General features: G+C 39.6%; 5 protein-coding genes and 3 long non-coding RNA genes across 16 annotated transcripts; 5 read left to right on the top strand and 3 right to left on the bottom strand.

Annotated features, from left to right (window-relative positions):
- The first annotated feature begins 17,356 nt into the window (after positions 1 to 17,356).
- On the top strand, positions 17,357 to 18,172 carry LOC145554119 (uncharacterized). The gene is made up of 3 exons (XR_014090161.1): positions 17,357 to 17,646; positions 17,822 to 17,959; positions 18,069 to 18,172. It is a non-coding gene; the product is annotated as an uncharacterized LOC145554119 (long non-coding RNA).
- Positions 18,173 to 23,339: 5,167 nt separating this feature from the next.
- LOC108165635 (uncharacterized) lies at positions 23,340 to 32,495 on the top strand. The gene is made up of 4 exons (XR_014091433.1): positions 23,340 to 23,906; positions 24,212 to 24,354; positions 27,483 to 27,565; positions 32,141 to 32,495. It is a non-coding gene; the product is annotated as an uncharacterized LOC108165635 (long non-coding RNA).
- A 2,175-nt stretch (positions 32,496 to 34,670) lies between these two features.
- Positions 34,671 to 40,173, top strand: spry2 (sprouty RTK signaling antagonist 2). Of its 2 annotated transcripts, none has more exons than XM_008428089.3 (2): positions 34,671 to 35,320; positions 38,192 to 40,173. In XM_008428089.3, exon 2 carries the CDS (start codon positions 38,240 to 38,242, stop codon positions 39,287 to 39,289), a length of 1,050 nt encoding a protein of 349 aa, XP_008426311.1. In that variant the 5' UTR covers positions 34,671 to 35,320; positions 38,192 to 38,239; the 3' UTR covers positions 39,290 to 40,173. The 2 variants fall into 2 exon arrangements, with proteins under 2 accessions (XP_008426311.1, XP_008426336.1); XM_008428114.3 differs by lacking the exon at positions 34,671 to 35,320 and adding an exon at positions 36,373 to 38,078.
- A 17,568-nt stretch (positions 40,174 to 57,741) lies between these two features.
- Positions 57,742 to 66,122, bottom strand: ndfip2 (Nedd4 family interacting protein 2). The gene is made up of 8 exons (XM_008428128.3): positions 65,962 to 66,122; positions 61,186 to 61,387; positions 60,836 to 60,966; positions 60,286 to 60,373; positions 60,062 to 60,186; positions 59,910 to 59,976; positions 59,717 to 59,822; positions 57,742 to 59,601 (listed from the first exon to the last, which is right to left on the bottom strand). The coding sequence occupies exons 1-7, from the start codon at positions 65,986 to 65,988 to the stop codon at positions 59,719 to 59,721; spliced, it is 744 nt and encodes a 247-aa protein (XP_008426350.1). The 5' UTR covers positions 65,989 to 66,122; the 3' UTR covers positions 57,742 to 59,601; positions 59,717 to 59,718.
- A 9,175-nt stretch (positions 66,123 to 75,297) lies between these two features.
- LOC103476088 (gamma-aminobutyric acid receptor subunit beta-3-like) lies at positions 75,298 to 132,599 on the bottom strand. 4 transcript variants are annotated; one of them, XM_008428167.3, is made up of 11 exons: positions 132,036 to 132,599; positions 116,038 to 116,085; positions 113,791 to 113,882; positions 113,629 to 113,696; positions 99,583 to 99,803; positions 97,143 to 97,225; positions 95,818 to 95,955; positions 89,006 to 89,158; positions 83,445 to 83,692; positions 83,046 to 83,114; positions 75,298 to 79,352 (listed from the first exon to the last, which is right to left on the bottom strand). In XM_008428167.3, the coding sequence occupies exons 1-11, from the start codon at positions 132,176 to 132,178 to the stop codon at positions 78,981 to 78,983; spliced, it is 1,635 nt and encodes a 544-aa protein (XP_008426389.1). In that variant the 5' UTR covers positions 132,179 to 132,599; the 3' UTR covers positions 75,298 to 78,980. The 4 variants fall into 4 exon arrangements, with proteins under 4 accessions (XP_008426389.1, XP_008426398.1, XP_008426408.1 ...); XM_008428176.3 differs by lacking the exon at positions 83,046 to 83,114 and having other exon boundaries at positions 132,036 to 132,597; XM_008428186.3 differs by lacking the exons at positions 116,038 to 116,085; positions 132,036 to 132,599 and adding an exon at positions 114,016 to 114,644.
- Positions 115,793 to 139,224, top strand: LOC103476072 (gamma-aminobutyric acid receptor subunit alpha-5-like). 4 transcript variants are annotated; one of them, XM_017310858.2, is made up of 10 exons: positions 115,793 to 116,097; positions 118,819 to 118,879; positions 119,484 to 119,608; positions 120,449 to 120,516; positions 121,702 to 121,922; positions 125,431 to 125,513; positions 129,054 to 129,197; positions 134,018 to 134,170; positions 134,256 to 134,467; positions 134,586 to 139,224. In XM_017310858.2, exons 1-10 carry the CDS (start codon positions 116,007 to 116,009, stop codon positions 134,883 to 134,885), a joined length of 1,458 nt encoding a protein of 485 aa, XP_017166347.1. In that variant the 5' UTR covers positions 115,793 to 116,006; the 3' UTR covers positions 134,886 to 139,224. The 4 variants fall into 4 exon arrangements, with proteins under 4 accessions (XP_017166347.1, XP_008426361.1, XP_008426369.1 ...); XM_008428139.3 differs by lacking the exon at positions 115,793 to 116,097 and adding an exon at positions 118,007 to 118,348; XM_008428147.3 differs by lacking the exon at positions 115,793 to 116,097 and adding an exon at positions 118,007 to 118,248.
- A 1,308-nt stretch (positions 139,225 to 140,532) lies between these two features.
- Positions 140,533 to 226,828, top strand: LOC103476105 (gamma-aminobutyric acid receptor subunit gamma-3-like). Of its 2 annotated transcripts, XM_008428206.3 has the most exons (10): positions 140,533 to 141,029; positions 141,327 to 141,481; positions 167,726 to 167,793; positions 188,500 to 188,591; positions 188,924 to 189,055; positions 192,535 to 192,617; positions 198,792 to 198,929; positions 207,520 to 207,672; positions 218,670 to 218,866; positions 222,057 to 226,828. In XM_008428206.3, exons 1-10 carry the CDS (start codon positions 140,845 to 140,847, stop codon positions 222,336 to 222,338), a joined length of 1,485 nt encoding a protein of 494 aa, XP_008426428.1. In that variant the 5' UTR covers positions 140,533 to 140,844; the 3' UTR covers positions 222,339 to 226,828. The 2 variants fall into 2 exon arrangements, with proteins under 2 accessions (XP_008426428.1, XP_081473088.1); XM_081616962.1 differs by lacking the exons at positions 140,533 to 141,029; positions 141,327 to 141,481 and adding an exon at positions 154,342 to 154,599.
- Positions 224,370 to 242,328, bottom strand: LOC145555315 (uncharacterized). Its single transcript, XR_014091447.1, has 3 exons — positions 239,580 to 242,328; positions 239,344 to 239,418; positions 224,370 to 224,462 (listed from the first exon to the last, which is right to left on the bottom strand). It is a non-coding gene; the product is annotated as an uncharacterized LOC145555315 (long non-coding RNA).
- Positions 242,329 to 246,996: the final 4,668 nt, after the last annotated feature.

A 246,996-nucleotide genomic window follows, 5' to 3' on the forward strand; every position in this document is an offset into this window, starting at 1 on the left:
ATGATGCTTGTGGTGGCAACATGACAAAATGAAAAAGACTTCAAGGGGTTTGAGTACTTTGCAAAGTTCTATATGTCTTTGGCGGTTTAACCAAGACAAAAGTTGGAAACGGTGTGTGTGTGTTTGTGTGTGGAGAGGAGGGGAAGGTTTAGGGAGTAAGTTGAGCCATGAGACAAGTTTTTTTTAATCAAAAAACACAGGACCCTCAACATCCTTCAAAGTCCTTTTGGAGTGTGTGAATCAACTGGATGAAATTCTGAAAATGACAAGCAGTGTTCGATAATACTTTCTCCTTTTTCTTAAAGGGGAATAATTTGATAAAAATCTTATACCGCCTTTTGTATTCATAGCTGCAGAATAACAACCCTGCCTACTGCCTAATAGCGTCACAGCGTTATTAGGCGTCTCTAGTGGGGGCGGCGGGGTTAATTGGCACGTTAGAGGCCACCTACACAGAAGTCGCTAAGCGAGAAGAGGGCATTACTCAGACACTTTTCTCGCATGTGTTTTACCAAACAGTTGACCTGAGGATTTGTGATCACACACACACACGCGCACACACACACACACACACACGTCCCTGAGCTCATGCCATTTCCAGGTATCCAGGACCAGTCGTGCCTGACGCGTTCCTGTCAGACTCTTCCCGGCTCCAACAACTGGGCCGCGGCACTTTGAAACGAACGCGCCCAGAATGTATTCAATTACTAAATCACCTTGGTCTGGTTGCCAGGCAACATTAGAGCGAGAACTGCTGAATCCATTTTCTTTCAGCCTCCGGTGATTTGTTTTTGTGTTGTTTATGTACATTAGTCGGAGAGGAACAGAAAAGGGGGGGAGATGATTTACAACCGGACAGGCGGCGTACAGTACGGACACAAACACGAGTTTGCTGTACTGCAGCTTACAGTCGCACATTGAACTACACTAACTTAAATGTTTTTATTTAATAAAGGGGAAATAACTATCCAAACCAACCTGAAACCTTGTTTTATTTCTACCACATCAGTAGGTTTTCTAGCCTGAACAGGTTTTATAAGGTCAGACTATCACAGTGTAGTTTAGATTTAAGTCCAGAGTTTGGCTAAGCAAGCATCTGAAATGCCAGATGTGCTTTAGATGCGGCACTTTAGATGTTTTTCTGGCTTCTTTTGTGTCCTCCTTGAGAACTGTAGTCGAGTGGCCTCTGCTAGAAAGTTTTCAGCACCGATTTATGGATAAGAATCCTCTCTGTACTTTACTGAAGTCCTAAATCTTTAGAAAGAGGTTTGTTACCATTCTTTCCAACCTGTGTTTCTGTTATATCTTTAGATGGTTGCTTTTCGAGACCTTTTAGCCTACTTCATTTAATCACACAGGCAGTGTGCTCATTTTAAGGGTGTCTTAGTAATTAGGAGTAGATGTGGTTAGTGAAATTAAACTCAGTGAATCTAAAAAAATGTGCTTAATCACATTTAACTCCTGGGGCCATTTTGAGTCGTTTTTTTTTTTTTTGTTTAAGCAATTAAGTCATGGTTTGAAAACTACTTAGATCAAAAGTAAAGTTGAGAGAGATTTGTAAGGAAGCCAATACTTTTTATCACTGTAGAAATGTTTTTACTTTACGCGGTTTATCATTTCTAAGACTTTTCTTGTTAAAAACATAAATTTATGTTGACGGATTTCCTGTCTACAATGAGCAAAACTGAACACAAAACGCTGCCGTCAAATACATGTGGGAGTAAATGTATGAGGGGAAAATAGCCTTTTCAAAGTCGTCTAACTTGTGTATCTGTAACCGTGCGTGTGCCAGTAAGGAGGAAACGTGTGCATGTCGGCTTCAGTCTTCATTCGTGGAGACAGCCTCACTCTATCATCTCCAGCTATGTCGTTCACAACAGCACCGCCGACAAAACACACTTGTACAGATCCCCGTCCAAAGGTTAACGAGCACGGCAACGCGCTGTGTGTTTTGCTCCAAGTGGCAGCGTCGGGTGATGAATGTGTTGCTCCCGGAGCCAGACTCCAGACACGTTTTTTTTTTTTTCTTTTTCCTCTTCATGGTTGACTCGGTTGTTATCCGAGACACGTGGGAATTTGTCTTTCCTCCCAGGTTTGGAATAACTTTATTTGCCCAGAACAAATAAATGGAACGCGGTTTGTCTGTGGGACATTGATGTAGCAAACACTTCGGCAGATTTGATTTCGCTGACAGTTTGTGCCGACGCGCACAGCAGCAGGCCGTCTTACAACGTGGTCCGAAGATTCGTTTTCATGACAGCTTGGATGTCTTTGCTGTTTGGTTTAGGTCTCGAGTGTGTCCACACCCACGCTAGAAGTTTCTTCAATTTTTATAAAACACATGGTGTACTATTTTTCGTGAAAAAATAAAAAAATAAATCTTGCCCATTTTATGCATTCATTAAAATCTCCTATTTTTGTTGGAATAAAATATTAATTGTGTTTATTTCCTGCAGTTACATAATTCCAACAAAGCAAAAGAAATTGAAGCATTTCTTGTGCTTCATAATTATGAGTTTCTAATTCCCCGGAGAATCAAACCAGTTGTTAATTAATAATCTTGAGTTCTGGTTTTTATGGTGTTTAAATGTGAGGTAAAACAGGGACATATTCCGACGCCACTGAAGCAGCAGTGGGCGAGATGAAAATCAGTTGCGAATGTTGCATATATGACACCCTGGGTGAGCCCCTTCCTCTGCCACTCCTTAAGCCAAATGAAATGAATAAATCTGAGTCTGGGGACAATAAAGTGCAGAGCTTTTCTACTCTCAACAGTAAGCAGGGGTTTGTCAATTTTCCATTTACAAAAAGGCATAAAGTAGTGGACAGCTTGATTAGAGGGCACTTGAAATTTTTTTTTAATTTTTTGTCAGATTCTTGTGTGCCACCCCCACGTCATCCAACGCCCTGGGCTAGTGCCCATGTGGCCGATACCTAAATATTTGACGTTTTGAGATTTGAGCAAAGAATTTTCACAATTTTTCTAGAACATTTCTGATACTAATCTCAAAAGTTTTGCAATTTTTGACAGAAATGCACTTCTGTTTTTTCCTATGTACACTGGCCCAAATATACCATCATATTAATTTGTTTTAAATACTTTTGGTTTACCTCTAAATATGGTGTCTGTTCAACTCAGTAGTCCAGGGCAACCTTCAGCTCTGTAAATGATATTAGTATTTCAATTCCCCTTCATTTTTTTCTTTGATATAAATATTAGAAAATTGAGCATTTTCATTAAGAGATGTGTTTTTATATTAGGGATATGAGGTAAAATCTCCAAAGCTCTGCTGCAAATTTTTCATTGCAATTAAATATTTACTAATTTTACGGCTTTTCACACTTCGTTACCAGGGGTGTCAATAAAAGTGGAGGGTGCTGTAAGTTAACAGGCTTCCCAAAACTTAACCCAGTCCTGTGGAAGAAACTTTTTTTTTAACCACTGCCTCTTTGCTGCAGAACAAGAATGCATTATGGATTTAAAAAGCAGACAGAGCATGCAATATTAACTTCATGAAGCTGTAAATCTCTCCCTATCACTTTACAACAACTTGCATTATATCAGGAATATATATTCAGCTCAAAGACATAAAAGTTTAGCACCCAGAGGGAATGTAAACGATCCCACTTGCAGGAGCTTCTAGGATTGTACTTCTATCAGGCGTCTAACAGCCAATCAAAATGGTGAGTGGAGTAACAAGACAGACGATTGAAGCGCATTAAACATAATGATACAAATATAATTTCAAAAAAGTGTGTTTATCAGCTAATTTTACTTTCAAATAATTAAAGTTAGGGCACATTTAAATGCCGCTCTTCATTTTGAATGTTAATGCTGATGCTAATGCTAATGATAGCAGGTGCAACATACACAGAGAAGCTTAGGAATGAAAAAGAATCTGGTGTCGACACGTTTATATGGAGTTATATGGAGTTAGATTTGTTTCACAATTGTTCAATAAAAAATAAATCATGTCAAACAACAAAAGCAATATTCAATCAAAACAAATTTCAAACAAAAAAAATAGACGGCGCAGCAGGTGATGAGTGACGATTACTGATGGTCAAGAAATGATCAAATAAATGTAGCAACAGGAAAGAAACTAAAGTGGACATAGCAATAAACAAGAGAGGATAAAACTAATCAAAGGAAACTAAATGGAAATGAATGAAGAACAAAATGCAAGAATAAACTAAGAAACTAAAGTAAATACAGAGGAATAAACTGGTATGGCAAGACCTTTAGAGCAATAATTAATACAGAGGACTGTATGGCAAGAATAAACAGACACTATTTCCAGATAAAAGGTAAAATAATATTGTTGAAGTGCCATGGGTTTGTTGAGACCATATCTAGTACTGAGAATAAATATATCTTACAGACCATAACAGTAAATAACTTATCACTTATTTATGTTTTTAATTAGATTTTATATATTTATTTCTTCAATATTATTTTTCATGTCAGTGTTAATGTCATGAGGCTGATGACTCCATGACTCTTTCAATTTGACTCATTAGGATTTGATTAAGAACCAGATTTGTTCTTTGTAATTTCTGTCCAGTAAAACTATTAATCTATCAATAAATAGACAGGTCTATATAAAGATACAGTAAAAATAATTTTTATGATTAAAAAGTGAAGATTTTTTTCGTTTGAATTTTTTTTTGATTGAATACTACTTTTTTTGTTTGACGTGATTTTTTTTTTTTTTTTTGATTGAATACTCCATACGTTTAGCTCTTGCCTTGTGGTCTTAAATTTAAGATCAAGAATGAACAGTCAAGTGTTTGGATTTTCCACAATAATTTGCTTCTTCTTCTTTTGTTTCGTCTCTTGCTTAACTAATCCAGCAGGGAGGAATGAGCTTATTACACCTCTGAATTACTTTGTAAAATTACTTTTAGACTTCTAAAGAGGCTGATCAACTCTTAGATTTCAATCAGTTAATTGTTGTTTTGAACATCATTATAAAACTTTCCTTTAATCACTAGCTCCCAAGCAAATCTCTTATATTTGCTTGGGAGCAGTGACAGTAAATCTCTTATAATGGGAATTAATTAGAAATTAGGAATAATTTAAGCAAACTGAAAATTATAAATACTTATTTTATCATTATCAAATTAAAACAGTGGTCAAGGAATCTCTGTTAATCCATATTCAAATTTTTTGTGCTTTCCCTTTAATGTAACTTCGGACTTTCGCAACCCCATGTTGGACACAAGAATAAAGTTTAAAATGATCCGTTCCTCATCACTTATATCTGGCCACATCTGCCTCGGTTAACAGTGCAAGTCCCACTGGCAGGAAATCATGCGGTTCAACTTGAAGAAGGTGAAAACCAAGCCAAAGATTCTCTAACAGCGTAATCACAAGCGCAAAGGAACAAATGTCAAAGCCCTCATTTGCCCTTTGGTGCCACTGTGTCATGAGTTAAAATTCAAATAGTTTCCATCGTAAGTGGAAGGCCCCTGATCGCATCCCCACCACAGCAGCTCTTAACCTATCCGCATATTTGCTTCTTAACCTTTGATATTGAACTCGAACCCAAGTCGGACCTCTCCTACAGAACCCAAATGTGTCCAAATCCTCTTTTTTTTTTTTTAAACCAAGCACACTCTAAGACTACTTCAAACTAAAAGCAGATATCATTTGTGACTGATCCAGAATGAGAACTGCAGGGCAGATAAACAAAGATCAAAAGAGAAAAATAAAAAAAAGAGATTCTGATCCAGGTACATTGAGGCTTTACTCAAAAAGCCCCAAGTTCAGGACTGCTCTTCTTCTATTATTAATCCTAAGCTCTCTCAAAAAAAAGTATGACCTCTTTGAACATATACCTCATATACAGCACATCACAGCAGCAGTTATTGCTGAGAATAGCACAAGTACTGCTGTTTAAAACGCGAGCATCATATTCCATCAACGTGGGCTCAGCTTGTCACAAGTTTAAATCACAGATGAGGAAATTGGGACAGTTTAGAAAAGTGAAGCTGATAAAGGGTTAAGATGTCTGTCAGTGCCGCTTCACAGTTTGCGTCACCTGTTACCAGTACCCGGGTCAGTACAGTGAGATGTGGCAGAGCCTCTCGTGAGACTTTTATACCCTTCATTCCATCTTCGGTATTCCTGTTTCATGTCTTTCACTTTACTCTAACACCTTAGTGTCTCCTGCCTACAGGGTTGCGTGTACTTTTTCCTGTAAATTGTGCCACATTGTCCGAGTCCCACACCTCCTGCTGTGTTTTTGGTCTGAACATGCTCTTGTGTTTCTGGGTTTGCACTCTAGGTGTGTGGCTCCTCATTTAGTTTCCAATGTTTAGTCTAAAATTCTGCTTCTTCCCCTCTGAATAAGACTGATTCTCATTTCTACGGCCTCGAAGGAGTCATGTTTTTGCTTCCAGCTCCACCTGTATAATGCCCTTCACCTTTCAAAGAGATTTCAGACTGATCTTTGAGATTGTTCATTCAGAGGCGCCGATTTCCTAGCGACTTGTTCTTTGACCTGTGTTTACTACCAAGAATGCTTTTTCTATTGTCTCGGATTTTCCGCTCATCTGTCTTGGTTGACTTTTCGTTGCTGTTGTTGCTGTTAGACAATTCACTCAAGGAGTTGCTGAGGTTCGTCATGGTCAAGTAGAAGCAGAACTGAAAATCTGTCAATGCACTGATCTATGGCTCCAATTTATTTATATTTTCTGTTTTTCCTTTTTTGTCAATTCTTGAGCATTTCAAATTAAACAAACATTATAAGCATATGAAGCATAGTTCTCAATAAGAAAAACTAAATTAACATTTTTTTAGTCCAAAAGCAATCGCCCCGCTTCATTTAAGTTTAATTAATTGTGATTAACCAAATTTTTTTAATTCAATTTCACAAACCAAAGCCAAACACAATAACTGCCTGTTGGCAGAATGAAAAAAATCTTTAAATGTGTAATACCTTAGAAAACAAAACATCCTGGCTTGATCTAAACCAAGTCACTGGCATCCATCAGTTCAGGTTACAAAGCCATTTCTCAAGGTTTCAAACTCCACAGACTCGCACTGAGAGCCATTACCAGAAAATGGAGAAAACATGAAACAATTGTGAACCCTCTGAGGAGCAGGTAACCTTCCAGCACGATGAACACTCATACAAGAAGTCACAAAAGAACCCAACACAACATTTAAAATCCTACAGGCCTCATGTGCCATTGGTCATAATTCGCCAACATAAAGGAAACTGGACAAAAATGCCATCGATGGTTGATTTCTAATGCAGAGAACTACTTCTGGCCTGTCTCAGAATTTCCTAAAACTTCCCTTACACCTTTTAGAAATATTCACTTGACTGAAAAGACCTAAGAGGAACTTTCTGCAAGGTGTGCACTGTAACATCTAGCATTATTACGCTTTTGTACAGGTAGCCCTCCTAGAAAAACACTCCAGAGTCTTCAAAAACAAAGCCATTTCCTGTTTAGTTCCTTCAGAAACTTGATTAATTTTGACACATTTTGTTCTTGAGCATAGATGAATGCTTCCATTTTTAGTGGGTTAAAAAGAACCCCATCTCATTGACTTTCTGAAATAATTCACATGCAGTACATAACAGTTAAACGCTCCTTAGAGAAACTAGACGAGAAGGTTAATCTCGGTCTTTACTGTCTTGAGACTGGACAAAGATTTTGTGGGAAAAAGAATTATAAACATATCTCAGTTCTACCCTTTACCTGTAGTCATAAGATGTGGATCAAGGCTGAAATATTTGGGAGCAAATGCAATGAGATTCCTCTGTAGGCAGGACGACGTTTACCTTCGAGATGATAAGGTATTGAAAGAGGAAAGCTGGGGTGCTTTGGGGGTCCGATTCCCTTTGGTGGGTTTCCCACTGGGTTGAGACCCAAAGGTCACATCTGGGACCGTACATCCCTTATGAGCAAAGAATATCTCATTCAGAGCTAGAAAGAAGGAAAGTCAGGTTCTAAGATTAAACACCAAAGTGATAGACTCCCGCTCCCTTGCCACATTGGACCCCCAGTTGGATTCACAACTTGAAGAAACCACAATGTCTCTTAGACCAACACCTGCCTACTGCCATTATGTCTACATTTTTACATTTGTTCTAACTCAGAGAATCAGCCTACAGTGCTAAATGTTTAAAGGTAACGCATTATTCTCCAAGAGCCACTTTAGTGTGGCTGCCTGTAACTCGTTCAAAGAAAACTCTTTCTTTCCCAACTACAGCACACACATTTTTGCGACGTAACCTTGCTCACCATTCAAAGCCGTGTTTGCTTCCCTCTACGTGTTTGGCGGCGGAACATCAACAGTCTAAGACAGACTAAAGGCCACATTCTGCTTTTGCCGTCGTCGTGTTTGCGTCCTTCAGAGTGGCGTCCTTAAGTGCAGCACCGAACAAAAGCCTTTCACATATTTTCAGAAGCTATAAGCTAAAAAAAAAATAAAAAAGTAAAACAACAAAAATCCATGCCACCAGTAAGAAGGAGCAATTGAACTTTCAGAGGATATTGCTACCCTTTCAGTTCAATTATTAATGAACCTTTTAGGTTGTTATTAAAAAGCTCTGCTGAAATTTCTAAAGACTGCCATTTGTTTTCTTTATTTCGCTTGTGACAGATGAGTCATAGCTTACTTATGTCACGTTTAATTTCTTAAGTGCTTTTTCAATCAGGGTTCATCATTGTATTCCAAAAAGACAACATTTTAGGAAATGTCCCTGCTGTTAGGAATACTTGATACATTGTCTGACTTTGCTTTTTCCTTAGCCAACATAGCAAAAATAATGACATGTTCTTTTTTTTTTTTCACTCTACATCCTCTCTGAAAATACTGTTTGCGAACACTTAAGTAAGTCCAAACCCAGGCTGATTTTAAAAGTAGCCGCCCACAACCACACACCGATCGGTGCCAGACCTGTAGAATCAAGAACAAGTTTAACACAGCAAGACAAGACAAAGTGGGCCAAAACACCCCCAAAAAGCAACTCACTGCGCCAAATTTTACTATTTAGTTTTATTAGATTTATTAGTCAAATTTGCCTAATTTGATGAACATCAAGGTTTTTTTGTTGTTTTTTTCCCCTTAAATGTTGCTCACACAATGCCAGGAAGGAAAGACGTTGGCAGTGGCAACAAGATAGCACATTTCGCTGCTGATCATGCTGGGAAGACATTTTCAATCCATTTCTAATCCATTATTCTACAACAAGATAAATCTTTCCCACTTGTGGAAAACCAACCACTGGTCACTCTGCCATCTTTGACTTGATTACTAATCCCTCTGTGTGCTCTGGTCCAGCATGCGGCCATTTGTCTGACAACTGTCCAGGACAATAACCCCAACCAAGCAGCAGGACTTCAACTTGATATCTGCATGGAAAACTAATTAATTCATCCCGTTTATGTCACTTTTTACACAACTGTTGCACTATGGTTGCTTGAATTATTATTATTATTACTGACAGATTTTTAAAAAGTCTAAAGTAAGAAACTGATACAGTTTGGGAAAATCAGAAAAGACTGGGCTTGCATTTTCAGTCAAGATGCGAAGAAAGGAGGAAAGGAAGCACTGTGCTCTTCTTTATGCGAGACCAGACTTCTGATTTTACTCTGTTTTGCTTGGAGGATCAAATATTCTATTAGAGAAAGATTTTTTTCATTAATATTTCTTCTTAGATGATTGAACTGCTTGTGAAAAAAAAAAAAAAAAGATTTTGAAAACTGAAAGCAGGGAGGGTGAGAAAAGAGAAACGTTTCCAAAAAGATGAGAATTAATTCCTGGGATTTATTGGGCTCATATCACTCCATCCTATCTGGGCTTATAGTTTGGCTTCAAAAAGAAAGTGGAAAGAGGGAGAAGGAGGCAGACAAAGGACAATGATAAAGCCGGGATCATATGAATTGAGGGGAGCTTATCGACGTGTCGCACACCTGGGCCTCCGTTCTCCGATGCTTTCTGTGCCTCTGAAATGAAAGCTCTTATAGGCCAATAGCTGCGCAGAGGTCAGCCGTTTCACCGGCACACAAACAAAACTCATCTCAGACTCACTGTCACGTATACAGCTTTTTTTTTTCTTTCCTCTCTCTTCCTCTTGTATCCACCAGAGCAGATAATCAGCTGTCTGTGAAGCAGATGGAACAATTATAGCACTGTCTGGTTTGGAAAACGAGGAGATTGAAGAAATATGGCAAACACAACAATTGGTTTTTATTCTGAGGCTGATTCTTGCATTTTAAAAAAATCTGTTTTTTGAGGGGTGGAACGAGAGAAATAAAATACTTAACATTTGCCTTAAAACATTATTTCAGTCATATTTCCTAAGATTTACTGCTGATTTCTATGCAACTGAACACAACACCCAACTCACCCAAGAGGAAGTAAATTGAAGCAACACGCATAAACAACACACATTGCTGTGGTGGAGAATACAGGCTTTTGTCTCATTTTTCCAACTGTTCCTATCTAAAGTCTTGAGATGCGATTGGGAACGGCACGGTCTTGCTTTCCAAGCAACCCTTCCTCCCGAATCACACGGGAGGCAGTGTCACCCTTGAACCCATGGAACCGCGGCTTACTAAGCAAGCGCATCAGGAGAGTGAAGGCTGTTTTCAGGAGCCAGCACAAACAAAATACGATGGCAGCAGCATAAATCATTCAAGAGATCTCGCATGAACCCTGAAGCAGAGGATGTCAACCGAATGTTCTTGAGCCTCGTCTCGCCTGCCGACTGTTCTTCTGTGGTCTTTTCATTCTCAAGGGTCTGTCCCCCAGTTTTGAGTTAGCTAATTTCAGATAGCCTCCATGTATTATTATCCCCATCCATTCTGTTTTTGTCATCTTTGACTATAATTGCAGTGGCCTGACCAACAATTCCCACCAGACCCACTGTAGGCATACTACTTACCTAAGCTGCAAAATGGTACAAAATATTTGAAGCTTGCAATTGATGACTAAACTGCCTTTTCCTTTTGGTTTTAAAGATATACATATATCTAGCAGCACAAGTTGGCAGATTGCAAAAACATTTTACGGTAGCGGACAGATGTTATGGTTCACCTAGAAAGTAAGGCAACATTGGGTGTTGAGTGCAATCAGATCCTCTTCTACCGATTGGATGAAAATGTGATTGGGAACCTGAGCCAATAATGCCATTAAAGCAGAACCGCCCCCAGAAGTCATTTTAGGATTTGAATCTATATTTTTAGACATGCAGATAGATAAGCACCTATTTTACACGCAGTTGGACCAGTCCTGAACTTCTCACTTAACTTTTTGTATTTTGTTGGCTAATACATTTTCTGCATTACTTTTGCACTTACTTGCATTCCTTTAGGTCAGCTTTTTTTGCAACGAAACCTGATCTCGCTGGACTTGCCGCCTGTGATTTGTGCAGTGCGCCAGCATCCTATCAGATGAGAGGAATGAAAGCAAAATCCCCCAACTTCCACATGTCTACTTGCCACAGCCGAGAGTTCTTTTTTCCTTCCTTCCTTCCTTCCTTCTTTTTTTTTTTTTTTTGACTATCGTAGCAGGGGAGGTGAATCAAAACAAAACGTGCCTTATCGCGAGAGCACTACATCACCCCGGGGAACCCAGGAATACATTGTGTGCCTGTTCATTTTCTGCAAACGAAACACTAATTGTTCTCCTAGGAGAGTTATGGCGGTGGGTTCTATTGTATCCCAGAAAAGCTGTCTGCCTCACTGCAGTGCAGACGGCTTTTTATGTCCGTGGAGAATGCTTTAGAAGTGTCAGACAGTTTGGTCTCACCCAAAGACCAACCAAGGTATAACCAATAATTTATCCCTTTAAAGGAATTTAAAGTGTTTACACCTCATAGGCTTATATCAGCATAAATTTCTAGCAACGTGTAATAAGACAGAAAGGAACTTAGTGGGAAAAAGCTGGACATCCTGAGCATTAATATTTCATACCTTCAGCCTTCATTTGTCTTTCTTATCCCATTTTCCTCAAATCTAATAAAGGTCATGGATGTGTGAACAAGTCTAAAGAAAGGGGCAGATTGCATACGTGTGCCTTCTATGGCGCACCACCATTATTACATTTAGTCTCGGTGATGGTGTTCTTACCATGCTGAACTGTTGAAAAAATATTCGGAATAGGAAGCCCTTTATTTCTTCCAAGGTTCCTCGCGATACACATGAGAGATAATGTCATCCCCCGTCCCCGGAGTGGCACAACTTATTAAGCAAAGGGGAGGCACATTAAACGAGCGAAGGCTGGTTTTCAAGAACCCAACACAACCAAAATGCAACTGCAGCAGTATAAATCATTCAAGAAGCCTCCTGTGAACCCTGAAGGGGTGAAAATAAGTTAAAATAAATCCTGGAAAGCCTTGCTTGACTTAGAAAAGCAGGTTGTGAGAGGGACAGATATAAAAAGGGCCTTGGACATGGAGTTTGATTTTTCTGGCTCCTACTTTGATTAATTGAATAAAATGCTTAGAAACAAAAACAAATGATGAGGAACAAGTTTGAAGGGTCATCAATTCTAAATTGTGTAGGAGTGGGTGTAAGAAGCCTTGTTGCAAATATATTCAGTAACTTTGATTTGGGGGGGAGAAGCGGGGATTCACATATGGTTGACATTTTAATTATACCCCAAACTGTAAACTGAATATTTAATAGGAGGAATCTTTACAGGCAAAAGCTGCGAGCTTCTCGCTAATGATTGCAAAGCCAAAACATGCACATTTCAATTAAATTTATTTTTATTTTTTTTATAAATGACATATCAGATAATATCAGAATATTACACACGGTGTATAGTTAAGTACACCCTTGTTTTCTTAACACGATTTAGTTGGTTTTGTGCATTTTGCATTGGCCAAATACTCTCTGCATCAACCGTAGAAAAACCCACATCGTTAATCTCCAAAAACCAAAATCCTGAATTCACAAACTAAGTTAGATCCAAGTTCGAAATGCTCACTGGTCTCGGATTGAACTCGAGCGGCACTTTGGAATAATTCAAAACCTTCTGGCCCTTATAGCCATGGGATCATAGACAGACTTCACATAGATCATTAAAATGATTCCAGCTCTGCTTCAGGAGTCCTGGGCCCCGTTTGTAAAATGTGTCAATTAATCAGCAATGGCATGAAGTAAACAACGTCACATTGAAACAAAGTGTGAGGGAGAAGAAGCCTGAGCAAAAAGACGTCTCAGACAATTTTCATCAAGGCCGTACAGCAAGCATCATTTGGCTTTAACTGACGTCTGCTGTAATGTAAGCGGCGACCATTAATACCGACTCCTTCCTCTGGGTGTTGAATACTTAATGGCATTTGTCAGTCATCTGGTGAGATCTGATCTTGAATGAGTTTTCTAGTTTAAGAGAAGAATTCGGACCTGGGGTTTACACAGAAATCTAACTTAAAAAGTCTTCGGCAGACAATGGCAATTTTAAGAGTTTAGGTATAAAACCAAAAGAAGCAAGAGTCCACAATGTTAAGGGGCAAGAAATATACTTTTTAACTGAAAAAAAATCCTCAATTAATAAAGCTTTAAACACGACACACACGGATTTGCATTCTAAATAACTTCCAACCTTGTTTGACTGCACGCATTAACCTACTTATATAGTAAAAGCCAATTACATCTCCTGAAAGCCAGGTATTTGCTTACAGTTGTCAATGTCCATGAGATTTTAATTGACTAAACCATTCCAAAGGCCTGGTAATGTTCTCTAAATAGGATGAATTTGCTTACTGCACTTAAGTTATTCATGCTGCTTTTTCAACATTGTCGACAAAAACGGAAAGAGATTTGGTACAGCACAAGCTTTGGGGCATAACGTCAGGCTAATTTCAGGTGGTAATGGTATAAAATGTCACCTCACTGGTGTGAAAGGTTGATCAGCACCAAATCAATTTACTCTCGTTGACTCCGTGTAAATCTTTGGATATCGTTGCCAAATTGCGCCGTTGTTCTTGTGACTGTAAAGAGACCTGTTGGAGATCATTTGTGTTTTGCAACATAGAGCATTATCCTGCTAGATGTAGAGATTTGAAGATGGTTAAATTGGTCAGAAAGACATTATCAAGGCAAGAAAGTTGAAGGAAACACAAAGTTGAGACTTGGTCTTTTTTGTATTTGAGTCTAGTGTTAAGGAAACCCGAGAAAAAAAGAACAAAAAGGCTAAAATCAATTCACTCCCTTCTGAAACCATGGAATAAGGCATGTTAAGCTGAAATAACCCTCCTGTATGTGTTTGCAATAATTAAAGCTTATTTTAAGATGCTTTTGAGACCTGCGGAAAAGAGTGATGGTTGTTTTTCTTTAAAAAAAAAAACAACCAAAAAAACAAATGAAGCAAATAAATTAGATCTTTTTAAGCCAAAATCGGCTCCAATTTGTTTTGATTTTTACTTTTTTTTTTCTTTTACAGCAATTACAAAAAGCCAGAAAAATTAACTCCATTTCCTGTACCAAAATGCTGTTTCATTCATCTTGCAAGAGGAGATTTACTGAGTAATAATTTCCATTAGCATAAACAGGCAGATGATCATTTGTGAAATAAACGCAGCTGATTAGACGGTAGTGGGGGGAAAAAATGAGAAAGAGGGAGGATGGATGGAAACGGAAAAGGGGTGAATTAGAAACACCAGTCCTAACTAAAGCAAATGCAAAAGGGGGAGGGGGGGGAATAAATATGGTAAAAAATAAAAAAAGAAGAGAATTAATGCGGCATAAAAAGCCAATTTCCTCAATCCTTGAAAGCCCCTCCTGAGTGGAAACAATTACTGGAGACATAAAGACAGTTATGATTAAACAAGCGAACGCCCTGACAGACTAGATAAGCTTCAGAAAGGAGGGGTTTGACAGAGTCTTGTTTGCCTCAGACTATGATAGTTAATTTGCTGCTGTTGATCAGCGCCGCAGTGAGAGGCTTCTCCATGGCAAATGACAGTTCAGAGTCAAATACGCTGAAATCTCGCCAGCACGCACGCACACAGAGCACGCCATCACACAGCTGCAGGACAAGTTTCACAAGAATTCGAGATGAACTTTACACGACTTTGCTTCTCATCGCGGATGCCGGCGATTAGCCACTTTCTCTAAGAAATAAAAACCGGTAATTATATCAGAGTGCTGTCCGTGGTATCGCAAAGAGGACCAAGAAGAAATTGCACTGAATCTCTGAGTGCAGAGCGTTTGCCGCTTCCTCGTCAGACTAGAAAAACCGGAGACGGATTGGCCATTTCTAAAATTATCAGTTGATAACATAAGACGGCAAGAGTAATGGTAGAGGAAGTGACTGAGAGTGGAGAGGAGTCAGACGTTCAGTAAGTGTATGTTTGCAGGATGATCAACTTGTGGGAACCAGTCATCTAAATTTGGGTGTGCTTCCATTGTAGGGACAGAATAACCAAATTATTACCAGGAAAGACCACGGACGTTTCCGGCGGCAACCTGAAAGACATTTAGATAAATGGACCTTGTACGGGTTAGCAAATTTAAACTGGATTGAGATCTGGGAACTGTTCAACCCACTAGAGTCTAAATGATGTCCGTTTGGCATTAAGAGAGATAAAATCTGAAAAGAAAATATGTCCAACACTCTCACACCACCATGAGTACCCAGAACAGTTACCATTATGCAGGATGGAGCTGTGCTTTTAAACTCTTTACACAAAGTTTCCTCTGCAGGTTATTGACGATAGGGAACGTATGATTTCCTCAAGGTTGTGAAGATTAACTCTATATTGAGGGAGTCTGAAGTATTCCCACATTTTAGCCATTTGCAGGCATTAAACCTCACAACACCTGCAATTCTGATACAGGATGCAGCACCTATTGGCAGAGGAAGGAAGTACTGGTGGAAAAAATACCCAGAGTTTTTAGCTGTTTACAGACATTCTTAGCGGAAATGCTTCCTCCTCAGCTAAATCCAATATCAGCCTCTGGCGTTAAGTCTACAGCATGAACAAAAGCTTCATTGAATTATTGTATTTCATTAAACCTTCTTTCTAATATAGAGTATTTAACTTGAACTCACCATTTACACCGACAGCACTCACTATTTACATGAGAAAAAGCAATCATGAACACACCGCATGTAGCCTGCGGCCAGAAGGTGACAGGTTGCTACGATACGCACACATCCTGCAAGACCCACTTCAAGAGAGGAAAACTCCTGTGTTTTCCCTCACACAGGCTGACCTGCTTCAGATATTCACTCTGTTTCTTCTGCAGTCTGTTAACCTTTCTTTTAAATAGACGGAAAAAGACAAGTGAGAGGGGTAGTTGGAACTAGAAAGGGATGGATGTGTCACATGCCTCCATTTGCCCCCGAGCCACACAAAATCCAACACCTTCTTCCTCCTCTTTACCTTTTATCCTCTTCTTCTTTACATTTTAAGATAAAACCAGGATAATGGGTCTGTCGGTGTTCAACAAGTGGAACTTTATGTTGTGCAGATTAATGTAGCACTGTAGCTATTTCAAGGGAGTAATTTTGTGTAAGTAAAACTCATTAGCTTACAGTGCAGCCCTGGATGCGCAAACCCAGGTGAAACAAAGTATACTTTAATATATTTCAAACATACTTAAATTTGTGAAAGTACACTTTAAGTATACTAATTATTAAGTGTACTTCCTATAAGTATATCTGAAGTATACTAAAAATACACTTGTACCAATTTCGAAATTAGTACTTTAAACACACTTAAACATAATTGTACCAATATACACTTTTAATATATTAAATAAAAGTATACTTTAAGTGAACAAAATATGAATGAATATGTATGAATTTTTAAGTGCCTTAATAATCTTTTACTATTTATTAAAATTGCATACAATAAAAAAATTATAATCATGATGTAATTTTTAAGAAAGTACCCAATAAATTTTCAGATGTGTGATGTAAAACCTTATAATCAACGGCCTTAGCTCCAGTTCATACTCCAGACCAGATGGTGGCGGTATTGCACATTTTTGTTTATTTAAAAAACGCCACAAAGAGAAGAAAAAACTTGAACGTAGGGAAGATGACAGATGCTGTACAAATTCGGCATTTTTACTCGAATAATAGAGTAGAGAGGGCCTTGACAATAGTTACTCATTTTGGTAAATTTAAGCTGGTGACGTCCTAGTCCGAGTTAGACGACAACACAACGGGACAACAACCGATGGAAATGAAATGTGTCACAAAAGGAGCCCGGAGGGACGACGGCTGCTAAGTGATGCTAGCTGGTAAGTTTGCTTATTAATTATCTTCATTTAATTATAAACAGTGCAGTAAAGATATATAACTTGGTTTCTTAAATAATTATTTTATCAATTTTATTGTGACTTGTATGATTATTACTATAGCAATCATCATGTTATAACTGCATGGAGGCTGTTTGTTGCGACTTATACTTTAATTCATAAACTAACCTGGTTTTAATTAAGCTCCATAAGACAAAGAGACTTTGATATTGTGAGGTGGTTGCTGTTCTAACTCGTTCATCAATGATTTTATATTTAACATATGTTTGCAGTCTAACTAAGCAAATGAAGATGAAGGAGGAAGCCAGAGAAATCAGGTGTTAGGAAACCTAAAGACTTTCTGTCTCTGACTCCACCAGATCACCAACCAGCTCTGAGGATGAACCTCCACATCGTCTTCATGATGTAAGTTTGTTTTTTCAATGAGGAGCTAGCTACATTTTCAACAACAAAAACTGCTGTTACCAACACTAAGTGCTTAATAAACATAATTTGATTTAAAGGTAACTGGAAAGTTTTTTTCTCTTCTTGTTAATCTAACATTTATATTTCATTTTTTTTATTTGTTGTTGACTTTCAGGGCTCTGTGATGGACTGGTGACCTGTCCAGGGTGAACCCTGCCTCTCATCTGATGGCTGCTAGAGATGGGCACCACCAGCCCCCCTCACCACCCTGCAAGGATCAGTGTGTTCAGATCATGGATGGAAAGATTTTAAGGTAGTTTGTCTCCTTAAGTCCACACTTAAAACAGCTTCATAGTTAATTCCAACATCAACTGATTCTATGACATTGCTGACTATTTTTTTTCTACTTCTAACATAAACAGGCAAAGACACCCAGAAATGTTTTTCCACCCCAGGCATCCGGTCCCAATCATCAGTTCTGATGATGTCACATGCATGGCGAGTCCACAATGTCTTAAAATTGTATTTTTTTATTTGCCATTTTTTTCTGCCTTCTTTAAAATACAAATATTTTCTCTGTTTAATTACTCTATTGTTATTTTTTGTAGGTTTCCGTAAGGTGCAGTGAACGGGAATGTTCTGTCGTTGATCCTCACTTTCATGTTTTATTGTCACACTTAAATTTTCATGTTCATTGTGTTCATTTTTGATGTGTAAACTGATAATTTATGTAAAGTTCATAAAGTTGTGAGTAAAATTGGACAATTTTAAAATGTTGGTAATAAAACAATATTTGAATTACCCTGAACATCTTGTGTAATTAATCTTTCCATGTAATTTTAGCCTAAAACAATGTAAGTACTGTAGTGTAGTTATGCATGTCATGTACAAAATAGGTACGTAGGAATAAAGACTTTCACGAGTAATTAAAATTGTAGTTTATTATCAATAGCAGGAAATCAAAAATAAAAATTAAGTGTAATTTAAAAACATTACTAATATATAATAATAGTATATTTAAAATATATTTGAAGTATATTAAATATATTTTTAATATAATTCTGAGACAGAATTATTATACTCAAAATATAATTATATCAAAATATAATAAAGCTCTAAAATATATTTAAAAAGTATACTTTAAGTACACTTGAAGTTGTTCCAAAAAAGTACGTATAGTATACTAAAATATACTATAAGTTGTAATTTCATACTATTTAAATACTACTAAAGTATACTAAGAACAAAATTAGTTGTTCCAAAATAGTACAGTTTAAGTACATCGATAAAAGTATACTAAAGTATGTTAAAATTTAGTATACTAAAGTATACTTTTTTTCCACCTGGGAAGGTATCATTCCTCAACAAAGAGAACCTTAAATCAAGCCTGTTTTGCAATCATCCTACCGATATTTCATGTCGTTGCAGTTTGCCGTCCTTAAATTAATCTAGAATTGATTGAGTATGTCTATGAGCAACCATTCTATGTTTATTCAGAGCTGAAATCAAGTTAAGAGCTACGACTAACTGTGTTTGCATTATAAATCCCATTGAGAGACATTTCATTGTCCTCCTGCCACTTCCTGTCATCTTCTTTGTCGTTTCTGTCAGTAGTAACATCCGGCTGTTGATCATGTGATGTGAAACAGGAATTTTCATTGCAGTTTTACGAAATACACTAATTGTGTTACAGTGACAGCAGTTCATTTCTTCATTAGACTGGACAATAGTTGCTTTAATCTCAGGGTTTGAGGTACTGCTTCTCCACAGACCAGACATGTAAAGTTCAGGACGACCTAAACTCTACCTGGGCCACCATCTTAACAGGAAGTATATTAAAATGTCTCAGACACTAACCCGTCATGGCCCAATTTAGAGAAATTCAAGAACAGATGTGGAGGGGGAAAAAAAGTCATTGACATTTACTGCTGAGGCTTTGAGACTCTGGTCAATAAAAAAAGAACTCCAGACTTAAATCAAACTGAAATGTTGTAAAGAAGAGTAAGGCCAAATTGAATAATTGTCTGTAAAGATTTATTTGGTTTAAAGTTGGGTTGCTCTTTAAATGTCTACTTTTACCATAAAAGATCCTTAAGTCTTATTGTTGTGGTATTGTTGATCAGCTAAACTAATCAACTACTGCTTTTTTCTAGACAGAGAAGTGCTTTAAAAAGTTTCCTGTTTTGTATTTTTAGTTTTTTCCAAAGGAACCTTTAATCTGCGGTAGTTGTCACAATTTCCCGAGTTAGCAACACACAATCATTTTGACAGAGACGCTACTTGAGTGAATCAAGTCTGTTATTTGTTGTTCTTGATTAAAAAAAAACAAAAAAAACATTGACAGAGCATGTTAAGTTCTAAATTAAACCCTTTGTGGACTTTAGACACAGATCAAAGAGAAAGATAAAGAGGCAGAAGGATTCTACAATGAATTGTCTTTGCCATAAGTCTTGATTTTGTGAGTTGAGTATTGTTTTTCTTTATGCTCCCTTTACCAATGTGAGAAATTCATAGAATTGTAGTTCTCTGGTTTTCCACAGATCTGTAAACCTTTTCATCATGACAGTAACAAGGCCTTTATCTTCCCCAAATTAGGACGTTGAAAAACTGAACCAAGTAAGCTGGCATACGAGCTCCTGCTGTGCCTCGTGCTCCGGATCAGTCCATCAACTTCCTGTTTCTGTCTGGAAGCAGGTTTGTAGCTTCAAGTCTTCCACTAATTGCATTTATTAGCACTTCGTTAACTCTCACATTCCCCCTTTAGAACATTTTTGCAAGCCCACAAAGGCAGGGGGCTCTCTTCTTTGTTGTGTTCACAAGCTACTCTTAGCTGCTGAATGCAGTCAAGCAATTATCTGAAAATAAAAATCTCCATTGATGAACATTCTCCATTTTCTTCTGCTACAATGGAAAATAAAAGCGGGAATTGCAAGAGAAAGCCACAGCAGGTCATGTTGTCCTGATAAATGCAAAAGACGCCCACGCGGGGTTAACGAAGGTCCTTCGGCAGTCGACTGCCAAACAAAGCGCTACTTTTTAATGTGCAACAGGAAAAAAGCTTTTGTGGGAGTCGTTACAGAAAACCGCTCATGTTCCAGGTGAACAAAGGCTTTGCTGACCGCTTCAGAGCTGGTGGTGGCTCAGACTGCTGTCCAAGACGGAAGACGCTAGCTGTAAGAAACACCAAACACTTTACGTTTTTTAGTTTGGTCGAGCGCGTTCCCGGTCTATTCTCCCATGATGCTTTGTTGTAACCCTCTTGTTTTGGATGGCCAAAGTGCTTCTTCCTTTTTTCCCTCCACTGGTGCAGAGGTCGCATTAAAATCAAAAACCAAAGCAAATTTTATTTGATCCTGACTAGCCTGAATGGCACACTGCTGGGATTTAAAAAAAATCAAGACACTAAGGGGAAAACCCGACTTTCCCATTGTTCTCCCACAATAACAACTAATTGTGTTTCAGAACGTTGAGCTATGCGGCCGTCCTCCAGGACGGACTATTGCAATATTAATCCATAACCGCGGGGAATTGTCTCACAGTCCCGTCTGAGTCTGGACTCTGCAGCCAAGCCAGGCCATTAAACAAACCGCTGCTCTCCAGTCTGCTCACGTCGGGCCCCACAGCAGATTGCCCTGCCTGCTCTGACACAGCCCCGCTATTGGCTCGGTGCACATCGGGTAAGGCTTAGACATCATCGGCTTCCTGAAAACATTAAGGCTTTTTTTATTTATATGCTGCTCAGACAGCCCAGCTATAGACTCTTTTGTGCCGAAAAGAGAAGACTGACAAACGGATGGTGGAAAAACTTTAAATTCTTCTTATTCCGACCGAGGCAGGGAATTTCATTTTGGGATGCTGGGATTCGTATGCGCCGAGCGTCTTATCCTGTATTCATACGAAGGAGCAGAAAATCAAATTTTTAGCCTCAAATGACCCAGAACTAATAGTTTTTTTGGGGGGGGGTTTTGGAGTCAATCAATCAATCAATCAATCAATCAATCAAATTTTATTTGTATAGCACATTTCAGCAACAAGGCATTTCAAAGTGCTTTACATAATTAAAATAAAAACAGCATGTGACATTGAATAAACAGTGAGAAAGAGAAAGAGATTTTGAAAAAGATTAAAAAAGATAAAAACATTAAAACCCGCACCCCTTTTAGGACTTCAGTTAAACGTCGTTAAACTGGGACGTTTTCCGGGGGCGTTACATCATTAAAACGTAAACAGTGAGAAAGAGAAATAAAAAAGAAATTAATAAATAGATCAAAAGTAAAGATAAAAACACTAAAACATGGAAGACATCAAAACCCGCACTCTAATCCCAATTTAGCCATTAGCAACTCTAAACAGGTGGGTTTTAAGTTGAGATTTAAAGGCACCCAGTGTTTCAGCTGTTTTACAGTTTCCTGGAAGTTTGTTCCAGATTAGTGGTGCATAGAAGCTGAATGCTGCTTCTCCTCGTTTGGTTCTGGTTTTGGGGATGCAGAGCAGACCAGAACCAGAAGATCTGAGGGGTCTAGACGGTTGGTACAGCAATAACAGATCTTTAATGTATTGTGGTGCTAAACTGTTCAGTGATTTATAAACTAACAGCAGTATTTTAAAGTCTATTCTCTGAGCTACAGGGAGCCAGTGTAGGGACTTTAAAACTGGTGTTATGTGCTCTATCTTCCTGGTTTTAGTGAGAACGCGAGCAGCAGCGTTCTGGATCAGCTGCAGCTGTTTTATTGATTTATTAGTCAGACCTGTGAAGACACTGTTGGAGTATAGATGTTATCTGGCATCCATTTGAAGGGGAAAAAAAATCAACTTGCATTTTTTTTTTCTATGTATTTTTTGCTTTGGAATAACGTGTTCCAGTTGTGACCTGAAAATCCTATTCTGTTGCTCCACAGCTTTGTCAACAGCTTAATCATTTTTTGTTTTTTTTCCAAAGTCAGATGCATTTGGGAGCTTATTCAATAATGACACAAAATCCTACAAGTGCTGCTTTTTGATTTAAAGTGTCGAGTCGTGACCAGTTTCAAAAAACAACTCGTACCCAAGGACTCCTGACTCAATCCAATTTTTTTTATATATATATATATATATATAGAGAGAAAGATCTTTTTTCATCTAGCTGTTTGGCAGAGATCAAACAACATCCATCGCTTGCACCTTAATATTAAGATGTTTTATGAACAAAACATTTTAACAAAAGCGTTGGTTTTTTAGAAACTAAAAGTCAATTAACTGTATCCCAGTGTAGGATAATAATTTTATAAATCATGATTCTTATTATCTCTGGTACCAAGGACATTTGTCCCTATAAAAGGACATTTAAAATAAAAAAAATCTTTGTCCAAAAGTCATTTCTGGTATCTATCCAATCACACATGAAAAGGCTTTTTCAGACTAACTGCATAATGAGTTGCTGAAGACAATTCTGAAAATGGGCTCAAACATAATCATCATTAAAATGATACTGAATGCTCACACCCCAACGGTTAAATGTGACAGACTGTCACTGCTGCAACAAAAGTTCCTCTTTTTGCCATCCAATTCATCAATATTTAGAGGTCTTTATAGTTATTTTACACATAACTTAGTGCTAATGTCCTAAACTAACATTCACAAACTAGCTAGCTAGCTCACCAAATATATCCATTTTAGCTAGCTCATCAACTAGCTAGCTAAAGTGGATATATTTGGCAAGCAAACAATTAAAATTCAAAAATCTTGAGTAAAAATGATCTCGTTTCTGGATATTATTATAAAACAAAAATTAAAAACAAAACGGAAACGGTAAACAGCAACATTATCTAATTGCTTTTTATGTTTTTTTCACACAAAAAAAACACATAGTAATATAGTAATAAAACATCATATATTGAATATATTCTGGAACAATTCTGTTTTTATAGCTACATTTGAGCAGTAACAAAATAAATTTAAAGTTTGGGTGCTTATTGCTCAGAATATTGTTTCTTTGTGCCATTTTATTCTTACAGTGCAACAGACCTAGCGAGCTGATGTTTGCACTGTTGCCATCTTATTGACATTGTCTGTAAAGGGGAAGTGTTTTTTAAAGAAAAAAAAAAACAACTGCCAACAAATGTAGCAACATTTTCTGATGAAATTGAAGAATTTTGTAAGCAGCTGAACACAATCTTTATACAGACCTCACGCAGTCACATCTGCTCCCTCTGCATTCAGATGGCTAACAAATGACATGTTGCTGCCAGTGGTTGTTCCTGACTTCTCTTTTGGAAATACAGGTACTTCATGCACTTTTAGGTTGTTGATGTCAATGAATTTTAATGACTAGTTTCAACAATATGGTAATTAGGCATGATTTAGCCCTATTTTGAACCATAATCAGCTAAGATAAGACTTGCAAATGTGTCTTTGTTGCCTATGTTTATTCAGGAAAAAGCATGCAGGCCAAAAAGCTTATCAAACAGAAAGTACATTCTGAAAAACTGCCACATTTTAACATTTTAGTTGTCCTCCACACCCACCACCTTGCTGTCAAAAGAGGAGCCGCTTTGCTTTTAAAAAGTGGCATCTGTGTTTTCTGCAGCTGAAGAAGCAAAACGTCTCCATGGATAAGAGTGAGACGGAGGCATTTGTGGCTGTGCGCAAGCTAACCCTGCTGGAGACGCTGTTCTGCTTCAAGAAATCAACCGGAAAAGACAGACGGATTAGACTGAATGTCTCCATACAGTAAGAAGAAGCAAATTAAGCTACAAATAGTCCCATGTTGTCTTTTCGGCTCACATTTCCTATATTAAAAATGACTGGTGTTAACAAAAAGGTTTTTGTCAAAGCCACAAGAAATTGCTAGGTGCCTTCAGAATGGTGTTCATATTTAGTTTTGCGTGACTCACTGTCGTGTTAACAGCACAAAGTTAAAGCTCCACATTGATCCATCTGAGTCACATCAGTCAGGTTAATATCAGCGAAGATTTTCTGTAAATGACCGCAGGCTGGCATTGTGGCAGAATTTGCGGCAGCACACATTAACCTGATCCCACCATAAAAAACAGGCATGAGTAAAAGCTCTTACCCCCAGCAGTTCCGGTGCTGCAGGATGTTAAGTAAATGTCCTTAAAGTCGGTGACTCAACTTCACTTGCTTTAACAGGTCACCCCCCCTCCAAAAATAAAACTGCTCTAATCTTCCTGGAGACTATTACTGATGACACATGCTTGCCTTGGAAAGGCATCATCGCTGATGAAACCGTTAATGCCTTTTTTTTTCCTTCGTAGGAAATTACTTCAAAAATGACCCTAATCGCTGAGCTGTCACCTAAAAAGTTAAAAATCCTATTTTTAGGACCAGTGAGTTGAATAAACATGAAATCAGAGGAAGCGTGGAGATGACGGATGCTATTAAAAGCAAACTATTTTCTGCAACGTCTCTTTGGTTCATTGGGGTTGCTGCGAGAGAGTGAGAGAAAGCAGCACTTAAAGCAGAAAACAGTCTTTTAAAACAGCCTGTCTGTTGCATGTCATGAAAATGTCCATAACTAGCTAAGATAGTCAGTAGCATTCCATCTAGTGTTTAAGCAACGATGCTTAAGCTAAAATGAGCTAAAATGCTATGATTAGCTAAAATGCTGACAGTAGCATGTTGACTAACATCGACTTAAACCAAGCATGAGGCACCAAAAACGTAAAAGCTAGCTTGCCCAGTTTAGTTGGTACTTTACAACAAACTGCAGAACATCCACAGATATAAGATTAGAACTTTCATGTTTTCTTGTTAGAAGACAGGATTCATGTGGAGTGGATGCTAAATAAGTTGCAAAAGACAGCGTGAACTCGTCAACGGATTACAGACACATATGTCACGACATTGCCGCAGCACTGAACATGAATAATTAATGTCCATTCAAGGCAAAAGGGAAAAGAATCGAGACAGAAGGATAAGATTTCCAAGAGCCAAGGAGTGAAAATCTGTCCCAAACATCCGACTGGTGCATCTCTCGTATAAAGCAAGTAGCCATCTCCCAGTCATTACATGTAGATTTTGGCACATCTTCTTAAAACTGTACTGAGTGAGATATTTGATAGTGTTTTTATATGTGTAATTATGGAGAAAGAAATTAAAGAGAACTCTGCCTTCTGTTCACACACTCCCCAAAAGGCCTGGCTGATCCACTCTCTGGGGTCAAGTAAACAAAAGCTTTATTGAAAGGAACAATTTCTGAGCCCACGCACTATACACACACACACGCACACACACACGCATTATAAGAAAAGGCGAGAAAGAATAAAGTTCTTCAACAGGCAAATGCTAGAAGTGTTGCCCGCATCCTCCATCAAGAACATTCCTCCAGCGCCTGATGTCTATCCAAATGGCTCAGTGACGCCGCTAAGGTGTCCGTGTCTTTTGCCCGAGGGAAAATATCCATTATCCTCCGCGCCTCCTTGTTTTTCTTGCCTCGCGGGGAAATAAACGCTCAACGATCCGGGGCTTTCACCTCTACTCTGATAAAGGTTATCTTGGCAATTTAGTGCCGGCGATATCGCATTATGGAGAGAGTTATGAGGCGGAAATCAAATTTTGCTCCCAGTGACTCTGAGGAGAACAGGGTGGGGGATGAAAGGTGTAGGGGAGTGCACAGTAATGATATAGTGGGAAATGGGGTGTGTGTGTTGTACACAAATGTTGGCCTGCACGTCTTCTATTTTACTCTGTCTAGACTGGAGAATAGTGAACCATACAGCTCATATATTTATGAGTTTGTAGCCAAGATGTTTGAAGGATTTGTTGAATCTTGCTAATAAGTCCCAGGGGTGCAAGTAGGCATTTACGGGTTGTGATCTGCCAACTGTTCTGGTGAGCAGCAAGCTGCAGAAGGTAGAGTCATTTCTTTATTTGAGATCCAAAGCAAGAGGTGTACAACCCTAACATCACCCTAGTTGTAAATTCAAATCTGTGCCACAACTTGATTCAATACGTTGAAGTCAATCAAAAAGCAGTTTTAGATTTAGTGTTTTAAAACATTTTTTCTTCTAAACTCTCGGGGAGAAAAAAGAAAAAGCACATTCCTCCACCTTACAACTTTACTACGTCGGCTGTTACTGTATGGACAAGCAGACACCCGAGTGAAGCTGATAACTTGTTATAACGCGGTGTGAGGAGTGACACCTCCTTCCCTTGCACAGGAAATTAGAGAAACATTACTTTCGGGGGCAATCAAGAGAGAGAGCCTGCAAAGCTCACCGCCACATCACACCTTCCGTGTTTGTCGAGATACATTATCACATTATTATATTCACAGTTTACCCTGCTCCCTGGAGAGCAAAGAATTGCTCCATAGCCAGGCTCTTTGTGCCAAAAAAAAGGTTGCCATGACGATGAGATTTCACTCCTTCCCCTCCACCCCCCGCCTATCCTTCAGTTTCAGCACATTCGACTCTTTCTACTCCTTCATGTGCAATTATGACGAAACGACCATTGTGTTACGTTTGCCCAAGGATATCATTAGATCTGCAGCTATAAATTACAAGAAACTGTTCTTCAGACTATAAAATAGGATTATACAAAAGCAAATGCGTGACTCCGCCACCCCGAGGTAAACACTCAGAGCTCGGATTTCCATGGGAAATTGTTTATGTGACGGCGTTTCCCCCCCCTCCCGTTTTCTTGGAATAAATATGTATTTTTAGGAAAGCGAGGGAACATTTTTCATAATGCATTGTACACCCAGACTGCAGTGCCATGAAGAATCATGTAATAGACAGAGAGCGAAAGAGAGAGAAAGAGGGGACAAAACTGCCTCTGTTTGAATGAAGCAAACAAACTGAGCTGATGAAATTCCTTTTTGTTTCACGTCAGAACAGATTTCATCAAAACCGTGATGTCTGCTTCTACCAGCATCTCAGTTCTGCCCTATAGAGGAAGCACACTGAAGCCTAAATAGCAGGTAATTGTACAGACAAAACACGCTCAAACACAGCAGCAAACAAACCCTCTTCTCCACTCCTCAGGGACCTGATGATATCTTCTTTTCTCTATACTCCCGATCTGCTGCATCTATAAACACTATTATTTCTCTTCCTTGCTTCAGCGGGTATTTGTAGCCAACTGGCTCCGTCTGTCTGATGGAAAGCTATGCAGAGTCTGAATCTGTTGACTGTTTCTTCCTCTCAGAGGAGAGGGGGGAACTCTCCAGTGTAAAAATGCTACATAAATCCTCAGGACAAGGTACTGGAGATTTAAGCAAAGTTTCGTATCAATCCATTTCCTATAACTGTGTACTTTCTTAGTTTTACGGTGCCAGAGAAAGTACTTTGCCATTTTTCTTTGGATGGGGTCTGACGGATATATTGCTGTGGCTAATTTTCTACACTGTGCTCTTTGCTTGTCTTTTCCGTAGATAGTTTGGCTGTCTCTCTTTCTTGGGCTGGGTCACTGGCAAAGTCACAAGTGCCACTAACTTCGTGTACCATACTTTGTTTTCCTTTCCTATAGGAAGCACTTCTGACCCACTAGTTTTGTACTTTCCTGTGTCTGTTTCCTTGACAGAACCATTTCCTGAGCTATCGCTGCTAATAACCTTCCATATTGTTCTCTGTGTTTTTTGCTTTCCTACAGAAAGTACCTCTGGCTCAGAGGTTTCCGTGTTCAGTTGTGTTTCCCGGACAAAACCTTTGATGGCCCTGTCGCTTCCGTCTCTTGTCTCTTGTCTTTGTGCAGTCTGCTTCTTGTCCTCTCAACTTGCCTTTGGTTTTGTATCCATAGGTTGGTGCTACTGGAACTGACACACTGCCAGAATAGAAAACTTTATCTACAGGGATGGATGAAATCAGCTCTTGTTTAGATAGATTTGTTTTTAATCAATGTGCATTACAAGAGCAACTTAATTTGACATTGTAACTTCGATTGAATTGGATGTCATACATCATCTATTTGCCTTGACAAGATTTTTGCAGTGTATTGGAGCAACATGATTAAATAGAATCAAAATACAAGTGCTGCGGCAAGAAATGGTCTGAGTGTATGTAATTCATATTTTTTAGTCTGAGTTTATTTTGTCCTTATGGAAAGCCTTTGCTGCATATCACAGACTAGACAGGCAAATTTGACCTTAGACATGACGCGTATGCGAAGTGCTTTAGGAAAGTTGGGACTTGTGCGTCTTTCTAAGAGAGTCTATTTTAAAGTTCTGGCAGACGATCAGACATGAATTTATGTACTACATCACAACAGTGACCCCAGCTGGACAACCTAAATTCTTGGATATAAAAGAATAGATGCACCTTTCTGTTTTGTTATTGGTATTCTGCTTCACAACACAACACCTCCCGCCGTGATCATACCGCCGACTTTTTCCATCACTTCACCGAGAGACAAAAACCCACAGGCTTTCGCCGTAGACACTTTTCTCTCTGGCTCGGCACTCTGGTAGAGTTGGACGGATTAGATGTAGTATTTCAGTGTCAGAAGGAGCATCTGCACTGTCTGTGGCCGGCTTTATTCCTTGCCTGGCTCTTACTTTGTTCTTTTCTCCACTCCAGCCGGTCCCGTTGAGCTCGCTCTCACTCGAGAGCTTTCATGGGAATCGAGTACAGAGAGCCGAAGTGTGCAGGGTGAATGCAATATGTTTCTCCCTCCGTATGCTCTCACAAAGAATGGAGTGGCTTTCTTTTGTGGTGTCGAAGCACAAGCAAACTTCCACATGAACAGCGACACTGTGCTTTTCATGAGTTGTGAATGCAGCTACGTGAGCCTCCTGAGGCTTTTGCAACATCTCAGTTAATGCAGATCTGGGACACTTTTCAGAGCATGGATGTTTTTTTTCCCTTCTGCTAAGGCTGAATATATTTCTACAGATACAGGCTTAGCTTCCTCTTGGGTAGTATTGTTCAAAACCTGAATTTATTTTCTTTTAAGAAAGTGGGATTTAGCTGACTTTGCATACCCTACAGCTAATGAGCTTAATAAATATGGTTAACTGTAGTCCAGGAAGCAAATGTTAAGGAGCCCACGGGTCTACGTAGACAATCGTTGTGTGTGTGTGTGTGTGTGTGTGTGTGTGTGTGTGTGTGTGTGTGTGTGTGTGTGTGTGTGCGTGTGTGTGTGTGTGTGTGTGTGTGTGTGCGTGCGTGTGTGTGTGTGTGTTTGGGGGCAAGATGTGTAATTTTTCATTTTGCTGAAGGGACTATCTTTGGAGGAGGAGCAGTCTTTGCTTCGCATCGGATTTCAAGTGCCAAAAGGATATTGAGTCAATGTGTAATAAATATCCAGAAATCCCTGCAGGAAAAAAAAAAGTAGAAACCAGTAAATTCAGTTTATAACAGGATCAAACATGCCGGTGGCAAACGGAATAATAAATAGGGGAAAATGAATTAAGATCACTGGAATAAGGGGAAAAAAGAAAATACATTACATGTGCCTACTTCAAATTAGATTAATTCCCAATATGAAGGCTGATTCATTAATTTAGAATGTCATAAATAGTAATGCCCAACTTAATCGTGTAAATGCATAAAATATTTATTGATGGCAGTTCTATTCAAAATGTCTTTGAGACACCCTGAGAACAAAAGCTAAACACAAGAACTCACTAAAGTTACAAAAATGCAGGTATCTGGAATAGTTGAGTTCAGTTTAGCACTGTGGCTATAAACAAGGATTAACTTATCAAAGTTGTAGCCAAAATTGCACCATTATTACTTTTTTGTTTGTTTTTGCTCTCATTCTCTTTGAACCATCTATGTTAGCCATTAGTTAGCCACTTATGCTAGCATTTAGTTAAATAGGTAAGCTAACCATTAGCTAGCAAGTTGTTCCAGCATTTATTTAACCTGTTAATTTACCCATTAGTTAACCAGCTGTGCTGGTATTTAACTCTCTAAATTAACAGTTTGTTAGCCAGCTATGCTAGCCGGGCATGTTAGCTACTTCTGCTAAGCAGCTAAGTTCACCATTAGTTAGCCAGTTGTCCTAGCATTTATTTAATTAATGCATCCATTAGTTTGTCAGAAATGCTAGTATTTAGTTAATTACTTAAGCAGCTATGCTAGTCAGGAATATTAGCTACATCACCTTACCAGTTATGTTAGACAAGTCTGCCAGTAATAATATCTATTTGAGACCACAAGCCTTCTCATTAAAATGTTGCTGGAGTCTTCACCTCAGCAGAACTTTCTTTAGAAGTGAGTCTAATGTTAAATTAGTCTTAATTAAGCAGTTGGGCAATTAAAAAAATTAATTAAATAAATGAGGGGTTCTCAGTTCAGTCCAATATTTGTGTGGACTCTTTCACACCTAAGGCCACTGAAGGATCACAAAGCAGCAGTGCAGCGGTTCGACTTCCATCAGACTGCCATGCGAGAGCCAGAGAGGTGATGGACCTGTAGACCCTTTCCTTTTACAAAGCTATTTCTAACAGTTCGCACAGTCGCTGTCTGACAATCCAGACACAGTTCATCTCCCGCAGCAGCGGGGGTTTAAGTTTCATTTCAATTTTCTCTCCTTTTTATATGCCCAGGTTTCTACCAGGCTCAGCAGGGGTGAGAATCACTGTTCAGGGATTCTGCGGAGAGGAGAAGGAAGGCCATTGCTCGTGGCGTGGTGGCACGGGCTTTTTGGAAGTGCTGTAACTCAGCCCTCATTAACGACTCCACTCCCAGACCTGGCTGGCTCCACAGCAAACAGACATTTATCTTGCTTAGGTCCGAGAGAGCATTTGATGAATTTTAAGGCCTCTAAAAGAGCAATTCAGATTAAATTTAATTAAGCCGCATGTGAGTGAGGATTGTTTTTCTTTTTGATCGCACCAATTGTTTGCTAGCATGTCGTTAATGTTGTAATTCTGGTCATTTTGGTTCCGATCTTTTGCTTGAAAAGTCTCCAGATAAGTCAAACTTCAGTTTGAACTTCAGTGTCCAGCAATGAATACTTATACCACTTAAACTTTTTCACATGATAGCAAGGAACTTCAGTGTTTTATTCTGATATTGCATGATACCAACACAAAGTGCAGCATATTTAAGTCGAAGTAAAATGGTACAAGATTTTTAAATTTGACCAATAACAAGCTGAAAGATTGGAGATTAATTGGTATTCAGTCCTCTTTACTCCGATACTCCTAAATAAAGTCAAGCCTGTTGATGCAGTATAGCAACTTATTGGTAAGTGAACTATTTAGGGGGCTAAACATGAATCGTTCAAATGTAAAGTGATTAGTTTTTTATGTTTTTTTAAGTGAAAAAATTTGAATACTTGTGCAAGGCCGTGCGAGAGATACTTTTAAGGTTCAACATTTGCCTCCGATTTGACGTAACTCCTTCTGAAAGTGCTGAACCGACTAAATTTGCTTCTTTTATTCAAAGTAAGGAAGTAATTGAAGGTGGTCTGTTCTTCTGGGTAGGATCCTACCCAGATGTTCCCCTAATCAGCATGGTTTTACAGTGAGTGTGAATGGAAGAACACTTATTTATCACACCAAATCTTTTTTTCTTTTTTTGCTCATACGCAACGCTCCGCTGTGCAGCTCATCAACATGGCTGCATCTGCAAAGAGGCTTTCCAAATCTCTCGCCGCACCACAGATGTGAAAACCCGCCGCATTTGCTCACAGGTAAGAAGAGGTACGTCTTGTAATGAAATTTGCAGATTTTATTTTTAAAGTCAGCCCATTCTGCAATTATCTCCTACACCTTTTCTTTTTTTTCACTGCTTTATCAGGGTCATTAGAGGCCAAGAGATAATCCCAGCAGCCACAGGGCAAGAGGAACACAATGCCATCCAGTACCTCTGAGAGTTGTGTGGCAATATTTAATTAGCTGATAAGAAAAGTTTTAGTGATAACACTCGGAAGCAACTTTATGAAGGCTAAAAAAAGAAATGGAAAAACTGGATTTTCAGGATTTTCAAGTTCTGTTTCTTCCCCACAAATCCACAAAGAACCTTGTAATATTAATGCACAAGTTTATTAAAAGATGTAAAATTGCTAAATATATATATATATTGCTAAAAATGTAGCATTCACACACATTCACATTCATATTTAGCATTCACACACATTTTGTAGCTAAAGCAGCTTTTGCAACAACCACATCCTCATATGAAGCTGAACAAACCACAGCAAGTGGTTCTATGAAGTATTGACCAAGACATATCTTCTGATTCTGAATCCGAAATGTGAAAACCGTGGATCTTTTTTCTTAACCCTTCCAAATCAAAATCTGTGGAGGATGCTGTATGTGCTCTGGGGGGTGATGGAGGCCTTTCATGCCTCAGAGGCGTTTGGCAGGCCTTTGCTGTTAAAAAAACAAAAAAAACAGCAGCGCTTTAAAACTGAATGAACTGCGGGTAGGAGAAAAGTCTAGAAAGCTTTCTGACCCAGATCCAAGTTAATTTGCCAAGTAATACTTAGAGCTGATTAAAGTGACCTCTGCCTGCAGTGTGGCACCCAGAACTTCATAATTATTCCGTCTGGGATTGATCAGACACTCTATTACTAAAACAGAGAAGAGGAGGGAGAGGACGTCAAAGCTCATTTTTCATTAATGATTTGCTCTTTTGGCTCGCATATATTGAATACAAGATGATTGGTCTTTGAAATAGTTTCAGATCACACTTCCTTGTATCTAACAACGATGTTTGAATTTCCTTTTAAGATGAGAAAATGTCTTCCCCGATCGACATTCCTTTCTCGCATGAGTTTTTAATGTGGAGCCACATGGCCATTTTATTGTTTCTGTTCAGTTATTTAAACAAATCTATAAAGCTAAACTGCAGATTGAAATAATTTGGCATTTTATAGATAATAGAATGGCTCGTCTCACACTAATCTAAATGTACTCTCAAGAGTTAAATTCATTTTTTTTCCATAACGCTGCAGTGCTCTGGATTGTCCACGCGGTGGTGCTGTTCTACAACCATTTACATCAGTTGCAACCAAGTTTGGTTCATTAATTAGTTGCATCGACACTTATTGAATTCCTTTGCCAGTGATTTGCTGCAGCCTGGCAAAGAACCGTGAAAAGGTTGGAAATCTTTCACAGAATTAACCAAGATTAACTCTGAGTCCTACCGAGGGACTTCTTAAGAGTTAAAGGGACAAAACAAGAGAATTCACAAAAATATACACAAAAATATTCATTAAAGTAGGACTTTAAAGTAGTTTAAAAAAAAAAGTTATGACATTTATTAAATGCTTCAGATCAAACTAATTTTATTTTCAGACAAAAAGATAACTTATGTACATATAAATAGCTCTCGGGTTATTTAATATTCTAATGAAAAGCACTATTTAAGCCAAGCTGAGTAACTGATGAATTCTGCTCTCTACCACAAAATCCCAAAGGAGGAATGTTGACTTAGCATTTTACCTACCGGATCAGAGCTGTTGAAAACCACTGCCTGTAAAAATCAGACAGCGGCGTCGTTATTCATTCGCCACCAAACGTACAACCAGGTGTTTCACAAGCTTTTTGTGTGCATTGTTTCCATCATCTCGAGGAATTTAACATGGAGGCGATACACTTTTTGAATCCTGTTACATGTTTGGCGTCGTTTATAAAAGGTGTAGTGGCTCTACATAAATACCAGGTGGCGTTTTTATTGGCGCTTTTGATTTATGTCCATAATAATGGTGCAATCGTTTTTTACAATCCAGCTGCAACTTAATACACATCTGCAGGCATTTATAAAGTATGTAGTGCTAAATAAACAGCAGGTAGTACATTTAACATTGTTTATATAATACCAGATAGTGGTGGATAGAATGTGATTAATGACCAAGATGGTTGTCCATATTTAGCCAACACCTGGTGGCGCTAAGCGTTTTGAACGCTGAGTGGCGCTAACTACACGTCAGGTTGCGCTTATTAGGCATGGATTTGGCGCTAAATAACCGCAAAGTGGCGCTGGTAAAGGCATGATTAATGTCCAAAATGACTTGCCATAAATTTTGCTCGTAGGTTTATTGCTCAGAGTATAAACTAATATAAACAGAGGTCCTGTTACTATCTAAAAACTTTTTTTTCCCCACAGCAGCATAACTGAGATGTAACGTGGCAAGTTGAAAAGTGGGTCAGGAGCGATAAGAAGTCTCGAGACTTTCTTGAGGATCACGCAGGACTCGTGTTTCCTCAACAGTCGGCCGGCAGCGGGTATAATTGATCAGACTGGGTGTGAATGGCTGCTCCTCAAGCGGCCAATGGCTGAGCACCGGATGCGAGATATCCGCTGCAACAACAAGCACTCTGTTCCCCCCTCCTCTCTCTTCAGCTTTGACGCCATGTACGGCCCAAATCCCGACCTCCTCTCCGGAAAGCGAGAGAGAGAGAGAGAGAGCGAAAAAAAAAAAACATGAGAAAAAATAGTTTGTGACCCCTCATAGTGTGTCGGATAAAACACGCCGAGAAAACCACTTGTAAACTGGAGTTTTGGTTGTTTTTTCTTCTGCTCTTACTTTTTTTTTTTTTTTACCCCTCCTTTCTTAAAGGAGTCTGTTAAGATTTACTCCGGCTGATGTTTTTAATGCCTCGTGCTCTTTCGCAGAACATGGGATTTACGTCCTAACGCAGCGCGTTGGGGAAAAATAAGCGACGCTTGGAAACTTTCTCAATGGATTTTGCAGACCGCTTTCCCGGCTGAGCTGCAGGAGTAAGGAAGAAACTGGGACTTATTTTACCTGAGCTGAAGCTAAAAGTGACGAAAACACGGTGAGTGTGAGCCTCTTATGGCACGCGCACGGACGTTTAGCTTTCAGTCAGAAGTGCTTTGAAAACTTAATTTGCCGTTTTAATTTAAAAGGTAAGATTTCTTTATTAAAAAGTTGCAGATTTTTCACTTAAATTTGTGGTATTTTATGTGACTGACCAACATAAAGTATTGCAGAAAACCCTAAAAAGGAAAATATCTCGGGTTTTAAGTGTGAGCTGCATATATCCAGTCCACCTAAGTTCTCTTTAAATATTTGGAGAATGTTTCTCCAATTCTTCTTTTCAGATTTGCTCAAACTCTCTTAGACTGAACAAAGAGCATTTGTAAACAGCCATTTGCAAGTGTTAGGTTTGCATCTGGGTCATTATAACTATAATATACTTTGATAATAATCATTCCCGAGCTGGAAGGTGAACCTTTGCCCTAATCTTGAGTCATTTGCAGCCTCCTTCAGGATTTCACATAGGATTGTCCTGCATCCACCTTCCCATCAACTATGACCACTTTCAGCGTTTCTGCTGGGCAAAAGCCTCCCTGCAGCACCATTCTGCCACCACTGTGGCGTGTGCAATGTGATGTACAGTATGGCTTTCCTTCCACACAGGGTGTTTTGCATGAAGGCTATTCTGAAGTTCACATTATTCTGCAATTTTGCTGTGTTCCCCTCGTGGGATATAGCATTTCTAACTTTAACCGAGCTTTAAACTGCTTAACAGCTTTCCTCCTGATTTGTCTGATTGTTCACTAATGCTCGCTAACACATCAGTGAGGCCTTCACAGAGTCGCTGGATTTATACCAAAATGAAATTATGCACAGTTGGACTCCATTTACTAGTGATTTCTGAACGCAAATGCCTGCATTGGCGCTCTATATATCCAAATCGCACGTTATTCGTAGATCATTTTAAAAGAAAAATCTACCTTTCTCTCCATTGAGCAATTATGCACGTTTGTATGCCCCTACTTTACACCACCACCACCCCCTGCTTTCCGTCCCACCCACTGTAGTCAACATGGCCTGTGCTCCAGCCCCCAGAAGTAGATGAGGGGGCCAACACTCTGACAGCCGTCAGTCTGAACATGCCTGCAAACCCCCAGTTGCTGGTTGCTTTGCACCTTTGCAACTTTGTGCTCTGGAGGCCCCAGACTCACAAAGTCTGGGACCTTCACAAAAAAAAAGATCTTTGTACACATTTATCTGTTGATCATGGGAAGAGCTGCACGATATAACACAAATATCTGGATATTATCACACAAACGAAGTTTGACAGTATTTATGAGAGAAGATGTAAATCAAAAAACACTAGATGAGCAAATAGTTTTTTTTAAGCTATAAAGCTACAAACATTCCTATTGTTGCCAAATTACTAACATAATTTTTATAATATCATTACTATTTTAGGTAGTAATTAATACTTGTCGGTAGTGCTGACCTACTCGTTTTAAACTAAGATTAACAAGCTCACAACTAGTTACTAGTGAATTAGTTGATGCGTAGCTACACTGCAGTCACTGTGTTAGCTTAACAGCAGTGACAGGTGGTGATTTTGTTGGTTTCCACATCATAAAATTGTAAATAATTGTCTATGCCTTAACTGAATGAAACAAAATACGATCTTTCATGTTGAAACACTTCTCTGACCAAAAACAGATTAAATTTCAAATGGAAATGATATAAAATGTAAAACCTTTGCACTCTAAATTAGCTATTCTTAGAGGTTTTATCACTGTAACTCATTATAATACCCAACTTCCAGATGAAATAAGCTTATATGCAGCAATACGTGCGTGGGCACAAAAAGGAAGTTGACCAGGATTGAACGTGTTGCCTGGCTGCAACAAAAAGGATCAAACAACAGAAAACAACAAATTAATCGGAACTCTGGTGAATGTTTCCTCCCACTGGTCGAGGCCTACCAAGACCTAAAACAGTTTTGCCGTAGACCCTTTTTGTTGCAGTTATTTTTTATCTTGTCACTCATCTGTTTGACAGCATGGCAATGCAAAAATGGGGTCAAGAAAAGGGATGGTTGTCATGCATCTAACCAAAGTACATCATATTTTATTATTTTATTCAAAATGAGTTGTTCAGTGTGCCGATATGACTCTATCCCGGTTTTTTTGCTGACATGCAATATTTAGTGTGCCCTTCATGTGTCAGAATTCGCTTCAGTTTTCTGTTGAGTCTTCTCTTTGACTTGTGTCTGTCTTTAGTATGGCTTCCTCCAACGCTCAATAAAACCGTGTGAAAAACCTGAACTTTGATCACCACAAATTGCAGTCTTTGAGAGAGAGGAAAAATTGACCCAGTTCAGCTTTAGATTAGAAATCAAATGGCTTTTCACTGGTGAAGCAAGATTAAAGGTGAGTGTTTTTAAGGCTTTATCAAAGAGAAGTACGAGAGTAGAGGAAGGGAATTTTTTTTCTCTCTCTTTGGTAATGGTTATTCAAAGCTGTCATGGTTGAAGGAAAACAGGAAGTTTTTAACAAACAGCCTTCAGGGAAGCATCTGCATTCAGATGAGATATTGCTTCTAAAACATAAAGCCTGGCTGTGGAACTTGCTATGGCCCCGAGCAAACAAACTTCCCTGTTTCTGAGCGCACACAAAGAGCCTCTGTAGCTTGTGGCTCTGGAGACTCCACTCTCGTGTCAGACTCTGAATCTGGTGGTCCAAACAGATGGTGCCTCGTGGCTTTTAGGTTGTTTGAACAACTATGTAATCAAATGGATCCATCTCTCTGACGAACACTGACCTGTGTGTGGGGCTCATTTTCATAGCAGTGCTTGTGCAGATATCTGTTATTATTTGCATGCCGTTATTTGCAAGCCTTGTCTAGCACGGATAAAAACGTTCCATCTCTCCAACAGGAATTCAGATGTGTCCCCAGCCAGCTAGAGAGGCCCTTCAGTCCAAAGATGGATTCCAGAAGTCAGAACGACAGCGACGGAGGAGGAGGACGCCATGGAGGGTTGCCGTCATTGACTGGATTGGCGAACATGGCGCATGACGAAGGTAGAGCACAATCCTGGTCTCTGCAAACCCTAGATGCTCCGTCAGATCCTGGGCTGAACTGCAGGTTACGGCCACACACTCCACCAGTGTTATCTCTGGATCAGATAAGAATAAGCGGTGGTAGTAATGAATATACAGACGGGCCGTCGGCTGCTCAAAGGTCTCCGGCCACCCAGCAACGGAAGACTGAGGTGGTTACATCAACAGGTTCAAGGACCAATGGACAGCAAGAGACCGAGGAAGAGGTGTCCAACAACCTCCGCAACCTGCATTCAGTGACTCACCAAGGGAATGCAAATGCTCCCATCTCTTCAAGAGAGGGTGTGTCTCAGTCTTCCAGTGTGGAGGACTCCCAGAGCAGCATCCGCACCAGCGCAGGGAGCGGTTCTTCGGGTCAGCGACTTCTCGGTGGCCCGGTGAACAGCAACGAAATAATCAGAAACCAGCCAAAACGAGCTGATTCTGAGGAGCTGAAACCCCTGAACGCAGAGTACAGAGACATAGAAGCAATCCCAGGCAGCAGGAAGCCTTTAAAAAAGGACAAACACTCCAACAGATGCGAGTCCTGCGGTCGGTGCAAGTGCTCAGAATGCGTCCAGCCGAGAGCGCTTCCGTCTTGCTGGATGTGCGGCCAGCGCTGCCTGTGCTCTCCAGACAAGGCCGTGGAGTACGGGACGTGCGTCTGCTGCCTGAAGGGCATTTTCTACCACTGCTCCAACGATGACGAGGACACCTCCGCGGACAAGCCCTTCTCGTGCTCTCAGTCGCGCTGCTGCGTACGCTGGACGACCATCGCGGTCTGCTCCTTCCTCTGCCCTTGTCTCTTGTGCTACCTCCCAGGTAAGGGGTGCCTGGCCATGTGCCAGTGCTGCTACGACCGAGCCGCACGACCCGGCTGCCGATGCAAGAACCCAACCCTAACCCGCTGTCACGACGACAGCACAGCGACGTAGGCCAGGATGAAATGCGACATTGATTGACCAACTCCACACTGAGTGAACTGCAAAGTGTCAAGTTGCACAATTTGAGCCATGTAATAGCGCCATTGTGGCTGTTGTCTTTATGTCCACCGGACATGTCAGGAAAGGCTCCCATGTATCTACTTTGAATGCAAATTTATTAAAAGAAATGTTACTGGTAAAGGCACTGGAGGTGCATTTACTCACCCTAGCATTAGGAGTTTCACTTGAATGGTCAACCAAAATAAGCACTCCACATTTAAAGGTATGGCATCTATTTAACTACTGTTATATCTTTTCACTCAAGTGCCGTGATGTTTCCTAATACAGTCCAAGCAGATAGCTTTGGGGTTTTAACATTTGATACAAACTATATTCTAAAAGCTTCTGCTACTAACTGTATGTAACGTAATAATGGAAAAGGGGATGTACAATAGAAAATGACAGACGTTTTATTTTTGTATATATATATGATACTTCAACTGTGAAAGGTTTTCTGCCATTAGAGGCACCTTGATGAATCCGCATCAGCTGCCATTTCTACAAAGTTTCTGCATTCACTGGAATGTCTATCAATCATATTTTTAAATAATTTACAATGTTGGAGATCTTAACCCTGATCCTACCTGTAAATTGTACAGTGACCTTATTATTTGAAAAAAAGAAAAAAAATGTTCTAATTCCAAAATTGCCTAGTGTAAAGTTAAAAAGATATATTTATTAAAGGTTTTAATATTTTATTATTATGACAAATATTTATTTTGAGAAAGCATTGTTAAAGACCTCCTCTGTTGCTCGGCAGATTTGACACGAATAGCTCACTATGGATTAGAAGATGAATATATTAATGTATAAAATTAAAAAGCCTTGAAGTCTAACTGAGGAGTGTGATTCTTATTGATGGTACTGAAAAGTTGCTATGACCACAATGAAACAATGAAATGTCACTGCTGTGTAAATCGTATTCCTGTTTTCACTGCTTTTTTGTGTCAGCACAACATGTTTTTTATTTATTTTTGCTATTAACCTAAAAAATAGAACAAAAAAAAAGTTGACGCCTGGTTTTGATCGTGTTGACGAAAATGACATCACAGCTTCTTTTCATCTGGAAAAAATAATAATAATAATAATTTGAATGTATTCAACTCACTTTTTCTCAACAAAGCTCCAGGTTAATTTCAAACACTTTTTATTTTCTATTCCTTTTTTTAATTCCCCCCCCTCTCTCTCCCTTTAATCGAAGTTTTGTTTGGGAATTCCTCTTGCGGATGTCCCTGCAGGCGGAACATAAAGCTCCTCACACTTGTTGACAGCGTGCGGACGTGTTTGCAGGCATTCAGAGCTGTGATTGACACGTCGAGGCCAACTTGCTCTTGCTTGTTTGATGCGTCTTTGACTGACGAATGTTGAAAGAGGGTTTCAACATTCGTGGGGGGGGCTTTTTACATAATTATCAACTTTCACCCATTTTACAGAAGGTGTTGGAGGAGACGGGGGGGCAAAAATAAATAAATAACGGGCTGAATCCCATTAGAGGCAGAAAAGGCAGAGTTGATCTGGTGTTTAGTCTTCGCGGCCCTCCTCTCCCTCTGCATTGTCTCAGCTGTGAATGAAGAAGGGAAGCGCGAGTGAGATGGAGGGGGCTAAGGTCGTTTGGAAGAGGGTCCGCTAAGGGTTAAAAGCGTCGCTTTGAATGACAAAGACCAAACAGTTTACCCCCGTATTCAGCCCGGCATGCATTCATCCTGTTCTCAATAGTTAGGGGGTTATTTTGGCTCCTCTCTGGTACCTGCTCCCACTTGGTATTCCCATAGGGAGACGGTGGGGTTGTTGTGGAAAGAGGGGTGGAGGAGGGGGGAGGAACACTGGATGCACAGTGTTGGTTGTTTTTTCTGCTTAAAAAAATTATTTTTCTAAGAGTCCTTTTTTATTTTTAGCTCTACGTAGATTATCCAAGAGAATTATTCAACTGATGAACCAAAAAAAAAAAAAACCTACAAACTGGTTTGATGAAAATATTTGTTTATCCATCGAGCAGTTGCAGCATTTTGGCAGGAGGAGGAGGAGGAGGAGGATGGGATATGAACTGGAAAGAGAGAAACCGGGGAGGGGGGGAGGCAGAGCAGCTCTCTTTGTTGGTTTTAGCCACCGTGGCCCCTGCGGTTCATGGTGTTGTGGGGCAAGAGCGGCCCATTCACCCTGCTCACCAAGGCAGAACGCAGCACAGGAAGACAGGAAGGAAGCAGGGCTATTCTTTATGGAAGCATTGTCTGTCCGTCTGATGGGGCCAGGCTGAAGCAATCAAACGGCCCTGTGAGAGACGGGAGACTGAGGCGGGGGGGTGAGGGCCCACCGTTTGCCTGGTGATGACGGAGATGTGCTCCTCTGTGAAAATATACAACAACAAAAAAATAAATACAAGAAAGCCAAATGCGTCTCTTTCTACTTCCTTTTGCTGGTCAAATTTGAGAGAAAATCGGAAAGCCACGAAGAGAAAAGGTCAACCCGCAATTTGAGTTGACTTTAACTTCGAGGCTTAAAATTGTAACAGGAAAACCAAGTTGCAGGAAAAACTATTTCTGTTTTTAAAGAAAAATAAAATAATTTTCTTTGTTTTTTATGCTCAAAGGAAGGGGTGTAAAACTCATTTAACGTGTAGATAAAAGCAATTCACAAATGAATAAATAGCTGCAGGCGATGAGTATTAAAGTATTAATTATTAATTTCACATATTTTAGCTTTGCAGGATAGAAAAAAATGCTAATATTTAAGCACACAGCTGTTATTTGAAAAGGCTTTATTTTTAAAGTTTAGAGGGCAAAAAACAATGACAAAAAATAAAACTTCTGGATTTGGCCCACAGCCCTCGAGTTTGACACGCGCTCCATTTAAGTTGCACAGCAGGTTTAAATTTCTCATTTTCTCCACCCAGGTGTTCTTCTAAGTAAATAAAAAAACTTACAAGAAGGTGCAAAATTAATTTAAACTACTCTAAAATTTGAGGCATTGTGTGTTTTAATGTCAATAGAAACTATTTTTGTAGCAAAAACAGAGAGTTGAACTGTACTCAAGAGAGCTCACCTCAAACAGCTATTTGAATTTCTGTAAAAAAAAAAGAAAAAAAAAGAAGAGGTAATTAATTTTTCACACACTTTCTAAAAGCAGCTTGAAGAAATGATGGACGAAATGAGACTGGAGAACGACTGTCACTTAAAAACAAATCAGCTCTTGACTGCTTTAGCTATATCAGTCCAAACTTTGTGCTATGAAGTCGGGTCAATAAATCCATCAGAGGTGCTTAAAACCAAAGAGGAAGGGAGGAAAAAAAAAGATAAAAACCTCACACCTATCTCGTCTCTACCGGTGAAAATGTTTTCTCAGAAGCTGAACTTTTCTTTTTCTTTTTTCTTTTTTTTGTTTTCCGATGTGGGCGGCTGAGATGCATGCGTGTTGAGCTCAAAGCCAGAGCGCAACCCCCTCCACCACCTGAGTGTGGTTTAACTTTCCACTGAGCTTTGTCCTCTGCTACTGTCGCACTTTTACGCTTTCAGGCCAAGTCGAGAGTCTTGGGACTGAAACTGGATGAAGTTTGCCCACTCGCAATTAATCTCAACGCTCCCTTTTGGTGGAGCAAAGACAATCGTTTCTGCAACGTTAGTTTCTGAGATGAATGATGTGCTGCTTTTTAATTCGAAACCTAAACCTGTAGCTGCTCAATCAGCCTCCGTGACAGCTGAACTACTGTTATGCCTTAAGAAAGAAGATTACAGCAGCCATGAAAGCAAACAGACACCGACTAGAGAGCGCATCTGCCATAAAGGTTTAGTGGGTGTGTAGAAGACAGAGGGCGTGCAAAAGAGGACGCCATGCTAGAAGCAGGAGAGTCTTTTGCTCATTGTGGAAAATGGGTAAAAAAAAAAAAAAAAAACTGAAATGTGGCGTGCGTTCGTCCTGATAAACTCCACCGCTGGCGTATTCTTGCACACGTGTGCAAGTCTCCCCCTCGCACAATGAAATCTCCCACTAGAGGCCCGAGTCTAATGGCAGCACTTAACTTCAATCCACCACAGGAAGTCGGTTCATCTGCATGCCTTTACACACACACACACAAACACACAGCATCAGTCCGCTGCTGACAGCCAGTGGATATTTGTTGGCGACGCGGAGGCTGCAAGGCTCTTTTACAGCTTAGCGGCCAATTGTTGTTCACCCAGACACACACACACACTAAGAGCTTAGAGCTTCAGTTGTTATCCTGAAAGGCAATCCTGATCCCCCTGCAACACAGTAGGACAGACGCACATTAAAAAGAGGAATTAGTGTGGTCTGACAGCTCACTATAACACATGGCACTTAGCTTGTGGATGTGAGCCTTTGTGGCAATTATGTGTGTTTTGGGAAGGTCCGTTCGCATGTGGATGCATGCGTGTGTGTAATCGGGAACAGACTGCGAATTATATAGTAACGGTTTGCATACAGAGAGGAGAATAGTAGCCATTTAGCGTGTGTGGCGTTAGCCGAGCACAGTTTGCACACATGCAAATGGAAAAATGGGCAACTTGGAGACTAAATGGTGACTGTTGATCAATTTGAAACTTAATATTATAGTAAATGAAATTTTCAATTTATATTTAAGCGTATCTGTTCTTGCCTTTTTTTAGGCAATGCACATTTTTAAAAGAAAACTGTCACTTTATATAGTTTGATTCTATTAAACAATGATTGTATTCTCAATTACATAGTTTCTAAAATAGTTCCTTGAGTTTTAAAGCAAAGTTCAGGAATCATGATGTTTAAAGTATCCGCAACCAATGACGCCTGAGAAAACTCGGAAATATATGCTTTACTTCCAACAAAAAATATGCACATGAATCCCAATTCTTTTTTTAAATAAATAAAAATAATACAATTTAAAAAGACAATTTCCAAGAAAGCCTTCTGCAGAGGGTTTAATATGTAAACTAAATCTTAATATTAACTAAAGATTTTTTTTATTCAATAAACAAGTTTGTTTTAAAAGACAATGACAATTAAATATTATAAAACAAATATCATTAGACATGCATCTGTTTTATATACATTTTAATTTAAAAAAAAGCATGTTGGAAATTATTTCTACCTCTCAATAATGGAAATATCTATACTGCCAGCACAACTGCTTTCCATTGGTGTCGAGATGATTTTTTTTTCTAAATGTGGTTCTGTTGAGAGGTAGTAAATTGTCAACATATTACCAACACGTTATTACTACCAGGCATTTTCTTAGAAAAATGCATCTTAAGTCCTTCTGAAAACAACACTAAACAGTCTGGATTTTAAAAATCGAAATAAAAACAAATTAACCATTACACGATGTTGATGTTAAGACCACGTCTTTATGGCTTCAGGTGTTTGACTATTAACACCACACACTATATTGGCTCTAGCCAACAAGTTTTTACATATCCATTTTTTTCTCCTCAACCCAATTTGCAAACCAGCTTCCGTATTCTGCAGGTGTCTCATTCGTCGCCAATGGCATCATACAAGCGCCTACCTGAATAGAGCCATTGAGACCCATGTAGAATTATTCAAATTTGAGCATAAGCGGAAGAGGGTGAGAACATTTCCAAGTCAGATCTTACTAGATAACTCAGCTGAAAAAAATATTTCAGTTGTGCATTTTAATAATGCCAGAAAACAGAATCCAGAAAATGGAGGCTTAGCTTCCTTTCCCCTAAAATTACCATGTTTATCAGGATCTTAGAGAAATGTACAGCGAGTATGAATAACCCTTTAAACTGAAAGCACTAGGTACTGAGATATGCCAGCAAGTAAAAAGGACAATTACATGCCTTTTCATTCCAAAGCAATGCTAAAGTGTACAGAGTTTAGTTCACACACTTGAGCAACGGCTGTACTGAGATCATAAGGTATCACAATCCTTTACTCTTGTTATAGACAACACATTATTTACAAGAGGCAACCACAAAAATGTGTGTGTTTCAAAAGAAATGGGGCAATGGTTTTTCAGCAAGAACCTCAACCGGGATAAGACTGAAGATGTTCGTAGGTACATGAACATCCTTTTTTTTTTTTTTTTATTTAAGACACTATCTTTTTGGTTTAAATCTGAGGCAAACCATTTTTATGTTCTCTCTCTCTGCCTGTCTCTCTCTCTCTCGCCTGGAGGAAATGGAGATATTGGGTCTGTCATGCAGCTATGAGAGCACTGCAAGCCACGGGGTCTTGTTACCGTTCACAGGTGCGGCGCACTGACAAGCTCACGATGACAGCAAAGCCAAGGTGCGCTCGAGTGTGCGCGCGCTCGCACATATGGAAGTGTTTTCCCAGCCTGAGGACAGAAATTTGTCAATGGCTGCAGAGATTGTCAACATGCCTGAAATTCCTCTAGACTCCAAACAACTGGTGACAAGTTTGGAGTTCTCCAAAGAAAGAGGGAGAGGCTCTCTCGCCAAAGTTTTCCACTCCGCAAGAACAGGTGAAACTTTTCAGAAAATAAAGGGCCTACTGTTCTTCTGTACAGCCGTGACGTATGGAGAAGCTCAGCAGTACAAGTTTTAAAAGGCTTGATTGTGAGAAGTATCAAATTATCCAGAGGTACAGATGTGGTACAGAGTCTCATGATGAGAAATGGGTCATATGACAAACTAGTTAAGAGAAACTACAAAGTGAGGATTTCAAAGTGCTAACAGTTAAATTTAGTGGCAGCACCATTTTACTGCAGCGTTATGCTCCTAGTGACATTGTTGCATTGTACAAAATGAATAGAAAACTAAAAATGAGGCACTGACTTTAACTTCCTCACCTTCAGTCGACAGCTACACAGTTTAAATTTGGGCACAGTTTGACCAAATGTAAAAAGCTGAATTGTACCTAGTCAATAGGATTTTTCAGAAAGAAGATGGACCTGCCTTTGTACTACACATTGTGTCTAAAAAAAGTTTCTAATCAAAATTTTCCATTCTTATTAATTAACCAAAACGCAGGAGTAATGGGGGGGGGGGAAATGGCCAGATCAACTCGTCCTCAGGAATCAGACCACCTGAGCCAAAAGGAAATACCCAGTTGGATACTGAAGTGCCTACATGCACATATGGGATGTTGTTTCAGCTTTATAGGTTCAGTATAAATTTTCATAAAATTCTCCACAAGAAGTTCAAATACTGCTTCAATAAATGCATTTAGGTCTTAAGGCCAACATGTGTAAGGCCACTTGAAAAGTCGTTAGCAAATTTAATGTTTATGGAACTTAGTCGAAGCATTCCAGCTCCACAGACCACGATTGCCTCATTGCCGGGACTCCGAAGTAAGAGAAAACAAGACACACACTTCATATGTCATTTCTTGAGGAGCAGCTCTGCAGCTGAGCTTGGGCCAAAAGCAACAGAATGCCATCAGCTCGGTATGCCTGCCCGATTAATATAGAAACAGAGTGCTTTACTGGGCTAATTTAGTGTAGAAGTGTGGCACTTTCCTGGTCGTTATGCTGTCCGTCAAAATAACGAGAGGGTTGGACAGAGCAGGGTAGAAGGAGCACAACTAGGATTCTGCTCAATTCCTTAAACTTTCATCACCGATCCAGTTTAATGGCGTCTCTGCAGAGTTTGGCCACTTTGCTTCACTTAAGGATATCGCCTTTCTGCGCAAGTCCAACTGTATCCATACCGTCTGCTGAATGTTAAAGCCCATGATACACAGCAGACCAATGCACACCTGCAGCAATGGTGAAACAGTTCTTCAGAGGTTCAGGTGTTGTACTAAGAGTCAGTCAAGGAGTTGTTGTGTTTGCCATCATTAAATCTTGTAATGTCCAACCCAGAAACTTACAACAGATAACATGCAGGAGGCATGAGCAAAGGTAAGTGGGCATGTTATGAACCCTAGCGTGGTTCTAGCTAGCTAGTTAGCGCAGGCAGTCTTGACCACTTCCTTTGTTAGCGCAAACTTTGATTAGGAAACTACACACTGTATGGTACTTGACAAAGTTTTATCAACAGGTCATAATTTTGAAATGTACTTAAAACGTTTATCATTTGAGCTACCACAAATACAAAAATACAAATGCAAAAAAAAGAGGCCAACCACTATTTTGTCCAGTCAGGAAGCGCCATCATGGGTAGCAGGGGCTAGATTTCAGAGCGAACAGAAATCTAGCCACATCGCTACAGCTACTGCTCCACCTCCCGTTTCCCTTGTCTGAGGTGGCCAGGATCAACGAAAAATAGCAAGTTTCATCCATAGAAAGCCTAATAGCAACATCTTCTTTGGTCTAGTGTGGTTGATATAGCAATAAGCCTGACTATTGTGGGGCAAACTCAAAACAATGGAACGAAAGGCAGCTATTTTACCCATTTTTTATTTCAAAGAATTATGCACAATAATCCAAGTTCAGACTTTGCCACTTGTAATGTAAATATAAAGCAATTCATCTTAGTAATTCACTTTTAACTGATCTGTATGTACAGGCTTTCAGCCAAAGACTTGTATAAGGATGTTTTTTTAAGAAGTTGTACAAAAACTGAGAGGAAGTTACTTATTAAGTATCTCGTCTACCTGTGCCAAGATAAGCTTTGTGTCTCTGCCACTTTAACCCCACCAATATCCCGTCTGTGTGTGCTCAGGAGTGGGCACGTGTGTTTTCCATGTTTCTCGGAAGGCCACAGAGCAACATTTCCTTTATGCTTCGACTTGCACACAGTCGAGGACACAGATTTGCCCGGTCCCTCTGCCTTTTTGGAGCCTGCGCAGGGGGAGCCGCAAGCCATCGCCATAAAGTTTGCTGTTGACATCGACAAAGCAGCCTCTGTTCTTCCTTTAACGCCCCCCCCCCTCCTTCCCTCACTCCTTCCCTCCCACTGCAGCTCCCCTGTCCTCCCCGCAAGCATTTCATTGCTTCTCCCTTCGATATGCCACTCTCGCCTCACTGTTCCTCACTGCCTCTCTCCTTTCTGTCTTTATGTCAACCCCCCCGTGGCCACTCTCCCTCCGCCCTCCATCCTCTCTTTGGCTCTCTTCCCTCCTCACATTTCGGATGTGGGGCAAGAGAAAAGGAAACAGCGCCAAGCTCTGTTTGACAGGGAGAGAGCAGGGGCAGGGACTGAAGCAAAAGGAGCCTTTTCAGGGGATCCATGTGAATGTTTGAGTGCTTTCCGAGTGGTGACAACGGCAGCCACACCTCTAAATAAGGAAGACTCTGTTTACACTTCACGACTGCTAGAAGTGTTCGATTGGTTAGATTGCTACACGCTACGACATTATTGATTTTGCTACATTGGTAACATGTTCATCGCAAAACTCTGTTAAAGGGTGCAACAGTGAAGCACCTTTGTGCCTCGTTTCCACTGAGTGGTATGGCACAGGTCAGCACTGTTTTATGACAAAATAGCGTACCGCACCAAGCCGACCCGTTGTCGTAACTCTCAGTGGAATCGAGGCAATAGACGATCGTTGAAGCTTTTACAGCTGCAATTAAAAAGAGAAGAACAATGCATAACTGTGAGAAGCTTAGCATTGAAAATTATTTACTTCTGTTTCACAGAGAACCGAAGACAATAATTATGAACGTTTTCTTTTTTGCATGAGGCTCTAATGATAGGCCATCCTCAATCATCACTATCAGATTCAACAGTTTTATGAGCCAATTATTGGTCAACAATGATTTAATAGACTGCACGTACAACTGGAAGTGTAACAAGACTATTTCTAGAAGATGAGAGACAACCCAATGTAAACCTGGGCCAGAAATACCTGCCTATGGATGGATATGGATGGGGAAGGAGTCTGTTTTATGTGTTTGTAATCAATGCTGTCCTGTTGTCCTACTTGAATGTCCTTCAAGTAGGACAAAAAACCCAAATATACATCCAGACTTAATAGATGGAGACAACAATAGAATCCCTGAATCAAGAGGAAAATGTTTTTCAGGGTTCCGACATCTCTCAAATCAAGTTTCAGAGTTCTCTGTGCTTCATGGCACATCTTTTAAAAATAAATATAAAAGTTCACACTGAATTTTCATCAACGGTCTTTAAATAGGGAACCTGCAGGAGTTCCCCATTTCCCTGAAAAGGAAGTATGGGTTAAGGAACTGAACAGAATTAGGACAGAGGGAAGAAATAAATGGCTTTACTGATTGTTAGAATTTGTTTACTTTTAGTCGAGGGAGGCAGAGAAGATTTTAGCAACCATATATGATATTTTGATGCCAGTATTGTCAGAACATGCGTGTGATGACCTGTGGTAATCCTAGTGATGCGCTGGAATAAAAATTTATTTTGCAAAACAATCTGAACTAAAAATAATACAGCTCCTCGCTTAGCCCAGAGTGAAGTCATCCGGCTGCATGGATTAATTGATGGATGTGACGGGAAGCGGGGATGAGCGAGGGGAGATTGTAGGTCAGAATGTAAAGTTGGAATTAATTAGGGCCCATCGCGGGGCAAGTGAAAGGCTCATTGTTATCAGGAACAGACTGCAAGGAGGAACAATCTGGGCTTTGTGCTACAAGTTCACCTCTCTGTCCTCTTCTTTCTCCCTCACTTTCCCTCCTCGTACACCAGATAGATGGAATGGAACGCCGGTAGGATTTTTCTATTTGTGTAGAAATAGTTGGCTATTTCTATGCAAAACATCCAACTTGTGTAGAATTCGCCAGACCTGTCACGATAAATTTTGTTGGACAATAAATTGTCCCAATCGTTATCGCGATAAACGATAACATTTGTGTTTTGCATCAATAATGCAAGAGCACATTCTTGAAGATCAATAAATTGTACATTCTAATGAACATTTAACACGGGAAGACATTTCAAATATCCAAATTAAATAGACAAAACAACAAATGAATCTCTGTAAGCAGTACCAACAACCTTTAAAGGAGTTTGACTCTTTATCTCTTTGCTTCATGTAGGTCTATACATTAGAAAGGCTGAGCAACTTCTCCTCCCCATTGAAATCTTGCTAAGTGGAAAATTGAGCTGGAAATGGAACTGCCAAAGGTCTACCAAACCTCCCCACCCTGCATAATTGCAGCCTCGAAGCTTGCAGTAATTAATCTTTGAGAAAACTTGTCAAATTATTAATAGGGCCCTTAAGTGATGGCCCTGAAAGGAGGCCACTGTTCTGAAAGGAGCGAGAGAGAGAGGCGCAGGCCTTTTGGAGGGGCTGTTTACTGTGAAAATACGAAGAGGTCGCTCTCCAGGAGTTCCACGACTCCACGTGTCAAGGCTCTCCACACGCGGACGACTTGAAGGGAGTGCGAATCTCTCTGGAAACCAGGGAGAAAGTGAACTCCTCAGTAGACGCTACAAGGATGATTGATTTTTGTCAACACACCCAGTGCTGTGTGGTTTAAGGATGTGTTCTGCTTCACATATGACCACCCTAGCAACTGTAGTCTCCCACTCCTTACCCCACTGTGCCTCTTGATCCGCCCTCTGTTGCCACCGAACACAACGGACATTGTTCTCACTAGCCGATCAGATCTCGCCGTCCCATTCTCAATTTTCAATGCTATACGTCCTCAGAATGTACAGAGCCACGGTCTTCAGGGTTTTTTTTATTATGAGTTAATGTGACTGACCAACACGCCTGATTTTTCAGTTTCTGATTCGGATTAATCCATAGCTGGAGGAAGAAGGGAAGCCTTCCTGCGAACGAGTTGACACAATTTTCGTTGCGTAACTAACGTACAAAACTAATTTACACTTATCTAGTGTAGTAAGATAATTTCAATAGAAACAAGATTGAGTTTTTGTAGTGCAATCACTGCAAAACCAATCGTAAAAAAAAAAAAAAAAAAAAAAAGAGTACTAGCCTTTTGTTGGTTGGAAAAGAGATAGCGTGGATCCATTTTTAGTCACCTCTAAATTTACCGTGCCTTTGATTTGCCAAACAATGCACAAAAGGTTCAGTCAATTCCAGGAAAAAATGAAAGTAAACTCCCTTTTCCTTTTGAGAAATATCACTACAGAAGAATTCACCCTCAAAGATCAGTTCCACGGTCAGATTAAACAGTCCATCTTCAAAGACGTCTCATTGAGAAACCCTGTCTTCCAAACAGATTCCCTTTAGGTCACAACACACGTCCTGTTAACCATCTGCTGCTAAGTTTCACATCTTTTTTGCATGTAAACAACATGTATGTAGGTTGTGTGTACTTCCACGACTTGTGAAATGTCAAGACATGCATCCTAAAAAGTTGCTCCAAACCCTTTTCTTCCTGTCTGAACCAAAGACGCCTCAAGACCCGGCTGTTTTGTTGCGACTCCTGAATGGAGGCGTGTACGTGCATGTGAACGCCGAAAGCGGAACAACAGAGCTATTCTGTTCTTCCGCAACACAGTGTTTCTTGCCCACTTGAAAGCAGCGCTGCCTTGTGCCAAAGAGATTACATATTTCCTCTCTTACTGCCACGGGGTTAAGAAGCTTTGCTCTCGTGTGGGTGACTGCTGTTACGAGTCAGCGAAGGGCTCCATGCTGCAGATCTAAGAGCTACAGTTTTCAATCCTTGTTGCAAAATTCACCTTTTAGCTCTTTGGGTTATAAAAACAAACCGAAAATGACTAAATTACTAACTCTGCCTAATTAAAAAACAAACCAAAAAACTTTGCCCTGCTGTCATGGAAACATTAAAGTTGAAATATAGCAAATTGATAACTATGATAAACTGCAACTTGATCAGATCTCTAATTTTATCACTTATAAAAATGTGGTTACTTTCCAGTGGGTTATTTTGAGCGTCAACAGAAAACCATCAAACCACAAGTCTTTGATAAACATGGTCACCATTAAAGTTTTCCACCCACTGACTTTCTGTTCGAGTAGAAACAGAAAGTCAGTAGATTTATTTACGTTAAATAGGCTAACTCCTCCAGCTAGGTATGCAAGCCTCGTCTTACATAAACTATTTAAAAATAATAATAAAATAATGAACAATCAATGCAAATTTAAAAAGCAAGGAAATTGTGCATATTGCTAAGATTTAAACGCACACTTTAGTTAACATAAAAATCTCTCGAGGCAGCGATTGCAAGAACATTCAAGGTTACATTATTATTATTATTATTATTGTAACTTTATTTTATTTTAGCATGGCCCGAATACTCTGTTGTAGCTGCTAAAATTTCATGTCTAAAATAGAATCTACAGAAGAAAATTAAGTCCGTCAGAAACTGTGTGGCATTACAGTACCACCTATAGGCATGGCATAGGTACTGCAGTGTTTTGGTCTTCCTGAGTGGATCAAGATGTCCGCAGTGTCGTTTCCATTAACCATATAATTGCACAAATTGCAGTTCAGAAAATAAATTTACCAAATGGAAATACGGCAATTTACGTTTTTCTAAGTTTTTTTTTTAATATATACTAGGATGACGTGGTTCTTCAGCTGTATCGACATCAGTGTATTTTTCCAAAACCACAATGGAGACATTTTTTCCACATCACAAGAGTCGTGATCAACAACCGGCTGTTACTATTGCTGGAAAAGACGAAGAAGATGACGGGAAGTGGTAGGAATTGATGGCGCAGCATATTTTAATGACGTCATTTTTAAGATGACATTGAATCACGTTTCTTCTCCAATGGCTCAAGCAGACTCAAATTTGGCTCCCGCAGCACTTCTGCTAACAAGAATACGCTATACAATAACCAATATAGGCATATCGCATATCTATGCATAAACTCATGTAAATGATAAAAATATTTTCTACCTCAACAACACCCAGCTCAAACACTAAATGCCTTTATGAAAAAAAAAACATAATTAAACTCTAATTAGCTGCTAATTAGAGTCACACCTGGTAAACACGCAGTGACATGGTCTTACCCACACAAGCTACCAATCAGATTAAAACCCAACCTCGCCATACAATGTGCAAAACTCACTGAACTAGCAGCCAGAAAAGACAAAAAAAAACAAAACATAGCTTATTTTACAAAGCTAAAAACATAAATTTAGTCCTACCTAGAGATGGGACATCTGAAGCGAGGCTTCGAGGCGGGTACCGAGGAAAAAGGGGGCGTGCCAGATGAAGCACCGCGGTTTTCAAAATAAGAGCGCGCAGAGCCGTGCTGCTTCAGAGGAGAATATTTGTCTTCAGTGGCCAAAATAAAAGGAACATTGACCAACATATTTGATGTGTACTTCACTCTTGTATTGTTTCAAAACGTTCACCTGGAATTTTATCAACCAATACCTTTCCAAAAATGTCTATGCTTAATGCTTTTGGAATTAAATTTGGTACAGTAAGTGGTCAGAATCTTTACTGTGAATTGCTGGAGGTTCTGGATTTCAACTGCATGGCTTCAATGAAAATCCACATTACGTAATGTATTCTATTTATTTATTTTTTCACTGTGCGCCATTTGTATTGGTTCTTACTCATTGGTTCTAGAGTATTCTCTAGAATATTACCTGTTTTGATACCTGAACCAGTCAAATGCACCTTGAACTTCCTCAGATATATGGAATTCATTGTGAAGGTGTCATTTTTGAGAACTATCAAAAGAAATCCCCAAAAAAGATTTATTTTTTTTGACTATTGTTTAGTGGAATATCAAAGTCAATATCAATATTTATAATGGAAACGGAGCTACTGAGGAACTTCTCAGAAACACTGAACAGATAGATTGTATTTTAAAACTCCCGACGAACAAGCTAGTTTAAAAACTTAACTGAGGTACCATGTGGTTTCTTGTGTTGGTGCCACACCTTGCAATAAAATCAACACTTTATGCAAAAATGTACGAAAATAGAACGCAAAAACATCTGCCAATTAAACATGGCCCCCTGTCTGCCTTTGACAACTAGCAGAATTCCACAAACATTGGAAAGCTCACACATGGACAGGCTGAGCAGTGGCTACGCAGCTGAGGGCTGCAGATATGCTGCTGACAGAGACTGTCGACGCAGTTCCCTGCATTTTTTTTTTTTCCCTCTGCGCATGTCAGGGTTCGCTCTGGGCCCTCCTCAAAGGATCCCACCTGGTCAGAACGAAGACGAGATGAACTCGGATAAAGTGGGGGGAAAGCTGGGAAGCGTGAAGAGGAATGAGGTCAGTAGGAGGAGAGAACTTTGTTGGGGAATGTCTGCAAACCGGAAGAGTTATGTAAATGGGCCCGCCATTAAGGCCCTCAAAAAGAAAGAGGCTAGAATGGGGCCAGGGGGCAGGAGAGCTACGTGAATGGACTTTTCTGTCCTTTTTCTTCAAGATCCAAACATTTTCTAATGCTTAAATAACATACTTTTGTCCCTCCTAGCTTCGATGTCTGCTGTCAGGAGTCAGTGATTCTTGAGAATAGGGACAAAATGGGTTTTAATTTTCCCATATTTTTTTATTATTTCTCAACCTTATGTATGCAAATATGACAAATAATGCTATGGAAATGTGAAGATGCTAAGGTGCAGGCTCCCAGTTGCAACATTTTTTTTTTATTCCATTTTTAATCGACCTGACCCATGTCGTCAACATCTGACAAAAATAAGTATAAAATGATTTTTAAAATACCCTCTTAGTGATATTTTTACTCATTTTACAGACAAATGATTCTCAAGAAACAAAAAAAATATTATTTAAAAAAAAAAACAACAAAAAGTCCATCTGACAGAGTTGACAGTGCATGACGGAGTTGACACAGAACTGAAGGTGGTGACAAACTAGTGAGTAAAAAGAAATACTTGTTACCTGTGAAGTAATGTGATTTATGTAAAATACGTTAAAATGAATTATTTGCACATTTAAGTGAGATTTGACAACAATTTCACTGAAAGAGTCACAAAAACTCTGATGGAGTTGACATCTAACGGAGTTGACGAAATGCCAAAAAACCTCAATTTATATGATGTTATTCTGAAGGAGGCCATACTGTAGCTCATCAGGTCCATGAAATCTTTACAATATACCAAAATTAAACTTTTATTTCACAAAATTTCATCAAAGTTTTGTAAATTGTCAGTTATGGTGTTGACACATCAGGGTTGTGACGAGCAACTTAGGAATAAAAAGAAAAAACTAAAGAATAACAAAAGCTAACCAGAGCTAACTAGCCCTCTTAGCAAAGGAAGAGAAAGGAAGTGGTCATGGGGTCCTCAGAAGTTCTGGTGCCCCCCAATAATGCCTGATTTTTTTACATTCTTTTCATGTCTGACTGTGTTGACAAAAACTAGGGACAAATTTCAATGGAGTTGGAAAATATATAAAAAATATTTTTAATTCAATTTATTGATACTTTTATAATTATTTATATGACTACTTATACTTGTCATAATATATAATTTTTGTATTTCTTTGTTTTAAATTATTATAATGTATTGAGTTCTGCTCCTGGACAAGGGCTTTTACAGGCATCATCCACTGACTACAATGTTTAAAATAAAAAAATATTCAGCAAACACCAGGAAAATATACATTGTTGTGCTCACATGACCCAAGTTAGTTTAGTAAGATATTTGAAAAAATATTTTGTGTATATTTTATTCAAATTTTGTGCTTTATCCATCGGACCTGTTTCGTCCATATTCTCAAGAATCACTGGAGTATTAAAGTATTTATTTTTATTTTTTAAAAAGTAAAAAGTGCTGACAGGCATCAAATAGAGCTTTGTAGTACAAACCGGAAAAGAAGAGCAACATCGGCATTTTGCTGAAAATCAGTAGCTTTCATCCAGTCATTGCAGGAATGAAAATCTGATTTATTACCTCTGGTCTGGTTTTCCTCAAGTCCAGATGTCAACATGGGCAAGACAAACACGTCTTGGTCAAAAGTCTTATGTTCTTTGGAATGAAACACAAGTGAAAGGCTGAGGACTTCAAATCTAGTCATCCTCTACTATCGCCGTTTTGCTTCGTCATGATTTGACCCATATTCTTGATAGATTATGAAGCCTACAAAATCATGCAGGTTGTTCAGCCTTAAATGACTTAACACACTTATTCGTCCTCGATTGAAATATCACTCCTGTTAGCAAGTCATGATGGATTTAAGATTAGTACAGCAGAAGTCTGTGGTCAGAGGCCTCTTCAATTTCATTGCAGCACCAACTGCTGTCGGAGACCCTTCCACCCCACAGCGACTCGAAAGATACTTGGATACGAGTTACATAGTTTGGCTGTTGATTAATAAAGTATGTTTGAATTTATCCGATTATGGGAAATGAAAGTGTGTGAATATTGCCCTCGTGTGGTGAAAGGTAAATTCTGCTTAAAACAGCAGCGTTAATTTTGACTTTAGTTTGTCTTAACAATTTTAGTCAGAATTTAGTCATCACAATTGCTTTCGTTTTAGATTAATCATAAAATCTTAGCCAAATAAAAAATATCATTTTGTCTGACCTTGCTTTCAAGGTCAGACAAATGAATAGGATTCAGCAGCATGTTATGTTTAGCTGCTTACTGACAGATTACATTAACAATAGGCAGAAATGTCATACACCCACCAACATCTGAATCTAGTTTTGTCTCGTCATGTCTTAGTCACGAGCTTAGTCAAAGAGTAATGTTATTTTTGACGTCTCTTTGTCATGAAAGAAGTGGCGTCAACGAAATAGTTTATACTCATTAACAAAATCAACACTGTAACGAAGCCACTCGTAGAATTACAATCAATAATCACATTACTGCTCAAAATTTCACTTTGCTGACACTTAAAAGCGTTCACTAAGCTTTTTATTTTTTATTTTAGGCTTTTACAGGGCAGGCAGCAGCGATAATAGATGTCCTTAAATGCTGGTGCTTGAGCACACAATGACCTAACCACAAAAGAAACCAAGCAGTGGCCCTAAATGCAGACCTTGTGCCACTTAAAGCAGTTATATTCAGTTCAGTCCTAGCATCTTCCACCGGGATTCATAAACTGTTGGGACGCACTAAAAGTTAAACAAAAATCAAAATGAGAGCTAAAACTGCTCCCATATTGGCAATACTGTCCACCAAGTTGGTCTCAAGTGTTTTCAAAGATGTGCATAAAAGGCAGATATGTTTGTACCAGAATAAAACTTTCAGGAGGAACAAATTTACTAAGTCAGAAGTGAGTAAAAGTGATCTCTGACTCCATCTAGTGGTGAAGACAAGTCATTTTGCAACAATAACAATAGAGAGACACACCAACTTTAAAACCATTTCGTTACTGAAGGCATTCCTTATTGCTCTAAAAAAAAAAAAAAGGTTTCTACAGGCTGACAAAAGGAAACCAAACTACCATCACATATTCTGTGCTCGTCTCTTTATAGTTTTGTTTAGTTGAGGGGAAAACAAAAGTGAAACCTGATCCTGGGCACTTAAGAGTTTAACTTAGACACTATGTAGTAAATACTTGGGTAAGACACCAACTCCACTCAAGACTGGACACATTTCTTCAGGAAGAGTGGTTGGCCATTGTGGAACTATGAGTTGGACCGCAAAAACATAATATAAAAAGGTGAAATGATTTTCAGAAACAAACACATCAGTGGCAGGCTTTTGAACTTTATTGGCATGTTTTTTTATTGTTTTTTTTTTTCAAGATCTGTCATTTTATTTCCAGTTATAGTAAATGCATACTAACTGATTGAGATGATTTTCTGAGTCTCGCCTCAGAGAAATAACACCCCTTACTTACCATTTTTACAAAGAAACATGGATTTGTAGATTAATCCTAACGTTACCCAGCCAAACTAGTTCAGGTGGGTAAATCATGCAGTAGAGCTCTAATTCACTGAAAGTCCTTGGTATTGCTGAAGGAGGCTGGATTAAGATATGACCAGTCAATTTTTGAAAACAAAAAAAAAATAGGTTTGGCAATTCTCAAACTGTCACAGTTCAGGTTAAAAGCAATGAAAACAAGACACATAAATATTATTTTTGACAAATAAAAAGTGCAAAAGGCAGATTATCCTTATGGGATGATTAAGAATTCCAGTTTAAAAAAAAAAAATCTTGGATGGCTAAGAGACGATGTATTTTTTTTCTACCCCCACATCAAGTTTAGCAGATTCACAAATCTTCTTGTACATCAGAACTTCAAAGTGCAAATATTATAAAATGGCATAAGCTTGTATATACACACATATCATTTCATGAAAAGGAAAAATAAAAATCAAAACTTTATCCTCTTCTAATGAGGCTCCATTTCATCTTCTCAGGCTCCAGTCAAACATGACCGCACGTCAACCCTAGACTTCATCGCCGTCACGCTCGTGGATCACCTCAACACCTGCTGCTGTTCTTGTATTAAACAAAGCCGCGCCTCGTCTCCACTCAAAACAAGAAAACGTTAACACCCAAACCGAGATCCGTCCGCGTCGCGCATATCAAGTCAGCCCGGCGTTTCTTTGCGACGTTCTCGTTCTTCCAAACGGTCCTCGGCCTGCGGTGGTTAAACGAATCGACTAAATCTACTTCAACGCACGACCTTACAGCCACGATAACTAAAATTCATTACAGCTAAATTGCATAAGACTCTTGAACTCCAAAGAGCGTTTTCGAAACAAAACCAAGAGGGGGAAAAAGAAGAAAAAGCAAAGCACTGTGTGTGAACACGCTTCCCCATCCACAGCACCAGAAAGCTGACCTGATGAGACCTTGTGCAGCTTAAAACACTGTTTTATCCAAAAATATACATCATTGATTAGCTCTTTCTAGCTTGCATGTTCTCAAGAACAAAAGCATGGATGACAAAAAGAGTGTCTTGAAGCGCAAGAGTTGAGTTTAACTTGGCGTATGCTATGAAATTATCAAGTCCGAAAGCTTTAGAAGCTGAATCTACTTTAAAGTGAAGAAGTCTTAAAAGGTTTGAAAACTGCAGTCCTGTTTGTTCTGGTTGCATTCTGGGCTCCGCATCTCTGGATTGGTTTTACCGTAAAACAACGTTACATCACAGTTAAAGTAAGACTAGTTCGGACTGTTTGATACCCACCTTTTCTGTGGATGACAGAGACACGCTTCCAAGGACAAAAGGAAATCTTGTTAACACTGAATATGCAAAACTAAATTAGACAGATTAAATTTGTTTGAATAAATTCCTTCATTTTTGTGAGATTGCTTTTTCCCCGTTGTGCTTCGTGAAACACGACGAGTAAGCCCGACGAAAGCAAAAAAAGGCGGATTTGGGGGAGAGAATGAAAATTCATCTTTCTTTTTTGGCTCAGTTCAGAAGCACAGACTTTCTTTAGAGTGGGTCAAATTGTTCTAGAAAAGATGGGTGAAACCGGTAACACTTTCTCCATTCCTTCCCCGCTTCCTCTCGTCGCTGTCGGGCTCCTCTGTCAGGTCATGCGAGGGCGATGGAAGGAACTGCGCTGGAAAGGAATGCTGGCGGCAAGGAAACCTGGAGGAAGAGAACACCACTGACACATCAGTGCTGTAGTTTGTCTTTTAATCCAGCAGAGTGCGAACTTTAGTCAAACAAAAGTGGCAAGATTTGCGTTTCCTTCTAGGCTTACTTTCAGTATAGGAAGAAGAGGCGTGTTCTGTGCGACGTGGCCATATTTTCTGACATGTTGCGTACTTTCAGGTAGTTCACAAATCCTCTGAAGAACAGCAGGAGGCCTGAACAGATAGAATTGGTTATGTTTTTGATTTTTTTCCACCTGCTTTTTCATCGTTACCCTCGATTGAGACGATGGAAATACTGACCTAGCAACAGGAAGATCCACCAGAGCCAGTACTGGCCGTTAAAGTAGCCAGTGAAGTAATCTGAGAACTGAACAAACCGGGAAAAGTTCAAAAACACATTCACCAACTTAAAAAAAAACAACAACTAAAAACTCATTTTGAATTTAACATACCCTGACGATGAGGATCCACTTAATGAGTGAGAGGCCGAAGCCGCAGATGGCGCCGTAGCGTCCGGCGATGGTATTGGTCAGACAGAACGACAGACAGAAGCCAATCCAGTTGAAGAGAAAGGCCACTGGAGGAATAAACACACCATTGGTGCTCTGTTGTAGCAGTTTACAATTTTCTTTTTTTGGGGTTTTGGTTTGTTTGTTCGTTTCCATGGAAAACTCACTGAAAAAGGCCAACATGAAGATCCCGTCATTCCCGACTCGAAGCTGATCAGCGTCGCTGAAGTCATCTCTCGGGGGGAAGTCATCATCCTTTAGGACAAAAAAAAAAAAAAACTTGAGGCACATGGGAGAGAAAATTTGACACAGAAAGTGGCCCCACTAAAAAAAAAAAAAAAAAAAATCAATAGATGCATTGCTAAACATGTTTGCCCTTTTTCGCTGTCAGGGATATGGTGTTTGATAACTTTTAGGTCTTAAAATAATATCCTGTATGACAAAGTGTTAGGGCCATCCTAAAAAAAAGTTTTTAAGTAAAATTACAAGAATAGTGTCATAAAATGATGTGAATAAAGTCATAGTTGTATGAAAGTCATAAAATTCTGAGAATAAACAGTCATAATATTACAAGACTTGGTATAGAGTGTGGCCCTAATACTATGTCATAATCCTGAACTTGACAAAGTCTTCTTTGCAGTTCCTCTTAGTTCAAGGAATGTTTCCCTCAAAATTGAAAGCAAACAGTGACTAGAAGGTCTGGGTGTGGCTCGTTACCCGGGGCAACACCTCCACGGCGGAGGCAGCCAGGGCGGCTGCTTTAGCCTTCTCTGCTTCATCGTAGGTTGGTAGTGACGTGGCGACACTGTAGGGCGGAGGAACGGGGAAGTCGCCCTGGAAGCTGGATTCTGTAAAAACAGCAGATGACGAGAAGCCGCAGTTAATAAAAACAGAGGGAACCACGTACAGAGCCTGAAACCACAATAAAGAGGTGAGGCGGTGTAAGAAATTGGCGTGACTCAATGGTCTGAACGCCGCAAAAAAAAATTAAACCCTCTGTAAGCTGAAAACACACAACCCTGGGAAGACATTTAGAGGAGCTCTAAGGTAGAACGGAAAAGCAGTACCAGGTGCCGCGGCGGCCGCACCGAGGTCAATGGAGGCGTACGGTGGCGGCGGCGCGTCAGCCTCGCCCGCTGAGGGGGCCGGGGCCGCGCCGGCCTGAGCCTCCCTCTGGTCTGGGCCGGACGCGTCGGCTCTGGCTGATGCAGAAGTGCAGGGCTGCTGCTCTACGCTGGAAGTCTCTGACGAATCTTCCTCGTTGTGCAACTGCAAAAGAAGACGAGGTTTTAGAGTTGTAGGCGCGAGTCAATCATCTGATCATCTGCGGCTGCTTCAGGGGGCGACCCTCGCTCGTCGCCGGGACGCTTGGTGGACTAAGCAACGCAGCACCAGATAGTATTTTAGCACCAACACGGGACTGTTTTTAACTCGTCAGCAGCCGCCTGGAGGCAACAATTTGGTTTTGACATTACAGAGCTGAATCAGGTGATTGTTCTGGACTTTGGTTCTTAGAAACATCCTAACATGCTGTTATAGACTTGCGGTTGGGATTGTTGCCCTGCTGAACGACCCGTTTCTGAACAATCACTACCACAAACAAAATGTTTTTGTTTTCCTTTTAATTATTCATTTTAAAATTATATCGTGATTATTAGAGGTGTGCCGATCGATCGGCCACCGATCATAATCGGCCGATTTCCGTGAAAAAGTGTATGATCGGTGATCGCGGTCTCTTGTGCCGATCACCTGCATCTCATTTTGCAGCCCGCCTGTGCAGCTGGTCTCTTCTTCCCTTCACTCTGCGCAAATGCGCAGCAACAAATCCTGAGCGATGTGGAACTATAACGCACTGAGTGAATGGGGAAGTTTGTGTGTTGCGGCGGAAAATTGAAGCACGTGGGGTGAAGCACGTCAAAACGCATCAACACGACGAATCTAATATGGCATAAAAACAATGCCATACTTGGCGGAGTTTGGCTACATTGAGGCTCACTGCAGTAAAAGACATATGGAGGATCAGATAGCAGGTAAAGCAGCGCACAGCTACAAACACTCACCCAGATTAGCATGACGGTCAGAAAGCTAAACAAATAACCCATAAAATTATTTAAGTCTTCGAGCTGCGATGTAAGACGCTGGTTCTGTTCTCACTGTTGAACCGCTGCTCCGCTACAGGTAGTAATATTTCACAGACATAGCGCCGCTTCTGCTCCACCTGGTAGTGACTCTCACACCAAACCTCTGCTTAAAGCTGCAGCATCTAACTTAAAAAATAAATTTTACATACTATTCAAACTTTTGCTGTACTAACATGAGACAGATAATCTCTAAAAAAATTATCGATCTCCTCCCTGTTCTGCATAATTACTCTGCTCAGTCAGAAACAACCAATCAGAACTAGCAGTAATCAGCTAGCCGCCATGCTATCAGGAAGTTTTCATTCCGTAACTCAGTATTGTTTATTGTAATGGATCCTGTATTTGCCTTTGAATGTTAAGTTTTATACTTGAATTTTTTGGCAATGTTGAGAGGTTTTATTTGGACGTTTTGCATTATTTAGCCTCTTCAGAGCCTTCATATGTTTTCAGTCTGTTAAAGATAGTATTACCGATAGCAGTACAATTTGCACAATGCCCGTTTTGTTTTTTTCTTGGAAAAAGTTATTAAAAACAAGTTTTTGTCTAAATTAAGGTGAATTTATGGTTCCTTTTTCCATATAATGTAACCAGTAGTGCTTATGATTAAAAAAATAATAATTATGTGATCGGTATCGGTGATCAGCCCTCATGGGTGATCGGAATCTGAATCGGCAGGAAAAAACCTGATCGGCACATCTCTAGTGATTATTATAACTCTGTATATCCATGAGCTGCAAGTGGTCGTGTCTGCTGTGGTTTTTTTCAGTTCTACCTGCTCAGCAAACTATTTTTTTAAAAATAAAATCAGTACATCATAACTGCCAGATCCAATACATAAAAAGTGTGTCACACTGTTCAGTTATTTAAAGATATTATAAAAAAAATTTGAAGGGAATCAATTGTATTCCGTTTTGTTGGAAAACTGACTTATTCAGGGAGCGAACAAAATTATGTCAAGGGCTGCAAATGGCCCATGGGCCACACTTTGAACACCACCGGGGTAAAGATATTCTGTTTTCAGCCATTTTCTTTTCATGGATGACATTACAGTGAAATACAGTGTACTTTCTTTTAACACAATCAAGTCTAACGGTCTTTGTAACTTAAAAAACTAATTTTAAAATATGAAATAAAAGCCTTGTTTACATTTCTAACATGACTTTGCACATGGTTAGGCAACAATTTTTTCCAAAACTAAAAAAAATAAATCCATTAAAGAAAAATGCTACTTCACATTATCATTTGTCCAGAACAGAATGTTCATCCCGAGAAATGCAGGTACGACGAAAACTGAACCGCATGCAGGTAATCAGTGAATGAAGCTTGCTTGTGCGTCCAAGAGTCGTCTGCTGACTTGAGTCTATTAATTTTTTTTTTGTCAGCGGCGAGAGCCAAACACCTTCTGAAATTACAGAGAGGCGACCGGGGTGTTATGGGAATCTGGAAGGTCAACAACCAGGAGGGAGATTACCAAACTACTCCAGGGAGGAAGTGGGGGGAGGTTTCTGTGTCTAACAGTCGGCAAACTTTTGACGAATCACCTCGTTCTGCTTTCACACTGATCCACAAAAGAGGCTAAAGATTATCATTGCCGTTGGTCGGCTCGCATCTGGCTTTGAGGATGGCGCCGACGTCATTTCGAGCCGCAGATAATCGCAAAATAAACTGCTGACATAAACCAAAGATTAACTAGAAGGGCGCTCAGGGAGCAGAGTCCTGAGCCAAGGCCGGCGCCCTCTCCGCCGCCCGCCTCCTCCTCCGCCAGTGAATCACACTGACACACATGCCACCTCTCGCCGTCGCCACACCGGGAAAACGAAAGCGACCGAACCAGTCCGGCCTGTCAAGTCTTCAAATTCCTACGTCAAGGAAAACCTCAGAGTTCTGGGAACTCTTTAAGTTGTAACTGTAAGTTGCTGAAGTTTCAACCAGAATCTTGATGGTGTGACAGGAAAAACGATTAAAGAAGTGAATTCTCCATTTTGAAGTTTTTTTTCCACAAAGTAAAGAAACGGCAAGCCTGTGGTTTACCACCTCTGCATATTGGGGAAGCACCATTTTTATCGCAGCTGTGACTAATATCCGAGCAGCTTTTAAAAGAAATGCAGTCATGTTGAAAACAAAAAACCAAGAACTCATGTTTTACCTCTTTAGTGAGTAAATACGTAGAAATATTTATTTTCAGACATAGTTCCATTAATCGGTGAGTGAATGATCGGCCAACGTCTGGCTGGGAATCAAGGACAAAGCCTTATGTTGGGAGGAGGGGGTTGCGGCGGGTTACATAAGATATTAAACAGCATAGCCACAAGCCTCCTCGTGTGTCTAAATCTGACTGAAACTGAACAAATACTTAACAGGAGGGACGGGGTGTGGTGAGGAGAACAACTGAACCCCAACAAAACCCAATCCGACGAGCGTTTTTGTTCCGTTATTCCTGGAATACGAGAGGCTGTTGCAACCCCCTGGCTTTGTTTGGTCATGAAACGTTAGAGCGCGCCCTCGCTACAGGGGTCACACCAGAATCTGAGAGGATTGTCAGTCCAAACACCCACATGCACGACTGCAGGTATCCGGACACGAAAACAAAACGTCTCCGTTTGACATTTGAACGGGGCTGTGAGGGATTATTTCACTGCTTTAAGAGAGTGTGGGCATTAGATCCAGCTCCAATAAGTGCATAATTATTATCTATACACTTCCACCTCTGTAAAAGTGTACAGATATAGATTATATTAACCATAAAGACAGTTGATAAAGTGCAATTTCTTCATATTAGCTTTGTTTCCATTCTTATTTGCAAACTCCAAGAGATTCAATTAAGTTGCTACATCTTATGAATATATCAAGCAACAACCTGAATATGTTGCAATTCACTTACACTAAAAAGCTGTTTTTAAGGATGTGAGCTTAGCTTCTGTTGGGTGAGTAATCCTTTGTCAGCTTCAAACTTCACAGAAAAACAAAGTAAAAAAAACAAAAACAAAACAGCCGGTCAAAAAGCCTGATTGGTGCCTTTCTGTATGCATTTTGACATCTGCACATTGTAATTTCAAAGCTAGACACTGCGGTTTACAAGGTATACCTCATTTAAAGTGATACTAGGGCACCTAAGAAAAGGTTTTGAAATAGCCTGGTTACCCCCACCTCACTTTATTTTTTTATGAAAGTAGAAGAGAACTGAAAAATAACCTTGTACCTTATCAAATAGTTCTCCGTGGTTCACAGTACAAAGCGCGTTAACCATTTTAAGACCTTATCGCCTCTTCTCGGAAGCTTCAGAAATTACATTTTTAGCTAGCATGCTAATTATTTAGCATCCTAAACCGCAAAGCTAACTTTGAGATATGGTTTCGTGTTTTAACACTAAACAAAACATCAGGTTAAATTTTTCAGAAATGTATCAGAGCTCAAAAGATTTATCCAATTAATTTTAGCTGGCTAAGTGGGTAACGTTAGCCTAGAAAATGCGGAAGTGGTTTGTTAAAGACTAGTTAAAACTGGTTTTTTTCGACAGTTTGAAACAAATTATGTCAAAAGTAAAATACGTGAGGATACATGACGTAGAGGTGCTGTCAGAAACGTTTAGAAAAGGACAACATAACGTTATCAAGTTTATGCTGTATTTTCCGCAAGGCCTTGTTTGTTGTTAGGCCGATTTAATCAAACTGTTTTGATCTGATGTCGCTGCGAACAACTCACCACTTGGTAACGGCTTGCTGGGTCCATCCCGACGTGGTTCAGCTGGCGAGGAAACCAGCTCAGTAAACAAAGAGGGGAATCTGACCTGCCTTTCCTCAGGCGGTTTCTGTCACGGAGAGAGACTTGGGTCTGAACAAATGCGAGAAGAGCAGAAAGCAGTGCGAGAAATGGCTGCACCCTCGACGCACTCGCTTGGAAAAATACTCCTGTCAGTAGTGCGTCAAGCTGCCAGAGGCAGTCACTATTCAATTTAACAACATCCGGTTTGATGTTTCAAAATAAAACAGGGTCGCCATACAAAACATCTAAATTGCAACAGAAAGTTAACTTATTTTAGTGATTCAGTTCAAAACCTATATTTTTTTTATTTAAAAAAATGCTGTTTCGTGTGCCTACAGGGACATAAGACAGAATATAATTGCTTTCAATGCTTTATAAAATGTTATTGATTTTATAAAGCATAAACATTTTACGAGACGTTAGATTTTGATGTTTTATTACTAAAATTAACAGAATTTTAGAAATAAAATCTTTGAGTGCGTCACTATGTTTGTAATAAAATAAGATGAGATTTCCCTTTTATATTTAATATATTGAATAATGGTTAATAACCCATAGGCTTGTACTATTTTCCTGTGACATCTTTGAAAAAACTTTTTTTTTTTCAATTAATAACAATGACAAGCTGTTCAGTCCCATGGACAGCAGCACCCTTTAAGTCAGGTTCAGGTTACCTTTGATTCTATTATAATTTCATTGTAGAAAGAGTGAGTCTTAAATACAGCAAAAACCTTTTTGAAGGAAAAATCATTAATATTCTAGTCCATATTATTATTATTTTGAAGGAAATTCACCCGAGTGCTTGTTCGACTCTAGTTAACTTACCGCTTGAGGTTTTGATGACGGATTTCCGCGGAGCAATGACGTCAACGCTCGCAAAATATTTAGCAAAGCTGAAACCAGTAGGTGGAGCCAAAGTTCTGTCTCACCTCTCAGCTGCTGTAATCACTTTTCCACAGTGCCTGCTGTGATGAAATATATATAGTTTTTATTTCAACCACTGCATAGTTATTTGCATAGAAAAATGTAGATGCATTCATACCTAATTTAAAGCATTATGATGGCTCTATTTTCTTTCCATGGTGAAAACATGCAGAAAGACTGAAACTTTCACGATTAAGAAAGCTCGTGACTCTGTCAGCCGGTGGGGCACATGTTTTGTATTTAAATGAATTATTTGAAAAGCTGTTCACTGAGATCAAAAGTTGTTTGAATTTTTCACTAAATTCAACACCCACACAGAAGGAAAAGCCGGTGCAGGACTCCTTGTGGTGTAAATCACTGCATTCCTGCAGAGAAAGACCAAAGATTTCATACTGTTTGCTCAGACGCGTCTTTAAGAACAATGTGAACAGTTTAGAAAAATGCAACACGCTCATATGTTGATACCCTTAACATCCCGGGTTTGTTTCTTTACCTCATCTCAAATGTTATTCCGTCATGTGTTGCTGCTTCTGGGATAATCCTGGATCAGCATTGCAGTGGATCAGCGCATAATGGAACCTTTATAAATTGAAATGCTCAAGTTTAAAGGGTGAACACTGAAAAGCTGTCCGTCCTGAAAGTACTTTGAGAACAACAGCTAAATAGAAACTGAAGGACAGGTTGGAGGAAAACACAAGTCGGTCCCACCACTAATGCATTTCTTAGATGCCGTCTTTATTATCTTTAACCTCGGTGACTCACTCACTTTGCTGCATTGCTGATAAATTCATCCTTTTAAGATCTAAAATACAGACAGCTCTTTCCACTCCTATCTTCCCTGTCTATCGCATTAATGCTCTCACTCCTCCTCCTTCAGTCTGAGGAAAAAGCTGGCTGAAGTCGCCCTATGCACAGTGAGGTATCGATAAAAGGCTCTTCTTGAATTAAACATTAATCCCATTCACTAAGAAAGGGATTACTGTAGTACATGTTTCAGTTAAGTGGGTCACGCTGAGTCGGAAAGCGACGGAGAAAGAGAAAGAGGCGAGAAAAAAAAAATATGAGAATGAAAAAGTATCTCCCATCTTGTGGTGTTTTAGCCTTTTGGGAACAATTAGGATTCCATGATCCGGCCTGAACTGCTGGACAGCAGCAGGGAAGCACGCTAGTTAAAAGAAGTTGAAGTCATTTGGCCAGCTGCTTGTAAAAGACCTCTTTTACAGCCAATAATGGCACCTCAAGACATCCATCACTGACACCGCATGCACACCCTCTTCCCACGCGCACACAGCACACAATTGGGAGGCTGTTACTTGGCAACATGGTTTCAAGGTAAATAGGTGCTATAAAAAGGTGTTATATAAAGAAACAGTGGGTGTCTCTGTCGGATGGTGGAGCTTTTTAGCGCGGCAGACTCATTCTTCTACTATTAAAGCTCGACTCGGTTTGGCTGGAAGGCGAGGGTTTGGCTCGAAGAGACATATTCGTTTTGCAAGGTTCACTAGGTGGCAAATGTGTATTTTAGGCAAATGTACACCGTATTGTTTGGGATTATGGAATGAAATTAAGGCAGTACAGAACTTGGATTTTGATTTACGAATTAACAGAACTTTGACATCAAACCTGTGAGATTTCACCATAACCATAAAGTTTGAATATATAATCCAACATGGCAGCCACACACCTTAGCTTAATCAACACTCCAGCCAATCATAACCAACACACATAACAACACAAATGGTCCTTGTTTAATAATTAACACAGAAGTTGCTTTATCAGTCAACACACACGTCATGTATCCATTCTTTAACGACTGACACACCTGTTACATAACTGATCTTTATATATTTACAACTGCACCTTTGCATCATGTTAGAAAACATCAAGGATTTCAACTCTGCTTGGGATTTGTTTGGGTTGCCATTTTATTGTTCTGTAATTACTTGGTTTTTGCGTTTCAAACCTCATCTAAGGCAAGTTGAAGTGGAGAAACGGTGCTGATTAGCTAATCTGAACCATTCTGACAATAAAGCAAAAAAAACAAGCTGTTATCAATTTAATTTAATTTCTGGAGATGATCTTAAACTCCAAAGTTTTGTGAATGCTATGATTAACGTAGGAGACCTTTTTTGAAAAATAAAATAAAATAAACAAACTCACGTTATAGTAGTTAAATCATCTGCAGAAAGCTGAAAAGCAATAATGGCAGTGGGAAAATGTGACCTATTAAATCAGTCCAGTTTAATTGAGTGGTGCTTATTTTTCCAGCAATCAAGCAGTAATTTTCAGATGTGCAGCACAATCAAATCCAGTTGATTACAAACTGGCAATTAGTTAAAATATATCCATAAGAAAACCCATACAACAGTAGTTAATCCTTAGCTCAATAAGTCAGCTTGTGAGCTGTTTCATAGAAAGAATAGAGAATTTAGAAGATACAGCATATACCAACAACTTAGTCCTGCAAGATAAAAAATCCATTAAAGTATTTAGGCGGATTTCCTGATTGCAAAATACTTCTTCCAAGAAAGCTGTTTTCTTGAAATAAAGACTCCACTTAAATTCATCTTAGGATGGGAATGCCTATGAAACCAACTAGATGACTGTTGGGCAAATAATAATAGTTGAATTTCATGTCACAAACTGAGGGAACAGCAATGCGCAATTAATACAAACTCCGGTTAAAATCGTCCCATTTATGGGACAAAATGTGAACTTTCTCTAACTAAACATGTAATTATAGCAGCTACGGCTCCCTCTTTTAAATAAGCAACACCATGAGAAACTGGCAGCCGCTAATTAGCAGGAAATGTAAAAAACAGACAATTAGTCACGGCACACGCCTCCCTTTGTGTCTGCAGATGATTGTGTGGGTGTGTGAATGTGGATTTGGGAAGACGGTGCAGTTTCTGCAAGCTGCAAGTGCTCGAGTTGTCCAGCAGGGTGCAGAATAGACAAAGTTATTTCATTTTTCGGGTTTTTGTCAGCTGAATATGCATCACCAGCCTGTCTTGAATTCATTTCAGCCTAAATACGGATTACTTAGAGGGCCGATGTAAGGTGCAAACTCCTCAGGAAATCCAACTGAAACTGTGAAGAAGTAAGGATAGTTTCTTATTCTTGAACCGTGATGGACTTGAACCATGATGGTAAAACAGAGTCGTTAACCTTTTAGCTGACATTTAAAACAAAAATACTTTGCCATCAGTCTCTCCTGGAACTGATCGAAGTGCTCTTGTCATTTGGAAAAGAGGAGCTGGGGGTAAAGCTCACCATTGGTTGGACTGGATTATCACCGCAGTACAGAATAACGAGTTATGTGCTCTAAGATATTTTTTGAAAAGACTGCAATAAGAAATGTTCTGTTTACTATAAAATCTACTCTTTCAGCATACCTTGTGGTTTTAAGGCGTTTTTTTATCGGTGGACTGATGGACTGAGAGGCAGTGCTTCAGCAAGGTTTAAATTATTCCACTGCATCTGGCAGAGCTGGTCATTATTGGCAGAGCGAGAAGTTTGTGTAACGACTGAAACCGGAGCGTTAGAGTGCTCTAATCAAATACTGTTTGAGAGGACCTCAGTGAGACTTGAATCTTTGGAACAAATTAAGCAAAGTTATTAACGTCTAGTGTTTTCTTTCCTAATTATAGAGTTTTCAGACCGAGAGTTTTCTCCATATATGTAGAATATGAACAGCATTAAGTCCATAAGAGTCTGAATTCCCACTTATTTCCTGCTACCCATAAACAAATTTCTCCAGGTTTTGCTGAAAAGACAAAGATTTTGTGTTTTATATTCCACTGTGTCTGTATCTGCATCTTTGTAAACAGACACTCTTGTAGGTAGAACTTAGTCGTACATACATAAACTTGTGACAATACTTTTCCCAGTTCATCATATCTGTTGATCTTTCCTAATAAACAGCTGCTGCATAGCTTGCATGTGTTACTTTGCAATTCATGTTTAATTCAATTAGCTGAACAACTGCTAATGCAGCGACGCAGTCATGTTCAATTAAACCCAACATTAATCAGGCTTATATTGCCTCCGCGAATGTGGAAGCGAGACTGTTCCAAAACTTTCGCAGCACTGTGAGAAAACAAAACTGCATTATAATCACCACATTGAGACCAAGTCAGTATTCTCTTTAATCTGTCTCCAAAGAGCTTGTTTTGCTTTTTTTTCTTCTTCTTCTTAACAATTATTGCAGTGAGGAGATGCAAGTCGAGTCATGAGTGAGTTGTTTCTGGGTCATATTTAATAAGGTGTCTTATTCTCTGCAGAATTGAACATTTGGGGAATAGCCCTTTACATTTTTAATGACTTGGGCCTCTTCAAAAAAAAAAAAAAAAAAAAAAAGAAGTTATTATTTTGTCCAGATTCACTGCAGGACAGTTGATCTGCAGAAATATTGGTTTTTACAGTGTCTGCCTGGAAGTTAGTCTTAGGAACTAAAATGCAGGTTATAATACATGCAAGAAATGAAATAATAAGCAGCAGGGTGTATTAGGATGAGTGAAATAGATAATACATTTCTGTTGCTGTTGCTGCTGTATATTGAGCTCATAAAACAGAAATGTTTAATCAAAAACTGCATGGAAGAGTCAATGTATTCCCCCTAGTCTCGGAGACAGTCTTTTGATGCTGAAACAGACTTTCTTTCTTCCTTTCTTTCTCCATCAGTCCCTCCTCACTCCTACTCTCTCCCACACTCCCTCCATCCCTCACCATGCTGCCGTCGAATTAGAAGAAAGTATGTCAGTTTGAAGGCGGGAGGGAGAAGTGAAGTAAAGAAGACATCAGAAAGAATTCATTCAGCAAGCGAGTTTCTCAGCTAGAAACACGGGGCTGAGTCGGCACCGCCTCGTGAGTCTTCAGTACTCTGGAGCGGTCGTTTCGGGTCAGCCACTGTGGTTAAAAGTTACCTGGGTCTGTCCGGTTAATACACCCAGAAAAATGCTCTGATTAGGGGGCCTGCCACTCACTTCCGAACAACTTGCCCATGTCATCTAACCGTGTTTAGTTTTTAATCTAAATATGTAGTGTATGATGAGATGGCCGACTCAAAGCTGCTGTTGCTATGCGACTGGCCAGAGTGCAGCACAGCTACTTTAAATCTTAAAATGTTGTTGTGGAAAACCAGATGACTTTGACATGCATGCTAAAAATTCTAAACATCTGAATGTTGTGCTGTGGAGAAATTTCCTGAATAAACTGTGCTGTGAAAAAAGTTTTTCCAGTTATCCTGAGTTCGGCCAGACATTCTCACTGTGGAGAACAGAATTTATGGTTACATTGTTTTCAAATCTAGACACAATTTTGTTGGCTGGTAGCAAAATATAACTCTGATTTGTTGAGGGTGTTAGTTTAGGGTGAAGGTTCAGCTTGCCTGGTAGTCTGTCAGTTGAATTACAGTGTCATGTCTTGGTAGGTTTGGAAATGTGCCGTACTCTTTGCATTTCCAGACAAATAAATACATTCGGTTGTTTTAGCACACAGCGGAAATGTCACACATGTTTCAGAGTCCAAACCTTTCCTGACCAAACAGTACCACAAAGGCCAATGTATAAAACATTTCTCTATCCTTTGTTCGGTGTTATTTGCCGCATTACCAGCTGCTGCTGTGACCTCATTTTTTCCCTCTCTGGTGCTGAAAATTTGATAGAATCTGTCTAATTTCTGGCAAGCAATATAAAGTAACAAACCAATAACCGCAGAGCTTCAAAGCACCTCGTGTGCCTGTCTTCTCTCTCCCTCAGGTCATGCCGGCTCTCCTGAAAAATCAGCAAATGTTTTGAAACTTAATCCCAAAATGAAGTCCGCCGTTTCTGTAATTTTTCACCAACACATCCCTGTGCTTTTATAGCTTTTGCAGCAATTGTAGACCTATCAGAGGGTGTCTAATGATGTCTCAAGTGCTTCGCCTCATCCGTAGAGTTTTTTTTTTTTTTTTGAAGCATCAAGATCAATAAAATCAGAGTGAATGATGGGAGACAAAGAGCTTATAAAACAAACAATTTCTTTTGTCTGGCTGACCTTTGGTTGACTTAGTTTACTGCCCCTCCCGAGTGATTTTTTTTTTTTAGTGCCATGGCATCATGGTCATCAATCACAACGTCCAAGGCAGCCTCTCCACAACCACCATGCCCTGGAGGGATAGTCACTGCAAACTGCTTGGATGAACTGACTTCCTTCATTTATCTGTGGGCAGGTTTTCACAAACTCTTGAGGGGATCCATCTTTACTAACACAGCCAAAGCAACTGACAAAGAAGAAGAGTAGGAGTGTTTTTTCTTATTTATCCTCTCAGTGCACCAGATGATCTGGGGACGTCATGTAGTGTACTAGATACAATTTGATAGTACTGTAAATCTCGACTTTGGTTTATTTCCAGTAAGAACAGTTTGTGCTGGAAGAAGTTTGGAAACAGAAAAAAATATTGACTGAATTTGCTTTGATAAACCCTTCAAATCCTTCTGCAAAATGTACAGTGGCTCACAAACACATTAAAAGTCCTAAAACTGTTCTTAATTTTGTCAGCAACAGCAAAAAATGATTTTCAGTTAGTGCATAGTTGTGAAGTAGAAGGAGGATGTAAAAAAAATGTAGCCTGCATTAATATCCTGTCCGTGTTTTTAACCTCCCCAAATAAAATCCAGAGCAATCAATGGTGTTCAGAAGTCAGCTAATATGTATGAATGAATGAAATTCTCTGGCAAGACTTTCATGACACTCCCCAAAAGACTCCCAGCTTTAACTGCAGTGAAGGGCCGTTCCACAGTAAATGACCCTTTATATAAATCAGACTCCAAATTAACACAACCAGTCTGATTTCACTGTCTCTGACCTCTTGTTCTCCTTTGAGTTCCTTCAATACTCTGCTGGTTATTTGCCTGAACAGCAGCCACACTCGCACGCTCCCACACAACTGCTGAGCAAAGAATTTGCTCATCTTTACTTTCATGACAAACGGTGTTGTACATCGTCAGGCCGGAACCTTGAATATACGTTACACACTCCTGAGATTTAGAAATCTATCAAGAAATACCTGCAGGGAACTCGTGCTGTAGAGAGCCAGGGTGGGGTTGAAGTGCCAGGGTCAGCATTTTCCAATATCGCTTGGCATAAATATTGTTAAAAAAATAAAAGAAAAAAAGATACATCTTCCATATTGGCTGTGGGGCTGTGGCCACGAGTCGCTCCAGAGGAACACATTTACATAACTGAAGTTCAAATTTCTATCTACTTTACGCATGCTTAATATTTTAAATGGTTGTGTTTTGACTATTTCATGATTTTGTAAAATTTAATCCTATTTTCTTTTAAATAAAAGTCATGCTTTTTGAAGAGGGTTTTTAGCAGCCAATGTGATTAAATCGTTTAGAACAGGAGATAGTCAGACTCAAATTTTATTCCTAACTCTTTGTATGAATTCATTTGACTTCCACTCAATTTTCCCTGTGGTTTCGCAGTTCCAGCTTGACAATATGACGGACCGTTTTGACAATTTGTTAGAAAACAAAACTGTTTTGTGAAAGTTATCTGCTATTTTTCATTTCACCTGGTCTAGCCATGTAATTAGATGCATACATATATGCTGTAAGACATTTTATTTTATAGCCTGTACATGTGTGCAGTTGTCAGCAGATACAATCAAAAATAACTTGGTGTTAGTCCCCTTAGTGGCACTGACCTCCTTTGAATGGCCTAATTATAACCGTTAGCTTTAAAACTGAGTATTTTCTTTTGTAAACAGACCTTACTCTCTGTAGTGGCAGCATGGTGTTTGTGCTACTTCCTTCCTTCTTCACTTTGCACCAGCATGCTTGGTTTTCTCAGCAGGTTCCCTAAAATATACTGAGTTATATATACTTTACTGAGTTACTTCCCCTTGGATAATTTAATTATTTCTTGTTCATTGGCATATCTGGTGCAACTCTGCATTGATTTGCCTTGTATTTATCATTTGCAGCAACTAAGTGAAACAAAACGTTCATATTCTAACAGTCAATAATAATCTCCATGTTTTTTTTTACTTTTCCAGAATTTATTTCACCATGGAACTACTGTCGCCTTACACCCGCTCCCTCCGGTTTACATTCATGAACCTTTTCTTATTCACATCAAATTTCTTTCAAATGGGATTTGCCAAGTTAAACCAGTGTCTTGAACTGTCACTGAGGTGTTTTGTTACCGTTCTTCAGTTGTGTTGATTCCAGATTCCGTTAGCATTTTTTTTTTTTTGCGAGGATTCCTTTAACTTACACAGTCTGGTATTGTATTGTCATTTTATACAGTATAGGCAGATAGTTAATGGCGTCTCATGCATGCTCGTAATACCAAATGCACAGGTACAATGTATATCATTTATTTCATGGTATAACATGGTACTCTATTGAAAAAGGAGAAACATACAGATATATAGTATAAATCTAAGCCTACATACAGTTTGTGGCAGCACAGAACATTTCACATTCCATTATGGGACCAAGGCCATACAACAACTTGAAGTGTTTGATGGCTGTTCTTTTTTTGTCTTTTTTCTTTTTTTTGTTTTTTATTGTTTTTTCCTTATTATTGTAGGCTCACGTGGCATAGAGTAATCTCTAGAATGAGCAGTTGGCAGCAGTTGGCAGCTGTTGTCAGCGAGATTGCTAAAAAGATCTTCTGGAAGTCGCTCCAAGTTAAGGGATGCTGCATGCATAATAAACAAGTTTCTAGAGTGGAGCTTATAAAGTCACAATTTCACTTTGTATTTTGATAAATTTAGAACTCGTACAACTCATTTTTAAATCTCAACACACAACCCAAAAGCAGTAGTTTAAATCGAAGAAGCCTTTCTGCCTGGAAGATCTTTTTTTTTCTACATGGACAGCAAAATTGTTTAGCTTTGTTTTTCTAGAATGAAGACTGAAATGTCTTTGGACTAATTTATTCTAGGAATTTTACAACCTTGGACATAAAAAGGGATTTGTGCAATAAAACATAGTCAAGAATCTTCTTTTGTAGTATCAAATTTAAGAGGTAGTCAGATCTCACACAAAGTCAACGGACGTTTTTCCGATTCCCAAATAAATGGGAGTCTATTGGAATGCAATCTGGTGACTAGAGAAGCAGAGCTTTTGTGTGACTCCTTGAGATCTTAAAATGTTTTGTCTGGCCAAATTGATGCAAAAAATGAAAAACTCCTCATGACACACTTTTAACCAATTACTTCATTGGTATGTGTTCTTCCTATTCCCCCTCTACACAGTAGAAAATGCAACTCTTATACAGTCATTTAGGGCCCAGAAATCAAATTTCATTTGTGCTGTGACAATCCAAGTACTATACATTCACTTGTTTGTTATATTCTAGACTGTACATGTTACAATAATTTTTTCTTTGTGCCCAAACTCACTGTTCTCAAGTATTTTTGCGTTTTTTTGTTGTTTTCTTTTCATGAACACGTATTCTCGTACATGCACAAAGCGAATGTATGAACAGGAATGCCGTGAACGTGCACAACCAGATTGTAACTGATTGCTTTGCGACCCTCTGTGGAATCATACACAGTTGGTCAGAAAGAATCAAGACAGGGAAGCCATTTTTAGCCACAAAACTATTACACGTTGACATTTTGTCCAGAGCTCAGCAAGCAGCGCAGAAAACAAATGGCGTACAGAAACTTTTCAATCTTGACATTTCCATGCCTATTTTTCTCATCCAACACATGCAAAACTAGTTCCTGCCCTCATTTTTACTAATCACTTGCAAAGTCAGAAGGGGTGGGTTACATTCTAATGGAGAAACGATGACCATGGCTCATTATCCTCTCCCTGAAGAATGGATCTGATACATTCAATGCTAGTATGTGCTTAAAATTACCCGACAGACTGGTTATCACGGGCGAGCTTCACGTTCTGTGAAATCCATTGGCGTCACTTAGCAACAGAAATGCAAAGCTCACTTTTCAGTACATACAGTAACTGGAGTAGAACTTCAGCATGGTCGGCTGATACAGTGGCATGCCATGCCTTCTGGTACCCGCGGTAAAGATGTGTGCAATCTTTTTTTTGCAGTTTCCTAATCTTAAAGTAATAACTTTACAAAAATCCAACCTTTAACTGGAGTACATTTACAGAGTGTGCAAATCCGGTCGTTTCGCCTCTGCCATTTCTTACAGACCATGTGTTGATATGTACTTGCAAAGTCGATGTCTTGAACCAGCTTGGAATAAGTAGACGGTAATGAAATGGTTTGTTTACGGGTCCTAAAAAGTAACAGAATAGGACAGAATAGAGGTTTCAAAAAATGGGTATGTGAGCTATGGTCCAATTAAATCATAATTCTGCAATAAACACACAAATATGAGCCCCGTATTATGAGTAATTGCGTCTTTTGTTCCAAGTCAATCCGTCGAGATCACAGGAATTGTGTGCTTTCAGAGCGTTCAGCTGGGCTGGTGGAACTAAAGAGGCGTGGCTTAATATGGCACCGGCAGCATTCATTTAAATATGTTAAGATTTTCATGGAGGCTGTTCTAATGAGTGCAATGGCACACCTTACCACATAGTGTTTGTTCATAACACAAACACTATGAAACCTTGTGGTTCCTCTGCTCCACATGCACTAACAGACAGGAAACTGGCCAAAGGTGCTTGTACAGTGTTAAAATTAACAATATCAAGAAGTGTAGCAACTGATTTTGGTAAAAAGTGAAAAAGAACTATTAGGAACTCCACAGATGTATTCAAATGTACTCATTTTAAAGGATGCATTTTCTTTTTCCAAGTTTTACTGTGAAACAACAAAATATGCATTTATTTTAAAGTGTTTTTAAAGATGCTTATAGAGCTTTCGGTATTTGTGAAGGATGCTCTAAGTTAGGAACGTATTCATAGTGCTCAGACATGCTCTGAAATGGATAAGATGCTTGACTTGGGACATTAATCCCCATCTCTCCCCATGAAATAATCTGACTATTGGGAGTCAGTGACAATCACAAAATTATTATTTTCATTTTTGGGTTGAACACATAGTGTATGTATAGACATATATACACACCTATGTACAAAAAAATTAAGTAATTCCACCATACTGTCACAATAAAAGAACTGTTCTTCCATAAAACAACACAGGTCAGGAAATCAAATAAATACCTGAAGACAAGGAGTACAAAAATATCATAATATTTTATGGGTAAAACAGTAACTATTTTGCCCAATAGGGCCATTGGCAGTTGTTTCAAATAGAAAATAAAAAGCGCTTTGCGAAGAACTATTGAAAATCTGAGTGCAATTTTGTCATGCAGTCACATAAAGTTTTGCTGTGAAATTGGAAAAAACGGCAGTTTTATTCATAAATTGTGCTTATTTTCTTTTTTTTTGTCCCCAACAAACTCAAAAATTGAGAACCTGAGACAAAAATCATCCTGAAGGATTAAAATTATTTTGCTTACCAGATCAACATATAATAAATTGTAGACAAGAGTATTATAAACACTATAAATACACGTTACTCTGTTTCTGTAAGAGTTTTGCCGGTTCAACAATGCCTAAGTACATTAAAAATGCATAGCATACCACTTTAATGGATTTATTGTAGATATTGCCTACACCCGATCAACTTTTAGTTAAAAAATCTTGACCTAACTGCTTCTGCATTGATTTTTAAAATAATATTTTTTAAAACTTGCTGGCTTTGTATTTTGGTATTTACATGTAATCAATAAGGGTGACGAATGGGGGGAAAAAACTGTCACAAATCCAAATTACAGTACATACTCTCAAAAATAAAAAGACCTCAGCGTTCGGGATTCAAAGACTCCAAATATATATATATATATATATATAAAAAAACTATTTCAATGAGAACTTGGTCCAAAACATAGTAGTCTTTGTTAGATCAGTTTTTCTCTTTTATCTTGCTGTGTTGCAGTCTTTGACTCGACAGATTCTCCATCACGTATAAAAGCAAGAGAGAAGAAAACGAAATGAACAAATGAAATGAAAGTCAAAGTCAAACAACGACAAACACCAAAAAAACAGATCTGATCAGACATAGTAGAGCCAGTAGATGAGGTTGAACAGCGAGAAAACGGACGGGAAGATGATGCGAGACCAGCGGTCAATGGCGTTCACGTCCGTCAGGTCGGGGATTTTAATTTTGAGCTGGGAGGACCGCCTCCGTAGTCGGCTCCGCTTCATCTGGGCAGAGCGGTCCAGAGAGTGGCGGCTGGCGGAGCGTGGCCCTACCCCACCGCTCTGCTTGCGGTATTGGATGTTTGACGACGCCGTGCTGTCCAACTGTACCATGGACTGAGAGTTTCTAATGTCCGCCACGCTGGTGGTGATCTCACCTCCTGCAACTTCGTTGTGGATCTCTAAGGTTGTCAGCAGGATGTTTCCATGACCATGCGGTTCCGCCTGAATGGATGAAGAAGAGACAAAATGTCAGAATAATGGATGGAAATACCTACTTTTAGAGTGTTATTGATTTGTTAATGTAGAGGGGTGAAAAACTTGTCAATAGTAAATTAAAACAATAAGTAAGAAAATAGGCACCCCAACATAATTTTTATTTTTGTATCTTTAATTTCTCATTGTACCAAGTTCTTTAGTGTCATTTTAGTTAGTCCTATGCAATTCCGCACACAACCGCTGGAGGCGCTGCCGCGTTGGTACAATAGAGAAGATTGAGCACACAAGAAGAATAAACCTTCCTGTTTGATGCTAAAGGAAGCTCGACGTGTGTGTCTCATCTTTTCTATATCACAGCATCACACGTTGAGGGAAGATCATCTTATACATTACCCTCAGCCATCCAAGGTTGCAGGGTAACATTGACCTGGTGGAATCCAACAAACACTTGAGAAGGCTTGACGTGCTGAGAATGATGACTCAGCTCTTGCTTTGGGCATACAAGATTTGGTTTTCCCTTAAAAGTCACCCAATTATCCCATACTTCAGTAAATACCTCAGTGGACACAGTCATAGGCCTATTCCAGATCCACAAAGCACTTATAGACCAGATAAGCATACTCCCATAACCCATTCAGCAATTCCACGAGAGTGAAGACCTGGCCCACTGCTCCATAGCCACATTGTTGTTTTCAGTAAGACACATCTAATGTCTCAAGTAACACTTGGGTCAGTCGCAAAAACCAACACAAACTTGACTACGATTCATGCTCTGAAGAAGTGGGACTGAAATCGAGAATTGAGTTTCACAAAAAGTTGTTCTTGATTTCAGTGCCTTTTTTTCAATGCCACACACACCAGCTGTTCCAGTGTGGATTTCAACAGATCAGAATTAGCCACACCCAGTCAATAGCTGAGCAACATATTTGTCTAAAGCTTGCATCGTACAGTGAGTCAGAGCCGGGTTGGATCACATTCACACCATAAGCGACTACTCTTGAGTTTATGTGGAATTGAAACCATCTTGGATTGATGTGATTGCTTCTTTTACATTTACAGAAAAAAACGTAGCAAGGGGAACCAGAGTTTATCTTGAGCGGACTAAACACCTTAGTTGTGTAAACATAGGATGGTGAAGACTCCAGCAACACTACTGCTTTATAAGTAAACCAACATATTTCATCTTTTGGCCGTCATCTGGGTCATTGGGACCACAAACAGAAATGCATTGATCTACTAACAAAGTTACTTCTTAGCACTTCATGTGTTGCTTCAACTTATTAGATCTTTGATCCTCTCCATGCACCTTGGGAGTCGGTGAAGTTATGTCAGAAATCTTTTAGAGAGCACCCTGAGACACCAGCTATGTGTTTTTAGCACAAGCAGCAGTTAGTTTCGCTGTTCCTCTCAGTCATAAACGTTTTGAAGTAGTTCTTAAAGTTTAAATGAAAGAGTCAGGGTAAAGCAAGACAGACGTGGAAATAAAGATATAAAAAACTCCATTCTGGTGATTCTGGCTACATTATGCATGCATGAAGTAGGCCACATTATGGTTATAAACTGTGGCATTTCTACTTGACACAAGAAAAGGTTAAAATACCATGTTAGAGTGGACAGGATGTTACCAATCTGGAGAAAAGAGAGGCAGAAATGATTCAGTGGTGGCCTAATTTACCAGAGTCTTAATGATACTCGCTGCGGATTACAAAATCAGTTTCCCTTTGGAGCTTGTTGCGCAGGTACGCTATGCTATTTATAGAAAACTTAAGGGAATGACAAATAACTCTTACTAGGCTTGTTAGCTTACAAAACTACCCAAGTGAACATAAACTCCTGTGATGCTCCAAAACCAATTACTGTTTTATAACTGTCTCAATTTGCCCAAAGCCATTAGAAAATTGCCATGTATCCACTGAATGTTTCTATGAGAATTTCTGAATATCAAAGTAAAACCAAACAGAATTAAAATGTTCATCATATTAATGAATATCTTCAGTGTTGCTGCCATAGAGTACCCTAATTGCTTCCCATGGATGTTTATTCACGTCAAACATTACCATTTAAGTTAAAACCACATCCGTCTCTTGGATTTGACTGCTTTGGTTTTCAGTCAAACTTTTTTTTAATAATTAAACAGTACCTTCACAACTAAACATTTTCCTGGTAGTTTAAGCAGATAATAAATGCAAATGTGTCTTTGTCACATTTGCATTCCCCAGTTTTCCTGCAGCTTGAGGTGTCCCCAACACGTCTCTTTCTGCAAAAAGCAAAACTCTAAGATGAATCATCAACTAAATGCTTAGATGACAACCTAGGGCAGACATTTCAAGGAAAGCAACATTTTAATTTTGCTCTATTACACTGCAAATAGAGCAAAAAAATTAGTCCCTTTTCTGAAAAAGGTCTGCAGTACACTTTACTGCCACCTTGTGGTAGTGCTGCAAATACATTTTGGTCAAGTTAAATGTGAATTTAATAAACTTTTAATTTGTTTCCTTGTTGGGCCATCTTAGAAACTTAAAATCACTTTCCATCCCTTTTGATAATATTGATAAAAATATAAGTTTCTAGCTATGATCATTTTTATGTAACCATTAAGAAACAAACTTTGTCTGTTACCAGTGCACCACTAAAAACTGCCAGGTATCCATCCTGTGGGCTAACATCAGTCATTTCTTGATTCCTGTAATTCCAGCCCATAAATATATTCGAAACACAAAAAAATGCAACACGATACATTATAATCCATGCCTGTGATGGGCGTTCCACAAAACAGATCAACAGAATGAAAAGTGCAAATTCAGGTCTTCATGCAAATGTAGCAACTGGTGAAGCCCCACATTTCCATTAAAGTAAAAAAAAAAAAAGAAAAAAACAAGTTTTTTAGTTGGTCAAAGCCTACCCAACTCTGGACCAGTTTGCTAACGTGCTTTGCAATTTATGGAACAACTACCTAACTATTATTGTAATAGAAAAGTTATACGCTGTAGGCTCTCTTTGGCATCATTGTAGTTTATTTCATTAGACGGTGTTTTACATTTTTCATCAAAAGCTATTAGGTGTGATTTTATTATTATTATTATTATTATTATTATTTGTAGTCCAAACTTTTGCTTTAATATTAAAGACCAACCAAGTCTAAAAACGTCCTTCATGTTTATTCCTCCAAAGCAACATCTTCTAAAGTACTTTCTTGAGGAAAAACAAACTCCTGTACAAGATAATATTAAGAAAATTAATCTGGGACTGCCACCACCCCATAAGGATGCTATTGGGTCTTCCTGTGTCTCTTATTGTGCATATAGATCATTACCAAGAAGATCATCAGTAATTTAAAGAACTGCTTGATGAGGGACCTCTGCAGTGACTACCTACTGGAAGTCAGTCTGATTCACCAAATCCTTACATGCGCTGTGATAGAAATGACTTTCACTGATGAGTTCGATGAGAAGCCTATACAAACAGCATGCACTAACGGGACCGAACACACCAGCTCCCACAATGTAAGCATGAGCATCACTTCAGTGAGTGTCATGGAGATGTCTGTTGTTACTTGTTTTCTTCACATGGATATAGAGATATTTTTGCACAGAGGCAAAAGACGGATATTAACCACATCCATGTTGGCTGATGGGCGATGGCGGAGTTGACTTGAGGATATTGAAGAGCCTCGTTTAAAGAAAATCAAGAATAACTCACCGAGCGTGAGTGGCGAAGACCTTTAACCTGATTGGACCGTTTTAGGGACGCGGTCCTACTACCTGCCTCCTGAGGAGATGAAAATATTCAGCCACATCTGGGGACAAATGCCTGGAAATTGACTTTGCATGTGTCTTCGTGCTTTTTTTTTTTTGAACACCAAGGATACTCAGAGACAATGAAATACAGTTTAAATAATCAGGATGTTTGTTTTTGCTGCTGATTGCTATATTTATGCATCTCTTTTCAATGTCGGTTATGGAAATTTCGAGGAACTTAAATGTCACTACCAAAATTATCCCCAGTGAGCTGTTTCTAGTGCATAAATGCAGAACTTTTTTAATGTTCACCCCCTGTGCCCAGTAACGTAAAGTGTGTCACGGTCTGGACCAAACTTACCCTCGCTGCATCGTACTTGGCCGCTCGCTCATTGTTGGCCTTCTCTGCTTTCTCCGCCAACTTCTTCTGCATCTGAGGGCCCCTCCCGAAGAAGATGTAGTTGACAAAGGCGTATTCAAGAAGGGCCAGGAAGACCATGACAAAGCATCCCATTAGGTACATGTCGATGGCCTTGACGTATGGGATCTTGGGTAGCGTCTCCCTCAGGTGTGTGTTGATGGTGGTCATGGTCAGCACCGTGGTGATTCCTATGGTAAACAGGAAACAAATGTATTTTCCCCCCAAAACAAATCAAAATAATTGACACTGAACTAAAACAACTCTTTTAATAAGATCATACTTTTCCAAACTTAACCATGAATTTATGTAAGATATTTCTACCATTGGTAGCCAGAAAAAGAAGGGACAGAAATAAGGAAGGGAGGACAGATCCAGAGAAGGTGCTTCACAAGGAAAGGAAAATAAAAAGATTACAAAAAGAAGGAAAAAAAATAGGTAACAGGCAAAGAAAGAAGAGACAAAGGGAAGTGTTGCGGAAAATATAATTTTGTTCATTCTTATTTATCCCAGAAAATGACTGAAATCAGATTCCCTACCTTTCCAAACTATATAGGAACCCTGTGAAAAGTACAAACAGCAGGCGAGATTACCACCGCCTTTCTATTATTTCAACTAAAAATAACTTGCTAAACGCTTTCATCTTTGATCTTAGGCCACTTGCATACACACAATGGAGGTGGGTGCTTCACTTCATTGAAATTCAAAGGTCTCCCTCAAAAACATCCCACTGCCCCTCGGTCATCCAGCAGAAATAACTCATTAAAATAGTGCTGCCTGTATCTACCTCCCAGCTCCTGCTAACCTTACCCCGTCAGGCTACAAAATGGCTCTCCACGTATGAAGCATCGTCACATGTGGCGAGTTTGCATGATAGGAGAAGATGCCTAAAAGTAGACTTGGTTGACACAAATCCGCATCAGACAATGCTCCGGAAAGGTCAAAATGCAGCAACAAGAAGCGGTTACCAAACAGAAGATTTGTAGAATTTTTTTTTCCTTCCACTTCACAACAATTATAAATTGCTTTGTGTTAGTCTGTGTCATAAAATCCCGATAAAACACAATGAAGTTTGTGGTTTGAATGTCTAGTTCTGTGTCTCACACAAATATCTGCCCAATGAAAGTATCTTCCCTACTGCAAATATAAGACAACCACATCTCTACTTCATTTACTGATGCCGAACATAAACGGAGTCTATCAGCTGCGCCTCTCTGCCTGTACAACACACACAGACATCACTTTTAGTGTTTGGGTGTCATAAAGTACAGAGAGGAGACAGGGAGCAGTCAGGGGGTTGGGAGGAATGAGCAAGATAGCTAAGGTCAATATAGCTCTTAGTAAGATTTATTGGCACATTACAAGGTTAGCACCACACACGCACACATATGTGTTGGCACGAGCGTGAACGTACACATGCTTCATGTCTAAGGCACAATTGGACGGCGCCCTTTTTGTGCTCAACAACAGCCTTGTTCTTTATAGGTGTTCCCAATGTTGGGCCATTACTCTCTGTTCTTCACTCCCTCCCTCTTTTCTTCTTGTTGCTGCCTCCCTCAGTCTCCAATCGGACAATTTAATCAAGGGGCCGAGAACCGGTGGGCCGAGTTGCTTTTCCATCACGCCGCTGCCCTGTCCGTGGAAGAATTACGACTTCACAGCTTCTCTTTTCCCATCTTTGGTCTGGCTTGTCCTTTTGTTCCCCTCATCTACCATTTTTCTCTTCTTCATTCCCCTCCGGATCTCCCCATCGCTTAATGGTGGATGTCCTTACTCCCTCTACTTACATGTCCCCAAATGTCCTCTTCTTCTTTAACTGCTTGAACAAAGGCACTCAGCAATCAAATTTCCTCTAATCACAGACCAGTGTACCATTAGCAGCACATCCTGACACTATATAGAGTAGCGGTTCTCAAGGTGGGTGGTACCGCCCCCCAGTGGGCGTTCAGAGGACAGCAGGGGGCGCTGGAGGACATTTTTACAAAAGGGGGGCGCTGGGATGCCTTTGGGGGGCGTTTGGTCGAAGGTAAACTTTACACCTTAAATGCACAACAATGCCAATTTAGACTTTGAGTAACTTGGTAAAACTGTATTGTGTAACATTAAATCATGCTTGGCTGCAACTGTATCGATGGCAGCTCTTCTTCTATTCAGTGTTTGTTAGCTTCTGTTAGTTTCTTGGCGCAGCTCCGTTCTCCTGCTACTGGTAGCTAAAATCATGATACCCTCACTGTGTATCCCTCTGAAAAATGAACCCATTTAAATAAAGAAATAAAAAATTCCTCCATGGGTGATACCAGGATAGAGAGCATTCATTTTATAGCGTTAACACCGGTGCTGTAAGTGGTCCAGTATGAAACGGGGGTGATAGATCAACACAGCACTTTTAAATTTCAATAATCAGAATGCATAAATTGTTTCCATTGTTTTAAAAGGTTTATATCAGTCTGCCTTTTCCCCATCGATGCGCTTCCCGACCGCCCTGCACCTTAGGGGCTAAAAAAAAAAAAAGACTTTCACATTGCGCAAAACTCTGAAACAGGAGAAGCGAGACATAAAACGGAGCGACGAACTAGATGTGAATTATGGCATAAAAACAGAGAATCCGACGCTGAACAGTGAAAAATCAACACATGATGTGAAGCACATCATGTGTTGATTAGGTGGCGCAGCAGGTGATGAGATTACTGATGGTGAGCGTCAATATATTATCAAATAAATGTAGCAACAGGAAAGAAACTAAAGTGGACATAGCAATAAACCAAGAGAGGATAATACTAATCAAAGGAAACTAAATGGAAATGAATGAAGAACAAAATGCAAGAATAAACTAAGAAACTAAAGTAAATACAGAGGAATAAACTGGTATGGCAAGACCTTTCGAGCAATAATTAATACAGAGGACTGTATGGCAAGAATAAACAGACACTATTTCCAGATAAAAGGTAAAACAATATTGTTGAAGTGCCATGGGTTTGTTGAAACCACATCTAGTACTGAGAATAAATATATCTTACACACCATAACAGTAAAGAACTGATCACTTATTTATGTTTTTAATTAGATTTGATATATTTATTTCTTCAATATTATTTTTCATGTCAGTGTTATTGTCATGAGGCTGATGACTCCATGACACTTTCAATTTGACTCATTAGGATTTGATTAAGAATCAGATTTGTTCTTTGTAATTTCTGTCCAGTAAAACTATTAATCTATAAATCAATAGACAGGTCTATATAAAGATATAATCCATGTTTCTGTCTCATATTTGTATGGCATTAAAAGGACCTGGAACTTTTGTTTTTCCACTGAAAGCTCTGGTTTGCACAATAAATGCCATGTGGGTGAAGTTTTATGGATGATACTCTGATGTCCCATTCTCCTGAAGGCAGCACAGAGCTGCACCACCAGAAACTGACAGAAACACTGAAGAGAAGAAGAGCTATGATTAATGTAGTTACAGTTCTGTCCATGTTTTAATGTTGCAGAGCTCAGTCATTTTGCGAAGGTTAAACTGGCATGTTGTACATCTTTTATCTGGTCATTTTGTGCAAGATTTAACAACTAGAAAATGGCAAAGAATAAGAATATTTTTTCCACTCTGATTGGCTGCTGTTAGGCCTACCGATTTTAACTTGAATGTTCATTGCATTTTTCGTAGACGCCTGTGAAAATAATTTCTATTCCCATGACTTTTTTGTTCTCTCGGAAATTATTTTTGATGATAAATACAGAAACAAGCATAAAAATCAAAACATCTACAATAGTGATAGTAATATTAATGATAAAATAATGGTCAGTGCAAAGTAGCCTACAAATTCTTTGGTGGGGGGCGGTGAGGGACCTGGATAAAGGCTAGGGGGCGCTGGGCCGAAAAAGGTTGAGAAACACTGATATAGAGGAAGTTTCATGTTGCATGCAATACAGAAAGTAAATTGAAAATACTGGTTACTCGGACACTTGAATTCATCACTTGCAGACAGAGCAGCAGGAAAAAAACAATTCTGCTCTTGCTTAATGGCAGCAGGTAATGTGTAACTTAGAAATCCTTCGGACTTGCTTGGGAAAATGAGATTCCCCCTTCAAACAATTCAATTGCTTGCCTGCTGCCTGCTCGAATTGATTTCCCCTCCAATCATTACTCTACTCTTACCAGGAGGCTGGCAGACTTGAAAGAAGAGTCCATACTGGACACACACAAATACACACACGCACACGTATTCTTTTTCACAATCAAGGTACATACTGGAAGCTCACAATAGTCCATCTAAGGACTGAGTGGAACTCCGGATCTCTCTCAGTTGTCAGGCCTTTAATCGGATATTGCTAGTATCCATTCGCTCGCAAAATCAAGATACTCCAAGGCAGACAATAATGACCGGATATTGCATGCATGCTTTAACAAAGGGAAGAGGGAAACAAACACTCACTTTCAGATAACAAACAGCGCTGGAAAGGTATAAAGATAGGCAACGCATCAGGGTAATGGATAGCAGCATGCTTTTCAAAAAGCGATATGATGTGTTAAGAGCATTATTGCTCCACTATCTATCCATACTCGTGTGATTGAAGATCCAAAGCAGCAATCAGTTTACAAAGCTGGGTTGCACTACTTATGTCCAGAGGTCAAGGTTTATTACATGACCCCCTGCTGACCAAAAGCAAGACATGACAAACCAACGTCATCAATCCAAGCAGTTCATCATCTAAGGTTAAACTGTTATATAGTTTCTCACAGATGACATTAAGTGATTCTTCTTGCCTTGCATGAAGATGAGTCACTGTTTGAGGTTTGGAGGAATCTTCAGGGTAGAAATATCTTGTTGATGTATGTGAAGCTACAGTTGGTGTCTGAACTACTAAAAAAGGCGTTTTATAATCGTTCTTAGGTGTTAGCACATTTTAGCTATTTGTTGCAGGTTGCAGTCTCTAACCACATTTATTTAGTTCAAGATTTACACATATGTTTCTTGGTATTTGGGCCACCTGAGACAAAGAATTATGAAAAACAAAATATGTAAACTGGTCAAATTAGCCCTGAGTTATGCTACACTGATGGGAGTGGATAGTAATTAAAATGAGTGAGTGCTTAATGCACTATTCATGCAGGAACTGCGTCTGGATATGGTCATTACTCGTCTCTTGCATCATACTGAAGGGATCGTGATGATTAACAGCCAACAAACATCCACCTGCAGTCTGTTTGCTGCTATCAAGAGCACGTTTTAGAGGTAAAAACATCCTCTTTTGAGATGCTGGTGAGTGACTGTGGCTTTTTTAGTGACAACAGCAAACTACACGCACAAATTGTGACCTAGTTTGCTGCTGTCACTCCACAAAAAAGAAGAACCAAAATAGCATTCCTTCACAACAGAATTACAAGTTTAACCCTGTAAGCTCATCACCAGGTAGGACATTTTTTATTTACTCATTCATGAAAGGATACACTCAAAAGCAAAAGATGGAACTTTGTAGTTTGAGAAAGTAAATTGACTCCTTACCAAGAGCCACCCTGGCTGCGGATGCATCATAGTTTATCCAGAAGGATACCCAGGATAGGATGGTGATCAGGATGGATGGCATGTACGTCTGCAAAATGAAGTAGCCGATGTTCCTCTTCAGCTTGAAGCTCAAAGACAGTCGAGGATAGGCACCTGAAACAAGGGGGGAAAAGAGAGAGAGAGAAAAAAAAGTACAGCATCTGAAATATTTACAGTAAAGAAATAAAACGTATGAAATAGCCAGAAGATTCTCCGAGAATGAAGCTAATTCAGAAAGCATCACAAAAAATGACAGGCTTACCCTGAAAACATCAAACTTTGATAGTCTGAGCAGCAAGCAGGGACCCCTTATGTTTTTGTTTCAGTTTCCATGGCAACACAGACAGCATGGGCTGAATTTATCACCATGGTAACAAGTATCCCCTTCAAAGCACCAACACACATCAGCTCTTCCTCACACAAGCCACACACAAAACACAAAAACACTCAATTGCAACCCTATTTCGTGATGTGTCACTATATTCAGATTTCGTGTCAAATAAACACGTGACAACATTTTGACTTTTCAAGAAATCGCCTACAAAACCACTGAAAGAGTTTTCTACCATTGTGGTCATCCATTGAATTCAAATGTGAGCAGTGTCTACGCATGAAATGTCAACATAAAACATATGCGATTCCTCAGTAATCTCGTGGCATTGCATCTCTAGATGGGCTGTATGTATGACTCGTTACTCCCACTATTCTTAGCTGTTTTTCCATTTTGGTTTCATATCGCAGGAGAAGTGGGACCCATTATGGAGTAATTTCTGCTCTGGGTTTTCAGCCAAAGCTACTTGTGGTGAGCGTGGGTCCACCAACTGCACACTTGTGTGTATGGCTGGAAAAAGAGAGAGCCACTAGGGAAAATAGAATAGAAAAAAAAAAAAACGATCCACTCGCATCTCATTACGATTCAGCGCCTGGTGTGTGCAATAAAAATGACCTGATGTGATTTTAAAAAGAGGCCATGAATCAAATGTTAGCCACTGTAGCTTCTTGTGTCAGAGTTCAGACTTAAGACGTGACAGAGACGGATAATGTCTGGCTTTATAATTCAGCGGGAATCATAGAAATTAGAAATCATAGAAGTCTCAGATATTTGAGTGGCTAAGGCAAATCACAGATTCAAATCTCATCCTTGAGAGGGAAGTCTCAAATCTTTAAGGAGCCTAATCAAGTTGAGGCTCATATCTTTGGCCCCAAATCAAACTCAAGTCTCCGGTGTTTGATGAGCATGCCGCAGTTACTTTCCAAGTGTTTGTCCCTGTAAGTCTTTGAGGGACACATCTACATGTCAGACTCAACGCAAAACTACAGCTAGCATGAACAGATTATGACTGATTAACTGCCACAACAATTTCCCTGATCAAGCACTCTTTAACTGGAGAATATCCACTCCTCTGCCAGAACTGAGGTCATAAAACCTGGATGCTAGCAAAGAACATAGCATAGAAAACACGCAAACTGGAATCCTGCTTTACTTTTAGTTTTTCTCAGATTCACCATGCTGTTTTGTAAATTTTTTAGGAATATTTTCCACAGCTATTTGGCACAGCTATATTAAAAATATTATCGAAAATACTATAGAAGTCTGACATTTTCTATAGACAGTTTCCTGTTCCTCTCCACCTTCTTAAGCTTCCTTGTTTATTTCAGTAAAAATCCAGTAATCTGATTGACAAGAACAACACCTCATAAACTATAAATACTCAAACAATATTTATCCCCTTAGACAATCCTGTTATTTTTAGCTCCTAAATAACAGCTCTGACAGCATGAAAAGAACTAAACACATCATTTACATATATTATAGTGTGAAAATAAAAGAAAGGACAGCCACACTTCTTCTTCTTCTTTAAAAAGCTCAGTTTACCCTTCCAGTAATTCAGCTCTTCTGCACTACATCTGACTGGAAGAGAAGCCAAGGTGGCTTAAGAAAAGAGGAGGCAGAGGTACACTGGCATGTAGGTGTATTACAGTTCTGCCTGTAACGGCTACACCAAGCAACATCCGTGAGTGGGAGGAACACCATGTGTGAGGCTGAGAAAGAGAGGGATGAAGAGAAGGGAAAAAAAAAAAGTAAAGTTGAAGCTGCTGCTGATGATGATGTCTGTGGATGGATCAGTAGACGAGAGGGCTGCAGGATCAAAGGTGCTTTTTGTCACTGAATGCAGAGGTAGTCAGTGTTACAAACTATGAAAAAAACTACACTGTATTCACCAGCAGCTTTATTTACGGATTAAAATGTGGGGCTAACATTTAGACAACTTGATTTCCTGAGTTAATTCAAATCTAAATCAAAAATATTAAATTAACAGGAAGTGTGGGCATAAAGTTGAGTAATATTCTGTAGATACTTTTTATACATGATGATGGCTGTGGGCAGGATCTACTGTAGCAGTCAGTTTTACAGCATATATCAGGGGTCCCCAAACTTTTTCCTGTGAGGGCCACATAACTTTTCCCTTCTCTGGTGGGGGGCCGGAATCAGTTCGTAATAGAAAAAATGTGACGATTGCAGGAGTGCCTAAATGTATAAATGTATTGTTTTCCAGAAAGCACAATCAAATAACCCTCTCTGGGTTCTTCACAGAAAAAATCCAAGAAATAACACTATTAATGAAATAAATACCGTATTTTCTGGACTATAAGCTGCACCCCAAAAGTTTTTTAAAAAAACCAGTAAACATATATAAGCCTCAGATATCGCTGCCGCTCTAGATTTTACACAACGATGCAGCAGCAGCAGAGGGGGGCGGACACCCAAAATTTGAGTCATAACAGGTCAATTGAATATCACATTTATTACGTTGAAAAAAAAAGTTGCCAAGATTAGATTTAACTGAACTGATTACGGTCTTTTCCGAACGGTAACTGTGACAGTAAAAGTGCTGATCCTTCGTGTTGCTACTAGCATACGCTAAATGAAAATGGGCGCTTCCTTCTTCTTCTTCTTTTTCTTCTTCAGATTTCAATGGCAGCTTGCATCCATTAATGTTGCACTACTGCCATCTACTGCATCCTAATATCTATATCTCAAATTCTCATAATAATCCCAGTATTATTTAAAAAAACGAAAAATCTTCTTTTTCCCCTCAATGCTATTTAACTGATCAACAACATTCTCAAATTTCAATTCCCTATTAAAACCTAATTCTGTTTTAATGGGCGCTTTCTTCTTTTATTTCCAATTTTGACTTCCAATAATTCACTTCCTGCTAAAGAGCCCCCTGGTGGTTGAAGAAAAATTCACATATAAGCCACATGGTTCAAAGCTTAGGAAAAAAGTAGCAGCAAATAGTCCAGAAAATACGGTATATGAAAAAAAATCTAAATGCTCTCCGGTATTGTTCAGGGGGCCGGACCAAATGTGGAGGCAGGCCGGATGCGGCCTGCGGGCCGTAGTTTGGGGACCACTGGCATATATGTAGAACCCTCTGAGTTAAGACTCTCTGTATTTGTGAGACTGTCACATAACCTTCTTCAGGTAAGCTGCAACACAGACTGCTACAGAAGATCCTCTCTGCCCGCAGCCTTCACCGTTTACAAAGAGCCATTAAAGATACTTGGATAACACAAGTTAAAATGTGAGTTTTTTCACATCAGAAAATTTGAAGAGTGCAAAAGTGCGTTCATTTCAGAAAGTGAAATATATTATTTAGATTCATTAGATAGAGTGAAATATTTCAAGTTTACAGTTACACAAAACCCCTTAGCCATAATCACAAAATAAGAAAAGAAATGCTGAATTTAGTAACATCCTTTGGTTTATGTTCATGAATTTGAAGCACTACTTGGATCTTTTATGTCATGATCGGGGTGCTCCACATCTGATAAAATGAAAGAATTTGCAGGAATATTTCCTGCTCGCGGTCTCAAATTATGCAAAAATGATCAAAAATGGATATTAAATATTTAAAGCTCTTCTGGCTGCCTAAACAGAAACAGAAACAGATTACGATCATAAATCTGATCATATCTGTGACAGGCGAAGCTTAAACATGCAGTTAAATGTCACCAAGCATTGCCTGCTCACCCGTGCATTTTGCATGTGGCCACGCAGGCCACGTGCACGCACGCAGAAGTCAGTGTTTGCAGAATAATTGATGCCGCGTGCCTCATTGCACATAAATATGAGATACCCTGAATCCTGGTCTGTTATTTTTCTTGTCAGAGAGCAGGATAATTGGCATCAGAGCACACCTTTTTCAAGTTGGAGGCAAATTTGCACTGAAGAAAGCTGCAAAGAGGAGGGGGGAGAAAGAGGAAAGTAAAACTGAAAGTGACAGGCTGAGTTAGAGAGCGAGAGAAAAGGAAATGGAACTAAAGTCTGGCTTGTAATGGAGGAAACCTGATCATTAGCAAGGAAGGCAACAAGCTTTTGATGTGCTTCAAGCAGCAAGCTCAGCAGATCACTGGACACTAAACTTCAATGGTCTCCACCCGCAGGGGGACGGATCGCTTCTGCAAACAAGCGCACCCTTGCTCACCCGCTTAGACACATTCACATGATTCTCCCAAGACAGGCAAAGGGGCCCCTGCACTGTAAACAGCCGTGCTGTTACGAACACAAAGTGGAAATGATTGACAACCTTGATCAACAAATAGATGAATAAGTTAAAAATAGCCACAAAATCTCACAAAAGGCTGATTTAGTTTTGCCGTTCTTCTCAGGGCGAGCGCGACTCTTCCTTTTGAGGTTCACTTCTGCTGAAAAATATTTCTAAATGTCAGCTTTTATGTTCCCACCACAGCTCTGGAGAAATTGCTTCTCCGATCCACCCCTGCCTTTGCTGAACGTTGGAAAAAAAGAAAGAAAAAAAAAAGAAGTTTATCACAGAATAAATTTTCACATAAAAATCTTAATAATTCAGGACTTGTGGTGGCACACTAAAAAAAAAAAAGAAGAAAGTTCAGCATATATATCGACTGAACCCCCTCGGGGAAACACTGAGGCATTAATTACAACATGAAATGTGATATAGTGACTGTTTTTCACATGCAGGAACCTGACAAATTGCCTCTCATGTGTTGCCTTCCTTTCTAATTACTGGCCCCAAGAGATGAAGCGCTGGGAAGAAAATCGCTGTTGTGATCCCATAAATAAGACTGGTGGCTGTTTTTTTGCAACAACAGCTAATGACAACAACAATGTCAAAACATTTACAGGCCCCATGTATAACCTATTGCATAAGCTTTAAAAAAAACACACACAGCCTTTAAGTTTTATGTGCTTTACTCATTATATTTAACTTTTACCAGTATTTTGAGCAACGTGGACAAGCAAAGGTAATTTACCATTAGTTTTCTATCTGCTGCTGCATTTACTAATCAAAAGTGGGAGGGGCCTTTGTTCTTTGTTGACCGATCAGAACAGAGCGCAACTAAAATCACAATGCAATTAGTTTCGGTGTTGCATGTGTGTGTGAACATAAACACAAACAGAATAGGCTGCAATAAAATCACCAAAGTCTTTAATAATGTACACTTTGGAAATTGTGAATATTAATGTTAATGTTTTCTGTCAATGTTGAATTACGCAAACAGAACCACCAAATTGTACAACTAGAAGTATAAAATATTAATATATATGATCTAGTCGAGCATGGAGTAGAGTTGTCCATACTGGCTGCTACTGCATGTCTATTTGGGAGGCTGAGTTTGTGCTACACAGACTGAATAATTTAAGAAAGTCAGATCCAGAGCTCAACAGATTGAACAGGAAGTAGCTATCTTTTAACTTTTATCTCTGAAGGCTGGAGATGAATGAAATGTAAAGATCACTGCTGAGTTTAAAAATCTTGTATGTTTTGAATTGTGTAGAGAAAGATACTTCATCTCCAAGACCAATAAATCAAATTAAGTAATGCAAATATACTGCAATGTACAGAAAATCTGCGATTTTACCAATTTGTGAAAGCTTCTTAATATAATTTACTAAGTTTAGCTATTGATTAATGCGTTAAACCTTGAGGGTGAAAACATTCCGTTATCAGTAGCAGGACTTTGAAACAATCGTGCAAACAACTGAATCTAACATGAATCACATGAACTAAGCTGCTCACATCAGATCTTGATAACTCTGTCAAAGCTTCCTTCTCATTAAAAACAGCCTTAGGTTTTATAAATTAAAGCATGGATCCATTCTGCCTTTTTTAACACGTGAGGCTGGTGGCCTTAGCCACCACAACCATTACTAGCAACTAGACCGTTTTTAGCTCACCAACATTAGTGTTTTCTAGCTTTTTCAGCTCCACCCACCAGCTTTCAACTATCACAGGCAATTGCTCAAACTGGCAACAAACCCAATCTAATTAACATAACTAACCTCTTAAGCTACGTTTGTCAACAATCAGGACAATAACAACCTCATCAATCCTGTAAAAAACATGACCTCATGCAGTCAAGGACCACCGGTTTGTAGAAGATGTTTGTTAGGTGATTTGTGTCTGTTTCAGTGAAGAGCCACTCCAGCAGGCTAGTACCAACTGCAGCTACTTCAGGGAAACTTCAAAGGCAGATCTTACCTCATTTCAACCCAATTAGAGGCGCTGACAAACACAACTGTGGCTCTGAGGAGTTAAGATCAACCCATCAAGCTTTGGCATGCACATGCCTGCTGCAGAAATTGATTAAATTATCAGCTGTAAGACCAGCAGAAGCTTAATTTGTATGATTTCATTTAAAGTTGTACAAAAAGCCTTAATGTCAAGTGAATAATAGAAAAAAAAATGTTTCAGCTCTTCATGCATTCGAGTCCAGTGGGTTACCTGTGGAAAAGACTACATTTCTGGAAACGAGTTTGTAGTCAACAATGGAGAACTGCGGCAGCTCGATGCGCGTCACCCCGGTTACGGCCGACTCGCCTCCCTTCCAGTAGAACTCGATGTCATCTGTGGTGTAGCCATCTGCAAGAGAAGAAACACGAACATACCAAGGTGTAACCATCTGTCAAAACCATCGCAGGAGACCAAGATATGCAGCGTTGCTGATCGCCCAACTGGGCTGTCATTCGGGAGCTGGACGGAAAAAGAAAGGAAAAAAAAAAAACATGTTTGAAGTTGCCTTAAAGAACCAGACGTTCCTTTAAAAGTAAAAGGATTAACAGATTTCTTCAAGAGAATGTAATTACCAGTTAAGGGTCTTACACTAATAAGACTATTTTAGGTAAATTTTCCCACATATACCTCACTTTCTACACCTAAAACCATCTTAGAGAAGAATAAAAACCGTATCTCATATAGTAGCATTATCTCAAATCGAACCTGGACTTTTAGTGTATATGATAAGAGCTTCTAAATATTTTAGAAAATAATTTGATTTAAAAAATATTCTTAAGAGGGACATGCACTGATATCCAAAACAATATATTTATAATAACTGCAACTGAGCTTTTGACCCTCTTCAAATTGGGAAATAAAGGAAAACATGTTTTAAAGGTAAGGCAGATGTGTTTTGATCCTCATACATTAGAAAGCTGCTCTCCCCAAACTTGTCTATATCTACAGTCAGAGCAATGCTGGACATCAAGCAGGACTAAAAGGCCAAAAGATCCAGGAAGTCTTGATAGAGTCCATCATGAACTTTCTGTAATAACGTCAAAAATAATAAAAACCAGCTGGTCTATGCCAGGAGACTGAAAATAGGTCATGAAATAATGGGATCCAAAAAATTTGACCAACTCAACAAAGAAATGGTTGATTTCTTCTGTCATCATCTCATATTCTAGACCTAAAACACAATCTAAGGCTTTTTATGCTTCTTTGCAAGAGCTATTTGTTGCCTTTAATCAAATACTAATCTTAAAGCGAATCCCAATATTCATTGTACAGCAGGCCAATCTCTCACAGCTGCTACATCATAAAATTACCCAATCAGAACCGGCAAGCAGCAAGGGACCTGTGGGTGATTAATTCAAGTAAAAAAAGGCCAACTTCATCAAAAAATTCTGTTTGGGTGTCGGCTAATCTCTCTATTGTCGCCAAAACAACCTCCCTCATATCCAGTTCGTTACCGCTCCAGAGTCTTTATCAAAAATAAATTAATTAATCTAGTTTTAGGAGAAACCCCTCCCAAAAAACGCCCATGTACTCACAGCTCTCTATCTCCAGAGTGCAGTTCTGCTCATCCAGGGGATACCTCCTGAGGTCCATCATGCAAGCAGCTGTTGTTGTTATCCTGACACACAACAAACAGATTGAGAAAGAGATAATCTCATTTTCTTTCCACTTCAAAATGATGATAGTTATGCTTTGTGTGTGTGTGTGTGTTAATCCATTGGTAAAAAACCAAATGAACTATGTATGTGAATAAGAGTACGAAGCTACGGGACGTTCTGTGTGCTAAGCAGTCAAGAACGACCGAAGAGTTTAAGGGACAGCAGTAATCCAGTTAGCCTGCAGTATTAATCTAAAAGCACCTGCTTGTGTTAGTCATCTTTAAAGCAAACTAATTATCCTCTTGTCTTTATATCAGATTCCTGAGCTGGTTTCACATTACAGGAGACTCCTGGCATTGTCATCTCCAAAACAGATTACTGCAGCGTCCCGGAGTCAAAATGCTGACTGCGTAAGCATGTACATAATTAAACTATAAGTCACTGACAGACGCCAGTCCATACTGATATTTTACAATCTGTTTATCTCCCTGGCATAAAAAAATCTGGCCTCCCTCCAGCCTCTGATTAGGTGGAGAAAAAAAAAAAGAAAAAAAAATGCAAACACGACTGCAAATTTTGGCACAGCTCAGTGCCTGCTCATCTGAATTGGGTCGCAAGGAGTTGTTGCTTTGTTTATGTGATCGCGAGTGCTCCGACGGCTGATGATCAGACAGTTAAAGTGAGGGGCAAAGTGAAATGCAAATTCAAAATGATTTCGGCTGAGTCTGGCCTGATTAAATGCCGGCTGCTTGGCAGTTAGCCACTGGATGTCTTCATTCAGCTAAGACTCGGATGAGGCTGGGGAAAGTCATTAGCTGATGTTATTATGCTGTTAAAATTACACCAACAAAGTGGGTTTTTCTAAAGCACAGACATATTGTCATTACTGTGGCACTCTACAGATACAGATTATATTGCCTGTAGACTGTAACAAATAATCATTTTTAGAGATAAGTGATGCATGTTGTGTATCTTTGTCTAAATGATTGTAATGAAAGGCGATCAGGTGTTCATTAAAGCAGCCATTTCGTCAGAACAAAGCATATTTATAATATATTCAGATTTAAAAGACATGAGGCTTGAAGAAGCTTTTAAAAAATAGACACAACCTTTTTCTCACTGCATGACATTACTCAGTCAAAACTATTTTTAGGAGACTAAAGGAGGAACATTTAGGAGATTTTTGTATCAATCTCAGCCAAATTTGAAGTTTACATACACTTGTGTTACAATGACGGTGGTGGCCTTGCTTAAAAGCTTCTTCTTGTTGTTTAACTTACATAACATACAGTGGCATTTTCTTAACATGAAATCAATCTGTTTACAGCTCGATACTCAACTTTACCTGACTTTAATTTACATAACAGCTCTAATCAAAAACACCCCGGCGCTTCTCCTCTGTACTTTGATCTCTTGAATGCACCGTGAGGTCTATAAGTAGCCCACGGAGCTAAATGCTCTGAACTCCACTGGCATAATCAAACATTGCTGTTTGACTTTAAAGTACTGACACATGCAAATGCGGGTACACTAGTACACAGCCAAACAAAGACGCACACACACACACACACACGCACACACATGCACACACACTTCTCTCTACGCACTCTGACAATTCAAAGCATGCATCCATATTCATAGGTCATGCCGACTCCTCTGAATTAGCCTGACAAAAACATCAATGGAGAACACAGAGCAGGGGCTTCATAAAACAAGTATCACCAACAACCTGGAAGCCAAGCTTTGCATTGTACAATATGGCTAAACTGTTTGTGCATTTTCTTAATTGTTATTTAAAGACAATATGGGTCAGTTGCTTACACTACCAAACTGATCACTGGTCAGCTAGGGGAGTTAGTACACAAACTATATCCTGTTATTTATCTGTAAATGGGCAACTTAGAATTACAAAAATAAATCTGCTTAACGTAAACGCCAATTTAGATAAAATTCATGTTTTTCGATAAAATGTTTTTGGATGAGGTGGGATTTTTTTTGTGTACTTTGCAAAACTGCAACGAAAACGCATCACGAGTCATGTCATCAACAAAAGGATGTTTCTGCTGCTGGAAAAGATGAAGACGATAACAGGAAGTGGTAGGAGGATGATGGAGTGGAGTGTTTTTTAATGGCTTATGGCATAAACAAACTCATTTATATGGGATTCTAATTGTGTTTCTTATTAAATGAAAACACAGACATTGCAAATTTATGTTTTTTCGACATTAGCTGAATAGTGACAAAGTTTGGCTCACATTTGTGGGTTGAAAATTTGGGCGTGCTTCGACAAATGTGCAGAGATGACCCACTTTTCTGTGTGACCTCTCTCAAAAACAAAGGTGCCCTTTGAGAAGCTAACGAGACAACTAGGCCGTACCTGAGCCCGTATAGGACAGTCCCGTCTGGGTGAAGGCGAATCATGCGATTTTTGACTGTGACTCCATGAACAAAAGACTTCTTGTCATTGAGGAAGTAGGTGTCTGGGACCCACAGCTGGTCTGCAACCCTGTTGTCCAGAGTCAAGTTCAGTGGGATTCCTATGTAGGCTAGACGCTTGTCCCTCCAGTACTGCTGGAAATACATGGTCAGCGTGTAGTCCTACGGAAGAGAGATAGAAAAAGAACAATTATGAAAACTTTACCAGTTTAATTATATAGGACTAGGCACATATAAACCAGTAGCGTAAATGCAGCCTGGCCCCTCCCTGTGGGAACGCTCTACTCACTATTGTAAAGTACCATAGTGCATTGCACAAAAGGGCAGCATGACTCATCTACCTGCAGCTTTATTGAACACTTTTCTGTGGAAGATTTTCAAAAGTTGCTCCCTCCATTGACTGAATCTTTCTAGTACAAGAACATTGATTCACAAGGCTGAATTGTATGACACCTGAAAGTTCTTTAAATAATTTAAATTTAAATGGACGTTCGCTCGGTCACTTGGACAAATGTGAATTATTCTCAAAAGGCTGATTGTAATGCGTTTTTACAAAATGTCACACTGCTTTTTTTTCTTTGCTTCACACATGGCACCAGTTAACATTTAAAAACTTGTTCTAATGTCAGCAGGAATAAATGCTGTCCACTTCAATAACAAATGAAGGCACAATGCACTGTTAAATAACGCTCTAGCATTGACTTATGAGACATTTGACACTGCAGCAAACACAGTTTGATTCACGGATAAGCCATGCAGCCGTGGGTTTTAAGGACGGTTTGATTTCTGCACCGTCCCTGCAAAGGAGGATTCACTCACCTCAAAATGCCCAAAGCTTGAAAATGAAAGTGAAACTGACAGTTTGGCCTAGTTTTATTTGGCTAATAATTATCTAAACATCATAGAGCATCCAGAGAACACTAAAATGTATTATTACAGACAAATACTTGCTCCTTAATATTGGAGGGGGGAGAAGAAAAAAAAATAAAAAATAGGATATATTTAGAACTTTATGTTTACAAATACACCAGCATAATCGGATTTAATAAAAAATATACATTGCAATTTCAGCAGAAATACAATATGTCTCTGCATTAAAGTATTGTTGTTATACTTATCCCTTTAATTTTCTGTGTATCAAACCAGCATGATCTGGCACTTAAAAAGAGCAAAAAACAAACAGAAAAACAAGACATAAGTCAGCCCTTCCATGAGAATACACATAATCCAACAGTGCGAGGGAATACTTGTGTTTTGTATTAATTGGGTAATATTTGACCAGCACAGAAGCTGCACCAGAGGCCCTGAGCCCTCCCCCCTTCATCCCATTCTACATAATCCAGTTACTCAAGCTAACTCTTCCTCTCTCTCATATCTATTTCTCTCTGTTCGCACCTCTCTTTTTTCCCTCTCTCTCTCTCTCGCCCTCTCTTTCTCTCTCGCTCTCTTTCTCTAGGCAGTGCAATGATCTTCACCATACCCACTGTTGTGTTGAAATGAAACCTGCACCAGGCTGGCACTGCTAAAAGCACACATGTCCCCGTGGTGCCAAACGGAAACCAGAACGAGATTAAAAGCGTCCACTGCAATAAGCGTCGCTTTCCAAAAGACTCATGTGTGACCAAGCTGTTGCATAACTCGAGTAGTTATTTGTCTCTTTGCGCCGCCAGAAACACTGTTTCTAACGCACAACAGGTTTTGCATTTTCATCAGGAGGAGGTCGGAAGAAAATAGAATTCCAAGACAAACTCATGCAAATTCATCCCGAAGTCTGAATTTTTGTTGTTTTATCTATTTTTATTAACTTCATAATCAGTGAATATTTTATCCGCCATGCAGATCAACGGGGAAAGGAAGATCTTAGTCAGCACAGGACACAGATTGGACACTCAGCAGGACAAGGGAAGCTTATTGGCACCAAGCCATGGCTGTACAGTAATAGAACCGTGGCATGTTTGGTCGCCTGCAACCCCCAATCACTCTCGGATTGTAGTCTTCAGAGAGCATGTGGGAGGAAATGTCAGGAATTAATGTGGCAATTACTTTTGTGTACTGCCATTATCTTCCATTACAAATCATCCTTTTCTGCCCTTTCTTGAACAAGGCTCCCACTTTCAAGAGAAAGCTTATTAAATCCATGTAATAGAAGCAAATAGATATTACTGTAAGGCCTGAATGTCTCCAGAAATGTTGATCGGCAGCTGCTGTATCAATGCTTAGCGCACGTTCAAATAATAATAATAAAAAAAGAGTATATTTTCACCATTGAAAACATCTTTAAACCAAAGACACCCTGCTTACGTCATTTCTCAAATCAAACGTTAAAGATGCCTTTTTAAAGTAAAGAACTTTACTCAAGTACTAATGGTTCTTTTGTGCATGTGGTTCTCTCAAAATGTCTCCACCTGAGAACACGCTGGTCAGTAAAATGAAGTGCCTCGGTGCAACATATAAGTGGGAGAGATGACTCATCTACCTGCAGCTTTAGCAAAATTTTTCATGCAAAATTTTCTAAGAATTAATCCCCGAACATTTCTGGCACGGGAGCAATGATTCACAAGGCTGAACTGTGTGACACCTGAAAGCTCATTAAACCACTGACGCTTTTCATTTAAATTCAAATGGACGTTCAATGCACTTTTTATCAAAATGCCAAGCTGCTGTTATTTGTCCTAATTTAGGAACATTTTAGCTGATGGACACTTTTTTTTTTAAAAATGCATGTTCCCCTCTCTAACAAACATTTTGATCAAATACCTTTTATTCTTCTGAGAAAGAAGCAGAATCACACATTTTACTCAACTATTTTAAAAAGCAATGCACAATAACCACCATATAGATATACAGGTAACTGTTAGCTATAGCACAAAAATATCTAAATAAATATCTTTAACAGTTCAAAATGGATGAAAATGACAAACAATTAGAAAACTATGTTAGTCGATATTATTTTACAATTTCTCAGTTTGGTTCAGTTCTTTCAGACAAACAAAGTCTGAGTCTCTACTGGCATATATTAAAAAGCATAAATAACATTTCATTTGTATTTACTACGAGCACAGTAAACTGATGCTGTTAGCACCGATGGAGCTCCACACTGAATACCAGGCTACTTGATGCTGAGCTACCTGCAGCTCTGCTGAAGTCATCAATAAAAGCTTGTAGTCTAAATAAAACTTGTCATCGACATTAGCCGTCCCATGTTTCAGCCATGGGAACAAGACGAACTTGTCTTCTGCAATGACTTGCAACAGAAAGACGCTCGGCTTGTAAATGGATGGCAGCAAACTGAAAACCTCTCGGTCAGTAGCAACAAACGCTCCAGTCCTATTGACAGCGCGAGCCTGCAGAGGGAATTTGCTGTCTGAATCCATCCCATTGAGTTCTTTCCCTCTTTCTTTCCATTACCACTGTAACTTTACCCTCCATCATCCCCTCCAAATGACTGATGCCTTTCACGCTGCCTGGCTTTGACCCTCACTCCCCATCCGCTCCCTCTTCCTCCTTTACGCCCGAGGCTTCCACTCGACGTGTCGGCAGGTGGGCTGCTCGGCAAACACCTCATAGGATCATAAATGATTTAAACAAACAGTGTAGCCTGTGTAAACATGCGGCCAAGAAGTCCTCATCAATGTTGCATGGAGACAATCAAAATGAATTTGAGATGAAGCAAGCACTGCTTTTGCAATACCTGCCCAGGAGTCGGGTGTTTTTCTTTTTGCGTGTTGTTGTTTTTTTTTTTAAAGGAAGTGAGCTCTGGGTTTCAATGAACTAGAACTGAACATCGTAAATTATTGACACCTCGCCCGACTCCCTCTACGCTCTGCTTTAACGCTGCTGTTTGTGCATTAGCATATGTTTTCCGCAATAATAAAGATGGTGACCAGTGGAAGTGATTTCCAGCACGCCTTAATAATTCAATTAACCGTAGGGTATAATCATTTCCATTCAGGGTGTGCGAGAGTTCAGATAAGCAGAGTTTTGGCTGCGAACTGACCCACATTCGGTTTAATCTCTGCCTCTCCACTGCACTGCAAATGGTATGGCAACACAAGCAAAAGCGTCAAGGAAATGTCCCGTTTGTCACATTTGGGAAAGAAGTTTTCGATGAAGAAAAACAACAATGTATACCGACTTCATACTCTACATGAACCCTGATCCGGTAAAGCAGTTTTAGTCATTTCAATGTAATTTGGGAGCGCTCTCTCCCCCCTCGGGATGGCCCTACAGTGGTATATCACCGCAGTGCGGGGGAATCCCTCAATGATTTCCTGCACCCCTCCTTCCGCGGATATAACATAGCAAAAATAGCAGCTTCCCTTATAGAGAGCACACACAAGGATTTGATTGAAATGACTTTTTCCCATTAAATGACAGCGTCCGCCTTCGATACGTCTGATACCTTTGTGATGTTTTACCTCATAAATACGAAATAGAGGAGAAAGAAATAAAGTAGAAATGTTCCCTCATATGCTATTCAGAATACATATTGTTTTTTATTGCCTATTAGTAAATTATGACTGATTCAGTCTGCAATATATGACATTAGATGAATGATGTTTAGTATTACAAGTATAACCTGATTGGTAGTTGAACAGCAAAAGGCTTTTAGTTCCACAAAAAGGGCAAAATCTCAAATTTTAGTCTCGATACAATGGCTAAGCATAAAGCTTTAAACCGTTTTATACATTTCCTTGATATTTGGTAGAATTACTTTTAAAACTAAAACTTGGATAAAAGACAAGCTTCCCACTATCACTTGCTTGAATCTTACCCCAGTCTGAGTTGGGTTAATCAGAGATCAGGACCAATCTGTCGTCCTTTTGCCACTTGTTGCTAATGTACACTAGAGGTTGTAGTCCATGTGGAAAACCCTGTAACTTCCTGGCTCACGTCCTGGGATGTTGCCTGAATACTTACATTTAAAGTTATTTTCCTCATGATGCCATCTATTTGTGTTGTGCACATTAAAGTATAAAAGTATCAAAAAAAAACAATAAGTATTCTGAAACACTTTAACTTCGACCTGTATTCCCTATTTCAGTGTTAGAATGTATCTTTTCTCCCAAGCGTTCCCTGTGACCTTCCTGTTGTCCTTCCTTTTGGAGTTACTTCTTTCCGTCTCTTTGTCATTGTATTCTAGCTTTCACTCTTTCTTGTGTCTATTTTCCTCCCTCTCCCTTAGGTCCTCTCTTGCGCCCTTACTTATTTTCTTGCATTTATCCATCCATTCGGTTTCATTTCTGTCCCATCTCCATTCCATTCTTTGAGTCCTTCCATCCTTTCATTCCTTGTCAGCTTCCTTTTGCCTTCATGTCCTTATTCCTTTCTTTTTTCCCTACCTTGTCATTCCATCCTATTTCCTTCCTTATTTTCTTTCTTTCCTGCCTGTATAGCGTCCTCCTTTCTGCCCTCTTTCTCTTTACCTATTCAATATTTAAATCAGTTTTTGTTAACTTTTGTATTTTTTGTACAAAATGAAGATAAAAGACTAAGAAGTCCAGAAGGTTGAATCTGGAAAAGTCTAGAATTTCCTCACATGTATTCTAGCCTTGTGACCTGAATCAAAGATTGGGTACAAGAGAACAACATTGCTAAAGAAAGCTTGTTTGGTGATTACTAAAACCGCGGCAACGCCAAGATATCATTCACACTTGTTCCCCAACTTGCAGCTATTCAACCAAGACCTAATAGGTTGTGAAGCAGATAGCGGACACTTCATCCAGCAACCATTACATCAACCTTTTAATAAATGCTAGAACACAGTGTTCCTGTTGTTGATAGCAGTGAAGTTTTTACTGCTTTCATCCATTAGAATAGGTGGAATCTTTCTGTCTGAAGACCTTTGGAATAAGCGCTCATGAATCAAATTTATTAGACCGTTTTATTTATTACCCATCTGCTTGAGTGGCACCAATGAAGGGAATAAGGCTGGCTCCTATGGACTGTACATCTCCCAAGCCTGCAGTGTGTCAAAGGTGTACGCAACTCTGAGCATGGCTTCGATCGCAAGGGGATCGTATCTTTGGAAACCCCCATACCCCTTCACCTCAAATCATGTGTTCTGTCATTTGGCTGGCACTATAAGCCAAGAAGAGCTCTCTTTGCTCACTCTAAATCTTAGTGATCATCACTTCAACCCACAGCATGCTTTCTCCTGAGGCCAATTACATTCCATCAGCCAGGAAGCCGGATGCAGGATAAAAGACAGGGGGTATATTAAGCTGGAGAGAAAAAGTTATGCTCCTGCTGCATAGCTGGAAGAGCTATATGGGATAATTAGGATAACACAGTTATTGCTTTGGCAACATCTGAATCCAAGATGTACTTTCTGCGGACTCGGCCTTACATCAGGTATTTAAGACCGAACCGTAACGCCAGCTCAAATCGCTTCCATGTCGTTCAGAAGGAATCTGAAATCGGGGAGCAGATATTTACGTAAGAGACAGGTTTTTCGTGGTACTGGTGCAAGATCCGAAAAAAGTAAGCAAAGGAGCAGGAACATTTGGAGATGGAAAGATGGAGATCTTTTCACCTCTCCAAAATGACAGCCTTTTTTTTTTTTTTCTTCTTCTTCTTCTTTTCGACACCCACACGCAGCCGTGGGTGTACAGATGACTGGCTTGCTCAGCCTGTTACTGTGACTACATTTACTGTGCACGCTCTGACCGTTTCTCTCTGCGCTCTACCTTTTGTCGAGCTGAAACTTCGTTTCCCGAGGCCGAATTTCCTAAAAAGACCTCCATAAAGTCTAAATATTGGCTGAAGAAAAGGGATTTTGGACAAAGTTCCTTCTAAGATTATGACTGAACACTTCAAATGTTGTCAACACCCACAAATGTGAATGTGTTCATTTGGATCTAAAGTGAAAGACCAATATGGTAAAGCAGAATTATGAGACATTATAAATTAGTTAGTGGGATATTAATGCTTCTTACCGCAACAAAGATTCACACCTGGGAGTGAGTGTGTTGGTACTGAACACACACCTACACACAGTGCCCTTATTTTTAACCCTCATTTCCTTAATAAAGGTGTTGGAAACCAATTAAACGGAGACATGCACTGTTATTTCATTTTTATCTTCACTTTAAGGTTAAGCTAAGGAATAAAAGCTAAAGAGGAAAGGCTTAAGTTGAAGAATAAAACAGTAATTTACTGATTGATTTGTTTTTGTTTTAGTTACAGTTGTCAGCCCAAGTTTTAATACGGTGCTAACAACTGAAACATTTTCAAGGGACTTCCCATTTCCTACGCTCTGCCTTTGCGCAGTCTTTCCCTCGCTCTGATCTTGTCCTAGCATGCGTTTCTCATCAAGCGAGGCCTGCAGAACACCACAAGCAAACCTCAGAGGTAATTAATAAGCCTTTCTCAGACATTTTAGCATCTGCTTGTGCAGGAGCTCACTCTCTGCCAACGCGTTGGAGCTCACTACGTCGACCTGCCCTGCCAGGTGGAGTTTTTTGTTTGTTTGTTTGTGGGCGAGCCAGATGCCATCTTTCAAGCTTTCGATCAGCAGCCTCTCTTCGCTGGGCTCTTCTCTCATGTTTTACTCGCACCTTCCATCTCTCCGCAAGTTTTCTGCTTTAAATAAACTCTAACTCGTCTACCCCTTCGTCATTTTCCCCATCAGGTTTGCCAGTGTGACATATACTGTATTTGAATCTGAAAAATCAAACTGCTGCAACAAAAGACGGTTCAGTTAAATTGTGTGGACTTAGGTGAATGAGTGAAGTGCAATCCTTTGTAAGTCAGAGGATAATCAGGGACAACAAATGTAAATCAGATCTGAAGTTATTGGTAGCATCAGTAATAATCCACCCCAGAAATATTTAAAATATGTCTCAGATGCTCCTTGTTATCCTGTTTAAACAATGAAAAAGAAGAGGTCCTAACACACATCCTTGCTGCCTCTCTACATCAGTTTTAATGCTAAAATAACGCCTTACTCCAGGAAATTAGAAGCCTTTGGACTTCTTTTAAATCATATACCGACTGTGTGACACATCAATCCAACAAACTCAGACTGAATTCATGGATTTTCAGGATGTCTGAAGAGAACATAGTGATAAAATGGAGCTAAAGTGGAAGTTCAAACTGGAAGACTCCACCCCTCCGTTCGCCCATCGACGTCATGCTCATCTTCGACCTCAGCACTGGACCTCACCCAGCACGTTAAATCAGCAATCAGGCTCTGCATAAAGGATCCACATCCAAGCCGTCAGCTGCTTCCCAGCTGCGTTCAACCCACCACCGCCCCTTCTCCACCCACATCCTTCAGCTCTCTAGGACAGCACCCTTTCCTGACCACCACCACCAGTGTCGGGCCCCGGGGGAGAGCATCCCTAATCAGTTATCGGGATGTTCATCGAGTTCACATCAAATCTCAGCTCAAATTAGCTGCCGGGGTCCGAGCGCCAAAGAACTGTTATTCATTCCTGTCATTAAATATTTTAATTGTTCCTCTTTTTGTTCGTCTGAGTCTTTCCAGATTGAACTGGAGTTTTGGTAACTGGACACACTTTTTCTACCTCCTCTCATATCTTATCCTTGGAGCAAACCCAACACAAATCTCCAGCAGAGCTATTTTAATCAGGATGTAGTGAGTGGTGCAGTCTTAAAAACAATGGGAAGTTGTATGTTTTTGGATTGTTTTCCTTCAGCACTGAGGAATCTCTGCTTTCTTGTCCAACAAACACCCAAACTCCAAGCCTTATTTCAGCACAGCCAGCAGTCTGTGCAAATAAACTTTAATCTTTTTGGACCGGTTTTTCATTATGTCTGCAGATTTGCTCACTAAATTAGTGAAGATGAAATGTTTTCTGAGTTCTTGAAGACTTGTCAGAAGTGGGGGGGGGGGGGGGGGGTTGTTGTTTTTTTCTACGGGAGAAAATGCAAATCACAGCATTAATGTGCAGTTTAGCACTGATCAAAGGTTGACACAAAAGCATTGATTCTCTTGCTTCTCTTTGGAGCAAGCATCCCCAAGATAGAACAACAGACAGCTCCAACACTGGATCAGTACCATCCACCAAATGTCAAACGCTGAAAACAACAAACAGCTTGTTGTGAGCTTCAACACTGGAGAACGGCCATGGATTGTCCATTTAGCTAGCACAGATGCAGAGCTGCACATGTGCTGTCCCTGTGTGAATCGGTGGCAATGAGACACGGACCTAATTAATTAGCAGTTTAAGTGTGATCTCGACTCTGATTCCCTGGTTGATCAGTGGCTTTCATCTGCTCTGCAGAGAGTAGACTGCTTGGCCCACCAGCTCCTGTTAGCAGCGCTCCCATACTGTCAAATCCCGCTGCGCCCTTTTCTGACGCTTAGCTCCCCCTTATCAAAAAGAACAACTCTGTAAGAGCATAAACACAAAGAATAAAAGGAAAACAGACAAACTTTTGTCTGATAGAAAAAAAAGTGTTCAATTAAAATATTAATACTTTAAAGGAAGTGTAAACAAAGTAAATAAATACATATTTTGATTGATCAATTAAATCAATAAATAAACAAAGTTATATGTTTTTGATGAAGGAGTCAAGAAACATGAATAAATATTTCTATCTATGACATATGTAATTATGATCTAAATATTTTCAGGAAAGCATTTATTATGCTAATTAAAATATGCAAAAAAGACAAATGACAAAAATATAAAGTCATTCTCGAGAAAAAAAAACTCAACAGTCTGCTTTTATTTTACATTGCAGGTGAATATCGCTGTGTTTTTTTGCTTACAGTTCCTCTCAATCAAGTTAGGTTAACTTCATATATTCTTATTTCCTACGTTCTTGAGCTCCATGCAGCTCTTTGAGTGTAATTGAACACAAATGATTAAACTCTGCATGATTACACTGAGATATCACTTATTTCATCTGAGCACCACAGCCTGTTAAAAATATAGGAGGCAAAAAATAACCAAACCTTCCCTACACTAACTTTTTAAAAACTTTAACTTAGAAATGTAATGATTTTTTTTTTACATTAAAAAAAAGAAAGTTTAGTTGAACTTTTGGAGGAGCATTAAAGTCTAAAAGTTTAATACCTGCGTTCGGCCTTTGATTTTTATTTTTATTTATTTTTTATTAATTAACAGCAACATCTCAGTGTCAGACTGTCTGCTTTGTTTTCTTTGTGGTTAGAATGTGAACACTGAAGACGTCATGCAGCGGGAAGCAGAGTCTTTTTAAGTCTTCAGCAAGACCTACATCTGCCTGATGGGTGTCAAAGAGTCAACGGGAGGTGCATTTAAAATTAAACTGAGCAGACACCTCTCCTATTTTTACTCAAGTGCTTAACTAGAGACTATATGACCCCGTGATAATGTTTTTTTATTATTATTTTAGCTGTAATTGGATTAGGGGTTATAAGTGAAGAAACCATGAATTATATTTTAACGGAGAAAATCTGGCTTTCAGTTCACCTGTGAAAAGCTAAAATAAGGAATCCTTAGAGGTGGCCTAGCCAAAGTACTGACTTGAGATGCTGTGCTCCTAACAGTAGATGCCATCGTGGAGAAAATAATAGAGAAGGAATCTTAGTATTTCCTAAGAGTTGTTTACTTTTATATGGAAATGTTGTTTCATTGTATGTTATTTACCCATAGATACAATCAAAACAAACGTGTGTGTCTACTGCTAGCTGGGGAAATGGCTTGTCCTATTTTTGTTTACATCTGATGAAGAAGGAAGTTGCACATTTGTGTTTTTAAGTACACTGCTGTAGAGATGTAAATAAATATTCATGTCAAAAGGTTTTCCTGGTTTTTATAGCCCGAAACAAGAAAAATGATTTCATTCTCAAAATAAGACCAATTAAGTCAAACCTTTGTTGCCTTCTGCTCTCAGTGGTCATGATTTGGGTTCAGTACTACTCTACAAATCCTCAAGCACATCTCCCAGCCTTCGTATTTTAGCAAACAATAGCAACTTTTCATGAATAGAGGCCAATTTTTTAAAATTATGTCAAAAAGGAAAGCACTCCATCGCAAACGCATTTATGGAGTTTCTATGAGGAATATGTGCCCAGAAAGCCAACAAAAGCTGCACCAATCATTAACTAAAGCCAGGAGTCACCTGGTGAACTAATCATTGAGTCACTGGTATTGATCAGAAACCTGCCCACACACAAACACACATATCTCCTCCCTCCCAAAGGATCACTCTCTAATTCATTACAGGGAAGCGGAAGAGCAGGACTGTCGTCCTGATGCGATGTGAGCTGTTTTTGACGTCACCAGCTCCAACCTATTTTGAGGTTTCAAATTGTCACAGATTCAAAACTGCTGCAAAATGCAGTTCTTGTGATTTAAAGTCTCTTTAAAAGCAGGCAGATGTTTCCTGCTGTGCAGAAACAAATGTGGCAATCCCATCAACTTGTAGCATTTGCGCTCAAAGTTAGCACACCGACTCATTTAAATTTTACACCATTTTGTGTTACTTGCTTTGTGGTAGCTTAATGGTACTTTGAAATATCCTGAACATTGTTTCTTTACAGTCCTACAGTTAGCATATTAGCTGATTAAAGCAGGATGGTAAACAGACTTAGCTTCCCAACCGCAGCTTTAAAGTAGCTTTAAATCTGGGTTTTGTTTTCCCCTAACTGTTTGCAACATTGGTATAACTTGATAGACTCAGCCAGCGCTTTTCCTACGATCAACTGTCTTTGACAAGTCTTTGTTGTGAGAAAAGCTCAGCAGCTCGGCGGCCATCAGCTCTAATGAAAGTCATGATGGCAGCACCTGTGCAGGCAGCGGCCCGTGAAAGCTGTCAGAGCAGAGGTGTTGATGTGGAACCAGAGATTTGTAGTTAAAAATAAAAAGGCAACATCTATAACTCAGCTCGGCGCCTGAGCCTTAAAAATCTCTCTTTTATTTTATTTTTGCTCCTGCAAAGAACAGGAAGAAGCGTAGCCACTGGCAGATCATTTCCAACTGCAATTTGGGTCATCATCAGCTGATATTTTAAGATACAATAGCCTCAAGTTACTTTTCTTGCATGCGGGTGCACGTGTCGACATGGTAAGAGGAAGGGGGGGTGGGGGGGTGCAGGGTAAAGTGGGGAGCATTTAGCTCATGAATTAACTAATCCAATCTGAGCTCTATGATAGCTGTCTGCTCTGAGGTGCCTCCGGGGAGGACAGTGTTACGGTAACAGCCGAGGTTAACAAGCAGAGCTGTGAATTCTTCTGCATCAAAAAGATCTGAATGGAGAGCTCTTGGAGTGTATCGATTGTGAGAGCATGGCTGCAGCTTTAATCTTGTCTCTAAAGTGAGTCTTCTGTCTGAGGATTGTTGGAAGCAATAATGCTGCTGCTGCTGCTGCTGCTTCTCTCTCCTGCCAACGTTCCAGATAAAGAAACACCAAAAACCCACATGACCGTATTATGTGTTGGGGAGGGGGGCCCAGTGGAGGAAGCAGGACTGCATGGTCAGTATAGAGAGACAAAAGTGCCACAATTTAATTTAAAAAAAAAACAACTAAGTTAATAAATACTTATTTGTACATGACCTAAGAAATAATTCAAGTAATGACGACTGGAAATGAAATTTTTTTTTTCGCTGCTAAGAAATTCTGTTACAAAGTCCACTTCAGATCAATTAAACTGACTAGTGTTGACCCCCAGCCCACACATCAGTTAAAAGAAATAACATGGACATATCGGCCCCAACACTGTAAGGTAACCTGACCCACCTAAACTGTCACCACTAGTGGTGCTGATGATTTCTAACCTTTTTCTACCCATTTTTATGTCTTTTCAGATTCAGTAGTTCTGCACTTAACTTTTTTTCATTACAACATGATGACTAGGGGAACTTTTCATACTTTAATTAAAATAAAATGTCTTTACTTTTATTGTGAGAAAACATGGTTTTATTACTCTATAACTCTATAACAAATTTACCTCTAAAAGGAGGTAAATTTGTCAGAGGTCATAAACTGTGATATATCAGGGGAGTGAACTCGCCCGAAATTAGGGATCAGAACCAAAATAAATGAAAAAGTCTAATACATTTCAAATAAAATTAATATCCACTTATGTTTGTACAAAATGCAAGTAGAAACGATATTAAATGGGAACAAGTAGGTACAGAAATGTCAACGTTTTAATGACCATTATGTCTTCCCAACAGAACTAATACACTTGCATAAAGCAGCAGCACCTCTGTGACCCAGTTGCTGGTAACACAGAGATGATGCAGCACTGGCAGAATATCCCAGAGGAGGATGAGAAATGGAAATTGTAAAAGAGATGTCAATTTTTCAAGCAGTACCAATAAAGCCATGGCTAATACTAATTAGATCAGGGGTCACCAACTCCAGTCTTCAAGGGCTACCATCCTGCAACTTTTATATTCACCTCTGCTCCAAAATGTCTGAATTTCCTCACCAGCATTCATTCCTCTCTGCAATAGGCTGGAAATGAGCAGTTTATTTGATCCAGGTGTGTTTGAGCAGAGACACATCTAAAAGTTGCAGGACGGTAGCCCTCGAGGACTGGAGTTGGTGACCCCTGAATTAGATGCTTGTATAATGTTTGAAATGTGTTGCTCATCAAGCTAACTTTCTAATTTTAACTGATTGATGACAAGTTGAATGAATATTTTTATTATTCATTAATTTTTTTTTACTTTGGCAGTTCTAGACCCCCATACATTTTAGACAAACGCTAAATAAACTCACCATGTTTAACCCTGACACCACATTTAGCCTCATGCAAATTGTTAAAACAAATTAGTTTAATTAATTTCAGTTGAAATTTGAAATCTTTTGATTTTTTTTATTGAATTTTAGCAGTTCTAGAACCCCATACTTTAGACAAACACCATGTTTACCCCTGACACCACATTTAGCCTCATGCAAATTGTTTGAAGAAATTTCACTTGAAGTTACACATTTAACATTTTTTGACTGTTTAGTTAATGAATTATGGCAGTACTGCACCTCCATAGAATGTGCTAAAAACACATAAAAATCAACTCACCATGTTGACTTCTGACACCATGTCTATGCTGGCCACATCTATACTCATGCCGACTGCAACTGGGGGGCCTGGAAGAGGTTAAACAGTGTTGTGTACCTGACCACCTTAGTGCGAATGGCGCCAAAACAGCGCGCCAATGAGTGACCATGACGGGCCGTGTACCTCCAAAGTCCGGTCTCAGTCGGATGTCGTACCCCTTCAGTAGTTTATCCACCGTTTCCTTCACGATGGACATGTTGCCCGGTTCGTTGACGCTGAAACGACAGCGGAGGAATGAGAGGACGCACCACCCAATGGCTGCTGTGCCAATTAACCTGAGCAATAACCTTGACTTGTTGGGCGCAGAAACAAAACAAGAAGAAGAAGAAAAAAAAAAAGAGCACTCACCTTTTTGCGCAGCACACAATCGCCCCAATAACCAGCGCGGACAAGACGCGAAATTGACGAACCTTCGGCAGAGCAAACATCTTCCTTCTCCCCTCTAATTTGATTTGTTACCTGCTATAATTAGTGATATTCTTTACCCCCTGGTGTTTACAGACACACCTCCTACGCCGCAATCAACAGTCTTTTCGCACGCAAATCCATGGAAGACTCCCCCCTCGCACAAAAAAAAAAATAATAATACACCAGCAGAAAGTCGACTGAGACGCGGAAAAAGTCTGCTGCAGACGGAGTCAGATGTGGAATGTGGGTTGACATCGCCTCCCTCGGCGGGATTGTTGGGCTTCGCCTGGGTGTTATTATTATTTTTTCCTTTTTTTTTTTATTTGCCCATGTCTAAATGTGCGAGAGGCTCTTAAATTGAGAAGCTGGAGCGCATATTGATGAGGGATGCTGCTGCTGCTGCTGCTGCTGCTGCTGGTTGTGGCACTAGGCTTGTTCAAACGAGAGACGAAGCTCAACACTTAACACACTGTAAAAAATGTCCACGACCTGCAATCAAGATCAAGTCCAAGCATAAAATATTATATGTAAGCAAAATGTTCAAATCGTTTTCATTAATACATTTAAATGGTATAGCGCATCATTTCTTACGATTTGTGACAACACACAGAGGCTGCTGTTAAAACTGTTAGCAAATGGTTTTTGAAATAAAAGGTAGATATTAAATATTAATGAGACAAAATAGTTTTAGTTTGACGAGTTCAAGCATTTTAAATTGTGTCCCCCGGTCTAAACAAAAACTTTGAAACAGCCCTTTAGTTTTGCATTGGTAAACTGGAATATGGCTATTTTAGCACCATTAACAGCTAGCAACAAGCTAATAATAGTATTCCCACAGTACTTATACATAGTTTATAATTTGTCTGTTACTATCAGCAAGACCACAGCCCCTAATGTTGGCTTTCCAAACTGGACAGTCAGAAGTTCTTTACTTGTCCCAACCACAAAATCCAATATGGCTGCCATGACTGTAAAGGGTAGCAATCCATAAAGTAATTAGCTGTTTATTTGTATTTCAAAATGTTTGTATTTCATTAAATTAGACATATGCAAAATGCTAAAAGATAAATCCTTAGGAAATATGTTGCTCCAGTATCTTGTTTTGAGAAAAGTAGTTAGCCTGGTTGCTAAACACACCAGTTGGCAAATCCCACCACTTGACCAACTTGCAACTGGGATACAAGTAGGATAACAAAGATTCAACTTCAATCTGCTAAATTAAATGGAATGACGCATCATAAACAAGGCAGCAATTTTGGATTACAAGGTGGAGGCTGTTAATAGTTCTGACTTTCAAGAGGTATCGTAATTAAATTTGATAATGACATGTAAAAAAAATAGTGGAGGCCAACAGATCCCATAATGCAGTTTTTTTTTCATTTTTAAAGCTAGAATAAAAATAAATAGAGAGGTGTAGAGGAAAGTTATGGCATTTATTTTTCATTAATAAAAGTATTAATAGTTTATTTTTCTCATTTGTGTTTTTATCATCAGATTAACGTACTTAACTCTATTAAACATACTCGTGTTTTAAGATTTTTACAAATATTTGTTGAAAAGATTTTTTTCTGGATTTTGTTTTTCATTTAGCTTAGATTAACTTCTCCAAATGGACATTTTTTACAGTGTGCCCCACACCAGCGCCAATTCCCCTTCTGCCGTGTTTCCAATAAAAATGGCGCGAGCGGAACATTATCCAGTGAAGGCAGGGTGTTTTTTTTTTTGGTGTTTTTTTTTAATCAACCTTTTAATCAATATCTGATTAGTCTTCCTGTTAATCGCGACCAACGGGCTTTTATTTATGCGATCTTAAACATCAGCTCGCACAATGGGTCATCTTGCTTGAATAGAAAGGCGGTCCGAGGAAGAAGGGGACCGTGTGTAATTGGGATGGTGCGTGTGCGCCTCACTCAGGGGGTCCAAAAGCAGGGATGAGGACTGGGATCAGGGCTTCTCTCTCACCTGGTGTCATAGATGGCGAACAACTTCTTGTTTCCGTCAACAGCATTCCTGAAAGAAGAGGTGGGATGACATCATTCATCAATGAAAGAGAATTTGACCAATGAAAAATGATTCTGTGTTTGAATCAATGCCGTAGCGTATATGTAATATTACTAAAGTTGCATGCTTTTTTTATGCTTTAATTGAGTGTTAAACAGTGGGGTGAGTACAGGACACATAATGACGGACACTGGGAGTCCTCAGGGACACGCCCCTCTCTCTGCAGGAGCTGTCCGCCAGCCGTGGTGCTGGACTATGTGGGCACACTTGTTTTCTTTACCGTCCACAGACTGCAACTCGGGACGGATTAAAGCACGCGGACGGAGGCTAAACGTCACTCACTAATTACTAAACGTGGAGCTCGGCTACCCTCTTACGGCAGACGTCAGGATGATAAGTGTGTCCCTGGACAGTGGTGTGTGGGAATTAAAGCGGTGGGAAAATTTGTTTCATTGCAGATTTGTTTTTTGTTTTTGTTTCATTTTAGCACGCTTCAGTGTTTTATATTACAAATAAATTTTAATGAGAAACAAAGGTGATTCTGAGTAAAACATTTAAATGATTTGCTTTTTCAAAGAATGGTCTATAGTGACCTGGCTTGGACTGTGAAAAAGTACTTGCACCCCATTATATCTGAGGTGAAATCAACAGATGTGACATCTTTAACATAAGTTTAACCAAATTTATGTCTGGACCACTCACAACCTTCTTTTTGCTTTTCTTTTAGTTTTGTGGTGCTGTTTAGAAGTGGACTTGTTGGTGTGCTTTAGGTTATCTTTACCGGCTCTATATAAGAAGCTTAAGGTCAGGACTTGCTGGCTGAACACTCTCTTCCAGGATTTGCCAGGGCAGTATTCATAGTTCACTTAGTAAATGAGTAAACTGAAAGATTTCAATCATACAATGAGTTGGAACAATTTGTCATCATGGAAAGTAAGCTAATTAACATCTGAACTCAGACTTCTCTATTATTATACTCCTTGATAAACTCCGCACAAGAGCAGAAGCATCTCCAATCCCACCAACAAACACGCCAAAAACATGTAGTTCAATAACATCATTAATTAATGCTAATAAACTGATTAAAACATTGAACAACAGTTGAAATAGCAATGCTAATAGTTAGCAGCACAATACAGTTGCTTATTTAGTCTAATCAATAAGCTGAAGTAAATAAGGTAGCTTCATTTATATATTTTTGTATCAGGTTGCTACCAAAAAGAGATACAATTATAAAAACAATACTAGCTAACTTTTGGGTTAAAATGTGACCTGCAGGACAAGCTATTTAACATATGATAAGTGCATAACACTAACAAATAACTATGGATTAAATTAAATATATTTTGAGTTTGTTTTGGTTATTACATGTATTTTGTTTGCTTCTCTTTAAGTGTTATTGTTCTTATATTTCATATCTTGTAGCAGTTGGAACAGTTTCTTCCCATTAAAATCCACTTGTTTTTAAACTGTACTGACTTTTCCTGCTCTCACTTTTCACTCTGGAAGTGATTGTGTTTTCTCCGTTCAACCAGACGGACATTGCTGCACACTTAAACACCAGTAGGTCTCAGTCAATGGACAATGTCAGCAGACTTCCAGCCTGTTCGCATTATTGTATAAGAATGTCTTTCGTCCTTTAACCTTTCTTCCACAGTTTCATGTCACGTAGGTGGACGATCATTTCTATGTCAATGAAATTTTGCCTGGGGACAATTGGTCTGTGTTTTTGTGTAGTAAGGTGATTTAAAGGGGGGGGGGGACAATATTGTTGTTTAAAGGAAACGTTCCTCCCAAACCAACGATGAAAAGCATCTAATTAAAAAAATGATTAGCTGCGGCATTGTATTTTCCCGCACCGACAGTAGGCGGTGCAAAAAAAAAAAAAAAAAAAAGTGAATAAAGGAGGGAAAAAACGTGGAGTGAATCCAGTCTCCTCAGAGGCTGGCCAACGAGCCAGAAGAGGCAGCCCCCTTCTTCTTCTGCTGCTGCTGCTGCTGGTGGTGGTGGTGTAACACTTCTGGAGGCGATGCGGTAAAGCCTTGAAGGAGGAGAGAAGCAGAGAGACACCTCCTGATGGGGAGCCGCTGATTGACAGAGAGGAAAGCAGAAAGAGAGAGTGCGGAAACAGCGCATGGTGAGGAAGCCAAAGAGGAGGAGAAAGAGGAGGAGGTGAGACGAGTGACTAGCAACAGAGAAGAATAAGTGGTGGTACAGTCCGACTGTAGACCCTCTGCCTCCAGGCGCTCGGTAGAGATGGATCCGCATTCAGGTTGATGCTTTTCCTCTTTATTCTCAGACATAATTCCTTTTTGTGTTCAGATAGAGAGGATGCAAATATGTGGCGATAGAGGAGAAGGGAATAGACGGTACAGAGGATGGGGGAAGGCAGGGTATGGGGGGCGGAGGGTTGCCCACATGTTTTGCAATACCCTGAATTCATTGGAATAGAACATGCTGCAGAAAACTATGCTTACTTTCTTTCTCATGAGGGGATTTTATCTGTTGGTTGTGTTTTCATGTCACTCCTGGCTGTTGAAGGAGTTGCAGACTGCAGCTTCTGTGAACACACATCGTCCCACTGCTTGATTTAGTGCTGCTCTGCCTCGGCATTCAGAGGAACAAAGAGTTTTTGCCTCCTAAATGGGATTCGTCTTCAAAATAATTGTCAGATTTTCTTTCCATCTTTTGCATTCAAACGGAGCGAAAGAGATTTACACTCTTTGCTTTTGTGTGTTGCAGCTCTCAACAACATGACTTGGCTTGTGCTTTCCCTCCTGCTCCTGCTCGGATGCCAAGATAGGTAAACTGATGCCACTAAATGAAACCTCCTGAAACACTTTACTCATTCACCTGCTCTGGGACAAAAAAACAACAACAAACCTCTCAGAGATAATTGTACGTATGTATTGCGATAAAATCCAGAACGTGTTGCCTTTTTCCCACTTATTGATCACTTGTTTGAAACGCTAGAGTGTTAAAAAAGTACAAATTAAAATTTTCTGAGTTGAAACTTTCATGTTTATAACGTTTTTTTTATGTCTCCTCCTTTAAAAGAAAGGGAGAAAACAGACACAAAGCTGTAAATAAACAAACAAAAAAAGGGTCAACTTCATCTCATAACGCCTTCCCTCTTGCTTTATTTATAAGGAGAGCTCGTTTGTTTGCATTTGAATCACATATCTAAGCGCTAATTATCTCTACTGGTCCTTGTAAGCAGCACATATGTTCAATAATTAATCACAACAAGTCTGGCCTCGATACGGCTGGCTAATTAATCACAATAACCATGTCACGTTTGACGTCCTGCAGTTTTAACCAACGCCATGATCATCTCTCTCTCCCCCCCCCCACCACTCCTCCATTTTTCTTTCCTTTTCCTCACCTCCCCACTTCCTTCCTCCCAGTCTTTGCCAGCAGTCGTCGGAAGCTCAGAAAGAGGAGGACGCCAACGAGGACAGCACGGTTTTCACCAGGATCCTGGACAGCCTCCTGGACGGCTACGACAACAGGCTCCGCCCGGGACTCGGAGGTTCAGTCACATCCAATGTGTCCATTCAGGCTGAGTAATTCTTTTTGGGCAACAGATTCTGGGGTACAAGCGGCGCCAGTTGACGTAAGGGTGGCCAGTCTCCATCAATCTAGCTGTCGTCACCACAACCAGAATGCGGATCTCTGAGGTGTTTTATTAATGCTCCTCGCCCTGGCAACAGGAGATAACCTTGAGAGCCAGCAAAGTGTCATTCAAAAATGGAGATGTTCCTTTTTTTTCTTTTTCCTGAGGGACTTCTGAAATGAAAGCTTTTTATTCCTTCTGTCTCTTAACAGCTTGCTGCTTATTATGCTTTTACTCCTAAATTCCCCTGAGCTTTTTTGTGTTGCCCCTCTTCCATCCCCTGTTAGCGTTCACCTTGTCGCCACGTGCAGACAGAAGTTGTCCAATAATGGAAAGAAATCAGGACATTTTCTTTTTCCTTCTTCTTCACTTTTATTTATAAATTTTTTTTTGTAACCGCGATGTGTCACGGCAAAAGGCAGCTCTCAGAGCCTGGTAACGGTTGCTACCCTTGACAAGAGGGCCTAAAAATACATGCCAGAAAAACACAGGCCTCCATTCGGCATTCAACAAGCTGCTTGAAAAACTGTGCAACCAACCGCATTTAGAGGCCTACGATCAGATCCATATTCACAAAAACACAAAACGCTTCCTGACCTTTTCTCTCTGTTGCTCTTTGGCATTTTTGAACGGTCACCTTGTCCCTAAATAAATCACAATTAGCATAAATTTTCGACCCTATTAAAATGTTTGCTTCTTGTACTAACTTGTCTAATTACCTGCTTTTCTTCCAATTACATTCTATCCATTCCCCAGAGAATGTGACGGAAATCAAGACGAACATCTTTGTCACCAGCTTCGGTCCAGTGTCCGACACAGAGATGGTGAGTTCTTCCACTGCAAACACTGCAGATGCAAACCCTTTTTATGTTTACAAGTCTGCTAGGGTCAAAACTGTACATACATTCAGCTAAATATTTTTCAAAGATCGTCTTATTTTCAGAGGGCAATTTACTTCCACTTAATGAGCAAGAAGACCCAACCTGTCTCTTTAAGATTACATATAATTGGTAAGACCGATAGGTTGCCAACCATGGAACCAAAACCTTCAAACTTGACTGAAATCTGCCCAAATTGACCGGCTAAATCCCTAGATGTGTGGAAGAGTCGAGGCCAGGTTTTCAAACCCAAGGATGTACCAGCTGTCAAGCATGGTGATGACAGAATCCTCAAAAGCTAAATCCAGACCATTTAAATGAACTCGACCAGTTTTGTTAGCAATAAGGATCAAATATCCAGCCAGGATTATGTCAGAAGTTTGTTGGTGACCACAAAAATCATGTAACATGACAAATGTATGTAATCTCTTATCCAGACCATCACCACCTTTTACTGTCACCACCAACTCCTATAAATTGGTTGGTACCACGAGGGTGAACAACTGGTCATGTGGTCATCCCGTTAAAAAAAAACTTCGGTATCCTACTTACCATATCAGCTCAATAATACTTGCGAATCATGTGATTGTAACTTTTGGGAACTACTTCAGTTCGGCTGCTCCATTCCAATGTGTTCCAAATGATTTCCATTAATCCTTTCTCCTTCGAACCACAACATCCTACCTGGACATTAAATCTCCTTTTTCAGGATTTTTCCCCATTACCTTCCTCCCACATCCTTGCACAGTTTTGACACCAAACTCATCAAACTTGCCTTTTTTATTTTTTTTTGCCATAATGAACTCGAAAGAAGCATTGCCACTGTATAATGATTGATTTATAGACTACGGCAGGAGGCTTGAACGTCCCTTCAGTTGCTTAAAGCATTTATGTCAGCCTGCTAACAGCGTCATTATTCTGTCGGCTATCGCGGTCGTTTGTTTTCAGAGCTTGAAGCGAGCGCGCGCGCGCGCGTGCTCAAGTTTTATGACAGATTTATGAAGTGCAGTGTCCAACCTCCGTGTTTCCGAAGCGCTGAAAGTAAAATAGATGCGACAAATTCTGAAAGTCTGCCAAGATTAATTTATTTTGCTTGAAAAATGTCTTCACCACCGTGGCTTTTCGTCTCAGGAATACACCATAGACGTGTTCTTTCGTCAAAGCTGGAAGGACGAGCGTCTCTGCTTCAAAGGCCCCATGGAGATGCTCCCATTAAACAACCTGCTGGCCAGCAACATCTGGACTCCTGATACATTCTTCCTCAACGGCAAGAAGTCCATCGCTCACAACATGACCACACCCAACAAGCTGCTGAGACTGAAGGACGATGGAACCCTGCTCTACACAATGAGGTAGGCCACGACAGAAACAGGTATGTTCTTTAGGTTTGTAGCATATTTGTAGCAAAAGTCCAGGATGTGGCTACAAGAAGTAAGCCTGAGGACAAACATAAAACAAACAGGCGTTGAATCCACCAGGAATATATCTGAAAGCAAATTTTGAAACACCAAGCTGAGTGTTTCACACGGAAGGGAAACAGCAGCACCTAGTGGTACTTGTTAGACGTTGCCAAAATTCTGGAAAAATAACGAATTCTCTGCTGGGTATTCAGAAAATCTCTAAATCAGTGTTTCTCAAACCTGGTCCTCACCGCCCCCCTGCCCTGCATGTTTTAGGTGTTTCCCTTCTGCCACACACCTTAATTGTATCTCTGGGTGATTAACAGGTTTCTGCAGCACTTGATAGTGATGCAATCATTTGAATCAGCTGTTCTGGAATAGAGGTACATCTAAAACATGCAGAGCAGGGGGGCGCTGAGGACCAGGGTTGAGAAACACTGCTCTAAATAAAGATATATTTGTTTAAATAAACTGATGTGAAAGGCCTTAATGAAGGAAAAACAACAGAGGGGAATAGTTTAGAGTAAAATATCCATTCATTGATGGGAACTCGTGGAAAGGAATAAAAAAAAGTGAGTGCATTCTTTACAATAACATGTTTCTTGGAGCTTACAGCAGTCACATACAGTGCCTTGACTGAAACTGAATGGAACAATTCCCTTAAAAGAATTAGTTCAAAGTTGTGTGCATGTATGCAACAAGATTTCACTATACTTTTACTTTTATAACTTTTAATTGTAAAATTAGAAGTTTAAAACTTTGACTTGAGAACCTTCATGCCTACACCAGAGAATTGACACAAGACGTAGATGGAAAGAGTTGAAACCGACTCGTGGCTTGGAAAACAGCAACTTGGTCCCACCTCTCCTGAAAACAAATGTGAGCCCTGCTCTTCAGATTTCTACATATTAAAGTTTAAATGTGACTAGTGAGATGAATAATTTTGCAGGGCATTGTAAAATTCCAGACTTCAGGATTCCGCTTCTTGCTGCACAGCAGCATGCTGCGCTGCAACCCGACAGACTAGCACATTACAGTCAGCACGACTCGTCTCGCACACACACACTCCTAGCATCACACCACACGAGTGTCGGTGACAGCTCATGTCTTCCGTCTCCCGAATGTGCCGCTGCCTCATCTAAAAGCCATTACTCACAGGAGAAGCATTTACGGAGCAAATCTGTCTAGTTGTCCCCATCGAAAATTTATAAGTTGCCACTTCTCGCTACGCAATGCAGGCTTAATGCATACCGACTCGTTGGTGCAACTACTAGATATCCAGCAACATGAGCAAGTTGTGAGCTTTTATCGTTTGGCAGAACAGAGTCGCTATAGTCATTCACGCTTCTGTTGTTTTTTTATTTTATTTTTTTATTATCTAACATTTGAGAAGTTCTAACAGTTCTCCTTTTAGCCTGTTCTCACACATGTAGTCTGCAGATTTAAAAATGGGTCGGTTCGTGTGAAAAGACAGATGGCGTCTAACAAAGCGCAAGCTCTGGCCCTTTTTTTGTTTCGCCAACTTCTCAACTTTTGCGCGAGATCAGATTGTCTTGTTAAATTTTCCTGCGGGTGCGAGAATATCTGTCCGTCTGCTGTTCTGTTCCGAGTATTCGTCATCTCCTGCCTTTACTGACAGACTCAGAAGACGGAAAAGTGGAACAATTCAGCTTTGAAGAAACAAATTAGCACTCACTTTTGAACTCGTAATTGTCATTTCTAAATTTCTTGCAGTTTAACAAGTTGTTGTGCCTGGTTGATTGGCATTAAAACATAGCCCTGTATGAGATGTCTTTGATAAAGAAATGCAAAGGTTGATAAACAACAACATTGTCTGTTAGGACTAAACTGACTGAGTTGAAAACATTACAAAGGTAGACACCAGAACATTTGAAAATCCAAAGAATTTAAAAAAAATTGTCCACAAAATAAATGCTAAAGTTTTCAAGATTGAATTATTCCCTTATCTTTTTATTTCTTTCTCAACAAGTATGCATTTGCATTATTTTTCTTCATATCAGTCAAACCCATATTTTATTTTTCTAGACTTTGAGTGATTCTGTGCTATTTCCATTAATATTGAATTACATCATAAATGTTTCCTCTGGATCAAGGATTCTGTGATTCTCTTTTTCCCTCATTGTTTTTTCATCAGCCATTTTTTGGTATCAGAATTTTCCTTCAACATCTAAAAATTCCATAATATTTTCTTTAACATTGAGTGATATGATTGTTATTTGTCTGAAGTGGTTCAGTCAAAATCTTGTCTCATTGTTAAAGCCATTAGTCGTTAATTACTTTCTTATTTTTACACTAAAATAAAAAAACTGACTGAATGTTCTGGATTGATTTTATTTGCCCGGGTTGTATCTTAACTTAAAGTTACTAATTTAGTCATCTGCTCTCACCACAATAATGGGACATTGCTCCATGAATAATTAGAACATTGTACTACTGCCGGCAGCCATGTTCTCATTAGTTTATCCCAGAGACCCCCTTTTTCTCTCCTCCAATCAGAAACATCGAGTTGTGTCGGCACGGTAACGCAATCTGGGCCCCAAATCAAAGGTAGCTTCTTACCCCACTTTGTTCTTCTTATTGATTTAATGAGAAAACCTCCTGCAGAATATACATGCAGGAGTCATCAGAGCGTAAAAACACACCCCAAGTGGATTTTGAGTCAGAACAGGTTCAGAGAAACAAACAAACAAACAAACAAAAAAAAGCTCTGTAACTAATGTATGCCTTGATACTGGGGGCAGAAAACAAAACCTTTAATATAATGACTCTTTGTGTGGTGGCTAATTCTCTGTCAGCCACCCCATTAGCTTTAGTGAATCACTAAAATCACTATAAACGCCGTATTATTCATCATCATGTAAAGAGCAGAAATACTCTCGGGGATTTAATTCAATCTAGGACAGATCGCTTCTGGGGAATAAAAGGGCAAGAATTACAAGGTGGTGTGCGAGCGCTCGATCGAGTTAATCCTGCACCAGCACAATGATCAGATCCGGAATCACTGTGAATGTAACAGGAAATGGGTTTGTTATTTTGTTTTGTTTGTTTTTAATAGAAAAGGCTCTTTGGGAGATTAAAAAGAGTAAGATCTGGCACTGCATAAGATCTCTGATTTTGTCTGCTTAAAAATTGAGAAATATAAAGTTTCAAATGATAAAGCAAATTAATTATATATCTAAACTTGGGAGGAAAAGAATGCAGGGTCCCTTTTTGACCACTAGATGGAGGTATTACCAGTTTTACAAGGAGAAAACCGCTGCTTTTGCAAGTTCTACTCAGATGTTGGAACAAAATGTTTACATTTCTAACAAAAGCAACATATCCTGGTAAAAAAAAAAAAAAGACTTTTGATCAAATTCTTTATAGATGAGTCTGCTTCTGAGCTCAATCAAAAGATGCATCCTAATAAATAAATAAATGTTTATGTATTTGGTCTCAGGTTGACGATCTCAGCAGAATGCCCCATGCAACTGGAGGACTTTCCCATGGACGCCCACGCCTGCCCGCTCAAGTTTGGCAGCTGTGAGTACAATCCCTGCTACAGGCGTCTATATCCTTCCCTTTACAGTGATTGGTAATCCCAGATCAATCACTGTTGCGTAATTGCATACTGCAGTCTGGTGCAGCCATTTACATTTAACTTTAGTCCACGGTTGATGTTGATTAATGCCTGACTGTCACATTTGGAGTCGATTTTAAGGCCAGTCGCTGCAGTGCTGAATTATTAGAGTCATGAACTGGCACAAAAAGTGCAAACACTGTCGTAACGGCCAGACTTTTACCCTACCCCCTCTTCACAGAGAGGTTTATTGAGTAATTCAGGGGAAATCGATGGCATAGGCTGAAATATGAACCAAACTTTATCCGGGGTGTGCTGGAATGAAGTTACACTGTCAATACTCAATGCTCCTTTCTTTCCAACAGTCAATAAAATCAAGAGAATAAATTTCCTCAAGTATGTTTAGTGATGAAGGGGGCCGTTCAGTTATGTGTCCTCCCTCTGATAGAAATGCGAGAGGCCGTCGTTGGTATTTAAAGACAGCTCGGCCCACACCTCGGGAGTCTGTTAGGCTTAAAGGATGAGGCTCTTTATCCCCAGATCTCAACGATGTGAGCTCCGCCCATCCTCACTATGTCAGATTACACTTTGGAGCGCAATCCAATTACACTGCGAGAAGGTGCTGGGCTGTCCCGGGGTCAGCATCAACCTAATTACCCCCTGGTGCAGAAATGCAGGTGAAAGGTGGAGGAGCATAATAGAAATATTGAGCGGATGGCAAGGCAGAACTATATTTTTACAACGAGAAGGGAGTGTTTCCTGTGACAATTAGTCTGCAGTCACACACCTATCTTGTGGAAGTGCATGCACCTACTGCTCAGTGGCAGAGTAGTGACTTATCTGGCAATTAAAGCAGGTTAGCTCAGGTGAAGGGCTGCTAATCCCCCTACTCTGCCCCACTTGCTTAACATAACTGCTGAGAAGCCCTTGCTCTGAGAAGTGAGTCCTTGCTCACTTCTCAGATCTACGCAGACAAGTTGTAGATATAAATGAAGAATGCAATTTCTGCAGCATATGTGCAGTGACTAAAATGCAGTCCTGGGATACTAAATATACCCTGTCTTGTTCTGCAAAATTTAGTCGGGAAAGTGGAAGCTGCTAATTAAATTGCAAGTGATAAATTGATCGTCAACAAGTGTCACTACTGCAAAAAAAAACAAGTTTTGGCAAACATACGGGTGTGTGATAAATTGATGTCAATAGAGAATTGCAATTAATTTAGAGAAGCAATTAATGAAGCTTGCAATGACTTGCATGATGCATGATGGTTGCTAGTTGGTTTGGAGCTAACTGGTGTGTTTTAATGCAATGCCAAAGGAGAACAAAATCAGAAATTATCCTAGCGATGCAATTGTCACTCCCAATCAAGCTAGGATGGATTGTTTGTAACCATAATTAAGAAATATAGAAGGGGTACATTTGATCTCATATGTCCAACAGTCCAAGTTTTACTGAAACTGGATAATCAGCAGGACAATTTTCAAACAGCAGCAAACCTGAATGACTGGACAATAGAAGAATCAGTTGGGGATAGAGTCTATGGAGAGACTGGAAGAGTTGCAGGAAGGCATAGAAGTGGAAATCCTTAGGTCACATCCCATACAATGACATTCATTTGGAAGTTCCCTGCGGAACAGCATTTTCTGTGTGTTAGATGACCTGCAAGGGTACCTGACCACACCACAAGACAAAGGGTGTCATCGTCTAGCTTGGGTCAGGGAGCATTTATGCTGGACAAGAGACCAGTGGGCCTCAGTGTTGTTCACTCATGAAAGTTGAGCAGAAATTATGGCCACCAAAGATGTTGGAGACATCAAGGAGACTGCTATGCATCAGTCACTGTTGTCACCAGACGAACCTTTCATAGTAGTGTTGGTGTTACAGTGTGGGCAGATGACTATAGTCAGCATAAAACTGCCCTATACTTTGTCAAGCTCATAGTTCCTGAAAAACATTGTCACCCTCTGTGAACAACACAGCCTTAATGTCATCTTCATAGATGACAATGCTCCAGCTCAACAAAGTCACGTAATTGTTGAACGGGTACTGGAGACTGTATGACTCTCTGAGACTTGAATCTCATAGAAAATGTGTGGGATCAACTGAGTCACAATGTAGAGGTTTGCAATCCTGTATCCCAGAACATCAGTGACCTGAGGGGTCATCCTTCAAGAAGAAGCGGATGCCACACCTCAACAGATAATATGCTGACTTATGAACGGCATGTCTTTGTCAAGCTGTGATTGATGCTCAGTGCCGCATGACATATTATTTAGATGTTAACAATTTTTGTTGGGTTTTATTTCCATACATTGTTAGGGATGAGGATATTATCATCGACTTAAATACCCTACTTTCCTGAGATAACTATAACGTGAACCTTTCACTCAGTTCACAAAACTCTGACTCAATCTGGAGCTGCGCTCCTTCGTATCATTAAAGATTGGCAACAGCTAAACTCGGTGCATTCACTTACTGTAGGAGGTGATGAGTTTGGCCGAGTTGTAGCTCCCTTTGCCTCACGCAGTGAGGCAGGAACAGCATCGCATTAAGTGTTGAGAAGTTGGCAAAGGTGGACTGTTGGGCCTGCCAAAGCCTTTAGCTCTTCGTTTGCATAATGAAATTCACCAATAATCCCTTTTTGCAATCTCCCCTTTCACTTAAGGTTGCGGTCTTTAGCCTGTCAGTCATTAAATTTAACCAGGCAGTCAACAGCTGCATGTAGCTGCCAAGTGAGCACCCAGGTTGGAAGCGCAAGGTTAGCATCCTATCTGCCCTCATGAGAGGCAGTGGTGTGAAAAGCTGTTCACACTAAGATTATACGACATAATCAGTTTTAGATCCTGACACAGACATGGCTACTCTGAAACCTTCACTTTGTTGTTTTAAGAAGTTGGTTTTCTCAATTATGACAAATTGTTGAGGTTCTGAATGAACAAAACGGCCCCATACCATCACAGTACCACCGCCATGTTTGACTACCCACATGTAACAGGAGCCACTGTCTGAGCCTTTCATGCCATTAGATTTGCAGTCGACAATGTCCAAAATAGTTCCTAAAACAATCCACTCTAAAAAGAATCACACAATTTTTGGGAAACAGACAGCACCAGGTGATTTTTGTTTCTCTCTGACCTACCTGGTATTTTTATTGTCAGAATGCTCAATCTTAAACTCCACTTTTACTTAAATTAACTTCTGAGATTGTACTGGTAAAAGAAAATAAGTTGTATTAGTTTTACATCTTTAGTTATATTTGCACAACTGATATTTATGCCAGCTGTGCAACGCGTTAAATCTGACGGTGTTGTCTTTGCTAACAAGGGAAACAACCTCCTGACCCAAAATTACTGGCCACACAAACACAACACAGTCACACTAGAAATCCCCAAGTTTTCCTAAGCAGAAACTTTTGTTTTCAGTAAAAGCTGTGGGAAAACTTTTTTCTTGCATATTCAATTATCTCAGCAGGTCCATGCTTAAAGTTTGTCTCCGTCTCTCAGATGCCTATCCAGTATCAGAGGTGGTCTACACATGGACTCAAGGAGCTGCTAAGTCTGTTGTGGTGGCAGAAGACGGTTCCAGGCTCAACCAGTACCATCTAATTGGACAAACAGCTGACACAGAGGACATACGCACCAGCAGAGGTGGGCAAGGCTGTTAAAACATATAAGAACTGTGAGATATTAATGACTTAAGTTTTATCTCAGGTATTTCTTGATCTGCAGTTCATGCATTTACTTTTTGACAGTGCGGGGCTGGTTTAAAAAGTTTTACTCATGGCTGTTCAGAGTGAATGATGAGTTCAGACAAACAGTACCATGACTCCGTGAATTGATGCCAGTGGAGGAGAGTAGCATATCCGTCACACAACCAGCTGTCTACAGGGCCGGACAGGCCTGTCATACAACACTTATCCCCGCATGAGCTGATGCGTGCACACATGGCCACACGAACAGACACTGAGCTGGAGAGACCTGAGACCAAGGGTTAATCCTCCCCTAACATCCCTCCAACCAGCCATCAGCCTTTGCATAAGAAGATGACATCACAAATCAGTGAGAGATTGGTTGGGTGGCTGTCACTGAGTGGATCTGCGTGAATAAATTTATCTCTGTGAACACCAGATGTCCTCACAGCGATAGATAGAAACATACAAAAGAGGTCATGAACCTGGGTGTTTCTCTGGGTGGTTTAGGTTTACAGCTAGCGTCATGGAAAAGCGTAAGGTTAGCTTTTACCGAATCATGAGTGGAGATGTGTTTCACAGAGGGAAAAACAGTCTCTAATCATAAGTTCTCACAAAGATGGAGCGAGGAATGTCTGTGCGTTGAACTGGACAGACGTGTGGAGGTTGAGCGGGGCTGAAACGCATCTGGTTAATACTCTTATGTAAAGCGGAACTGTGCACTTCCCTTTGGTTTCTAGTGGAGTGTTTATTGAAAATCTGGATTTCCCCTGCATGAGTGTTTTTTTTATACAACATAAGTCATTTTGCTTGTTTGTTTGGTAAAGGTTACTAAAATAAATTTAGTTACTGCCCTCCATCATTTGACACTTCATTAGCATTAGCATAACTACATGTTTCTATTTCTTTGTAAGAACCAGAAAAATGTTGGGGGGTTTTATTTGTGTTTCTTAAATACATATTACTGAATGGACTGAATTAGTTGTTTCTATTCAAAACTAAATGAACTGGACTTGCTCGAACCGACACACTGCATCTTCACATACTATAAAGTAGACAACATCACTGTGACCTATCTTGAAGATATTATTGTTGAATAAAAAGATAAAGAACAAATTTAAAAGTAAGATATTTCCTGTTAACCCTTGACTCTTGGTCTCTCAAGATGTCAAGAAACATCTTAAGAGAAAGTTAATTCAATTTCTGGTTCAACTGTGACTCATGAGATAATTAATTTGCACTTGGTGCTTCCTGCTGACCTGGAGTAACTCAGTAGTGGCTCAGTTTGATTTCCTTTATCATCACAATAAAAAAAGGGACAGATTTTTAACAGGGTACCCAAAACTTTAAACGCAAACCATATTTTCCCCAGTTAGATGGCTTTAATTGCAATAAATATAGCATCATATCAAATAGATCAAATTTGACCTATTTGAAAGAATGCATCTAGAGTCAAACACTGGAAAGCTTAAATTTCTGACTAGAAGTTCATACAAAATTATATAGGGAGCAGATTATTTAGCATTGTATAAACCTTCAATGGAGTCTTTATCAGTTGTTAAGGACCTTTTACAGGTGGGTAAATCCAAAATTGACAGTAAAATGACCAAATTTGCTTTTTTTTTTTACTTATGCGAGAAGTTGTTGATAATATAATGGTTTATCAACAACCATATGTTCCATCTGTAAAAGATTATCAGAAAAACAGGGACTAAAGGCAGAAAAATCATCATTCGTGCAACCAAAGCTTCTGTCTGGAAGTCGTCCAAGTCAGTGGTGGATATTGCCGGTGGTTTTGAACTGTAGGGTCATATACAGTCCAGTAGGTTAAGTCATTATGGTCAGAGTTTATGAGTAACTTTTACAGTCAAATATGACATTTTAAACCTGCCAGACCTAATCTGCGCATTTTGACCTGTCTGAGAAAGTAGTAGGTGTTCAAAGCGAACACAAAGAACAGCAGTGAAGTTGAAATCTCCACCGAATTTCCTATCTAGAGATACCAGCAGCTTCCTAAAAGAGGAAGGTGTTGGTATCTCATTTCAAAGTAATCTTTACTTGATTTCCTTTGTTCATCATGGCAACAAGCAATGAGGAAGGCTGTCACAGCAAAAGGAAATGAACCACTAAAAGGTGCAAGGGAGTTCAGTAAATTTGCAGAAAAGGCGTGCCATCGACAGAAGTTTACTGTTGCTGCTCTGCTCTATTTAAAGGAGCCCAGCGGCCGCCTGCTGTTTCATTTAGTTCAGATAAAAACATCAAATCACTCGTTCTAGTGAAGTTCAAAGCAGTGAATGGTTAATGATTGTTTTGACTTTCTTATGTTCTAACCTCTGACAACTTCATGGTTCAAAAACCTTCCTGGGCTCTAGCTGGAAGGTTTGGTCTAGTAAACTGTTTCATTGGACCAGACTGTCACTATGTTTAAGAAGTTTTTAGAAAAATCCGATATTTAATTTGCCTTCAAATCCTCTTGTAAACTTTCACTTGAGTTTGCTAAGAAAGGATCCTCTTTCAAGTTTGTAGCTTAGTGCTTTGGATGGATGTGACGGTGTTAGACTTTAAGTAGCACATCTAATTTTGGACTATACACCTATTTGAGAGCATGAAAGAGGAGATTAGTCCGTGAGTTTCTCTTTAGGTAGTTGACATCTCTAAGGACACAGTGCGTTCTGTCTCAGATAGCAATATCGTTCTCTAAATAACACTACGGTAAAGCTGCTGTACCTATCTCTTGGGCTTCATTTTTAGACGATAAGCCCTATCTTAAAGATCTTTGTATAACAAAGGAACTTACAAGTTGACCAGCATTGCAGCGTTGTTCCCCAACATGAAAGGAAGTTCCCCTTGGACGTTGTTGAATACAAATCCTTGGGAGAGAAGGAGTAACATCCAGCAGTGGAACATGTTCCTCGTCAACCCTTCCCAGTATAGATCCATGCATCAATGGTGAAGGTGCCCAGAATCTTCACGACAGCAGCAGAGGTTGAAGGGGGAGTTGCAAGAGAGCCAGCCTGGGGTCATGAAGGCGTCGGAAGGCCCGGGTAGGGATGCTCGGGTTGTCCCGACTGAGGCATCGCAAAGACCAAGGTTGCTATGAGATGGAAGTGACGGACAAAAAGCAACAGACCTCCGTCATTTGACAGCTGCAACAAATGCTTCCTTTTTCCCTCGCATGGCAACCAATCCCGTCAAGAATCATTAATCCACAAAAAGCTGCCAAATTAAAACAGGGGGGTGGGGGGAAATCGGCAGGATGAAAAGGAAAAGACAGGGAAGACCCACAAAGCTATCCCCCCTCCATCCCAGCAATGATTAGCTGCAGCAATCGTCCTTCCTCTTCCGCAGCTTAAAGTCTGTGCTGAGGTGTGTGTCAACAGTTGGAAATCATGCTTCGTGTGTGTGTGTCACCGCTGTGATTGGCAGGGCTCGGATTGGGCGGGGCTTCATCGAGAATCCCAGGACAGGAAACCTAACCCCCCTCCCCCCTTCCTCCTCTTTCCGTCTAACTCCCTCTATTCCTCTCACTGATGGCAGGATGCAGATTGTAACCAGGGATTAGAGAGGTTCAAAAATCGGATTTTGCCCCAGAGAAAGCCTCGTCTATTACTCTGTGTATGGTGTGTGTGTGGGAGAGAAAGAGATGGACTGGATTTTTCATAGCTTCCCAGCGCCTGCAGTCATAAACAGCTGACGGCGAGAGGATTTTTCTTTCTTTAAAGCCTCAAATTCAATATCGTGTCCCTCTCTTTCTCTTCCCCTACACTTCCTCTCTTGCCCAACTTACCTCCATCTGCCCTCATCCACTGTCAAAGATCCAACATTAACCGCATAACGATCTGTTCTCATAGTAATTAATGCCACTTGTGCTCATTGATTCACTTTAATAGTGAATCCAAAGTGTGTTTAATTTCACCATTATGCTCTGTTGAATATGGAATGCCCTGTCTCATCCAGCTCCATTGATTTTTTTACACTACTCTGCACATATCAGGACCTTTTTATTATGTACATAAAGAAAATAAGTTTTCAGAATGAGAGGGTTTTGACAGTGCAACATGACATCATTTCCTAACTCAAATAAATTTTTTGTCCTCAAGATATTTCACACAAAAGGTTTCAAGCAATCTAAACTGTGTTGAACAATTCATTTCTACATAGGGTGCATCTCAAAAGAGTGATGTACAAATGCAAAAAAAAAAAAAAAAATTAAGATGAAGCATAGTGGTAGCAGTATCATGACTTGGGGTTACTTCTCTTCAGACGACATTGGTACATCTTAAACTGGGGTTTCAGAGCATTTTAATTTTGCAACAGCCTAGTCAAAATAAATTTTACAGGAAATGTGTGAGGACCCTAAAACAGAGGAAATTGGACTAGAGATTTGCTCAGTATGTGGCCGATTTGGAAAAGTTTCTTCAAAAATAATCCTTTTGTTTAGCACCCCCACATGGTGAAATAATGTCATAGCATAGGGGATTTATATAAAGGAGCAGCAATTTAAATCTTCATTTCTCCAAAGATTAACAATATTTAGCCAAAAACAGTTTATTTTACCATCAGTTTATATATAAACAATAAGGTAATTAACTATGGAAATAATGCTCACTCAAAGTTTGCATTCCATAAGGAAGATTTATAGTATTTTACTGATGATATATTGCATCTTACCTCCAAAAGTCATTGTGTGGTTTATTTTGAGGCAATTTAATTAAAATGCTCAATCTTATTCACTAACCTTATATTCTTCCTCTCTCCGTCTCTTCTCTCTCTACTCAGGACAATACACTGTGATGATGGCGCACTTCTACCTGAAGAGGAAGATCGGATATTTTGTCATCCAGACATACATGCCATGTTTCATGACTGTCATCCTGTCCCAGGTGTCGTTTTGGCTCAACAGAGAGTCGGTTCCCGCACGGACCGTGTTTGGTGAGTGAAACATTTCCCCCACGCTTTCTTCATCTTGCCTTTGAGTGATGCATTTAGACATAATGCGGCTTTTGTTTGCTTCCAGGGGTGACTACGGTGTTGACTATGACCACACTCAGCATCAGCGCCAGAAACTCGCTTCCCAAAGTAGCCTACGCAACAGCCATGGACTGGTTCATTGCTGTCTGCTACGCTTTCGTCTTTTCAGCTCTTATCGAGTTTGCCACAGTGAACTACTTCACCAAAAGGAGCTGGGCCTGGGATGGCAAGAAAGCTCTGGAAGCACAGCACCCAAAGGTAACATCTACCAGACCATTTTCATACTTTCCTAACTGACATAACTCCATTTCACACTAGCAACAGAAATGCTATGTAAAACTGTGGAAGCTAATTGTTGTAATCTGTCCCGTCATAGAAACGAGACCCAATGGTGCTCTCAAAAAAGGCCAACAACGTTTGCTCGGCAGGTGTCAACTACACCCCCAACCTCACCAAGGACGTGTCCATCTCCACCATCTCCAATACGACGTCGGTGCAGCTGCGGGGCTCAGAGAGCAAACTAGTGGACCCCAAAAAGACGTACAACAGCGTCAGCAAGATTGACAAGATGTCGCGAATAGTGTTCCCTGTCCTCTTCGGAACCTTCAACCTCGTCTACTGGGCCACGTACCTGAACAGAGAACCGATGGTGAAAGGAGTTGTCGCTTCCACATAATTGCTTTTTTTGTTTGTTTGTTTGTTTGTTTTTGTGCGGGGTTTATTCTTTCCAAAACTGAATTTGTGTAAAAGAAGAAAGGGTTTGATCCCAATCAACCTCTGCTTTAGAAAAAGAAAGTGGAAAAAGCAAACATCTGCGCTTGAAGAACAAAGAAACATCTATCTAATTCAGGCAATCTGAATGGATGCAAGGCTGCAAGAGGTTTCCTTTCCTTTTCTTGAGGCCTAAAAAAAACTCTGCTTGGTAATGAAGAAACTGCTTTAAACTTCCTTCTCGTCTATCCTGCTGCAGTTTGCATGACATCTTGTTTAACTGGAAACTGTGGACTCCTTTGTCTTAAATACCGACCATGTATATGTCATCTCTTAAAGTGCAGAGGCTCACTTAGTTTCAATTGGAAAGTTGATTTAAAGAGTAAGCAATGCTGCGAGTATATTAATTTAGCATTTTTTGCCATTCATGTGATGTTATGTTCAATTGTACTGCTTCAAAACCCTTAGGCTCAAGCCTAGAATCCCAAAAGTGAGAAAAACAAATTAGGAAACCCGAGAGTTAAATATAAGTCCTCAATATTTACATAAAAAAATTAGTAAAGCTACATATAGACCAAGAATATTTCCACATCTTTTGCCTAAAAGGTGAAAAAATAGCCATGAATGACGTGTTAGCACAGTTCTGGGACTGGGTATATGTGATTTAAATTACATTTTAAGCCCTGCTAACTCAGCCGTGAAACTAATATACACAGCTGAGAAGCCAGTTACCTGAAAAGCAGCGTGTCACATACAAATCAGCGGAGTGATGTGGAGCATTCCAAGACTGTGATTCTGTGAAGTGACCTGGATTCAAGAAGCCTTTTAAGCATCCTTGAGCAAAACACTGTGGCGCTAAAAGCTCCAGGAGGTTTTACTTTCAGTTTGACTGCAGCTAAAAATAACAGTCGACTCTTCACCGTTGTACAAGTAGATCATCAAGTAGGACAAATTTGGGATTGCCTTTTAATTAATTGCGCATTTGTAAACCTTAATCTGTCCTGACAAACTGGTAATGCCCAGTGTAAAATGTTTCAAGAGTTACAGCAGGAGAGAACAGTAAACAGACAAAAAAGCCTTTAAATATCTCAAGAGTTTTTAGGTCAAGCTTTAGAAATATGACCTCTTACTTTATTCTTACACATCTATCTCCCAATATAGAGTTGTCAGTCTCTGGGTTGGTTTTACAAACAACTTGCATCTAAAAAAACATTTTTTAAATATTTTGCAGTCACCTCTTAAGCAATGTAAAAAGAAATGGGTTCAGTTGGCCTAAAACTAAGTGGCTGTGCATCGTTTCAGAGGGAAATGAGAATAAGCTTAAGTGCATTTCAAGGACATTGAGTCATACCAGGTGCTTTGTCTTATTCTGACTTCAGTTATTGTTCATTTTTGCCTCAGCCACTGTTACAACTACTTAAATATATTGAAAGGCAATTCATCAAAATTAGCTCAGCACAATCTTTAGTGTTCCTTTGTTTTGTTTCAGTGGAGTAATGAACCCAATGTGATTACTCTTCTAACGTAAAACAGGCCTCTTTACTAGCTAACTAGATAGTAAGCTTCTCAGCTCAGCTGCTAAATTGTAGATAAAATCAGTTTTTAAAGACGTTCTCTGTGCCTGACGATGTACAAACCAAATATTTCTTTTACTTTTTATCCTTTAACATATGCGAGTAAAACATTGCACCGTAGCTACGTTCCTCCATTTTTGTTTTTTGTCACAGATCTCAGTCTGCCAAAAAAAGGCTCCTCAAAAATGATTTTCTCTGTATGCTCTTCCTTTTCTAGCAACATAATGAATGTATTTAAAATTGACCATTTTTATTCAATAGGTTATATAAAAGATAGTTAAAAAAAAAAGGCCTTCTTACTAGCTGGCGATTTAGGAAGCTCACAGCTGCTTACAATTTGATAAAGTCTGTTTTATAAAGGGGTTCTTTGTGCCTGACTTTCTAAATATCCACTATTTTCTATTTTAAAAGTCATCCTCTGACATAAAAGAGTAGAAGCTAACAGCTTGGCGTTTTATGTTTGTTGTTATTTTTCCCGTTCAACCTTATAAAGGAACATACATTACATTTCATTTTTAGAAAAGCAAACTTTTTTTGCTGCAAATTTATGCTTAAAAATCATTTATTGATGTTTTTAGGCAGATGTTTTATTGAAACATGTACATAGAAGTTTTAGTTTTTCAAGGTTGCATTCCTAGTGATTCACAAGGAAAAAAAAAAAGTCCAATGCTGGACTTTGAATTTTTTAGGCGTACGCTCTTGTCTTGTATCTTTTCCCTCAAGTTTTGTGTGCTTTTGCTTCATTCTGTTCTGGATGTTTGTGAAACAAAAACAAACATTTGAGATTTTTGTGTATTTTCTCCTCTAACTGAGTCAAACCAGTGGCTGTGTGAGCAGAGGTGTGGGGTTAAGGCCGAGGACCAGGTTCTGTGTCGGGACACTCAGGAACAAAAGGAGCAACGTTTGCAGCCAACAGGATGCCTCTCAGTCTGCGCTTCTTGAACCGCATCATATCGAAGACTGTGAGACTTTATTGGCCATTTTCTTGGTGGACTTCAGGGCAGATCATATTCTATGCGAGTCTGTAAAGGCTTTAACTGGATCTCAAATAGGTTTTAGAAAAACAGCTCCAAATGTACAACACTGATGACCCATGTGGGTCCCAATTTTACCTGCATCACGTCTTTAAGGGCAACTATCAAACTCATGAACAAACTCATCTGATGACCATTTCTCATTCCTTTTCCTAAACAAATGGGCCCCATAAAAATTGCTGCCTGGGGACATCATAACCAGTTTCCTTCCTACAAATTGCCAACTTCTACTAAATCTACATTTAATAAAGACAATTGTATGATATTGTGACAGATAAAAGCTTAGTTCCTGACAGAATGTGTACTTTCTTTTTGACAATATCTACTTTGCCAGTCAGCTCCTACAGTGTCATATTTGTATCATGAACCTAAAGTAAACAACATCAGACCTGCTTGTTTAAAGTGCTTAAAGTGACGTGACATGTGGCAGGACTGATGCATTCTGGTGAGCCGCCGCTTCTGGATACTCAAAGTGTTGCTGTCTTGTCAGCGGCGCTGAAGTCTCTATGCTTGTTAGGGTGAAAGGAAGTGGAATGAAATGCGGGTGAAGGTTGACACGTCCGTCTGACTGTCCAGCCCGGGTCGACATGGCAGCCGAGGGAAGATTAGCGGCGCGGACAAGCTCCCAGGGAACAACCTCTGTCTCTGTGCATCTCTTCACACAGTAGTGAGTCTTTAAGATTGTTTGCTGGGTTGATTTGTAGAGCTGCAATAAGCATCTTGGGTTCAGTTCATGAAATCTGATGATAACCGTTGTGTTCCCGTGGTTATTTTCCCCGACTGCCTTCTCAAAAGCAGCATTTTTTCCCACTGCAGAGGAGCACCCATCGACCTATCCATCCATTCAACCTTCCTTCTCACCATTGTTAGCCAACAAACACCCGCCTGCCCCTCACATCTTCCTCCAGTGTCTGTCACAGACTCATCTGCCATACATCTGCTAGAAAAGGGATTTAGTTCCGCTTAAGTTGCTTTCATTTGGTCAGGGGGGCCCCTTACAGCAAAGCACTTTTCTCCGATTTAAGCCCCGAGCGGCACCCAATCCTTATGACAACTGCTTGTTTTTCTCAGTCTGGAGTCTGGACAGATTTGTGCGCGTTCTGGGGCAAACGCTGGATTGATTATGTGCACTTCATCCAATGCTAGCTCATGGGTAGTGAGGCAGGCTGGAGTTCTGGAGTTCTCATTTATGACTGCAACAGTTGTCTACTACAAACAGACATCTTTCTGCATGTAAAAAGAGAAAATGAATCTGTGAGGCAATTGTACAAAATTTTATTTGACCGATATTTTTTGCAAAATTGCAGCAAAGGTATGGTAGCTGATTCTCTGCCACTCTTATTTTTGTTTGTTTTATCTTCTGTATTTGTCATACAAAAAAGGGGATCAATAAAAATACTGTATAATACACATCCATGTATTAAAGCACTGCTGTAGCTCAACTGTGGCTTCATTAAACCCTGATTAAAGCTGCTAATATGGAAAGCAAATCGGACATTAACACTTGTTAGCGGTATTGATCCGATTCTCTGCTGATGTACGCAGCTTGTTACATACTGTGGATCTTCCATCAGCGTCTCCAGAGTGGATTGATTTAGTTTGTTTTCTCCTGCCATTTGGAGTGGAATTTTTCTGAAGCTCCGATAATTAGCTGCAAGGCTGTATTTGATGAAGAATAAAAACTCTGTTGAATTTACTGGAACACGATGCGCTTTTTGTCGGCACAATTTGATTTCGTCGTGATTAGTTTATGCAGTTTCATCATGGGGATGAATCCTATATTCATTCAAAATTACTGAAATGTTATCTTGTCACGATGCCACACTAGACCACACAGATTTGAGTTTTAAGAACATCTAGAAGTTGATTTGAGATGAAATTGACGAAACTGGAGTAGTATTGCTCTCTCTCAAAGCCTCAAACATACTCAACCCTTGTCTTATTTGATCATAAAACCTCTGTTGAAGGTTTTATTAGTGCAAACGCCTGAAAATATCAGTGAATATACATGTACATTTATACATATCTAAAAATATATCCAGGTGCTTAAAATAGATAAACTTTAAGAGCATGTCTCAGAAGGTAAATCCCAAACCCTGTTAGAAAATAACCAGCAACCCTCCCGACCCCACTAAGGGACAAGGGTGCAAGAAAATGGATGGATGTTAGAAAATAATGTGCAATTATAGGATTTCTGGTCCAAAGCTCTCCACTGCACTTGGGAGTCTGGATATCTATATATCCAATTACAGTACTTTGCAGAAACAAAGTTCAGTTCATGTTATTGGGATTTACTGTGAGAAACCACAACATACATTATTAAGGAGGAAAAACTCACACTGTTCGTAAATTCAGCACCTGTATACTGATAAATAAAACCCACGGCAACAATTTGTGTCTAGAAGTCACATATATTTATATTGTTTTTTATGACTTAGAAGATATATTCAAAGGAACAAACCTTTTGAAAACTGTTATCTTAGGCCAAAAGCGATCAGATTACTTCACAATTAAATTCTTTAACTCTAGACTACATATTATATTACTGCAGCAGTTATTTAATAAAATATTTATCTGAAAAAAAGTTGTTTTTCATATGCAGTGTGCATTTTTGTTCAAACACCTCAGCGCTCTAATAATTCATCATTCCTGCAGGTTAGAAAACCTACAGCGATAGTGGAAAATAAAAATCATTGCTCGTTGTCGTTCATATTTTACCCACCAGGGGGCAACAAAGTCTCTCTACTCGCGCTGAAGTGTTGCGCTCCTTCAGACATGACTTCATAAAGTCCAACTTCAAGCAAATTGCAAACATCAGAGCAAACAAATGCCACAACTTCGGTAAAACTGCACCTGTCTTGTTTCATTTTTTATTTTGTCTTTTTTAAAAGAAAAAAAGAGGTTCGGGGTTTAAAATTATTTTGCAAATTCGCAGGGGTGTTTACGCGCGCAGGAGGGGGTTGGGGGGCACATTAATCACGCTTATGACGTCTCCTCCAGTTTTCATCTGGATAGTGACACCCAGGTAGTGTGCGCGGAGTATATGAGTCACGCATTCGCTGATAAAGGTCCTCCGGCGGCAGACAGCGTCACCCCTCCAACCGGTGTGTTGGCCCCCACAGGCGCTACAGCGGGTAGGGAGGAGGGAGTTGGCCCCTTCCTCCTCTTATTTCCACCTCATCCCGCCGGACTCATCACCCGTCCTGATTGATCGTCGGGTGTCTTCCCGGAGGAAGCCCTCCTGCGAGGAGCGAGGAGGACCGCGCGCGGGGGCACAGACTACGTGGGCGAATGAGGGAGTTCGGATGCGGGATTGATGGGCACACACCTCCTGCACGCGGCAGCAGCGGCAGCAGCAGCAGAGGCAGCAGGAGCAGCGGCGCGCGCCGGGGTCCCCGTCCAGCAGTTCCCGCAAGCAGAACTGCCTTCCGCCCGTGGGAAAATGACAGTCAGGCTCGCGGTCACCCTCTTCACACTTCTTCTGCTCACCCAGGATGCTCGGTGAGTCCTTTCTGCTTCCAACTGATCAACAGCTGGGGGGAAAAGTTAGCTAAATGAGGCCAATTGCGCATTTTGTTGCTTCTGTCTCAGGGCTTCCCCCATATAAACAAACAAGAAAAAAAAAAAAAAAAGGTCTGAAAAACCCTTTTCACCTGGTTATACTCAATTATGCGCCTCACTGTTTGTCGTGTTTTTTCGACTGCGACAAAAGTTTTTATTCCAAAAATAACAGAAAACAATCTCATTTTGTTTCATTCACATATGTTATTTATTTATTTTTCCTTCCCCCCATTTCAGTTCTGACTTACTGGAATATGGCGACGACGAGGAGGACCTCCACGACACCACCGTCAACCAGATGCTGGTGCCCAGGTCGCACCAGGAGGACGCCACGCTCATCCTCAACAACCTGCTGAGGGAGTACGACAAGACCCTGCGGCCAGACATTGGTGGTAAGAGCGGCATGGGAAAAGTTGGATGCTGATGTTGCTGGAAGGTGGAGCACACACCCACCTGCACCACCACCTACCTTTAGGCTTAGCTCCTCTTCAGTGATCCGGATGCTTAGCCTTCTTTGATGACCATAAGACAAACGTGGACATAATGGTCTTAAATTATTCACGATAAAGCTTCATTTGAATCATTTGCTTTCAAGCCACTGATAAAAATTGTATGGAAGCCCTGAAAAGCAAGTGAAAATAAAATCAATGATGCATTTTTTCACCAGCAGTTGAAAACAGTTTTGATATCCTTATTATAAACAAAGCAAAGCAAAGTATTATTATTGTGATAATTGGTCTAATCAATGGAATCTTGGTCTCAAACCAAATCTTGAATTTTTAATATTCTTTTATTTCTGAAAGTAAATAAAATCCACTAACTTCAACTTTTTTTTATTGTTGTCATATATTTGTCTGCCACAAGAGGCAGGAGTGAGTCACTTTCCCTTGACTGAAGTTGTGGGTGTATACAACATATGTATTATTCCAAAACAGAAGACAATAGATCCATCTATTGTCTTCTGTTGATCCGATTGATTGTTGGGGGCAACAAGTTTAAGAGGAAAACCTGGACATTCGTCTCCCACTCTTGAGTACTCATGGGGAATTCCTTGGCTGGAAGGGATATATAAGGGATATATACTCTCTCCAGGAAGTTTTGGATCTATCACAGGATCCCCTCTCAGTGGAACATGCCTGACAAACATCCAAAGGGAGGTGCCCGGACCACGTCGACTAACTTCTTTAGATGTGAAGGAGTAAAGGTGTTTCTTTGAGTTACTCCTGGGTGCCTGAGCTTCAAACCCTGCCTCCAAGGTTCAGTCCAGCCAACCTGCCATGGAATGTCAATTTAGCCACTTGCATCTGGGATCCTGCTCTTGTGGACATAATCCATATCTTAGAGATTCTATCCATGAACTCAAAACAAGGGATTCGTGATGAAGGACAGCCCTGGCAGAGTCCAACCACCTTTTCTCCAAGATATAGAGGAATGGCTGGGTTGGACATGCAATAATCCACAGAACGCAAGTAGAACGGACGACCAAACCTTCGTAGCTCTCTCAGGAACTTTGTCAGAGGAATGATTTTGATGATTGGACTGAGTTTTCTTTTCAACCACGCTAGCGTGAACATCTCCACAGGGACTAGGAAGAGTGACAACTGTAGGAGCACAGTCTCTGGTTCCCCTCAATAAAAATGATGACCAACGCTCTGGTCCACCACTCCACAGCCCCTGTTATCTGGAAGAGGCATGTCTGGACAACCCCACAACATCCAGAGCCTTCAGCACCTTGGGCTATACATAGTCCAACCATGGCACTAGTGAGCTTTGCATTTACTGTAGCTATGGCTACCTCATCCTGGCCCAAAATTGTGAGTGAATTAAGGACCCAGATTCAACATTCTGAATCTGGGTCTACCGTTTCTGCATCTCCCAAACCATATTTGAGATTGTATATCAAAATGTCCGACACAAACCTTGGTGGTGGTATTTAGAGGACACTGAGGTGATGTAAAGTATGCTACCAAAGTCACTCATGGGTAGTGGTTCATTTTACTGCCTCTTGTGGTAGAAAAGAGCAAATGAGAGAGTAATCTCTGTACCCTTGAGAGGTTATTTCAAAAATATTGAAAAAGATAGTTTTTTTTCACTTGCTGATTTGTTCTACAATTGCAATATAATTGAATTTTTTTTTACAATTACCAATCAAATATGGCACCATAATCCAAAATTAGAAACTTCTAAGCTTTGAAACATGGTTCAATAACTAATAATCTTCAATTTCAAATGATAGCACAAAGTCTTTTTTTGTTTCAGAATTTCACCCAAAGGAATCTCCAGTCTTCGTCTTATGTTTAGCAGAGCCTGCAGAGAGCCTGAAAGACTCAAATGCAGCAGATGAGAAAGCCAATAATTCACTTCATAATCCAGGGAAAGGAAATTAGAATGAGAGAACCATTTTAGCACAGGAGCATTAAAATAAGTTGAATGGTTGTAAAACAGGTTGTAAATAGAGCTGATTAGCTGTGGTGTCACTTCATAGTTCATTTCTGTCAAACACTGATACTAACCAGCGTGGGACAATTTATCCCAAAGGGCAATTATACATATTTTTACAAATAAAAACCTTCTTGAAAACCAGACTCCGGCGGTCTTCTCCTCCAGTCTCAGTCTGAAACTCATCAAACGTCTTTGTGCCGTTTTCGCAGGGAGAGAAGCAGAGTTGGCAACGTCCAGTTCAAATCCTCTGCTGATTGCACTCGCGTGGTTTCCACCATGTTTACAATGCAATCACTGCTCTGAGCTTCTCTGAGGCCTTTCTAATCAAAACCGGTTACTGGTTTGATACCTGGTGTGTTCTCACTGGTGGGCCGCCGCCTGGAAAAACCGCCGGTGATGACCGTCCGTACGGAATGCTGTTACTGCTCCATTTCCAGAAAGTAGAAATCATCGTTTGTCGCATGGATTCCTGAGTGTTGAGTGCAGGTTGTGGCTGCTGGTGACTCAGCTTTAGTATGATTGCGAGATATTTATGGCCTCTAATTGCAAATGTAGATATTGGCTCAATACTTTTCTCACATTCCAGTCGGGCTTGTTACTGGTACCACTTTTATTGTGCCTCATTATTTTATGTTTTAGTCAGAATCAATAGAATCCGATACGGAAACCATTTGGGAGCTGCCCTACATTAAAATTTAGGATTATGCACAGTTTTTGTTTCATCTTTGTTTGCTTGCGTTGCTTCCTGCAGCTTCTGGAGAAGACACCAAGCTTAAGTAAACAGCCTCTGTGTAAGAAAGGTTATATAACACATTTTAGGGTTTCCTATGAGTTTTAAATGGAGGGCGGACTAATGACGGTGGCAAAACATGCATTTGTGTCACGCACATTAACGTAACCCAAGTGAATTTTTATTAAAGGGTACTGTTGTGATACAGAGAGATACTACAAACAGGCAAAAATATAACCCTAAATGCTTCAAAATATGCAGAAATGACAGTCATTTTTTAGCTGATATGTTTGAAGAAAAAAACCCACTGATATTAATTTGTCTATATAAAGTATTCACTCCTTCGGATGTTTCACCCTTTTTACTGATTTTAGTAGTTTTGGTAATGAGTTACCAAAACTACCACAAAGCCAAAGCCATTATCTCGCTAGCGCTACTCAAACGACTTGATAAACTATATTTATTTATGTTTAGTATATCTTTTCTCGCAGATGCAGTGCATTTATCATTATTCTACAGTTTTTGCTTTCCCAAAGGCTACTTAAATGTAACCACAGGCTTGATTAATGAGATGTGTTCGAAAAGGAGATACTGCCAACTAACAAAAAGCACTGTTTCCAAAAAAAAAAAGTTAGGAGACTCTGTGAAACTCAGACTGGTACAGACAGCAAAGGTAAATGCTTAAAAAAGATGTTCCTTTATCTGGAAAAAAAAAATGCTGGCATTCATATTTGCTGACAGGGTTTTTTTCCTAATAAAAAAAGCTGCTATAGCAAAACTACAAATGTAGTTTTTAAAAAGAAAAATGCAAAACAACACTTTTTCCCTCCCGTTTTAGTATTTAGTATTCAATGGTTTGAATTTGGTGACTGATCTGAACTGAAGGCGGAACAGTTCAGCAACCCAAACCTTTTATCATGAAACATTCTGTGTTTTGATGCAGAAATTAGATTTTTTTTTCCATCTGTTTGTACGAGTAGCACATCATCTGGATGATGGCATGCGTTCTTCCAGAAACAGAATACGTTATTCAGCGCCAACTGTTCCTTCACGAGGTGCCAGTTTCCTGCTTGGCTTCTCAACTGTGTGCAGATAACAAGCTTGGTGGTCCCTCCTCACCTTAGTCCGGCAGATGATGACATTTCCCTTGAACATTACTAAAATAAATGGACTCTGACTAAAAGAAGGCAGCTTAGTTTTCATGAGAAAAGCCTGATAGTGGTGGGCATCATCTGCTTTTCTTTTCTTTTACTGTACTGAGCTAAATTACATGTTGACTTAACCATAAAATAATGTGTACCATTTGTATTCTTAAAGAAGAACGGGCAGCTTTTGATTTAATGTTTAATATTTAATAGCGGAAAAAGTTTCTTCAACGTCAATTATGCTGAAGAAATTAAGACAGAATGACTGTGTACTAGACAAACTGCACTTCCAAGCACACCGTTCTTTTTGACAAAGTTTGAGTGGAACAGGAGCTCGTTTTATACTTAAATACCTAAAAATGTGTCAAGAGTCTGCTTGACTCTCAGATGTCAAAAGAAAGATCATGTTTCTAAATGTTATCGATCTGAGATTTAATGAGGTGATGGTAAATTTGAGTTAGAAGTTGGCAGAGAAAAAGAAATGAACCCCTGAATCCCTCTCTCAGCTAGAACTATTTCCACTTCTACTTCTAAAAAAATGCAATAAAACTGGATGTTTTCTGTTACTGGGTTTTGGGATAATCAGAGACCTTTTACCATTGGATTTAGAACCGAGTGACACATTTGATGAAAGTCTCTGAAGGATGCTTAGCAAGTTGTAGGTGTTCACAAAGCCTTTCTTGGAAGACCTTTGCGATCCAAGCCAAAAACTGATGACAGATGAAAGCTGGGTCCAGTTTCTTGGCTGGACGAAGGTTTTGCTGTTCTAGGGTTTGGTCTGATGTTCAGAAAAGAAACCCGCAGTCCAATAGGAATAGGTTTTAGGGTTCTGTGAGACTTATTAGATCTCACAACCAATGAGCTGAATCTAAGACTATACAATTAGAAAGAGCCGGTAAACTGAAGCAATGAGAAGATGAAATGTCAATATTCCCAAAATCATAAGATAGGAACCTAGAAACATTCTAGTTTAATGCTTTCGGTGTTTCTTTCTTTCTGCTGTTAAAGAAGTACTTACATAAACTTTATTGTATTGAGCCAAAATGGTACAAAGGTGCTTTTAATTTGTTTATATTTTTGTTGTGAAGTCTTAAGCTAATAAAAAGAAACTTTGAGACACAAAAAGTAGATTAAATACAGAATTGAAGGTAATTAAAATGACATAATACCACCCTGAAATCCTGAGTTAATTTCCACATTCTTAATCTGGGCTTATTTTCATATTGTTGTGTTCCTTTGAATATTTAAGATGCCCAACTTAACCCAAATCTAACTTATTTTATTTTATTTTTTTTTTGCATTTTGGTTCCCCCAGTAGCTTCCTCGGTTTGGATTTTCTTGTAGCTCACCTCTCAGGAGGGGAATCTCCACGCAGCTCTGCTTCCATAATTAAGGGTGAAATTTTGATGAGATCCAGTTGACAAACCTCAGTGTCGCCCATGAAATGTTAATACATTGGAAAGATAACGTGAGGCAATGTGTGTGTGTGTCCATGTTGCACAAAAGAACCCAGTTGGAGATGACGCAGAGTCAACAACAGAACTGGGACAATGAAGACATTGGAAAAGGAACAAGGTTCAGCTGAGAACAAATCTGAGAGAAAAACACACGGTGACTCGCACGCTCGTGTAAACAGGCACCTACCGAAGTCTCTGCTCATTTCCCAAATAAACTTGGATTTATTCTAAATCAAAGTAGTCCTCTACCTATTCAAACACAGCAAAATACACCAAATCAAACAGGCTTTTATGTTTATCTCTTTTTTGCAAATGTGAGCAACCTTCTCGGTTTGTTTGTGAGCTGGTGGCTGTGGAAGCAAAGTGCTTCCTGTTGTTCAGTATTTCTGTGTTTACTGGCCATAACTCTATTTTATAGCCTCATATTGCAGCAAAACACACCAGTTAGATAAATCACTTTGGTAGCTCAAATCAAACAAAGGACGCTGGGTATATCTGAGCTGACGGATGAAAAACTGTTGGAAGCGACAGAAAATATTAGCTTGCTGTCATAATAACTGACCTAACTGGAGCTAGCTAAAACTTAAACGGGCTTGAAGTTAAACAAGAGAAATTCAAGATACCACAACATAACAGGGCTATTATATTGTTTCCCTCCTGTCTCCTCCAGTCTTGTGAAGTCAGCTGTGAACTTAATGTTCATATAAAGTGGGTGACTGGTCCACTTAAGGGGAAAAAAAAAGCGACCCAAATTTCCCCCCCCGAGCAGAACAAATGTCGTGCCGCACCTTGGCCGATAAGAAGCGGCGCAGACTGGATGGAGATGAGATGCTTTGGTGCCCCTATTGTGTCACTTTCCTTTTGGGTTCAGAGTGTGTGATCACTGTGGGAGATCTTAGTGATCCTGCGCTTAAATGCGCGCGGCTGTGTTCGTGCGCTACCGTTTCGTGTGCGCGTCTCCCGTGGGGAATCGAAGGCGAAGTGGGCTGGAGTGAGATGCTGACTGTGCTCTTAAGACACACATCCAGCGTTTGGGAGGCAGATTTATTCAAAGAGCTTAATTAAAGACTAAAAATGTAGCAGCCCTCTAGTGAATTAAAAGATACGTTTAAGGCAGATTTAAGTCTTTGTGCCCATGAGAACTGGAGCCATAGAGAACCATCCGAGAGAAGCTATAAAAGTGTGTGGTCAAAAAACTATTTTACAAAAAAGAAAACTCATAAAGGAAAGCTAATTTACTGACACATCTATCAAACCGCTTGCTTTAATTTCCACAGTTCACAAAGGCGGACAGACAAATTGCAAACTGTCTTGAGTACATTAGGAAGAGTTTTTTTCTTAATATGCTGTAGATGTAGCATGTTAGTTGACAGTCAATGGGCGGCAAAATAAGTAAATGAAAATCTGTCAAGTATCCAAAGACGAACTTTAGTAAAACACGCATTTTAGGGTCACTTTTTGCAAATTTTCTATTTTTCCTCAAATAAACTGAACCACACAGTCTCTGAAAGGGAAACATTCTTCCCCTTTGTCCTCTTAATCTCTCCTTTTAGATTAAAATCTCTTATAAAAATCAGAATTAAACCACTGACATAATCTTAATCTTGACATCCAAGTCAAACAGTCTCAGTCATTTTTAGGTGTCTTATCAGGTTTCATTCTTATAAAAAAGAGGCATATGTCTACTGTTAACAGTAAACAAACAATAATTAGATAGTATTATGTGATCCTTGCCTCATTTTGCAAGCTGATTATTTCAATAAATATTAATCCTAACCACATTATTGCTTTTTGAGAAGCAATAATGCTGATTGAGTTATGGACAGTAACCTCTGGTAAAGCAGCTGACATTTGCTACAGGGACATAAAGGGAAATCACTATAATAACTCATGAGTGAGATAATTAAATCACTTTACATTTATACTCCAAGGATTTCTTGTAATTCTCCACATTTACAACCAGAAACACACTCCTCTGGTGTCCACATCCATTTTTCACCCCTCTCTGAAAGTTCTGCCTCTCATTTCACACTCGGAGGATAAACACAATGCAGAATCATGCTGCATGCTACTATGCGGTTTGAACTCGACCGCGGACCCGATCCAGATCCTCTCTGTGTGGGATCAGACATGGCGACTGCAACCGAAGGCGCTAATTGTCTGCAGCTAACAAGTTATTGATTTACACCGAAACGGGCCAGGTCCCTCAATCATATCTGCCGTTATTGCTTTGTCAAATATGTCTGACGGTAACAATTACATCCACCAGTGGCCAGGCGGAGAGTTCATACATTTAAATAAGACATCAATTGCCTTTCAGAAGCTGTTTTTATTTGAGCTATTATTCATATATTCTTTTGTGATCGCATTTTGTTGTTTACTGTACACATGTCCAAAGATGTGACTACGCCTCTTGAGTGTGTGCGTGTGTGTAGGTGTGTGTGTGCGTGTGTGTCACTAAAGAGGACTTCAGAAGGATTCAGATGAAAGCCAGGTGTGAGTCAGAAATAGAAACCCGAATGCAACATATTTGTAGAAAAAATTATATGCTGCAATATAATCAATGTAAATGGTTGATGAATAAAAATGTCAAATGGGCTAATTTCTCAGAAGACAAGATACGTCTCAAGAAGGAGCAGACAGAGACTGGAAGTTTGCAGTTGCGAGTGTCTTGTATTTATAGTGAAAAAATTTAATACATATTAACATCAGTGAAATCATCCGAATGGCCATGTAAAAATGTGCAAAAGAGAAAAGAACAAAAACATAAAGAAAAAAAGCATTAATCAATCCCACAGTTCTATAAGTAACAACCCACACCCTTCAGCTCTTTCACCCCAAGCTGGGGTTGGTTTGGGTCCCAAGCAAGTTACTAATAAAGTGCTTGGTTCAGTGCAGGTCCTGGGCTGACAAAAGTCATATCCAAGTGGGGACAAAATTGTCCTTCCTTTAGGTTCTAGGTCTGGACCTTCAGCTGGCCTGAATAAAACAGAACCATTTTCTCAATAAATACATAATCAAAACATTCTAGTGTGCACACAAGTTCAATAAATGGCACTCTTTGCACTATAAATAGTTCCAACAATCATTTTCAGTCAATATGCATATTCAGTAAATATAAAGTTCAATTTACATCCACGAAAAAGCCAATAAATACGCACCATATAAATTAGTTGACATAAAATGTAAAAACATTAATCTAAACAAGTGCTCAATAAATACTTAAGGTACCTTACTGTTCACATATGATGGTACGTTTGAACTATCGCGAGATTTGATAGATAAAGGGGATAGAGAGTGGAAAGTACAGAGAATGGAATTTAAAATTTACACCTGGGTTACACGAATCTGCTCAGACATTGTTACTTTGAAGCTGTTTCCTGTCTCTTTCGCTCCATTTCCATCTGGTCCAACTCTCTGCATCTCATTCAGTCACCTTCCTCTTTTGGCCCATCTCTTACTCCCTCCATCACCCTGCCATTTTTTTTTTTTCATGCAATAAACCTCCCTCTGCTTACCGTCAACGTCTGTGCCTGGCCACCTAAAGTTATGTGCATATTAACGCTTGCGATTTTGCAGTTTTCGAGTGGAAGTTTGACCCACTTTTTGATCGCGTATTAAAATCTCACACATCCGAGTGAGGAGTCACAGCTGATTTGATCGGTCTTTGGTGGAACGCAGTATGGTGATTTTTCGATGAGACTGCACATAACATCCCAATAAACCTTCATGATTTATATATGACTACTGGTGCGGTCAGGGGAATAACCAAGTACACTCTTTCTACTTCTGTGTGATCTAGTAGGGAAGGTTACAACCAAATACTCTTTTTATTTGATCATCATTTGAGTGACTGGCTCTGCAAAAGCAGGAGTTTTGGCAGCGTGCTTTTCTGGAAAATGTTTAACACACTGCCAAGTTGGAAAGTGTTTCTGCTGCCCATCAGTGTGGGAAGTGTTCAAATACAGTTTCTACACAATTTGAAGGAGTATTCATGAGAGAAAATGCGACAAAGTCCTAATGAATTCAGATCCAGCAAAGATAAGAGAAATGATGAGAGAGATTTGGCTTGTTGAAGGTTAATGTTTGTTACAGGACAGTGAGAAAAAGTCTCTGAAAGGGTTGGCAAGATAACGAGATATCTTTCAAGAGAAAGGTCTTAGTTTTGCAAAGTTGCATCTCAGCTAACCAGGAGACTTTTGGTCCTTTGGTCCAACAAGTTCAACAATAGGAAATGTAGCAAAATATAATTTTACACCGATTGTCGAGCGCGTTCTAGGACCTGCTTTTCAGTCACAGACCCCCCATCATTTCTCACTGGAACTGAGTTTAGACCAAAAAACTTTTGACAGAGTTTAGAAGAAATACTCAGAGTGTGTTTGCCATTAGAAAGTTAAAAACTTCAATCACAAACACACAGACAGGCCTGTGGGTAATTTGATTGAGCTGCTCTCTCCTGGCCTCCGTGGGATCCGCGGCAACCTGTGTGGTTCTTTATTTTCTGCTTTGTTTTCTTTTTGGAACAGCGATATGATCAACAACTTCCTCGAGGCAGATTCAATTAACAGCAAGAAGTAGCCCTGAACCTCATTAGAGATGTAAAGCAATGCATGTTCTCATTTTGAAAAACTGTATGCGGTCCTCTTTGGTAATTACCAATTTTCCGATTGAAATGCCTTTTAACCGCCTCGCATTCAAATGATTACATAGTTAATGAATTGGCTTACTATTTTCTTAACAGGGTGTCGGTCTCATCATTGTGACTACCCAGCTGGATCAGAACAAGCAAGAATATGTGGGAGGAATTAAAAAATGCACTGATAGCTGTAATAATTACATTTAAATATATCTTCTGGCTTCTGAAGAGGAGGAAGCAGCGTGTAAAATCCATCTTTAAATCATTTAAAAACAGAATCAGGTCTTAGATACTAGAACGTACACTGGTCTGGTTTGCCTTCAGACTGTGAGAAAAGAGGTGTAAGTAAACTTCTGGCTTGAGCTGTAACACAGTCAGTAAATGTTCTTCCTGCTTTTCTTTTTAAATGAAATATTTACAGCCTATATTCAGCCTTTACCTGCGCCCGGTTGCAAGCCACTGCCTGGAAGTCGGGGGGTGGGTGGGGGACCTTCTCAGACATCCATTATTTACAAATGTCGTTTCAACAAGAAAAATGAGAGCAGATTTAAAGTCTTTTTTACCCCCTCTTCTTATATTAAGTGTTAATCTGTGGTCTAGAGAATTTCATATTTAGTGGTTGTCTTATTTCGCTTGCCCTTTTCTTATTTGTGTTGTTGATCCGCTGCTTTTCACCGGAGAGTTTTCATGTTAAATGACATTGATTTATCTTACATCTTTGGTTAAGTTGGGGCTTGAAGTGACTTGTTTCTGTAAATTACGCGCCTTGTTACATCGGCGTTTGGGAGCAACTGAGCAAGACTGAGGAGATAACGATCCCTTTTTCTTCAGCAAGCTAAGCTTGCAGGTAAAGCAAAGGCACTGGTGACTGCATGGGCGAATGCTGCTAGTAGGAAACTGGAATTTTGAACAAAACTGGAGCTGCTTTCATGCAAAAGACAGGCTTACATTTCAAGATTTCATCACTTTAGTCATTGTATAAAATTCTATAATAGCATTAAAAAGCAGTCTTTTCAGCATTCCCAAATTATATTCATTTAAGAGATAAAATAAAATAAAATTCAGTTAACACTTAAGTGTCATGACATATTATAATTTATGCATTTTTAAGATCCTTTGATAGGATAAGAAGTTGTTTGACTTATCTAATAAAACTGCCAAGGATATTTAAAAGAAAAAAGTAAAAAAAAAATCAATTACAATATTATTTAACACATTTATTTCCAGTTAAATATATATTTGTTACTTTTGTGAGTGATTAATCCTGCTATATCGGCAGCTTTTAAAGAGCCACCTAACATTTACCAGCTGCATTATGGGACAATCCCAAAAGATAACAACACCTGGACATAGTTAAATAGACGCCCTCTGCACCTCCGACTCAGATGTTTCTCTTGACATTTTTTTTTTTTTTTTGGTGGCAACTCTTTCCTGGCTGGCCTCCTCTCCTTCATCTTCGCAGACCCGACATTTGGCACAGCGGTGTCAACACAGCAGCTTAAAGGACAAACCGCACACAAGCCTCTTCAATTTTTCAAGTCCAGTGACATTTTGTTAGATGAAAAGAAGTTTAGAGTCCTGGCAAACGCTCCTCCTCACATCTGAGGCGTCCAGGTTAGCCGAGCCGACAGTGTCCCACGGGGCGGGAGCTTCACACAAGATGCAAATTTAAGGGAAAAAAACGCACACGTGAAGCAGCACTTATCCTGCTAACCTTTTATAAAGCTCTTTGATGCAAGTACGACTCCGGAAGCGCCCGCGCGCTCGCTGGAGGAAATTAATTCACATAAATCCTAGAGTCTCGCTTCGCTGATTTAGCATTTCATCCCCCCCGCAACATTGTCCGCAGAAGGTTGAAAGTGCAAACTAAGTTTTCCGTACTCCAAAGATAGCCATTTGTCATCACGACCATCTTCCTACATTACCCAGAATTCAAGTTGGTTGTACATTTCAATAAGGAGGCGTGCTGCTACATCTATATTAGCCTTCCAGGCATTGTGGGGGGGAGAAGGCAGGCAGCAGCTGGTCTGCAACAAAGCAAACACGCATTAATAATGCCGAGCATGTGTTTGGATAAGCACCGAAGTGTGTTTTAATATACAGGCTGTAGACAATGATGTTGATGATGGAGCACAACAATTATCCAGCTCTGGATCTCAGTCTGGAACTTTCTCTCAACATGTTGGGATAAAGTTTGAGAATTTAGATTGACAGCTACACTATGTAAAAAACCTTCAATGTTTTCCTTTGCCCAATTTAAAAAAATTAAATGGACATGACAGTTTTTTTTTTTTTTTACATTTAAATGAATAAAACAACAGTCTAAAAATCTCCATTATATTGAGCCATAAAAAGATCTTTCTGTATCTGAATTTTGAAGTGAATGTCTCATTTTGCCATAGTTCGGGCTCATTTCTGTGTAAATGGTCTCATGAAAACTAAGTTCACACAAGACAACAAGTTTCTATCTGACTATTAAGCAATAGGACTGGATCCATTTTATATTTACTTAGTGTCTACAGGTAGCATTTCTGTTAAGAGACCGACTTTAGTCTGAATAATTAGCAGTTATTACAACTTGTTTTACTCTATAAAGAGCAGTGCAACAACAAAGGATACTATTCACGGCAACTACTTCTAATTTAGTGAGCGTTAAGTCTAAAATGTCAAAGTAAAATAATAACTCCGTTACTGAAGGTTACGAGTAAGAGTAATAACAAAAGTTACAACACTTTGGACTTGTTTTGACTGAGAAAAACAATGCATGGTGCAGCTACGCTCTATCGGGGTTAAAATATCCTGAAGCAGCGAATGCATCATTTAGAAAAGTTCCACTTTGATTTGGCTGATGAGCTCCACCTGTGGAGTTTGCGAGTGGCTGCAGAGAAGGACAGAGACCTGGAAGGAAAGTTATGGAGGGATTTAAAAGCTGCTGGATGAAAACCAGTGAAAGGATACGTTGAAGGAATACCTACAACCTTAAGAAGACGCAACTGAAGACCTCGGACTGCGCTTGGTGGTCAGTGGAGAGTTGAAGGAAGCCGTTTGAGCAACCTGATGTGAAGCTACTTCCTGTCAGGTTTGATTCAATGGAGGCCAGGTGAGCTAGCAGACCAGAACTGTTTTTCAGTGAGCTCGCCTTCCTTGATAATAATTTACTTCGAATGTATAGTTGAGAACTTTGTAAATGCTGCATGCTGATACTTTGGAGATGCCGTGGAGTAAATGTTTTATTTTTAAACAAACAGGGTTGTCTAAAAAACTGCATTGTGGGTAAGTAAGATTTTTGTGATCGGCTAGTAGTTAGCTGTGCTTTCATGTGTTTTTGTATTGAAGTTTTAGCTGTTAGAATGGTAAAGAAGTTGCTTTCTGTTTAAAAGTTGTTTTGATGAGTGTAGCTGTAGTGATTAATGCCCTTCAGTTTGTATTTATTCCTTTTGGTGAGCAATAAGCTTTTCTTGTGAGCTTCATGTGGGCATGACAAAGTAGACATGGATACAATTTTAAAGTTGGTGAGTTTTGTGCAAATGTGTATTTGTAGTTTGGAATGAACTGTGGAAGCTTTGAGCATTAATACTGAGGTATTAATACCTCAGTATTAAACTTGACTGAGGACTGAATAATGAGGTAATTACCTCTATGTTGTACAGTTCTTCACAAGAGGTGAAATCACTGAGGGAATGCATTTTCAATTTTAGTTTGCTTCTCCATAAATTGTGAATTAAACTTTATTGTCAAAAAAAAGAAGCAACGTATGTAACATTGTCAGCAAACCTATTAAATATGCTGAACATTTAAGCACTTTAAAGATGTGTAGCTACACAGAAAACTTTCTCTGATGCAGCTCAGGAGGAAAACCGGTGAATGTTCTTGGTAAAGAAAATCAATGTGTAGGTTGAGGATGTCTTTGAACAACAGTTATTTACCACACCGTGCATCCACACAGTCCTGTTTGAGATAAATCAGCAGAGCCGCACAGAAGTTAGGCAAAATGTTCACCCTTTTAAATGAGAATAAGTCTTCGCACACGGTTTGGGAAGCTGTCATAAATAGCATCATTATGAGATTTACCAGGCAAGAAAGTTTGTACTATGAAAGTCACACGGCTGTCAGCAAGAAGACTAACTAAGTACTTTCTGCTCTTGCAGTTTAATTTCAGACTTCTCCTTTTGGGAACCTAGCGCCTAGAAAATATGCAAGAGGACCAAACCTCCATGCATTAAAGCTTTTGCAGAGTGTCGAGACAGTCCTTCCCAATTTGTGTCCATCATCTCGCTTTGTACACGATTTTATGTCTAGTGGTCAGATTAAGGCGAAAATGCAGAAGAAAACAAACCGCTAGGAGTTATTAGAGGTTTGTTGCCATGCGGTAATATCTGCTTCCTTGCAGACTGCTCCTGCTTTTGCTTTCTCTCTGTCGCTTCCGATCAACCTATGTTTAATATCGAACAGGGATAACGTGAATGAGAGTTTTTATGAGGAAAAACGAGTAATTGCTACCTAAACTTAGTAACTGGTTGTGCCACCCAAGGCGGCAACAACTGCTATCAACCATTTATGACAGCTGGTAATGAGTCGCTGTGGAGGAATTCAGATTTGTTTTAATTCAACCACGTTGGAGGGTTTTGTGGGTTGTACTGCAGCATCCTAGCCTGGGTTTCAAAACATCACACAATAACCTTTATCAGTTTTTTAAATTATTCAGGGGTAGACTTGTTGATCTTTTTCTGGCTGAGCAGAATTCATAGTTCCACCTGAAGCAGCAAACCATTAAACAACAAAAGTCATGTTTAACTGCTGGTACAATCTCTTTCTGAAATGCTATATTCAACTAGATGCCACATTAGAGAAAGTCCTACTCTTGTCTCGTCGGACTGTGGAATAATTTCCCAATAGTTATGGAGAATTGTAATATGAAACACGCTTTCTTTCTTTTTTTTCAGTATTCTTCATGTTTTAACTCTTCCATTTTTACCCAATTTCTCTCATCATTGACTCATAAACTCTGACCTTAAGTAAGCCACGTTAGGCCTGCAGTTGGCTTCTGAAACTGAATTCAGTTTTCCATAAACCATACGTATATATTCATTTTGGAGCTTTTGACTGAGTCTAAAATCAAGTACTGGGTATATCTCTAATGTTCAGACTACAGTCATTTACAGAATCATTATATCTACCATGATACACCATATGTGAAACGTTATGTTGCCATGGTGATATCTGCAGAGGATCATAACAGAAACTGTCAATAGTATGAAGCTTAACAGATAGAAATCAGCCCTGAGGCAGATATGTTTGCAAATCAAAGCTTTAAAATCTGCAGAGACCTTGACCCAGGAATTTAGCTTGAACTCTTCTCCAAGAGCTTTTCGGGCCCGGTAAACCCCACGCCTCTCATTCCTTCAATGTATCGTGTTAATGAGAAACCACACAGGAATGGCCAGGTAATCATGTGGAGCTTTAAAGTGGTGGACTGATACCACACCGAAGTGCATTAGGGCAGTAATAAGACTAAGCTGGGCTTGGATCATGTCTGACACATTCCCCATCCCTGTGAGCTCTAACCATTAAATCGATTTCCATCTGTGAGTCCCGGGTCCGCTCCACTCCGGCGAAAGCACGGCTGGTTAGCCGGGGATTTGCAAGGTGCGGATGAACTTTGAAGATGTGAAAAGAGATAAGATGCAGTGCTTTGGTGGTTTGGTTTTCTCATCGAGTCTGTTTTCTTTTTCAGCTGCATTACGGTGGAGAACAAATGAGATGAAGCACTTTGTTAAATCTGTCTCCTTTTTTTTTTGTACTTGTTTTCCTGTGAAAATATTCCCAAACTGTGCCTCCATTAAAGATTTTCACTGCCTCACTAAATATAAACAACTTAACAACGTGCTGCGAGCATGAACGACATAATCCTTGCATTGAAAAAATATCTTACAAAAACAGTTCCTCTGATTTGTTCCACAAAACAACTGAACTAAATCATGCAGAAAGTTTTTTATACAACTAGACTAAATCAAATGCACAAAAATCAATATATTTCGACAACTTTAACCTAAAGACCAGAATGTCTGGTAGCAACACCAAGGTTATTATTTTTTTTTTTTACAGATTTTATGATTACACATCCTTAGGTGCATTAAGTGCTATTTTTGGAGGCTTTCTTTTGCAGAAACACTATTTTTTTTATGTCGAGCATGTGCCAAATCCTCACTGACAGTGAATCCAATATCATTAGTTCTTGGGAATGATTTGTTGGCTTCTGCTTTGAGAACTGACCACAGGTTTTGAGTTGGATAGAAGATGTTCCCAATTTAGAGGTTCAAAATTTGAGTAAGTCTGTCTGCTAATTCGCCTTATGCTGCTGTATGCAAACAAGGTGGTACCCGTTTCCCAATAATGCCATTAAATGCATATTATACACATTCTGGAAGCACTTTGCTATCACCTAGTGGTCAGAGTTGTGTAATTTTTGTGTGGATATTTGGATAAAGATCCTCTCGGATGTTTAGGCCCTATTCTTTTGTCCTGGCTGTGGTTCTAGGTAAAACTTGAATTCTGGCTCTTTCCCAGATGCCTTAAACAATCAGACTGCTGAATTATTGGATAAATTGTTTGCTGTCCATTCTTGTGCTTTCTTCAGAGTTGCAGTTTGTCCGGGAGGTTTTTCTTGGACAGAAGTCACTTCTTTGCTGACCTTCTTGTTATAAGGTTGTCCAAAAGGCTTCACATTGCTGTACTTTTCACTCATCTGCTTCCAATGTTGAACAAGTTTAACAATGCAGTGGTAGATGATTTTAAATGTCCTAAATAATCTACACAATCTGGAAGTTCTCGATGATCTAGAAAACTGTTTTTTCTATGATGTTCCACTCTTCTTCCAGACTTGCCCTTCCAAATAGCTTCACAAAAGTATGTAAGTTGACTATCTTGTTTCTTGTGTAGCATATTCTTTGACATGTTTTCCTTCCATCCAATTTCCCACAAGTATGCTTGGGTGAAGTACCTTACACACAACAGTGATGTAATCCTATAAAGTCATTTTTTATTTTAAAGGTTTTTGTTGGCTCTAGTGGCCTTTATTTGAAAGTAGTTTGACAGGAAGGAGGGTTATGAGATACATTGGATGTGCTTTGCCCCTGCGCCACCACAGCACCCCCTTAAAGTCATTTTTTCCCCCAACAGTTTCCAGTCAGGTTGGTCAAAACCTAGACATATTATTTCTGTTAAAAATCCTTCCTGTTGGTCTTATGTAGCCTTCTTTGATTTTTCCATTAAATGCAACTCGATCAAAACTCACATACTGACTTGAAACATTCTATATAATGTTTGTGTGTATATGACCAGTGAGTAATGCATGCAACATTTAGTTGCACCGTGGAGCCTTACAGTTTGCTGGTTGTTAAGAAAAACACTGCAGACGATAGCACAGACTAACTTCTCAAAAGTAAATAAATATTATTAGAAATGTTTTCCCCAAAGACATCAGAAATCACTTAGCTTCTCAGTGTGCAGTTCTTTAACCCTGAGTAATGATCACAGAACCTCAGTGTGGTCCAGCATAGATAACATGAGCTCTGGCAGCTTTCATAACATATTTTTGTTACACTATTAGTTTAAGGTGAAAATATTCAGTTTAAACCAGGGAGAGGAATCTGAAAAATGCAACCACATGTTTTTCCCTGGCATTATTAAAGATTTTAAAAGAGATCCTTTTGATGTTTCGTTACTTGTATGGCTAAAAGATGGAAATAAATAGAAAATCCCACTTGAACAACCAACATTTATTTTTTCAGGTTTAAATTGGTAGAGGTAGACTAAAGGAGAGATTGATGACACTACATTTCGAACTTTACATCCTTGCACTTTTCTGACAACGTGTATAAAGTTTAAGCTTTCAGATTTGTTTAGTTACTATTCTATCTTCCACAGTGTCCAACCCTGACTGGTATTCAATCAGTAACGGCCATATTGCAAAACAGTTTGTAGTGCAAACCCATTGCAGGAACACTACATGCAACGCATTTCTCATCCTTGCTTCAATTAACTTTTGGAAATGTGGGCACTTTAAGGGGGCTTGAGTTAATGTCATGGAGGGAGAATAACGGGGATTATCTGTGTGTGTCTGTCTCATGCTGCGAACGCGTGTCAGCAGGTGGCAGCTCTTCTGAAAGTCTGAAAAAGCAGAAATTTTCATCCCCCGCACCGGCTTGTTTGGGATCGGGCGGTCTCCATTGTTGTGACTGCATCAGGAGAGCAAAATAATGCATAATTCATTGTTTACCTGATGGACACAAAGTCTAATTAAATCTGCACAGCGTCACCCGCTGTGACAGGAGTGTACTTTCTTTTTCTTCCTCCCCCCCCCCCACTTTTTCTTTGTTGTGTAAAGTGACATAAATGTGTCACATTAATGCCCAACAAAGACTTAACTGCTTTTTGCAGCTGGATCTAATTCTCAGCTTCCTGTCAATAGATTACAACACAGATCCAAGCTAAATTAAAATAACTAAGTAATTTTATTGGCTTGGTGGAGAGTGAGTAAACCTGGGAAAAGGCAATATTATTATTTCCTTAATTCATAGAAGCAGCTTGTGCAACAAGTGTGGCACAAGCCACACTTGTTATTGCCTGGTGTCAGTTCATACGGAGCAAGATCCTCCCCTTTACATGATTCTTTATTAAACCTCTGAAGGAGCAGAAATATCCTGCCGTCTCAGAACTATTACATTGGTTCGGTGAGGTGAACACAGTCTGCCAGAGTGGAACAGTGTGTCCTCATTCATTCCCCCACGCACTCCCATACACAAAGCGCTGTGTACAAACCTACACTTTCGATCAATATCTGTCCGTTGGGGAAGTCTTTTCAATGGGATTCAAATGACTTTTTTTCTCTTCTTTTTTCTTATTTGTGCGTTCACAAAAGGAATATGAGTTTTTACCAGCAGCCAATGTCGCTTTTATCTCCTCTATAAAACCAGTGAAGGTTTCTGTTGCATATTTTTTTTGCTTTCTCTGGGTCTCATAAAACACAGCCTTGAGGGTCAAGCAGTACAATTTACATTACGTGTGGCTGTAGAGGTATAAAATGTGGGAATAAAACTGCTGCTGCAAGTTATTCAAATGTTGACATGCAGAAGCAACTTTGAAAGTAAACCTTTTGGGCTTCTTGGCACTCAAACAATTACAATTGCTACATTGCCAGACGGAACGTTTCTTGTCTTTTGAGATATTATTGCGATTTTGATGTGTGTGTTGTACATGGTGGTGCCTTGCTTTGTGTTGCTTCCCGTTTGTATTCCTTAACTTGCTGGCTGGCTTAAAGGTCTGTGATTATCCAGAAAACTGCAGTCGGTGCACCTCTGGTCTTTATCTTGACAATAATGCCTCAGTAATACACCGTACCTCTCCAGCTCAGTGCTTTTGTTGGCAAGAAACATACATTTTCCCAACCATCTTCTCTGAATCTACTGCCGAACCTAAAGTGTTGCCTGAATTGAGTTTGAGCATATTGAAGTAAAACCTAGCGGCCTTGCCTGCATGTGAAGGAAAATGGAATCCTAGTCGCCAGTGATTGCATGTAATGTGTCTCTGAACGGCGCAGATGGCTGGCTGGAGCTCATCCTTGAAGTGAGGTGCTTCAGAAATATTACAGATGCGGGTCGACCAGCGTTTGGAAAGCATTTTTAGCCTCGGCTTCATCCTGCATGGCACAGCCAGATGGCTGCTGTTCATCACACGCACATGCCGTTTTATTTATTTAAGCATTTCTTGGAGGCAGATAAAGCCCCAATGGTTAAGTCCCAACGAGATGCAGTAAATAGATCATATCTGTCTGTAAATTAACTGAAAGATGCAGCTGTTGTTGTAGGGGGGGAAATAGGTAATCCATTCAGAAAAAAAAGTGCCTATTCAACTTTAGATCTTGGCTCATATTTGTTGGTCTTACTTTTTCCTCCCGTATCATAGTAACCCAGATGGCTGCTGTCTGTTTCCATGGTTACAGTGTGGGGAGGTTGGCTGGAAGAGGCGGTATAATGATGCACATGTGCCAACATGTGAACGGGCTACAGCCGGAAAGTGTGTCTAAGTTTTTATCTGCTTTCCTTTTACGGTCTCACAAGTGCAAAAAGTGTTGATTGATGTTTCCAAGTGTTACCGTCGGCGATACGATCACACACTGATGCAAGCGGGCCAGCTTTTTCTTTCTTGAGGAGGGAAACTAAAACACCCAATAGGAGCTTGGAACCATTTCCAAAGTGCATGCCAAATCGGTTTAATTACTTCATCTCAGTCTCACTAATATTGCAGAACAGTTTAGGAAATTGACACCTTTTTGCCCATTTTACTGCCATTAGTTGGTTTTAGATAGAAATTTGCCCATAATTGTGCAATTCTACTGCATGTTTTTTCTTCTACTTAAGGACATTTGTTTCAATTAAAGTTTCAGTATGCAATTCAGCACCAGGTGAGCTGAGAATTAAAGCAGAGAAACATTTCTTAAGTGACGCAGCTGGAGTCACAGAGATTTAACTGAACTGCTCTTTTTGTTTTGAATAATGACCCAAACATAAAATAATTTATTCCATATTGTTGGTAGCATATTTCTCTAAAGACTAGAAAACAGCGATAGGCTTGGATTAATTGTGAAGTACTTCAGACAAGAATATAGTAACACCAGGGGCGAAAGTAGTTTTAAATTCTTTAGGGTACTATGACAAAAACAAAATATATATATATTATATTGCTTTGAAGTTTCTGTGCTGATTAATTTTTTTTTGCTAAGCGATAAAAGCTGGTAGCTCTTGAATTGCTACAAAATAAAGCTGTATTTCCCTCAGCCCACTGGCTGCAATGTTGACACCTCGAGATGCCATGAGACCTAAACTCTGAACATCATGGCATGGAGTGCATCCCAGTTTTCCATGTCTAGCATATAACCATTTATTTTAGCTTTTAAACTGGTTCTATTGATCTTGTGTCCAGACAGAGGGATAATCAGTAGCCTAACATCATGACCTGTTTGTTCTGAAGATCCTGCAGCTTCCACTTCTCTTCCTAACATGGCGCCTCCTCATACTGATGGGAGGAACCACAGAGCTCTGTTAGGTTAAATCACATCTTCTGAAGTTGGGATATTTTTCCAACAGGTTCCAGAGGAATCAGATGATGGACCTGATTTTATTTCACTGTCATTTGTGAATGTTGGCTCCTCATTTTCAACAGTGGAGCTATAAAGGTTGTCATTTTGGAGAAAATCTCATCAACATCAATATTTCCACTAAATAAGAGGCAAAAAAAATTTTTTGATAAAAGAAAAGCCTCTCAGATTCTGAGCCCGACAGCACTAAAATATGTTTTTATATTAGACAGTTTTATTTCACATAATTATCGCGGTAGAAGCCATTTGCTTGTTAAATACTTAATGAAACATATTTACCGTGTTTGTTGTAGATGACGTATAGACAAAGGTAAAATAACTGAACAGGTGATCAACTCTAAACCAGTCGCACCTTTTTACTCTCCATCTCTTTGTCATTTAAGCACACCCGATGCCATGGCAACCTCCTGCGCTCCACAAGCCGACCAGAGATTACATTAAAAACATAACATTCAGTCCATTAAGATATTAGGTTTGCTGGCTTTATATTTGTTTTGTGGCAATAAACTTCTTCCATTTATCAGTTCCTTTTGGTTTAATACATAAAAATTATCCACACTCCTCAGCCAGCTGCCTCATGAGCTGGATTTGGGTTTGACTGAGCAAATGAACACAAACAACATATTTGGTAATTTTGCAACAAGCATCCAACTATTTAGGTTTGAAATTAAATGCTCTGTGGTTTTTATTTTTGTGACCCATCAACATTCATCAACACACACTGACTTGATCTGGTTGTCAGGTAGTATTGCACCTTCATATTTCAGCTTGACAAACTGCAGTTTCTTTTAGTTTGGATGCCTTTATTTCATTATTTGAAAAAAAATATGTACTTGCATATCCTTAAAACTTAACTGCATCAAAAGACCAACACTACATCTCATCAATCTTTGCTCGATTCCGATTGGTTGCTTTGACATCAAAGCCGATTAAAAAGTGAAGTAAAATGATGCCGTCTTCGTTTTACAAGCGCAGTAACCACCAGAGCCACAAGATGGCCGCGTCCCTATGAACTCCACGCCTCAGTGAGTGCAAATGTCTTTGTCAGAGCAATGTCTTCTGAAGACATCACCAGCAGCAAACGGCTTGAAGACACTGCACTCTAGATGGCTTTTACTCAACGCAGAGCAATAAATTATTTTCCAGCACATTTGCTTCCAAACAGCCACTGAAGACACCAGGGCTTCCCCCCTCGGTGGTGAATCCGGCAGCCCACCGAGGCCCCTCGTACTCCATGCACAGATCCTGGGAAACTGAGCATATGGGAGCCTGAGCGCTCAGCTGGGATATGTGCATCAGCATGTACACACAAGGCTGGCCGGGCTTGACAATGCGTAATGCATTCGTCATGCCAGCCGGGCCAAGCAGGCATGGAGGGTCTTTCTTCCTAATCGAGCCCCACAAGGTGATTTGATAATACAGATGGGAGCTGTCAGGCTTTTCTGGAAAACAAGACGATGAAGGGGAAGAAGAGGAGGATGGGAACACACGGAGGATGACAAAGAAATCAAATGTGCTCCATGGATGAAAGTTTCTCCTGGATGGGTGTAAAATTAAGATGAAGATGTATAGGTGGATGTTTCATTCTCTGAACATATAGGAAAGAGGTTGATTTCTTTTGAAGAGCATTTTCGACGACGACAACGAGTCATCCGATAAAGAAAATAATTGCTATAATTATCATTATATGATGACACATGAAGCGGAGCTGAAATGCTTTATGTCCACAAGCAGATGCTAAAAACCCTGGACGGAGGTGTTTCCTGTCTAGAAATCTATCTATCCGTAAAGCACATCATCTGGGGATAAACACTGCCATCATCTGCACTGATAAGCTATTGTGGGGTATATTTAGGTTTATCCCCTTAAGGTTGTCCCAGTTTCCATATGTGCCAATGTGCTTTTGCTATAAAAGATCAGCTTTGCACCACATGTTTCCATTTCAGTGGTCTTTCAGATGCATTCACCCCAATTTCTAAGGTGAATGGGTCTCAGAGGAGGGATGCTGGCTCTCTATAATCCCCAGGTTTTCTCCAAGCTGTATTCAAAGCTGCCCAAATCGGTGAGCACTGCTTATCTGTCTGTTTCTGGGCTGGCTGCTTGTCCAGGGGTTTTCCCCGCACATGTTTAAACACGTCCGGGCTGCCCTGGAGGAACAATGCATACATGCCCGAAAATATTTTCACAATTTATACGTTGTAATTATGCATTGTTCGAAATGCTGCCAGTGCCAGGGCTTTCCAAATGACTTTGAGCCTGAACTTGGGTTTGTTGCCAAACAGTGTTTGGCACTGGAGATGCTAGTTAGCTACTGACCAATAAATCTAGTAGGAATATAACTGGCTCCAATCTGTTTTCATAGGGATGTTACATCATTGACAAAGTTATGGTTGAACTGTTTAAAAAGCAGAGCTAAATTAACCCCAGTAAGCTGTTCAGTTATGAAACTTCACATCTTAATCTCAGTAGAAGTCGTTGTAGCAAACAGAACTTTCATTAGCGCCACTTGTGAAAATGAGGAATATATTACCTCATTTTGATCCTTTTTCTTGTTTTCAAAAATAAAAAAGTATCAATCTTAATAGATTTTTTACAAAGAAAGCAGATTCACGTTTTACATAGATCTCAAATTATAGATGTAGTTATAAGATGCTTCTCAGAAAAACACCAGTGCTGTGCCATGGTGCATAGCCCAGTCAGTGGAGCAGAACATTCAGCTGGAATTGAACCAACACCTCACAGCAAGCCTTCACCGACAGACCCCCAGGGTTACGGCCAGCTGATGTGCACATGCATTTCAGCTCCGCTAGCCATGACCTCACAGTAGAGAAAAAATAAAATAAAAATTACACAACTCCATGGATGCTGGTGATCCAATGATTTAAAAAAAATCCTGAGGCTTCAATTACTAACGCAGAGCTACTGAAATGACACCAATTCAGGTTATTAATACATCATGTTGCTCATTCTGTGACATGCAATCTGCCATCTGGTTTGTGCTCAAGGCGCCGCTGCATGTACACTTAGATGTGCTCAAAAGACTGCAATCTTAGAAGTTGTCTACAAACAAGGGAAAAAAGGAGAAAGTTGAGCCTCAAGACACTCATTAATAGATAAGCTCGTGTGACAGTTTTACGAATTTCTCACCCTTGGGTCCGATTCATTTACTAAAGAAACCTCAAGGCAAAAAGTTTCTATCAAACCTTTCCCGACCCTCGCAATTACTTGACGGCTTCATCCCAGATGGCTTCATTCCAGATGTCTGGCTGATAAATGATTAGATTGGAAATCAATTGGTTATGATGATGATAGCCAAATGCTCACCTGTTTTCTCCAGTTATGTTCTCAAAGTGACTTGTGAGTCTGAATGACTATTTTTGTGATCCAGGTTGGATTTCATTTGTAGTCTGATGGGGAATCATTTGGTTTCAGGCTTAAAAATTCTCTTTTCGTTATGTTTTTGTATTGAAAATTACAGGAATCTTAAGGAAACGACACCATTTCTGGAGAAATATGGAGACATATCTTTAAATCAATGGACTTAAGTAGTGCAAATATGAAAAATCTGCAACAGACCAATTAATACAATTATATTTGTCTGAAATTAATGTTCACACCCCTAAAAGTATTTAGGTTTTGGTTATCAGTAGTTATACATTCACATTCATGCTCTTATTTTGAAAACTGTTTATGCAGCAGTTCTGTTTTCTTTCTTAATATTGAAAGTTCAATGCTCTATACACGTGCTAAACACTACCATCAAATAGAAATTACAATATTTAAATTGTAATCCATCATCCAGTTTAAGTGTTTAGCATTCTATTATCGAGCAGTTGCAATACAATCTGGTAATCGCTTGCATCCATCTTGTAGCAGTGTTGCGTAGTGATGTGTAAGGTGTCAGAGTTTTGACTGTCATGCTGCAGAATCTGTTTGACTTGACACGGCCTGCCAGCTAATAGAGACGCTACAGCAGAGGGTGTGTAAAGAGGCCATGCTGGAGTGTGTTGCATCCAACGCTGGGTACCGTCATCAAGCTATTGAAATGCAAGAGAGATGCCTATTAAGACTGGGGTTTAGTTTTATCTCTCCTGCTCCATTCCTTGCAGTGAAGAACTAGAACTTCCATTAGATGTTATATGTGGAAGAAAAAACATCTAGAATCACAACATAACGGACTTTTAATGTATGTTTAGGCACATTACAGCAGAGCCTAAATTAGGTGATGCATTAGTGAAGCAAACACTTAATTCCCAAAAGATGCAGTTTTAATAGGAACACTTTGTTTCAATAAGCAGAAGCCAGTATGTATGGGTTACACAGAAAAGCATGCACAGAGAATAATGCATGAATCATGGTGAATTTTTCATGAAAAGTTTGCTCTCCCGCCTCATACAAGCTCTCCCCTAAAGCATCTATGCATTCTGAAATGTCCGTCTGTCCTAACATGGCTCGTTTTCTGCTGTACCTTATTTCACATTCCTGCTTCAGAATAAACAAGTCAAATGCTCCTGCAGAGTAAATTTAGCCAAGATCCTTGGTGCTGACTGGAAATGCTATTACCTGCCATGGTAACTCTGGGAGTGCTTGAGGAATCAGAGCGCAGCTTCTCTGATTTTAGGAGTGTAAATCTTTCTTCTCGGGGTGGATTGATGGCTCTGCCTGCCTCCAAAAGGAAATGAACTGGCTTTATTAGCCAAGGTGACACTGAATGATGAAAAGCGTGGTTTTTAACTTGATTATTTATACTTCTGTTTTTTGGTTACATACAAGCCGCAGGATGGAAAGAGTGACAGCTATATATCACAAGGTATTAACACCCCGAGAACTTTTCTGGCTCAGAAGCACCAACCTTGACGACAGTCCAACACAAAACTTTGCATAGTTTTGAATCGGAGGGAAATTTAACATGGGTTTTGATTATTTTGAAACTTGATGCAAATGTTAAATGGTTAGAATAAATATCATTGCTACGTAATGTAGTTCATCACACAAAATATCAATAATATCCATTTAAGTTTGCTTAAAGGACACCGGATGCTCATGTTAACACCGTTTTTTTCCGTTGCAGAGAAACCGACCGTCATCGACGTGGGAATCTACGTCAACAGCATTGGACCCGTGTCGTCCATCGACATGGTGAGTCGGGTTTTCTCCATCCTCACGCCCGCAGGTTTTACTGCAGCCTGACTCCAGAGCCTCATCAAACATGAGCGCTGTCATTTCTCATGTTGCATTTGGAGGTCGTCTGTGCCGCCACAGATGTTTCCGTCGCAGTGCGAGCCAAGAAAGACAGGTGTGGGTTTTGGTTTGCTTGATCAGCTTGGATCAAGCCAGAAAAAAAAGAAAAACAACTAGCCAGTTTGGGTTTTTCTGCAGATATGAATATGTTTTCCAAAAAGTCCAGAATGCTGGATTAGAGGCATAGACAAAAGCAAATTGCTGAAAGTAAAAGCCTGATTTGCAACAATGGTAAAATAGCTGCTTCTCAAAGCATTAGGAGTTTGTTCAACAGCCTCTCGTTGATTATTATGCAAAAATCAGTTTCATCACTGTCAACACATTCAAGTAAGTTTAATTTTTCTCCAGATTACTCGTCCTCACAACGTAAGTGTATGACTTTGCAGATATTAGCTGAGCTAGATGTGATAAGGAATTAGCCAGATGTTGAGCTGCTACTATCGCTCGGCAACGTGGGGAAAAAAAAGCCTGACGACATGAGATCCTTTAAACCTGTCGTGAAGAGCTCTAAACTCATTAAAAACTAGGTATGCACCTGTTGGACTTAGCTGCTGAATACATTCAGATTTAATTTGATCAAGTGTTGTGTGCAACACCCCTCACATTTATTAAAAGATGCACAGATATGGAAGAAGCATTAAAATGAATTCATTTTTTATTGATTGAGACTGGAAAAGTCCTGCCTTGGATTTGATTGCTTTTCAGCTAGGCTAAGAAAAAAAAAGTTGTTTTAAATGATTCAGTATTTACAATTAATTAACTCAACAAAAAAACAATAGCACTACAACGGGAGACAACTTTGTAAAAGTATTACTAGCATTGCCAGTGAGTGTTGTAGCTAAATATTTAAAGGTGGGCTTCAAATTTAAGATTTCCAGCCGGACAAAGTCGTCCCTAATGGAGTGCTTTAACATGCAGCCATTGTGAGGAGGGACATTTAGGCATACTCCCAAAGTGAATTCAATTTGGGATGCAAAATGGTGGACTCCAACTCACAGTTCATTAACTTGATTTTCTACCCTGCACTCTGAGGAGCCAGCAGGCTCTCTGATAGACACTAAAATCTGCAGTCAGTGTAGATCTGGGTTTCTGGAACCCTTATTAAGATTACTGAACCGCTGCAGAAAACGGCCTCTGTTCGACTCCCTTTTCTTTTTTTTTTTCTTGGCTGTCCCGCTTGTCAGGGTTTGTGCTTCCCGTGGTGGAAACAAGTGCAGCTGATTATTAAAGCACCCAAAAAAAATAAAAAATAAAAAATCTGAGGCAGCAGCAAACACAAGAGGAAACTTGGTCAGAAAAGTCTGCTTTGTATCCTGATACCAGAGAGAAAAATGTTACACAAGCTTCATAACAGAAAACTCTGCACAACTGAGACATAACTGCAGCTCTGTTGCAATCAAGTCCAGGACAGGAGATCATCTCTGCCAGCAACAAAAACCCTATATGACTCCTCATAGGAACTGTTTGTTCTTATATTGTATTTTTCCCCATAGTTTATACTCTGCAATAACCCACCCTCCCTTTGGGTTTAATAAAGTATTATACAGTTCAACAAAGCTGTGAAAAGCATTACATTATTCTGACTGCATCATTAGGAAATATTTATATTTTCAGCTATTTAAATCTTCTTTGCAAGAGGGGATATTAAGTTTTATTAAGTATGAACTGGTTGCTTCAAGTTTTAAAGAAAAAAAACTTTAAAAGATGGTAACCAAACACATCCACACTGCTTTAACTAACATCAGTTTAAAAAATATAGGGAAAAGGAAACAAAGATGGGAAAGTAAGGTGTATTGTGTAACTAATGATTAAGATCAAACAATCAAACAGTTTAGCAAAAAGTGAATTATGTCCATGTCTAGTGGATGTGAAGAAATGGTAGCATGTTAAAAAAATAATAGAACATTTCTCCTTTTAGTTGCATTTATACATTCAACCTTGCATCAATCACAAATCTGGTCATTTTGAATCAGATCAGGTTCCCCGAGTCTTAAAAGATAACGAGCAATTATGATGTTTAAATATAATTCCTGGAAGGTCTCACAAGCATCCAGCTTTTTTCTAAGAGTCGTTATGACATTTTACGGATAAACTTTTCCCACTGCAGTATTTAGTCTGACACAGAGCAGCAAAGCCACCACATATTCCGACTATGATGCTGTTAGGATCAAAAGCTTCTGAGCCAACTAATTAGGGCTTAGTTTCCACCTTTTCCTTTCATTAAATGTTCATATGACAGGCGCAATGCAAGTTGCATCAATCAGTGTGTCACATCATCTTTAGCCACTTAATGTTCAAAGCACATCCATATAGGGCGTTTAAAAATGAATATGCATTCCAATGGAGAAACATAACCAAAACGTCAATATTCTGCCCTCTTTAAATTATGTTCATTAAATGTCTTAGGTTTAAACTCCAGCAGTTTGACATCTCCAGAACTGATACCAAGGAAACCAGTTTTTTGACCTATTTACAGTAGCTTGTAAACCTTTTTATGACCCTGAACTGTTTCACATTTTGTCACGTTACACTCATAACGTGAAAAACGGGGGAGACCAACTCAAAGTAAAGTTGTAGCCTAGCCCCAATCGCAGAAGGGATTAAAAATTATTCTAACCATCTTCCTGTCAGTCTTTCATAAAGACGAGAATGTGGCGCAGATGACGAATAAAAATAATCCTGTCAATGGATTGGTCGATCTCTGTTACTCCTCCAGTTACAACAGATCTTCAACACAACACAGTATGTCCCAGACTTGTTTTTTAATATTGTTTGAAAACTCTGAATATCCATATTTAGTTTCTACAAAACTGGACATCGACAGTCTACACCTCATTCAAACATGAGAGCTGTAACCTAAAGCCTCCCGCTGCCTGTAGTGGGTCAGTGGGGCATGACTGCATTGTGGAGCTCAGAGCTCCCGTCCATGAAGGAACAGAGTCCCGCTGCGACATCCCGATTATTTTCCCCCTGTGTAAGCACTGATTGGCTCTACGGTGCCAGTGTATGCCGATCAGTGAGACGTGAATCCCCAGCCGCCTCCAGATTTGACTGGAGTGGAATTAGCGCCACGTCACAAATGGTTTCCCCTCCCCTTTTCCAGTTCTCTCTGCGTCAGTTTTGTTTGGGAGATATTTCAGCAAGAGCAAGAACAAGAAGTATCCTCTGACTGGATTGGCCTGGTTTCCCTCTTTGCTTTCTGAAGCTCAACATTTACACTCCGCCGCGCTCCGAGTCCGATCCATCAAGAGTAGCGAGATCTCCGTTTTACATGTTCACTCGCTCCTCGGGCTTGAATGAGAGTTCCACATGAAAAACCAGGTCAGTTCCCCAAGGGTGTATTAGATTCATGATCCATATTGATACACACATACACGCACTCGCACACAATCTCAGGAAATACAATGACACAGCTCCGCAAACAACCAAACTCCAGGAAGCTTCTCATCTACCATTGTGCAAAACACATTATCTTTCTTCATTTGGTGCGGTGGTAATGGGTGCTGGCTGGGGCGATGCAACGGCAAATGAAGCCGATGGTAATTTAGGACGTACTGTGATGAATGGTGGAGTGATTAACCAGCATTAGCAGCTTTAAAACTGGGAGAAAGTGCTCAGTTTCTCTAGCTGGCGCTGGGAGAGCCTGATAACAGACAGCAAATTAACTGACAAAGATGCACTCTGACCTCCACACCACATTGTTGACGGCCATTGATTGGTTGATTAATACTAAGATGCTACCCAATCAATGAAATCGTCATGGCTGCCTTTTTTGTCCAACAAAAGGCAGGATGTTTTACAGTTGTGTCCAAAGGTTTGGTCAAAACGTCTGATTCCAAACACACAAAGATGTTGTAAGCACAGCACCTTAAACTCGAAAGCAAAACATGAACGAAACCAAATTAACTTCCAGCGGGGACCACTGGTGATCGAACCTTTTTATCATACGAGCCAAAATTGTTGAGTCAAAACTACTTGAGTTTACTTGAGTCTAAAATGTACTACTTTTTTTTTTTTTTTTTTACCTGGTAGACTATAAACTAAACATGCAACATTTAAATTAACCGGTACAGGAAACGGTACATTTTCTGAATTATCAATCTGTAATCTTTCAAATAAATTTCCCGACGATATGATTTTCTTGGAGTAACCCTCCAAGTTGTCCTTCAATGTGTTTGCTTCCACTCTTCAAGAAAAAAAAACAACAGATGTGATCAGTTTTCTCAAGTCTGCTAATCTGTAAAACCTGCTCTATAGCTAATGGCCGCCAGTCGAAGACAAACTATTCCTTTAAAACAGCTCATAGCACTTTACCACCTAAATCTGACTTAATGTCAGAGAAAAAAAAATCTGTGTGGAAATGGATAGCTGCTATTAGAACTCCTCTGGTAGGTAGCTGGGTCACAGCTAATCTTTAGTGCATTCAGAAGAAACAAAAACAGGAGAAATCAATCCTCAAGCAGAGATGCTGGAAATTGCTCAAGAGACTGAACCACTGGAGGCTAAACCTGTCATGATCTTACCATGTGCTCCATCTTTATTCAGTGCTCTTCTCCAGCAGCAAATGGAGGATTTAATGATGTAAATCTGTGCAACGACCCATCTTCTCAGAGGTGAAATGGATTGCAATTAAAGGCGATGGTGGCTGGGGAACATTAGAGCTAAAACTGCGGTGGCTGGACGCATGGAGTGCAGGTAAAACCTGTTGGCTTTATAACCCGTACGAACCGATTCACCAGTGCAGCATAAAGCTAGCAAATAACTGGAGTCAACAGTTTGTGAAGATAAGAAATAAAATAACTCGGGCTTGGATTGGATTGAGACCATCTATGAATATATAAGTCTTGACACAGATTCTCAACTAGATTTAGGTCTTCACTTTGACTAGACCATACCAACAAATATGGTTTCCAATCTAGAATTGTTTTACAATATTGGAACCAATGTAGATTTTAGGCCCTTTATAAACTCTGGTATCTAAGAATAGGGGTATTGGATTGAGATCACACACTGAATTGTATGTGTGAATTGCTTGTGTTCATTCACTACAACCACAGAAGAGAAATATTTTAATTACAACACTCACTACAACTTTGATTTTTTTTTTTTCTTCAGAAAGTCTGAGTTGCTAACAGATTTCACAATATTGCAGCAACGATGTGGAAATGAAGAGGGTCAATTTAGAACTGCTTTTAGTTTTGGTCTGTTTAAATTACTTTCAAGTTATGAAGACTGACTTGTCCAGTCCAGACAGCTGTGTACATAAATGCAGATAAATGTTGACATAAATAATCTCTGAAAATCTGTCATTATTTGACAGATGCAATATTTAAAAGCCACGGATATGAGTGTGTTTGTTTGGACTGAGACAAAAAGCGCCACTCTGCACATGAAGATGAAGTTGTTGGAGTATGAGCTTTATGTCATTCCTTCATGCTTCAGTGTTTGAGTCTCAAGTACAAGTCGCGTGTGAGTGATTCCAGACTGTATTTTTTTCGTTATCCTCTCTGCTCAGATCACATCATTGAGATCCCTCTTCTTTCCTCCTCCTTCCATTTTGTGCTCCTAGTGGAGGCTTCAGAGTTCATCCTTCCTTTCCTTGTTGTCACAAATCCTCACCGTTCGGGTCCGAGATCAAGGTTGCCCTTCGCTGAGATGAGCCGGCAAAATTAGCCGACGCTCCAGTCCTCGACTTTATCGACGGCGAACACATTTATTGCGCCGTGATTAAAAGAAAAAAGAAAAAAAAACGAGAAAGACGAGGGACAGTGACTCAGATGGAGAGGACAGATTATTAGTCCCACTGGCACACCATCAGTCCAGCACAGTTCTGTCATTCTGGCACAGAAACCCTCTGTTCATCAGCCTGAGCATATCCAAGATGTTATTACTGACCCACAGCAGAAAGCGGGTCACAACAATGCAGTGCAGCCAGGTTTATAGCATGTTGTCATCAGGCGCTGACAATTCAGGCTTTTATTTCGTTGTTTTTTTATTCGGTTTGAAGGTCGTCGCGAAGAAATATGAGAGGTAATCAGCTGTGTAATTATTTTATAGAGTGAGTTTAGAACAGCAAAAACTTAGATTTTGTTTTTAATTTAATTTATCATTTATTCCTAATAAATAACTGTTTCCGCTAATTAACTCATTATGTATGAAAATGACACATTAGTAAATGAAATTGGGATCAGACAGAACTATTTTGATAGTTTTGTTCAATTCAACCTCAGGTAAACTGGACATCGCTTTTTGACTAGTCTAGTCAAAGTCTGGACTTTGATGCTAATGCTATGGAGAGCTGGTTTTATAATTGAAAATTAATGTAGCAATTTACTGTTTTGAAGAGATTTTTCTCTCATGATGCAGGTTTTCAGTGTTCAGATTATTCTCATCCAATGTTAGAAGCTGGTTAAGATTAGATCATTATATCCTTTCCTTAAAACTCTAAAACTGGAAAAAGCGAATGCATCATGCATAATATTAATATATTTTTGTAAGCGTTTTTGCATTGTTAGCCAATTATCAAAAGATTCATCACTGGGATCGGAAGAATATACACCTAAGTCAGCATCGTAAGAGCCTTTGTTAAATTTCAATTTACTGTGGCAATTAAGAACTGGTAATTTGAATGACTGATCTACATTTCAGATTCCAAGAACAAAGCCGATGTTTATCTTACGTTTCTGTTCCACGAGGAGACATTACCTGGATCTAATTTTAGCAGACACATTGAGCTCCTTCCATTTCAGTCAGATCTGATTTGATGCTTTATACCCTGCGGCTGTGCTTACACGATCGAGGCCGATAAAACAGGTGTGTTTTTGCATAAAAGCTCCCTCAACACAGGCAAACACTAAATCAGTCGACCAACTTGAATGTCCCCTTTGAATTATTGAGTTTGGCTGTGAATGAAAGCTGGATGCTTGACTTGCGGATTCTTATTTTTGTTCGATTCATCTGTTGAACCTTTGGTGTCCCATGAAACCTTTTTTTTTTTTTTTCTCTTTTGCTCTCCTCCCGAATGGAAGAAACGGCGAATCCTCCAGCCGCAGTAAAACTTACTGAATAATTAAGTCCGTGGAGATTGAAGGACTTCCTGACCCTCTGAAAACACTGAAGGAGCTATTTTTGAAACAGGGACACACACACAGGTTCACTTAGACTCACATTTGAATGTAGCCATCCATCTGCCTTTGATAAACACACATGTGCAGCGAACACACATCAAAGGCTCCAACGGTCTTCTGAGGAGAGTCTTGGAGCTAGAAAGGAACATTGTGTTTTACTCCATCTCTGCTCATTTTTATGCACTGTTGATGTTTTCTTCACTTATTTGAGCCAACTTGCTGGTATAATAATCCACATAACTGTCACTGTGATGATATAGTCTGTATTGCTGTGAGTCACAAGGTTTAACAATTTATCAAAGGTTTTACCTTTTGAGAGGAAATGTACATGAAACGCACTCGGTGTTAAAAATACACTAATGTATAAATATAGATGTAGCGACTTTGCTGGAAAATGAAAATACCTGATCTCAAATCTGCCTTAGTTTGATTTATGTCACAGAATAAAAATAGCAAAACTTGGTCTTTTTATAGAGGTGCTTAAACTTGCTGATTACCAGTTAATCAAGTATGTTTGATTAGCAGCACCTGGCTGCTACTTACCTTAATTTATCTCAAAATAGTTAAAGTAAAAGTTCTTCACATGGTAATTTAGCATTTTGAGTTGGTTTCTAAGACTAAAATCTTGAAACTGCATGTATCATTTAGAAAACATCCATTTTATATTATTGATCAACTGTGTACAACAATAGAGTAAGACTTACAAAAATCTGGCAAATAATCTTCATAAGCCTGAAAGAGCTAAATAAATGCTAAGAGTTGTTCTAAAAGCAGCTCTTTCTCTAGCCTACAGAGCATTATATTCATCACTGCAGCACTGCTATCGATAGCATTTTGCAGGAATCTCTGCTTGTGAAAATCGTGGTGTCTCTGCTACTTTTATTGGGTAAACTTTCTGTTGCCATATCGATCAGCCACCAGGGAGAACGGAGCCGGGAGTTCGGTACAACTTCAAGCCACGACTCGTATTGCTCTAATGTTGGCTTATTAGTCCTTAATGCTACAGTCTACAGACAGACTGAGCTGTAGTGTTGATTTTTAGACTAGATTAGCAGCCATAGTGGTATCTCACCAACTGCCTGGGTTATTGACTTTCTGACAGACTACAGTTTGTGCAACTGTCTGATAGAGAGGTCCACAGCAGCAGCAGCACAGCGATGAGGGATGGTATTCTCATCTTTTCTCTGCCAGCATATCTTTGAGTTCCGTCTTCAGAAAAGCTCAGATGGCTCTGCAGTTGTGGGTGTGTGCTGCTAGCAAGGCAGGACATTTAGGAAACTGAGCTTTTTGATTGCTAGCTCTGGGTGCTAGTTGTAGATTTCAGGAATATGAGTTAAAGAAATTTAAAAAACAATTTTCTGATCATCATTCAAACTTTATGGAAGTTTGTTGTTGACCATTTTTATTTTGGTGTCATTTATTTTTCTTCACTTTTGCAGTAGAGCAGGTGACTCGTAAAAACTGAACAAACAAGAGGTCAAGTCAAGGTTATTTGTATTGCACTCTAAACAGAGGCTCAACTCAATTTAAAGGAACTCAGTGTTTCATCTGTTTTTCTGTTTTCTGGAAGTTTGTTCACTGGAATGTTATCACTGTATAATCTATTAAACCTACAAAATTACTCTGCATATATAATCAGTGTTGAGTTGTAGTTTTCATTTGGTTTCTAGATTATATCACATCTTTTTCACCAAAGGACACAGACCAGGTTTTATGCCTCATTCCATCATTGTATTTCTATGCATCTTTTGCTGTTGTAAATGTGATCTGCAGCTAAGCCAGGCCAAATGTAGTAAATATGTTTATTTTTCTCATGGTCGTTCATGCAAACTACTCAAGCTTCAGTCACCGCATTCTGCAAGATCCTTGGAGAGGCTGACACGACAATTGTATTTTCAATTGAACTCGGCTCATAAATATTTTACCTTACTCGTATTGTGTTTATCGTTGAAAATTAAGCCCAATGGGGTCAGTTGGTCAAGTGCAGAGAAAGGGATGAGGATTTCTGCAAAAATACATTTCTGTCACTATATTATGTCATCCCATCAAAGGGTAACAGGTGTGTTGGCTGTGAGAGTCAATTCTGGTTGTTTGGCGTCTGAGGCTCAGGTGAATAGGTGGAAGGAGTCAGAACAGTGAGTGACAGGAGACACGGTCCGATTATAACAATAAATGGGTCTGAGGAAACAACTGTGACACTCAAACAGCTGAAAGGTCTCCCAGAGGGCTCCGACACTTGAGGCTAACTCTCAAATTTCCTGCACTTCAATTTTAGTCCAACCGAACTCAACAATTTTGGAGAGCACATTTACTCGATAAAAAATGTCCATGACAGAAAAATGACTGTCAAAAATCAGCACAGCCATCTCAGTGGACTTTCTTAATGAGGCTGCCTCAATATTCCTGATGCTGAATTTTTACATCAGTGAAGAGAGTCAATCAATTGTTGACAGTAATGAGTTTTCAAGACCGCCACAAGGTCCCTTTATTTATCAGATGATACTTTACACCCACAAGGACTATTATATAAGCCACTTGGATGTTTCTTAAGGGCCACTTGATTCTCTTCAGTGTTTATGAAGCTAACTTGTTATTTAGGCAAAATTGGGAAGCGAAACAAAAGGGGAAAAAAAAGTCATGCGAATGGTGTTTTCACTCAGATTTGATGAGATGCAACAGTGTGCGAGTTAACAGCAGGAGCACAGCGACGGCTCATGAATCAGAGAAAGCAGCTCGAGCAGAAGAGTCTTTGTCGTCGTGTACAACGGAGAGTTTCCCAGATGTCACACGTCACTTTAAAGTGCTCTTTAATGTAGTCCCAGTACGTGGGTGTACATGTGAAATTTTCCCTTTGCGGAGTTTTTTTTTTCTTCTTTCTTTTTTTCTGTTCCATTTTTGACCTTCAGTGATGCTTTTCATTTTGGAACAAGGAAATCGAGGTTGAAAATTCATGAGAAAAGGTTATCTAATTGCAGCAGAGAAGGTCAGCTCTTAGGTTTTCTTTTTTTTCTAACAAGACGGACATTAAATGGTGTCAGGAAAAAGTGTGCTCAACAAGATTTTGAACTGGATGAAAAACTTCCATATTTTAGATTAATATTCAAATTAGCCTCACAAACTTGTTATTGGTGACCTTTTCAAAGAAGTGACTCGTACTTCAGGTAGAGTACGCTTTGAACTCGCTTTTCTCGCAACTTTTTTGCAATTTGTGCGGTGCTTTTTTAATGCCATTAACTTCAGTCAGCTCCAGTGTTCACTAAAAATGCTCCAAGGACAAAATACACGAAAGGAGTTCTTGGTGGTTTCTGGTTAAAACCAGATTCATAAATCTCTCCACAATTACAGACTCCACTCTTTAATTGCACAAGTTATTTAGTAAGAAAAAAAGTTAAATGAACAGGTTTACGTACTTAAATGGTCAATATTGTGATGAAAGGGGTATTTTTTTAATGGCTGACCAAGCTTATTTTGACATCTTACAACCTCTTATTTTAATTTCCTTTTCTTCTTACCCAATAACCATTAAGATGACAGTTCAATGCTCTTCTGACCATATCGATAGTCGTATATATTTATCAATTTCTTAAAAAAATCTTACTCTTTAAGCATCTTAGTGTGATTAAATCTTCACTGGCACAGACAAAGCCACCTGCATATTGCAGCATGAGCTGAAAACTATTGTTTATTGGCACAACATTTGAAAAGCCTTAAACTTTAAAGCGTGTGTAGTGTGTGTAGTGCTAACTAAACATTTTATGATGATGGCAATATGGTATTAGTATATATTTCTAATACCTAAATGGGGAGAATATACAGAGTAGTTACACTTTTAGTAAATGTACCTCTATATGGACAGCACTGACTGAGAGGCATGTCTAAAATAAGAACCGCCCAGACTCTGACAGAGATGCTTTGCATATTTATACTTAATGTGTTTGTGAAGTGTAAGCAGTTCTATTTGTTGCCTTTTTGAGTCGTGTCAAGTCTTTGGGACTCTGGTTTTTATCTCGACATCCAGCTGTAGAGCCGGGTAGGAAGGAGTAGCTTTCAGGATCCCCAGGAAAAAAAAAAGCTTTTCAAAAACTAATTACTTGGACTTGCAGTTCATTATATCACAGTTTACAGCATGTCGTCGCTGCCGCTTAAAAGTGTACAGATTCAGATCGCGTCTCGATTAGTTGTGACTGTGCTGAGGTATTAAAAAATGACTGGCGATTATGAGAGTCAGCATGTATCGATTTGCTGACACAGGAATTATTTCAGCTTCACTAACTCATGTTTGTAGTTTCTTTCCTTTGCTTCTTTACACCTGAATCTTGAAATATAATGAAGGATTGTATTGTGAATTATTTAAACACCTTATTCAGTTTCATCACCCTCTGGTTCTTTTACAATTCCTCTATTTTTCACTCTTGTTTTCCACTCCCTTTTCCTTAAAAATCAATTTATACAGAAAATTAACATTTAAAGCAAGACTCTTTACCAGCGAACGAGTTGACTTAAGCTTTCACTGATTAAAGGACCATTTCTGAAGCCTTGGGAGAAAAAAAATCTTCAGGTAGATTGAAAAAGGGCTTAAAGCATCAACACAGTGGCTCAGATGCAGCGATATGCATGAATATGCATTTGTGATTACTATTTAGCTATAATATAGCTGCTGTTAACCTTATTTAAGACAAACGTGTTCGGCTAAGCAATACCCAATTAACGGAATGAGAAAAGAAATCAGGAAGTGGAAATATCCTCGACCCCAATCATAATTTAAAAAATCCAATTACATACGTAGAAGTGATCGGGTATAGGAGGTTACAGCTCCTAAATTTTAAATCGGCACTCTCTTTTTCAATTAGCAAAACCAGTGGTTTTATTAGAAATGATTAATTAAATCTAAATTGTCTTTGTGTTTTATATTCCAAACCCGTTTCTTAGTAGTTTTTGGGTTGCTTGTGTTAAGTTTAGAGCATGTTTAGACAAAGCGTCTATGCTTCTAGTATGCTTTCATGGGCAAAATCACAGAGAGAAGCAATTTGGTTAGTCCTGGATTTTTCTTTTTTAACAAAAAAAGAAAGATCCAGGTACACCAGGGTACACCAAAATGTACCTTGGTGCATTTTGTGCAGTAAACTGGAGATGGGTATATTCTTGTGCTCAAAAATGAATAGTGACTTTAAAGGTATTATTGACAAAGAATGTTTGAATAATTCATCCTATTTTCTGATTCATTTACGAATGAAAATCCAGAATATGTTGCATTCTTTAAAATTTCTACAAATTATTTAAATGTATTCTGTACAGAATAGCATAACATACTGCACTTTTATTCAGGAGACAAATACACAGGCATTTAAATGGAAAAGGATTGTGAAAAATTTAAGAGAAATCGGCAGCTTGGTGCTTTTAATCCAGTCTTTTATTCACAGACTGTGATTAGTCTCAGTACATCTATTAAACCCAAAGTTTTTGCAGTTTTCTTTAGGAAACAGGTGGGTGTTGACACAATGTTAGGAAGGAAAATCGACAATAATGATCTTAGAGAAACAAATGCTGCTGCCCATCAACCTGGGAAGGGTTATAATGACTCTGCTCTGTTTTACACCCATAATGCAAATTTAAATAATTTCACAAGACCTGATTCTTTTTACAAGCTGAAATATAATGCTTACCTTTCTGCAATTAAAGATCAGAAATCAGGAAACATTTTAGAGCTTCTGCTATTTTAACAAAAAAAGAGAACAGCTTTATAAGAATATTACATTCTGAAACCTTTTGAAATTCATCTCACAAACTGGCTTGCTCAATCTAATTAGCAAGATTGAACAAGGCTAACTAAGCTTTAGCAGGAGTGGTATTTTAATTAGTACATTTTGTACGACAATAGTAAATTGTATACATTATGAAAAGGTCACAAAACTCTCAACCACAAGTGATCATCGGAGACACCAAAATGCCCACCGCTTATTTTTTTCCCCCCACAGTCTGAGTGTTTTGCAAGGCAACATTTTCCAGCAGCCGATTAGTTTAAAGGCCTGAGCTAAGCACTTGTGAACTTCTAAGAGATGGGACATAATGGGAAAAAATAATGATTGATGCTGGGTGAGTTGGCCAGATCCTCAGGCCGTTGGATGCATTGTGCTGTGAGGTAGTCAGCCTTCAGCGATGCCAGATGCTGCTTAGCCGTAACAATCTGTTCTCAAGGAGTTTATAAAAGACATTAATGTTTATTATGCTACTTGGAAACAGCATGTAAAAACTCATTTTTTATTTCTTTTATACGGGCTGCATTGAGAAATTCTGAGCCATGAACCTGCTGGATTCAGTGTTTTGGAGAAATTTTAGTTTGCTTGCTCTTAACTAGTGGATCGGTTAGAAAGTTCAGCAACTTAAAAACAGCTAAAACTCTAAACCCCACTACCAGTTCTTAGAAACAATGCACTGAACATATTTCCAGTAAATTACTGGTAATAAACTGGTGCTTTTGTTTGTTTTAGCTTTTGGTTCCACTGACTCTGGAGCTGCTACTGTTAAATATCAGCACAAAGTCTCATGATGGGATTTTTAGGCTTTTTCAAAATGAAGCAAACAGATATTTACAATAAAAAACCCTCTAGATTACTGCTAATATAGGTTTTAAATTCAGCATCTGCCTACATTGGTAACAAAAAACAATAATTTTACAAGGGCAAAAATCTTTCTAGCTGCACAGCATCCAAAATCAAAGGGAGCAAACAGCAACGTCACACCCAATGAAATTATGATCTAAAGTCTATAACAAGAATAACTTTGACATGCTGCCCCCATTAGCAGCTCAGTATTAGAAAATGATATTTGGCCTACTTATTCATCCGTAAAGTGGATTAATAAAATGTTTTCCCGTTGCTGTGGCCACCTGTTAGCATATAAATTAGCATAACTGCTACCACTCCCCCAAAATCTGGATCCTCTCCATTGCCGCCACTATAAACAGCTCAGACATAAATAAACCATTTATCTTAGTTGAAGAAGCGCAGGTGATGGACTCGAGGTAAAAAACAGCCGGACATAATTTTTCATTTCACTTCCTATCCCCACAAATGGACTGAACAAACAAGCCAGCTATGCAAATGGCTCTTTTGTTCTTTTCAAACGTCCCGTTTTATTTGTTTTGTTTTTTTCCCAGCAAACAAGACAAAAGCGTGTTTGTGAAATTACCTCCACATCGGGACAAAAGCTGCCTTCAAAATGCCTCTTGTATCTGCAGGTGCTGCTCTCCTTTGTGCTTATTACGCGTGTGACAGAAGTTCACCGTCAGCCTTAAGCGGTAGTGGCGAGGGGTCGGCTGTTTACCTTCATCCCTGCCTGTCACCATTCATTGGGGCATCACTGTGAGGCTGCAGAGGGGTGTTTTCCGGGTGTTTTCCCTGTTTACTCACGCCAATGATGAGAAGAGTCCAAGAATAAACCAGAATAACAAAATAACGGGCAGGATGATGGAGCCTCATCGCAGCTGGGAGGATTTGTTCCCGTTTCTCTTTACTCCTCATATTTTAAATGTAGACCAGCAACTAATTTTCCAAGTACTAGGAGATATTAATATTTCACTCATAAATATTTATACCAGCTGTGCAGCATTGGTTTTGCCTGAAGAAAGACATTAGTCAGAGATCTGTGCTTAAGCTTGAGATTCCCCTTTCTTCACATCTCCATGTTAGAAACTGCAACAGTGTGTTTCTGGATTCCACTTGATCAGCAGTACAGAAGAGAGGAGACCATTATCAGCGAGATGCATGTGAAGCCCCTGAACTCACTTTATACTACATTTAGCAAGAAAATTATCTTTAGCCCCACAAGTTGTACTTTTATTGCAGATCACACCACACAGTACTAGAACTCAAACCTACATAAAACTCAAGCAGGCAGAGGCTACAAGCATTAAAGTAACTTATTGGAAGCTCAAAAGCCTTCTAGCGGATCACTGTACGGCATCTAGTATTTTAGAAATAAGAAATTGCTCAAGTTTCTCCAACCTGAGAAACTCAAAATTATTTTTAAATTTAATAGATTTTATTTTGAGCAGCAGGTTGCTCAAAATAAGACTAATCCTTCTTTAAATAACCAAAGCCTGACATTATAACATTTGCTTGATCAATTTGGAAGTGAAGTCCAACTTTAATAAAACACATTTACTTTGGATTGAAATTTTAACTTTGGGACAAAATTACTCATCCAAATTTTACTAAACAATCACTTTGTTCTAAATCAGTCACTTGTTTTGACGTATTCTTACGTACAGCTCTGGAAAAAAAATGATATTACTGCTCACTTGGTTTTTCCACCAAATATTGATTTCTGAACTGTTCAGTTCAGAAATGAGTTGAAACATAAGTATTGTTTCTAAATGAATATGACCTTGTTTTCTTTGCATTATTTGAGGCCTGAAAGCACTGCATTTTAACCATTTGTCATTTTCTGCAAATAAATACTAAATCTTTGCTTGGAATTTCAGACACATGTCAGTAGTTCATAGAATAAAAGAACAATGTTCATTTTATTCAAACATACTGTATACCCATAAAAAGTAAAATCAGATAAACTGGTCATGTTAAGTGGTCTTTTCCAGAGCTGTATTTTTGTGTGTAACAACCACCAAAACACAAACTGTGCATAATTGCAAAATAGAAGGAAAATTACACTAGATCTTTTCATAAAAAAATGTGTGGTATGAACTTGTATTCAACCCCCATTAATCCTAAATGCTCCTAAATAAAACCCAGAAGCCATGAACTATGCCGAGTAAATTAGCCATTGTGAAGCTGTTGTAATGTTTATCTTTAAGATTTTAAACTGGAAGCAACATATCCAAGAAAAATCCTACAGATTGGTGTTTCCTGACAAAGCAAGAAAAAAAAAGGAAGGAAGAAAGCGCTGATGAACTCCACAGAAGATACGATGTTCGCAAAATCATTTCTATGGTGAAGTGAAACCCCATCACAGCAACAAGTGAACAAAACTCTCCAGGAGGTGGATGTATCAATATCAAAGTCTCTCATAAAGGAAAAAAAACTGCATGAAAGTAAATACTGAGGGATCACTGCAAGGTGCACACCACTCATAAGGCCCAAGAATACAACAGAACAGAATAGGCCTGTTTTGTAACGTGAGAAAAAAGGTACGCGTTGTCAAAGCACTGTGCACATGAAATAGAGATAAAATGTGGTACTGAAGTTGTTACACCAGTATTACACTTGGAGGTTCTCACAAAGCAAAGCTGGTGAGTGGGCTTAAAGAGGCGGGGGATGCGTGTGCTGCAGTTCCTTGTGTTTAATGGTGCTTTTGTTCCTGGTTTGCTTCACTTCATTGCAGAAGTTGACTGAAATGAGGGGTTCATTGCAGAACGCTAGTGGTGAAGGAATGATCTCATCTGGATGTCAAACGTGATCTTATGAGGAAAAAACTTAATGTTTGCACCAGGCTCTATGTGAAAGGAAGGTATAGAAATAGTTAGTCAGATGGTTCTGACACATAAATACAAAAACAAGGACCATTCAGGTGTGGCTAAGAATATTTAGCTGCAGGCCATTATTTTCAAAAAAGCCTCTAAAGAGAGGAATCTGAAGAAAATGTACAAAACTACATAAAAACTCAATGTGTGAGTCATGATCTATAATGCAACAACAAATCTCTATCAGGGCAGCATTACATCCCTAAAAATAGACAAAATGGGAAAAGAGAGAAAAAGACAACATTATTAGATGGGATGAAAACAGCTTTGTTTTTTTGTTTTTTTGACTTGCATTTAAAATAAATCTTTATGGTGGAAACGAAACAATGCATAATCCCAAACACATTATTCCTGCTGGGATGCATAGTGGTGGCTGTGTTATGCAGTGGGGATGCACTGAGAACTGATTCTCAGCTGCCACAGAAATCGATCTTTAGACAAAATCTAATTTAAACATTTAACATTAGCAGTTTTTACCATAACCATAGGAATGTTGATCCAATTTTTTTAAAAATATTAAACTAAAGCTAAGAAACCAAGGTCTCCAACTATCCAATAATCCAATTTTTCATGTCAGTCCTGTTCAGACGTTTTTCCCCAATCGTGTCTGAAAACGCAAAAAAAAAAACCCAGAGAGACTCCATCTGGGATCTCAACAGCCAAATTTTCAGCTGTGAAACAATAATATTCTTTATGAGTGTAATCAGACCCAAAAATAATAGACAATTTAAAAAAAAACTTCAAAATAATTACATCTCCTGAAGTTTAAGTAATACCAAACGCTCAAGTAATTTAGCATCTTTATTCCAACAAACTCCCCTCAGGTACTGAAACAACAAGTGCTCAACAATGGATGAATCATTGTAATTACTTAGAAAATTGGTAATCATGAGAATCCTGCCACAGCACAGCCAATCTAGCTGATTTTTAAAAATGCCTGCTTTGAAAGTTTAAGGCTCAGGATTTGAATCTTCACATATATACATCCTAACAATACCACGCCTGGCATTACAGTGACCAATGCTTGAATCTGGGTGGAAGATAAAATGTGTGTTGAGTGTGGATTGAGCAACCTGATGTGAAAATGATGAGGACAAAGTGATTTGTTGTGACGCAGGTAGAGTGTGGCTAATGAAGTCAGACGTGCCTTGTATGCATCCTTTCTCTTTAATAATGGATTTCGCCTTGTCGTGCTGACCTGCTTTTCCTTCAAGACAAATCTGTTGTTCTTTTCCACTCAGACATCACTTCAAAGATCTTAAAATGTGTTTTCCTTGAGTTCAATGTCAAACCTATGCTTCAATATCATATAAATGAAATAAGATTGAACCAGGGATCTTATTAATGTTTTAAAGTCATGAATTTATCTTATTGCTTACATGGAGATTAATGTATTTTTGATCATGTGAGGGTTTCCTAGCACTGAAAGTACTAATGAGTTTCCTGTGTCCCATTTAGGGACACAGGAAATAATTTGGTGTGTTAAATATTTACGCAGTAAATAAGGCCAAACACATCTGCTACAAAAAGTTTTCATGCTGCTTGAATTTTTATTCCATTTTGTCATATTACAGCATCAGATTTCAATACTTTTTATTGGATTTTTTTGTATTAGAACAACACAGTTGTTCCTCGGTGAAGGGAAAATGCTATTCAGTCCTCTTCACTCCAAAAAAAAAAAAAAAAAAAAAAAAAAGAAACGCAGTGTATCCCATTCAAAAGTTACCTTATTCCTAACTAGATTCAAGTTTTTATTTTTAATTTAAATGAAACAAAAGCTGAACAAGTCTGAATGCCTTTCCAGGGCTCTGTGAGCTCATGAACGGGTCAGAGGTTCATTCGTTTGTTTGACCCAAAGTAACAGTCTGCCTTAGGTCTCACTTTTCTGACACAGATCCCAAGGGGAGCAATACAGCTGGTGCAGTTAAATTTAATCAGATATCTGTCAACACTGCGCTCCATCGTTGTGTGTAATGTCCATAAATAATGGACCATCTTCAGTGCCTTGTCGTGTACTTTCCAAACAGACCAAGCTAAAGCCAAGAGCCCCATGTGTTCATCTTCAAGGCGAAACAGTTGCAGCTTTCCTGCTTATGTATTCAGTAAATTATAGAGGTGTCATCATCAGCATGGTATTTTCCCGTCAATGTCCCCCGTAAATATCCCAGAGGAACAAAGGGAAACCCGTTGCTGGATAATAAGGTCTGTCTTTATAATAAATGTCAGAAAAGGCAGAAAATGATAATAAAAAGTTCCTGCAGCGTTTGAACTCATGTAGACTTTCTTTGGCTTTTGGAAAAGACAAAACTGTCCTGAAAAGAAAATCCTCCAAGAATTGCAAACTTTCTTGTTATCAGCCCCTCACCAGCAAGGATGGTCAAGGCTCTGTATCGCTAAATCATAATGGCCCCTGAAATGACAGTTTTGTATCAGCAGAGGCTTGGGAAAGGCTTCTCCGAGCCCGACCTTACAGCTGACGTGTGCGTCCTGAGAATATCCCATCCAGCTGAGGCCCTGAACATCATGGAGACCCGGAGCTCTGCAACAGCTGAGGCCCAAAGTTTGAATCTAACATCTATTGAGATGCTCCAGTTCCTCTATGCATTTCTTTTATAGATAAAATAAAGTCTGATTGTTTGTTGCCCTTCAAAATGATATAAAGACATTAAGCGACAATGACAACTCTGCCCGGCAGAAAATAAACGACTCTGAGCCAACGGGCAGATCATTTGAAGGAGTTAGGAAATGATACAAGCATAAGCAGAGGTACGGTTTATACCATGGGAGGATTTCAGTTATTAACACACTGCCTGTAAGCTGCTTGTAGGCTATGTAGAGCCCTTAATTAATCATTGAATAGCCAAGCCTGATATCAGAAACGCAATGTGACATAAAAATGTTAGCATAGTGCTACAACACCACCACCAACAACCCCGTTTTGCCTGATGCATGAACTGCTCCTGTCAAAGTAAAAAAACTACAAAACTAATTCTCATGCAATTTGACTCAGTTAAAGAAGCCATTTAGATCTCAATATGAACAATTATTCGTGGTCTAATTAAGTATTTGTACCATTTTTGGCTCATATTATTCATCAGTTTTGACCAATCCATAGATAGACACTTTTCTGAATCCAATTTTTTCTTCCTATGTCTAGACTTTTATCCCAAGACAAAGTACCGTCTCACATCTTTGTGCTTCAAGTTTAAGAAAAGGATTTGAGTCTCTTTGCATCAAGTCCAGCCTGTCTGTCATCCTACATCAGGCTCTATGTCAGGTCGTCTGTACCGAGTCCAGATCAAGTCTTGTCCCAAATCTGAACTCTCTAAACCCAATTATTGTCTCTAATCTTTTATCCTAAGTCTAAATGTAAAACCACATTGTCAGACAGCATAAAAAGTCCAAAAACATCACACATTTTTCTTCACTGATGAATTTACAAAGTGCATGTTTGATTTTTTTATTATTATTTTTATTAATAGCTCTGTTGTCCCTCAAGTTTCAAACCCCACAATCACCAAAGAAAGATGGAGCTGGATGTGAAGCACTTTGTAAAACTGAGCATTCAGAGCAACACTTTCCAGGGTCTTAATTACAGCTTATGTGAAGAAACAAACAACCACCAAAAAAAAAAAAATCCTTTTGGGTAAATAGAAGTGTAATTATTGAATATCAGCTAAATGAGAAAGTTCTGATTCAATGTTCTCACGGTTAAAACCTTGCACAATTAAAGCAGGGGTCATCGCCGAGGTGAACGAAAATATGCTGAAGTAAATAGTTTGGGAGATGCCGTAATTAAATTTCCATATCAAAAGCATAATATGGTCTTGCAGTGAGGCCTGCGCTGCTGTAGGGTTTTCTTTGATGTGGACATTTTGCGCTCAACTTCTCCAACGCGCCGTTCAGCTCACAGACCTCCTCTTGGAAATCTTTCCGCCTGTGTATCTCACTATAAAGCCTTGTCCGATCACTATATCGACTCTTCTTTTCTCTCCCCAGGAGTACCAGATCGATATCATCTTTGCCCAGACTTGGGTGGACACCCGTCTGCGGTATAACAGCAGCAGCATGCGGATTCTGACCCTCAATAGGTACAGTGCATTTGCTACAAAAACGTAATCAGACGATTTTTTTAAAAACAAACTTTGAGCAGGTTGTCCCTCTGTTTCAGCACCTTTTCTTAGACGATATCTCATTTGAGAACAATATTCTCCTCTCTCTTTCTGTCTCGTACCGACATGTAATTAATGGAATGAATTGATTGATGTGCTTTGTTTTCCCCAAGTCGCCCAGGTATTTTATTATCCTCCTATTGAGAAGGGAGGCCGACTCCTGCATTTCACAGAAGTCTGGAGGAAGTCTGCTGCAGTGAAGTCTCACCTTGTTCTCTCTCTCTGTCTCTCTCTGTTTCTTGTTCAACCAGCAATATGGTCGGCCTGATCTGGCTGCCCGACACCATCTTTAGGAATTCCAAGAACGCCGACTCTCACTGGATTACGACGCCCAATCAGCTGCTCCGCATCTGGAACAACGGAAAGATACTTTACACACTGAGGTGAAAACCTTCACAACACACAGAGATAAATCAAATGAAACCATGAGAGGGCAATGCAAAAAAACAAGACTGAAAAGGCAGCAGAGCTGCTGGAAAAGCATTCATCTTTTTGTGTCCTTCAGTGGCAGCTGAGGAAAGTGTACTCGTCTAATCATTTCTGAAAGTGCTGCCGATAAAAAGAGAGCTCTGTAACAGTTTCAAGAGGTGACATTGGAAAGTTTTGTTGCATAATTTAAATGTCTGAGTTGGTTGCAGCAGGTTTTCATCCTGTCCATCTGCCTAAAACATCCAGAGTTCCTATTAAGTCATTTCAGAAAGGATATAATGACGGAAATGATTATTTCTACTTTGTTTCGGCTATAGACAGTTGTGGGGAAAACTAAGTACACCCTTTGGGCCACCAAAGGAAAGAGCAATTGTGAGAACTTATATGAAGTTGGTCAGCAGCATGATGACAACAACAAGCTATCAGAAGCAATGGTTGCCTCCCATAAATCTGTGAAAGGTTACAAAGACATTTCCAAACAATCTGAAGGCCGTCAGTCTTCAGAGGTGATTCAAAAGAAGAAAACATTTAGAACAAAGACTGATGGTCTGGATATCTGAGCACCTCTTTGGAATGTTCAGAGAAACTTCAACAAATTGGGAACAAAATGTTGACTGCAACTGTAATTATTTTCATGTTAATTAGACAAAACTCTTTTTTATGTATAATTGCTTAAACTCTGAGGTTCCTTTGCCATGTTGACTGGAGTAGTTTTGGCTCCGCCCACTGCCTTTGACGCATAAGGCTGTCAAAGATAATTGTGCTGCAGCTCACAACTGAAATAATTAAATTATGAAACAATTATGCATGCTTCCTTTTATCAATAAAAGGCTGCATTAAATACAGATCTGAATAATTGTGTTTGAATTTCAGATTAATTACACTTATAGAAAAACTCATTGAACTGCTGCACTTTAAAGCCTACTTTTTTCATTTTAAACCACATCTAAAACTTACAAATCAACATCTGACCTAAGCATCTTAATCTCAAAGCAGTCGGGAGGAGAAAAAAAAGCATTTAAATATTCTTTCTGTAGCTGAAGGTAATGTGTTGTTGTTTTGGATGGTTGTAAACAGCAGCTGCAGCGGCAGACATTAATTTGACAGGCCGCCCACACATCCACAGCGCGCACTGCGGTAGATCTTATTCTCCGTATCAAGATTCGAATCTTTGCTTTTGTTACCAAACGGTTATTTGCCTTTAGAGCAGATATTTAAAACGTCCTCTTCCAGCTTGTCAACATGTCCTGTTTGTGGTTTGAGGAACCCCCAGCTGTCTGCAGCTACCGAGAAGGAAGAAGGAAGAAAAAAAAGGACAATTTGAGCGGATGGGTTCTTTTAAAATTTTATAGCCATTTGGGTTTGTGAACTCTCAGCCTCTGACAGGCTTTTATGCCTCGAGGATCCGTTTCACCTGCATACTGAGAGATTCTGACTAAACCTTGGCAAATAGCACAAACAACCCCAGCTTTTGTTTACACGGCCCTCGGAGGAGAAGACGCAGCAGCCCTGCTGTGTCAGGACGCTTCAGGTGCCGTTGTGAATAAATTGTCCTTAAAATTAGCACAAATGTTCTTCAGAGACTTCAGCGTTTTATCGTTTTTGGTTTGCTGTAATTTCCAATTTTATATATCTATTTAGAAGATTGCGATGCAGCTTTTCATACAACCTTTGAATGTCAGAGGGGTAAAAGGCTCACTTAAAAAATGTCTAATTAGTGGCAGGAGCCTAACCCGTGATTGTAGGGGGATAATTTGTGCTGTTGTAGAGGTTAATACCACTGATCACGGCCTTCTGAACGGCGCTCTAAACGTGCTTCTTATCAGCAGGGGATGAATGGGCCAAAACTGAACCGCTTTGCATTGAAACAGCAAGAATTTTAAGCTGCACTGACCTCTTTTGGGTTTTTTTCTGCACAAACAATAGACCCGGTCATTATGTTTGATAGGAAAGGGTCACCCGTCGTGACAGATGGTTATCACCCGACACAGCTGTTCCCTTCAGTTGCACAGAGACTTTGGAGTCACTTCAACTCTTTGTAACCACTCTCTGTCGCTAACTCTCGCTAATTGACCTAATTTTTTATTTATTTTTTTGTAGCTACTGCAGATTAAATGTGAGCAACAGCTTTAGGGTTTCACAGGTGAACCTGAAGTAGGCAGTACCTGCTGGTTAGAGAAGTTGGCAAGATAAGGAGCTCGAGAAAAAGCAAATATTAAACTTGACAATGGGAGGATCTAAAGGTTTTAGAAAGAGCAAAGTTACCCTAGGAAGGTAAAATGATGACATTGGCTTCTGTCTGAAAACTAAAACCCTGTTTATAAAGATTCAACCTGCAATGAATTAAAGGTTTTTGTTTCTGTGTGTAATAAAAAAAGAAGCCAGAAAAATAAAACCTGCCTGTCAATTACATAAAACCACCAAATGATGGTTTCCAGAAACTCATCTCCATTAGTAGCTAACTAAAACATGCTTCCGTTTTCTTAGAAAATGACACCAGTGCATGTCCCTGTAACTTACTTAATAATGACTTTTATGTAACGGATATTGGACTATAAAACAGGCGTGTTTTGGGGCTGCGTTTTTTCTTAACAACCTCCTCTCAGACGCACCTCTCTGCTTCGAAGCAGCTTCTCGTTCTCATTAATTTACAGTCTCTCCCAAATCTAGATTTCCAGGCTCCTGACAAGAATGGAAGCGAGCAAGTATGCAAATTGAGATTGCACATCATGTGCAATTTGTTCACCTACAAACAAGGCGAGTGAGGCAGCCCTCCTCCTGCTTCGACTGAGACTCCTCTTTTGTGCTCCAAGTCAGGCAATTAATTAGAAATTGTACGAAGGACAAAGAGACAACAATGTGTAGCAAGCTGGGGAAAAAAAAAAAAAAAGCTGGTGTGTGATCTCATTTTCAGAACTCTTATTGTCTGCGAGAAAAGAATCTTTTGGTTATAAGCTCATGTATGAAGAGAAAATGAGCTAAATCTAGGCTTACAATTAGTAAGCTAGGAATAAAGACCGACATCCCAGATTCTCCTGAACATCTGCTGTATTGACTTGTCAAGTGATCAGAGCTAAGTACCTCTGATTTTAGACGCAGACATGCCTTTGAACCATGACCTGACTGCAGGGGGGGGGGGGGCGTGGGGAGTGGATGGAGAGAAGCACGTTTAACTCGTATGATGAAAGACTTGTGTCATTTTGAGCGATTTTGGGCATCAACCGTGCAATCGAGTGTGATCCTGCACCATCTGGTTTCAAGCCAGTGCCTCATAATCTCCAGTGCCAAAAAGTGCATCCTGTGATAAAAGCAGTAATGAGTCTTGTGCACTCACAATGTGCTTCACGGTCTGCTAAGCGAAGGATTCGAAGCAACTGAAGAGCCCTGAGCACCTCCATCTAATCCGGTCTTCTCTCTCTCTCTCTCTCTCCAGGATGACCATCAACGCAGAATGCCAGCTGCAGCTTCATAATTTCCCAATGGACGAACACTCCTGTCCTCTCGAGTTCTCCAGCTGTGAGTCCTGGCACCAAAGACACACATGCATAGAAACACGTCGATGCCCAGAAATGCATATACAGAAGTTTATCAAACCAGATACAGTAAAAAAAAAGAAGAGAATAAAAGTCGGTGTATGTTTGTCCCATGGGCTGCGCTGGGCTCCTATGTGAAAACAGCAAACTTTCAGGTGCTGCTGGGAGTGCTGTACGCCGTTTTAAAGGGAATCACTGATCAGGGGATTGGCGATCAGCTCTATATAGATGGGAATATTTTATGAGGCTGTCGTGTCGCTCTGTCTCAGTGAAGCTTCTCTTCATGTTCTACAGCTGAACTTTTTCCAAACAGTGGAGAGAAAATTATTTTGTAACCTTTTCTGAACTGGAAGCTGGCCATGAACTAATCTAAGATTCCTGGGCTGGTTTGCTGCCATGATTTAAGTTTCTTTTTTTCTTTTCCTTTCTGATTTTCTAGTCGAAACTGTCACTGAAATGCACTCAGAACTTTAGCGTTTCCCTGTTTTCTGATTGTAGATTTGAAATTTCTACCAGAAGGCAGTGAATCAGAATCAAAACGTTTCACTTTATCTACTTCAATCTACTCTCTTCTTAAGAGTTCCCCACTTTGAAGCATTTAAGGTGTTGTAAGTTGCTAATTATGGTATTCATCGTCCTCAGCCAACATTTTTAAAAGAATAAAATGAAAAAGTAAAATCACCTGCCTGCAGTGAAAAAGACCACAGTTAAGACTTTGTAGCATCATCTGCAGTGATGCCCTACAGCTGCAACATTCAAAGACTAAACCTGGTTTCTCTCAGCAGAAGTATGAGGATAATGTTCCAAGTTTTACTTTTTCTCTCACCCTTATTAAATAAAAACAGTAAAGGATAAATATTTTGGAGTTAGATGATAAAGCATTGCTTACATTCTCTACTCTGAGACAAGTCTGTAATTACAGACAAATCACTTTTATGTCCAAATCCCTTTAAATGTTTGTGGTAGATCAGTTAATTACTTATTTTAATTAAAATGGTTTGGATTTCACTCACCGTATTAAACAGAACCAGAAACCTGTAATTTAATTTACTATGAAAAGGATCCTTACACTTAGGAAAATTTAATTATGCGACATAAGTAAAAAAAAAAAAATTACAGTTCTCAGTTGACAGGGACTTTTTTTTCTTTATAAAAAAAACAGTTGAACATCTTATCTACTTGTTCCACAAGAGGTCATTAAAGTGATTTTAAAACCAATCTTTAAATAGCTCCTTATAAACGGAGCACAAATTCTAGAAATTTTATAGAAATAGAAATACCAAAATGGCAACTGGAAGGCAGTCGTGTGTATCAAGTTCAAAAGAAATATTTTTTAAAAAACCTAAAAATATATATTTATTTTAGTGCCTAGTGAAGCATTGGCTTAAAGAAAACATTTTGTGAAATCTGGATTTTAATTCCTTGATGCATAAATTCATTAATACGATCCTTTGAGGTTGTTTTTCTCTAACATTTTATTGGTTATTTTTAAATAAATTTGTATTGGTAATCGTAACATTTAAACCTCTGAAAAGCCAAACCAGGGACTCGGCCTACAAATTGGCCTTAGGCTCGAAGGTCCGTGTGCCAGATCAACACTTTAAAAAAATATTATTCTTCAATGTCCTGTCCCCAATCAAATAAAACTTTAATAAAGCAAAAATAAATATTCATCATGTTACAAACCTTATTTTGGAGCAAATCACTACAGATCAGATGTCAGTGTTTATCGATGCCTTCCCGCAGCAGTTCATTTAGTTTTCATTTAGTTATATTTAATTTGTTCACACAGTGATGCAGACAGATATTACAGAACTGCTATTAGTGACTGTGGCTGGAAGTGTTTGCATCCAGACGTATAAAAATCAAACTACTTTCCTGGAACAGTTTTTAAATTATTGAAACAAAAACTATAAAGTAGAAAAAAAATCAGTTTAATTTTGCTGCGTCTGATTTTGATGTAGCCTCTCCTCCTCTAATAAACAAGGTTTAACGACGTCTCAAACCGAAGCAGACTCTTCTTCACGACAACAAACATCTGTTACGTGTCTGTTTTTGCGAAGTCCACCGCGTTTTACTTTCCGAGTGAATGAATATAATTTTTGAGACGGCGGCGCAGATGGACATGTCTGCAGAAATGAGTCAATTCTTTTGGAAAATCTCATCTGCTTTCCAGACTCTTCTCTCCAGTCTTAACCTTTACAAAGCTGTTCGTCCTGTTAGTCTTCACTGCAGAGCACAAAAACTGAGCAACAAGCGTTTCCTCCACAACGGCTCACTTCGCTTTGCGACTGTTGGCGGTTGCCGTAGAAATGGCACATGTCATCCGCAGCAGATGGTTTGCAAGATGAAGATCTGCTGTGTAGGAAGAGGAGATGAGGAGACCAGTTGAGCATACTGGGATGATGGAAGAAGGCATTAAGGGCCCTCGGTTTGCTCCATGGTGTAAACATATTCACTCTGCTTTAACTCTTTTACACTTGTCAACTTCAGTTCTCTAAGATTTTACCTAGTAAACAACACAAATTGTGGAATATTTGTAGACTGGAAGGAAAATAATACTTGGTTTCAATTGTTTTTTATTTTTTATTTTATTATAAATCTAAGAAGTGTGGAGTGCCTTTATTTTCAGCCCCATTGAGGGAATAACTTGTATAACTACGTTTAACTGCTGCAGGTCTTGCGTTCTGTCTCTTTAAGAGGTGGGCGGATCGATCCAAAAACATCAATAAAGAGCCGGCATCACTATCTAGCATCAAAAGATCGATACCTTAGCGTCAGATTCCCTCTTGAAATTGTCTTCAAAGACTTTGTTTCAGAAAAATGCACACAAATCATGTTAATATTTAATCAATGTATTTTGTAGATACCTATAAAGTTTGTACAAAGTCTATCCATGGTGTGAACAAAAAGAAAAAACACACCTTAGGCTTAGCAATTTAATGATATAAAACAAACTTAAAATTTGTTTGTATCCTTATATGTACTTAGTATCAGATCAGTATTAATACATGCACTATTACATTTCTTTTCTTCATTATTTTATGTAAAAATCAGTCATTGGATGGAGGACTTTTCAGGATGTCACTTAAACATATTTTTTATCTAAACCATTTCCATAGTGTTGTTTTGTTAAAAGTGGATCTGCCATCAAATCTTTAGCATATTTTGCTAACATGAGCCTTTTGGCTGTTTAATCCTCTACTTGGTTTTCAAATTGATTTTAAAGTGGAGGATGGTCAGTCTGTCAAAGTCCCTATAAAACACATCGACGTTCGTGTTCATGTGACGAAACATTAAAGGGAAAAATTCGAGAGGTGTGAATACTTTTGCACCACCGACCTCTGTTTCTCACCCAGCAGCTGAAGCATTTCACTGTTACTGTTTCAACATCCAGCTGAAGCCTAATGTGAGGTTTTTAAATCGCACCGTCTCTTCGTCGTTAAGCAAATCACAAGCCGACCCGTAATGGCCACATTCAGTTTCATTTACTGAGAATGAACATTATGAACCTGATGGATGTGTTGATAGCCTCGCTGATCTTTTCCCATTCATTTTGAGGTTTCTTTTTTTCATAGCAGATGTACCCCTGACAGTACATTATGCAAGCAGTGTGAAACACTGGAAAGATTTTTCAATTAGTGGCTCTGGGTGTGATGACAGGGAGGCTTTTAAGATAGTGGAGAATTTTTTGTGTGCACAGGTGATCTTAGATCAAACAGGAAAGCCAAGCACTTGTAAGTCACTGTGACTTCTGACTGTCCCCTTGTCATGCTACATTCAGTTCACTTTTATTAAATGAAGAAAATTTCTTAAATTGAAAGAAACTGAATTTTTGCACATTTATTCTCAATATAAAACTTTAAATGTCTGCAAAAAAAAAGTTGTAAGGTTGAGGGTTTGCTCAAAGACGGACATATTCTGACTGATTTCAGAGAATACAGAACACAAAGTCTTGCTGAAGTGGGGAGTCTATAAAAGTCTTATGAGCAGAAGGACTTTGGTTAAAAGAAATGGGTTCAGAGTTGTTCCAGAAACTGACCTTTAAGCGGAAGGCAGCCTCACTAATCTATTATTTCTAATGCTTGAAAAAATTTTCCACTCTGTAAAAGTAAAGTCTGGAACAAGTTAGCACAAAAGAAACTTGAAATAAAAAGGGGTATTTTTCTCTTCTTGTCTGATAACACCATAAAGCAAGTACAGGCAAGTACAGTCCATTTTGTAAGCAAAAGCCTGAATTAGGGGTTATGGTTGAAGACTCTGTTGGTTTGCATCAAAGCATTGCCAGAGCTAAACGTCCTTATATGTGGAGAAAAAAGTGATGTGCAAAATACTTCTCAACTCTGCATTGCATCACAATATCATCTCTAATATTTGTTCATCTGTATAAAATGAGAAGCTATGACAGTTCTCTACACGGCTAGTGAACAAATAAATTCCACCAACTGCCTCTCCTCTCCTAGAGACACAAAACTAAGAGGAACTGTTTAAAGTCCAAACAATGGTAGTTTCATCCATGTTCTACATTATCCTTACACACAAATAATAATCTGTCAACAGACACGAAGCAGGAGGTCCATACTGGAGTATGGTCTGCCATCTGGTGACCTCTTCCTCTCAATCACCCAGACTAATCAGAGAAACGGGCGCCATGTTGGCGACTTTACATGAACTGAACTCTCAGTCTGGGATTATGACAGACCTGCCATCAGAAGCTGTCACTTTTATTTCAGGCTCTTTACAACTTCTGTGTCGTATAACAAAATATATAACAAACAAAACAATATTTATAACAAAGTAATATTTATTAATATTACAGAATAATAATTCTGTAATATTAATGTTTGTTATACGACATTAATATTACAGTGCGACTCCAATAACATCTAATACTAAAAATAAACATACCGATCGTCTGTTGAGGTATGGATGGCAACAAAAGCTTTCAAATCGCTACACTGGGTGTAATTTCCCGACGTGGCAAATTGCTCTTTAAGGCAGTGAAATAAGTTCTGTGTACAACTCATTTCTACTCCTGTCATCTGAATATTGCAGAGGGACGTTAGAAATAGCTGCGAATGTGTGATCATTGGGGGCTGGTTGAAAATTGGGAATAATATCATGTGTTAGTCTTGATTATATGGAAGAGATGCAGGCAAAGAATCCAAATTTCACATTTAGCTGCACTTGTTTGCGGTGAAAGACAAGCGGGCGTTAGTGGAGAGCAGACAGGGAGAATATTGGAGCCAAGGCCTCAGAAGGCTGTAATTTATAGCATTGTGAAAGAACATGTTGCTTCAGGGGGCTTTTAGAGGGTATGAAACATTTTGTAGCTGTAGAGACACACTGGTAGCACGACGATAACGCCGTCTGCAGTCAAGATAATTGTGCAAGACCAGAAGAAAAATGATGGCAATAATGTTCAACTAAATTAGTATTTAAAAAAGTTGGGAAAGAATCATTTTTTGTGTCATTGTGATTTCTCTTCTTCCCCTGACGTCTAATTCTATTGTAAACACAGTATAATTTTCTTGTGTTTCACAAGCACACGCCTGACTAGTGAGAGGCTTTGTGAATTATCTTAAGCTGTTGGAGCTGTAACGTATTTGTCCCTATGAAAATAAACTAATAAGTGAGCAGTTTCTGACCAGTCGATCCTGAATGTTTCGAGGGATTTTGTGTGACAAGTTTGTCACTCATGCTTATACATTTACACTATGAAAATCATCCAGCCAGTTTATTTTCCCTAAAATTGGACTCAAAGTTGAAGGGTTTTGCCATTAAAGCATAATGAGATTCAGCTGGAAGCCTATGAAGCCATTTCACTGAAATTAAATAAATGCTACATTCGATTACATGATAGAGTATTTATTCTCAAAAGGTGTGCCTCAGCAGAATCCAAGCTAACAAGTTAAGACTGATTGCTCGGTTGGTCTGCATTCCACTGAATCTCCAATGAAAACCTGCTTTATAATTTTGTATAAATCATGCAGAACTCTGGTATAAATCATGCATACAACAAAAAAAAAACTGCATAGCTGCAGAAAGCCTCTCCTGCCTTCAAGTTTTATTCCGATCCTGTATTTTCTGTGCTTTATCCATTTATCCTCCAGAACACACTCGCGCACAACTAACTGGCTCTGTGTGTGGTTTGCAGATGGCTACCCGCGGGATGAGATCGTGTACAAGTGGAAGCGAAACTCGGTGGAGACGTCAGACCAGAAATACTGGAGGCTTTACCAGTTTGACTTCATGGGGCTCCGGAACACGACGGACGTGCTTAGGACCACGGCAGGTAGGTCAAAGTTCAACAGCGGGTCTAGGAAGGCTCTCCGAGGCTGTCAGTCCCTTCACACAATGACTCAAACTGATGTTATAAATCATGCTCCACCCACAAACACGATCTCTGCTTAAAAGAGGATGGGGAAACTGTAAGCTTGCCAAGACATGACTGTTCAAGGAGAATGTTAATAATTAAACCTTACAGCAGTGGTGGGAACCACTGCCTAAAAACTAAAAGCACTACTTATAGACATTAGTTCTGCTAACGCTAAATCGCTACACCAACTCGGTGTTTAGCTGAAGCTAACACTAAAGCGCTAACTTCAGTTCAGATTACAGTGCGTTCACAGCAAACACGTTATGAGCATCATCAGGGGAATCTAGAGTACATTTAAAGTCTATGTGGAGGTGTGTGGAGGTGCCGGTTGCGGCGCGTTTCGACCGTCTAGCTCAGCGCAATTTGAAGCGTTCGGAGTATTTTGAGCCTTTCGTGTGTCAAGTGCGTCCAACGCTCCACTTAGATTTTGAATGTAAACCAGACACCCCTGATACACCATTATATCTGCTCTCGAGCACCAATTTAATTTTGACATTAAATTATGGCCTTAGAAACTGTATTTAGGTTTATATGTTCTTTACTGTCCATGTTTTATTTTGTCGGTTTCTTGTTTGAAATCGTTATCAAAGAGAGGAAGCAAAACTACTGTGTATACAGTCTTCATTCATTTCAAAATAAGAGCACGAACATAAACGTCTAACTATAGTTCTTAAAATTCAATAACCAAAACTAGACAGATGTCAAGTGTTATTCAACTGGAAACACATAAGTAAATTAGCACTTTAGAATCTGTTTGTAAAAAAAAAAAAAATACTTATCAGAAGCTAAGTGTGCTAAATGTTTTCAAAGCTTAGCTCTCCTATTAGCGCATTAGAGCGTACTTTAGACTAAAGCATATTTGTGTGTTAAATAGACACATGAATATGACCAATGTGGATCTATTTATTAATTCTGAATGGGCAAAAAATGCCTGCGATAGACTGGCGACCTGTCCAGGGTGTACCCCGCCTCTCGCCCAGAACATTAGCTGGAGATAGGCACCAGCAGACCTCCCGACCCCACTAAGGGACAAGGGTTTAAAGAAAATGGATGGATGGACGGACGGGCGGGCGGGCAAAAAATGCATCTCTGGATGTTTGAATCTAGTCCTAAATAGCTGCAGATGTATTTACAGAAAAAGTTGGCTCTGCAAAACACTGAGTAGGGAAACTGAACCCAAACATGCAGCACAACTTTAATATTTCCTTTTCCAAAAACAAACAAAAAAAAGAAATACATTCAATGTTTTCCTTTTGTTTCTATTCTGCAATGCAGATGTTGACATCTTCCCGTTGAACTATTCACCCCCTCAGAGCTCCACAAGCTAACATTAGCATTAGCTCCATGCATATAAATGCAATCATATCACTAGTTTCAAAGCTCATAAGTATTCCCCTCGGGTATAAGGCCAAATAGGTTTTTTCACTGACATTAATCACTAGGATTAAAGATTAAAAAGGAAGTTTAATTATTCACTCCTCCTTCTCTCCTGCTCATCCGTATGGTTTCTATCTCAAGTATTTTGTAGCTTTGAATCTACGACAACTGTAAAACCTCGCTGCTCCCACATGTGGACAAAGCTCTTTATGCATTTTTAATGCTTTATACATGACCTTTGAAAATAAAAATCGATTCTGACGGCTTAAATAATTGAAAGACAGAGGACACAGACCTATCGTTAACCCCTTTTAACCTTGTTTAGAAGGTGCACATTCCTCCTGGTAGGTGCCATACGGTGCTTTGTCTTCAGAGAGACGGGCCCAGATCTGCATAATGTGACCTGATTCAGCTTTCTAACAGCTGAACCTCTGTTCATGAATATTCCAGGAACAGGATTATAGTTAGGAGACGGATAACAGGGAGTGGCATCGAATTATCGGGGAGCTCAGAGGAAATTAGCTGTATAACTCAATTTTGTTTGGCTAAATCTTACTGAATTGTAGTGGTGGTTTGTTATAAAACTTGTTTACAACAGAAGATCAGTCGACATTACACACACTGATAACTGAGCATCAGTTTTAGGTCTAATGTGGATCCTAAAGGCTTACACAACCTCTTTAAAAGACAGATTTCTGTAATGCAGACATAAGTTCAGCTACAACTTCTTTTTCACCTATACAGTGATCCCTCGCTATAACGCGGATCACCTTTCGCAGTCTCGCGTTCTGGTTGGCTAAATAGTCTCTGAACTCCTTCTCTACCTGTGTGCCAATAACGTTACGGTATTTAAATATAAGTAATACAGATTGGCCATTCAGGAGATGAAAGCTGAAAACTTTGAAGGCCTGCTGGAAAAATCTGTGGCCAGAGGCAGCGCAAAACCGACCGGAGGCTCGCTTGATGAAATCCATCGCTCTGCCGTAGATACAGCTGTGAGTCTCGCGGGGCAGGGTGGAGGAGACGCTTTAATGACACGACTCCAGATCACATTAAGGCCGGATTGATGAACAGGTTTTCTTCTTTGGTTTCAATGTAGAGCAGTGGTCCCAAAACTTTTTCCTGTGAGGGCCACATAACTTTTCCTTTCTCTGGTGGGGGTCCGGAGTCAGTTTGTAACAGAAAAAATGTGACGATAGGAGTGCCTAAATGTCGAAATATATTGTTTTCCAGAAAGCACAATCAAATAGCATTCTCTGGGTTCTTCACAGAACAAGTCAGGAAATAAATAATAACCAAATAAACCTCTCTGGGTTCTTCACAGAAAAATACAGGAAGGATTATAGTCTGTATACAGACGGCTCATTCCGAACTATGAGCCGCACTGGACTGTAAACCACAACCCCAAAGTTTTTTTTTTTGTTTGTTTTTTTTGCCAGTGAACATACATGCAGATATCTCTGCCACTCCAGGTTTTCCTCAACGATGCAGCAGCAGCAGAGGGAGGCGGACACAAAAAATCGGATTCATAACAGGTCAATTGAATATCACATTTATTAGGGTTGAGAAAGGAAAAGTTGCCAAGCTTAGATTTAACTGAACTAATTACAGTAGTTTCCAAACGGTAACAGTAAAAGTTCTGATCATTAGTGTTGCTACTAGCATGTGCTAAATCAGTGGTCCCAACCTGTTTATTACCGCGGACCGGTCAAGACTTGGAAATTTTGCTGCGGCCAGGGAGGGGGGATGAACAGTCAGATAAGGATTGTGCATGTTGGTGTTCCCACTAAATACTGAATATGCCATGTTTGGGTTGTCTTGGCCCTTTTATCGCAGCCTGTGGGGTTTTTCCTGACTGGTAACGAGAATACAACCTGCTGAATGTGACGGGTAGCCAATCAAAAAGCGCAGTGACGTCAGAACAGAGGGGAATCCCAAACAGCTGACATATCGCGCAACTGAGAGTCCGATGGACATCGGAGATCATATGTGGAAATGTTTATTATCATATGTAAAGGTAATTATTATATATGTTTATTATGTTTATTCAGTTAAAAATGTTAACTATGAAAAAACATTCACCTCCAAATCATAGTGCAATCGGTTCGTGTTGCTCCTGCCTTGGAGACACGAACCAATCGAACCTGTTGTACTTTTATCAGCTCTGTGGTCACAGAGGTTTGGAGAATCGGCCGACATTCTTGTATCTTTCTTCTAAACCAGACTTAAGACTCACAAGCTCTATCATCTCCTCTTGACCGCAGCCCAAACGCTCTGACTCTTGTCGCTATGGTAACGTCTATATCCATCCATCCATCCATCCATCCATCCATCCATCCATCCATTTTCTTCCGCTTATCCGGGGTCGGGTTGCAGGGGCAGCAGCTTCAGAAGGGAGGCCCAGACTTCCCTCTCCCCACCCACTTCTTCCAGCTCCTCCAGGGGAATCCCCGGAGTAACGTTTATATATCCTTCAAAATAACAGAAGCGCCACAAAATCGAACATTTTACTTTCGTGAAAATTTTAACTCACGATAATGACTAATAGGAGCCCTGAGCTTGTTTCTCTGCAACCAGACAGTCCCATCTGGGAGTGATGGGAGACAATAACACCTGAAGTGTTGCTTGTATCCACAGCCTGCTTGGTCTCTACGTGGTGAAACAGCTTGAAGCTTCATTGCCTCATCAGCAGCCTGTCGCCGCATGTTACGCAGAGCGGGCTTGTAATGTGGGACTCACCTACCGGTCCTGGATAAATCCATTCTCCTGTCTCTTCTCTGGGTCTTTTCCCCTTTGCAAAGAAACTTTCCAAAGACATCTGATCTGTTTCTTACTCATTTTGCTGCTTGTGGGCTCAGTGTTGGCGCGCAAGTAACCAGACTTCCAATGATTCACTTCCTGCTAAAGAGCCCCCTGGTGGTTGAAGAAAAATCCACATATAAACGGCTTAAAGTCCGGAAAATACGGTAAATGAAAACAAATCTGAATGCTTTCTGGTATTGTTCAGGGGGCCGGACCAAATGTGGAGGCGGGCCGGATCCGGCCCGCGGGGCCGTAGTTTGGGGACCACTGATGTTGAGTATTTAATTAAGCTGTATAATAATTGTAAAAACTAAAGGTAACTACTTCGTGGATTTCACTTATCGCGGGTTATTTTCGGAATGCAACCCCCGCGAAAAACGAGGGATCACTGTAATGTAAAATAGATCTGTATCGTACCTTTCAGTCTCAAATATTGTGAAAATGTTAAATATTTTAGGCTCCTGGTGTCACAATCCAAACAGCTAATTAACTCAAAACATGGGAAACATTTCCTGAGCCTCTAGATTATCTCAATTGGGGTCAGTCGGCTCATTGTTAAAGAAGTTGGTTGTTCAGACAGTGCTGTACGCAAGCGTATTCATAGAAAGTTGAGTGGAAGGAAAAGGTGTGGTTGGACAAAGGTACGGTGATGATTGGAGGGTTATGTCATCGGCTGGTGTTTATCCATTATGTTATCTGAAGACTACAGTCAGCAGAAAATATTTTTAATTGATCTTGTATTTAAATTTTTTAAGACAATTTTGGGTCTTCATTCTGTGTACTTGAAATTACATAAAATAAAGGCTTACAATAAAGTTAAAAAAAACACTCAAAAAATACAAAAACGTTTTATGATATTGTATTTTTTAAAATGTTTTTCCTCTTGAATGCTACAGGATACTACAAAGCAGTTTTCATGGTTTTGTTTGTTTACATTGGAAGTGTGGCATTTTAACAGGAGTGTGTCCACTTTTTACATTCACCATAACAGGATTAATTCTCAAATCAGGAAATGCTTGTGATCACAATAGGAAATGGCGCCTGAGAGCTTTCATCCTGAGCCTCACTGATAGGATTACAAATTACACATTTTCTCCCGCTGCATTGTCAAAATGCCACCAAACTAATTTTCTGCAGAGATGCTCAAAAATAACGGCAAACCTACACATTTACCTCATGCTGTTCAAGAAAATTGGCCATTTTCTCATTTATTACCTCGTTTTCTTTTTTCCTGTCTCACTTTGCCATGGTGCCGTATGAACACGCATGATGATTAGTTTCCCTGCTAAAAATACCTATCATTAATTTACATCATGACAAACTTCAAAAGTGTTCCGTTTCTTTCCTTCCTGAATATCTACACTCCCAATCTACTGCTTGATTTCTCTCTTCATCTTTCATAAACACGTGCAAATTGGGAATTTTTTAATGAGGACAGAGTGGACAATTCAGCAGATCCTTCTTTGAAAACGTCCCAGTGAGGAATAATAAAGACTTTGGTGTTTTGCTTCTTCATCCCACTGAAAATTCACTCGAAGCTGTGGGAGTTAAGTCTAAATTTACATACAAGAACAAGAGGTATTAATGATTTTCTTTCTTTGTTCCACATGTCCCCACTTGAGTTTTGAGTCTTGAATCTCTAATGAAAAACCTGGAACTCCCTCGCTTTCCGTCACATGTCTTGTAATACATCTTTTCGATTTCTCTCGTTCTTTGTTTCGGCATATTTCTGAAAGCTTTCCGCGTCTCAGCCGGAACCCAGAAAACCGTGATTAAAGCACACCGTGTGTGGAAGAGATGAGCACTCATGCCAAAAATGCAAAAGACTCATTTGTGTGGTCATTTCAGTCCCCCCTCTGAAACACTCCTGGTACCGTCAGTTACCGCTCAGTCAATGTGTGAATACAAAAAGCAGTGTACACAGAACTTGTCTCACAACATGAAGTAGGCCAAAAGATCAAGAAGAAAACTCAACACATGATGCAATTATCTGATGAAATTCAGGAGCAGATGAAAAGATTGACATTTCTTAAGATGTAAAGAGTTCCAGCCCCATTTTGAAGGTTTTGGGACCTTGTTGAATCACGCTGAAGATTAAGCAAAGACAAATTGGAGCAGTAGTGGACCTTCCCTGGAGTGGTCAGACCATAATATAGTTCTGTTTAAATTCTAGAGCTTATGCCAGAACTCATGCATCCAAAGCTGTAGTCAAGCCCAGCCCCTCCTGCTGACCTCCTTGATGTCCCCTCAGCGGTAAAGTGGCCACTCCATATGGAGCTATACAATACAAGAGTAAAAGACCCTTAAAAATGGAGCAGCACTTTGCTTTGAGGGTCATTGCTCCAGGTCTGATGACCCCTTCACAGAGCAGAGGTAGGAACAAAGGAGGGAAATGGACATTAGTCTTAGATGTGTGGGTATCTAGTTCCTGAGTGGTTTTATTATAAAGTACAAAACCTTCCATCTAGAGTAATTTCTCTAATAGAGCAGTTGGTTGGTTGGGAGAGGAAAATGTTAGAGGAAATGGTCACATTTATTCTTTTCTCTCTGCAAAATCTCTCCGGTTAGTAGAAGTAAATGTAGCTCATGTTTTATTCCAGTTTTTAGATTGTTGTCAAGATGAATCTTAACACTGGAGGACACCAAATGTTCACGTCAAGCTGATTAACTCGGTTCACCGTGAATTTTAAAAAGTTCAAACCCGGTTTGGGTAAAAATCCTCTTCTTCACACTGTGTGTGTTCTGTCTCATGAACCGCTCAGCTGACACGTCCTTAGCTCATTAGCGAAGCAGTTTTGCTGTAAATATTCTCGGCTGCTTCCAAACAGAGCGGATCCGACCGTACGGCACGGCGGAGTCGGTAGAAGAGCGTGTTGAAAGCATCTTGGACTAATAAGTGCTCAGGAGAAGTGTGCAAACAGAGGGGCAGCTGCTGTCCAAACACTGCAAAAGCAGTGATTGTTAGCCAGAATGCACACTTAGAAAACAGAAGCTGCTGCCTTAAGGCTACAGATAACTTATCTGGGAGTGGAGAAATGTTCCTGCTGCTGGTGTAGTTGATAATATTCAAGAGGAACTGTGAAATTAAGAAATGTGTTGAGATGATGGAAAACGGAGACGGAGAACAGTTTCACGCCATTGAACTTTCCTTTGTTTTGTGTTGCTACAGCCACAAACCTCAGTGTTTCATTCAGGTTTTGTGTAAAACAAGCATAATGTATTAGTTTTTGTAGATCCCTGCAGCTGCAAGTCTTCTGGGGAATGTCTAGCAAATTTGCACATCTAGACACTGACAGCTTCGCCCATTCTTGCTGAAGTAGCTCAGTACGAGTCGATGGAGAGCAAATCTGTAAACATCTTTTCGCAGATTGTCAACTGAATTTAGACCCAGACTTTAAGCAATTTGAAGACATGAACAGGCTTTGGTCTATGCAGAAGATTGTTTGTTAAAACGGTTCGGTCAATAAAATTTTAATTTTTAAGGTTTGTGGTTGTGATGAGAGAAATGTGAGAAGGTGGTTTAAATTCTAACTCATTGCCTGAAGAGAACAATAAATTTAATGAAACCATTTTATCTAGTGTAACAGAATATAAAAACATGCTGATGATGTCAAACTTTTATGTTAAGATTAAAGTTTTCCTCTGCAGCTTTGGGGCGTTTAGTGGAAACCACCAACCCTTTTATTACATCATTTGTTTGTGTGTAGTTCCTGTAATCACAATGTGATCCAGCTGTATGAATAAAAACTGATTAAAGCCACCATTTTCTTACACACAAAAGACATAATCACCGAATAATAATAAACTTGAACAAACCTGCAACAGGGAGGACGACGCTTTCTTATTTTCTTATGTGCACCTGCAATTTTTCAGACAAAAGGTCATCCTCTGCTTCCTTTATTCAGCGTTTCCAACAAGTTCTGGCAGATTTGTTAAAAAATGACCTCTACTTATGTTGTAAGATGTACTTTAATGCGTACACCTTTATTGGTTTCAAAGCAACAGTTTCCATGAAATGGAGCTCAGTATCTTCTACTCGCAGCCAATTAACACGTCTATGAAGACAGCAGAGTGACGGGCAGATACCGTCTCTCCTTCTGTCTCTGGACTTATCTACTTTCCATCTCCTGTCCTTGTCTTTCCCACTCTGCCTGCCTGCCATGCCTTTTGATGAAGATTATAAGGAATTATAAACAATTCCCGTCCATCAAAGACTGAGCAGATCTCTCTAACTTGAGCAGATTTGCAAGCTACGACTGATTTCTCTGAAGTTTAGCAAAAGAAGGTTCTCTAATTAACTTGGCTGATGAGATCATGTCTGTTTCAGGTGACTATGTGCTGATGACGGTTTACTTTGACCTGAGCAGACGGATGGGCTACTTCACTATCCAGACCTACATCCCCTGTATTCTCACCGTGGTTCTCTCCTGGGTTTCATTCTGGATCAAAAGCGACGCCACGCCGGCCAGGACCACACTAGGTAGGCAACTTCAAGAGTTGTGAAAGTGAAACATACGTATGTGGATATGATCCAAAGGAAAAAACAAATATGTATGAGTCACACCTTTATCTGTGACTTCATTCCAGATAATGTGGCATATTTAAAAAAAAATAGATGAATTTTTACATTTGTTGATATTTCAAGTAAAATATTTCCCTGGTTTCTTTAATATCTGACTATTTTCAGTCTCTTCACTTCTCTTTTCTGACTGGTAGGTCTTAGAGTCATTTCCTTCGAGGCATGAAGTTAAAAATAGTCAAGCATTACAGCATACATTTAACCATTCACTCAACTGGCAGTTCTATTCTAGTAAAATATGAAAAAATTATTTTAATTACTAAGCAAAGCTGAAACATTTTCATCACATTTCTTGATCGCAGAGAAGAAAGTTTGCTTTGAGGTTGAAGTTGGGTGGGGATAAAGATGGGAGGACTGGATCTATCCGCTCTGCGCTTACCCTGTGATGTACCAATCCCCTTCAAATCCTACTGGCTGACTGAGATATTTTCAGACCTTGGAAGCCTGAAACAAAGTGGAAGGGTTGTGTATTTTTAGAGTTTTTGAGGTAGTCGTCACTTCAGACACTAAAATATATGCTCTCAAGTGAGGAAAGTGATGTTTCTTAAAAGTCTCCCTTAAAGACAGACCTAAAAAAAAAACATCAATACCCTGACAAGTTAAATACTGATCTGATTAATGGGCAAAATTAAACAGTTATCTCATAAAACTCAACAGAAATGCAAATCTAAAAAGCTCAAGGAAATGCTAGTTCTTGCTGGATGTGAATGCATTGATTTCATTTAACTTCATTTAGAAAGAAAGTCAATTAGAGTTTGAGATTTTGCATTAATTTCACAGAATACTAATTAGGCATTAGATTATGACCACTGACTGGTTTATTACCACTGATTGTCTCCTCATCATGCCACACGCCAGTGCACATTCGTCTTCATAGTTGATGTGTCAGAAGGTGGAAGAATGGATCAGTGTAAGAATTTAAGAAAGATAGATTGTGAAAGTTGTGATGAATCTCCAAAGCTGCAGCAAGTGTTGCACGTTGCCAGGAATCGACATGATCAGCATCAGTACTTGGGCAGAGTACAAACTCCAGCTGCATTTCCATTGACTGTATAATTGCACAGCATTTTGAAAAAGCCTCATATTTTTTTTGATAAAATGTTTTTTTTTTTTTTTTTTGCAAAAATGCACTGGAAACACTTTTCACATCACATGATTAAAACTGAATGTTACTACTGGCAGAAATATGGAGAAAGATTAAGACAACTAGTAGTGGTAGGAGGACGATGGCGCATTTTCCTCTCCCGACCATTAGCATTGGATATGCTGGCTACTAGCACGCCTAGGCTGGTCACCCATAAGTTGTACTTTCTTTTTACCGGAAACTTTATTTTAAAAAATGGTTTGTAAGCACTATACTGTACTATGATATATTATACCATTATGCCAGGCATAAACACACTGAAGTTGTTTTCCCATTGAGGCTTCTGATTGACCAGAAGGCTAACGGGTCGCCTCTACATCAGAGACTCTCATAGTAGGTCGCCATACATGATCCTCACCACGTCTCTAAATCTGACTGATTTGATATTTGTTAATCAGCAAATAGCATACATTCTATATTGGACTACTTTGTTAGTAATAACTCAATTTCTCATTTAGTTTTTGGTCAAACACCTTAGCGGTTAAATCCCAGAGAGCTAACTACTTCAGTTGTACTTGCTAAATGAGTTTAGACAAACTTACTAACTTTAGCCAGTCAAGTTTTCCACTCTTGACCTCAGTGCTGAGTCTAAAGTATCTCCTACCACCATCATCTTGGCTGTGACCAGCTTTGAGGCCCCGCACTGCACTCCTAAAGTGCTTTAATTCCTCTAAGTCCCTGCTGCCCTTCATCAGCTGGCCGGTATCACCCAGGGTCATCTGGAATGGCTCTGCAGTAATAAAAAAAAGCTTTATTGGACTTCTGTCCATCACTATTCGCTATCAAACCAGACAAAAAAACTTCACAGTCAAACAATCAGTTCGTCTCGTGTTGTATTGAATTCAGTAGTAAGCGAGTGTTATTACTCAAGCATGCGTCAGGCCAAAGGAGCCTCTCCTCTCGTGCCACTAATGAAAGCTGATCATAATAAGAGATTGTGTTCGGCTCAGCTTGCTTCTTACTCTCAGCCTGATAAAGGTCGACACGATGACAGCTGAACATCAAAACAGCGCGGAGCAGATTAGATCAGGAGATGCGGCATCCCACTGCTTTTTTTCAGAGTTTGTTTGTGGAAAATGAAGGAATGTCCTGTAATGGGGAGGATTTTTCTTTAATACCAAAATTGTCAGTGAAGGCCTCGGATTAAATCATTTTTTTTTTTTGCGTACAGGACACATGGCAGTGGCAGCATCTTGCTTTAGAGATGTTTTTATTTCCAACAGGGACAGCAAAGCTGGTCAGAGTTTATGGGAAGATGTATTGCCTTATATGCAGGACATACTACAACTACCCAACCTGAAGAGTTTAAATCAAAGCACATCCTGTTAGGATGGCCTAGTCAAAGTTGAGGTGGGGGATTTGTTGCAAGATTTCAGGTGATGCTCATATAAAGGTACATCTGAAAAATGTGAATATCATTAAAAAGTTCCACATTTTGTCACTCATTTCAGAAGTAAAACTCACATTAGATTTATTACAGAGTGAAGTAATCCATGCTTTTATTTCTTATATTTTTGATAGTTACACATAATAAAAACCAAAGTTCAGTGTCTCAGAAAATTAGAATGATGCAATGGATTTCCATCATCTGTAATCCTTCGTCAAGAATACACAGATTTAACATTTAAAATATTTCACTCTGCATGACGAAGCTTCTGAAATGAGTGACAAAAACATTGAACTTTTCCATGATCTACATTTGTTAGATGTACCTGTACAGTTTCCAGCCTGAGTTTTAGCAATCTGGCTTGACCATTATTAATAATTTTCCTTTAACCTTCAATGAGCACGTAAAATCTTAATAAAATACATGGACATTTTTGGTTGCCATGTCTACACCTTTGCAAATCAGCTAATTGTTCCATCAGCTGGTAACCAGCGGCCTGTGGGTGGTGAGGAAAATCCTTGTGACATTCCTCTCAACAGGTAGCGCGGTGAAACAAGCACCCCCCTTGTCCTGATAAACGTCCACCTTCAACTGAACAACAGAAAGTCATTTAGCGCCCCCCGCCCCTCTCTTTTGTCCACCGGCCCCCACTGTCAGCCTGAGACCAAGGCTGAAAAGAAACCGGACAGGTAAGAGGAAGAAAAAGAGCTAAAAACAATCAGACCTCTGGCACATGGCAGCAGGAAGAAATGTCACAATGAGGGAGGTTAAATCTGAAGGAAAGCAGCTTCACCTCAACCCCAAACAAGCCAAACTCTGCACTGCCACTCACCGGGTACTCCTATAGCGCCAGAGCGCTCGGACAACATGGAAGTTAGAGGTTTCAGCTGCGGATGACTCCTATTAGACCCCAATCTCTGCAGCTCATATGGATGCTGGCAGAGATTTGAACTCCGATGATGGGAAGTAAAGGCGCCCGGAGGCAGGTTTCAAGAATCTGGGGCTTTACAGTGTAAAATAGACTGCAGCGCTGGAATTAATAGGAGCTGGAGGTAACATCCATCATGCTCATCCAGGGTAATCACTGTGTTGCTCAACGTCAACATGACCGCTCACCAAAAAGAGCTTCATCCCAGCATTTATAGCACAAATGGATTTATTTTTATGCTGCCAGAATTTGCTAATAGTTCAACAAAAAGTGAAACTTTAAAAAAAAAAAAAAACTGCTAGTTTGTCGTACTTTTTACACTTTCCGTCCAGATTCGGTGTTCCAGAGAATTGACTATGGATGAGCATTTCCACTGAAACCAAACAAGTCTGCAGACGCGTCTGGGCAATCAAAACAAATGTCCAGTCATGCAGCGGTCTGTAGAGAGTAGCATCCTTACCCCTCGGTGATGACATTTACATTACACACACACACACACACACCCAGCCAAAGCCTGGAGCTCTCCCAGACATGCGAGGAATAATGGCTCCTTTAAAAAGGACTGTACACCCACAGCCTCCATCCCCATCCCCACGTACAGCCAACTCAGATTCTGCTCAGATTCTACCACATGTCACTGATGGAAACATATTTAATGCAGAGGTCTGAGGAATCAAATTACTGTGGCAGAAAAATGCCCCCAAAGCAGTCAAACAAAGGATCTATAACAGGGCAATTTTTAGAAAGCGTGACCTTTGAAGGTTAAGGGTGTTTCCTGAGGTGGATAAGACCACATAGATTCTGCATACAAATTCACTGGCAGCTTCCACTAGAGAATAGTAGAAAGCCTCAAAATAAAGTTATCCTTTACTGCAGTAAAACACTTTAGTTTGTCGAAAGATCCAGTTTGTAATTCAAGCACATGTACTGCTTTCAGCCTAATTATTAGAAGTCATACTTTTTTGCAGTAAAACGTCATCACTCAAAGAATCTTGTAGCTGCTTCCCTTGACTAACGCTCAATAAAATGTCTGAGCTCTCACAGACCTCAGAGACCTCAGAGGCGAGTTAAAGCAGAAACCTCTGAAAAGTTTGGAGTTTGAGACCTTTACTCTAGATTGTCCTGAGTCCTGGTTTCTCTTCTCTCCAGCCCAACCTACGTTCTCTGCTGGATTTAGTTCTGGAGACTGAGGCAGCCATTAAAAAAGATTGGTTCTGCTTTGACTGTTCATTTAACCATATGCTTTAGGTTGATCTTCTGCTGACTGACCCAACGGTCATCACATAGATGTGAAGAAAACTCAACCCAGTTGAGGATCTTCGTGGTGTAAATCTCTGTGGTTCTGAAGACAAGAAGTTCCCACTATCAAGGCATAACCAACAAAGTAGTTGAGCAGGGTTAGCGTTAGCAATAAAGTAAGAGAGGAAGAGAATCATCAAATCAAACCTTTGATTCCTTCAGCAAAGCAGGTGAATGCTGCGACTTAAAGACCTAAAAATACCAAGCCTTTAACACTACAGGCCAAGCAATGCTGAGAAATTCGAGAACACAAAGCCTCAGTGAGTAAATTAGTTTTACTACTGATCATGTGATAAACGATAGTTTCTATAGCAACTTGCATTTGAGAAGCATCTCTCCCACTAAGCCTGTCTACAGGTGTTGTCAAATTCTATGTGGAAGGAAATAGTTGAGCCTTTTTGCGTCTCCAGAGGAAGCCGTGCAAAATCTGATAAAATGCCTCAAGCATCGGTTGTGACTAAAGACTGTAAGATTGGAAGGGAAAAGGGAATCTGTGGGGAGTTGGAAAGAAGTGAGCGGAGCAGAACTTTGTGGCCCTCTCATCTCAGCTTGAGGCTAGCAGCCTGAGGCTACAATAGCTGTTGCTAGCATGACACTTCTGAAAGTCTGGCTGAAGCGCCAGCAGGATTTAAACCCATCACAATGAAGGTTTCTGACAAGGTGTGAGAATGTCTGATTCTTTTTTTCTCCGCTGGAGAAATTGTCAGGGTTTTCTTTTCTAACTGAGACTGAGAAACCAATGGTAGATTGCTAAGAACTCATTATGGGATGGCAGCTTGATGACAATTTTCCAGGTTGCAAATGGCAACACTTCCTTTGTGGGCTTGTTAATTTGAAACCACTTGTTTGGACGGTACCACTGCTGTCATTACTGGCAGTCTACATAGAGGTAATAAATCCAATTTATTGGATTTACCAGAACTTTGCATCAGGAATACAATAGTTGCAGTTGAAAACATACGTAAAGTATTTACCGTCTTCCAGATTTTGTTTCCGAAATACATTATGGGTCAATACAAAAAGCAGTTTTTACATTATTTCATTCAAACAAACCTGACTATAATGTGTTTTTCTCTACATCTTAACAGTTTGCTACCAACCTGGGAGGAAACAACTCTCTTTTTATGTGCTAGTTTCTGAGAATCAGTCTTGTTAGCATGTCTCAATCAGATCTAATGTGCACCTTTGACTAGACCACTCACTTTTGTAAGCCATGGACTTGCTAGTATGCTTTTGGATAATTGTTCTGTGTGTGCCAACTTCAGATTGTCATATTACCACCAACAAGACTATGAAGTGTTCTTTTCTGAAGAAATACTTTAAGTTTCACACCAGACATAACCAGGACTGCCATCTTTGGATCAGGGGATGATGTGTTGTTGTTGTTGTTGTTTTTTTAGCCTACTTTTTTGTTCACAAAGCTCCAATGAAAGATGCTGTGAATCAGCCTGGGTGGATTTAGTGAAATTCAGGTCAGCTTTCCAAAAACTGTGATTCATCAGTTACTTTTTCCCACATGGAGATAAAAAAAATTATCATTAAAAATGCTATTTTATATACCAGCTTTCATTGTGGGACTAAAAAAGCAAAACAGATGAAATCTGTGAGGGGGAACTTTTCCTCACAGCAGGCTAGCATTGTTGCAGTCAGACAGGTGGTGGTTAGTGTAAGGCATGGCTAAAACAAACCCTGGTTTCCAGCGTTTTGTTGGCTCATCCATCCATCACAGCCTCTACCTTCTGCACACGTTGTGCCTTTTTTCCTCTGTTGCTCCCAATAGAGAAGAGTCATTATTCATACAAGCAGAGGATTTGTCACAACAACATGGACATTTCTCATTTTTGGATATCTCCTAAAGCAGCTGATTCTATTGTTTTTCCTTTGGCAGTCTCAATTACAGACTGTGGCCACATTTCATCAACCTGAAAAATACTTTCCAGTCACAAAAACAGTAGAAAAATAAACAATGGAAACTATAAACAAAACTCAAGACAAAACCAAATGGTTAAAAAGCAGTTTGTCCAAGTTACCTTTAACACAAAATGCTTGTTAAGGTCTATGTGTTTCTTGGCGGTAAAGTTGAAAATGTTCATCACGAGAGCTTCAGCGGAAGAAATATTCACATCCACTTGTTCACTTCAAATCAAAGCTAAAAGGGGAGGCATAACTGTGAGGAGGTGGGAAATAACTTCTTAGAATATCAGTTTTTAAGTCCTTGCCCCACACTCCCAGTTGGATTTATTTCTGAACTTTGACTAGACCTAAAGTTAAATTTTGATCTCTTTTGGCCAAGAGCTCAGGTCTAATGTGGCAAACTGCAAACAAAATGTTGTCCTGGATTTTATTTTGGGACCTTGACTACAAATGCACATCACACTTTAAAATTTATTTCCATTTCAAAACATGTATTGTTTTCCTTCTCCTTAAATGTATCAAGATAAAATCACAATTAAGAAAAACACTGAAATTTTAGTGCATAAATTGACAAAACATCAGAATTTATCATGCTTAAAACTGCTGTAAGGTTCTCTGTAAATTTGAGTTTAAGCAGTTGAGAGGAGCACTCTGACCATCATATATTACACAACTGAGAAAACAAATTACGCTTCAGGCAGTAGAGTGGCTCTTTGGTCAGAGGGCGCTCCTACAGGGCCGTCAGACTGATTATGTGAATGGGACGTGGTTTGAAGCCACAGCCGCTAAAGTGCGTACAAAACACACTTAATCAGATCAGATTGGAGTTGCCATTGGTTGCATTTTAACCTTAATCACCAGCACATTAATATGAAAACATCAGCATAATTACATTAAACAAACAAGGAGCTTGTTGCAGTGTATCATGCTTGGTGCTTTTCCTGCCTAATAGATACGAGTGCAGCATAACTCCAATCCAAACATATACACTCGCATTAGTGTGATCTGTCCCCAAAACTCATTTTGTGTAGATATTTCAACTACATAATGATAAATAGATGCTAAATTCATTCTGAGCTGAGATGATGCCGGTTGTACACCAGCTTTAAGAGTTAAAAATATATTTTCACAGTGGAAACTTCATGTTTTAGCTCCAGTTCTTGTACCAATTATCCTGTTGGTTATCTGAATGTTTGTATCCAGGAAACCTTCACATTTTTAACTGGATTTAGCAAATCAAAGTTTAATTTCACTTGAAATAACATGCCTATTTATTTCAATAATGCCAACTGTTCTGGATTTTAATCCTGTTTTATTCTAAAGTAAAACATGTAGTTCTATCTACAAGCACTCGTTTGAGAAAATGTGCGGTGTTGTGACCCGGCTCCTGGTCCTTTGCTGGTTCTCCTCTGCACTATTTATAGAAAGTGTGTGGTCTGGTACCCCAGCTGTACACCTGGACACTAAACAAAGGTCAGCGTCTGGCATTCGAAACTAGTCGCATCATTTTACAACCTCCAGTTGAATTATTCCCCTACATTCACTGCAGGGACAGCAGGGTCTGTGGACTTTGGAGAAACGCAGTCGTTTGATTAAAACACAGAAAACCTGTTCCTTCTTGTTGCTGGAATCAAACTGTTGTTTATCTCTGTTGCATGCTTGCTTTTTCCAGCCATATGCAATGCAGCTTTTCTCACTTCCATGTGTCGGCTCTTGTTTTGACTATAGATGTGAGAGTGTTTCATATCGCTTGCACAGGCAGGAATCACTCGGTTGCTATGGTATCATGTAGTGGCAGTTTCTACCAAATGAACCTAAAGTGAACAAAGAAAACTCCTGACCCTGATTTAAGGAAGCAGACAGCCGGCAGATAGTGAAGACATGTGAGGCCAAGTTTTGTTTCAGTGATGATTTTGCGGAGAACTGCAGTCAGATCTGAGATGATGAAGTATCTGAAAAGAGGGTTGTACATTTACCAGGTTGCTTACTTAAACATAATTAGTCAGGAGAGAGAAAAAAAAAGACAAGTCTAGACGAGCACTAGACGAGAAGAGGTGGCTCGAAATAGAAAGGAGCAACTCGTCTCTATGGAAACGAAAGGCAAAAACAGTGGCACACACACCGCCATGAAAGACATGTAAGGGATGAGGGTGAAAGAGAGCAAGAGGAGAGGTGGAGAAAGAGAGAGAGAGAGGGAGGGAGAGTGGAGACGTGGCAGGAAGACAATGAAGGGAGGGAAAGATTGTGAGCTTCCAAAAGTGACGAGTGTCACAGGAGTAAATATCGACGTCGTTCCTGTCGCTGCTTTTATCCCTCTTTGAAACGACTGATTTCCTTTCAAGCAGACACTCTGGAGAGTCATTTCTGCAGCAATTCACTCATATTTTAGTGACTCCCAACATGCCACTGACCAGTAATTACTGAAACACTGACTGCTTTTATTATTATTTTTATTATTGAACATTACAAGCAATAAATACAACTGTATATCAGAACTTTAAAGGTCAAGAGTATTGGTTATAGTGACATCTAGTGGTAAGATTTCAACACTAAAATCTACAGGTGCATTTTGGAAAAAAAAAGTTTCACAAAAAACGCAATTTTAGCAATTCAGTTTAAAAAATAAAACTCTCATGACTAATGAAAACCAAAATTCAGTTCCTCAGAAACTAGGTCATATAAAACTAAAATAATTTTAAATACATAGGTATTAGCCTGCTAAAAAGCATGTCCAGGCACTGTACAGTATGTAAAATCTCCAGAGTCAAAGGTTCACATAATCAACAATGTTCAGGAATTACTTCAAAGCTTTCTAGATTTTTAACTTTGCTAAATATTCTAAACAACCTGATGAACTTAACACGTTGATATGAGAACAAAAAGATCAACTGAGTGTTTGGATCAAGTCTTACTGCAGCTAAAAGAGATACAAGGAATCAAATGTGGCCTTTAGGAAGCATCACCTGATCAGACAGAAGCTGCTAACAAATCTATTTTACCAAAAAGGGAAAATCCAAGAGCAGGAAGGAGGCCAAGCAATCCTGTTGAAAAGCAGAGCAGCACCAGCACAGACTGAGCAGCTTCTAAGAACTTAAATTCACCTACTTGTATAATTTTGATTGTAAAATTGAACAAGTTCCTCTCCGTCCTCATCAAGCAGAGACAGAGAGGATCTTTTCTGTTAAAGGTGGAGAATCCTGACATCTTTTGTGACTATTAGTATATGGTTTTTTATCAAACCCAAAGAAAACAATTTTTTCCTCATCTTATTTTAATGGAGACAAATAACATACTGTGATGTGAGTCCATGCTGGGGTTTGACACCCTGCCAAACTGATTATCCTGGTAATTGTCCAGCGTACAGGGCCAGCATGCTCGTTAAGCGGAACCGGCACCTTTTGAGGCTCTTCAGAGAAAAATGACGAGGCTGTTTCAGGATGTGGTTTTATTGTGATGTTGCCCAGCTGACTAACCGTCTGACTTTGATTGTTGTTTTAAGCATTGTGTTGTTGATTGCAAGAAAAAAATGACCTGAAGATGTGTCAAAATCGTACAGGTCCAAGTGGTTCACCAAGAAAAAAATGGATGAATTAAGTTTATCTTTTAAAAAAATATTTCAAAAATACTTTTCTTTGCATATTTATTTTTCATAGTAATTAATGTTGGTAAATGTGGAGCTGGTGATTTTTTTTTTTTTTTTTTTTTTTCAAAAAAGTAATACGTCTTTCTTTTCCTAATCTTATAATTCTCAGAGTGAGATTATAATACAGCAATAAATGTAAAAAGAATTGGAAGATGTTTCTGGATCTCGGCTGCTCCACTTAGACACGATATCCCATCTGATGAGATTAATTCAGCTGTTGAAACATCTGCCCAGAATATACATTATTAATGGTGATTAACATCTTTTCACGCGTTACTTAATCTGACATCATTTGCAGCTGGCATAATTACTCATGAACTTTTCAACATTACATCCACACACATTTTAATGTTTTTATTTTAATAGACCATCAGAAATTAGTGCATAATGGTAGAAAAAGGAAATAATACTCTGGTTTCTAAATCGTTTGTAAAAAATAAGAGAGGTCAGCATTTACGTTCCTGCTTAAGACTTTAATAGAATCAGATTTTGGCAAAATATGAAGAGGGTCAAGGTTGTCAACACTTTTACAAAGCATCATAGTTCACCTCGTAGCTGCTAAGTAAAGGTTGTGTATTTGCAGGCATCACTACAGTGCTGACCATGACCACCCTGAGCACAGTGGCCAGAAACTCCCTACCCAGAGTGTCCTACGTGACGGCCATGGACCTGTTCGTCACCGTCTGCTTCCTGTTCGTCTTTGCCGCCATGATCGAGTACGCCATGCTCAATTACTACTCCTACAGTATACGCAGACCGCCTCCCAAGATGCAGCGAATGGTAAGTCTGCGTTGTGCAATAATACTTTCTGATATCTGCTACACGCAGGGCTCTTTGTGCAGAGCCAAATCAGCTTTTGAAGCATGCATCAGTGCCTTTCATTTAAATATTCCTGTAATGTTTCCAAATAGTGACATTACTAAACTAGTTCGACTGAGGCTCTTATCTGCTGTTGCCTTGTCAATCACCGGACCTCAAAGGGAAACAAGATGTCCACTAAAAGACACTAAGCAGCTACAAAGGGGCAGAAGAAGGCAACAGAACAGGAGAACCAAAGGGAAACTACTACAAACAGTATCAGAAACGCAAAGAAACCAACTACAGAGAGATAGAGTGCAGACATGACAACCCAGAACCGTATTGTGTGCCTGCGTGGGGGGATAGGGAAGTCACTGGAATTTTAATGAAGATAATTAACATGACAAACAGTACGGACTTTAATCAAATATCTCAAAACATTGCTTTTGTGGCTGCCATAGCAACTTCAAGGGGCGATTAGGACTCTAAGTCATCTGTGTGATCATCCATAGTGTGTATCAAATGCTGCTAAACATAACAAAAGAAGGGGAGAAACTTCATTAACATGCAGTTGAAGCTGGATATTTACATACTATAAAAAGACACAACCTTTATTTTCTCCTGCCATCTGACACTGAATCAGAAACCTTTCATGTTTTAGGTCATTTAGGGTTAGAATAAATTTTCTTTGCGAAATGTCAGAAGTTTAGATACATTTCCTCCTCACAAGCTTCAAGCAAGCAACGATTGCTGAATTTCCTCCTGATAGAACTGGTACAAGTTTGGCTGCCTTGTTCACAGAAACCTTTAGATACTTCAGAAGATTGACTTTGTTGTCCTTAAGCCACTTTGCAGCTAATTTGTCTGTATGATTGAGATCTCTGAACTTGTTGAAGCAACATGTAAAGATGTCAGTCAGGAAGTAAACATTTGTATACAAACTGACCATGATCTTAAGCATACAACCAAAGTGACTACAAAGTGGCTCAAGGACAAGTTAATGTTTTGTTCTGTCAGAAATGGACCAGAACTCCAGCAAATGATTGTGAGAAACTTGTGCAAGGAAAGCCAAAAAGTTTGATCAAAGTCATACAGTTCAAAGGCAATGCCACCAAATACTGAGGATGTATGTAAACTTTTGACATTACCAAATAAATCTGACATATTCCCTGTGTTATTATTGTGCCATTTAGCAAACAGAAATAATTAGGTAATCGACCTAAAACAGTAGAAGTTAGACTTTAAAGCATGGATGTCTGGTTTGATCTGTTCCCTTCCCATGTGATCCACCATTTGTAGTAGCATCATTCATCATCTATGAACAACCTTTTTGAGGCTGCAAAAATTGCTCCTGAGCCCTTGCTAATAATGTCTTCTGCTAGACATCACTCTTTCAAAAACAGATATCGATTCCATCCGTATGATGCGCCGTCTGTCTGTGCATCCAGCTCACTTCCCAGGAATCTGACACGTCTTTATGAACACTGTGCTCAGTTAAAAAACATTTCCTCTCCAGTCTTCGCCCCTCACGCTGTGCGTGGGCGTCTCCAAGGCTGTACCTGCCGCGAGTGCCTTAATGTCGGCGGCACACACGCACTCAAACTGAGTCAGCCGCCGCCGCTGCTGCTGTCATCTCTTCCTCTCTCCAGATCTGCTCCCTATTCATTATTTCCTCCTCATGTGGAGGAGTTCTGCTCAATGTGTCTCAGGGCCAAAACCACTGTCAGCTTGGACCGAACAATTAAGTTGCCTTTTATTCAGCCACCCTCTTCTGGGTTTTGGTCGATCCTGCGTGTTCCCACCTCGTCCCCCTCGTGGGCATCTTTTCAGTGCCTACTCAATCAATTCTCCATCGCATGCCACTCGTCCCTGACCGGAGAAGGAAAGGGGTTTTAAAATACATCTCAAGTCCCACCTCATATTTTCTGCTGTAAACCTTTTAACTACAGTCAGTGCAGGCTTTACAAAGCAGCGATTTGACTTTTGATTTTCTGTTTCTACTTCAATTTGAGCTTCTAAAAAGACAGCTTTGAATGTGAAATTTTATTTCTGTTATGGATCAGTTTTATTGATGGTTTGTGGTGGGAATGTTTTTGTCATCTGAAAAGAGTATTTGTCTATTTGGTGATTGCATGAAATGACCCACGTGTGTCAAGGATTTGTTTTCATGTACTCAGTTCATTTGTCCACACACCACAGGCTCTTCTCAAGCTAGAATACAACAAAAAGGTTAAAGTGCAGCTCAGAGAGTAAAGGTTGACCTGAAGATTCATTGCTCACAGGAATATCTCAACTGTTTATTTCAATTCATTGTGATTCTCATGGATTGTAGCTATGGAAACGCAAAAGCTACTATTACAAAGACTGATGAGAAACTATTTAATGCAGAAAGCATTTCATTGTACCGTATAGTGTGAATTAGTTCAGGTGTTTACTTTTCAGCAGTAGCGGCCTTGAGCTGAGCTCTGATGTTTCACATCTTCATTTGGTTCTCAGGGGTTCAGGTCAGGCCAGATTGCTGGTCAATCAAGCACAGTAACACCGTTGGTATTAAAGGAGGTGGATTTTTTTGGTGTGTGTGGGCAGGTGACGAGTCCTGCTGGGAAATAGAAATCAACACCTCCATAAAACTTGTCACCAGATGAAAGCATTAAGTTCTCCAACACTTCCTGGTTGACGGCTGCTTTAACTGTGGATTTGATTAAACGCAGTGGACCAGTAGGAACTTGATTTCCAGCAATTTGTCTGTAGCTCAATTAAGACGAGTTGAGAATCGTCTGTTTGGCAGCTGTGCTAAGGCTTTTACAAGCCGATATGTTTAAAGGAATTTTGCCAAAAATGATTTTTGCAATCATTGTGTCCGGTCTTGTTTTAATTAGTTGCTCATGCACAGCGGATGTACAGCTTGTTAAAGCAGATGATTCACTGTTTTATTGCAAACTGTTCAAGAAATTTAGTTGCAGAAAAAAACAGACTATTTGCAAACTTTATTGCAGAAGGTAAAACTTATAGAGCTAAACCCAGGTTAACAAATTGTACCGTTTGACCATGTCGTACTTTAAGAGGATCATTTAATCAGTTAAGTCCAACTCTAACATGACGCGAGTTACTCATCTTGTGAATGGATTCTTAGAGGTGACACTATTTGAATTTTCCCCATTCTGTGTTGCAGGCCTACTCATCCTTCAACATGGGTCGCACACCTCGAACCATGATGCCAATGGGAAACTCTTTGTTCTGGCACGACTACGACGACAACTGCCTGTACGAGTGCCTGGACGGCAAAGACTGCAAGAGCTTTTTCTGCTGTTTTGAAGAGTGTAAAGAAGGCGGCTGGAGGAAAGGACGGATCCACCTCAACATCCGGGAGCTGGATTCCTATTCCCGGGTGTTTTTCCCCACCTCCTTCTTGCTTTTTAACATAGTCTACTGGGTCAGCTACCTCTACCTCTAGTCTGATCGGGCAGCCATCTTTGGACCCTGCTGGAGCAGCTCTCATCGTTTCCCACCACGACTGGAGACATGAGGTCTCAACCAAGTAGTGGAGGAAATTAGCTGAATCTGCATTATGGGAAGTTTTTACAGACACGCTTCTTCAAGGGTGATTATCTTGATGGTCAGGATTTTTAAAAAATGGCTTTACTTCTCTGTCAGGATGGAAAGACCGATTTTATAACTCTTTGAGAAAACCAAACTGTGACTTGAGAGAAGTTCGGGGACAGGGTTGCAAAGCTGAATCTTGGACATCGAGATAGCCAAGCACCCATAGTGCCTTCTCTGGAAAGGGTGCGGCAACAAAGTATGCGGCTTCAGAGTTCCCTCCGTTTTTCTTTGCCACCTCATCAGTCACCAGGCCGCATGCTGAGCTGTCCATCTACTAACGAAACCAACCTGGATCACAGTTTTTCACAAATGGACATGTTTAAAGTTATTGCTTTTATTTTGTAGCAGCTTAGTTTTAGTTCTATTCTAGAATTAGTTCTTTTCCTATGGTAACATTTCTCTTTTCTTATCAAGTTGGACATGAGTTTACAGCAACACCAACACATCAGTCAGCTGTTTAATATGAGTCGGCAGCCTGTTATTGATGTTTTACGACCACGGGATGCAGTTTACAACATTCTTACGCAACAAATGTATACCAACCAAACTAAACGTACAGCCCTGGGAATATTATGTATGTTTAAATACACAAATAAGCTTAGCTATAGGAGTGCTTTCATTCAGAACAGATATTAAATATGCTTATTTAGATTTTTTACGGTCATTTTTTATTTCCCAGTCTCTTTGTAAATGAAAAGTTTGACATTTTGGGAGGTTTTTGTTTATCAGGAGTATGGCTAACTCTATAAAAGCTCAACTTCTACATGTCCATGTGTTTTGTTCTGGATTTGGCTCTACTCCTGAAAGTAATCTTCATTTCAACTCTTACACACTCCAGAAATCAACAAATAAGATAAATTACTAGATTAGGAAAACCTTTCATCTACAAAAGACAATCAGAGAATCTGGTAATTTATTATAATATTTCTCACATAACGTTTTGTTTCTTCTGGTATTTTGATTGCCTATTTACAGTGACACATTATGAGTATCTATGGTAAAGGTATTTTTTTCTGTGCGATGGTTGTGAACTTCAATGTCTAGAAAGAAGGTAAAGATGATATTTTTGCCACATTTTATGGGAACTGTGTGCCAAGTGAACTGTGATTAAACTTGAACTTTTAAAGAAAAGTATTAGGCTACTTACTACCATTTGGACCAAGGTTTAGACATTAGATTTAGTAAATATCTCTGACTGAGCCTGATTGAGCATTAGCAAACCTTTTAGCTGAACCTTAAAGAACCTTCACCGAAGCTAACCAAATGGCTAACTTCACACAAATGGTCAGAACGCTGTGAAGTAAAATTGGAATAAAGTTAGTAGTCTTTAGCACCAGGTGAAGGGAACTTTGAATGAAAAGTAAAAATTAATACCCATTTGATTTACTAAACAATCTGTGCCTCAAAAAAATGTCTGCTGCATCGCAGCATAAACTGCATTTCTTCAGTTTATGCTTTTTATACTATTTTTTTTACATCTGGCTAAATAACTATCTAAATAGAACCTATCATGCAACATTAAGTTGAAAAAGCCACCCATTATTCTCCTACCTAAAGATATGAAAGAACGGAGAAGATAATTGACATTTATTCATCTGGAAAGGGTTAAAAAAACTATTTAGATGACTTAAGATCTTGTGGTACTGAGAATAATGTCTAAAGCCCGGCAGGCTTTCCTTGCCTCAGGTAAAGTCAGCATCTATGATCCAACAATATGAGAGAATCTGAAGGAAATTGAGTTTTAAGGTCAAACTACTACTAACCCAAAAGGAAAACATGATCCACTAAATGGTCGTTACGTTTTTTGGGGAAATTGTTCTGACTGACAAAATGTCCCAACAGCTGTGCCTCTCATTACATAAAAAACACAACCTACCCTTGAACATGTTGGTGGTAGTGTGAAGGTCTTGGGTTGTTTTGCTGCTCCAGGAACCGGATCTCGAATGGAACCATGGACTTCGATCCCCTCCAGAACCTTCCCAGAAGAATGCACAAACATCAACTCATAACCTCAGGCTTAGGCACATTTAGGTTTGTCAAAAATAAAAGTGAAAATATTTTTACATTACTGACTCCAAAATTTCTTCAAAGTAATGTAAGACACTCACAAATAACACTCTTCCATTATGAACGGGTTGAAAGACAAAAGTCAGCAGCAGAAATTAGATTTTAAATCCCTAAAATAAATGCAACATGTCAGTTTTTGTCATGGGTTCAGTGAGATGGTAGAAGGTCTGGTAATAAACGCTTTCTGATGGTGCCGTTTGCTTCCCAGCAAGTTCTTCAGCCAGAAACGACACACAAATAGCTCTGTCTAATAGTTGCATGCACCGGATGCATTTCTCAAGTAAATAAAATTAGCAAGGAAAGGAGAAACAAATTTATGACAACCAAATCTGATTCCTGGTGCTGAAAATAGAAGCTCGTAGTGAAAATCCGGACATTTAGACAATATAAAAATCCTGTTCTGTGTTTGTAACAACGTATTAAGTAAGCAATGTTTAACAACAGTGTACCTACTGACGTCTCCTTCCAGCAAAATCAAACAAAGCTCCGTTCTTCAAGATAAAATTAGGTTACTGCACTCCTATTTCCATCAAGGATCTTATACCAAAAAATATCCATCTTATAAAAATCAACCAAAATCTCAGGAAAGTTTTCAAACTCCTTGTTGAATCTGTGCCACAAATGATTAACCAGTTCAATCCATACTAGCAGGGTGTACCTAATAAAGTGGCCAGTGAGTGTAGGTGTCTAATATTGCCTTTGTGTGACATAAGAGACCCCAAGAGCCCTTTGAGTCCCTCAGAGGCAGCGGTGGCTTTGACAAATGTCACTCTTAGACACCGCGAGAATGAGAATGACTTTATGTAGCTTAACCTTTGCCACCGAAATATTACACTGGTTTTCTTCTCCAAACCTCGGCAGCAACACAGATCTCCCCGACAAAATGTCAAACTATTTATTTAAAAAGCCCGTAAGCTGCCGTCGCGCCTGCAAACGGTGGGAACAGGCTTTGAAGGACGATAACGGTCATCCATCCCAACACAAATGCAAACGCGGGAGACCCTGTTCTGCTCATGTTCACCAATTTGAAATGATTAGCTGCTATATGTTGTGATGCTCCACGTTCACATGGTGCACAGGGCAGAGCTGGAAATGGATGATACGGGATGTTTGCTGATGGCTCTTGATGGAGTCTCTCCGTTCCCTCCTCAAACAAATAAAACCCGCCGCCATAGGTTTGTGTGCGGACCCAAACGTTCAGGCAAACAAGCGGACGGTGCCAGCGTGATCTGGAATCTGTTTTTGGTTTTGTTGACTGTTTAATGGCGTTTCTTGCGGTTTTTTGGCTTCGTAGAACAATCAATCCGTCTTTTCTGTCGTCCTCCCCGCACCGACACACTCTCCCCGGTATCCGAAGCTTTTCTGTGAGATGTATCTAATTAATGTTTCTATTTTCATACAGTTATGGAATGTATGTTAGGCCAGTAGCAAGGCTGGAGTCGGTCTGGTTACAGTTCAGTCAGTTCGTGCCGCGTAAATTAGTTTATTTTTAGTGGGGCTTGAATATTCATAAAGCCTCCATACCCATTTATGTCCTGTCCAGAGACTTGTAATGGAAAATAAACCCGCTTTGAGTGTTGCTAGATGAACAGCAGAGGGGCTGTTACGCTGTGGGCCATTACTATTCTGCTGATTTACAGATTAACTCATGAGACAGTGGCATTTCATTAGTATTCAGCATATTCATCTCCTTAGAACTGACTGAACTAACCAGAGCTTGGCCAACACCGCAGTAAACTCTCCTCACCTCTGGTATTTCTACTACACTTTATAAGTGACTTAGTCTGTTGAGATACTTCAATAAAACAAAAAATAAATCACTATTTTCTACGTCTCAATGAACATCACCTTGTCTGTATCAAGCGGCATGAACCTGTGTTTGTAAAAGCTCTGTGGAGTCTGAGCGCTAATCCAAGATCAGCCCTGGTAGTTTAATGAAGTCGCTGGAGCAGCCGCCTTTTCCACCAGACCTCGTCACCCCCATTAAGGTCTGCTTGTGTCAAAGCTGCAGAGTCGGTCCCATCGAGGCGGCAGAAAATCATGTATTACTGTTTTGTTTTTTTTCCCCTCTCCCACAAAGCAATTTGCTCGTGATCGTCAGGGAGACGGCTGGAGGGCGGGGCAGGGAGCAAAACGCCACTGAGCCACACTGGTCTTGGATCAGCCCTCCCAGAGGAAGCTTTTATGAAAATAGGATCTTGGGTGAAATTAAGCATCTTTTCTATTGTGTAGTATCTTGCTTATATAAATAAATAATGTTTTGGTCAAGTGCGACAGTGAAGTGTTTTTGTCTAAGAATGAAACCTTGAGAGAAAAGTTTCAGTTCAGAAAGACACTTTAAATGAACATCTAATTTTACAACTGATTGCAACTTGATGAGTATTTCCTTCTGAAAATAACTTTCATCTGCTGAATCCACATTCCTAAATATGTGGACACACACACAACTAAGAATAGTTTTTATACGAAATCAACAGGAGCAAAAATGACATGGTTTACCATATTTTCCGCACTATAAGGCGCACTGGACTATAAGGCGCACCTTCAATGAATGGCCTATTTTAAAACTTTTTTCATATATAAGGCGCATATTCAGTTTGGGTTGCCGATTTGTACTCTATTATTACACACCCACATTTGTAAAGAAATGGTCCCCTAATACTTTATATAGTAGTCTGCCCCAGTCATTGTTTCACTCACGGTGTTGGTGTTGCGATATTGTGCCCAACTGCTTTCTGGGTAACACAGACCAACCGACACGCTGCCGCCGCAGTCTCAGTCTCTTTTCTCCCACCCCCCACCCCTGGCTTTAAATGTATTATCAAACTTTATTAACAAACCAGCGATCTGACAGCTATGCAAAAATATGCAGCATGCACCGCGCACTTCTTCTATGGGGCAAAATGAAGTCGGCAGCTGATTACCGTAGTTGCTAGACCTGTTGTGGCTCAATATTGGTCCATATATAAGGCGCACCGGATTATAAGGCGCACTGTCGGCTTTTGAGGAAATTGAAGGTTTTTAGGTGCGCCTTATAGTGCGGAAAATACGGTACTTCTGTTGTAGTCAAAGAACTTTCTATGTTTTCCCATCAAGATCTTTTGGACCGAGTTCTGTTTTTTGGGGGGCTTCATGTTTTCCTGTGTATTTATCTGACAGAGAATAACTATTCTTAACGACATGAACTCCAGCTAGCAGTTTATCACAAGCAATCCAGCTAATATTTGGAAGAACGTGCTCCAGTCCAATGAGGCTTTTTTAACTTACACAACAAACCAAGTCAGGGTCGCATTGTGAGAGAAACTGGTGAGTTATGACCATTAATGTGCAGCAGTGCATCGTTATGGATGCACTGGCGCGTCCTAATGGAGGCTTTCCCAACCAATGAAATCACAAAGATACAACCATAAGCTACAATTTATCCTTGACTGCAAAAATACTAAATCTTAAAATATTTTTGGTCCAATTTCCAGTGTGAATATCTTCGTACACTGAAAATAAGATAAAACTAACTGTTTACCAAGATACAGGAGCTTGTTTTAAGTCATGAATTCCTTAATGTTGATGCATTAACCTCTGGACCCTTGAAAGGTCATCATTTAAAGTCTGGATGTCTGCTTCTGTTGTCTAAAAGTATCACTAATCCAATGTTCTGCTGGAAAAGTTCAATTAATCCATCCACAATAAATACAGTGATATACAACCGTCCTCTGGCTGTCTGTCTGCCTAATAACAATGACGCGACTAATATCCAGTGACAGATGCATGAGCACATCATTGCTTTCACCTCACTTTAGTGACCTAGTTTTCCCCGGCAGCGTGCAGACACACAGAGAGGGAGAGAAAGGACAGGAGTTGCGGGGTGGATGTGAAGGCAGTCGAGCTTCCTTGGCACCGGAGGAAGCTGCTGCCACCTACGCAGAAGCAGGGAAGCAGCCTATAAGGGCGTTTGATATGGAGGGGAAGCCACTGTGCCACAGAAACCAAGGTTTTAATTCCTGCTGTAGTGAGCTGCGTCTGATAAACCTGGAGGGACTTGAATTAGGCGCTCAGATGGAAACACGGCTGGCTTACAGTACGTTGCTGGCGCAGCGATTCAATTTATGAATGCAGGACATAAAGACAATGTGGTGAGTCGTCCATTTGGAGAACAGGTTTTGGACCATTGCAGGGGGGAGAAAAAGTGTTTTACACACTCACTGGTGATTTGTCAAGTTTCACCTCGTCTAATTTTTAAAGTTCCTCTAAGATCCCCTTGTATGATTTTAAAATAATTTGCATTGCAAATCAGAATTTGATCACCTTCCCACCACACAGACATGGTCATCCTTCAAAAGTCCTACAAACTCACTATAAACTTTTAAAGTATTGAGCAAAACTAGAGTAGTAACACCATCAGTACAAAACATTTCGCATCAATTTGCCGTCAGAACATTGCAGTGAGAGAGATTCTGGTGTGAGTGCCTGGCGCCTTTGTCTTATAGTTTGCAAACAAAACAGCTTCCCCTCCATCTCCACTTGGTCTCAAGGTTAGAAATTTCAGGTTTTATTATCACAGATCGTCTGCACTCAGACACGTCGCCTACATTCTTCGCTTTTTCGTTTTCCTCTTTACAGACTCATTTTCTCTCAGTTCAGCACCAGACAAGACACATAATTGCTTTGCATGCCAATTTGAAAAGTTGTTCCAAAGATACGGTAGATTTTATTGATTCTTCTACCTCAACTAGAGATAATGTTTACTCTGAGCTCTGACGGGGAAACGACATGCACATTATCCGAGCTCGACATGGAGGTTTAGAACAACCTGTTGCTTCGTTTTAGTCCGCTTTCTACATGAAAACTGATAAAACACTGCAAGTTATCTAGATTAGGAGTTCCTCTGATATTCATTTCATTTCCATGTGAGCATTCGAGCGTTTTGGTTCAGACATCTCTAAAATAATCAACATGACAGCATCAGGAATGTCTTCACTCATTGTACTGACGGCTCCGTCCTGGTCTACTTCTTGTGACTCATTTTCTCCGTCTGATACTAAAATAGTCTTTGGAGGGGGAAAAAAACAAAAAAACATCAAAGATGGATTGTTTGGGTGGCAAACGCCAGAGGGTTTCACCAGAATAAAGCGACTTTTAGCTGAGCAGCGAGTATTTAATCGGTAATAGAGGCTAGGCGGTAAAGTTGTCACCGAGAATTAGCATTAGCTCCATCCAAGGTTCAATATGGTCATGTAGATGGACAGGGTGTTGTGTTTGGGTCAGGAAAGCTTATACGTAGAGACAAAGTGATCTGATATTCAGAGGTGTTTAAAAATGAAAGTGTAATGCGCCGCTTTCATTACATCTGCAAATTGGATGGAGAAATGAGAGCTGGTGCCACAAACGGCTCGCTCTGCCGAGCAGCCGGCCCGCCGTTTTATTAATGGACACTCGAGGGAAATCTGTCCGCTGACCAACTTTGTGTGATTTTAGGCCAATGGCAGAAATGTTTACAAGACAACAGAGGTAAAAAAAAAAAACAGCCCCAGTGGTTTGTTCAGAGTCTGCATCTCACGCCGCGAAGAGCTGAAGACTTCATTAAAAGCGAATCCTGTCTCAGCGGCCGCAGAAACAAATGGGACCTCAGGGGAAATCAGACTGAAATGAGCTTTTTTCTGACATATGCATATACAGAAAAGTATTTGTCCACTTGTAGGTTCTTCGTGATCCTTTTTTGTAACATTTAATTGCTTTGAAACAAAGATATGAAAACTTTGTTTCATATTAATTCATTCAATGACATTAAAAGCTGAGCAAAACAATTGTGTCTTTGGTCAAAAGGTGAAATCAGAGATCAACTAAATAGATATTTGAGTGTGATCATGTTGACTTGTGAAAGCGAGAAGGCAAGAAAGAGAGCAAACAAAACAGAAAGAAACACTTTTCCTCTGAAGGAGAATCAGGAAACCAAAGTCATCTGGATTCCTAAAACCAGAGCAGCATTAGGATTCATCCGCCACCACAGCATGGAGGGGAGTCCAATATTTACTTTCCTATTATGAGGGAAATATTCGCCATCCTTCAGCTGCTGATGGCGCCGCTATGCTCACCAGCTGGTTTCTGTCGGCATCTGGCTGTTTGGTGGACATGCAGAGAGGATTTTAATGTTTTTAATGAATATGGATGCTGCTTTCAGCACCACGGCGATAAAGAGAGGGGGCGCCAAACAATTTGGCTTCTGAGGCGCGAGGAGGAGTTTAAGCCAGGGCTGTATGGAGGCATCGCCACCTCAAACACACACAGACTAATCACTGGATGATAAAACAGTTCACATCACATCTCTGGCTCTTTTTCTTCAGTGCAAATCAACCGAAAGCTCAGCTTTTAGTCAGAAAGACATTAAGATCCTAAAGTTACTGCAAAGTAACATTCATACTTTCATATTTTGAGTATCCAAATTAATCCACAAAGTGAACAAACCTGTGAATGAGACCCTCTGACCTTTTCCTATTAAAACATGGATAATAGATGTATGTTTTTTTCCTGACGGCTCTGAAAACGTTCCACTGCTCCGTCTCCTGCAGCTTGTGCTCAGTTCTGTTTATCTGTCAGGATTTTGTGCTTCACTGCACCAGCAAATTATATGTAGAAAATATGCGAGGCAGCAGCCCCGACCTGACAGTATTACGGTCACTAGTGTTGGCAAACTTTATCGCTAAGGAGTGCAGTTAACCCACTAGTTTTAGATTCATACAGTTTGATTAAAAAAAGGCTCATTTATCTCGTCTCCATCCTGTTTGTCTGATTCTACTTCCTGGCGTCACATTCCAGAAACGGATCATGGTTGGGTTTTAGATTCATGGAGTTAGAGGTTAAATAATAATATTAAAACAGAATCATTTTCAGCATCAGAGCATATTCTCTGGTATGATGCAAAGAAAAGCAACTTGAACTGGACATCATCTTTGACGAACAAGAAATTACTGAGCTCACTGAACTTATTCTTCTAATTTTGGTGCCGAATATTCAACCTTCTGTCGTCTTTTCCATCTCTTCTGTCAGCAGCAACATCTGGTTGTTCATAAGAACTCGTGTGAAAAAGTGTTTCCACTGCTGTTTTGCTAAATACGCTTACTACAGCCGAAAAACTTTATTGAAATACGTGAGGATATTTCAAAATTGTAATAAATTAAGCCAGTTATCAATAAACTTTACTTATAAAATGATTCAGTGTGATTGAGCTGGTATTCGTGTCAAATTGTTCCCGTTTTGCTTAAACAAACAGAACCAGTAACTCAACGGCTGTCAAGTTTAACTGCAGCCAATAAAGTCGGAGTAAATTGTTCCCTCACTTTCCTTTGAAGTGCAGCCAGTGTTTTGCTCTTTAAAGTGTGTGTTGGCACATCCTCAGTTTGATTATTCACAGAAAACAGCGGCTCAGGGGGTCTCCATTGACCAGCGAAGTCATTACAGCCGAGCCATGAAAAGAAATGAGGAAGAGTCGTCCAAACATCTGCGACAGCTTTGTTAGCCTTTCTGGATCCTGCGAGGGAGAAAATGAGTGGAAGTCATCACGCGCACCAGCTGCCGCCGCCGCCATCGCCCTTCTCCTCGCTCCAACACAACTGATTGTGATTTAAACTGTTCAGGATGCAAGCGACACAATTTATAGGGCGATAACGCGCTCAAGTGTTTCCCAAAAGTCAGGATTAAAAATGCTTCCCCGCTGGCTGTCCACAAGAAGGATTAAAAAGCATCACGTTGAAAAGGGAACTGATTAGTGCCCTACTTTAGCGAAAAGTTTTAGCAACATTTTCAGTAAAAGGTAGGGCAAACCTTGGGAAAAAAAGAAAGCTCCAGTGGTAAAATGTGTGAGGTGAAAAGAAAAAGTCTCGCTCCATGACCTCTGCCACGTATCATCCATGCTGCCTGCTATGCTCTCACAGAAAAACAGCTTTAGAAATATCGTGTACCCAGTCGGGTATAATGCCAGTTTACCTTGCGGCGCCGAGGTCGCAGGTTGTTCCACTCTCAGTTCGAACAGAGAGCTGCAAGACGACAAACTCTGAAAAATACAGAGAACCAGATCGCGCTGGATTCAGGAGAGGAAGAACACGACACAGAGACGGGCAGTCGGGGGCAGCAGAAGCTAGAAGGTGGTCTAGCCTGGAACGTCTCTGGAATATTTGATTTTATTTTAGTTTTAAATGTACTAACCGGGAGAACTCTGACTGTGAAACGCCTCAACAGAAACGCCTTCAGAGTGCGCACATTCTGCACTCATCGCATTCCCAGTTGTACCAACTTGGCAAAGATTACGCTCAATAGGATAAAGGCAAAAATCGCTGGACAGGAAACTGAAAGGTCACGCGGGACTTCCTGCTGTCGCTATCGGACGTTTAATCTCATCCCAACACACACACCCAGTCATATCTCATGAATGCACTTCTAAAAATCACACATTTTGTACACTATTTATTTCTGACAGTTTAATATAAAGAAATAGTTGCAAAAGTTTCAACATTTTTTATATGTGATCATTTTTAGAAATAAATCAGTCTCTCATTTAGCAGCTTATTTACAAACTGAATAGTAGAAATTGGACAAAATGCCCCATTTTGAAAAAAATATAAATTGTTTTGATGCGACAATGGACCATTAAAGCATTGCCATGGCAGCAGAACATTTTGTTTATAGGTATGTATAATGTTTGGCGAGCATGCCATCCATCACAGCTTTGCAGTGAACTTCACCCATCTTATTTGCACATCATTGCCTGACATTTTCCTCCATTTAAAGAATGAATTGTTGCTCGTTCTAAACCGCTTTAAGGAGAACTTCTAGTTGAGCCGAGCTTTCACACACTCAGATTAAAAAAAGTTAAATCCAGGTTTATTTTCCTTTCTTCCTCCTTTACTCTCTGCTTTGTGTTGGTGTGTGTTATTTGCACTTTATATTAAATATATGTTGCTGATGGGCATTTCACTTGCATACTTTACTCATTGTGTGAATTGTTTTCTCCTGTCCTTATCTTACCTGCGTATTGGTTGCACTTAAATCCACCAGAGTCATTCTCTCTCTCTCTCTCTCTCTCTCTCTCTCTCTCTCTGCATGAAACCATCCCAACTTTTGCGAGCTCTGCTGCAAAGTCTGATAAATGATGCCCTGCTGTCCCTGCGTGTTTTCTTCCCACTCGCGCCGCCTGCTGAAGGTGTGATTGTAAGAGACAAACACCTGCTTGCTCGGCAGCATAAATATGGCAGAGTTCACCGGGAAACAAAAGACTGCAACCTCAGAAGTGATATTGTGCAGCTCCAGAGTCACTGGCTCCAAAAGCTCCAGAAAGGAGCGCGGAGGCTGGAGAACGTTCTGGGTTGACTGTCTTGAGGATTACCACCTGCTCTGAGACGCACACAACATGTGGCAGGTTGATATGGATCTCATGGGGAGCATGGGGAGGTGTAGGTTTTCTTTTTAGACGGTTTGACATTCGTAGTGAAGCAAGGGCAGAAACAGTGGAGAGAAGAAATGGATGAATACCCATCTGATTGGGTTATAAATACTCTCAATGGGGTCGCTGCCTCATAAAGATTATCTGTAGCAAACAGTGCATGTTTGCGGATGTGTGTGTGTGTGTGTGTGTGTGTGTGTGTGTGTGTGTGTGTGTGTGTGTGTGTGTGTGTGTGTGTGTGTGCGTGTGCGTGTGCGTGTGTGTGTGTGTGTGAAAGCCAAAGTGTGCATTCAGGAGATTTTCATCCGGAGTGTGTTCTCCTCTCAGGGATGAATCCTGAATATTTTATCCGACTCCAGCTCAAAATGAGAGAAAGAGAGAGAAAGGAAAAAAAAAAGACCCAGTTCGACTTGTTGTCGTCTACATTTCGTACGACTGCACCCGTCGCACGTCCAATATAGGATTCCTTCTTTTTTTCTTTTATTGTTGTCGCTGCAATTATGCAATCATGTGCTTGAAATGGAGGCGTTTAAAAAGCGAGCGGATCAATTGCTTTTTCAGCCTGGCTTTAAATGCGGGAGCGCTGCGACGCCGAGATTGCTGGCAGAAGAAGAGCGCTGCGGTGCAGGGTTCATGCTGCGGAGGGTTTTTAGGTTAATGTCAGCTGAACCCCTGCTGTCATAAAAACCAATTCTTAATGCAGTTTTCACTTACAGAGCATACTTTATCACCGGTTCAGAAATGTAATAGACTCATCTTCTGGACTCAAATGCTGTTGAAATTTGTTATTTTTTGGGGGGGAATTATAGATGTTTTAAGAACATAGAAACCTGCTAGAGATCTTTTTGCATTCTCATTCATCTTCCTCACTTTCTGCCTGGCGTTTATTCTCGCAGCTCATCTTTGTTGCCGCTTCTCATTCGTCTTTGCTCGGCTCAACTAGAAGTTCTCCTTAAAGCGGTTTAGAACGAGCAACAATTCATTCTGTAAATGGAGGAAAATGTCAGGCAATGATGAGCAAATAAGATGGGTGAAGTTCACTGCAACGCAAAACAAAGCTGTGATGGATGGCATGCTCGCCAAACATTATACATACCTATAAACAAAATGTTCTGCTGCCATGGCGATACTTTAATGGTCCATTGTCGCATCAAAACAAGTGTGGCGTTAGTTTAACTCAGCCCTTTCACTACAATTATAGTTGCAAGTTTTTACGAGTTTTTTTTTTTTTATCGTCTTTTTTTTCTTAATTGGAGTTGGGCCTGGACTTTGACTAGGCCGTCCAAACACTTGAATGCGTTTCGATTTAAATTTTGCTCTGATGATTCTTCTGAAAGACAAACCTCCACTTTCCAGTCTGCAGGATCATCCTGCATTTCCTCACATCAGCTCAAAAGCATGATACTGCCACCACCGTGTTTCACCATGGTGGAGTGGTTTGTTCAGGATGATGTGCACACAGCTTCTTGGCATGGTGAGGTTTTCAACCAGGACTTCCCGATGTGGAAAAGTTCAACAGTCTATCGTCATCTCCAAGTTGGAAATAATAGAGAAGGAGCTTTCAAATAAAACGCATTTATATAGATTTTTTTTTAATAAATGACAAACATTTAAATAATGGTTTTATGAGTTTGTATCTGGATTTATGGTTCAGCTCTTTGGGAACATTTAGTCACAGCACAGCGACGCTCCGATGGTTTCACTAAAACACATTTATCAGTTAGAATGTCATCCAGAATCATCTGAGATCAGAAAGACGCTTTCATCAGTCTGAGGTGCTTTTCTCTCCTCAACACCTCTGCAGCATTATTCTGAAAAGTAACTAGTCAGATTATACCAGCAACACAACATATGGACAGAGTAAACGAGACTCACTGTCCTCACAGGAAACTAAGCAGGACAAAATCTGAGCCCAAATCTGTTAGATTTTCTATTTATTGAGGTTTTTTTCTGTGTTTTATTTTTGCGAGCATTATCAGAGGTCAGGGTGAGGTCAGGGTATGAAGCTGAGATAAAAAATGAAAAGAGTTTATAATGGGGGGGAATCTTCAATGAAATAAAAGATGAATTGGACTCATCTGAAAAAATGTGGAAAAGGAAAAATAAAAAGCTTGCGTTGTTCCTGAACTGAGTTTGCAGACATTATGTTTCAACTTATTTCTACAGTTTCCAGGTTCAGTGCCTCGCAGCGCAAAAGTACAAGCTGTGCACTGACATTTTTAACCATCTTTCTTCTCTAAATAGCTGAAAATGTCATTATTAAACAATGAACTGGCTTTTATTTCAGAGTATAAAAGTAAAGATTTCAGATTTTTCTTTTTAAAGAAATTCTCAGGGGGGAAAAAAATGCTTATTTTTTTCTTCTAAATCTGAATTTTGCGTCACTTTATGTTGGTTTTTTTTACATTAACTCTCAAAAGCAAAACGGTAAGTTTATGGCTTTATTACAAGAAAATGTTGGATTTTGTCTCATACAGCACCTGAAAAATTAATTAATTAATCTTTATAGATTAAATACCAACAACTCAGTTTGCATATGCTTCCAGTCTGACTGAGTAGGAACATAATCCCCATTAGAGACACGACTCTGGGCCTGCAACATGACGCTCTCTCATTTGCATCAGTCGACGAAGAGAGTTGTTTGGCCAAGAGGCGACATAAACCCGATGCAGGTCAAGTGTGCACCTGCGTCTTTAGAGCCGTCGCCCTCGACGTCACCGCAGCTGTGAGCAGCCGTCAATTACGAATCACCGGGATAATGTGGCAGCTGATCTTCAGATCTGCCACACCCCACTTCCACATCAACCCCAGGCCGAGGTGAGTGACAAAGCAAACACGGGAGATTTCAGGTCAATCTGCAGTGCCATCAGGAGTGTAAAAAAAAAAAAAAAAAGATTATTAGAGATCGAGTTTCTACAAAATACCAAAGTAAAGCAGAAAAATCTCTCACTCCCTCCTGCTAAAGGCTGAAGAACCATCTGTGCTATTTAATGACAACAAAATTCATTGTTGTTGACACACCTCGTCAACACCCCGCCGCTACCTTGACGGCATGCTCCATCAATCAAACGCTGCTGCACAGGCGCTGCTCGCATCCATCATCCTCCAGACTCCCTGGCTGTGCTGGAAGCGCTGGGCAGCTGCTCCCAATTCACAGTAACGTTACTAAACCTGGACGCAGCAGGAGAAAGTGGAATCTTTTTTGGCTTAAACACAAACTTTTCCCACTCGTCACGGACATTAGAGTCAGACTAACCGTTTCCCCAACACAATTATTTCCATTTGTGAAACACCAAAATGAGAACATTTCAGTTCATTCGAGGCACAACTAGAGTCTAAAGAGACTAATGTACAGCTGTGTGTCATCAGCATAATTGTGATACTCTGTCTTATTGTTGCGTACAATTTGAATGATCAGAACGAAATAAAAGTAAATGGTTAGAGGACCTAAGATAGAACCTTGAGGATCGCCGCAGATAACTGCATTCAGTTTAGATTCAAAGTTACTTATGGACACAAAAAAGGTTCAATTTGACAGATAGAATTTGAGCCAGATGAGCACTTCTACCAGGAAATACCAAACCAATTTTAATGATAATAAATGTCATCAACAACTGTGTCAAACATCAAATTCACATCAAGTAAAAACAATTGAAGACAGCGATAAAACACTGATGCTTCGTTTCATACAGCGTATGAAAACAGATTTTCTAAAACATTTTTCCCCACAGTCTGTGATTGAAAACTGAGTGACCTGTATGTCAAACAGTCACTTAGTTCCCAAGTAAAGCCTCTGACCACGAGGGATCCGAGGGACGTAGCGCACGGCCGATTAACGCAGAGCGAGCCGGAGAACCGGGCCGAACCCGGCTCCACTGCACTTTACCAAACAGCCATCCATCAAAACCTGCAGCGGTGAACATTAAGAAATAATGAAGATTAAAAGAATTATAATCATTTAAAAAAAGGGAGAGAAATACGTTTGGTCCTGCTTTATATTCCGAGGCTGATAAGTGATTTCTCCGACGAGATTGTTTGAACGTTGAATATTTTAACACTCATTGCATTTCTGATGGCGCTGCGCGTGGCGGGAGATGAAACAGATGACATATGGCAAAGGTCAGAACGTCCTGCTGGGAACAGAAGAGCTGATTTGATTCTTGGCATTACTCAAGTGTCCTGTCCATAATCCAAGAAAGAAACCCTTGGATATATATTTTTTTATTTTATTCTATTTTATAAAAAACATTCCTACAAGGACTCTCATTTAGAAATACCTTCTTGTTTTTAATTTGTTTTGGAGGTAATTGTTTAAAGGATAGATTTTTCTAATGTTTTCCCTTTTTTAAATTACTATAACACTTAAGAGAAACTGTGTTTTCAGACCAAACCTTCGAAATGATGGAATTCAACAAGTGTTTTCACAAGCTTTTACAAAATTGCTTGAACACCTTTATAAGCTCTTCAAAGACAGATCTTCTCTCTTAAAGCTGTTACGAGGCCACAAGTTGAGACCAGCAGAATTCTGGTCATTCTCAATTTTTTTTTTACTGCTGCCGTTTTTACGACGCAATCTGCACAGATTCGACGGTTGTTACGGGGAGAGATCAGATGGAAAGTAACTAGAATAAAACAAAAACTCGTTTGCTGGTTTAGTTTCAGCCTGGCGACAAAATGAGCGGCTAGTATATTTCTTTAATGAGCTCAGTGGAAAAGCTAGAAGAAGGAAGAGCAGCTGTCGTTTCAACTGAGTCAGAGGAGCAGAATAGTTGCTTCAGAAGCAGGTGGAGATGGATCCTTCTGTCATCCATCGTTACCTCTAAAGAAACGTGTGCTGTCACTGCTGTGCTCTCAAAATTATTAATGCTAATATGATGGCGCACAAATTAACTATTTAACAAATCTTTGAAAACTTCAAGATGGGGGATTTAGAAAGCTTCCTGGTGACTAAAAGTATCAGGATGTTTTCTAAATTTTGGATATTTTGGTTGCTGGAGTAGTAGTTTTTATTATTATTATTATTATTATTATTATTATTATTATTATTATTATTATTATTATTATTAATCACCTTATATTCATAACTAACTTCCTAAACCTTAAAAGACTGAAGAACCTTGAATTTAGAAAGTTTAGAAAGTGTCTTTTCAACAAACTGCTCACAAATTGGTGCCCAATGTTACAACAACTCTGTGCCATCACATGAGAAATCACAAAGCCAAGACCCGTTACAGTAACAATACTTCACACAACTCCAGCAAAACTTGCCTCTAAATGAATGCTGACAGAATTTTAATGCTTCAAATCTCAGTTTCAGTCAGAAGTGGTCTGCAGTAAATCAGAGGAACACTGGACTCACCACAGGCAGTTTTTAAATCCCTCTGTATGTTGCCGGTTTGGTAGGTATTCTTCTTGACTTCTTCCTTCCTCCTCACTAGAAAAAAAAATCTTCATTTTATCAATTCAAATTTAGTCTGAGGATGTTTTCAAAAATGGACGAGTTCAGCTATTATGAGCTGAAACATTATAATATATTCCATCTAAAACGAGAGTTAGCTTCCCGTATTAAATGCATGTTGAAGATCTTTGACTTACAGTTTGAAAAGTATCAATACAAGAGGGAGAACTTCTACTTTGAATAGGTCACTGGAGCTTGACCTGCCTGAAGCATTGGCAAACAAGGAGCATGCCTCCATCAGACTCTATCCATAATAAATAGGATCCATCAGTGCAGTTTCTGTCTGCTTTAACAACACTGAGGCCAGATGGCGTTTGGTCTGTGGACCAGTTTGGTTTGAAGGGCTTTATGGTGTCAGTGTTCTGATTAGTTCTCATAGAAATGTCAGATTTTCTGTTAAATAAAGTCAGAATGTTGTAAAAGCAGCTAACAAATTGACCATTTACAGAAAACAAATGTTAGCTTACCTCTCCAGCTGCTTTTTCTGCTTGACCCAGCAGCTCCATCTGCTCTGGATTCAGTTCAGCTTATTTTATTCTTTTTTTTAATTCCTCTGAAAAAAACTTTTCACTTGGGGTGCTGCGGTGGCGCAGGGCCAAGGCACAAGCCATGTATTGAGGCCTTGGTCCTTGTGGCGGTGGCTGCAGGTTCAAATCCCGGCCTGGTGACATTTGCTGCAGGTCTTCCCTCTCTTTCCTGTCAAACTACTTCCAAATAAAGGCCACTCTTCTAACAAAATGTTGCACTGAAGTGTTTGAACTTTTTCTACACTAAGAAATTTCCATGAAAATCCTTCCAAGTTTCTGTCCTCGTCTCCAGCGACGCACAAACTCCACAGGTGGCGCTCATCAGCCAGATCCAGGCAGCCAGATGGTGCGTTCACTGTTTCAGGACGCTTGAGAGCCACCGACACAACCGAATCACGTTTCTCAATCCTAAATGTAGGAAAACTTTGTTTATTTCTATAACAGAATATGAAGCAATCCAGATACAGAACTAAATGTATCTGTGTGTTTGAAGACAATCACCATAAAGGTTATTGTCTAATTACAGAAACTGCATGAAAAAAAAGCTGAATTGTGCATATGTTTCTTATTTAATAAATTCCCTTTTGAACACAGAATAAATCTGAATTTTCCCTCCAGCGTGGTCAGAGTTTAACTACAGAGAGAGGAACCAATGCGTATAAAACTGATAAAATACAAACAGAAGTAATTAGCTCTGAGTTCTGTGCAAACTACCTCCCCTGAGATGGAAAAGTAATGGCCGACATACAAATGAGAGCCGAAGAGGAGAAATCAATTTACACAGCCAAAGCAGTTCCTCTCACTGTTTCAAGAGAACAGCTCTATGCAGATTAAAGCAGCAGATGTGCCAGAGAGAGTTTATTTTATGTCTTTTATTTTCTCTCCTCTATATCAGGGTGGACATGGTACCTTACACAAGCATTTTTATCCGTAGTTTTCAACATTTTTCATCACAAACCTCAGTGTATTTTATGGAGATTTTAAGTCGACCACAGCAGAGACACAAAAGCTGATCTTGGAAGAAAACCTTTTAGATCGAGGATGTTCAACGTAGGGTCCGTACTTGTTTTGTTCAGTCACCCCAACCACAATTCAAGTATAATTTAAATAATTTAGGACAAAACTACAACTTTTTAAGTAAACTCTACTTACAAATATGTTCGATGCAACACAAAGTGATTATTTTCTTCCCAGCTTTCTGGTTTCTTTAATGTTGTCATGGTAACTAGGACCACATCTACTCATTGACTTGTACTCTGAAGTCCACCTTAGTGCACCCTGATGCGCTTTTAATTGCTGTGTTAAAACCTGGCTAAATGCAGCAAGTGTTTACAAACGAAGACTGACCTAGATCCGGTTTTTTTATTGCTGAGAAAAGAAGAAACATGTTTTCAGTTTTTATCAATCGAGTCCACAATGAAAAGAGAAATGGAAGTCTTTTATTTAAGAAGGAAAATGTGTAAAAAAACAAAAAAACAAAAAGAAAACATTTACAGTTTTTGATTTATGACCTAATTTCTACAAAAAAAATATTTATTCCGAGTCCTCTTGACCCATGTCACAAAATGTTTGTAAAAATACTCCAGGTCCTTAGATGAGCTAAATGCCACACTTTTCAGATTTCTCTTTGTAAAGAAAGAAATGCAATCTTTTATGCACTATTTTGTGTTTATTTATGACACAATAAATAAAACACAATAAATTTTGCAGATTCAATGTAACAAAATGTAAGAATACATTGCAAGGAATAGTTTGATTTAGATGCAAAACCTAAACATGGCCGTCCTTCATCGGATCCAGTTTGTAGAAATGATAAAGAATCTTATAAAAACTAAGTGAAATCAGACAAATCCTTCCCAAATTAAACAGAAAACACTGTTGATCATCATGTTCTTTTCACACAAACATTCATTACAAACAGTCTGTGTGCACATCTTCACACTTCCACTCTTTGTGTAACAACACTCACATGCTTTGTGCAAACGTATTGTTTCTGTCTGCTAGCTTGTTAAGTAGGACATAATTAGAAGCTCGCAAAACAACCTTGGAAATAAAAGAGAATATCTAGAAGCAGACATATGTCTGTGAGCAAATATCTGTCCTCAAGGCTCTGAAGCTCACAGAGGAGCAGCGATAAAAGGAGTCAGACTCCTGGCAGACAGAGTTTGTCAGCTGGTTGAGCAGCTTTAGAAAACCTTCTCTTTCCCTTGGACTTTGGTATTTAAAGTGCTGCTCAAACACAACTCTGAACATTTACCGACATCCTGCTGTAAACACTTCAGGCATGGATTATCAGATGAAATCAAATGAAATGAAATGTAAAGGAAACCAATCTTGACAAAACTTTTTGTCCACAAAACATGTCAACAGTTTAGTAAAGAAGTGTGACGCCATGCTCCAAAACAATTTCAAAGACATTGAGCCTTAAACTGGGATTTATTTGTTTTAAAATGATGCGTCTAAATGTTTAATAGCTTCAGTTTCAGTGGATTCAGTAGTTCTCTCTTTTTTATACTTTCATACTTCTTTAAGAGGAAATAATTTTAAAAATCCAGCGGTTTTTATGTCTAGTGGTCACAGTTTGGTTATTAAAGTCATAAAATAAAATAATGTTTTTTTGTAGAAATTCAGATAAAACTTCTTGATTTGTTTTATCAATAAGTTTATCAAGCAAGAAATGTACGGTATATTTTATATGGTATTTTTTTTTATCTACACACTTGATGTGTTTCCATTGACTATATAATTGTGCAAATTTGAATTGCAAAAAGAAATTTGCTTAATGGAAACTCACATTTTTAGCTGTATCTATATTAGTATCCCATTTTCAGACCTTCCTGAATATTTCTTAGAATATTTAAAGAAATCTTCCCCAATTTCTTTTTGATTGGGACCATGTTTTAATTTCTTGCCATAAAGGGACTGAAAAACCTGATTAAATACACCTTTTACCTACTGTTTTTATTTAAAAATACTGCTTCTTGTTCAATTTCTGTCCAGCTGAGCTACTTAAGGTTGGTTACTCTATGGTCCCCACATCCCTGCTCTGCCCACACTAATGGAAAGCATGTGTAATCCTCACAAAACACAGAATAAATGATGATTTTCAGAGATGCTAGCAGACTGTTAATTCCCCATTGACTGAGTTTTTCCAGCTATTTTACCAGATTTGTCTTTAAGCTTGGCTTAGCTAACCTCTGGCAGGTAATCGTTTCACTTTTTGCACACTGAATGAGTTTTACGGAGCGTTTTCCCTGCCTGTCAGCTGGAAAAGAATCGAAAGCATTGGGAAATCTTAGGACCACGCAAAAAAACCCTCGGCGAAGATCGAAATGTTTTATTGTTGTGTGTTTTTTGAACATCAAATCACAGAAAATGTTAAGGACGTTTGTCTGACACAGATAATAGGATCTTTAGAAGATGATTTGTCATCAGGGAAATATTTATTGTATCTGTGAAAGAAACAGAATTCATATTTTCCACAAAATATTGCTAAATCTATTCTCAATAATTGTCTGCATTGTTATCCCAAAGGTGTTGCTGTTTAGCAGAGCTGCTGAGATATTACGTCAATTTAGAAGGAGATTCATGGCAACAATATAAGTAACAGTAAAATCACAGCTGCTGCTCACTGGGGCCAAATTCACTTAGAACGGCTCTAAGGGGAAACGTTATTGACATTTCCTGACATTGACAAGTTTCTCCCCGACACGCAGCTCTGCACTGATAATGAGGTTTGATGAGCCGCGCGCTAATCATGGGCTCTTGGTGTGTTATTGTTTCACACCTGAGGGATTAAAAATGCTGCTTTTTATGGCGTGGCTGTTGTAACTAAAGCGAGATCAGACTGGTTTGAGAGAAACGCGTTAGTTTTACATGGCTACATTTGTTTTGTTCGTATCAGATGGATGATCGGATGAAGAGTCCGTGGAGCAATCATTGCGATTTTTGGGATCTGAAATCGTCTTCTTTGAATTCAAAACGATAATGTGAAGCTGCATTTCCTGCTTTGATGAATGGAAAGCAGCTCAATGTTGCAGTGATTAATTACCAATGGTGCCAAGTGATTTACATAGAAATCTGTTATTCTTATTTTTGCAAATATTGGTAAATTCCTTCGCAATCAAGTGAAATGTGGCTGGATGCAACACCTCCCTCCTGGGAAGTGACTGATGTGACACGAAGGAGATGCAAACTGTAACTCTGTGTGGGTGGGTGGGTGACAGCTGCTAAAAGTGCTGGGGGTCAAATGGGAGGTTAATGGCGAGACCGGGGGTTAAAGTTCAAAAGCCGAGAAAGTGGGAGGCGAGTCGGGAGACCGAAATAGAACGGAAGGGAGCGAGGAGCGAGGGAGGTGAGAAAAAAGTCTTAGCGGGAGATAAGGGATGGGGAGAGGACAGAAGGAGAGAGATAAGGAGCAGCAGTTAGCAGAAGCAGCCCGCTGATGTGACGAGTCCAGGGAAAACACATCTACACACAGAAACTCCCCTGATTATTAGGGGCAATCATTTCTGAAGACCTCATCTATCTTTCAGGTGAACATGCAAAGAAAACACAAATGAAACCGTTTTGTTTTTCGCCCTGAAGCGCTCTGAGGACAGGAGCTGCAATAAAAAACTTTCAGGAACTTTTTTTTCCCCTCTTGCTGGGTTTTCAGACCTAGTGACCGACAGATAACACGGGTTATCGCTCAGCTGCTGTTAATGAGCTTCATGCATCTGAATTTATCCCTTTAACCCGGTAGAACATCTTAGAGAAGTCTTGATACTAAACAGAACATTTTTAAATTTCTTCACAGCCAGTTTGGCAGGATAAATTACTCAATAAAAATGATGATACAATGAAATCTTTACTATTTTATTAATTGTATTGATTGTTATTTTAGCTTTCAGAAAAAACACAATAAGAGATCCAGAATAATCAGCTTTTAGGAATAGAGTTGAGATCAGGTTACAAAGCCTCACTCCTCTTGTAACGGAGACCAAATAGTTCAATATTTGTCTGATTTTACCTTAAAAAGCAAAGAAAAAAGTTTTTGATCATCAAAAACTTAGTAAAAACAAAAAGTGATTTTCAAAAGATGATTTGAATTTATAAAGAGAGAAAATTATACAAACCTGTTTCTGTCATGTTTCACGCAACAAGTGCTATCACAAGAAAATCCATGATAACATGAAAATAAACCATTAAAAACACAGAAAGAAAGCAACATTTGAAACTGTCTAAATAGGACTTGCATTTAAAAAAATACAATATCTGCTTCTCGGGGATTTTGCTCCACGTTTTAGCCGCAGTTAGTTGATAAAAATCAGATTAAGGACAGCAATAGCCGTTAGGAAAAGCTCTGCTTAGAGAGGCGCATTTATCATGCAGAGGTGCAGTCAGGCCCGGCTTAAAAAGTGGCATTGATACAAGAAAAGGAAAGCAGGAAGGCTTGTTGTTTGTCTGCTTCTGCGGCTGGAGGTGCCGCTGTGGAAGAGGACAAAACGTATCAGCGTGAGCCATTATTCCCATGCATGTGCCTGTTTACAGCATTTCTATCATCCCCACCCCCACCACCACAACACAACACATCACAAGTTTCACATTTATGTGGAGAGGGAGATTACAGCAGCAGCTGCATTAGAAGCATCAATAGAGGGTGGTATTGGAAAGTGCTTGCCAAGCCCCTGAAGGAAACAACAGCACTCTGTGTAGTGGAGCAACTCTTTGCAGTCCAATTCGTTCAATTGAAGCTGACAGGAGAGAAATTGGTACCTTTGCCGGCTCCGAGGACTGACACCAGTACCTGATGGTTTCGCTGCAGATGGTTTTAACTGTGCGGGAAATAACTTACGCAGCAAAGGAGCAAAATGCAGAAAGGGGGAAAGGGATTCGGCCAGTAAAGAGCTAGTTAGGTCGTTTAGAGCGATGCTCGGAAAGTTCTTGGACTTTGAAAAGAAACGAGAAGAAATATGGACAAAATCAGGGCAGCAAAAGAGGAAATCCTGACTTCTTACCCTGGACGGCTGATAGGTAAATCAGCTATTTGAACCTCGAGAGATACTTCATTTTTTGGAAGAGACGTCTTGAAATAGAGATATGGCAGGTCTGAACGAGCTCGGTGCTTTACTGAAAGAACGAGCCGCTCCTACAAGTCTGAATTTGAGTATCGTGGCTCGAACAAATGAGATTTGAAGCCCGAGGCTCATAAGACTGGAGAATCTCTAAAGAGGCCGACACAGACTCACAGATTGTGTGCAAATTGAGGTAATTCTGAACCATTTTTTTTTTAATTGACTCTGTGCGTAGTTGGTCAGGATAGACTGCTCCGAAAATACAAAGCCTGATTGTCTGCAAGGTCAAACAAGAAGTGGGACTTTAAATAACGTTCTCTTGTTTTGGCTAAAGCTTTTGTTCAATGAAAAGCTGAACATGCTTGGAGTCTAAGAAGAAAGCAGAGAATGTGGATCCTGTCCCTTCATAAAGCTAGCGTCATGTCTGTGTCCTGGATTCTGGATTACTTTTCTACAGTATGTTAGAAAAATGTTGTACCAAATCGCTCTAGAAAATCCTTCTAAAACAGAATAGTTTAAGAATAAAGTTACTGGAAGTTCAAATTTACTTCATTTCAACAGCAAGAGAACTTACAAACATTAAATATTTCACCTAATACTGGTTACTTTTTGGTAATAAACACAAGACTGGGTTGTAACAAGCTAATGATGATGCATTTTCTTATTTCTCTTTCTGATAACATCCCCATCATGTCCTACATCTTAATTTATTCATGCATAAGTGAAGGGGGAAAATTTCTCTTGGAAACAGTGATGATGCAGCACTGAAGCGTAGTAAATATTAAAAAAGAGGAAGGACTCCTGAGTGTTTTGAAAAGGGAATACCACCCCCACCGCTTCTTCTTCTCCCCCACTTAGATAGAGAAGAAAAATTAGATAAGAACTACATGATGTTCTCCTCCATGTAAACCGTTTAAATAAATCATGTCTCCCCCTGAAAGGCCTTGTGGTATTTTCCCAGCTTCGGTGAG

The sequence above is a fragment of the Poecilia reticulata genome, chromosome 2 (genome assembly GCF_904066995.2).
Source record: "Poecilia reticulata chromosome 2, P_reticulata-male-v2, whole genome shotgun sequence".
NCBI classification, from domain to species: domain Eukaryota; kingdom Metazoa; phylum Chordata; class Actinopteri; order Cyprinodontiformes; family Poeciliidae; genus Poecilia; species Poecilia reticulata.

What these genes read in the sequence shown, in the direction of transcription:
- LOC103476072 (XM_017310858.2), top strand. Translation starts at nt 116,007, where the DNA reads ATGAGGACTGGGATCAGGGCTTCTCTCTCACCTGGTGTCATAGATGGC. An exon ending in CTGCTCGGATGCCAAGATAG is followed by an intron (nt 118,880 to 119,483) that starts GTAAACTGATGC and finishes CCTTCCTCCCAG; the next exon opens with TCTTTGCCAGCAGTCGTCGG. An exon ending in CCCGCTCAAGTTTGGCAGCT is followed by an intron (nt 125,514 to 129,053) that starts GTGAGTACAATC and finishes TCCGTCTCTCAG; the next exon opens with ATGCCTATCCAGTATCAGAG.
- spry2 (XM_008428089.3), top strand. Translation starts at nt 38,240, where the DNA reads ATGGATTCCAGAAGTCAGAACGACAGCGACGGAGGAGGAGGACGCCAT.
- LOC103476105 (XM_008428206.3), top strand. Translation starts at nt 140,845, where the DNA reads ATGGGCACACACCTCCTGCACGCGGCAGCAGCGGCAGCAGCAGCAGAG. An exon ending in AAGATACTTTACACACTGAG is followed by an intron (nt 189,056 to 192,534) that starts GTGAAAACCTTC and finishes CTCTCTCTCCAG; the next exon opens with GATGACCATCAACGCAGAAT. An exon ending in CGTGCTTAGGACCACGGCAG is followed by an intron (nt 198,930 to 207,519) that starts GTAGGTCAAAGT and finishes TGTCTGTTTCAG; the next exon opens with GTGACTATGTGCTGATGACG.
- LOC103476088 (XM_008428167.3), bottom strand. Translation starts at nt 132,178, where the DNA reads ATGGATCTATACTGGGAAGGGTTGACGAGGAACATGTTCCACTGCTGG. An exon ending in AAATGTAGTCTTTTCCACAG is followed by an intron (nt 89,159 to 95,817) that starts GTAACCCACTGG and finishes CCCTTGTTTCAG; the next exon opens with GTGCCTATCCTCGACTGTCT. An exon ending in CGCAGCCAGGGTGGCTCTTG is followed by an intron (nt 83,693 to 89,005) that starts GTAAGGAGTCAA and finishes TGTTTACCATAG; the next exon opens with GAATCACCACGGTGCTGACC.
- ndfip2 (XM_008428128.3), bottom strand. Translation starts at nt 65,988, where the DNA reads ATGGACCCAGCAAGCCGTTACCAAGTG. An exon ending in CCGTGGAGGTGTTGCCCCGG is followed by an intron (nt 60,374 to 60,835) that starts GTAACGAGCCAC and finishes TTTGTCCTAAAG; the next exon opens with GATGATGACTTCCCCCCGAG. An exon ending in GTGGATCTTCCTGTTGCTAG is followed by an intron (nt 59,823 to 59,909) that starts GTCAGTATTTCC and finishes CTATCTGTTCAG; the next exon opens with GCCTCCTGCTGTTCTTCAGA.